The 243,793-nt window shown below is 36.5% G+C and overlaps 1 protein-coding gene and 2 non-coding genes across 3 annotated transcripts; all 3 read right to left on the bottom strand.

The window, feature by feature from the left end:
• Positions 1–1,220: 1,220 nt before the first annotated feature.
• On the bottom strand, positions 1,221–197,312 carry ST6GALNAC5 (ST6 N-acetylgalactosaminide alpha-2,6-sialyltransferase 5). Its single transcript, XM_049771782.1, has 5 exons — positions 197,113–197,312; positions 195,887–196,198; positions 20,863–21,272; positions 13,879–13,986; positions 1,221–2,086 (listed from the first exon to the last, which is right to left on the bottom strand). Exons 1-5 carry the CDS (start codon positions 197,125–197,127, stop codon positions 1,855–1,857), a joined length of 1,077 nt encoding a protein of 358 aa, XP_049627739.1. The 5' UTR covers positions 197,128–197,312; the 3' UTR covers positions 1,221–1,854.
• On the bottom strand, positions 166,088–166,194 carry LOC126008472 (U6 spliceosomal RNA). The gene has a single exon (XR_007495801.1). It is a non-coding gene; the product is annotated as a U6 spliceosomal RNA (small nuclear RNA).
• A 38,572-nt stretch (positions 197,313–235,884) lies between the features above and the next one.
• LOC126008499 (U6 spliceosomal RNA) lies at positions 235,885–235,988 on the bottom strand. The gene has a single exon (XR_007495826.1). It is a non-coding gene; the product is annotated as a U6 spliceosomal RNA (small nuclear RNA).
• Between the last annotated feature and the right edge of the window lie 7,805 nt (positions 235,989–243,793).

The following is a 243,793-nucleotide window of genomic DNA, read 5'->3' as shown; positions in this document are numbered from 1 at the left end:
ATTAGTACTGTTTAAAGAAGAGGAAATGGTTATGTGAGAAATCTTTGATCACAAGCCAAGAGATGTAATATAAAACAAGGTCAATTTCCATATATAGTATTTGCTGGTGCCTTAAAATTTTGCATTAAAGAAACAAATGCTTTTTAACCAGGTGTAAAAAAAATACTGGTGTTTTTTTTTTTTTTTTTTTTTTTGGGCCACACCCGGTAATGCTCAGGGGTTACTCCTGGCTATGCGCTCAGAAGTTGCTCCTGGCTTGGGGGACCATATGGGACACCGGGGGATCGAACCTCGGTCCGTCCAAGGCTAGCGCAGGCAAGGCAGGCACCTTACCTTTAGCGCCACCGCCCGGCCCCAACTGGTGTGTTTTTTAAAAGAAAATTTTGAACAATATTACTTGCTTAAATGAAAATCTTTCAGACTAAATGATATTGACTCTAAATAGACTAAGTATTTTCTATTCCTCCAGACGAGGGAATGGCAGTGTATATAATGTAAGACTTACAGTGAGTGAATTTGAATAAGATAAATGATTTAATTATAGGAAATCATGTATTCACTTCTCACAGGCTCACAGAATAGTTTCTTTGCTTTTGTAACTAGAAAACAAAATAGAATCCCCACTCCCCTCCCCTCCCCGTTGTGTGTGTGTATGTGTGTGTGTGTGTGTGTGTGTGTGTGTGTGTGTGTGTGTATACACCTGTCTGTCTCTGTTACACAGGACACACCAGAAAGACATGGGTGTTTGGGGTAGATTTAGCAAAAGGAACTAGTATGTGTTTTGTTTCAAAAGGAAGAAGGTAGTAGGTGAACATAAAGGCCCTCTAAGATAAAACTACTCCTAGGTAAGAGCCCTATCATTCTAATTACAAATTTTTCAAAGGGTCAAAGAGAGGCTCTCAGACTTTTAGATTAGAATTTAGATCATCTGAAATAGAGCTTTTCTACAGAAGGGGAACCCACAGCTGAAGTAAAAAGGTTTACATCAATCATGACTAAAGAAGATTACCTTTCAATTTCTATTGTTAGTCTTTCTTTGTTTTAATAACACCGTTTTTGGTTTTCCATTTTTTTTCACTGAGAAAATTTCTGCATGTTGGAACATGTCATAACTGTTCTTGAAGTCCGAGGGTTTAAAATGGCAGCACAGTATTTCCAAGCCAAATACTAATTGCATGCTAACAACGAACATTGTGTACGCAGTAACTCATCAACCTGATTCTAGGTCTTTTCCAACCACACTTCAGGATTAAAGAGTTAGAAAGATAAATTTCCACATAAACATAATCTATAAAAATACTGGCCTAGAGTACACTAAAAAAGTTTCACTACATAAATAGTGGGCATTTGTTTTATGAAAGTCAGCGGTGATGTGCTCTTCAGAAATCAGGTCCATAGTTTTAGGCAGCTTTATACAAATCACACACACAGAATCCAACAAACGACAATGGTTATAGCTTAGGTTAGGATACAGCTTGATAAAAAAATTGTCTTTTGATACAGTAATTCTATAAAGGAATGCAACCAATATTGAGTTGCTCACGTTTCAATTTTGAAGGCAATGCTTAAATAGATCCAAAAAGTTCATTGTGATGGCAGCATCACTGAAAAGAGTGTGAGTCTCTTCAAATAATCTCCTTGGAAAGAGACAACACTCATTAGGAAGTATTAATTTGAAAAGTTTTTCTTAAATGTCATCTTCATTGTTTTGCAGTCATGCTTCATAGGCATCTGTTCCTGGCATTTCTTGATAAATTCCTGCTCCCAGTTCTGTTCTTTTGTTTATGGTGGCTCAGAAAGATTAGTGCCCTGGTGTCTGAAATAGTGAGTACTTGAGATTTTGGACTGGTACACTCAGAATATAGGTTTATTCTCAGGATGACTTATAGCAACTGATTCTGGTTTCCAGTCAGGTTGAAAAAAGTGGATATTAAATGTCCGTGCCCAGTTTTTAAAGACACGTTTCTCTGTGATAAAACGGTGATGACTGCCCTTCCTTCCTCGCTCATGGGAGAGGTACATTGTACATTCATCGGTTCCATAAGGTTCATAGTAGTGGTAAGGGACTGAAGGATGATTGGGATCCCTGTAGGAGAAAAATGAGAGAACTAATTAAAGCAAAAACAAAACAAAATGCCTCTGAGGAAAGATGTTTTCTTAATCAGCTGAAAGATAGAAATCATATTTTCAAATGAAATGAATCTCAACAAATTATTTTTGTTTCTTATGCATATCCACCCAGTGATTTTCCAGGGATATTTCTCACTTCAAGCTTGAGGAACCCTGTGGTGCTGGGATCAGACCCAGAGCTTTAGCCTACAAACTAGTTCCATATGTGGTACAGTCCTTGAATTATTTTCAGCCTCTCAACTAAGGATTTTTCTGATGTCAAAGCAAAGGACAAGTGTTTTAACATCATAAAAAGAGAGGTTCTGAGGTTGTGAAATCATACAGTTGGTGCCATCATCACACAAAGATTTAGAGTGTGCCTTAGAATACTTAGATATATTTTTTAAAAAGAATACTTAGATATTGAGATTTAGAAACTATTTATTACAAAGATCCATATAAGTTCTATTTCCATCCCTGACTTCATATAGTTAATTTATACAAGCAACTATACAAACCATAAATGGAAACAATGTCCATCCCAAAGCCCAAAGCCCTTAGACTTCCAGTTAAACTGTGAGTAAAGCTCATTTGTGATGTAATCATTTTGTTGTAGTTGATGAAATACTCAAATTCTCAAATCTAGATCCTTAATTTCAAAAATTCCAAATCCTAATCTCTGATATGTAGCCTAATGGTCCTTTTTTTTTTTTTTTTTTTTTTTTTTTTTTTTTTTTTTTTGGTTTTTGGGCCACACCCGGTAACGCTCAGGGGTTACTCCTGGCTATGCGCTCAGAAGTCGCTCCTGGCTTGGGGGACCATATGGGACGCCGGGGGATCGAACCGCGGTCCGTCTCCTAGGTTAGCGCAGGTAAGGCAGGCACCTTACCTCCAGCGCCACCGCCCGGCCCCTAATGGTCCTTTTTTATTATTATTTGGTTTTTGGATTTTGGATCACATCTGGTGGCACTCAAGGATTACATCTGGCAGGGTTGGGGGTCCATATGGGATGTCAGGATTCAAACCACAGTCCATCCTGGGTTGGCTGCATGCAAGGCAAACACCCTACCACTGTGGCCCCTAGTCCTCATTGTTATGTCTTTATACTTCGGTTGGCTTAACAAGAGACATTTAAATAATTTTCTAAAGTCATATACAATGCATTGGGTTGAGTGCATGCTCCTGTTATAGGGCCTATTTAGATATTTGGTATTGACAAAATGAAATTGAGGTAGGACCAGCAGATAAATTTTCCTACCTGGAACTCATTATATGACATACCTGTTGCAGAGACTAAGGTCTTCTTAGTTTCTTTCATTTTTTTTCTATTTGAACACTTCCCAATTCCCTGCAAACCATCTTCCCATGCCAGATTATTTAGGATCCCCACTTTGGTCATTCTGACTTTAATCTAACTATTGGAACTTGGTTTCCCAAATATGCTCATCTTGCTAGACACCTACACATTTTCTTCGAGAAAATCAATACACAAATGGCTTTTAGAGTAGCAACTTTCTTGGGGTCGGGGATCGAAGTCTTTTTATCAAGAAGTGTGTCAAGTTTGTGGCTCTGACAACAATAAACCTTTGATCTGCCTCTCCTTTTAGGTTAAAGTTTATCCAGGAAGAGAGATTTATTTTTTGTCATTTAGCATTTAAACATTTCTCATCCTGAGTTGTATGCTGAATTTACATTTTGCATCTATTATGCCTGGCTTTCTCAAAATATCTTTTGTTCTATAATGAAACAGTGGATTCTTTTTTGTCTCCTTAATATAGATTTCAGTTATTTATTTACCCTCAAAATTCTTTAGAATGTCGATAAAGATTTTTAAAACTGAAATGTATGCAAGTTAGAAAAAGTTCAAGTTGCAACTGGCCACAATTAAGCAAAAGACATTAACAAAAATAAATAGAAACTTGAAATTCAAAATGCATTCTTTAGGGAACCATGCCAAATTCTTGCTGTCATGGCATACTTGGGGTTAAGCTTTTATTTCACACAAATCAATGCTTAAATTTGATTCATCTAAGTTTTGGAAATGTTATTGGCAACCATCTAACTAAAGAAACAATTAAGCTTCTAAAAATATCATGAAATTGATTTGACACCAAGGGACAGAGGGTAATTGGAAACCAGCAAAAGGATGCTATAGGATCAATTGCCTTATTTGGGAAGACTATCTTTTCTAATGAAAACTTATCTGGCTCCTTATTGATCACTTAAAGGGAGAATTAAATTTACATATCTGGTCATTATGATTTCAAAGGCATTCAAAGGCCAGAGAAATAGCTCAAGGAGTTCGTGCACCTGCCTGGCAAGCTGAGTTTGTCCTGCAGAGCTTTGGAGGTCCCACTTAAAATACCAAACCAAACCCAAACCAACAATAACAACCACCCAGAGATCCTACCCAAATAGCCAAAAAATTTACTTTGTGGGTCATGAGAAGGCAGAAAGGATGCAAATTTAGGAATAGCCTGGAGAAGCCAAATCTGCTCTCAGCTCTTCATTTAGGTAAAAAGTGTGGCTCATGGGGACATGATAATCTCAGGGCCATTTCCTTGAGTGGCTTCAGTCAGTCATCAGAATTTTGTAGAATTATGCAGATGTTACTTTTTTTTTTTTATAGAGGAAATAGGTGGGGAAGATTAAAGAGCAAACGTTTAGTGCACAAGGGAAGCTTTAAAGAAATAGCACACTCTGTATAGATTTTTGGCTTACCTGGTGGGGAGAGGAAAGGGTCCCTTGCATGGATTATGTGAGTATGAAAATAAGTAATGGCAAAACAGAATTATAAAACCCGTCCAATAAAATAAATACCCATGAGTCCACGAGGATTTCAATAAATCGCTGAATAGATAAACACACGAGGGAGAAGAAAAAAGCACTCCCTTACAGAAGAATTCTAATTAGTAAATTTAGAAGGAATGAGGGAGTAGAAAGTCATCATTAGAACTGCACAGGAATTGCAGCAGGCGAGACATACCATTAAATTGAACATTCACAGGGGAAAGAATAAGGAGAAATAGGTTATTTGTGCAAAATATCTTTCCCAAGATACTTATTAATGACAGAGAGAAAAATAGTAACTTTACAATGAATTCACTGGCTAGACACCCTTTTAACCAAGTGATTATGGTTAACAGTGCCAGTAAAAGTCTGATGTCTGGCATCTCTTGCTAGGAACCACTGAAATATTGCTTGTGTGGCATCCCTTCCAAGAATGTATACTACAGGTTTAATCATGAGAAAATTTCAGACAATCTAAAGTAAGGGATACCTGAAAATAATTAATGAGAACCAGAGGTTCTCAAAAATTTCCAAGTCAAAAAACTTTGCTATAGTTATGGATTCTCCAGTCTACTAGTTAGGCCTGACCCTTTTACCCCCAAAGAATATAGACTAAACATATAATATACAGACTAAACATATTTAATTCTTACAAGTCCCTATGAATGTGCCTCTATACTTACCCCTCTTAAGTGAGTAAACTCATACATAGGAAAAAATAAGTTTCAGGACCTAGATTTGCTTCAGATTTATACTTTTCTGGGTGAGGTTCTTTGAACAAGAAATACTCTGTCTGATCACATAGACATCCATCTATTCTAATGGTATCAAGGTTTTTGAGGTAGCACATGGTATAGAGCAGCTTTGATATTGCTTCATTCTCCCAATCACTTGTTTCTAGAGAACCAGGCCTTTAGGGACAGATGATCGGGGGATAAGTAGATGACTCTATTCATTTGCAATTGTACCCTCTACTATTAATGGCAGCATAAGTTTGCAATATCTCATTATTTAATTTTATGAAATGGAGTTCTGCAATTAATAAGAAATCTCATCATATTAATAAGCGATGGTTTCTGGGACCATCGAAGTTAAACTGTGCACTGGATTTGGGTCCATACCAGCTATAAAATTGTAAATATACCAAGGAAACAATGGTGACTCTGCTTTTCAATAGAGCTCAGAGAAACCCTCTATTATATACACTGCTCTTTGTGATATGGTACCTGACATATGGTAGGTACTAAGGATAATTTTGAAAAATAGAGTTTAATTATTAGTGTTCTAATGGTTAAGCTGTTCTAAAAGTTGACTTACATTTGTGGTGCCTTGGTTTCTGGCCCTTAGAACCTCTTTAGAAAGAAAAAAAAACCACTGTGTATCTTGTAATATGGGAGAATAAATTGGGCAAAATAGCAGAATACCAAGACTGCAGCTGTTCATCCTTGTGAAATAAAGGGCCAAGTGAATCACTTGAATTCCATTCAACCTCCTACAACTCAGGTACCTCAGGTATTACCATATATAACTCTCACAGGGCAAGATGTTGCCCACATGTAATGAAAATATCCATAGACTGTTGAGTTGACCTGATTATAAAAGATAAAAGAAATTATAAGAATCTAGGAAGAATACAATAAAGTATTTTAAGAGCATTATTTATAAGTTTTTTTTAACCTTATAAGATGTGAACCACATGGACACATTATCATTCTATACCCATCCTTCATAAGCATCTAATTCTATGTGGTAGACTATTGCCAATTAGAAACTTTCTCTGTTAAGCTGGCAGCTTTATTAATGTTCACTTGCTAATAATTTCAGCAGAATCAACTCTCTGATATTCAATGATACCTTTGAGATGTCCTTCATATTATAGATGAGATATTAATTTAGTTTCATGACAGTGATCACTCTGAGCCATTACTCTGCTAATTAATACTCAAGAAATTATGGGTAATAGAGAGTTGTAAACTTGGTAATGTCTTAAGTATGACCAGAAATAAGATTATTAGGTAACATTTAAATGCTTGGCTCATTATTAGTACAAATAATTTACAATAGGAAATGAGATTAAAAATACTCACCATAACTGAGTTTGGAAAGCAAAGATAACAGATCTTTTCACTAAAATTTATAGTCCATCTAGAGGGAATGAATTTGGCTGCCTATATGGATATGATATGATTTAAAGGCTTACTATCCACATGATAATAAATTTTGACACTGTATGGGTGCACAACATGACATTTATTTTCTCCAGCTTTCTGAACACTGATGAACCTGCAGCCCAGGGATGAAGGCAAATGGAGACTGATCCTGGAATTTTACTTTGGGGGACCAATGCTGACTCTGACTGAAAATGAAATAGCAACTAGCTCTGATTTCTGAGGACACTTGCTAATTTTACTTTTCATTCACTTGGCATTTTTGGCCTTGAGATAAGTGTAGAATCAGGAGATTAGATAGATATTATAAAAGGTGAAAGCAAATGTCTGGCATTCGAAGGGTCCGTTTTTGATTCCTGGTACTATGTGACATCCAGAGCACTGTCAGGTGTAAGTCTGAAGATCAGCAACACTGCTCATTTAGGACCTTCCTCCATATGGCTTGCACATATTAGAATAAGTACAAACACCACTAAAGAAGGAAGATCCTTGACTGTATTCATTGAGTCAATAAATGCTGAATACATCCTGAGTACCATATACAAAGAGCAGGGCTAATGATACCAATGGAGATAGAACAGAATTTCTTCTTTTAAGGAGACTGTACGCAAATGAAGTATGGATGAGTCAATCAGTGAGTTTGTTAATGTACTTAATCATTCCTGAAAGTCATTTATTGTGAGGAAATTTCTAGTTGACCTTAAATTAATAGTGGCAAGAGCATAGCAGAAGCCTGTGGGTGGAGTGTTTAGCTTAGATTAGAGGTCAGGGAAAATTTCAAGGAAGTGGCCTGTTGTGTCTTATACCATTCAGGTGGTGGTGGGAAGATCTTTGAGTCCTACAGACCTAAATTAAAACCTTAGGTTCATCATTTGTCTGCTTTTCAGTCTTGAACATGTCATATCTTTATGATTCCTCCATAGAATTATGAGAACATTTACCTCATGGGAATCATATCAAGCTTATAATCATATAAATCATAAAAACCATATAAATCATATTGGCATGTGTATTCATGCCAATACGTTGATCATGAACCACTACATTGCATGTATAGAAAAAACTTTGGTCATGAACATTTTTAGTAAATGAGGAGTCACAGAAAAATTAAGAAAAAAGATGAAAGAGTCAGGCTTGTTGTTTATCTCTTAGCATGGTAGTTCATGAGTGAAAGGAGAAAGGGCAGAGTTGGAAAGGGAAGTGAGGATGCTACTGCAGTACCAGAATAAGGGTGATGGTGTGTGCTGAACAAGATACTTAGTATTAGATTCATCAGGCCTTAAATATGGTATGTTCCTCATCAGACAGCAAGGCTGTTATATAGCCATCAGTTCAAATTCTGGTTTTAAATACAAAATGTGGGTTTATGATTCTTCTTACAGAATTTCTGTGCTTCATAATTTAAGTTTACTAGAAATTCCCTCACAATGAATAATTTCTGGGAATAATTAAGTTCCTTTAGATGAAATGAGAAAGCCAGAATTACTGGAGAGCTGGTTGTTATATGATAGCTCCAGGCTGGTCTGGGTTAAAACCTATTCCTACTTATCTTGGAAATCAGGTACTCATGGAATTTTTAGCTGTTTTCCCCTCTAGGGTATAATTTAGTCCTCAGCTTCTCTTCTTATTCATATCTTTTCTCACACGGTGAATAGAGCAATGCCATTACCTTTGGGTCTCTGGTATTCGAGCTGATAGAAATGATTATAGAAGAAAGTTCAGTGCTTATAAAACTCCCTGGATCAGATGTTACTGACTGAAGCTCTTAGATAACACCTATGCAGACTCTGTCCCTTATGAGTGAGTTGTATTTAAAAAATATTTAAGTAGCTGATGAGGCAGACTCATCATTGAAAGATGAATGCCCAAAACAAATTATTTGAATGAATAAAATTTGTGATTAACATAAAAATAACTTATTTTTGAGTTATTAGTTGTATCTTAATTTCCAAAACAGTTTTTTTTTTATTGAAATTCAACATTTATTTTCTTGCTGAAAACACAATTTCATTCTGGTGGGGGGCATTCATTTGAGGAATTAATAGCAATGGGCAGGTCCATATGATCAGACCCTTGGGTTGTTCCCCTAAAATGGAAGAGCCTGTAAAATCCAGTTCTCACTAGTGAATTACAGTGGGAACCAATTCATAAAAGTGACTTTAAGCATCCTGTGTTCAACCATTCACTACTGTTCTCTGGGCATCTTTTTAAAATACTCATGGTAAGCATGCAGATGAGATAATCTCTTTTCTGGTAACTTTCTAGAGGTTTACTTTAAGGTCATGCCCAACTTCTCTCATTTGTTTTCTTATGAAATTACCATATACACTTTCCAAATAAATGCTATTGTTTTCTTTATCTTCTAGTTGTGCTATCTCAGACTTCAATGATAATTAGCCCAAAGTCACAAAGACTCAATGAAGTCAGCCAGTCCTAGCCATTTGTCTGATTGGAACTTTGTAGTAAGGACCAATAATTTTAAAGATCAACTTCCCTTAGACTGAAGCCCTAGACATCCTACAATATCCTACAAGTCCTACAAAATGTTCTACAAGTTTTTCTAGGGGTCTTCTTTTCTCAGGAGATGTTGAGCCCCAGCATGCTGGATTAAACTCCTTTGATTTTGCATTACCATATTGTCTCCTGGTTGTCTTTTGGTTGGCAAATCCAGAGTCCAGATCTAACACTATCTATGGACAGAAACTGTTTATAAGAACCATGTGACTGGGGCCAGGCAGTGGCGCTAAAGGTAAGGTGCCTGCCTTGCCTGCGCTAGCCTTGGATGGACTGCGGTTCGATCCCCCGGTGTCCCATATGGTCCCCCAAGCCAGGAGCAACTTCTGAGCACATAGCCAGGAGTAACCCCTGAGCGTTACTGGGTGTGGCCCAAAAACCAAAAAAAAAAAAAAAAAAAAGAACCATGTGACTACAAAATTGTCTTTTCTGTGATTTGTGGGACCTACTGTGAATCATACTGATTCAAAGTCTCTAATTGCCCCACTGAGACTGATGAGGTAGCCTGACAGTAACAGGAAGAAGCGAGATTATTTTGCTGGCAGGCACAATAGACTTCAGTAAGCAGCAACCTTCTTTTTAGAGTCTCTTTTCAATCAATCATAAACAGACAAATAATTTTAAGAACTAATCCCTAAATTTTTATTAAATGTGAAGGAAATTCAAGATGCTTACATTTTTTAATCCTTTAAATCCTACTCTTTGTTCTGACCCTGGTGACATGTATCTATGGTCCATTTCTTTTTTTTTATTCTTTAAATTTTATTTTTAAAATGAAATATGACAATTGTGTAAAGAAATACATAACAATAATATGATAAACATTTGTGAACAACCAAGTTTGAAAAGATAAAGCACAGATTTTTCAGAGGATTCCTATCTGACATTCTCATCACATCCCCATTCCTCCTCCTCCTCAGAGCTAATCACTATCCTGAATTTGAGAATTGTCATCTCATTTGTCTTCTAACTTTAGCATATATTATACTATAAACATACATGCATAGGTATATATAAAAGTATTTAAATTTTCTCAAATTCTATTTAATTGAAGAATGGAGAGATAGTATTACTGAGGAAAGCACATGACATACCAGGGTCCTATCTCTGGCACCATACATGGTGCCCTGAGCCCAAATTAAGGATTAAGCTATATGGTCCATTTCTTGACTTGGACACAGATCATGATCCCATTCCCAGGTAGTTGCTTTCCTCATCATAGGACAGCCTTATTAATTATTGGTCAATTATTCACTGTTTGCATATGTACGTGTGGGCACGTGCATGCATGTGTGTGTAGGTATTGAAATATATCTGTTAAGGCTTATTATAAGCCTCTAAGAGGTGGGAGCTATATCTTTCTTTCACATACCTACAAAATTCATGACAGCTCTTGGGGTAATTTTTTAGTACTTAGGGAATATTCACAACAATCATTTTATATATCGTTTTATATATATTTTAATTAAACATTGTGATTACAAAGTTGTTCAAAATTGAGTTTCAGTCTTACAATGAGTGTCCCTCTTCACCCATGAATGTTTCTTACCACCAAAGTCCATAGTTTTCCTCCCACCCTCCCTGCTGCCTATCTCTGGGGCATTCACACTGCTTCTCTCTCTCTCTCTTTCTCTCTCCCCCACCCTTTTTATTTTCCCTTTTAGATACCGTGGTTTGCACTGTTGTTAAAGAAGGGATGCCGTGCATACCACATTATCTTCATCCAGTACCCAGTTATTGTCTTGAGTGATCAGTTCTAATTATCATTGTCATAGTAGTCCATTCTTAACTGCATTTTGGTTCTACTATTTGCAGAAAGCTTTCTACCATGAACTGGTACTCCTCTCTACTGTATCTGGATATTATTACCAAATTATCTTTTATTTTTTTTTATTTTTTTTTTTTTGGTTTTTGGGCCACACCCTGTGACGCTCAGGGGTTACTCCTGGCTATGCACTCAGAAGTTGCTCCTGGCTTCTTGGGGGACCATATGGGACGCCGGGGGATCGAACCGCGGTCCGTCCTAGGCTAGCGCAGGCAAGGCAGGCACCTTACCTCCAGCGCCACCGCCCGGCCCCCCTTATTTTTCTTATATCTCATAAATGAACAAGATTTTTCTATATCTATCCCTTCCTCTCTGACTCATTTTACTTGGCATAATACTCGCCATGCTATTTTATGTATCTTACAGTACAACATTAATGTATTAAAAGGTTGATGACAATGATAAAACATTATGTACTGGTACATTATCAGATATTCTATGATCTCATTTAATCTTCTCTATGACCTACTTACTAGTCTATACCTGGTATTTCCCATCTTACAAGTCCTAACAGATCTTAACAATTGAGAACAGGATACTCTTTCTAGTTCTGACCTACTATACCATACAACACAGTATATTTCTCTTCTTTTTCTGACAAAATGTATGGCGCTGGGATCCTTGGGAAGAATTCTTGTTGATAAAATCTGGTAAAAAAAACTATGATATATTTAAGTTGGTGGCTGAGCAACAGAAATCCAGGGCCACTGTCAACATATGGCTCATTGACAGTATCTTGACTTCCTTATTAGTGTCACTTCATAAATTCTTTCTGTCTTACCTACATGAAGTCATAATGAAGTAACTCTGAGTAGGAGAAATGACAGGTTAACTTGCCTTTCATTTGTTTTCCATAATAAATGAATCTTTCTTTGAACACTCAAAGTCATTAATATTTCAATTTATTCATATTCTTTTTTCTCTGGCATCCTAATGACAATATTACATAATTGTACCTGCCATATAACCATCAAATTTGATGACTCTTTGCATACCCGTAAGTGCTTCCTTCATTGCTTTTGTGAGTCTGTTACTTAGAGGAGGCAGCTTGCTTTTCTATGTCATCCTATCTACTTTTTGCACATAGCTTGTTAAACAGGGAAACAGAGCTACTGAAGTGAGGAGTAACTGGGTGAGGATTCAAGTTAACTCTTGCTGTGAACTAGGCACTGTTCCAAGCACTTTACATGTATTAACTTACTTAATACACCTACAACTCTATAAGACAGAGTCAATTATTTTCATCCAATGCACTTCTAATTATGAAAAAGCTGAGACAGAGGGTCTGAGCAATTTATCTAAGGTCCCACTAGGTTAGTGAGCAATCTGGCTGAACTTTGAAACTATACAGTCTGATTTTAGACTCCATGCTTTTTATTACTATGTTATGTTGTCCCCAGGGAAAGTGAGTCCTGGAAGATATCAAAGACTTCCTCTGTCTCCAACACTCCTCTTTTGTGACTGAATTCTATATACAACTTATTACTATTCTTGTGTTAGTAAAAATGTCTATTTTGGGGTAAAACCATGAGAGAGAAAAGTATCAAAATGGTAACTTCATGATCAAAGACTTTCTAATCTTCGGTTCAAGCTGTTGATTTTGCCCATAGGTCATGGCTTTAGAGAAGATCTTAGATTTAAAGTACATGAAGGAACAAGCATGCATATATTTTAATGTGAAAGTTTAAAATGCTTTCTCCTCAAATTTTACTAATTGAGATCAGTTTAAGGCCATAGGCAGACTATCAGTCAGCTCTCAAAACTAGGGCATTTTTAAAATTTATTTGGCAACAGTGATTTAAATTACATGTTAGTTTTAAAATCAAACTTACATATATCAGCCCTAAGTATTTTTTTCACAGTGCATTTGTCAGCATATTCCTAGGCACTGTCAGGTATGTGTGATTTTAGGTAGGCCAGGGTGTGATTTTAGGTATCAACTAAAATATGTGTATATTCCCTTTAAACTGATATGTCAAAATAATTATGCCTGTTCTTTTTTTTTTTTTTTTTGGCTTTAGAAGCACAAACCAAGTTTACTGATGTGGCAAGGGAAGGAAGCACAGAGGAATATTTTAATTTAGAAAACAGACTTAACTGTGAAAAAATTGCCTTCTTTAATTCATTAAAAAACACCACATTCCTTTCTATGAGAATAAAACCAATCTTCTTAATGCCAGTTCATCATTAATATTATGCCAATTATTACATTATGTTTAGTTGATAAATATTCAGAGAAGAAATGAAGCCCACAAGATGGATTAATTCTCTAGCAGTATAAACAAAAACTTTCAATATTTTATATCATATAATTAAATGCTGTTTGTTGCTTCTAGACCCAGAGCTTGAAACATGTTAATTAATTGCTTCAAGAAGACAGTTAGACATGTTTTGTATTTGATATTTGGAATCAGATATTTATAAGCCCTGCACAATGCTGTGGATGAATTACACTTGCAGAATAAATCCTACCTGCAGAAGTCCGGAGGCACCATGCCATAAACATTGATTCTGTCACAGAGCTCCAGTGCAATTGTCATTGTGAACCAACCAGTACTGAGCCAAGTGTTAGAGATCTTCCTGTAAGAAACAATAATTAAATCTGCAACTGGTAAAGTAATATTACATTCAGTACCATCTTTTTTTTTTTGGAGCAAAGTTGGCAATGATACCCTCTCTTTCACCACTTGTTAAAATAAATAACTGACTGTATAGAAATCACTTAGCAATCATTTTCCAAATTGTGACCCTAAATGACTCTCAAAATGACTTTCACATCATTGGAGGTGATAATTAATGTTTCAGTATTTAATAAGCATATTAGCACAACTTAGTTGCTGTAAGATGTCAAACCCATGTATCAACTCTTCTTAGATCACTTGACTTAGCGATAGTTCCCAAACATAACAGGAACTTTTTAAACATGGATAAATACAAGGTTGCATTTATTAACCAAACAATATAACAAATAATCATCTTTGAGTAAAATCCTGCTGTCTATTAGATTAATTAATATTAATATTATTATTGAATGCTTTCCTTAGAAACATCCCCTAAAAACAATCATATTTATCTGGAAAAGTATTAGAGGAAAGGGGCCCCAAGAATGAAACATTTACTTTATTTGATCTCATAATGCTTAGAGATCCCTGAAAACAAATTTTTTTTTTGTTTTTTGGCCACAACCAGTGACACTCAGGGAAATCCTGGTTTGGGGGATCATATGGGACACCAGGGATTGAACTGTGGTCCCTCCTAGGCTAATGCCAGCAAGGCAGACACCTTACCCCTTGTGCCACTGCTCCAGCCCCTCCCTGAAAATTTTTATTAAAGGTCAAAATTTGACAAAATTTATTTTACTTTTGGTTTTTAATGGGCCTGGGAAGTTCAAAATTTCTTTGAAAATGGATCTGAGCACTCCAATATTTATTTGGCCACTCAAACATCTGTATTGAAGCCTAACTACATGTACATCTAAGTATAGCTATAGAACTATAACAAACCCAGTGAGGATGACCTAGTCTACCACATGAAACTGCTGTGAATATTAATTTGAGTCCCTTAGGGGTTACTGTCTTTGGTTTTCCCCCCTCTGTGCTTATAGCATGCCTCATTAGCCAGTTTCAAACACCTTAGCTCCAAGGTCAGACTGTCAGACTCTGCTGGACCATACCATCATATGTGATATGAATAACTGATTTACAGAAAAGCTTTTCCACCTTCACTTTGTATAATCCCTTTATAAGAAGAAAAACTTTTTTTGTGAAGCAGTTTGCATAATTTCCATTTCTATTATGACCAAATTACAACAGAAGAGGCCTTTTAAGTAGTTCTTAGTTTTGTTATATTCTCAACAGCAATAAATGATTTAGTCATTCTTGGTTGGATTCATAGATTTAACTTTGTAGTACCTTTACTGTTTTTGTCTTCAATTTTATTGTATCCTGACCAAATAATAAATTAAGAAGTACATTTAAAATGTTCGAAAGAAAGAAATAATATGGGTAGAATGTTATTAGTCTCCGTCACTTATAAGTTGATATGAGGTAGATTATTCTTGATCCCTGATTATTCATTTTCAACCTTCAAAGCAGGTATAGGATATCCCATCTCATTGTGCTAGTTTGAAAGGTAACAAAACATCCAGCAAAAAGCATCGTCTGCTGTGGTAATGTATTGAGATCCCTTCTTCCCTCTTTTAGTTTCTAGGCTGAAGTAACTGTTAGAACATAATTCTTCACTTGCAATGAAATACTCGTATGCTTCCCCCAAAAGTAATGTTTCCCCTCAACTCAGCTACTGGGTTCTTATAGAAACCGTCAGCAGAAGTTCGTCATTACAAATTTCTACAACTTCCACACTACCCAATATTAACAATCCACCTTATTTTTTGCCAGAGCTATATAATCATAATATCATTAAGAAAGAAGATAAGACAAAGCAGAACTTACTGGAAAGAAAAAAAGGAAAATGTATGTGGCCTCAAATTAGTCTAATCTTGCCCATATGGCAGAGACTATGTGAAGGCATTTTGTTCTAGATTTAAACTGGGTGAGTGATTAGCTAAGAGACTGGTGAGCAGGAAGAAAAAGACAGCTCATGTATATCCCCAGATTCCTGACCTGGGACTCACATCTGTACCCCTACATTTTACAGTTACTTGAAATGTCAAGAGGACTTCTCCCAGTGGCAGAAACTCCCCCTTTCTTTTGGTTTTCTTTTATTTGATGTAGATCACAAGCCAAGGCCTAAAATACAAGAGGATGTGGCTCTACAGAAAAGGCTTTTAAGGGTAAAATGGGGTAGAATACAAAGTGGAGAAATAAAGAAGCTAGAGTGAAGAGTTCTTTAAAGTGCCACTTAAAATTCCACAGACTTCCTAAATAATAGCCTTTTGGGATCACGTGCTACAGTAGTGCTACTGCTTCGTGCTGTCTTTGGAAAGATTCAAATTCCTTTTCCAACAAAGGAATATCTACTGTTTTTACACTTACTCAGCTGTAATGAAGGAATATGAAGAGCTGTCATATGCTTATTAGGGAAAATTATCAGATATTCTTTTATATGAAGAAGTAACACACTGAGCTGATAATTCTATAGTGCACACTAAATTACAATTAAAGGCCTTTCTGCTCCACAAGAATCTCATTTATAATCTCTATGGAAATATTCTTTCTGCAGTTATTTCATTTATGCTTCCTTTATCTAATTACTATAATATTGGTTCTGAATCATATTTTCCTAATGTATCCTTATTCAATTATAAAGTTATTTTCAAGTAGAGTTACTTTCTTATATCAAAGAATACTACTTGGCCATCTATGTCATTTGTCATGCCATTTAATTGCAGATTACTTCTGAGCCATCTTTTCTCCAATTTTAAGTAGGATAAAACTTCTATAAAACAAAGTCTAATAAATTCTTCCATTTCTTTAAAATATCAGCCTTAAATGAATGCCCTGATCATGACGTGTACAAAAGTAGATCTTCTGTATGTTGTTCTATTTGTTTATTTATTTTGGGCCATATCCAGCAATTTTCAAGGTTTAATCCTGGTTCTATGCTCCAAGATCACTTCTGTTAGGGAGTGGGGTATCATAAAGGCTTTTAGAGATAAAATCAGGGCTAGTTGCACGAAAGGCAGTGTCCTACTCACTGTAATATTGCTTCAGACCTATGTTGTTCATTTGAGATATATGCTACTTTTGTATGGCTTTAAGAACATCTTACATAGAAATGTACCACTGAACCCTAAATATTTTGTGTTTTAATAAACAGAAATAATATTGATCTGAGGGACTTCTTTTGACTTGATTCTTTTTATTTTTAATTAATTTACTTTACATTTTATTTCTTTTTAGGCCATACCCAGAAATGCACACCTCTGGTTCTGTATTCAGAAATCACTCATGGGAGGATATGGAGTACCATATGGGATTTTGTGGATTGAATCCACGTTGGCTGATTGCAAGTCAAGCACTTTACTCACTGTGCTATGGCTCCAGACCCTTAGAAAATTAATTAACTACTTTTAACTACTTCTAGAAATTTAGGCCACTTCTAGTGTTGCTTCAGTTTGTATGAAACTTATTGAACCCTGTGGGACTAGGAATCAACAGAGTCACATTGTGTTGGGATTGAACTCTAGGCTGTACATAATCCAGGCATGTGCTTTATCTCTTGAACTATATTCCTGGCTCCTGATTTGTTAAGTATGGAGTAGCCTCTAGGCTTAAACATATCCTCACAGAACACCAGTGTCAGAACAATATCAGTGCCTGTAATTTTCCTAAAGGAGAGGCACAATGATACCAGGGCACAACAGTATTTGGCACTTGATGTAATTTGGCACTCTACAAATCTTCAGGTGTGATTTCCTTTGAAAAAGTCTGGCCCATCACACAGAGATTTCTTTTTCTTTTTCTTTTTTGGTTTCTGGGTCACACCTGGCAGTGCTCAGGGGTTATTCCTGGCTCCAGGCTCAGAAATTGCTCCTGGCAGGCACAGGGGACCATATGGGGCGCCGGGATTCGAACCGATGACCTCCTGCATGAAAGGCAAACGCCTTACCTCCATGCTATCTCTCCGGCCCCACACAGAGATTTCTGTCCAGCAGAGGCCCACCAAGAAACGGTGCCCATTTGAACAGCTTATCTCTATTATGTTAAAGGTTTTTACAGAATAGAATATAACAAATTTAGTGTGGGCTATGTATTGATGTAAGATTTTTCTAGAGATGTAAATGACCAAAGTAAAATAAATTAATCTTCAAGTTTTCCAGTGAAAATAATTTCTTCCCTTTGCAGATCTAAAGTAATGAGTAATTATTTTAGGATGCTAACAGTGCAGCAGTATTTCAGGAACACTTTACTTTCTCAAACAACCATTAAAAAGAGCAGGAGAGAAATGTTTTCTTTTGGAGAAAGTCTTTCTATTTATTTTGAAATTTCTAGTCAGAAGAAGAAAGCTGTAAAAAATTCTAGTCTTCCTTCTCTCTTTATAAAATATTTTTCTCAGATAATAACTCACTTTAAGCTAGTGACTGTCTCTCTAATTTATAGTTTATAAATGACTGGCTGCCTCCTGGAATGATAACCAGGTTATCATCTGTGAACTGGCTGGGCTAATTGTGGGCTGTTTGGTTTCAGGTAATGAAACCATGGAGCATCAGCCTGTCTCCCTCTCTTCTCTTCCTCAGACCTCATGCCCACTCCACTACATCAACTCTAGAATGGAGGAATGGACATAAGATCTACAGGATATAAAAAGAAAATGCTTTCATATAAAGAGTGTGGGGATGTCGTGACTATGGTCTTGCATTGCAATTCTGCTCTCCAACAAGCTACCTACTCTAGTCACACAATTGGGACTTAGAAATTAATATTCTTTATTTATTGGGTTTATCAGATCTCTTGTTTTAAATTAGCAATCAACTGAGTAGCAGTTTTTGTAAAGGGAAGGGATAATTACATCTATAAATGTCAATGATTATAAAAGCACATTTTAGAATTGAGAAAGTTCAATGATTAGGCTAGTTCTTATAAAATTTATAGACAATCTCAATTCATATGTAAAATGTGAGACAATTTATCCAAGGTCACAGAGCTAGTGAGGAATACTATATTCTAATCTGGAAATCTGCATTTGGATTATACTCCGCTACTCCTTTCCATAAGTAACTGTTCATTTTTTTTCTACCTACATTTGATCAGATCATGACCTTTCAGTTTTGCTTTATCTCAGGGCAGTTCTCACGAGCACTCCTTAAGGCAACCATAGATAACTTTTCTCTAGTCCCTTCAATGATCTTTTACCCATAAAGTTTCTCTTCTTTCCTGTTTGTTTGTTTTAATCTAGATTAAACACTTATTGACCTAGGTTTCAGACTAAAAGCACCATTTAAGAGAAAACCTTTGCTCTAAAAATTTTTAGATCAGAGTTTTATAAAATCTTTCTACCTGTAGCATGAAGTATATTCTAGTTCATGATTGAACAGGTAAATGTATATGTGAATGTGTTTGTCCAGGAACACTGCAGGTTTCATTTTATTAACATAATCATAATGAAGTCATTGTTATCATAAAGTGAATCAAATGAAGTTTTGCTTTCCCAGTGTTTATAAAAGTTGTTTGTATTACACGGTAGTCTATTAGTTGTACAGCAGCATTACATCTAAAAAATATAAGTGTTCCATAGTTAAATGTGTTGAAAAGGCATTAAATAATCATATGCTATCGAAAAATGGCACTGATAGACTTGACATAGGATTGTCACAACCCTTCAATTTGTAAAAGAAAAATTCAATAAAAAAACAAATAAAACACACACTCAAAATTTGTGAAGTATGCCAAAGTGAAGTACATAAGCTATGCCCTTATCTCTCTATATATAGAGGTACACACAAAAAGAAATGTTCACCACTTTCGTTTCATCGTGTGTAAATGTGACATTCAGTGGCCATTTATATATAAGTGATTCAATTCCAGAATGCTTCCATTACCTCAAAAAGAAACTCATACCTACCTGTGTACATTTATTTAAGAAACAATAATTTTACTCTGAAGGATGATTGTTAATACCATCTGTTATGTTTCATTCTATTCATTCATTACATTAAAATAAAAATTTCACAGTGACTTGCTGATTTGATTTTATATATATATATATATATTTTTTTTTTGGATGCCACACTCTGCAGTGTATAGGGTTTACACTGGCTTTGTGCTTAAGCATCATTCCTGAAGGGTGTGGGTGACCATATGGGATGCGGAGGATCAACCATCAACTGAGGCCCACTGAGTGTAAGACAAGTGCCCTACTCACTGTCCTATCACTCTGACCCAAGATTTCATGCTTTATCACAGCTTGGAAATTATTGCCACAAATGATGGCAGGTGTTCTTGTCCTGCATAAGACAGTAATGTTTTTCTCTCTCTTGTCTGCCCCAGTGAGTGTCTCTAATTGTGGGAGGACAGAATCTAGATCTGTTTTGTACTTGTCCGCCCTTGCCAGGCATAATGACATTGTAGGTACTCAACACATAAAAATCAACACTTGTCTTTGAAAGGGAAAGGGAGAGGCATATTTCCCTTTGGTTATTTCATTTTACACAAGTAAAAGAAAATATGGCAAAGCTATTAGCTTGTACTGATGACCAGGATAAACCAACAGTTGTATAGCATCTTTCTCCAGAATACAACTATGCTCCAAATCAGCCCTATAATGTTCCTGATGTTTTTATTTAGCATTTTATCATTTATTTTACATTTATCTTTTCATGTTATCAATTCAGTTTGAAAAGACCCTGTAGGCCAACTCTGTCAATGGCACAGGGAATAGCACCTCAGCCCTCAAAGGAGAGCTTTGCTTTGGGTGACTCAGCCAACAATGACACTTCTTCGGGCTGCTCTGCATTTCGGTAACCCCTCTTATTCCAAGCTTCTTGCACGTCCTCACCTGTCTTTACCCGTCTCACGCTTGAAGAGCTCATCAAACTGCAGCATTTTGTGGCGCGTGATCATGAAGGCCTTGAGCCGGGGCAACACTTGGCTCAGGAGCTGCAAGTTATTGTAGACCTGGCCCTTGCCATCGCGCCGCATGTAGCTGCTGGGACCCCAGAAGATGAACACCGTGCCCTGGCTCACGTTGAGCAGGTCCTGGCGGTTGCGGAGGATCCTCTGGATGCTGGAATGTGCAATCACCCGCAGGCTGGTGCGATTGCCCACGTCCCGGCCAAAACCGCGAGTGGGGGCGTCATTCATGCGGATCACACACTCGGTCTGGTCAATATGGGGGCCTTGGCGGCTGCGCAGCAAATGTCCCGAGCTGGTCACCAGGGCACAGTCCCTGCAGTGCATCTTCAAGGGCTGGAAGAAGGTACAACAGGACATGATCAAGGGTGAATCTTACTAGGTACCCACAAATTACACGTATGTACCTCACAAAGCAGTGAACACGACGGTCTCTCTTCTTGCCAGGAAATACCTCCTTTTTCCTCCCCTTGAACTCCCATCTAATAATTCATCAGATAGTACATTCTCTTCCAAATTGGTAGAGAGAGCACTAGACTGGGGGAAAGAGTTCCTCTTTGCTGATATTAAATGATCAAATTACTACATAAACCCAACTGGAAGCCATTACCATACTTAGCAGAAGAAGACACCCAGGCTTAAAGATGAGAATACTTTTTGTTCAAGGTGTGTAATCAACTAGTAGTAATCAAGCCACAGCTCTCTCTAAATCTGAAGTAACATCCAAGCCAAAGAAAAGACTTACTGCAGTGATTGAAGAGGTAGTACAGGGGTAAGGCACTTGCCTTGCATTTGACTGACCCTGCTTCACTTCCCAGTACCACCCATAATCCTCAGAGTTCTTCCAGAACTGATTCTTGTGCATAGTGAGAATTAAACCCTGAGCACACCTGGATATGATACCCAAACCCAAAACTAATTTTTCCCCCAAAAATGTTACACCACAAATTTCTGTAACATGAGAACCTATGCTTTTAATTCACCTGACTGAAAGTTAAATGTTTATAAATATGCTTGGGTATTATATAATTATATATTCCCTATATAAAATGAGAAATAATATGTAAATTGTAACCTTCACGAACTTCAATTTTAGAACAAAGATGATTAGGATTGGCTTTTTCCTGTTTTTTTTCTTTTATGTTTTTATATATCAAAATACATGTCAAAAACAATTTCCTTCCACTGTTCATTAAATGCTAATCCTTAAAATATTCTTAGAAAATATTCTGCATTCTGTTTTAATGGGAAAAATTGAGATTACTCTCCTAAAAATTATAAAGAAATTCAAGAGTTGGAAAGATAGTATAAGGCTTAGCATGCCTATCATGCATAGCCAGTTTGATTCTGGTGCCATCAGGTATGATCCTGGAAACCCACAATTACTGCAGTTATGGTTCATATAATAAAACCACTAACCTAATTGACAGAGAATTGCTTGAATCCTTGTATCACCACTGGGAACTTTTTCTCCAAAAAGTACAATGGAATCTTCAATTTACAGTTATAGATTATATCTAGTGAAAATGTGGTAACTTGGTTGTGAGGTGCCCATAAGAGACAATGACAGTGATCATATCAACATTCTGAATCAGTATTTTTCTTTACCAATGTCTATATTTCAACAAATTAAACGTTCTCTAAACAGTGGCTGAAAAGAAAGTAGAGTTAGTAGGGCACTTGCCTTTTATGCAGCCAATCCAGGTTTGATCCCTGGCATCCTCTATGGTCTCCTGATCTCACCAGTATAGAGCCAGGATTCACCCTTTAGAACCACCAGCAATGGCCAAAAGACATACATACCTACATACACAACCTCCCCATACCCCACAAAATTCCCCAAACCCAACATTCTCTAAACATAAAAATAAAAAATTGGCACTTTCATTATACTTGTTTTTTTTCATTGTTGTAGGCACCACGCCCAGTGATGCTCAGAGGGTTATGCAGTGCTAGGGACTAAATTCAGGGCCTCACATATGCAGGACATGCTCTATAACCTGAGCCACATCCCTGGCTCCTCCGGCTCATGTTCAATGACAACCACAATCTCTTTCTGTTTGAAGATAATGGCCTCAGGTCTGAGCCAAGACATGCAAGTGCACCAGTAAAAATCAATCAAGAACATTCAGATGAACAGTTCTGTTGTTAAAATTTTTCTAGAGTCTTTTCCCTTTTCAGTTCACTTTGAATATGACACACTAGCTTCTGATAGTCTTAGGAAATCTGAGCCAATTTAGTTCAACATATATTTAGTCTGTTTATATTTTGGGAGTATCCCAAAACATTGCTGTGTGTCTATAGAACCTGATGTTGAGCATCTAAAGGCAGCCACCTTCTTTCACTGTGAATAGCCAAGGATACCAGCTCTAGAGTCTGACAATTTGCATCCAGTTTTGTCCCATCACTTATCAACTATGGGAACTAGGCAAATTTCCAACCTTTCCAACTCATAGATTTCTCACTTTCAACTGAAGATAATTTTTGCCCTATTATATTTGCCTTTAATAGTCAATATAACTATTGCCTATTTCCATGGTAAAATGAAAAAATTAAAATATATAAACACATTGGATTGAATCATTTGAAATTGTCAATATTTGACATGTGAACTGGCAATTGGAAAGGGTGGACATCTGAGGATAGTATCTTATATAGATATTATAGAAATAATTATATAAATTATAGAAATAATAATTGCACAAGATTCTTGTCAGTATAGAGTATAGAATATTTACTAAATTAGCACTGATCACTGTGTTGATAAGTATAGGCTTTGAAATGGAAATTATGTCGTTGTAAATTCTCATAATTAATTTGGCCTACTCTTAGATGACTGACACAGTGTTAGTAAGAATGTAAATGGAATTAAAGACGAAAATTCCTCTAAGTTCTTACTTTAGGAAAATTGAGCAGTAAGATTGCAGTGATATGTATGACAAAGAAAAAGGGGCTAATTGGCTGAAGTACTAAGAGTAGGGCAATTTCTTATGGGCTTGGCACTGTTCTAAGTTTTTCTTTTTCAAAGAAGAGTTGGGTTTCGAACCACATCTGGCATTACTCAGGTCTTACTCCTGGAACTATGCTCAGAGATCACTTCTGGCAAGCTTCTCGGACTAAAGGGTGCTAGATATCAAACCTGGGTTGACTGTGTGCAAGGCAAGTACCCTACTACTGTCCTATCATTCTAGCCCTTGGTCTGAGTTTTTAAAGCAATGCACTTGTTACTCAAATAATCCTTTTGTTGTTGTTGCTGTTGTTGTTGTTTGGGCCATACCCTGTGGTGCTCAGGGGTTAGTCCTGACACTGCACTCAAAAATCGCTCCTGGAAGGCTTGGGGTATCATATGGGATGCTGGGGATTGAACCCAGGCCTGTCCTGGTTCGGCCACATGCAAGGCAAATGCCCTATTGCTATAACATCACTCCAATCCCTCAAATAATCAAATGTTAAAGGATGCTATATTATTATCCCAATTTTTACTGAAGAGAATATTGACTGATAGGTTAGTAAAGAAACTTTCTCAAACCCATACTGTTTAAAAGGAGTGAAACTGGGATTACAACCCAAGAAATCTGAATGCTGAACCCAAATTAATCTTTATGAATTTTGATGCAACTGAGAAGAGCCCTAGAATTATTGTTTCTCATCATGTTTCTCTGTTTTGCATTTTCTGAAACTCAGTGTTATTCTTTAATAATAAGTATTATTTTTCTTGTTCTTAGTACTTCAAATTATGGTGGGTGTTGTCAAGTGGCAGCACTTTCATTCCTTGAGGCCAATAAAAGTGACTCACCAAACTTGAGTCTTAATCATAAAGGTGAAACATATTTAATGCCAAATCTTCCTTTGGAGGAAGAAACATGTTACATTTACTCATATAATGATCCCACTACATCAGGAAAGTGCTGGAACCTGGAGTAGAGAATACTTTTTAACATCCCAAACTTATGAACTAGATGGGTAATTTCAGGGGCCCAAGATGAAAAAAATATTTAATTTTCCTTTTTCTTATTTTACTTGCATAACCCCTACATAAAGGAGGAAGAAGGAAATTTCAGCAATATAATTATTATTATTTGTCAGGCACTGAAGTTGGTATTGGAGTAAAAAGACAAAGAAGATTCTGTCTTTCTCAAGAATTTTACAGGGAGAGGATGCTTCTAGACAAGCTATGTAGGTTTGTAATTTAAGAACTGTGATTAAATTAGATAAAATACAAAAACTAGGATCATTTGAACTTGTCATCAAGAGTTGGAAAGAAAGTAGTCAGTCAGGTAGGAGTTATGTAATGAAACCAACAGATGGAACTATTTCTGAAAAAAGACCGTGATCAATTATGCCCTTAGATATGAAAGGACAAATAAAACCAGTCTCAGAATATGTTTTGGTTTTGGTGACTGTGGCTATATAGCTTCAGTTGAAGAGTTGGGACAAGGCCTGCTTCTAGTTGGCTTTGAGGAAACAGGACTAATAAATTGATGGTGGAATATGGAAGATCTGTGGGATGGACTCTGACCCTCAACTTCACCAACTGACTGACCTACATTTTTAAAGGCTGACTTCTGGGTTTTTCGGATTGAAAGTATTGCATTCTGGAAAACCACGGTGATGGATCACTTTACTGCTATTTGTGGAAAAGTCCACATTAAAAACGTCTTACAAATATACAGGGAACATTTTTAAATACTCCATAACTCAATGACAATTAGGGTCAGTAGATCTTAGGTCTAAGATTGAATTTTTTTCACAAATCAGATACTTAACTTTCTTACCCGCAAGGAAGATGGTATTCATTTCTTCATTTTCTGAAAAGGCATTTATTTACCAAGGACTTAATAGAGCCCTAAGGCCCCATATAACTTAGTCCATTTGCTTAATAAGGTCACTTTGCAAGATTCCATTTCCCTGAACCCCAAAGGCTATAGGAACCTGGCTTTTCTCATCAAACTCACCTAAAATAATCATGCTGAATTTTCCAGTTTGACTTATAAATTGAAGACACTATGCTCATTTTTTACTGGGAAAGCATTCTGAAGGAACATCCTGATATCTTATGTTATAATTAATTATTTTGCTACTATTGATCCTCAGAGCATAGACTGATTTGATAGGGGAAACCTGTAGAGTCCATGAAGGTTCTAGGCCTTCTCTTTCTTCTGAGTCCACATGAGAACTGCTGAAGACCATTTCAAATTTTCCTTTGTCTATGCCATACTGTGTGTATCACATTAATCCTCTGTAACGGCTTTAACATTCTTGGGTCCAATCAGACCCATAAAATCCCAAGATCCTATCCACCTGGCTTAACTCCAAGGTATAGATTAACCCAGAAAATTTTGCAGATTCCCCAAACAATGTCAATAAAAATGCTAAAAGCTCTTTTAAACACACAGTTACACTTTCCTCAGCTTTATTCAGAAGAGTATCAAAGGCCAAATCAATTCCAGAAGAGAAATGAAGTTGGTGTTGAGTATTTGGAACAACTGATGCAGTCCTGAGCAGCATTGTATGGCCCCAATTTCTCAGGATGTGTTATAGATTTTTGAAAGAGACAGTCTCCTCCACATCTCATTACCCAGTATTAGTGTTTTAATGACATGAGTAGAAATATTCATGAATTGGTAGGATAAGTTTCTGCATTCATACTTTCCATACTTTCCATAAGTACAAAGAAACTGGTTAATGGAATCTCTCAACAGAGTGCAGGAAGGTAAAATTGTGGCTAAAGGTCAGCATGGGACATACATTTTTCTACAGAACATGATAGGAGGCAGATCCTAATAAACTTATTCTGCTCCCTGGCAAGGCCTTTTCTCTCACTTCCTCACAGTATTCAGCTTTCTGATTCAGAGCCTTTGTGTGAGTCATTCACTGTAGGTTCAAAACATAGATGTTAATCCCATATTAGGTTGCTCTGCTCTTAGTACTTTCTCTAGTAACCTGATCCATGAAAGTTTTCAATCCTGCCCAGGTAGGTAAAGTGAGTGAATGAATGAAACCTAAACTCCTGCCTTCTCTGTCTCTGAGAAAAACCTTCCTAAGAAATAAAACCTAGGTAATGTGATACTGTAGGGAACAATTTGCCTGCAGACTCCAGTCTCATATACCAAGTCTCAAATACCAGTCTCGCATACATGTCATGAGGAAAAGGAGAGAAGGTGTAGTGAAAGCCTCAGCCTGCAGAGGAGACCATGACTATTTGCCTAAGGACAGCCACTCACTAGCTTAGGGAGACATAATGGCCAGAGCCCAGGGCACTTCGAAATTAATGGCTGGCTGGGAAAATGTCCCAGGACACAGCAAGGGCCATTAAACCCAGCCAGTTATTAATCCCCAGTAAGAGTTTGATGCCAAGGTCATTAGAGCTGTTGTGAGGTGAAAAATGCCCAGAAAAAAATCTATAGCACATAGAGGAGTTACCTGTTATTTGGGCTACTGCTGTTCAGAGCTGCAGCTTAGGCCCCAAGAGCATCATGTTAGAGACTTGTGGGATTCCTCTTTGGGTGGGGATTGTGCACACACAGAGGAACAAATGATATATTCCATTTCTATTTCTGCTACACTTCAGTATTGATAATGTGAAGTATTTGTCATTATTCCTGTATCTGGGACAGTGCCTGCAATTTAGTAGGGAATCGTGAATGTTTTAGAATATTTTAGACGGTGTGAATGAATTTTTTTTCCTTTCACACATTCTCCTTTGATTCTCTGCCTCAAACATGCACATGCATCAGGGAGTAGGAGAGCATGAAAATTTTCTTCACACCTTACTCCTGTGGCCTGTAGCAACAAGAGCAACCCTATGCATGAGAAAGCATTCTCAGGAAATAAAGGTCTGCTTTCTGTCACAGTCCAAAGAACAAGAGCAAAAGGAATTCTACCTGTGACCCTGATGATGCCTCTTGAGTCTTTCTTTAGAGAACAGGCCAGTCCAAGTCAAATTTAACTTGACACCTAAAACACTCTGTGATGTCCTTGCAAATATTTGCAGCATGGCAGTCTCAGTTTTCACTTTTTGAAATTCTGATTTATTTGGCAGAGGGAAAGGTATCACAGAGCGCAATGTCTATTAGCTCAGTAATGAGACTAGTTTTGCACTGGGAGCTGCCTGTTGATCTGGAGCAAGCATAAGATATATTAAATAGCTTGAGGTGTTTCAAGAATCTCTGCCTTCAAATCTGATGTTTTCCTGTAATTACTAGGCTTTTATTAGCTGTCAATCTCATTTCAACTTGACACTGGGTATACACCATTCTACCTAAAGTGATTCACAAGAAAAATGTTTTAATACCAAACCTCTCCTTTCTTACTTAAGGATAACTTTTTCACCAGTCTTTTTGCAGAAATTCCTTTTCTACCCACTCACTATAACTTCTATGATTTCTACCTGTAATTTGGATAAGTATGAAAGAACTTCATTGGCAGGAGATGACACTGAACAGTGTTTAAAATACAATCTTTAGTCTTTGAATCTGCCTTTTATACTCCTTAGATAATTCTGGGGAAAAGCAGATTAATTTTGCTAGCTCCTAGTATTTTCATCTTTACTGAGAATATATTCATCAATCTTGAATAAAAGTCTTTCCATCTCAATTCATAGACCCCTTCCATCAGATGCTCAAGATGAAATTTCAGAGTGATTCTGCAGATGTTTCTTTAATTGATAATTATAGAATATACAATTCTATTGCATCTACTTACCTATATATAAGCATATATATATCAGAAATATTATTGCCATTCACCATCCTTGCTATCCTCATCTTTATCCAAACCACCACCATTTCTCTTTTGCTCTTGCTGGCCACTCTTAATTCCCCTCATTCTTTCCCTCCTCTATATTCCTGCCTCGAAGAAGCTTGAATATGTGACCTTTAATATGTAAATAGGATTACATAATTTACCTTCTTAAATGCTCCAATGACTTCATGTTGAACCAGATATTAGAAACAAGACTCTACAATGGGGAGATAGCTCAAAGAGCTAGAGTGAGATTCTGGGTTCCATTTCTGGCAATAAAAAAATATCTTGAGCATAGCAAAACATAGATATGATGATCCCCTAATGCCTCTGGAGAGGAACCCTACTCCCAAATAAAAATAATAAAATTAAATAAGACTCAAATTCTTTATACTGGGTTTCAAAAATTCCAGCATTATCCTTGCCTATTCTTTTGAATAATCCTTTATAGAACTCTTCATTAACTGTACCACCATTTCTCATTGCCTGCTGTCCGAAGTGACTTAAACTGGATTTGGCTTTACATGAATTTTTCTTCTTTTGATCTTTGCTTGATGGTTCCTTTTTTTTTTTTCCCTTCACTAAGGTGTTACTTCCAGCAGCCTCCCCAGGGAGGGCTTCTCTGACACCTTAAACTACATAAACCTCTTTTCTAACCTTCTTCTACTCTATGTTATCTGGAGTTTTAAATGCATTGCTAATGAAGATGATCTTAGTTAGTGTTTATATTTTACCTATTTATTTTCCTTCTTCCTTGCTAGATTCTCCCATCATAGAAAAGGCCTGGTATTTTTCTCATTATATCTTCAGCACCAAGGACAGAGACCAGCAACAAAATGGAGTTCTAACACTTTCTGAATTAATTACTAAGACATACATGCTTCCACTGTGTGTGACACATCAAGACTATGAAGTGGATGACTTTATAAGCATTACAGCTTTTCCAGTAAACTGATCTAGTCCCTTTTATTGAGCTGCATTCTCTTTTTTAAAATGTCTTTTTGTTTGTTTGCTTGCTTGCTTTTTGGTCACACCCAGCAGTGCTCAGGAATTACTCCTGGCTCTACACTCAAAAATCGCTCCTGACAGGCTCAACGGACCATATGGGATGCCGGGATTCAAATGACCGTCCTTCTGCATGCAAGGCAAACGCCCTACTTCCATGCTATCTGCCCGGCCCCTCTTTTTAAAATGTCTTTTAACAAATTTCTTGATATTAACTATATTCCATAAAACACTCCCTTTTAAGTTCAATGATATTTGAGTTAGGTGACTATCATAATAATCTAATTTTAGAACATATAGATTTTAAAGCATATTTAGCAGTTCCAGTTCAGATTATATATCCAAAAATAAAATTAACATTTTGAAGATACTCGCAACCCCATTGTAGAACCCCATGAATGCATCATACCAGCTAAGATATTGAAATAATCTAAATATCCACTAACAGACGATAAAACAGAGGAGAAAGAAAATATGCAGAATCTGGGAAGGTAAGTCAAAGGGTTGAAATGCATGCATCTGAATATGTAAGACTCTGAGCTTTATTCCTAGTGTCTTATGCCCAACTGCTGAATATACCACTGGCAACTCTTAAGTACTATTTTGGCATTTCCTAACTCTCACACTGCTGAATCCTAGAAGCATTGCATCATCAAGATCAAGGATTAAACTATCAAATTTACACAGCTGAGTAACACTGGAGATGCCTCCAGGTTCTCTAAGCACTATTTGGTAACCTGTTTGCATAAAAAAATGTGTGATATCTTACAGTAAAATTACATTTAATCATTAAAAAATGAAATTTTTTTCCACTGATGACAACCAGCACGAACTTAGAGAACATTATGTTAAGCCAATAATCCAGATCTAGAAAAAGAATTTCTTTCTCTGTGATCTCAATTGTATTTGGAATAATAAAAAAAAAGTCTGAATTATCAAGAGAGAACAGTGGTTGCCAGAGATTGGAAGGTGTAAGAAATGGATATATATTGGTCAAAGGCATAACTTTTCACTTGTACATAAATAAGATTTGGAAGCTTGACATAGAGCTTAATAGTTACAGTTGATATGATATTAAATAGTTGACATTTGCTGAAGGAGCAGCTCTCATGCATTCTTACCACATATATACACATAATGTCTTACACACAGTGGAACTAAGGTGATGGTAGATTTACCAAAAACATAATTATAGTAATTGTCACTATGTATATTGAACATCAAATGATCACATTGTACACTTTAAATATAATTTTATGTGTCAAATATATTTCAGTGAATTTAAGGGGTAAAAAAAAGTAGATATCACTAGTTAAAATGAAAAAATTTACCCTATCTAGTCATAGTATTTGTAAAAAAATTTGTGGAACTGTAAAATAGCATTACTGACAATACTTTCAAACATTTTTAAGGTAGAGGATATCTAAGGTTATCTTCTCAGCATTTGATTCCCAGGCCAGAAGTAACAATAAAGTCTAGGACATTTGTAGAAATGCAACTTCTCCTAGGTGGGGCTGAAACACTTGGTTTGAACAAGTCCAGTAGGTGGTTCTAATGGATTTCCAAGGTTGAGATCTTTGAACCTCATTTACAGATACCAGTATACTCATTTCACAGGAAACCCACGAGATTGTGAGAATTTTTGCAAGGTTGTAATCAAGTGCAACTCCTAGGATAAATCTGAGAGCTCCTCACTATGAAATTGAAAAAATTCCCTCTACAGACTGGCAAAATCAAACTAAAAATAACTAAAAATAACTCATGAATGAATAGTACATTTAAGATGAAATCTACAAATGGAAATGGTCTTGCCTATTTGTAATAGGAAGACAGGAATAGCTACAGAGCATCCAAATTCTATTATAAGGAAGACACCAAATGCCTCAAAGTATCCATGGAACTCCTCTTGTTCCAGAATTCAGGCCACTTTTTAAATCTAGGTAGAGATTTATTTCCAACTAGGAAAGGCCCTTAGAGGTTAGAGCCCTAAGTCTAGTACAAATTGATTTGTGTACTAATGTTGAGTCTAAGGCCTATACTCAGTGCTTGTGAATGCTAACTCATTTGAATAGCCTTTTTGCAGATGGAAAGGAAATAGCAGTCAAGAGGAGTTATAACATTAGCTTGTCCTAAATGCAATTGCTCATGTCCTTGTAAGAAGAAAGCTTAGATGAAAACTAAAAATGGGTGATTATATCAGAGATTGAAATGACACCTTAGTAGTGGTCTGGAACATGAAATGAGTAACAAGATACCTCTGGAAACTGAGAGAATTAAAGAAGGTGCTTCCAATAGATCTTTCAGTGAGCAAGGTCTTGTTCAAACTTTGGTGTCAGATTCTAGTCCCAGATACTGAGTGAAAACTCAGTTGATCTAAGTTGATCTAAGTCTTCCTGTTGGTGACCATTTGCTCCAGTAAATCTGAAACACTAATCCACAACTTCATCTGGAATCTTTATCTCTACTTCTACCTCCCAATAGCATTTCACGTCTACTTCCTGTTCTCTATCTTTTCCCTCTCAGGTCATTCTGCCCAGCTAGAGGCATGAGATTGTAAGGCATAAAACTTGCACTATGCTACTCTGCTTTAAGATCAAAATCCAACTTCTTTGCCTAATTAGATTCTATCTTATTTCTTCTTGAATCTTAACTTATTTCACAATTATTCTTCAGTTGCATCGACAGTCAATTTCCTTTCTGTCTTCAGGAGACATTAGGCATTCCTATTCTAGACTGAATTCTTTGATTCATTAGTTAGCCACATGCTTGAACTCCTTATAAGTTTAAATGTACTTTTCTGGGCTAGGACAGAATAGTTGGCAGAGCCACTGCCTTTCATGTATGAAGCCCTGAGTTTGATCCTAGGCACTTAAAAAAAATCCCCTCCTCTAGAAATCCCTCTAGTCATGCTTCTTAATTGGAAAAGACTTCCCCATTTACTAATAACTAAGGTATTAACAACTAATAGCATTGACAAAATGGTGGACTTATTGCTATACACTATGTAGAGTATGTACATTTAATTTAGCCCTGAAACAAACCTTGAAAGACAGATCCTACCATTTTGTTTTGTCATAGCGAATTTCGAGACACAAATTAATCACTGATTATTCCACTTATTTAATGCCGCAATTTCTAAGGATTTGTAGGTTTCATTTCTTCATTGCCAACAAAAATGTGAGTACCATGAGGATTGGGATTATACACTGTGACTGTGTGAATGTCATAGAGCCTTTATACAATAGTAATGGCACCTATTAATGTCTCACTACCATAACTTTCTCAGCAAGAAACAGATGCTTTTTTTTTCTCTACCCAAAAGGAGTGTAATGAATTGTCAAAGGGACTAGCTTGCTTCCAGAGTCTGTTTCTTCTCAGAAATGCTAGTAAAATGGTTGAAAGCTCTGGCTTACTCAGAGCCTTTCAAACAACTCCCTGATGGTATTTCTTTTAAAGGTTACTCACATGCAATTACTTGGTGATAGAGGAGGAGATTGGAGATAGAGGCCTCCTGTGTTCATTAAAACAAACAAAAAGCTGCATTTTCATTAGAGTGAGGTGGTATTTAATGCTGCCAGACAAGCCTGATTCCACAAAACTGGCTCCTTTGACCTTCACCACATTTGAAAGATAAGCACGGCAGGGCCCAAATAGAGGATGATTACCGATAATTGATAGTCAAAGGCACAAGAATTATGAGAGCATAGCTTTCCCATATAGAACTGAACTGTGTTCTATTTCAGAAAAAGAAAAGCTAAGATTTTAATAGACTAAATGAAAAAAAAGTTGAATGAAAAATTAAATTTATAGTACAAAACTGAAAAAAAAACCCACAGGCTTATGAGTTAGACTTGAGGTCAAATTCCACTCCAGATATATTTTTGCAGATACTTCCCTACTCTGTCTTAATTTATAATCATAAAAGGCCAGGGGAATTATTTAGAAAAGAATAAGTACTATTATGATCAGAGGCTAATTTTTGATACTGTGAACCCCTTCTAAATATCATGCAATTCTCTCTCCTGTCTATGTATGAGTGAACCTACTCAACCAGACTCTGACTTGATCATTTCATGTGTACCATAAAACATGGGAAATATATTTTGATAACTGTGTCAAATTTTACTATTTTGGGAACTCTTAAGCCACCAAGCTTCATCATTGATTTCACTGGAATTGATTCCAACCTTATTCTCTTCCCTAATGTCCAGATTGTCATTATGTTAAGACTATGCTTACTTTTCATTTCAGGTCACTAGAAGTTTCTTTATACCTGATATAGGACTCCCATTTATCTATCTTTTGTATGACTTATTTCAAGTAGTTCACTAGGCACGGCCACTTACAGACAACATTAGTCATATATTTTGCTGAATTATGGATCATGATTTAAAAAGAAAAACACAAGAGGCTAAATCAAGCACACAAGAAACTATGCTATCTTGGAAAGGATTTCATGAAAATACAGCAGAGAAAATTTTGGATTACTGTAGCATATGGGAAAAACTCTTATTCAGTGCATGACTATTCCTGGCTAATGTAAACTCCTGTTTATACCCACCATTCTCTCTAGCTACATCTCTGACATGCTTTATAGCCACAGCAATACCTATTCTATCTAATCAAGTTACCCCAAGTAACTTTTTCTAAAATTCTATCTATTTGGGGGCTACAACCAGTTGTTACTAACAAAAGGAACTCTTCCTGGTAGTGCTCCTAGGTGGATCAGGGATTGAACTCTGGTCTACATGCAAAGCTTGTGCTTTAATCCAATGAGCTACCTTTTTTTAATCCTTAAAATCTTTTATTTATGCCCTGCTATTGTTTAGTGTCCTTAAAGGGCCTCCCTTTATTTCAAAGCTAAGATTCCTCCAATGGCTCAACAGGTTCTGATACCTTGTCATGTCCTAGTCTTTTACATCATAAAACTTATGACTCTGGACATCTTAGTCACATGGACTTTGACTTTGTATACTCTTTTGCTCTATGTAACAGAAGGCTGTACCTCATAGCCTTTGTACAAGCTTTTCATGGAATTTGAATTCTCTCAGTTGAAAACCCTAATATTAAGATATGTCTTGTAGAGTTATTTTATGATTTCATAGAAATAATAATAATCAGTTTTTTATCCCTGCTTCCTTATTTGACTTTTGTAAACATTTTATTTCTCACTGAAAGCACTGCTTCCCCCAGAGAAGCTTCCCTAAATCTCCAGACTTGTTTAGCACCATTTTTCTTTTTATAATTGGTATAGTTGCCATAATAGATCAGCTTTACATAATAGGTCCTCTTTACAAAATGGTAAGATTTTAAAATTTTCCCCTCCAATTTTTATTTAGGCACAATAATTTACAATAAGTTTCAAACACTCAATGTTCTTCTACTACACCCACCTCCAGGTATCAATGTCCCTTTACCAATGTCTCAATATTTTTTTTGCAGCTTTCTGTAACTCTCCTCTTGACACTTAGTTTTAGTGTCCAGTTCTTAGTGGCTGTCATTATCATCTAATTGTTGTTCCTTTACTATGTCACTTTATAGCCCAGGGCTGAGAGAAACCATTCTGTATTTATTCCCCTCCTTTTGGCTAACTTCCCTCAAGCATGATACCTTCCAGTTTCAACTACAATACAGAAAATTGCAGGATTTTGTCTTTTCTTATAGCTGAGGAGTATTCCTTTGCACACACCTACCTCTGTTTTTTTTTATCTTGTCATTTGTTCTTGGGTACTTAGGCTATTTTCGAATCTTCACTATCGTGAATAGTACTGCAATATGTAAACGACTTTTTAAAAGAAGTGTTTTGGGGCCCATGGTATAGATGTCAGCAATGGAAGTTCTATTATTAATATTTTGAGAAATCTCTATATCTTTTGCCATAGAGACTGAATTGGATGGCATTCCCACCAACAGTGTAAGCAGGCTCTGTAACCCTGTCCCCTGCCACAACCCTGCAAAATAACAAGATACTGAAAAACTGGGGTCACATCTGTATTGGGTTAAGGTCATTAGAAGATCCCTGAGAAATACATATGATAAGTAATGGGTGCTCACAAAAATATTTATTGCACAGATAACTACATTAATTTCTATAGTTGGAGAGACAGCTTCAGAACCATAAACTCTCCTGTGTGCCCTGCTTTTCTCTGTTTCTTTTTCTATTTGATGCATCTAATTGCTGATGAAGAGACATTGAAAGTGGAATATTAAATTTGGTTCTTAGAGGGGCCGGCAAGGTGACACTAGAGGTAAGGTGTCAGCCTTGCAAGCGCTAGCCACGGAAGGAGTGTGGTTCGATCCCCCAGCGTCCCATATGGTCCCCCCAAGCCAGGGGCGATTTATGAGAGCTTAGAAATCTGTAGTAACCCCTGAGCATTAAACGGGTGTGGCCTGAAAAACAAAACAAAATTTTGGTTCTTAGATTATTTTTTTTATCAAAGATTGAGTAGCCCAAACCAAACTAATTACTCTGTAACATAATTTCTATTCACCTTATTATCTAAGCATAAGGGAGCTTCCAGAAGGAGTTGTTAGTTGAGGTTTTGCATTCTGTCTACTGCCAAGTAGCAAATAACCAGATTGTGTCAGTGTTGACATTTTGGTTCTCAAGCTGATGGTTTGTTTATCAAATTGCCTACTTTAGGGGCTTTGAGAATAAAAGAATGGTCATCAACAACCTGGATAACAAACTCAGTACCCCAGCTGGAAACATATGAGTAAACAAAGTCATAATTTTTCACTTTGCCAAGCTCAGTAAACATTATCAGGATGAGCCACCAGTCAGACAACCATTAGTTAAATAAATAAAGCATTGTACTAGGAACAGGATTATCCATGCAAACCCTGCCTAACCTTCTGATGGACATTAGCTATGATGCATGCACTAAAGAGATATTTTACCAGCTGCTTTCATTTGCTAAACATGATGTATTTTCTGGGTTACAGAATGACTTACTTTGTATTAGTGAAAAAAAAATCACTTTTTCGTCTTTTCCCTTTTCATTTGCTTAACATACAGTTATTAAGCACTACTGTCTGGGTAATGGAAGCTCATGGGCGGGTTGCCCAATCCATAACTGCCTTTCTCCTCTGGTTATATCCAGAGTCAGAGAGGGGTTGTGAGATACAAAGATGACTCCAGGCAAAGATGTCCCAGTTTCTCAAGAAGATTGGGAGTGACGAATGCCAACAGAACTGGGAACTTCAGAGTTTTAAGGGTCAATTCTTTTTATTAAAAAAAATTTAGTGGGGGGCCCGGAGAGATAGCACAGCGGCGTTTGCCTTGCAAGCAGCTGATCCAGGACCAAAGGTGGTTGGTTCGAATCCCGGTGTCCCATATGGTCCCCCGTGCCTTCCAGGAGCTACTTCTGAGCAGACGGCCAGGAGTAATCCCTGAGCACCGCCGGGCGTGGCCCAAAAACAACAACAACAAAAAACAAAAACAAAAACAAAATTTAGTGGAGGACACTTATTTAAAAAATAGAGAAGAATATTTCCTCATCTTTCTCATTTCATGATGATTCTCTTTTAATTTCATTCATTTCTCTTAGATGTTTCTACATGTCAGTGAAGTAATTCTTTTTTTTTACACCCCCCCAGCAAGTAATTCTAACTAATATTATCATCTCCCACTATTTAGCTTTTTCTCCTTTCACATCTGGATTACAACTTTTCTCAACCCTGAAAGTTATTTCTTCTTTTTTTTGCTCATCCCAATAATAGTGAGGCCCCACAAATGCCAATATAATAGCAATCATCACTAATTCCTGACTTTTTTTTTACTACTCCTGATGTTGTTCAGGATTTACTACTGGCTCTGCACTCAAGAATTATTCCTGGGATGCTCAGGTTACCTCTTTTTTTAAACAAACAAACAAAAAACAAAGACTCTTTAAAATTTAATATTATCTCAGTTAATCCAAAAGTCAATTAGCAAGGTATATATTGCTACCTTGGTTTATATTAAAAGGAGCAGATTAAAAGTTCAACTGCTCAAGGTTGTTTCTATAGCATAGATGTAGAACCTAGGTTATGCCCATTCCCAAGTATCCATGCTCAAACTACCATATTATGCAAAACAGAATCTTCCAAACAGGATTTAAAAGAAAGAATATTGGAGTTACAAAAGAGGAAAATAGAACATTTATTTGAATTTTATTATTTCTATTCATATATTTTAGCCACACCTTACTTGAAAGATGAAACTAATGAATTACAGAGGGAGGAACTAACAGAAAGCATGAATGCCAGGGAACATAGAAAGTATTGGGACACAGAAATTTTAGGCATTGAGAGGACACACTGACTGAAATACTCTAAGGTGGTCAGAAAGGCTAACCAGGAAATTTAGCAGAACAGACACAAATACTACAGGCATTTAATGCAGGAACAAACATTTCCACACCACTCAAAAGTCATCAGTATACAACACACTGCATTATAATAAATGACATTCATAATGGGGTCCTAAGTCATCAAGGAAAAGCTTAAATTAAGTTAAGCTTTGTTCACTTAGGTAGCAAAGTATAAAATCAATTTGGAACCTTCAAAAATAATTTAGACAAATACAATTTGGTGCTAAAAGGGACTATGCTTATGTTATTTTAAGCCTCATTTGCTCATAAAACTCATTCCTGAACCAAGCTTCAAGGTGATGGACTACTTTGAAAAGTTATTGCTGAAGGGTAAATAAGATTTTTCTTTCTTTCTCTGGTGTGATAGAATTTTGCCCCAAATTTAGGCTACGCCAGAGAAGGAAGTTGCTGTTCATGGAGAGACTAAATTTCTTTATTTTTATTCAAAATTTAAACACTTAAGTATTGTTTTATTTGTATATTTCTTTTTCCTTTGTTGTATATTTCTAATTGACATAACATTGCATTTTTTATAGTTTCAGATGTGCATCATTATAAAACATCACTATCTACATACTGTTTACACTAAATTTTTATTTTATGTTCCCTGTCTTTAGGGGGAGCCTTGTGCCTTCCAAAGGAATTGAAACAGAGGTTCTGGAGTACTTAGGAAATAGGAGTCTTGGCTTCTATTTCTTTATCACCAAGTTCTCAAGGCATCGCTTGGTGAGCTTGGAAGCCAGAGATGGGAGAACCAAACAATGGCAGGAGACCAAGTCCATGAATTGTTTTCCTGAGAGAAGTTAGAAGTCACTATTTGTTTTTATTGGTACTACAGTTTTTCAAATAACTACCCAAATGTCATTTTTGGAGCCAATTTATATATTCTATGGATCTGTTTATGAACTAAGCAATTTAAGTACAATTATTTTATAAGGCATTCACAAATTCTACCGCCCTCCATGCCCCTTATCTGACTGTCTTGAGGGCAAGAACTAGCATTTCTAAGGTACATTAAATTTTTCACTTGTTTGATTTGGGGGCCATACTTCATTGTGCTCAGTGGTTAGTCCTGCATGCAGGAAGCACTCCTGATGGTGTGGGAACGTGGGGATAGAACCTGGATTGCCCATATATAAGACAAATACCTTGCCCGCTGTACTGTCTCTCCAGGCCTCTCAGGTACATTTTTGTTTGTTTGTTTTTGGGTCACACCTGGCGGTGCTCAGGGGTTACTCCTGGTTCTGCACTCAGAAGTCGCTCCTGGCAGGTATGGGGGACCATATGGGATTCTGGGATTCGAACTACTGTCTGTTCGAATCAGCTGCATGCAAGGCAAATGCCTTACTGCTATGCTATCTCTCTGGTCTATCAGGTACATTTTTGATCACACCACTTTAGTTCAAAAAACTTCTATATCTTCCTATTACTAAAGGAAAACTACATTTATAAAAACAAACTTTTATATATGATCCTTTCAAGAATTCTAACTCCCAGATTAAATGTCTACACATTTATCCAAATATTTGTCTTTGTTTATGCCCACAGAGTATATAATTTGGGAATGTGATCCTGGACTTCCAAGATTCTTTTCCTAAAAAACAACCCACCATAGAAAGTCCCATGTAGGGGCCACTTGTTAACAAAATTGCCCTTGATTATAACTGTTTGGGCTAACAGCCCATTTCCCCCCAATGATTATTGACCTTGGGTAAGTTTCTCAAGTTCCCTATACCTGTGTTTCTGGCTTCTGCACCTACAAATAATAGCAATGGCAGAACTTATCTCACAGGGAGATAGGATTTAATGAGTCAGCAGTAAAGGCTTCTCCACCTGCTCCTCACCCTGCCCTTTCTTATTCCGGCTGGTGATCTTCACCAATCTTGATCTTGCATGTGTTGTCTGTATGGGAGGCTAAGTCACTTTTATCTTTATGTAGCACACTGTCCCACAAAGTGATTATAATGTAGAAAATGCCTAATACCTTTTGGTTGAATGAATGAATGCATGAATGTCTACAGCTGCAGGAATTGGTTGCCGCTCCATTTACTCATTATGTGCTCAGAGAACTCTAATGTTTTCTCCACCTTGAATTCTAATCAGAAAAGAATGAGGCATTTTTTAAAATACCCTCAAGTTGGGGATGGTGGTTATAGTACTTGGTTGGACTGTGCTGACTTTCATATAACCCCTGGCACTCAATCTTACCAGGTGTGGCCCTGAAGGCTCTCTGATCACTATTGGAGTGAACAGGGTGATTCCCAGCATCACAAAGTCATACAAAAGCTCTGAATCCTTTGGTCCTTACACTGAACTGCTTGCAAGGTTTGCCAAAAAATTTTCTGGCAATGTCCTGAAGGGCCTCTGAATACCACTTGGGAGACCCATATCCCATTAAAAAAGAAGAAACATTCTGAAGTTTTAAAAATACTAATCACTTTTTTTCCTGCTTAACACCTTTACACTTTTGTTATCCACACTTTTACACTTTTGTATGGAGAACTTGTCTTACTAAACTTCATTTGGACTTTTAAGGAATAGGACAGGGCATCTCTCTGGCTTTGTGAAGCCATAGCAAATCTCTTAGTTTTAATAACTTTAGTCTATTGTACTTATCCCTGTACACATCTGAAGTATCCAAGAAATCACAGAATTATCAAATCAGCCAGAAGAGAGTCACATAATTTGAAATTGGGAGGACTGAATGTCCTTTAGAGATGATTGTGTAGGAGGTGAGGGCAGGAGTCACAGATAAATGTACAGTGAAATCAGACTCTTCCCTAAGAATTCCCCACTGGTCTGCCCCAACTAACTTATACTTTCACTCAGAGTTGACCTGGAGGTTATTTCCAAAACTAGACCTTCTTAGGAAGGATGCCAGGACTGTAAACTAGCCTTCAAATACAGGAGGACATATCTGTCTAGAATAATAATTGGTCTTTAAAAATATTAAACAATGAAATTCTACTGCTCTATTTTTGTGGGGGCAAAAGGTTTATTGGGCCTTATCAATATCAGTATTCAGGAACAAATTCTCTCATTCTATTTTCTTGTATTTAATTATTGCACTTCTATTTAATTTTTTCTTCGGTTCTACAAAGAAACCTCATCCTCAACACATGTAGATTTGAACTAATCTTTAGTTTGCCCCAAATTGTCTCTCTTCCTTTGGTGCTGGAAGTCTTGGTGCACTTCAGCTGCCTAAAACTAAAAACCTGGGAAGTAAGCCTTGCATTTTCTTTACTTAGATCTTGGCATCCTCCCTTTTTTTTTTTTTTTTTTGTCTCAACCCTGTTCACTTTTCTCTAATGCCAATACCTTGTTCAGCCCTCTACCATCTCTTATTTAAACTGCTGCAACTTTATATGTCAGAGCATTTTGTTAGTGCACTGGGATGTTTTCTTATACCTCCAGAGTTTAGATGGGTGACTGAGATCTAATAGATGCTGAATAGTCACAGGAATATTTTTCAGCCATGGAGATGGAAAACTGAAGTAGACCTTAGTTTTGCCACTCAGCCGGGGCCCCCTGAGACTGGGCCCTAATGCCCACATCCAAGCATAAATGAGTCTGCACATTCAATATCTCTGCAGGATAAAACCACACTTACTTTGCTTGAAAGTGATAGGAAGGTAGTAAATATATCTTTTGTGTTAGTTGCATTGAAGATTAATAGAAGGATGTCTAAGCATGTTTCTACAAAAGAAGGCACCATTTGTCTTCCTATTCTCAAGGTAATTGTCTCAGAGATGAAGGAACTCTATTAGCATTACTTTACCTAAACTTCCATCACCTTTGAGATGATGGAGCAATCACTGGAATAAAAGGTTATTGGGCAGTCATGAACCAAACCACTATGCCTATTGCCTGGAGGTCCACTACCTTGTTCTTGACCAGTTTTGGGGTGGTCTGTAGGACAAGAGAAGTCTCTGAATCTATTTTTGCATAGTACTTTACTGAATACATTCCCATGTATCTACTCATCCATCTTCCAACCCTCCCATTCCCCAATCTACCCATTCCTCCAGTAAATTCATTTAAAACTTAGTTCTTAGTAAGTGTAATTCTATATGCTATGGTGAGTGAGCTAAACAGCCAGAATCTCTGCCATCATGAAAGCAATTATGGATATTAGAAATAAACTGAATGAATGAATGAATAAATAAATAAGCAAAACCGGTATAGACCCCTGATGTTTGGTCACTACTTACTTTGAAAGTCCCAGATAATAACACTTCTCCTTGGCACCTGGAGTAACAGTTACATTTCTCTCATTACGGAGGCTGATTAAGTAGCCTCTGGGCCCCTCTGAACCCCTCTCAATGACACCTCTGCAAGACTGAGATTAGATGTCTGAGATGAATCAGTCCCAGCTTTATATAAAGGCTGCCCAGTCAAAATGCATGTGTGTGCCTTTTAGAAAGCGATTTTAAATGAAATTTCCATGCTGTGCCCTTAAATCAAGACAGCAGGATTACTGAAAAGGAGGAGAAAATTAACATCAGAGGAGTGAGGGTTGATCCAAAGTGCTGACCACATCCTTGAGGGGAAGGTCTGCTCCCCTCAGTAAAAAGGCTGGGAGCCTATCCTTAACGGGTTTCCTAGGGTCATTATCCCTATAAAAATGACAGCAAAGGAACCAGAAGTGGCATGACATTTAAAAGACAAAAAGAGCAGCCTAGGAGGGAAAGGAACTTGCCTAAAGTTACACAGTGAGTCAGAACCAAAGTTGGGAGGAGAATCCAAGTTAAGACTTTCAGCCTTGTTACTTTTCTATTATGCTAATTCTTAATGGCATATCTTGGGAAATAATATTTATTAAATTAAAAAACATCAAAGTAAATTTGGCCTAAAACCTATGTTTCAGGGTACATACAGTATTCAATTTCAGCACCTTTTATATACTCCACAATGATCACCTTAGAGTCCAGTTTCTGACCATCATCATGCAAGTGGTTAGAGTAAAACTTACCCTTTGTCCATGGTAGAAGAGAAAAAGAATTGAGTGGTGGAAAAAAGGGTAAAGGGAACCAATTACAGAATGAAAATATTTTCTCCAAATAATGTTTTGGACAAATGTCTGGTTTCCAAGATAAAAGTCTGAGGTGATCTACTTGCATTGATATAAAAAATTTGCTGCCAGTGGAGAGAAGTTTGATCTCTGGGCCAGCTTGTCTTGTATGGAGGAGAATGCCTGTGAAAGAAGGGGGTCTGGCAAGGAACTGTTGATCTCAAGACAGTGGCAGAGCAGTGAACTCAACAAACTTGATCTTTCTTTGGTATCTTCCAGGTCTCTTATTCACCTTTGTTCTCTCCTCCACCCTGTCCCTCATTCTGTATACTGCATAATCTCCATTCTCATACTGCCTGCCTCCCAGATACTCTGGAATCTCAAATGTCTACTGCAGAGTCAACCAAGGTTGCAGATCTGTCTTAAATCTTCACCTGATTCATATAATCTATGATCCACTTATGACAAGTTGATTCCAGTAAAATTCCTAGTTGATTCTCAATTAAAATTTGTCCAACAGTGTGAATGATCTAATTGTAATCATTTTAACTCCTTATGGCAAAAGGAAGGGCTGGTGGGCGAAAAACATAGTTTAGAGTTTTTAAAAATGGAATTTGTATTTTGTGGGCGCGAGTGTGGATAACAGTGAGCAAGGGAGAAGGAGAGCAATGTGGAACAGGGAGGAGAATAGATAAAGATACGGGTCTGGATATAGCATGGCAATAACATGGCAGATAATATGCTTGCAAGCAGCATACCCAGGTTCTATCCCTGGCATCTCTTATGATCCTCTGAGCCTGCCAGGAGTAAGTTATGAGTATAGAGCCAAGAATAATTTCTGAGTGTCGGGTGTGGCCCCTAAACAAAAATACAAAAAACAAACAAATATATTTCTGTGCTTGGAAAAACAGAGGAGAGAGAGACAGACAGACAGACAATGACAGGCAGAGACAGAGAGATATAGAGAAACAGCATGAATGAAAGCAGAGGTCCTGGGATAGAATATAGGAGTCATAGAAGTACTGGAAGACTTCTAGATTTGGAATGGTTGGTAATAGGAGTTGGATGACTAAAAACATTTCTGAATTTCAGCAACGGGAAGGCTGAGGATCTCATGCTTACTGCCTGCTTTGTTTTTTTCTGGCTCTATCACTGCAAGATTAGAGGCTGGTGAACAGCTGTCCATGTAGTAGTTAAGTGAACCATGGACTTTATAGAGGAAATTTATCTCCCATCTCCACAGGTAGGTTCCTTACTTTGTCTTTTTCTGAATAGATTTTCTGGGCCACAGAGATCATTCTGATCTGAAATCCCTGGAATTACAGATGTGTACTCCCTAGTTCACATAAAAGAACCTGTCATCTAAGGCCTGGAGTTTGAGTGAGGGTCTGAAGCTTCTAAGCCTCTCACCCACCCCCCTACATTACACTGTATTCATTCCAAAAGTGAAGCTTGGAGTGGGGGTTTATGTTATGTCCCCTATTAATTTATTTAACATTTTTAGTGTCAACCCTTTTTTTCTTTGTTTGTGGGTCACATCTGGGAGTACTCGGGGTTTCTGCATGGCTATACACTCAGGGATCACTCCTGGCAGGTCTGGGAGAAATTAAACACAGGTTAGTCTCTTGCAAGTCAAATATCTTATCTTTTGTACTATCTCTCTAGGCCCTTGCAGGCCCTCTCTTGCAAGGCCCCATGTGAAGTACCAGGAATTCAACAGAAAATAAAATAGGTACAGCTATTGCCTTCAGAAGCCTTCAACTTCATGGGGAAGAAAGATATTTGCCAAATAATTGGCCCAACATATCATTCCAAACTGTAATACATCCTAGAAAAGAAAACACGGGTGATTATAAGTGTACTTTCTGGAGGGATGAAAAGCTTCACTGATGGAGAGCATCATGATAGGGTCTGGCTTCTGAGAGACCGCAAAACTGTTCAGCTCCATCAGTGGAGTAGTCTATTTGTCCTTTGCCTTGGTCTGTAGCTGGTTGGCTGGACTCTGCAGAGAACTCTGAACCCACACAGGCTGTCCTTAACATTAATACAGTCAGGATTGATGGATGTGACCTCCAGATGACTTCCCCTTTTAAAACCACACAACACATTGATGATGTTTGTGTGGTCTGTGCCAGGGCTCTGTCCCATCACTGCCTCTTGCTCAGCTGCTGACTTTTGCACCTGAGCTGTGTAAACACAGCATAATAAAGTGCAACGAGGACAGAAAGAGGGAAATCTGCCATAAATTCCAATGGGAAAGCTTTCTGCCTCCTTCTCTGCTGTGATTTCTGAGCCTGCCTAAATTTCATATTGGTTGCTATAAAGTTTCCTCCTAGACACCAGGCCATTGCACAATTCAGGACACCTCTGAACTTTGTCATTTGATGTTATGTCATCAGAAACCAAAGGTCACTTTTCAGGCACTTTTCAGCTTGGTGAGAATTCTCACCTGGCAGTTGGCAGCACATAGACTCTGCCTGACTTACATCCCTCAATAAAAATGACTCAAACTTTAACCAAGTTGATCTGAGCCTTCTCTGCCACTAGACATGGCATCTTGATCTATATTGCTGACCTATAAAGATGCAAACAAACACTAAAAGCTATTGCTAACAGCTTCAGGCCATATGCCTGGGTATGCTCCTCACCCTGCTTGAGAAAACTAGAGGTTTCCAAATACAAGCATTGTTTGTTTCAGATACCCACTGAAGATGTGCTCATGGGGATGCAGGGTGGGTAGGGCATTAGAGCCTTACTTCCGCAAGCTCCAATTTACAGGCTCAGATGGACCAATTTTCCTAATTTTTTTCACATCCTTACATTTTTTGGTCTCTAGTGTTTTCTACTTATGGATCAGAATCCATCTTCACCACCTTAGTGTCCATCCTTGTTTATCTTTGACACCTGAAGTGATACCTGGTCACAATGCCTGTAGATGTGGGCAAACCTCTTTTAGATACCCAGAAAAGTTATTTTATGTTATCCGCAGAGTAAACTCACCATATCTTTGTCAATACAATATCTGATGGATTGGGCAGCATAAATAATTGAAATCAATTTTCTTCAGTGTTAGAGGTAGGAGTTCACAATTAACATAAGTTATGTTTGGGTTCTCTTCTAGACTTGTAGATGACACCTTCTCATGGTGCATCACATGGTGAGCTTTATTCTCTGTGGTGGGTTCTTATTTCCTCTCTTTAAAAGGCCTGTTGTCACTGTGAGGACCTTCCTAATGAGGACCTTATTTTAGGGACCAGAACAATAAATAGCATAGCAGATAGAGTGCATGCCTTGCACAAGGCTCACCCAGATTTGATCTCTAGCATCCCATATGCTCTTCTGTATATCACCAGGAGTAATTCCTGAGTACAGAGTCAAGAATAACCTCTATGCATCACCAGTGTTACTTTAGGTAATTATAAAAAACAAACTTATTTTAATTTAAGTTAAAATTTTAATTTAAACATTCCTTTAAAGATTTCACCCTCTAACAGATTCTACTACAAAATATTGGAAGATGGTATTAAAAGATAAATTGGGGGGGGGGAGAAGAAACACAAATTGACCTATACCACTGATTTCTTTCCAAAAGCTTAATTAAAAAAAAAGTTAATATATTAGAGGAAGAAAAAAATGTTCTGAGACTTTCTTTCTACTTTAAAGGGCTAATCCAGAGGCAAGTGCCACTAACCTTTGATAAGAGAACAAGATTAAAAAATAAAATCCAACTCAAGAGTTGACTTTAATGCTTCTGAATGCTTATTTTCCTCCCAATAGTTATAACTGGGGTTATATTTATATATTTGGGGTGGGGAGTCATATCCAGCTATGCTCAAATATTATCCTCAGGGATTGATTACTCTTGGGAATACTCAGGGCAACTATGTGTGATAATGGGTTTGAACTGAGGTCAGATGTATGCAAGAATTTGATGCAAATCCATACCATCTCACACCACAGAGACTCACACCACACACACATTACAAAGGACAAGACTAATCAGTGATGGTGGGGATGTGGGGAGAAAGGAACTCTCATTCACTACCGGTGGGAATGCCATCTAGTCCAGCCTTTACGGAAAACAATATGGAAATTCCTCAAAAAACTGGAAATCGAGCTCCCATGATCCTGGTATACCACTCCTAGGGATATAGCCTTGGAACTCAAAAATACAACATAAAAATGCCTATTCACACCTATATTCATTGCAACACTATTTACAATAGTCAGACTCTGGAAACAACCAAGATGCCTTTTAACAGATAAATGGCTAAAGAAACTGTGGTACCAGAGATAGGAATCCTCCTTAAGAGACAAACCTAAACCACAAACAATCCATACCTATACCCTATATAACCCCTCCCATGTACTATCCCCTCTCCCCCCTCAGAAACCTGACTATCCCTTCACCCCTTAATCCAATCCCCGATATCCCCAACATGTTATAACTCTTCACCTGCAGTTCTTAACCCATTAGGCATCAAGACCAACCTCCTACACCAACGAACCAGTACCCAGTTTTCAAGTGAAGAGACACCCACTCAAACTCACATTTCATTCGCGGCAAGAAAATACAACCAACACCCTGAGTGGCTCATGTAGTGTGGCCTTCTAATCACCTCTGCCTATTGTGGACTGTGGCTTAATACCGGATTAGCTCCAAAAGGACTCCCATTGCAAGAACTCTACCCAAGACCTCCCTGCGTGGAGCCCACACCTTACGAGGAAATCTCAAAAGACAATGGGGAAGCCTATACTATCATCATAAGTATAGACCTATATAACACTACCTCTTATACTGTTTCGCCTCAAATATAAAGTAATCTCCTGTATCACTTTCTCTCTTTTACATTTTTTTCTTTTTTCCCCCCTTGTTCGTATTTGTTTTATTTTGTTTGTTTGTTCTACTTTTTGTTTTTTTATTTGATTTGTTTTGTGCTTCTTTTGGGTCACAGCTGGTGGCACTCGGAGGGTGCTCCTGGCTCTGTGCTCGGAGGTTGCCCCTGGTGGGCATGGGGGACCATGTGGGATGCCGGGCTGTGAGCCACCGTCCTTCTGCAGGAAGGACAGATGCCTTGCCTCCATGCTATCCCTCCTGGTCCCAGTTTATTCCTTTAATTATGTCTTTTATTTAATCCTTTTTTTTCTTTTAAGGAACTTTTTTCTTTAGATATGTCTGAGCATATATATTTTTAGTTTTTGTCATGGGTCTATTTTCTTCTCTCTTCACCCCCAAATCCACCAGCAATATAATGTAGCACCACTTCTTCCTGCAAAGGCTTATTAAAAATAGAGGAAATTTTACATGTAAAAACAAGCTCTTATCTACTAGGGATAAGAACTTATACTTTTTTGCAACACAGGGACATCTCCCACCCTGAATGTATGTCATGGGGAACCAACCTAGACTTCAGGGAAATAGGCACTGACCATCCAGCCTTGACTCCTGGTTCCCAGACATAGAAATGACAGAGTTCTCCACAACAGCTCCAGGAACCAAGTCCCCTCCAGGGTATTCATAATGCTGCTCTGATGCCAACATATGCCAGTTCTAAATTGATAACCTGACAATGAGGAAATGGGAACAACTAGATCTAAGAGCAAGTTATCCTTCCTCACCAGCCAACGATAAGACAAAATCAGAAGACATGTCACCCTTTGATCTGTGCAAAAACCGAGATTGCTATATACAGATGACTGGTTGTTACAACCAGGACTAGACAGTACCAATCCCGGGATCACCACCACCACCAACAAAAAGCTCTAACCTAGCTTTTGGTCTACAATCTGTTCAACAAACAAGATCTCCAATTCCAGAGGTCTGACTGAGACAACCGCAAGTGAACGGGTCTTCCAGAAACATAATGAAAGACTCTGTCCCAGGCTCCATCCTAGGAGCAACATAATGACCAAGAACACCAACTACAGAAAATGAATTAAAACGACACTGAAGAAGCAGAACTGCTAGAACCACAAAAAAGCCTTCATCATAAGCTTCATTTCTTGACCTGCACAGTCACCAAGATCTCTAGATACAGAGGACTGATTTTATTATCCATGACGAAGCATAAGTCTTCCATACAACACAAAAGCACCGACGGGAGAGTAAATGATCATGCAAGGAGTCTATAGTTAATCCCATGACAGTATACTTCAGGGATGGAGAAACCCTGTATCTCCTAGACCAAGGGAATTCCCTCTACAATATCCCCAATAATTACTGTGCCTATGTAGGGGGAAAAAAGGAAAAAAAAGGAAAAAGAAAAAAAAAGAGCACAAAATAATCATTTTTCCACGTATATATTTATTTATTGATTGATTTTTTGATGTCTTTATTTTGGTATAGATATTGAAGTTGATGTCTCCTTTTTTATTTTATATTATTTTATCTTATCTTTCTCTTTCTTTTTGCATTCCAGCATGATTTGAATTCAGAACCGAGACTATTGTGTGGTGCTTCTCTTTATCGCTGTAGGGCTCACTGGATATTTAATTTGACATTTATTTTTGTATTGTTATGGTGTTTCAATTACCTTTTTCATGTTCTCTCTCAAACTGAGGCTGAGAGTCACTAGAAGGACTCCACCCATTTTCAGCATATTTTTATTAATTAATTAATTAATTTTTAAAATTTTTTTGCTTACTCTTTACCCCATTCTATTGCCTTTTTTTCCCTCAAACAAAACCACATAACTCGATTTATCTAGGTTAGCCTCTCAAATAGAGGCAGAAACAAGGGAGGGCACCAGGACCAAACAGATGTATGATCACTGATAGTAAGCTAGACAAAGAGGGGACCTCCTACTCTAGCAGCCTGGGGAGGTGATGGTGGGGGATATGGGTTGCAGAAAGGGAATGGGAGAGGGAGGAGGACAAATTTGGTGGTGGGTATTCCCCTGATTCAATGTCAATATGTACCTAAAATACTAATGTGAAAGATATGTAAGCCACTATGATCAAAATTAAAATAAAAAAAAAAAAGAAACTGTGGTACATATACACAATGGAATATTATGCAGCTGTCAGGAGAAATGAAGTCATGAAATTTTCCTATACATGGATGTACATGGAATCTATTATGGTGAATGAAATAAGTCAGAGGGATAGAGATAGACACAGAATAGTATCATTCATCTATGGGCTTTAAGAAAAATAAAAGACATTATTGTAATAATGCCCAGAGACAATAGAGATGAGGGCCTGAAGAACCGGCTCATAATATGAAGCTCACCACAAAGAGTGGTGAGTGCAGTTAGAGAAATAACTACACTGACAACTATAGTGACAATTTTAATGAGTGAGAGATGTAGAAAGTCTATCTCAAATACAAGCAGGGGTGGTGGTGGGAGGTGGGAGATTGGGGTCATTGGTGATGGAAATGTTGCACTGGTGAAGGGAGGTGTTCTTTTTATGACTGAAACCCAACTACAGTCATGTTTGTAAATAGGGTGCTTAAATAAAGATAATAAAAATAAATAAATAATAAATACTTAAAAAATTACACACAAAAAGATGTATGCAAGGTAAATCCCTTGATCTTTATATGGCCTTACCAATCCTTATACTATCTCTTTGGCTTATCAGCTTGTTTTAAAATTTTAATTAAAATTTTGTAGAAGTGCTGAGGATCCTACCCATATTTTCCAGATGTCAAGCCCAGGCTCTACCACGAAGTAAAACCCCTAGGCTACTGAAACACAGTTTTCATGTTAAAATATAGAATTGGTGAGTTTTGACAACTTCCACTTTTTGGTTCACAGTATGGTCATACTGAAATAAAATAGCTTCCTGTAAACAATCAAGTCACTAATCAAGAAGCATTGCTTAAAAGCTTTGAGTCTAACAGGTACTTACCTAAGACTGCATTTACATTGGCTTTCTTGATCTATATAGTTTAGGGACACAACCTTCACAAGAGAAGTCAACAAACAATTTTCACAAAGTATTTTCTGGGATCGATCTGGAAAACTAACATTTCCACCTGAGCATGTGGAATGGAGATGATATTGTGTCTATAAAAGCTTTCAGAGCTCACTTTCCCTAGGAACAACAGATTATACTCGGAGAAGGTCGACTGCTTCAGGGAGGTGATTGCAAGCACCTTGATTTTATTTTTTCATGGAATTGATGGCAAGTGAAAGCTTTCATTAGAGTAATTAAAATACCACTCTCTTCAGAAGAGAGAAATGAGGCATGCTGGGCTTTTAGGAACTAGCCACATCCCAAACAGCACTTATCTCAATGTGCATTTTGCTTGCTGGAAAAAAAAAATCAAAGAGATGAACAGGGCAGCATGGAGGTGTTGAATGGCACCACAGCATCTGTATAGGGGAGGCATTCCTGTTCTTATTAGGAGGTCTGATTACATGGGTCTCAAATTTCCCCTTAAGCCTCCAGAGACAAGTGTGAGGTACAACCTTGTAAATTGTCAGCACACATAAAGCTAAGATTTAGAGAGTGGTTTCCACTGTGCATCCTATAAAATGTGTCCCATGAGGAAGATTAGTATCAATCACAAGCTTATTGGAGGGGTTGATGGGATCCAATGATAACCTGGCACTATCAACTAGAGTAATGGCCTAAGAAGAAAAAGCAATCAGAGAGGAGAAAGGAATATCTGGAAAGAAAGACAGAAGTAGAAAATCAGAGTGCGATGTATCATATTGATGAACAAGAGCTGTTTCCAGGACAAAGGCTCATGTGAACAATGCAGTCTCTCAAACAATGGATATTGCCTACTATTTAGTTTAAGAAGAATGCCAGGAGACTCACACATCACATCAAGCTGCTCAGCACAGGGCAGGGCAGCATTAAAATGTAATGAAGCCACTGTTCCTCAGATATTTTACCTGTACCTACTTAAGAACCATTTGCTAATGATGCAGGGACTTCAAAAAGAGGCACTGCCATTCTGGACTCACAAAGAACTTCATCTGAAAAGCAGGCGCACTAAGAGTCCAAACCCACTTAACTTCTGGTCAACTTTACCTTAAGTGTTATTTATCAGGATATGTGTATGTATAAGCCAGAGATTGGGGGATGACCTGATTACTTTTTAAACAAACTATAGTGAAGTTTTTATGTCTTGGACTTTGGGAGCACTCATTTTATTAAGGAATGAGTCAAATTCTTTTTTTTTTTTTTTTTCTTCTTTGCTTTAGCAATGATTCTGACCTGAGTGCCTCACCTTCAGTGATTGGAAAGCACTGGAAAGTGTCACTTTGGAGGTTAAATAAGGGGATCTGACTTCTGCCTGGCTCCTTATTTTGGGATGCTCCCAACTAAAACCCAGTGGGCATGCTGTGAAGAAGTGCAGGTAATTTAAAGTGGTCATTGTGTGGGTATTTAGGTCAACTGCTTCTACAGAGGTTCTGGTCAAGAGATTTTAATGATTGCAGCCCTATTTCTAAGGGACAGACTGAGTTGTCCAAGCAATCTCAATGGAATTCAGTTCTTGGAAATAAGAGATAGCAATATGAAATGTTTCTGAAATGTTTCTTGTGGCTTTATACAAAGTTTTGAGACAGTTTGTAACTGATGTTCAGTAAGAGGTTAGGCTAAGATACCACCTTACTTTCTCTCCCATATTAGGCAGAAAGCCTAACAATTTCTTTAGAACAGTATAATGTCACAGTCCAATACTTAGAAACACAGTCTAGGCATTAACAAAATCATTTAAACATGAGAATGTTCCCCACATTTCCCCCAAGTCTCATAATTTCATGCTCTTAAAGACTCCACAGTTTGAAAGGCACCCTGATTTTCACATCAGAAGTTATTACTTGAAGCCTTTCTTTAGTAGTACTAGTACAATGAACGTTTAAAAAAATACTTAGTGTAATGAGGATTTGTCCAATTCTTTGATTTTGACAGTATACATGTCATCTTCAGGGTTTTCATGCAGAACATAATCTGGGATTATTTTTTTCTCCAATATTCTGTTGGTAACATGACCTGAGATCAGAATCAGCCTTAGGTCTGATTTCTGGATATCATTTTTATTTTCAGGCCACTTTAAATTATAAAAGAAAAGTTTAGAGGAGGGAACTAAAAGAAGAGGCAGCTCTATGTTCCCGCAACTAGGAAAAAAAATACATTTAAGAGGTGAGAAGCCCATTTTTACACAAGTGTCAGGGTTGCAGGCACATTAAATTTTTTAGCAAAATGAACTGGCTAAGCATAGTGATTGCAAGCGGGTGAGGACTTTCCAGAACCTTTCTGCCACTCATGTCTTTGTGAACAAAAGACTCAGGGTGACTTTTGAAGGCTAATTATACATTTTCTGCAAAGTTCCTGCAGGCCAGGATTTAGAATTAACATAAAGTATAGAGTAGATGGGGCTCTAGTTAGTGAGGGGAACTTTCCAGCATCCTTGCTTGCATGAACTGCTTTCAGGTTACTACATCTATTTAGCAATGCTGCTGGAGGCTGCTCTGGTGAAAACTTAGAAGGATTTGAACCTCCCACACCTCCAGCTGAAGAAAACACAGCTGCAAAAGCAAACGTGCCCACTCTGCTCATTGAAACATTTGCAGACTGCCCTCCTCCTCCTATCTAGCAAAAAGATGTGTTTTTCAGTGTTCCATGATACCAAGCTGTGGGAAACATTTAAAATGTCTGCTGTAATACATTGCATGTGGGACAATCCATAGTATTTTTCCCTTGCCATGTTGTCTAGTGAATCATTTTTTTTTCTTCTGATGAAACTATTTAAGCAGAAAAGGCTATTTGTTTTCTTCTCAAGACAATCAAGGGTGTTAATGCTTCCAGGAGACTTTGAATGAGTCAATCTATCCAGTTGACAGAACTGAGGGGCTATGTAGAAATCTCCAAGTCCTTCTGCTATACTTGTCACTGGCTATCTGCTGAATAGTCGTGTTGGTCTTTTATGTGTTTCCTGCTCCACAGTGGCTCAAAGAATGAATAAGAAAAACATTCATACCATATGGGAATGCTTTCAAATACCTATCTGGCATACCTTATCCAGTTCATTCTTCATTCCTTACAGGACTTCAAGCCTTCTAAACATGAGTGGGTGTGGCCATGGAAGCTTCCTGTAGCATAGCTAGGATGACTCAGGAACCAGTCCTCAGTTTTGAAGGGCTTGAGAATCACTGCATCTTTGATCCATAGCATAGAATTTCTGGCCCAGTTAATCAAACATTGCATATCTAGCTCTGTTTGGGAAGCTTCCCTTACATTTGCAACAGATACTACGCAACGCTTCCCATTTACAGATAAGAAACTGTGGCATAAAAGAGTTAAGTTCGCTGAGTTTGCTTTATGCATGGTAGATGCAAGACTGGAAATAAGGTTTGATTCTCAAATCCCCAAAAGTGCTGGCCATAGCTTGACTTATTTACACATGATTAAAGGCAGCTGCTATAGAGCTAGTGCCTGAGCTGACTTAGCTCATCATTACTGTATGATTCCCCAGGCTTCTTTTCTCTCACCTACAAAATGTATACATTCACCACGCGCTGAACACACTAATGGTTCTCTAGGAACCTTCTGCATGACTGGCAATAGAGCACCATCCCTGAAAAGGGGCTTTGTGCCTGCAGAGTACATCACATGTGGTTTAAGACTCTGAACTCCTAACTGTTGATGGAATTATTCACTGTTGGTTAGACTGAGAGATCTAGTTTCTATCTTCAAAATGATTAGACCTGGCAGAAGACAACAGGTAAAGCTTTAATTAGCAGGTAGCATGATAATGCAACGGGTATAGTGCATGGCTAACAAGTGAGACTCTGCATTCATTTGATTGCCAAACTGCGTGACCCCTTTCTTAAAGAACCCCTGAACATTACATATGCACTGGGAGTGACCCATGCCACTGTGAAGACAAGAGGATGAGGGTACACCAAACTGATCTTCAAGGGCTGACTGTTTCTCAAATATTCTTTTACTTCTTTCTATATTCTCTGCATTTCTGTCAGAATCTTCTTATTCTATTACCTCATGTTGGAAGAGAACCTCAAAGTCAAAGTGAAATAAAAGCTATTCAGGAGCCAGGGATTAGCTCAATGGTAGGGCACTTACTTTACATATTTAAGGCTCTAGTTTGTACTTGGCTTTCCAAAAAAAAAAAAAAAAACCAAAAAACCAAAAAACCAAAAAAACAACCCCGAAATGAAATAAAAACTGCATTGCAGATAGGGGATCTATTTCTGATTTTACTGGGGATAGGGGTCACTGTCTCCAAAGTTAACCTTAAAAAAATAAAAGCTCAGGCAGAATATGAATCAAATCAAACTTTTTTTTTTGGTGTTTGGGCCACATCCAGTGACACTCAGGGGTTATTCCTGTATATGTGCTCAGGAGTCGCTCCTGGCTTGGGGGACCATATGGGACGCCGGGGGATCGAACCACGGTCCATCCTAGGCTAGCGCTGGCAAGGCAGACACCTTACCTCTAGGGCCACTGAGCTGGCCCTGAATCAAATCAAAATCTGAGTCAGGACTACTGAAATCCTTATACAAGGAAACGCTGGGACTCAAAAATCATTCTTTTATGTTCAATTCTCTTTTCACACCACCATATTTTTTTCTTCTTCACACATTCTCTCTGTCATATGTTTTCCATGCTTTTAAGCCTAGTTTTCAGTATTTTCTTATTTGCATGCTAACTTAAAGCTCATTTCCACAAGAGATCTACAGCAGCCTATGAAGAAATTTTCAGCAATATTTGGCAAATGAGCACCTTTCTCCCCATTGACTAAGAAGACAGACCAGGGCTGTCACATGTCAAACTTGAGTCAATTAGAATTGAAAAACAAAAACAGAGCACACACAGCAAACCAATATTCTGGTCTTCCCTCCTGATCCCAGTCATGTGACGTTGAAGAGCAGTCATGACAGGTGGGAGGGCATTTGTGGTGGTGCTTTTGAAATCTCCTAGATCAGGCTCACAGCTTTATAGCTCCTAGAGACATCTATAAAGGCATCACTAAAACATGCCATTGGAGAGCTACTAGTAAACAGTATCTTCTTAATATCTGGTGGAGACATCCACTGTTTTCTTCCACTGACATTCTGATGCAGAGGGAAGTAGAAATTGATGTCATGTACTGAAAGATCAACTCATATACAAGCAGCCTCATGTTGAGTGTGTAGGAGGGAGATGGGGGAAGTCCTAGCTTCTGTTTTCAGAAGCTGTTTTCTGCTTTCAGACTCTCCATCATCTTCATTTTTTCACCCCCCGCTGGGACCTACAAGTATTTCCAGTTCCTTCCATTTTGAATGATTGTACCCAGACTTGAAGCACATAATGTCCTCTTCACAGCATTGTTAATTTCCTTCTTTTTGAATCGCTCATGTCACTCGGAAATAAGAGGTCTTAATAATGAGGTTTACCACTTTGTTTTTCAAACAATTATGAATAGAGTACTTTCACTCAATTAAAAAAGAAACACTTAGGAAGTTTTTGAAAAGGCTAATTTCAGTGCAGTAGTCCGTCTCCGCCATTGTGGATGTGAGATGGTTTAAAGGCTGGAGAATAGTCATTTTTCTCTATTATGAAATAATTTGGAATAGAAAATAATACGATTTTAAAGAGGGCATCTCAGTCATATTTTTTATTGAAAAGACTGACATATAAAGAGGCCAAAGGCAGTATTTAAATACCATGCTATAAAGAGTTGGGGCAGGAGTTTGGCCTCAAATTTCAGCTTCTTCTGACTTGCAGTAAATGACCTTAATTACATCATCTTGCCTTCAGAGTTTTTTTTTTTTTTTCTTAAATGTTGAAGTGAGATATCAGCATCCTGTACTTTTTTGGTTTATTTTAGCTTTTTGTTTCTTTGCTTGATTTTGATCCACAACCGGTGACACTGATTATACTGGTTATTCCTGGTTATGCTCTCAAAAATTACTTCTGGTAATGCTCAGGAAATCATATGGGATGCTGGGGGTCAGAATCAGGTTTGTACCATACAAGGCAAGTAGTTACTCACTCTACTATTCTTCAGCATCCATTGTGGTTTGTTTGGTTTGTTTTTGTTTTGAGACCACTTTCAGTGATGCTCAGAGGTCACTCCTGGCTCTGAGCTCAGAAATTGCTCCTGGCAGGTTCCAGGAACTATATGGGATGCCTGGGATCAAACCTGAGTCAGTCCTGGGTTGGCCAAGTCAAGTGCAAAACAAATGCCCTACCAGCTGTGCTATATAACTCAGACCTCATGTTCTTTTTTATTGTGTTTGTTTTTTAGGCTACACCCAGTGGTGCTCAGGGGTTACTTCTGGTTCTGAGCTCAGAAATTGCTCCTTAGGGACTGAATGGGATGCTAGGGATGGAACTTGGGTCTGTCCTGGATCAGCAGTGAGCAAGGCAAACACCCTACTGCTGTGCAATCATTCTGGCCTCAGGCCCCATGTTCTTTGTGGAAACATCTGCTGTAGTCACTCCAAGTAAGGTTTTTCCTTACTTGGAAAAATGGAGCAGCAGAAGGGGGCCAAGTCCTGACCATGGAGACAGCAGCTTTCAGGCTTCCCAATTTTTCAGTGAGTAAGCTCCCAGACTTACCTACCCGCCTCTCTGTCTTTCCACTGATTATTCTAACTTCATCCACCTGCTTTCTAAGTATTTTTTTTTTTCCTTTAGATCTTTGTATGTGCTGTTATATGTCTGAAACTTTTTCCAATGTGGTTTACTTTGGCATCTCCTTGAATCTTCAATCTGTTTCCCTAAGAAACTGAGGCAGAGCTTCCTAAAAATTTGTGGATATAGGAGACTCAGAATTTTGAGACTTAACACACAAACTGATCACGATATTTTCTATCAGTTGTCAAACTAACTTGTAGATCAAGTCATAAGTGAAGGATAATTGCTAATTAATTCTTGGAACTCTAAATTCCTATTCTTCACCATTTGGCGGCCAAGGCTTAAGAGAAGGGCAAGTACTTTTGTCCCATGGAGGGAACCAATATAATATGTTTACCATTATATTGTGAGGTATAAAGGGAAGTTACATTATCTATCATTTCATAATTGATGTTCTAATCTTGTAGGAGGAGCTTTAGACCACTCCAACACTGAAGTGGAAGTTTCTTTTGCTCTGTACCCCAAGGCACTCCTGATACCACCACTCTAACATTGTCTACATGATATACTTTTCTTCAGCTTGTTGCCCTGTCTTTCTCTAGGTTATGACCATTATGCATAATAAGCACACAGCACACAATAAGTTCTTAGTAAATTTTTGTTGAATGAATAAGAAAATAAAACATCTGTATCTGTCTGATAATATAGCTGTTTTATTCTACTGATTAAAAGCATGGTTTATAAAAGTTATGTCTTACTTAGCTGTGGTATCATAACCAAGTTTTGGTATGCAGCTGTGTGACCTTAGAATATTCCTTCAGTTTTTCATGCAATATAATAGACATTTTAGAACTCCTTGGTGATGAAGGAGAGTTGAGTAGATATAAGCCCAAAGCACAAACTCAACAATATTTAAAATATGTTCTAAACTGCAATCACCAAACTTTGTCAAATATCTGTCAAGGTGGAAGGCAAAGAAAGGGGTGCAAGGGTAAGGGATGATGGAGTATAGGAACAATAGGATGGGTTTTGGTACTTGTGATGGGATTGGTGTTGAAATATCATATGCCTAAAATACAACTATCAATAACTTTGTAAATCATGATTCTTTAATCAAATACATATTTTTACAATTATTTTTACATTTTTGTTTATCTATTTTTGCTTTGGGGCCACACCTGGCAGTGCTTAGGGATTACTTCTAGTTCTGCACTCAGAGATCACTTCCGGCAGGCTCTGGGAACCTTATGAGATGCCAGAGATTGATGCTGGGATTGAACTTGGATTGGTTTTGGGTCAGTCCCAAGATGGCTGCATGCAGGCAAACGCCCTACCTGCTCTACTATTACTCTGGTTCCCAAATATATATGGAAGTCAAATGGTAGAACAAACAACATGTGTGAGGTTCTGAAACCTGATCTCTGGAACCAAACATCCAATCTCCAAGCACCATTGTTTCATCCATCAATGGTGGACTTGAGTACACCATTAAGGTGAGCACCAAACAATCAGGCTGCTGAGTGTCACCAGAATTCCCTTGTACCCAGTCCTCAGAACTGTTGGGTGTAGCTTTCATGATAAACAAAAAACTAGACCTCCCTTTCTTTTCATACATAATTTAACTGAAAAGATGGTAATTTGTTTACATAATCATGTTTCTTAGAAACATCTATTCTAGTTACTTTCCGGTGGTGGTTGTTCAGGTCTCAGAGTCGCTACTGTCCATGATCCATTAGGTTCTATAATTCAAGGAGGGAGCCAGTTGGTTTTGAGTCTAGAGGGCTGAAGAAGTCTATAAGTAAATTTTAGTTCACATTTCTACTTTTTGCATCACTCATTGGCCCAATCAGCAAGGCTCTGCTCAATCAAGGCTGGGGTGGAATTTTGAAGCCACTTAGTTAAGAACATGTACCATTTTACTTCTTCAGAGAGGATAGTGGTGAAAGTGAAAAATGCATTGTTTGGTTATTTTCCAAGTTGTGTGTGTGCATGTTTGTGTGTGCGCATACACGTAGGGGAGGGGATCTGCTTCCCTACATTCCTTATTTATAACTTTCAGGAAAGCTACACTAAATCTGCCACTGCATCCTGCTAATTGCCTGTAAATCACCCATGTGTAAAGTTCCACAGAAAGTTGAAGGGCCCCACACATTCAGCAGCCCTGATGGGGACTCCTGTCATTTGGCCAATGAAACAGTAATAGATGTGGAAGTAAGTGATGCATAATGGATCATGGGATTTAAAATCCAGTTTCTACATCCTAGCTGCCTGACAAGGTTAGGGAATTATATGGCTGCAGCCGCATCAATTATGAAATAGAAAACATTCTCTCCTCCCTTGCACCACAGAAGGTGGTAAACATTTTATACTGGCTCACTTTGTAAGAAGAAAATACTTTCTTTATTTTTTTTTTAACACATCAACCCAGAGGAAAGAAATAAGGAAACATCAGTCCAAGAATGATGGGCAATGATCTTTCATTTATGACTTTATCTAAAGTTTGGCATGACAACTAATGGAAAATGAAGTGTGATCAATTTTAGTCAATTGTATTTTGTTTCCCATTGACTGAACTGCCAAAGCGTTGATTGAATAATTAGTTAAAGTTCAGTCTAGCGGCCATTTTGCTCAGCCTTGTCTAAGACAAGTCTTAATGGTATTCCAGAAAGGTCAGCTTGTGGCCACTAGCTAGAGAGTTAATTGTTTATATGTTCACTTAAGGTGTGAGCCACCATGTCAATGTAAATAATTACACCAGTCCCTTAAGAATAAATGGCATCTTGGAACAGGCCTGTGAAGCAAAGAACTAAGGGATAAAACTAAAGGTGCTTTAGTATTAAGAGATGCCTTCTCATGGAGGAAGGTAGTATATTCAAATAATAGTAGAATCTTAGGGGAAAACAAATCACAATCCTGTTTCTTTCTTAGTTAACAGAGAATGGCTCTTAGTGATAGATTAAGGCAAGCAATTATAGGTTGGTGAGAAAGTTCTGTAAAGAATTATGTAGAAAACAGACAAATAAGCCAGAGAACCAAAATAATTAAGTTTCCTGTCTGGAATACAGAAAGTGTTCAAGAAATATTACCCTCCCTTTTCCTTGGCAATGCTATTTTCAAAGAAGGCTCTGAATGACTTGTAATAGCATTTACTGTTTAGGAGGTAATTACTACAAAGTTACCATAGAACCAAGAAAAAAGGTTCTACTAGCAGGAATCATGACTTTATAAATTGCAATTTGGGCTTAGTGGGATTCTATAAATGGGTTTGAACATTCCATCAAAGATGCATATTATAACAAGTGGCTAAAGGAAATAGAATTGGAGGGTTGGTCTATAGAACTGAGCTTCTCTGGAGGGTTGGTCTATAGAAATGAGCTTCTCTGAAAGGGGAAGAGAGTGAATAAAAGAGGTCTTTGAAATATTGGGGAACGTAGTGAGTACTCTGGTGTGGGTCTGCTGTTTAAACAATGTACACAAGAAACTATCATTAACAGTATTGTAAATCATGTTAGAAACAAAGTGAGAGAGTTAAGAAATAAACATATCTATGCCTGAAAATAATATTGAATAACCTTGTAACTCTATAAGTCATAGTAATTCAATAAAGTTATTACTATTATTTTTAAAATATATTTTGGCAAATAATCATCTGTACCACATAATTGTTGCATCATATATGTCTATATAGAATTAAGGCAATCAAAAACAAAGCTTAACTAAAAGTATGAGATTGAGAGAGAGAAATAGAAGAAAATTGTCTTCCCTAGAGGCAGGCTGGCAAGGACAGGGGTGGGAGGAAAACTGGGGACATTGGTGGTGGGAAATATGTACTGCTGAAGAAAAGAGGTTGGGAACATTGTATGGCTGGAACTCAACAATAAACAACTTTGTAACTGTGTATATCATGGCGATTACATTTTTAAAATATCACCTAATGCTTGCAAATTTGGCAGAAAACATGGACATAAAATGTGCCGTGATTATAACAATAAAATGAGGTATCAGTTGAACATATCTTGAAAGGCTGAAAGAAAATTTATCTTAAAAAACTTTTCTAATGATTTTTAATTTTTTAAAAATTTTTTATCATTTTTTTTACTAACTTCCCTAATGATATTTTAAAAGAAGCATGTGGTCAGGTGACCACTAGTCAGTGGGTTCTAGCTGAGGGAAATGCTGAAGGGTCACGAGATCCTTCTTTTCTCCTATACAGTTTCCTTTGCCTGAAATGTCTTCTGTACCATCCCAGACAGTTGCAAATCCTTTAAGGCATACTGCTAGTCCATCTTTGAGGAGCTTCATTGACTTGATTTTACCACCTTTGAGAAGTTCTGCTTGATAGATTTCATTGTAACTTTCAAATGTCTACAGAAATACAATGTGAATTATATAGAGCTTTTATAATATTTCTCTTTTGTATATGTTCTCTCTGCCTTCTTTCCACCTTCCCCTTTTAGGTAAGGGGCGCTGTTTAGATATGAATAAACAGGAGGAGAGTGGAGAGGAAGGGACCTTTTGCTGCAGGCGAGCTAGATCTGGATTTGGAGCAGCTGGTTAATTGGTAAAGGGTTTTGTGTCCGACCTTCTTGCCTCCTTTTACTCTCTTGTCTGTGTGGATCTGATAAGACTGAAACTTCTTTCCCTGTCCTTGCTGGATAGGGGAATGAGGATTACCTTTCCCTTCTAGGATCTCTGAGGCAATCAAATCTCAACCCCACTCCCAGAGAACATCATATTACAATACCACATGAAGTTGGTATGGAATTTCTTGACTGTTTCAACAAGCTAATCATGAGATTCTTAGATAAAAGCACACTATTGTCTTCCTTTTTATATTCCCTTCTTCCACATTCTCTTCTGCACCCCCTATAGCACAGCCTGGTTTATCAAACAGACCCAATAAGTCATTGTGCATAAATAAATAACTTTTTACCTCTTTTGAGTTACCTATAGTATTCTGGAACTTTAGTTAAAAGCTGATTAAATTGATTAAAGTGAATTGATTAAATTCTTGTCAATTGCTCACAATAGTCTCAGATTCCCCAATCCAAAGGAAGTTCATTTGATTGATTTACTTAAGACTTTTCTTCCTCTCTTCACAGGAATATCTCCATTAAAAGTCAACCCAACAAGGGCAGGAGCAGTGGCGCAAGCGGTAAGGTGTCTGCCTTGCCGGCACTAGCCTAGGATGGACCACATTTTGATCCCTCGGCGTCCTATATGGTCTCCCAAGCCAGGAGCGATTTCTGAGCGCATAACCAGGAGTAAACCCCTGGTTTATGGGTGTGGCCCCCCCAAAAAATCCCCAAAAAAACAAAAACAAAAAAAATCAACTCAACAATCTTTAAATTATGGATGAATTAATTTTATCATAGTTATATCCCTTCCTCAACTGTCCCTAATTGAAATGAAATTTAGACCAGATCTCAGCCCCTGAGTAAAGCCCAAGATATGCTTTATGTTGATTATTGCTTCTTTCTTATTTCTAAGAGTTAAAAATCTCAAACAATATTTCAGTATAAAATTGCCTTCTCCTTCCTATTGTTTTTGAGACTTCTCATGTGCCCAGCAATGAATTTTTCTCCAATAAATTTTTCAAAAGTTTCTTGTGTTTTTGATCAGTATTGTGTTGTAGTTAAAGTCACAGACATCAGAATCAACAGAGTCTTTAGTAAATCCCAATTCCTCAACCAGCTAGTGTTGAGACTATGGACCTGTCCCTTAGCTTCTTCATGCTCTTTTCTCACAGGTAAAATAGGAATAACAGGAGCCGGAGAGGTGGCACTAGAGGTAAGGTATCTACCTTGCAAGCGCTAGCCAAGGAAGGACCACGGTTCGAGTCCCCTATGATCCCCCCAAGCCAAGGGCAATTTCTGAGCGCTTAGCCAGGAATAACCCCTGAGCATCAAATGGATGTGGCCCAAAAAACAAAAAACAAAAAAAATGGAATAACACATTTCTTTAAAACAACATATGAATAAGAGTAATGATGATAAGACATACAAAGCTCTCCAAACTTTTAAATAGTACTCATCATATACAATTATTACATATATCATCAATCATTATAAAGTAAAATGTTGCCTATATGTTATTACATTGTATTAATATTATATGTATATGTAAACTGAAAGAATGTTTTAAATACAAAATGAAATATTGTGAGATAAATATAAAGCATAATTAGGGCCAGAGAGATAGCATTGCAGGTAGGGTGCTTGCTTACCTTACATATGACCAACCTGAGTTTGATCCCACACATTTCGTATGATCCCCTGAGCACCACCAGGAGTGATTCCTGAGCACAGAGCCAGAAGTATCTCCTGATCATGCTAAATGTGGAACCCCCACAACAAAAACAACCAAAAAAAAAAACCCAAAAAAGAAACATGTAACTAGACCAAGGTAGATACAATAATGAGAACTAAAATTGAGAAAATGTTATCGTGGATAGTTATTTTCTTTTTTTTTTTTTTTTGGTTTTTGGGCCACACCCGGTAACGCTCAGGGGTTACTCCTGGCTATGCGCTCAGAAGTCGCTCCTGGCTTGGGGGACCATATGGGACGCCGGGGGATCGAACCGCGGTCCGTCTCCTAGGCTAGCGCAGGTAAGGCAGGCACCTTACCTCCAGCGCCACCGCCCGGCCCGTGGATAGTTATTTTCACATCCTATCATGCTTTAGATTAATTTAGGATTGGGGTTTGCTTATAAAACAAAACTGACTGGGTTATATCTTGGAGAATATCTTTAATGACTTTTCTGTCCCCTAATAAAAATATATGTTCTATTACTGCCGGAATAGCATGGTGTTACCTCTACCAAGACTACTGCATTTCTATGTTGCCATTCCTATTAAGTGTTCTACACAGACCAGAGTCCAAGATACATTCATTACTCTACATGTCTTACTTCTTTTTGGGAAGTAGCAATACTTTCTACTAAAAGCTCTCAAAACTCCAAGAATTATTGTTCTGCATGTCAATCATAGATTATTGTTCCCACCTCAGTAAATTTGAAAAAAGCGGTAACTTTTATTAGCAAAGAAGTCACCAAACATCTAGACAATGCAGGGTGTCTGACCCTTTGGCTAAAGAGACACATTGTTATGGGCTCAGATTTCAAGGGAAATGATCACGATCTCAAATCGACATTGACACTTTGGGGATTGAGCACATTTCTGCCTCTGGAGGTTATTCAATATTTGCATGACATAAAGATGTGGGGAGCAGGGAGCTATAGGCAGTTTTGTTTTTTATTTTCCTTTCAAACATCATTTTGAAGAGAAGTGGTGAATTGAATCAATTTATCCCCAGGCTGTCACTTTTTAGAAATAGTCCACGAATTTCTTTTCCCAAACTAATTACAGCATGATCTTTGTTGTATTTCAGGCAGGTGTTGGGGCCAGAATGCCTGGGAGTCCTGCAACACAGTCTCAGGCGCTGCCACACATTACTGAGCTCCAGGCTATCAGAAGCAACAGATTGGTTTACCCTTGCGGATGGATCTCTGACCGAGAAAGGTACTCCATGAAAAGAAAAAAAAATTACTTGAGTAATTTCTAAGGGCCAGTTAATTGTAGAGGGGCTAATTCCAATGATTCATTGTATCTGGAAAGAAGAACACTAGATATCATAAAGTATCTGTCCAACTACTGAATAAATATTTAAAGAACTCTAACTGATGCACCTATTGCTGTGTTATGCCTGAATGAGACAAACTCAAAGAAGCTCTAGGTGTTTAGAGTTATCATTTTATGGATAGTTACTGACAAAACATCAAGATTTTAGGAAACTTGGAAGGCAACATGTGGTGGCTGCATTTCTTCAATACAATTTTTTTTCTTGTTCCATTCTTGTTATTTCACCAGTTAGAGGGAAAGCAATTTGGAAGGATTCCAGGCTATTGTATTAAAAATAGTATTTTAGTGTTTTCCATAAAAAAGGAAATTGGCAATTTATCCTTAAGAAAAATACTCTAGAACTAGTAAGAAACTTGAAAAGACACCTCAATTTTCACAGTGACAGAATTATGATTTCTTTGGGGAGAAAAAGATCACCCATGGCAAGATAGGCAGTGAAACAAAAAGTGAAAAAAGAAATACAGTCCCAAAGGGAAATAAATCTGGGCCAGCAGACAGCTTCCAGTCATGTGATGGGTCTGGGAATAGGGTGGGTAGCATGACAATATTTTCCACATTGACTCACTATAATGTTGTTCAGCAGAAATGTTGGCATTTTCACTCTAATTTATTTCATGTCTCCTACTGTTAACTTCCTACCTCTCTCCAGCAATGCTTTGCAATGCCTTCCATCAGTTTCTAAGAACAAGAACCTCCCTCTCCTTAGTATTCCTTAGTTGTGGAGAAATTGGTTGTATGGCGCCTGTACCCATGATCTTAAATTCTCATAAAACTCCTGCTCCCATAAATTCTAGTTGATTGCCTACAAAACTCCTACTGGGTTCAGTGGCTACTCTAAAGTAATAAAAAAAGAAAATACAAGATTGAATCAATTCATACTTGGGTTGTCGAGTTCCAGGAGGAAGACACCCTATAGGATAATGTGAGAGATCTCTTTAGTACTCCTACAACATATTAGGTAATTGCTGTTTTTAACTACTGTTGAGAAAAGAAAACAGTTTTGGGTCTCTTTTAATGGTAGTACCAAGTCTTAGACATATCAATAGGCCAAAAGGAATCTTTTACTGGTCACAGATAAACAGGAATACTTTCACAAATATCTGTCTAGCATGGTTCAGTAATAATTGGTTTACCTTACATATAACTTATATGCAGATACTGAAAGTGAAGCCAAAGGCACCTCTTTGGGATAATGAAACTGTAGATCATAATAGTGTTTGTTAATATAATCACATTTACTGAGATTATAGCCTTTATCTCTAGTATTTATTAAGATATCAGCATTTATTAAGAGAATAAACTTAACTAACATTTTTATCAAGTAATTACTACAGGCAATGTGCTAGGAACTCTAAATGCATTCTATTCATAGTTCCACATTGCAAGAGGTAGAGAGAATTATTATTATTCCCTTTTAGAGATAAAGAAACTAAGACTCAGAGAGGTGAAATCACTTGCCAGAGGTCAATACTAATAATGGGGTTATCAGAGTGATTGATTATGTACTTTGAAGCATTTCATATGCAATTGCTTCAGTCCCTACACCATAATGCTTAATTCTTGAGGTTTAGTTGCTACCCAAAGGAGGGTCTTTTGCATCAAGAATTAGTTTAGAAAGTCACTGGGTATTAAGTGTCCCAGTACTTTTAAGCCATTAACTGAACAATAAATAGATATTATCTCCAGAGGCTAACAGACACTTTCAGTGTATATAAACCAATCCTTCTAGCAAAACTGAGGGAATTTAAAAGCATAGAACTCCATTCTACCCTCATTGTTCTGTCCTAAACATAATATTTTAAAAAGTGTCCAAAAAATTATCTTTCCTAGACATCTGTCACAGTTTAACTCTGTTTTCTTTTGGAGCCGTTGAGCTATAAAATCAGCTGCTTTCCCCCAGTAGCCATGGACCAACCAACAGTTTCTACTGCAAATCCTCACAAAAAGCATAAAAAGATGAAGTACAAATTCATTTTCATTATATAAAATACAAGTAAAATGTCAATTCTTATGACTTCAAAGAGTTTTATACTTGTCCTTACATTCAGATATCTAAAATTATGAATTAACAAACCCATTTTCTAAATCCAAATATTTACAAGGTCATAAAAGGGGTGACAAATGGAAAATAAAACATTATTCATTTAATTTTTTTTCTGGCTATGCATGAGTGGTATCCACATATATTTATTCTCAACCTACAAATTTTTCTACCTATTATAGAATGGAAATCCTGAGTGAATAACAAGTTGTGTCATTTTGATGATGATTCTATCCACATAGACTGGACAAATTTCAGTAGTAAATGCACAATAAATACTTAATAGATGTATTAAAAAACATAAATACCACTTTAGAGCATTTAAAACATGTAGTTTTAATAGCTGTATGAAACTTTAAAAATTATGATGTTATTATATTTCACTCCCTAATTTACTGTGGCAGAATAAAGTTCTCAGGTAAACTGGACTTTATCAGAAAACTAAATTAAGCAGGTAAGTTGTGGTGATGGCATTAGAGAAATGGTCCCAGTTCTTTTGCTACCTTTCAAATTCTATGTTCTTTGATGAGGACCTTCACATTGACCTTCACACTGGGCTGGGTTATGTAGTTTGCCTTAATGAATGAGACAAGCAACATAATAAAGAGACCTAAAATGTGCTTTTTGCACTTAAGCTTTTGCTCTTGTTGCTCTTTGAATTCTGTCACCATGTGAGCAAACTTGATCTAACTTGCTGGGCAGTAAAAGATTTCTAGGATCAACTAGTTCATTGCCATAACCAACAACGAAATGGTCACCAGATTGTTCAAAGCTAAAAATATTTGGAAACAGTGATTTTCAGCTGTTAGTCAAGTGGTCACAAAAACATGAGCTATATGAATAGAAACTAAAGAAGTCACCTAATCCTAAAAGAGCTAACCAGTAGAATTTTGAGCTCAATATAAAGAGAATAACTTCAACTTTTCACTCTTGAGGGCCAGAGACATAGGACAATAGGCAAGGTGCTTGCCTTACACACCACTGACCTAGATTTGATCATTGGCAGCATATATTTTGCCCTCATATTGCCAGAAGATTATCCTTGAGCACAAAGCTGAGAGTAAAACCTGAGTCTAGCTGGGTATGCTCAAGCCAACCAATCAGTCAATCAATCAATCAATCAATCAATCAATCGTGGGATGATTTATATTACAGTCATATGTAAATATTACCAGATTACCTTATTATAGAACCACTTGAGTGATGCTTAAAAACTACATATTCTTATATTGAAAGTCCCTCAAAAACAAAAACAATTCCACATCTAGATACCTACCAAGAAGAATGGAAGTAATAGAATTGAGAAGATATTTGCATTTTAGTCAACAGCAACATATTGTCAATAGTGAAAACAACCAAAATGTACACTGATGGAATAAATTAATAAAGAGAGTAATGTAATAAATGCATACCATTGAATATATGCAGGCTTTAAAAAGGAATAGAGTTTGGTGCCTGAGAAGATAGTACAGTGATTAAAGCATTTGCTTTAATTTCAGCCACATCCACAGTATTGCTTACGGTATTTGAACTTTGTCTGAGTGATCCCTAAGGATGGAGCCAAAAGTAATCCTTGAGCACAGGTGGGTATTGTGGCCTCTCATATCCTTCAAAATAAAATATATGAAGGAACCATGAAAATATATTAAGTATAACATTACAGTGGCAAATAAAAAAGAACCATATGATTGAATGATTTCACTTATATAAACTATCTAGATTAGTCAAATTAATAAAAACAATGTGAAATATTGTCAGTAGGACCTGGAATAGGGAGATTGAGAAGTTGATGACCAAAATTTTTGTGGGATGACATAGTATTTTTTTAAGAGTTTAATAATATTTTTATATAAGCACCATGATTACAAACATGATTGTATTTGGGTTTCCCTCATAAAAAGAATGACATAATTATGGATATGGATAGTCATGATGATGGTATACCACTCTGAATTTAATGAATGCAGCTGAATTGTACACTGTAAATGCTTAAAATGGTAAACTTAAGGTTACAAAAATTTTTGTTTTTTTTGGGTCACACCCAGCAATGCTCAGTGGTTATTCCTGGTTCTATATTCAGGAATTATTCCCGTTGATGCTTAAGGGATCATATAGAATGCTGGGGATTGAACCCAGACTGGCTGCATGCAAGGCAAGTAAGTGCCCTATCTGCTGTTCTAGCACCCTAGCCCCAGGTACATAAATTTGACCACACATTTCAAAAATCATACACACATCAGACCCATAAAGTCATTTGAAGACAGGTGAATGTTCATATAGAGTCTCTATATTCCAAATATTTTATATATGATTCACAAAAACATATGCAACATCTCAAAATTAAATTGTTTTTTTTTCTTTGTAAACTAGAGTAGAGACAGACATAGTTAAAGCATTTTCTTGGCATGTAGCCAATGTCAGTTCTATCCCCAGCACTGCATGATTCTCTGAGCACCACTAGATGTGCCCCACCCCACAACTTGGAGATAGCCCTTTACCCTAACACTGTCAGGGGTAACCTCCAACTCCTTCAACTCCAAACAAAAACAGGGAAATTTCTAGAAAAATCACTGAGTTAATTCTGTTTGAAGATCCTCTAAAGCCCACAACACTGAAATAGCACCACATTTTAGATGAAACACTACAAGGGCAATCCCTTATGATCCTGGAGTCCAAAGCTGGTGAAGTTGGCTAACTTCTATTTGTTTAAACTTCAAAGGGAAATACCACATCAAATCCCAAAGTTAATTCTAACCTTTCTATTTTCTTATGGTATTGGAACAAGACAAAATTGAATCACTCTTTCTGAAAAGAGTCAATTGTGTAAGTTTACTTCCCTTTCATAATCATTAGATCTAAGTAATAATAAAAAATGTTGCATAAAAGTTATTTTATTATAATTTCCATTTCAGGTATGAGAACACTGATAATATCCTATAAGACTATTACTTATGTAAGATAGCCTTTCAAATAATATCTTTGGGTAGGTAATTCACATGACAGAAACCATTCCATAGTCTGCAGTGTATAATTATTTTAAAAAAGTTTCATCTTTAAACATTTCACACACTTTAGTTACATATATTTAAAGCTTCTGGATTTTTGATAGATTAATCAACAATGACTCAGAATCTCTCAGAAATTTTAAAGCACTGAACTTTAAAATTTTTACATTCTAATAATAAAAATAACCAATATGCAAGGGATCAGTAAGCAAAACTAGATTTTCTTCTCCTGTGAATAATGTCTTATATTCTGCCAATAATTCATTTCCTTACATATGGTCCTGGCAAATCATTACTGGATCTGAAATCAGAGCACAATGTGTAACACATTGAATACAAAATGCACTTGTCCTAAACATATTGTCCTCTTTCAACTGTCATTTACAGAGTATTTCTATGCTAGACACAACTTGAAATTGTTTTGTCAAATGTAGCCTGCATTACAGATCATTCTAATTATTAGTACAAAAGACTCAATTTTGACATATATTCACTATATTGCAGAGGTTCCTAAACAAATTTGACCTAGTCCCCCTTTACAAAGTAAACCACCCAGTATCTCCTGAAAAATCTCTCCCTTTTAAGCAAACATTGCCTCACTGCAGTCATTATAACCCACTTTGCAAAACATGACACTACAGTATTCTGTAAATGATGATTTGGTGGCCTGGGACCTGCTTTAAGAAGGGTTAGCTAATAAAAGTTCTAGAAAAGTTTTAACTCATACCAGGGTCTTCTATATTATACAGTATCATTTGGTTGAGAAATTTCCATGGAAGATTTTCAGGTTATTTTAAGCTAAAGCTGTCCAATCTATTTTGGCCATGTTCCATATTTTTATGCAAAATGACTCCCTCTAGACCCTTATAATGTCCCTTCATACCTCTGTACCATTGTTCATAATTATCTCCTCTCTGAATATTCTCTCCTTTCTGGAAGATAGAAGCTATTGCTTCAACTAAAGCATCCAAACTCTGGCTCCAATGTGTGAGAACTAATTCTTTTATCTCTTTTGCTCCTTAGGATCAACTTAGACTCACTGGATTATTTCACTTTTGTTCCAAAGTTATTTCGTCCAACCAACTGTAAAATGGATTTGTTTTATAATTGGCACTGCTCAGATCTTTCCTCCCTTCCACCAGCTTTACCAAGCTCTTTAAATCTCTTAGTTTTCTCAGTCTCCTAGTGTGACAACTGATGTAGCATCTATTCTCCAGGAGAATCAAATGATATCCCTGACACTAGCCCTTCTGGGAACTCATCTTGTTAAAATATAACACTTCCTGGTACAAATCCTGGAAGATTACTCTTGTGCATTAAAGTGTCATTTTCTTCTGATGATCTCACTTACTTGGATGTTGTAATATCTTTTCCATCTCACACTATGAAGGTTCTCTTCTCACTTGAAATTCTATGGAGAAAATGGCATTGGAACAAGGGGAAAGGACAAAATTTTCTTGCTGACAATGTTTTCCCAAAAAATCTCCATGACTTACATAAATGTTAATTTTATGACTCAGTTCTATGAAGAGTCAATATCCCAGTAAGAACCCTGTAACTGGGGAAGTACATTTAAAACTTGTCTCAAACTTCAAGTACTCACTAACTCTCTAGAGCTAGCTCACTAGCTAATAGATATGTGAGGTACCAAGTCTTACTTTTCCTCTCATATAACCTTCATGTTATTGTAATTGTGGGTAGGGTAGGATTTCACCTACCCTTGCCCCTCCTCTATGCACATATCAACAGTATGTGTTGAATCTAATATGTTAAAAACATTTTGCTGGCATTAGATTTTCAGTGTTCTTGAAGACAGGAACTGCGTCTCACTCATGTCTGTCATCAAAAAACTTTGTATGTAATCTAAGACATAATAATCAATTAAAAAACCTCATATAAATGAGGACTTCTACATGATCAGTGCCTCATATGGTCACATCATCTATGCACTTTGGCATAGAGGAGTTCCAGCACATCCAGAAGAAATTCTGTGATATGCAGTACCAATTGGTTTGGCTTAGACTCAGAACACAGGGATTCAAAGCCTAGTTCTTATAATCGATTGACTTTGAAAAAGATGATTGTCATGGGATTTAGTGTCATCTTTTTGCAAGAGTTTGGCATGTTTGTTTTTCTGCCTTGCCTTAAAGTAGATTTCAGTTATTTTTAGGTTGGTTTTTAGTCTGTAAAGTTCCTCAGCTGTTGTCTATCTGTGTGTAAAGCTGTATATTTTTCCTTCATACCTGAATGTTAGTCTGGCTAGGTGAAGTATTCTTGGTGAAGTATTCCTTTCGTTGGATTTTATCACTATATCCCACACTGCCTTTGGGCCTTGAGAATTACTTTTGACAAATCTGCTGTAAACCTTAAGGATGCTCTTTTGTACATAATTTCTCTTTTTGATCTTGCTGCTTTCCTATTTATGGTGTTCATCATTGTGACTAAGATGTGCCTTGGGGTGTTTTTCGTTAGATATTTTTTCTCCAGTACTCTTTGGAAATCTAGTATTTAATTGCATGTACTCTTTATTTAGCTTTTTGAGTTTTTCTGCAATGACGTCCTTAACTGTTGATTTTTCATGGAGATTTCCTTTCAGGGACTCCAATGATTCTTATATTGTTTCTATTGCGTTTATCATAGATGTTTATTTTTATCTGTTCACATTCTTTGAAAATTTTTTTATATTGTCTGATCATTTGTTCCAAGGCTCTTTTCCAGCCTCTTTTGTTGTATGGAGTTTTATTCAACTCATCTTCCAGCTCACTGATTCTGTCTTTAGCAGCTGTTACTCTGTTAGTGAGGATTTCCAGTGAGGTTTTCATTTTAGTTATCAAGTTGTTTTTTTAGCCCTGATATTTTAGTTTGGCATTTTCTAACTTCTACTCTAATGTTCTCTTGATTCTTATTTGCGGTTTATTTGGTTTGGTCCATAGATTCTTTGAGTTCCTTGAATATTCTCCAAATTTTCTCTTTAAAGTCTTTCTCACAAAATTTATGTAGGTGGCTGGAACTTGTTGGGTCTTCATATCTATCATTTTCTTTTTCTGAGTATGGTGGTCTTCTGAGATGCTTCCCCATAGTTCCTTTACAGTGTAGTTTTTAAATATGTGTTGTGCTGGTGTTCATTGATTAGGGATTAAGTGCAGCTGCAGAGCAAAGCTCCATGGCTGCGTTCTTCTGCTTTTCTGTTTTTGGGTAGGAGAAGCCTGCGTTACTTCAGCAGAGGAGGGGCTTTACCTCTCAACTTAAAGCTTCTGCACCTCAAAGAAAACAGTGACTAGGATACAAAGACCACCACAGAATGGAAGAAACTATTCACCCAAAACCCATCTCATAAGGGACTAATATCCTGGATATACCAGATACTGGCAGAATTTAAGAAGACAAAAAAAATCTAATCCCATAAAAATGGGGAGAAGAAATGAACAGATATATCTTCACAGAAGGAATGCATATGGCCAAAAGAAATATAAATAAAAGGCTCCACACCACTAATCATCAGAGAGATGCAAGTCAAAACAACAATGAGGTATCATCTCATGCCACAGAGTCCAGCACATATAACAAAGAACTAGAACAACCAACACTGGCAGGGATATGGGGAGAAAGGGACTCTCATTCTCTGTTGATAGGAATACTGTCTAGTTCATCCTTTCTGGAAAATAACATGGATATTTCTCAAAAAGCTGGAAATTGGTCTCCTATGTGATAAAGTAATATCACTCCTAGGGATATATCATATGAACACAAAAATACAATATTAAAATGCCCTCTGCATTTATATTTATTGCAGCACTATTTACAATAGCCAGAATATGGAAATAACCCAGGTGCCCAACAACAGATGAGTGGCTACAGAAACTGTGGTACAGTTTCACAATGGAATACTATGCAGCTATTAGGAAAAATAAAATCATAAAATTTGCATATACATGGATGGACATGGAGACTATCATGATGAGTGAAATGAGCAAATGGAGAGGAATAGATATAGAATAGTCTCACTCATTTGTGAGACATAAGAAAAATAAAAGACAGTATGGCAATAATATCCAGAAACAATAGAGCTGTATGTTGGGAGGGCCAGCTCATGACATGAAGCTTGCCACACAAAGCATTGATTGTAGCTAGAGCAGTAGCTACAATGACAATGATAGTGAGGAAGAGAGGCAGAATGTCTGAGAGATAGGCAGGGATTTGGGGTGGGGAGGATAATGAGGGGACATTGGTGGTGAGAAAATCACACTGGTGAAGAGTGGTGTATATTCTATAACCGAAACCTCAGTATGAAAATTTTTGTAAACACGATGATTAAATGAAACTTAAAAAAAAATAAAGCCTAGTTCTGTCTTGTAATAGCTGCAGAAGGATACCTCTTCCCCAAGTGTTTACCTTTTCTATGTCTTTATCCCTTCTTACATGGGATGGGGGGTTATCTGTATTGTCACCTCTATAGTAAGATTAAGTTTCTGAAAGTTTTTTCCTAGATGATTAGGTGCCTATACCACTGCAACATGATTAAGCCACATATTTTTGTTTTTGTCGTTTTGGTTTTGTTTTGTTGCTTTTGAGGGATGGGCACATTTGGTGTAGCTCAGGGTTATCCCTGTTAGGACTAAAACCCAACTACAAACATGTTTGTAATCATGGTGATTAAATAAAGATATTATTATTAAAAATAAGTAAAGCAGACTAAAACAATAACAAATGAAAAATGGTCACAGTAAAAATTATTTAAAAAAGAAAAAATCTGGGGTCAGAGAAATAGCACAGCGGTGTTTGCCTTGAAAGCAGCCGATACAGGACCCAAGGTGGTTGGTTCGAATTCCAGCGTCCCATAAGTTCCCCCGTGCCTGCCAGGAGCTATTTCTGAGCAGATAGCCAGTAGTAGCCCCTGAACACTGCTGGGTATGGCCCAAAAAACAAACAAACAAATAAAAAAATCTGAAAAAATAAAACAACTACCCTGGATCAGGTTCAGGAGAACAAAGAGATGCCCACTACGAACCTACATCAGCCATGTGCAAGCCTACCACTGTGCTATCATTCTAGCCCAGAGCCACATTTCTTAAAGGAGAACATTTAAAGACAGTGATAGCTTGTGGACTCCCTTCTTTATTTATCTTTTTATTTAATACATTTCTTATTTCACTATACCAGCTGTGTCATCTGCTGAGAATGAAAAGATAAACCTAAAAAGACATAGTTCATGGAGCTGACAACCTCAACGATACACACAGATACATTTAATAAACACACAAATGTCAGCTAGCAGGGTATCAAGCTGTATATTGGGTCTCAATTTAATGATAAAAAAAGCAAAGACCAGAAGGGGAAGAGATAGGAAAGATGGATAGAAATTTGAAAAGTTACTTCCTTATGAATAGAAACAAGTTCCATACAAGTTTGAGAAAAGGTTAATGAAACTGTCCTTTCCTCATTCTGTTCTACTTCCTCCGTCTCTCAATACCATATTGAAGTTCATTCCTAGCATTTAAAAAGACTTTTTTGTAGAGGACTAGAGTGATAGTATATAGATAAGGCAATTGCTTTGCAAACAGATGACTAAAATTCAATCCCTGATACCTCTCAGTGGTCCTCAAACTATGACCTGCGGGCCACATATTGTATTTGTATTTGTTTTGTTTCTTCATTGCAAAATAAGATATATGCAGTGTGCATAAGAATTCGTTCATAAGTTTTGTTTTTACTATAGTCAGACCCTCCAATGGTCTTCGGGACAGTGAACTGGCCTCCTGTTTAAAAAGTTTGAGGACCCCTGCCAGATGGTCTCCTGAACCCGCTAGGAATGATCCCTGAGTGCAGAGCCAGGAGTAAATCTTGAATAATACCAGTATGGACACTTTCAAAACAAAACAAACAAACAAACAAAAACCCCCAACACTTTTTTTTTTTTTTTTTGGTTTTTGGGTCACACCCAGCAGCGCTCAGGTGTTACTCCTGGCTTTAGGCTCAGAAATCGCTCCTGGCAGGCTCAGGGGACAATATGGGATGCCGAGACTCGAACCACCATCCTTTTGTACGCAAGGCCTATCTCCATGCTATCTCCCGGCCCCAACCCAACACATCGTATATCATGATATAAATGCAAGCTAACATTGGTAGGTAATGGGTATAAATGGGTATAAATTCTCAACACATATGATTGCCTTTTCAAAACTGATATTAGAATCAATATCAAGGTTTTTTTGTTTTTTGTTTTTGAAGGTGGAGTACCTAAAAAAAGTCCTCAAGGAAATTCCTGGTAGTCCTGGGCATATCCAGATGTCAGGTATGCATTCAAGCTCCTCCCAACCCCAATCTCAATTCTCGGGTACACAAAACGTTGATCGTTGAAATTGAATATACAAGAAATGAGGTTTAGTAAGCTTCTTTTTTGTTGTTTTTGTTTTTAGGCCACACCTAGCGGGGCTCAAGGGTTACTCTTGGCTCTGTGCTCAGAAATTACTCCTAGTAGACTCAGAAAATCCAGGTAGGTCGGCCCAGCACAGGTTGGTGGTGTGCATGGCAAAAGGTCTACCTACTGTGCTATTGCTCCAAAATGAGTTTTCCTAAACGTCCATTCTGTGCTTAAGTTCTCATATCATTGACCAAAAATGAGACCATTTTTCTAATGATTTTTTTCCAGGTTGGGGCTAAAGACTAGCAAAAATATATATTTAGATAATTAGTGATTTGTGTGTTGTTTTCTCTTATATTATAGAAAATGACCACTGAGGTCTGAGGCAGTGGAGAGCTTTATTGAATTATTTCCTATTCAGAGAAAAAAATGCCATAAATAAGATCACGATATCTCTAATTTTAATTAACATATATTTTTTGTTTGTGTGCTCATTGTTTTTAAATACATGTTCTTTAAAGTTTGTTAATTTTATTAATATTAAGTTTAAGAAGTTTATGCAGCTTATTCAGAGATCACTTAATCCAAGTAGCTCCTGAAAAACTGGAAAATACATAATCTGTTCCTAATCATTAAGAATCATTAAGACTCTGGTTGTAAATATTTTAGTCACAGAAAAATTTTTACCTTATTGAGTGAAACAAAGCCATTTTAGAAAGAGAGCCAATGACCAAATTAATTCTTTTATGGAGCTGTCTGATTTGATTAAGCTGTTGTACTGCATTTTAAAACTCATTAACAAGAGCATCAAGCCATTTTGTAAGTGATTTTTTTCCCCTAACGTTTTTTTTTTTCTTTTGCATTTGCTGTCCTAGAAGTCTTTTGGTGTCAATCAAAATAGATGCTAAATCACTGGCTTCATAACATAATTCAGCAGTGGGTGAATTCTGCTGTCTCTTTGAAATATAACCTTGCAAAAGTGGCTGATTTGCCTGTTGCCTTCTCTGATAAGGAAAATATATTTATAATGACATTGTGGTTGTATGTGTATTTCACAACATATCTTACTTTGTAACAAATTTGTTCAATCTTACTAAATTTTCCTTAATATTAGGTACAAAGGGGGCACCTTGAAAAACAGAATCTCTTTTCATTTTCAACCAGTGTCCTCAAATTGATTCTATATTAGGAAACTCCAATGAAAAGAAATTCACAATGGAAAAACAGAAGGAATATGGCTTTACTGGGGGAGTTTAATGAAAGGAAGAGGAGCCTGTTGGATAAATCTGCACAAAAGAGGCAGATAACAAGCTTTTTTCCAGAGCTGAAAGCTAAACATGACACAGTAGAGAATTAACTGCATACACACAAGGATCAGAGCCTGAGTGAGACAGGCTTTGCAAAACTTCTCCACAATAATGATTTCCTTAAGCAGAAATCTCAGAGATTTGCCATCATACTTACAGTCATTATTTCTAGTAGTACAATAAATGGATAAATAGAAATTAAATTCCCAAGTGAACAGCGACTAGTGTGCTATATTCCATATTTCTCATGAAATTCATTACAGAAAGATTCAGTGAAACATTACACTGAGACATAAGAAAGATGATACTATTTAATGTGTACTGAGAGAGCCAATAAATGTAGACTAATAAAACATTCATTAATTTAGTAAACATTGATTGAGCCTTTGCTAGTCTCCAAATTTTGCATCAAGGAGCAGGATGACAAAAAAGGAACAATAGTAGTCCAGGCTTTTGACATAAGCTGAAATGGCTGAGTAGACAGAAATGTTAAAACATAATTACTATGCAGCATAAAGACAGAATGCTAGGGAATCAAAGAGGAGAGAACAACCAAAGAGTTTACAAGGACCTCATGTTGGTGATAATATTTGAGGCATTTCCTCCCAATCATGAGGAAAAAGATCAGATACACACAGCAAATATTTCTAGAGACTCTAAAAATCGAGGTATCTAAAATTTGTGGATGAGTAAGGATCAGATATGAGGCTAGAAAGGCAAACTGATTGTAATGATAAGGAATTGGATCTTTACACAATAGATAAGAGAAAGAAAATGGTAAAGTATCTCCAATGCCAGGAGACAACTAGAAGAGGACATGTTTGCAGTAAGCACAAGCAGATTCAAATGTATGGTGCATAACTGGAAAAATGATCAGGAACTGTGTGCAGTTTCAACAAAGTAGGAAGATTTAGTGCAGTCTTCATTTATAATTTAAAAAAAGATGATGGGACCAGAATTGCACATTATGTTATTTGTCACAATGGAAAGAAAGACATACAGAGTAGGGGAGAACATGTGAAAACAGAAAAAACCATTAAAAGATAAGATGCACTGGTATTCTAGGAAAAAGATGTCTTTATATGAAGGTCATAAGCAGACTTAAATAGTAGAATTGAAATAATTGGAGCCACTTATTTACTTAGGAAATATTAATTTCAGTGTCAAGTATGGACAATATAGTACTAATCAGAAAAGGCATGAAATATTGATCTTCACTACAGACTGGCTTTTCACAAACAACAGTAGAAACTTAAAGAAAAATGATTAAGAATTACCTTTGGGTTATGCTTTGAGGAATATGATTCCTGCATAAACTATAAAAATACCAGATATTCTTTTCATTATTGGAAGCACCAGTCAAATATTTTTTGAAATATTTACATCTATTTCCTACATTTATTTAAACTAAGGAGGTCATAAACAATAAAATGTTTGAAAATTCAGGAATGTATTGTAGGAAGTGATGTTGGGAAATATTTAATATAATAAATTAGGTTTTCAGCATATAATTTACCTACAAAGCACTCAGGTGAAACTGTCTAATAGGTAGCTAGATCTATGATTAAAAGTTTAAGAGATAGCATAGCTGTACAAATGTTTAGAATATTATTAGGGAAGTTGTAGAAACTGGTGTGAAAGAACTAAAAAGATCCTATAGAAGAACTAGTACAGAAGAGGGTTGAGGAAGGAAATGCAGGGCATAAATTAAAGTTGGAGAGAAAAACTATTTCTGGAAACTAAAGGGGGAAGTGGTAATCAAAAGGCTTAGGATAAAATGGTAATATAAACTTGATAATTTTCTGATAATGCTCAGTGAAAGTGTGTTTAACCAATTCTTCTGTCTTTGCTTTGACGTTTAAGTACTTATTCATTTTAATATACTGATGAATTAAATGTGCTGAAGCCTACAATTCATCTATATGACAGGTGGTCTTAGTTTCACCTTTGTTTGTAATTATCTATTTGGTTTCTTCAAGGCATTATGTTTGCACTATGTACTATGCACTACAATCTTTATATAGGTTTATTACAGAAACAAATTCATTTAGAATTATATGTAATCAATTTTCAGATCCAGAGAATGCTATTTATATACTTGTTGCCCCCTGATTGAATCTCCACTCTCCTCCACTTTGCCCTAGAAGACTAATCTTTTGGGAATGATCAGTGCATCAATCCATTTGACATCTTGCTTTTGATAGATTTTGGTTAATGATGGGCTCTGTAGGAGCTTGAAGAGTAAGCAGATGATTTGCTGGCCCCAATTCACTCCTTATCCTCTCTCTACCACTCTACTTAAGGATATAGTTCCTGCATGAAGACCTCTCCTTACCCTCTATGGGATCTCCTACCACTTCACTCTTGGTTCCTTTTGGGCTATGAATATTAAAGGCTTACTGTTAAACCCAAGGTACAGAACTGGCTTGACTGCTTTCCTTATTTATGTATGTATGCATGTATATGTGTGTGTATATTTTGTGTGTGTATATATATATATATATATATTTAAAGGCTTGACTGCTTTCCTTATTTATGTATGTATGCATGTATATGTGTGTGTATATTTTGTGTGTGTGTATATATATATATATATATATTTAAAGGCTTACTGTTAAACCCAAGGTACAGAACTGGCTTGACTGCTTTCCTTATTTATGTATGTATGCATGTATATGTGTGTGTATATTTTGGGGTCACAGCCAGCAACCCCTAATGCTCAGAGTTTACTCCTGGCTCTGCATTCAGGAATTACTCCTGGCAGTGCTCAGGGGCCATATGGAATGCTGTGCATATAACCTAGGTTGATTTGTGCAAGGCAAGTGCCTTACCAATTGTACTATCAGTCTGGCCCCCTTTAAACCCTAACATAATCCTTAAACCCTAACATAACCCAATAAGTAATAATAATTTCTTTATCAAATGCTCAAATAACTCTGTTTCAGTTGTATAATGTCTTTTTGATAGGAAAAATGAAACACTCAGCAGATGTTAGTAACCCATTATTTCCCTTTATTGGTTTTGGTTTCTTTCATAAATGGGATAGTATCAGAGGAGTTTAGATTGGGAAGGTAGCAAGAATGAGTGCGGAAGGCATAGGTGATCTTTTTGCTTTATGCTGAGTTTGGCTGTCTGTGCAATGTAGGACTAGCAGTAAGATTGGGCATTTTTCCTCAATCACTTAGCAGTGAGCCCCTGAGATAGTAGAAGACCGAAAAGGTCTACAATTCACCTTGACATATTGGGGGATGAAACCTCATGTGTCTAGCTTTTCAGGTAACTGCTGTTTGAGTTCATGTTCAGAGCCATCAATTCTGTGTTGAAGAAGTTCCATAAATCAGGCTGCTATACAATGAGCAATGCCTGCTATTTCAAAAGATGTTTTTATCATATTTTTGGCCAGTGTACAAGAAAACTAAGGTGACAGGAGAAAGTACCTTCAAAAGTTTTAATGGATATTCTTTTTGATGGCAGATGTAGATGTGATGGAAACTTCCAGAAAATACATAGATAAAAATGCAATGCAAATCATGACTCTTTTTTCTCTGAAAACCACCGTAAGGCAATGGAAGAATGGAAAAGTAAAAATAAACAATTTCCTTTAAAGAACAATTTGAGATCAATTTATATATTTTATGAAAGCAACTCGGATAGAAATGGAAAGAGACTGAGTAGAGATCATAGAATCTCAGTGACTGGAGTTTAAGCCATCCCAAATTTATTTTCTGAAAGTGAGAGATGTGCCCTGCATAATAGAAGTTTCCTCCTTTACTGACAAAATATATATGGAAAGAGGAAATTAAGACTCCACCTCAATGGAATAGTGTTTCAAAAAATAGAAAAGATTCTGACCAAAGATACATATATTTGGTTTTTTTTTTTTTTGGGTGGGGGGTGTTCCAGGCTTTAAATACAGGAACTCATAAATGCAAGACAAGTGCTCTTGAGTATTTTAGGAAGATGTAAGAATCTTTGTGTTGTAAGCTTTGCTAGACAGAAATGCTAACCCGGTCTTGTCTCAAGACTTAAAAAATACTGATATAGGAAAGCAAAACTCATTCACTAATGAATGGAGAAAAAGAAAATAGTCGTATCTATTTCTTCTCCCTACTTTTTGATGGATTAGATGTTTTATTTTTCTTGGTAAGTTGTTTTATCAGTGCCTTGTATATCTTGGATATTAACTCCTTATCAGATGGGTGAATAATTTGTCCCATTCTATGGGTAGATTTTATATCTTAGTCACTGTTTTATTTAAAGCCCAGAAGCTTCTCAGTTTAATGCAATTCCATTTGTTTATCTTTTGGGGGGGCCACACATGTTTGATGCTCAGGGGTTACTCCTGGCTAAGCGCTCAGAAATTGCCCCTGGCTTGGGGGGACCATATGGGACGCCAGGGGGATTGAACCATGGTCCTTCCTTGGCTAGCACTTGCAAGACAGACACCTTACCTCTAACACCACCTCTCCGGCCCCCCATTTATCTTTGCTTTTATTTGGTTGGCAGTGGTGTTTTATTCTTGAAGATATCTATAGCTTCAATGTTATTAAGTGTTCTGCCTATGTTTTCTTCAATGTATGTTATGGTTTCAGGTTTGAAATCAAGGTCTTAAATCTATTTTTATTTGACTCTGTATATAGTGGGAGAGATCTGAGATCACATTTTTTTTGCATGTAGTTGACCAGTTTTACCAATACCACTTGTTGAAGAATTTTTCCTGGCTCCACTTATATTTATTGCCTCTTATCAAAGATTAATTGATTGTATACCAGGATATCAGTTTCTAAATATTCAAGTTTACTTCATTACATCCTCGATATCATTACTTCATTACATCCTCGATATCAGCCCCAAAACCATAAGATATATAGAACAGCACATAGGCAAAACACTCCAGGACATTACAGGCATCTTCAAGGAGGAAACTGCACTCTCCAAGCAAGTGAAAGCAGAGATTAACAGATGGGAATATATTAAGCTGAGAAGCTTCTGCACCTCAAAGGAAATAGTGCCCAGGATACAAGAGCCACCCACTGAGTGGGAGAAACTATTCACCCAATACCCATCAGATAAGGGGCTAATCTCCAAAATATACAAGGCACTGACAGAACTTTACAAGAAAAAAACATCTAACCCCATCAAAAAATGGGGAGAAGAAATGAACAGACACTTTGACAAAGAAGAAATACACATGGCCAAAAGACACATGAAAAAATGTTCCACATCACTAATCATCAGGGAGATGCAAATCAAAACAACGATGAGATACCACCTCACACCCCAGAGAATGGCACACATCACAAAGAATGAGAATAAACAGTGTTGGCGGGGATGTCGAGAGAAAGGAACTCTTATCCACTGCTGGTGGGAATGCCATCTAGTTCAACCTTTATGGAAAGCGATATGGAGATTCCTCCAAAAACTGGAAATCGAGCTCCCATACGATCCAGCTATACCACTCCTAGGAATATACCCTAGGAACACAAAAATAGAATACAAAAACCCCTTCCTTACACCTATATTCATTGCAGCACTATTTACCATAGCAAGACTCTGGAAACAACCAAGATGCCCTTCAACAGACCAATGGCTAAAGAAACTGTGGTACATATACACAATGGAATATTATGCAGCTGTCAGGAGAGATGAAGTCATGAAATTTTCCTATACATGGATGTACACGGAACCTATTATGCTGAGTGAAATAAGTCAGAGAGAGAGAGAAAAACGCAGAATGGTCTCACTCATCTATGGGTTTTAAGAAAAATGAAAGACACCCTTGTAATAATAATTTTCAGACACAAAAGAGAAAAGAGCTGGAAGTTCCAGCTCACCTCAGGAAGCTCACCACAAAGAGTGATGAGTTTAGTTAGGGAAATAACTACATTTTGAACTGTCCTAATAATGAGAATGTATGAGGAAAATGGAGAGCCTGTCTAGAGTACAGGCGGGGGTCGGGTGGGGCGAAGGGAGACTTGGGACATTGGTGATGGGAATGTTGCACTGGTGGTGGGTGGTGTTCTTTACATGACTGAAACCCAAACACAATCATGTATGTAATTAAGGTTTTTAAATAAATTAAAAAAAGATTAATTGATTGTATACCAGGATATCAGTTTCTAAATATTTAAGTTTACTTCATTGATCTGATGGTCTGTTTTTATTCCAATACCAAGCTGTTTTAATGACTACTGCTTTATAGTACTATTTAAAGTTAGGGAAAGTGATGCCTCCCAAGTTCTTTTTCCTAAGAATGGCTTTAGATATTTTTGAACTTTTATTGTTCCAGTGAGTTCCAAGATTATTTGATCTACTTCTTTGGTATTCATATAGAGATTGCATTGAATCTGTACAATGTTTCGGGAAGTATTGCCCTTTTAATGATATTAATCCTCCCAATACATGAGCAGATATTTTCTCAAAGAAGAAATATAGATGGCCCAAGGGCACATAAAAAGTGCTCCACATCAACTATCATCAGGGAGATGTAAATAAAACAACAAAGGAATATCATCTCGCACCATAAAGACTGGTACTTATCACACAGAATAAGAATAACTAGGGTTGGTGTAGATACAGGGAAAAAGGGACTCTCCATTCACTGCAGGTCAGAATGTAGTTGATCAGCCTTTTTGGAAAATAGGATATTCTTCAAAAAAACTAAAAATATCCAGCAATACCACTCGTAGGGAATATATTTTGGGAACCCCAAAACACCATGCAAAAAAGTCCGTTGCATTCCTTTCTTCATTGCAGTACTATTAACAATAGCCAGAATCTGGAAACAACCTAAGTGCTAGGGAACAAATAAGCTGATAAAAACAAAAAATAAAAAAACTGTGGTACATCTAAAAGAATAGAATAGTATGAAGCTATTAGGGAAATGTTATGAAATATGCTTACATATAGATGGATATGGATAATATTATGCTGAGTGAAATGAGTAAGAGCAGAGGGATAGATATAGAATACTCATTTGTGGGATACAAGAAAAATAAAGGACAGCATGGTAATAATATCCAGAGACAATAGAGATGAGGTTCAGGAGGACCAGTCTGTGGTAAAAAGCTTGTCACAAAGAACTGCGAATGCAGTTAAGAGTAGAAAAGGACCTACAATGATATTTGGAACTGACCACTTTGGACAAGAACTGATGCTGAAAGGGAATAAAGTGGAATGCATGGCATCTTTCCATAAACAATAGTGAAAACTCCAGTGTCCAAAATAAAAGAGATGGAGAGAAGTAAAATACCTGCCTCAAAGGCAGGCAGGGTTGGAGAGTATGGGAGGGAAACTAGGGGTACTAGTGGCAAAAAATGTGTACTGGCAAAGAGTGGTATACATTCTATGACTGGAACTCAACTATGAACTATTTTGTAACTATGGCCCTTAAATAATCATAACAATATGAACAATTATAAAAATGAAAAATATCTGCCACAGAAGAAGTTAGGGTAGAGGACAGAAGGGAAAGTGAAAAAAATCTGCTCAAAGATACTGTAAGACAAAAGACAAAAAAGAAGCAAAATCTATGAACAAAGTACAATTTTCTGTAAAATATTCCCAGAGGACAGATGAAAATTGTGATAAATGTTTTGCTATGAATTTTGGAGAGGGAAAATACCCAAGGAATCTGGAACCACTCTGGTCAACTGAGCATTGCTAGATAGTCCTGGAAGTCTCTAGACCAGGGGTCTCAAACTCAATTTATCTGGGAGCCGCAGGAGGCAAAGTCGGGGTGAGGCAGGGCCACATAAGGGATTTCCCTTACCGAATATTCGCAATAAAAAATCGCATTAGTAAGAAAAAAATTGCATGAAATATTTGCATACCCCGAACGGAACTGCTCAGGGTATGCGTATGTTTAATGCGATTTTTCTTACTAATGCGATTTTTATTGCGATTATTCAGTAAGTGAATAATCGTGAATAATGCCATATTTGAAGGCTGGCTGAGGGACACAAAATGTTGTACGGAGGGCTGCAAATGGCCCACGGGCCGCGAGTTTGAGACCCCTGCTCTACAACATTGCTGGTGTGACCTGGGTAATCCGTGGTGCTATAGGGTCAGAGCAGCAACACATCTTTGGACTTTTGTACTGAACCACTGAGCACTATTTGGGAGGCTCCATTGCTTAATTTTATAATAATAATTTCTTTATATATTTATCACCTACGTATGCATTCCTAAACATTATCACTCAGTTTTATCCAATTTTAAACTTTATAGAGACAAAACATGCAGTATCCACATTCTTTTGTCTTTTTTCAGAGGTGGTACTTGAAGTGATATTTTTGAGATTTATCTATCTGTAATCTATTCATTTCCAAACATGATAAATATTTTATTATTAAAATATTCTAGTGATAAAACTAGATTTTTCTTGTTTTGAAATCTTTTAAAATTAAGATAAAATTAAAAACATAAAAGCTGAAAGATTGATAAGATTTTATATCTAAAAATTTATACTAGTAATGTAGAGATGAGTGATATATTAATTTATAAAGCTAAGATACAGAAAAAATCTAAGATACAGAAATCAATGCCTTCATATGATATCCAACTTATAAAACTATCTAAATACTTATAATTATCAAGAAAATTTGCTATCATCTGTTAAAGAGAAAAAAGTTTTTAGAGCAAGCATAAATTATAATAAAAATTAAACAAAAGTCATCTCACTTGTTTTAATATACAGATTCAAAACCAAAAAGATGTCATCTTCTCTGATATATAATTGGTCAAATTGAATAAACATTATTTTCTATAAACATATAAGCTTGTTTCAGTTTTGTAAGCTAAAGTAATAAAAAAAAAAAAGCCTGGAAGACAACCTTGCTTTATCGGAAATGAGAATATTCTATAAAACTTCAGCAAAACAGGGTAGCCTATTTTGGGTATATAATAAGGCAGAAAAAAATCAATAGAATCCATGTATAAAACAGTAAAGTCATGTCTAGTAAGTTTTTCACCTTTACCCCCTTCCTACTTTGGTTTTTTCCCTCATTGCCACATCCCACCTTAGTCATGAACCAAATGATTATGCATATCAACACATGCAGCTGTCATAATCAAATGAGATTTATTTCAGGTATGCAAGATTAATTTAATATTTTAAAGATTAAAAATTTATTTCATTCCAAATATTAGCTAGAAATTTCGTGATGTCTAAACACAGAACCAAGAACACAGAGTCCTTGAGCACAGCAAGGTGTGGCCCAATTCCGGGACCCAAAGATTCATAAAATGAAAATAAACGAACTTCAACTGTACACATGTGATTCTTAGGGATAATGTTAAGTAAAACCATACTCAAAGCATTTTTAAAATGCTCAAGAAATTGACGGACTAAATATCTTATTTTAACTATATTTACATAATTGATTCATTTATAAAAAATTATCTGAAAGCAATTTGTAAAGGTGAGAAAATTTAGTTGTAAAGAGAAGAATGTGGGGATTTGGGAGGGAATGTAGTGTGATTGTAAGTTAAGAAAGAACCATCTTGGGTTTCAGAAATCAGAGAGAGAGTACTGTGGGTAAGGCACTTGCACTGCATGTGCTAAGCCAGGTTTGATGCCTAGCATCATATATGGTTCCCTAAGCACTACTCCAGAAGTGACCTCTGTTGAAGCTTCCGGCTCCCCAAGAGGCGTTTGCTTCCTAGCTAGAACAGCCTTCTCTCTCCTTCCTCTAGTCCACAGGGTTACCCCTGGCCGCCTGCTCAGGGTCCCAGCAAGTGGGTTCCAGCGAGGAGCAGTTGAAAGGAGACCTCAGGCCTCCCCGTTCATGCAGGGGGCGGGGTGGAGACTGGTGAACTTTCTGCTTCCAGCAATTAAGGAAGCAAACGCCTCTAAGAGAGCCAGAAGCTTCAACAGGTAACATGGAGTTGACATGGCTCCATGCGGTAAACTTTTTGGCCAAGCTTAGGGGAAGATGCAGCCTAAGCTTCCCCCCCCACACACAGCCTTCTCTCAATTCCCATTTTCAAACTTTTTCCCCCTCGCGAAATATTTATATAAATTTGTAGGATATCATGTCATTTAATCCACTTTCATTATACAGTACAGATAGTTAAATAGGATATCATAGGGGTTCATCTATGTTTAAAATATACAGAATGTCTATGTTGTATTATTTCCTCCCCCCATTGGCTCACCACCCTACAGACTCAATTCTAGTCCTTTACTCTCACCCCCACTGTCTATTACCCCACATGGAATCATCTTTACCCTCAGCTCTTCGCTCTTTATGAAGCAGATTATTATCTTCTCCCAAGATAACTGCCACCCAAAATGAAAAAATAGACTCTCTGCCTGAGAAGAAACCAAAACTCTGTTCCTATCAATCTATTATCAATGATCTATCTTCCAACTCCCTTCACTGGGTACCTGTACTTGCTACCATAACCAGTTTCCAAGACGCCCCCAGTCAAAGACATTTCCTGGTATGAGGTGCTGAGAGTTGTTTACAGACTCTAGCTGGCCAAATTACAGACCAACGTGGTGTCCAGAAACAACAGCTCCCCCCTTGACTATTTCTAAAATATAAAAGGGACACATGTATCTCCTATGTATATTTCAGATGTATTCCCTTAACATCTATAACTCTTTTCTGAATATCCTCTTATATAGTGACAAAAAAAAAAAAAAAGAAGTGACCTTTGATCAGAGAGACAGAGGTAAGTCCCAAAATGAGAGAGAGAGACACACACACACAGAGAGAAACAGACTGACAGAGAGAGAAAGAGTGAGTGAGTGAGAGAGAGAGAGAGAGAGAGAGAGAGAGAGAGAGAGAGAGAGAGAGAGAGAGAGAGAGAGAGATATGCAGTGATTTTGGAGCTGTAACTCGGGATTGAGTTGTTTTCGCTGTAACAACGATCACAAATGGAGGAAATGTCAATATTCTGTATGCTTGAAATCTACTATAGATGTTAAAGGACAAAAAAAGTGGAATTAGCGTGGCCCCCAGAGACTAAGAGAACTCATCTTCCTCCTTTTCAGTTTCTAGACATCCCCTGATGATGGTCTACTGCTCATCTACTGCTGCTCTAAGGGTCTATTGCTCAAAGGGTTGGACTGCCTGCTCTGTATAGGAAAGGCTGAGTCCCAACATCTCATGATTTCCTGAACACCTTCTGAAAAATCCAAAGCATTGAGCTGGGAGTAACTCCTGAACCCGATTGAGTGTGACTCTCAAAGAAACAAACAAAAGAGAGCAGCAACTTTTTACTTTGTCACCATTCTTCTGTAGTTGGAACTCCCTTGGTCTCTGACTTTGGTTGGGAAAATAATCAACCCTTTCAGGAATATATTGGGTTCAATGTGATTAAACTCAGACTCTTCATTTTAAGGTGCCCAAACTAATTCCATCTTCAAAATTCTAGAAAAATTAGAAATTATAAGAACATTTTCACAAGCCCTGGGGATTAAGAAATGATTATTTTGAGGGGATTTTATTCTATGTATCACAGTGAGACAGTGCTGAGAAAAAATACACCCTCAAATTCATTGGTGAGTCCTACTCTACTTAGCTACTCATTAGAGATCCAGTCCACTCTGTATGGTAATTTAATCCATACCATCTAGTAATGAAGTCAACCCAAGACTTAATTCAGACATATCTTGAAATCTGTATTTTTTTTCTTAGAAAACCATCTTATTTCTTTACTGCAGAACTCCCCGTCAGCACTAAGGGAACCCCTGCAGCTTCTCTTGGTGATATTTGGCGAATGGAAGGAGGCTGGTGTGTAGTTGAATGCTCAAGTCAGAAGATGTGATGCTTTTCAGGTCTTGTTTTTTTTTTTTTAAACAGAAAAAACTTTTAAACTTTATTTAAAGCTTTTCCATCTTGTTCAGTTTTATTTACTATTTCTTCTCAAAGTCAAAGACATTTATAGCAACTCAAGACACTAGTCATGCACAAGTCCTTGGTAGTTTTAGAGGTAGAATGTATTTGAGCTAACAGAAATTGTTGTAAATGCATAGCAGTCTTATTAATGAGAGCAATTACTTTCTGATTTTAGTGTATTTTTGAAAAAACATTTAAATTTGACTTATTTTCTAGATGGAATATTGCTGTAATTGATTAGACAAATGTCAGCTAATGTTCAATATTTTTCTGTTGTTATTATTTTCACTTAGTCCCTCAGCAAGATTTCCAGGCATGATACTAAATTCGTTCTTCTGTTCTCAATAGTTCTTCCATGAATGTCTCTCATAATACTATGTATACATCTTATAAAGAATGAATGGGATATAATTAAAGAACCATATTTTGAAAAATCTGTAATGCCTATGTCCAGATAGAGCATAATATAAACAATTCTATTTTTTAAAAGTAAATATTTAGTTATTCTCTTCTAAATCCTTGATAAACAGTAAAGAATTATAAATTTCTTTACTTTCGGAATAATAGAATAATGAATGGAAAACAATATATTTTTAGTTCAAGCTAAAAAATGATTAAAATACAGGCTAAATATGTAGTACTTTAGTTTTGCTTGTTTTGGGAGCCAACTGACTATACTCAGAGTTTATTCCTGATTCTGTGCTCAAGGATCAGTCCTGGCAATACTTGGGGATAAAATCCTAGCAACATATCAAGGAAACAATATCCATTGTACTATCTCTTTCTAGCCCTGAAATATTTGGATTTAAGAGTAAATTAACCCTGTCTTTTTGTTAAACTCAATCTTTTAAACTCTTCAAATAAATATGTCTTTGGGAAATGGAAAAGGAGAATTTATTCACAAATTGCTTTATTCTTGGATCTAGATTTCAATATTGTATCCCACTCTATGTTGTCCTTTCAATCTTATTAAAAATAAAAATACTTCATAATTTTGCTTTAATTTTTTGTCTTCCACTCTAGAATCTGCATTTCATAAATAGTTAAAATGAATCTAGGTGACATTATCACATATAGCCATTGAGTTTTGGATCTATAATTACATCTCCTTCAAGTCCTCTTGACTTTCCACTACAAGTTTCTAAACTTCCTGTGAGCTACTTGACATTTGATCTGGGAGCATCCAGTGTGCCCTTCCCAGGCTCCTCTTTTCACAGTGTCTTTAAACTCCTTGAAGCAGTGATGTGACAAGAAATAAATACTGTGTTTTCAGACACAACCAGCAAGTAGCTCTGAATTTTTATCATGTTTTTTTTAACTTCTTCCTCAAATTTCTCTCTTAGTTATTCTATTGTTCATGCTATGAATGGGCTCAGTTGTTTTAGCATCTTTTTCAGAGATTATTAAATAATTATTCTTTAAATCAGTTAACTATATTATAATTAAATTATTTTTTCATATGTTTTATTTTGGCCTGCTAGTTCATACCAACTACATTGAATTAATAAATTTATTTTATGCCTCCTGCAAAAATTGTATTCAACATATCATTTTGATCAATCTTTGTGCAGACACATATATTCAGTAATTGGCAAAAATAAAATCATGCCTTAAATTCATGGAGATTATATCTGGTATAGAAAAAAAGTACTGGTAGTGAAAAGTAGTACTGTTAGAGTACTGGTAGCTTGGAAAAAGTTAAATTAGAGCTATAAGGAATACCTAAAAAATGGAAGTTCCCAGGAAAACATGTGATGGTATTCAAGAAAAATTTTCAGAAAAAATTAGCCAATAAACCCAGATTTTAAGGATATGTATATATTGATCAAGGAAAAAGCTAGAATCAGTGTCTTAAACCCAGATTTTAAGGATATGTATATATTGATCAAGGAAAAAGCTAGAATCAGTGTCTTCAGGGAAGTAAAAATAGCCAGCACATGAACCAGTAGATGTGCTCTGGTGACTAGAAGCATGAAATGACTCAGAAACTTAAATAAAGCTAGTGTTTTTGTTGAACAGGGAGCAAGGCAATTATTCTGGTAGATGATGTTTAAGAAACAGGTATGGATCATACCATATATCACATGTATGATGTCATATAAATATTAATAAAATAGTCTAACTTTCATAACTTCAAATATACCTCTAAATCAGTCCTTTTAAATTTATATTACAAAAATTCTTGAATTCATCGGTGTCTTTAAAAAATGTTCTCCAAACAATATGGAAATTCCTCAAAGAACTGGAAATTGAACCCTCAGATGATCCAGCTATTCCACTCCTAGGAATATACCCTAGGAACACAAAAGTACAATTCAAATATCCCTTCCTCACACCTAGGAATAAACCCTAGGAACACAAAAGTACAATTCAAAAATCCCTTCCTCACACCTATATTCATTGCAGCGATATTCACAACAGCCAGACTCTGGAAACAACCAAGATGCCCTTCAATAGATGAATGGCTAAAGAAATTGTGGTACATATACACAATGCAGTCATCAGAAGAGATGAAGTCATGAAATTTTCCTATACATGGATGTACAAGGATTCTATTATGTTAAGTGAAATAAGCCAGATGGAGAGAGATTGACACAGAATAGTCTCACTCATCTATGGGTTTTAAGAAAAATGAAAGACATTGATGTAATAAAGCCCAGAGACAATAGAGTTAATGGCTTCCTGGAAGGACTGGCTCACTATTTGAAGCTCACCACAAAGTGTGGTGAACTCAGTTATGGAAATAACTACACTAACAACTAACATGACAATGTTAAAGAATGAGAGAAGTAGAATGAATGTCGCAAATACAGGCAGGGGTGGAGTGGGGGGTATTGATGGTGGAAATGTTGCACTGGTGATGGGGTGTTCTGCTTATAACTGAAATCCAACTACAAACATGCTTGTAATCATGGTGCTTAAATAAAGATTTATTTAAAAAATGTTTTCCAGGAAATGCTTAGGAGTCTACTTGGCTGTGGTCAGATTTATGAAGGCTACTAAAATGGGAGAGAAGAGGTAATTGCCTTTAGAAGAAAGTCTATCATTCTTCTCTGAATACCTCAGTTATCCAGGACTGATGAAGCACTCCAAGCACCTATGCCAGCAATCACTAGATTGCACCTGAGTCCCACTTGATATATACAGTGTGGAAATTAATCCATCCCATTCCATTTCTCAGAATATAGTGGACCAAAGGCTGGGGTGAAGAATTGCTCTTTTTGAGGAAAAGGAAGTCAGTACCAAGTCCTTCCCAGGTTTATCACTTTTTATCACAGAAAAGAATTTCAGAAGGTAGTGACTATTGTAGTAAAATGATTTCATTTAGACCTCATTAGAAAGAAAAGAGAGTAATGCATTCAATAGAGAACACAAGCTTATTCAGAGGATAGAGAGCCCTGAATGGCTTTTGGTATGGGGTTATATGTGAATGTTGGGTTACTGATCCTACCCTAATCAATAATTGTGCCCCACCCTAGGGTGTGACCTGGTGATAGTATATTGGATTATTCCTTACTTGGTATTCTGCTCCCACCCTAGGTGATACCTGATTTTTGTGTATAAAAACAAGGGTCTGAGGAAGGCTGGGGGTCATTCTGGGATGGATTCTTCAGCCTTATTCACTGAATAAAGGTTATCTCTCTTGAAGTCTGACTGCCTGTGAGTTTTCTACCAGCCGCTATCCTGAACCCTCAGACCCGCTAGTTGAACAGGGTGGCAGATGAGTGGTCCGAGTTGGAGAAGGACCTCATCCTCCATCCCATCACTTTCCAGCCCCATCAAGGGCTAACTTGAAACATGTGAATATTCTCCAAATTGTTTCTTTGGAGTTTTTTTGAAGAGATATAGTCAATCAGGTTACTACTAAAGCTTTGACTTTTAGTGAGTTTATTCCATGTCCTTATCAAAGCCTCTTGTTTTGGATAATGTTTTTCTTTTTTCTTTGGTGGTCCAGTCTTCTCCACTCTGGCACTGATACCAGTTAGTCGTATCAGTCTCATTTCTGGTGTCTACAAAATGGGTAATTATTTATGATTTTGGTTATTTTAGGGATATTGACAAAGCAACACTTCTTTTTACTCTTTATTTTTCTAGTTTGGGTCACACCTAGCAGTGCACAGGGGTCACTTCTGGCTCTGCACTCGGCATTATTCCTAATGTACAATATGAAATGCTGGAGATCCAATCTGGGTTTGCCATGACCAAAGCAAGTGCTTTATCTCTATATATTTATGTCCTGTATTATATCTCCTATTCTTGACAGAGAAACTTCTTGGGAAATACTTCTTGGTTTTATTACTTCCTGAAAATTTATGGTCAGTGCTCCCCACCTAACCTTCTACATCTATTTACTTCAGATAAACCCATCCATTATATATTTAAAGGAGAGGTTATTGGTAGTCTTGTGCTTTTTGTTTTAATCATTTTTTGGTAAAAAGAAGACTAAGGATGTTACAAAGTTGACCAGAGAGGTTATATATAGCTCACAGAGCATTCCTTTAGGGATATTTCTTTTTTTAATTAGTCTCCAAAGAAAATAAAGCTGTTTTTAAGGTATGTGCCTTAAAAAATCTTCAGGTAGAAAAACTTAAATGTGATTAAAATACGCCTGGAGGTCCTTTTTCTTTTTTTTTTTTTTTTACAAGGGTCCAGCTGAGTGCTGAGTGTCCTGGAAAGAAGAAAGTAGAGCTGCTGTTGGGAAGATGAAACCTTAATAGAGAAATTTGGACCTAAGCAAGTAACTAAGACTGTGACAATCCATAAATTTGTTCTGAGCAATCTGATGAGCAGCCAGCTTTGAAGGACAGTTGATTCTCAAAAACCTCAGCAGAAATGAGAGCCTCAAGTGCCAAGAGACTGCCATTCAACTTTTGTAAGAAATTTACAGTCAAGACATCCCTTACTCCTGTCCATTTTGTGCTTCAAAAAGCATCAGCCACATTTGGACAAGCCCCTAGCTTGCCCTTTGTTTCTCTAAGCATCTGTCCATTTTTAAGCAGATTCAGCCAAGATTCCTTATGTTCTGCTGTGCCCACAGGCCAGAAACAGAAGGCCAGAATGAATGACTCAAAAGCAAAGGCTACTTCTTGAAGAACTGAAAAAAATTGGGTGTAAAAGCTTACACCCAATTTTTTTTTTTGAAAAACAAAGCACCACAGGGCTGGAGAGATAGCACAGCGGTGTTTGCCTTGCAAACAACCGACCCAGGACCCAAAGTGGTTGGTTTGAATCCCAGTGTCCCATATGGTTCCCCATGCCTGCCAGGAGCTATTTCTGAGTAGATAGCCAGGAGTAGCCCCTGAGCACCGCAGGGTGTGGCCAAAAAACCAAAACCAAAACCAAAACCAAAAACCAAAAACCAAAAAAAAAAAAAAAAAAGAAAAGAAAAGAAAAGCACCAAAAAAGAGAAAGTATCTAGAAGTAATTACATGCCATAATAGAGTTTTAAAATAATGATATTGTATTGTCATCAAACACTAAAAGTAAGAATAAACACATGCTTTGAGTTTCCATACAAAATAATATTTAAATATGGGTCTCTTTACATGTCCTTTCTTAACTTAAGGAGATAAATAAGAAGAGAAAACAAAACTCATCAAAATACTAGTCTACAGTACAACCAGGATACATAGAATGCTACAAATATTAGTTTTCAAAAGAGGGGAACGTGTAAAGCCAGCACTGAAGCCCTTAGTAGAACTACCGTAAATATATGTGAGAAATAATAGAAGCTAGCAGGGCCTAGCATTGATGAAAAACAGATAAAAATCATGCGAGTCACAAAACTGTTATGTCCTGATATAATTAGTATTAACAAAATGCATGTTGTCAGTGTATCAGATAGCACCTTTAGGGAACCAAAAGGAGAGGCTTGACAGAAAACAGGTCAGAGGGGGCTGGCCTGGGAAAACAACACTTTATTCAGGGAGAGGTGAAGTATTGTGTCTGTGGAGCCTAGGTGATGGTATGGAGAGAGGGAACTGTGTATGATTCGAGGTCCATAATAAAAGGAGAAAATGCACTTTTCCTTATTTTCCTCCTGCAAAAAAAAAAAAAGGTCCATTCATGTTAAAGAATGCATGCTTTCTTCTACGCATCAACAAAAGAAAGTGCTTTTAAGCTGAGGTATGGGCTCAACCGATGTGACCAATTATGTATGATTGGCTAAAGTAACTGTAGCACACACACACACACACACACACACACACACACACACACACACACATATATATATATAAATATATATATATACATATAGACACAATTATAAGAACAGGAAATAATAAAAAATAAAGGCTTGCCTTCTGAGATGATATGAAAGAGTTGGTGCAGATGATGCATGTTATATGAAGTTAAATGTCAACAATAAAGGAAATACTGTCTGATCTCATTCATATGTGGAATATTACAAAAATAACAGACAAAAAATGCAAAAATAATCCTCATACTTATATCAAAAAACTAACTTTATCACCGGAAAAGCATAAAGAGTTTAAACAATGGAGGGGGCAAAATAGACAACTTACTCCTGAGAAAATTTTAAATGGCAGCATGAATCAAGAATTGAATAAATTGGAAATTGATAAAAATATCTTTACGAAACAATAGGGGGAAATTGGTGTTCAGCACGTTAGCCATCTTGCTGTACTCAAAATCACCAAAAATGAAGCAAATAGACATTCTGACCCTCAGGTATTAGGCAATCAGTTTATACAATGCTACCTCTTCAGCACTATTTCAAATAGCATCTAAATATGAACATAATTACAAATAACCAGACAAATCTAGAATATGAAATTTTTAAGGGCAACTGATTTGGGATATTTCTTTTTTTTTATTTCCTCTTTTGGGATATTTCTTAAATATCATCAGTGCTTTGACAAAAGGGGTGATGTTTTTTTCAGCCAAAAGTCATCTTGAAAGATTTACTAATTGAATGAAATATCTGATTTTTGATTCAATCCCTATTGAAAAAATCATTATGTTTGGAACAAAGTTACAAAGCATGTTTGGAACAAATGAGGAAAATTAAATGTGTTCTGCCATCAAGAAGTGTGGTGTGTTGGGCTTATACTGCTGTAGCAATTGCATTGTGATTTCATAGAAAGAAGTCTGTTGTTCTTAGCAACTAACAGCTGGCTGAAGTATTTAGAGGTAAAGTGTCAGGTCTAGTATAAACTTTCAAAAGGAACAACAAAACCTGCACGCAGATGGCTAGATGAGTGCATATAATGATGGATAAAATTAAAGACAAAACATATGTATCAAATAATAACATTCCCCCAAATTCATATCTACCTAGACCCTTACTGTAACATTATTTAGAAATTGAGTTTTTAAAGATATAACTAGCCTAATTAAGGTTTGGTCATATTAGATCAATGTGGACTCTACAGGCAAAATGACAACTAATTTAAGAAGAGTAGAAGGGCCAGAGCAATAGTACAACAAGAAGGGCACTTGCATTGCATGAGGCTGACCTGGGCAGATCCCCAGCATCCCATATGGTTTCTCCAAACCAGCCAGAAATAACCCTGAGTGCAGAGCCAGGAGTAAGCCCAGAGCATCACTGGGTATAGTGTCTTACTAAAAAGCAAAGAAGAATGGAAATAGAGAGACATACATGAAGATCATGGCATTCAGATTCCAATTCCATTCCAATTCCAATTCTAATTCAGTCAGATTGGAATGATCTATGCAAGAAATTTCAACTCCCTGATAGAAATGTTTATCCTATAATTTTCTGCTAGAGAATGAATTCGATGATACTTTGATATCACACTTTTAGACTGACTCCAGAACTGCAATATAGTGGATTTATAATTTGATGAGGTTTTTGTAAAGGGATCAAACCCAAGGCACTTCACCACTGAGACATATCTCTATCTGCTGAGAACATACTATTGTTGTCAGCCAATTAGAGGTCACTTGTTATGGCATTTTTTTGAGACAAAAATATTATAAAAGTTGGAAAGTGTGGGGCTGGAGCAGTGGCACAGTAGTAGGGCGTTTGCCTTGCACAGAGCTGATCTAGGACAATACTGCAGTTCGATCCCCCGACATCCTATAAGGTCCTCCAAACCAGTAGTGAGTGATTTCTGAGCAAATAGCCAAGAGTAAGCCCTGAGCTTCACCAGGTGTGCCCCCCCAAAAAAAAGTGGAAAGTGTTAATTTTGTTTGCATGTATATGTTTGAAATATTTCAAAATTACACAATAAGAAAAAGTCCAAATAAACCCTATAAAATTGTAAGCACAGAGAAAAATCTATCCTAGTTATCTTTCCAATAGATATTATTAGATTCCTAATAACCTCAGAAAACATTTTTGCTTCCAAGTTTAGAAGTGTATTTAATCATTTTTCTCCTTTTTTTTCCAACCTGAGCTTAAAACTGCATGAGTGTTTGTTTATTATGTAAAATTGCCAGATGTTCAAAACTGTGAAAGTGGTTGGTATTTATTATGAAAATGCACTTGGCCTTCAGCAGAGGTTCTACAAGGATAATGCAGACACAAAACTGACCTTCCATTCATAAAAGTAATAGTATCAAGGAGCAAGCCAAAATGGGTCTAGTTTAAGACAAAGAAGCAAAGGAGGTATTGGCTCCCACAGAAAGGATGAGCTCAGGAAGGGGAAATACATCAGCTTTTTGTTCTAGAGTGACTTAACTCATAGTCTTGCCTCTGAACTACTTTGGGGCTTTAGGAAAGTGGGGTTAATAGTATTCATGTGGGCCCAGAGAGATAGCACAGCGGCGTTTGCCTTGCAAGCAGCCGATCCAGGACCAAAGATGGTTGGTTCGAATCCCGGTGTCCCATATGGTCCCCCATGCCTGCCAGGAGCTATTTCTGAGAAGACAGCCAGGAGTAACCCCTGAGCACCGCCGGGTGTGGCCCAAAAACCAAAAAAAAAAAAAAAAAAAAAAAGTATTATGTAGGATTATTGCATGAAATTATTTGAAAAGGTACTTAAAATAGTTTCTGCAACATAGAATTTGGCACATGGTAACAGTATTTTTCTTTCTTGGATCTTGTTTTTTGCTGTTTTAAATTTGACCTAAGTTAGGTATCTGGTATTTACCTGTTAATCTCAACCTGTATGGGGCTGGAGTGGAAATGAGAGTGGATAAGCAGTGACTTTAACAGAAAATCAGCCTGAAATTTAGAAATTATTATGCCGTTTGGTGAGGAATAATTCTGCCAACATTTATCTTTTACTCCACCAGCTATTTTATTTTTCAAATTCTCTACAGTAAATAAATGATAGCATCATAAAATGTTATAAAAAAAAGAGGGAGAGACAAAATATTTGCCCCTTTTTACCTCACAATAAAATGAAAGTTGTGAAAATTGGTTGGTAAAAAAAATATTTTTTAAAATAAGAATATTGGATGGGTACAGCATTTGCCTGACTTGCATTTGATTCCCCACTCCACATGGTCCCCTCAAGCTTCGCAGGTGTGGCCTTGGAGGCTTTTTTTTTCTTTTGGTTTTTGAGTCACACCTGACAGTGCTCAGGGTTTACTCCTGGCTCTACACTCAGAAATTGCTCCTGGCAGGCTCAGGGGACAATATGGGATGCCAGGATTTGAACTACCATCCTTCTTCATGCAAGGCAAATGCCCTACCTCCATAATATCTCTCTGCCCCCCCTTTTTTTGGCCTTGGAGGCTTTGAGCATCTCTGGGGAGGTCCACAAATATTCTGAATTGCAGGTCCCAAGCAGCAATACATCCTAGAACCCTTGCACCTGACCTGCTGGCACCAGTTGGCGGGAATCACTAGTGGGACCCCCAGATATGCTGAACATTGATTGTGTGACCAAATTTTAAAAAGTAAAATAGGTAAGTTAATAAAATAAATATGACATTGGCCCAGAAACAGAAGTGCTCAGATGCTTCCTCAGCGGCTGTCTTCCAGGGTCATGCTCAGGCCCCAACGTTGGCTCCAAACGCTCAAAATCTGGAGAGACTTGCTGTGAAACATAAAAAAAAGTAAAAATAAAAACTGAAAAAGACCAAGATTGATGTTAAAGAAATATTTCAATGAAATTTCACAAACTTAAGCAGGAAAGAAAAAGGATCCCAATAAGTTTAGCTGTTTATTTAATGTGGATTTATGGACTTCATTACAAAAAACATTGATTAACAATAACTCTACTGCTGAACAATAGCTGATGTGTATAATGGTTGAAAATAAAATTGGCAAATACTCCGGCAGTTATCTCATTGTCTTAGGCATCAGAATTTTAGATTACTCAGTATTACTTCATAGTTTAGTTCATATTTAAGGTCAATATTATGTTTGTTTCTAGGGCCACATTCAATTATGCTTAGGGCATTGTCCTGTTTTGGAGTATTCAAGGGACTATATGGTATACTGGGGACTTAATTCAGGTCCATTTTGTATTAGGCAAACACCTTACCTGCTGTACTATCCTCTGTCCAGCTCATAGTTTAGTTTATATTTAAAATGGCACATTTTTAAGGAAAAAGTGTGATAGAGAATCTAGAGAGATCCTGGAGTGGTTAAATAGTTAAGTGAAGTGGTACAGTGGTTAAGAAGCTAACTTTGCATACAGCCGACCTGGATTAGATCCAGGACATTCCATGTGGTTCCCTGAGTTCACCAAGTGTAATTCCCGAGTGCAGAGACAAGAAGCAAACCCTAAGCACCATTGGTGGAGGCTCTTAAACTGAAAAAGAAAAGTAAAGAATGTGCCAGAAAAAATTATACTTACATATATACATACGTATATAGCATCTGACCTAATGGCTACCATATACGGCTAAATTTATGCATCATCTAAACAAATTAAGACATATATAAAGATCACTGAGTCTTAAAGGAAGGCAATGGCCTTTAAGGCACACCTAACTCAGTTTTATTTGCATATAAGCCTTTCAACATTGTAATATTGACAGGTAGCATATACTCAGATGAGTTGCTGTGTGTACTATGCTGATTTATCCAAATTTGAAGTATAAAAGCTAGCTACCACTACAGCAAATTTTGTGCTAGGAAACATGCTGTTTCTTTCTCTCTTTTTTTTTTTTTTTGGCTTAGCTATTTTAATCAGAATGCCAATCATTTTGTTTCTTTGATGTCATTTATTACAATTTTTAATATCACTTTCCTAGTATGCACATTTGTTCACAATCTTCCCACAGGAATTTCAGGGTAAACATCTTAACAACTTGCTCACTGTAGTGTCCCCACCTCTTCTACATAGCAGGAATTCATAGAGAATTAAGTTAGTGGGCCAACTTAATCGTTTGTTAGTTAAAAAAATAATTTGTTAGACTTCTTCACATTTTCACACTACAAGAAACTCAATGATGAAGGAGCCGAAGAGATAGCATGGAGATAGGGCATGTGCCTTGCATGCAGAACGACAGTGGTTAGAATCCTAGCATTCCATATGGTCCCCCGAGCCTTCCAGGAGCGATTTCTGAGCATAGAGCCAGGAGTAACACCTGAATACTGCTAGATGTTATCCCCCCCCACCAAAAAAAAAAAAAAAAAAAAAGAAACTTGATGTGTTTCCTGAAAGCCAATAGTCATATCCAGTTCCTTTGGCAATAGAAGTCATGACTGATTGTCCTACTACCAAGTTTCTTGGTGATCCAATCAATTTGAAGAAAGCAATCCATTCGGCAATTTCAAATTAATAGCATGAGTAACATTCAATTCATGGTCTCTCTCTTCAAAGCTAATAAAATGCGAGCTTCAAATCTGAGTTTCAATTTTCTACAAGATGATATTAAATGCCACTCTGGGACTTGATGTCTTTACACCAGTTTACGTTACCCGTTTCAGTGTTTCATATATTTACCACCCTTAAGACCAATGTTTTTGACTCCTAATAAAAATCTATACTACACAATTTAAACCAATATTGTGTTGGAAACTTGTACTGAATCCCCAGAACTGATTTTTAAAATTTCAGGTGCTTTGTGGGCAGACTATTAAGCACAGTCATTAATTAGAACTAAATTTATTATTAAACCAATTAATAAAAAATCCAGAAAACTTCAGTGAAGATATGATTTTCAAGAAATTGTATTGAATAGTGGGGGAGTGCAGTTAGGATAGAGAAGAAACCACCATGACAGTGATAGTTTGAAATTATAACACTGGACAAGAACGGGTGCTGAATGGAGATAAAGATAGCACAGTGGGTAGGGGGATTTGCCTTGCATGCAGCCAACCTGGTCATCCTATATGGTCCCCTGAGCCTGCCAGGCATAATTTCTAAGCAAATCCACAGGAGTAACCCCTGTGGAGCACTGGGTATGCCACCTAAAAGGAGATAAAGTGATATACATGATACCCCTTGTGTAATAATACTGCAACCATGGTGTCTAAAAGGTGTGTGTATATATGAGAGAGAGAAAGAAAGATGGAAACTCTTTACAAAGGGAGTCAGGAGGAGGAAAGGGTATAAGGAAAATTGGGAACACTGGTACTGGTGGCAGGAAACGTGCAATGATAAAAGATGTTGGACATTGTATAACTAAAACTCAATCATAAGCACTTTGTAACTATCTCATGGTTATTCAATTAAAGAATTAATTTTTAAAAGGAATTTCATGGGAATAATTGGACATCTGTGGGTTAAGTATAAAAAACAAGTCTTGACTTTTATAACATTGACTTAAGAATTTAAAGAGTCAACCTTTAAAACTTTGATTTATTTATTATTTTATTTTATTTTGTCCACAACTGGTGGAGCTCAAGAACTACTCTAGCTATTTGATAGTAGTTGCCTGTTAGTGCTCTTGGGATTATTTCTTGTGAGCTCAAAGAACCACTGTGATATAAGGAATCACTTCCTGGGTCTTAGCATGCAAAGTAGGCACTCCAGTTCTTTGAGCTATTTCCAGTTCCTTTAAAACTTTCCATAGAAAACAGGAGAAAATTAACTATTTATAACTATGTTAGGGTTTTCTTTGAACATAAAAGACATGATCCATAAAGGAAAAACATCAATAAGTTGGACTTTGTCAAATTAAAAAACTTTTGTGCTTGAAAAGTTCTTGTTAAAGGATAAATAGACAAGTTGCAGGCTGAGAGAAAAAGCTTACACACTACACAGCTGACAAATCTCTTGTATCTGAAATGTATAGGGAAAAAAAGACCCCGCAAAAATAAAGAAACAATCCAGTTAGAAAATTGGCAAGATATATTGCAAGCTATTCACCCAAGTGGTGATTAAAAAGCACATGAAAAGATAGCCAACATCACTAGCCATTAACTAATGCAAATTCCTATCATAGCAAGATACAAGCACACATCTATTAAGATAGCTAGATGAAAAATTTATAATACAAATGCTGGCATGGGTGCAGAGAAGATTGATCATGGTAGTAAAAACATAAAATGGTACAGCTACTTCAGAAAAAACAATTTGGGAATCTCTGGCATCACTTATCATAAGATCACACTTTTAGGCACTTAGCCCAGAAACATGAAAAATTACATTCATACAGAAACCTGTGCACGAATAAGTATGGAATTTATATCCATAACAAGAGAAAATGGAATCTAAGAAAGCACTAAGGGAGTATATAGTGATAGGACAATTGTGTATCCTGACATTTTTGATAGTCAGGTGAATCTATATATAGCATAAAACTGCACCTACACACCACAAATGATTGAAAAATGTTCATAACTTGTTAAGAGTTTTAATTCTGTTACACCAGTCTCAATTCCAGTTCGTGATATTGTACTGAAAGATATTAAATTGGGGGAGGTTGAGAGAAGAGGATGTGGGATAACTTCAGCAATTTCCTATGCATCTGCTTTTCTTTTATGGGTATATGTGGTTGCAGTTTGGATCATATCCATCAGTGCTAAAGGGCTACTCTTGGCCCTGTGCTCAGAGATCACTAATGGCAGTGTCCAGGGGCCAGTATGTAGTGCCTGTGTAATATGGGTAAGTTGCATGCAAATGCCATGCTGCATTATGTCTCTGGCCCCAGTTTTACTTTTAATCAAGCAATGAGATAAATTCATTATTTATAAGTAGATAGTTCAAAAAACTTGAGCTACCATAAAAAAACCACCACTGGATAAAGAAGTTAAATATTTATTTCTCACAGTTCAATGTCCAGTTTCTGGGCTGATTGGGCTCCTCTCTCTTCTTGCAGAGGATGATTGTGTCCCCAGAACACAGAAAGAAGAAACAGACTCTAAATTCAGTGTGGAGGTTTCATCCTCATAATTTCATCTAAATCTAAGTATTTCCTCAAGATCCTACCTTTAAATACCTTCTTTACACTGGGGTTAGGGGCTTCAATATATTTAACTTGATGGGGGGGGCAAAAAAAACCCAACAATCCTTAACAGTGGAAGTGGTTATTCCATGCTATTCTATGTCTTTTGTCTATCTCAGTCATAGTTGCAAAGTAATGATATGGGACTGTTTAAGGAGAAATATGTAACATTGCAAGATAGAACTTGGTATTACTAACTGTTAAAGTAACAAAGAAAAATTTTCTTATTGTATATTAAACTTATAAGTGTGCTGTATCTATAGTCATTATATGGTGAATATCGGGAAAATGAAATGAAGGATATTACTTAAAAATTTTTGTTGAGGATCAATAGCACAGCAGGTAGGGTGTTTACCTTGCACACGGCCAGGCTAAGTTCAATCCCCAGCATCCCATCTGCTTCCCTGAGTTTACCAGGAGTGATTTTTGAGTGCAGAGCCAGGAATAACCCCTGAGTATTGCCTGATGTGGCCAAAACAAACAAACAAACAAACAAACAAACAAAAAACAAAAGAAAAAAGAATTTAAGAATATAAGGCATTTTGTGAGAGCTAAGAGATTTACAACATGGGTTTGCAACAAATCATTGTTTATCATTATTTTTATGTGTTGCCTCTATATTAGTAAAACTCTTAATAAACTTACACATGTGGTCTAGAGAAAGTACAGTGATTAGGGTCCTTTCCTTGCACGCAGCCACCATAGGTTCAATGTGCAGAATCCTGTATGGTAGCCTGAGCCTACCTGGAATAATTCTTCTGCTGTTGTTGATTTTGGGTCACACCCGGCAGTGGTCACACTCTATGGTGCTCAGGAGTTACTCCTGGCTCTACGCTCAGAAATCGCTCCTAGCAGGCTCAGGGATGCTGGGATTCAAAGCACAGTCCTTCCACATGCAAGGCAAATGCCCTACCTCTAGGCTATCTCTCTGGCACCTGGAGTATTTCTTCAGTGCAGATCCAGGAGTAACTCCTGAGCACCATAGAGTGTAGCCCCAAGGACATAGAATTGAACAAAAAATACCCCACAAACAAAATAATCCCTAAATTTATATATAGTAATAATGGTATTGTACACTTATAGTACAGTATAGCACAGATATTACCCAATATTCTCTCTTTGTGTTTTATTATGTATAATTTATCACTCCTCTTTATTTTTGGTTTGGGGCCTATACTTGGCTGTACCCAGGGTTTATTCCTTGCTTTATACTACTTTATCACTACTGGCAAGGTTTGAGGGACCAAATGTGATATCAAGGCTGGAACATGGATCAATCACATACGAGTCAAGCAATTACCTTTTCAACAATAGTGCTGTTGCTTCAGCCGACCTTTCCTCTTTAGAGTGGTGATAGTTTGTGGGTCATCAGATTTTTTGCCTTTTCGTAGATGTCCTGTTTCTAGGATATGATTTGACTCATTATATTTTAAGAATCAATAACCTATTAAAACAATCCTGTTGACTTACTAGAAAATTTTCTAGATACTCATATGGAGAGGTGATCATAGTAAACAGAATTGTTCCACTCTGATTTTTCCCTCTCATTTTAGACACTAAGTTTACATATTTCTAAGTATTTCCAGATTTTTTTAATGTAACTTAAAAAAAAGAAGTTTATCTTGTAAAAGGTGTTTTTATTGTTTTTGTTTTTTGTTTTTTGTTTTTTTTGGTTTTGATTTTGGGCAACACCCGGTGATGCTCAGGGATTACTCCTGGCTATTTGCTCAGAAATTGCTCCTGGCTTGAGGGACCATATGGGATGCGGGGGGTATCGAACCAAGGTCCATCCTAGGCTAGCATGGGCAAGACACTTTACCGCTTGCACCATTGTTCTGGGCCTTGATTACAAGGTGTTTTGATGGTATTAGTCATACTAGGTCTTGGATTTCACTTCCTTCATCTTTTATATTATATAGGATCATCTATGTGAAGATGATAGAGCCTCTCTGTAGTTTTAAAGGTCTGTAATTCCACAGTACTATGTGATAAGTGCCTTTGGATGGAGCAGAGCTCTAGAGAATGTAGTTCTCTGCTCTCTATAACAGCTTCTCTGAACTCACATGGGATCCTCACATGTCACAATGATATCACAATGTTATCACAATGATAAAATTGGCACTACAAATATGTTCAGCCATTCAACTTTGGTGGTTTTACTGAAAGAAAAAGAATGATTATTTTTCTCCAGTGTGGAGCTATATAGAAGTTGTGGGAGAAAAAGTATCAACACCAAAGAGTTGAAGTGATATATTTATGGTTTCATTTGTAACAAGTCACTGCAGGATAGAAGTTCTTGAGGTGATAGACCTGGTATCACTATTCCAATGAAGTCTCCCTACAGACCCTGCAAGACCCACAGCCAGTGACTCCATCAACAGCGGTAGAAATACACATATTCAGAACAAAATGGTGTCTCAGCTGGGAGACTGCTAGGTAGTCTAAGCATTTGATTATACATAGGAGAAAACTAGTTCTGAGGTGCCAAAGGACTCTTCCAATGTCATGATGCTCATGGGAAACATGCTGACAGCTCAGAGCTAATGGAATGACCTACCCTATACATGTACAAGCAGGCAATTTTCAGAAAACTATCCTTCCTGCCCTCCTACCCGTACCCTCATATGAAGTCTGATGGAAAGACTGCTTTTGGTTGTGGGAAACGATTCCAATGTGTCAGTAGCTTCCATCAAAATAGCTAAAATTTTGTTTTTAGTGTTTGTAGCATCCCTTTCTGAGTATGAGAATTTTGCATCAAAAGGAAACTGATTCCTCAAGGACCCTTTTCTTCTTAGTGCTTAACACAGACCCAGAAACACAGTTCTGAATTTGGGTTACAAGCACAGTGGCTATGTTCCAAACAGTGTATTTGTCTGAACTCAGATAGCCAAGGCCAGACTGTGAGTTTCTGGCATGGAGTGTTGTCTTTGGATTAAACTGGCACAAGGCCTGGCACTGGAAGACATTCAAAACATTAACTGGATGAACCCAGCAAGTGTCACTCACACTGATGATCACAGTATCACAGAATATTCAGCAGAATATGGAGACTCAGTAAAAGCTACCTTTTAAGAAATGAGGGGAAAGATTGATAGTGAATGTCTCAAAAAGGAAGCTTAAGGTCCCTGTTAGATATTTGGAATAAGGAAATCAAATTCATTTTAGTATGTTTGTTACAGTAGGAGTATTTTATGGGATAAAAGTGGAGTGATTATATATTTACATACTTATTACAATAGAATAAACATATATTCTTATTTTTATTTATCTTCCTGTATTCTCCCTAACTTTCCCCCCTACCCGTCTATTTAAGAAAATAGCTTACTGGATAATTTAGAGTTACTAACCTAACAAATGGTACCATTTGGAATTCTATATTCTATACTTTGGGTTTTCATGAATATTAAAGCTCTCAAAATCTCTCTTTCACTGAAATATTTTATTTACCTGAAATGATATTGTTTCAATGTTTCCATTCTGAGAGAAGCCAGGAAGGTTGCTAAGGTGATCAGCACTGAAGGGAACTAGAAACCTTCCATAGTAGATATAGTAGAAGCCCTATATCCTGTTATGACCCTATAATGGCCAATCTGCTTTCATTAAGTTAGGACATCAGGAGTGAATGAAGCTCAATAACACATGGGAAGAAGTAGCATTATTTTATACTTCTAAATCGAGCTCTTTGAGACATTTGGAACAAACTTTTAGCTCCTTATTTCTTGGCACGGTCATCTATACAAGCTAATAAAGTTTTCCCTGGACTTTTAGCAAGTACAACATAAACAGTGTGCTAAGCAATTATTTTGGGAATTATTTTTATTTTTATTGAGACCATTGTGAATTGCAAGTCTTTCACAGTTGTATTTGAAGCATATAGTGACAGTGAATTAAGGTCATTCCCACCACTAATGTTGGTTGACCTCTCTCCACCAGAGTTCCCAGCATGGATCCCATACCTTTAGCCCCCTGGTCTACTAGTGTAACAGATCCATTTTGTTTTTTTAGCTTGTTATAGTTGGGGTCTCTTGCTTCTTTTTCTTTTCCTTTCTTTTTTTAGAATTTTGTGCTGTAAGTGAAAAGGATAAAAAAATAGATGAGAAAAGAACAAGACAAAGGGGGAAAGAATAAATAACTGTATTAAAGGGAAAATGTTGCTAACTCCTCAACCTATCTATACTCATGCTATTTATTTATTTGTTGGTTGGTTGGGGGCCACATCTGGCGCCACTCAGGGTTACTCCTGGCTCTGCGCTCTAAAATCGCTCCTGGTCCTGACTCGGGGACCACATGGGATCCTGAGGATCGAACCCAGATCTGTCATATGGCAACATGCAAGGCAAATGTACTACTGCTATGCTATCACTCCAGCCCCTGGATCTCTTGATTCTATTGTCTTTGACTTTGGTCTGGATATTTAGTTCTTACTTTTATTTTTTTTACTCAATGTATCTGAGACTACTTGGCCCCTGGATCCCATCCACTTTTGTTTCTCTTTTGTCAATTTGTAGGAAGACATAGAAATATGAGGCAAAACATTATAATGCTATATAAATAAAGGCAGGAACCCCTCTTTAAAAGATACAAATAAAATTTTAAAAATGGAGGCAAATGTGTTTGGGATTTTTTTTAGTAAAATATAAAGCTGACTCTATCTTACTTTTCTTATGAGAGAGAAAAGCTCACCTTGTCTAAGTATGGCAAGAATATAAGACTTCACCAGGAATAGAAATTATGCATTTGTCTAGAGATTCTCTCCTGCTAACCTTTTTAAGAATATAAATGTATCTTTATATTCCTGGAACATAAAGATGAATTTGATGGAAATTTACGTATATGCACAAATGTTCTTTTTACTTTACTACTTATCAAAGTTTTAGTTTTCTTGGATTGATTTCCTGTTGGTTTTAATATATACACTTTAAAATAACAAATGTTAAATAATTCAGATGGTTTTGAAACATACTTTTTTTTTTGTTTTTTTTTTTTTTGTTTTTTTTTTTTGGGTCACACCTGGTGGTGCTCAGGGGTTACTCCTGGCTGTCTGCTCAGAAATAGCTCCTGGCAGGCACGGGGAACCATATGGGACACCGGGATTTGAACCAACCACCTTTGGTCCTGGATCAGCTGCTTGCAAGGCAAACGCCGCTGTGCTATCTCTCCGGGCCCAGTTTTGAAACATACTTTTATAACTTCTTTTAAATAATTATAAATTATTCTTCACATAGTTAGGTTTCTCCTCATTTCATGCTATAATACAGAAATTTAAAAGTATTAGGGGTTGTCACATGACAGGCAAGCATCCTATCCACTGTACAATCTCTCCAGCCTCTGCACCTGCCAGGAGTAATTCCTGAGTTCAGAGCCCATAGTTACCACTAAGCATTGCTATTGTTGAGTGTGGCTAAAAAAAAAAAAAAAAAAGACAACAAAATAAATTTAAATTATCAAGAAGATGCAGATTTTAAGCCATCATTATTTATATTATAATTTATCTAGATGCAGAAAATATTTTTATCTTTTTTGTTTGTTTGTTTTTTTGTTTGTTTTTTTTTTTTGGGTCACACCCGGCAGTGCTCAGGGGTTACTCCTGGCTGTCTGCTCAGAAAAAGCTCCTGGCAGGCACGGGGGACCATATGGGACACCGGGATTTGAACCAACCACCTTTGGTCCTGGATCGGCTGCTTGCAAGGCAAACGCCGCTGTGCTATCTCTCTGGGCCCCATATTTTTATCTTAAATTTTGGTTACTATCTAATAAAAATTTTTAATCCTGAATTTGACTAAATCTAACTTAACAAAAGCAGACTAAATTGGTTATTATTTCCACATACTAAAATAATATGGTTTATACTTAAATTAATACTGTAATATAAAGATACCAGCATGTCCAATTAAAGAAAGTCCCTATTATCTGAAAATAGATAAACAATATAATAGTTTAAATAGGTAAAATACACAAATAGGTAAACTATACATAAAAATGTATGAATGGACTAAGTAATGGCTCAAAGGGTTGGCGCATATTATTGGCATTGAGGAGGCCTGGGATCAATTCTGGTGGCACATGGTCTCCTCTAGTACCACTGGCTGTCCCCCGGAACAACAAAAAATATATTTAAAAAGTTTATGCCTGCTTATCCTTATGTTCATAGGATGTATAATTAAATTTAAGTACAAAGGCACAAATTCAAATTACTTTAACCCCTAGGTAAAGTCATTTTAAGTGGTAAAACTAAACAACTGCAACTTAAACTTTTTATCATCCACAAACTATTCTGGTCCACTCTTGCAAAAAGCTCACAAAGCAATTTGGGTTGCAGGCATTTAGGCATTTTTCTTCTCCGTGTCTTCCAAATACAGTTTTTGTATTAGCATGTTCAATAAAGCAAGTAACACTTCCACTTGATTGCTTGAAACCATTCTTGACCCTCATTTCATTCTAGTTGGAGGTAATTACTTGCTGCTAATGCAAAGTGCTAAAGACGGCCTTAAATTCTGTTAAAATATTATGTAGATTGGGAATCAGACTTCCCCAATTCTCTTAAAACATCACCATAACTCTAATCTCTACTTTGTCAAATTCAAAAGTCAACCTATTTTTTTCTGAATAAAATTTTTTATATACATGAACACATTAGTCTTTGTCTTAGTGGAGGAAATATGATTGGCATCAGATATCAACAAGATAATAATGGTGGAGAAAAAGTGTATATCTCAGGATGTAATATGCATTAGGTTTGGGAACTGTAGTTTTACTCTCTTTTATCATCTGGGGCATTGTCTTTCACAAGCATGCATTTAGAACATCTACGTAGCAACTATAACATTTTGTTACAGTCCCTGGATAATATTTTTTTGTTTTATCTAATTCTTAATGGAAGCTGAATATTTATTCTTTTAAATTTGAATCAATCATTTCTGTACACTAACTCATTTCTGGATTTTTACTAGTATTTACTGTAAAATAGAACAAATTTTCTCATTTTTTCATTCCAGGAATCAATTAAAGAAACTAGAATAAAAGGTGATTTTTTTCTATAAATACCTAAATAATTTCACAACCATTATTCCACTCAGGAAAAAATGTTCTTAGAATCACAGTGAGTGAGAGAGAATGCTAGGCTTATATCAAGGTTAGGAAGAAAAGTTCAATGTCAGAATGAAAGTTAGCAACCTTGGCTGGAAAGCTGGAGGAAACTTTACTAATTAGTTATTTTTTAAATTCTTTTTTTTTATTAAAACCATTGTGAATTACAATCCTTGATAGTTGTATTTCAGGCATACAGTGACAGTGAATTAGGAAATGCCGTTCCTACCACCATTGTTGACTTCTCTCCACCAAAATTCCCAATTTGCATCTTATATGCCCTTAACCCACTGGCTTGCCAGTGTAACAGGTCCATTTTAAGTTTATATTGTTATTGTTTGGGTCTCTTGATTCTAATCTTGTTGACTTTGGCTTGGGTATTTAGTTCTGACCTTTTTTGTATCTCTACCAAAGCACCTGATGGCCATGCACCAATGATCTTAGGTCCCCATCCTCTTTTATTTTTCTCTCAATTTATAGAAAAATGTAGAAATACTAGGTAAAGCAAAGCAATTCATATTCCTAGGTTCAACAAAAAAGGCAGGAGACCCTATTTAGAAGATACAAATAAGAATTTTAAAAAGGGGGTGGCAGTTTTTTGGTTTTTGTTTGTTTGTTTTCAAATCCAGGAGCTTAGCTAGAGGAATAGCACAGCAGATAGGATGTCTGTGTTGCATTGTGGTCAACCTGGGCTTGATTTTCCAGGATTCCTTTTGGTCCCTTGAGCTCACTAGAAGTGATCCCTGAATGTATAGCCAGGAATAATCTCTGAGCACTGCCATGTATGTCTCCATAACAAAACTAAACAAACCAAGGAGCATATTGCTTTATTTTCTCCTCCTTGAGAAAGCAAAGCACACCATCACCATCTATTCTTGAAAGGGTAAATTAAATCATCTTCTAAAATTAAAAGAAAAACAAATATAATAAAATAAGCATAAGCACAGGGTTGTGCATTAATTATTCTTAAATAATGTAGAATATTAAAGTCTACACAATGTAGAAAACTTCACACTTGAAAAATTGGGAATTAGCAGGGATGATTTATAACCTGAGTTTACCCCCAGGAGGGCAAGCCCCAGGCACATTTCTACTACCTTCTATTTTCTAAATTTATGTTTCTATTCTAATCAAAACATTATTTTGACACAGTCATTTTAATCTTGGGGTTTTTTTCTCCAACAAAATCACCTCATACATCACAAATCCATTTTATTAGGCACCATAATCTTGTACTTAAAGAACAGCTCAATATTAACCTAAGGCCCTTTGGCACCTTTTATTGGGTCAGAGATGAGCTGATTCCTAGAGTCACAGAATTTGAAACTGGCCTTTGGCTTGTAAAGACAGTTTTATACAGACCCTTATGGCAAAACATTTGCCATGTGTAAGTGGGCCTGGGTGCTGGGTTTGATCCCCAGGAGAGGGATGTAGAGAGGGAATGAAGGAGGGGGAAAGACAGGTAGGGAAGAAGAATGAGAGGGAGAAGGAGGGAAAGAAAAGATAAAAAATAGGGGCTATTGAGATAGTTCAGTGCTATGCTCAGAGGTACATGCCTTACATATGTGGGACCCAAGGTTCAGCATTGCATGCTATCCCCCAACCTCAGCACTTCTGAGTATGGCCTGCACAGCATATTCCTGAGAGTGGTCCCTTAGAATAACAGAGGATTTTAATGATTCTCACCAAGTAAGGCCAACTCCTAAGTCATTTTATAACAGTGCCTCTGGCATTGCCCTTACATTTCTGCTGAACTGAATTTGATCCACCAAATGAGCCATTCCAAGCCAAGCCTTCTCTGTCTGGCCAGCAGCAACCAAATAATTCCTGAGTTTCCAGGGCTTTAATTTCAAAAGATTGTCTGATATTGACTTAAGCTAGTTTATTCAAGTCACTAAGCTTCAAAATGTTAGGGAAAAGGTTGAGGAGATAGGAGAGAGAGAAAAGAGAGGAGAGAGAGAAAGAGAGAGAGAGGAGAGACGGGGGGGGGGGAGAGAAAGGAGAGAGGGGGGGAGAGAGGGGGGGGGGAGAGAGAGAGAGAGCTATAAAAACTGACCCTTGCTAGGGGAAAAATAAACTGGTGGAGGAAAGGAAGCCTAGAGTTGGGAGAACAAACTCGCGGCCCGCGGGCCATTTGCGGCCCTCCGTACAACATTTTGTGGCCCTGCCCTAGAGGAATCTTTTTTTGTTTTGTTTTCTTTTAGTTGTTTGGGTCACACCCCCCAATGTTCAAGGCTTACTACTGACTTTGTACTCAAGGATCACCCTGACTTTGCCTCCTGCGGCCCCCAGGTAAATTGAATTTGAGACCCCCTGGGTGCTTAAATCATAAACCATCACAAATTAATCACTGAAGTTGCTTTATAGGCAAGGCACTAGCTTATTTTAACAAATGAGTTTTTTGGAAGGATAGTTCTTCGGATTCCAACATACTCATTGCTTGGCTTGTCAATGAATATACATTGATTATCAACTATTTAGTTGAAGACTACCATTAAAATGGTGCAGGCATTAGAGGTACCATTATAAGAAAGTGAACTATATTTGATATTTTGTGGCTTGCATTCTTGGGGACAGATAGGGATATGCAATATAAATCATTAGGAAAATAAAAATGAGATACTGAGGGCATAGATTAGGTAAATAATCTTGGTACCTTAAATACCTTTTAATTTCCAATCCTCTGAAGGCCTGGGATTAGAAAATTCTGTACCAAACAAAACTTTCTTTTGTCATGTGAAGCATAATAAAAATTGAATTTCTTAGCTCCACATAACCTATAAATTATTAGCTGAGGAAGTGATACAATAGCCAATTATCTCTCTTTTAAGAAATAAGAGTAATTCTAAAGGAATTGCTGCAAGTGTTCTCAAACAGAACCAGGACACGCTTGCCTCTAGATTTCTGATACCAGCTATCAGGGGAAACACTCTACATCCTACCATGATGAAAACTATTGCCTGGGGGCAGCCTTTGGGTGAGAGAAACTGTGCTAGGGACAACCAGGTTTCATCTCTTTTGATCTGTCTCACTTGTGTTTTTCTGCTCAACAGCACATGATCACTGAAAAATCACCTTCTGATGGCCACAACTCTCTTGCAACCTGTGCAATCCCACATCCCACTTTTGTTCCAGAATGCAATATTGCTGAGCTCCCAGGAAATGCAGAGCTATTCTAAATGTATTTGAACCAAATCTTGGTTACTAGCATGCCTAAATCTGAGTAGTTTTCATGATATAGATGTCAAAATATTAAGCTAAAAGTATTAATTATATATGGAAATAACAAGAATACACAATTTTGATTAAAGTTTTTAATTTGATTAAATTTTGATTAAGTTTTTGATTAAACTATCTGATTGTTTATGGACTTCAGTGGGTTTTGCCTTAAACCATTATTAAGAGCTGTTGTATTGAAGAAAATAATCTCTTCAGCTCTCAAAAATGCCCCAGGATGGCAGGTGGTATGTTGTAGGTTAATGTTTGCTCACTGGGTATCATTGCCTCAACATAAAAAAATGGTACAGAAAAGTTGTCTCCTGTTAAAATAATGTGAGACATCTAATGGATCAACTAGAAACTTAGCTTTGAATTTCCTTTAAAAACTAAAGAGGACAGTACAGCACATAGGTGCTACAGTTCTTCTTCCACTTCTCTGCCCTGATCTCTTTGTCCAGATCACTAGAGTTCCTCAGAACAATCTCTGACAGACTCTGCTCCCTCCCCAACCCTAACATCCACTACTTGCGGGGGTGGGCATGGACTTTTAGTTGGCAAGCAGATTACTTTCCTGGAGCTGCTATAATAAACTATCATGAATTTGATGGCTTAAATCAAGAGGGATTTCTTCTTTCATAATTCTACAGTCTGATGTTTGAAATGAAGTTGTTAACAGAGAGACACTCCCTTCTAGAGACATCAGGGAAGAATTTTTTTTTTTTTTTTGGCTTTTTTCCACATCTGGGGTTTCCAAGAGTGTCTTGGCTTGTTACCCTATTGCTCCAATTCCTTCCCTGGTCTTTGACTGGTTTTCTCCTCATCTCTGTCCTTTAGCTGGACTTTTGTGTCTTTTTTTTTTTTTTTTTTTTTTTTTTTTTTGGTTTTTGGGTCACACCCGGCGTTGCTCAGGGGTTACTCCTGGCTGTCTGCACAGAAATAGCTCCTGGCAGGCACGGGGGACCTTATGGGACATCGGGATTTGAACCAACCACCTTTGGTCCTGGATCGGCTGATTGCAAGGCAAACGCCGCTGTGCTATCTCTCTGGGCCCGACTTTTGTGTCTTTTAAGGAGACAGATCCTTGGTTTTCATGCTCACCCTTGTAATCTTAGATAATCTCATCATAAAACAATTAATTGTATCATTGATAACCCTTTTTCAATGTGAGGTCATGTTTACAGGTACCTGAGTTAGGCAGTAGATGCATCTCTTTGGAAGACAATTTAACTCTTGGGAAGAGGTAAGAACCCACCCTTCTATTCAGTTAATAAAGTCTAAGCATTACTTTATAAGGGTTATTACTTTATAAGGATAGTGACACAGTGTCTATATTCTTAGTGATAATTTGAACTCCTCAAAATGAGAAAGCAAATGATATACAGATAAATATGGCTGCATTTTGGAGAGAACTGTTTATGTTAACTTTCCCATTACATAGTATAATATAAATGACTAGACCTTGCACTGAATATTTAAAAACACACAAACTTAAAGGGCCTGTGTGAGGAGAAACTCCCAAGTACCTGAAACATTAGCTAAGTTAGCAGTTATTGTTTCCTGACATCTCTTTGGTCCTCTGTACCTTGTTTCTACTTTCTATTTAAGCATAGATGTGTCCAGTAATTAAATTATATTGAATACTCAAACAAATATATCAGTTTTGCAAAGCCCCAAACCAAAAAAATTCAGAAAAACTACACAAGCCTTAGTTTTAGCCATTCAGTAAGCCAGTCAGTAAAACCAACTATGACTGCTCTGACTGTTCTGTTTTATTTTTATTCTGCAACATAGGTGGCACAAATATAAAGAGTGAGTCAGGGAAAGCAAAATAGGTGGAACCCAAAGCTACATCTGGCACAAAGGGAAAAGCCATTGTAGGTGAGTGTTACCTGATATTTCACATGAAATAAAACAGTTATAAGAGAGATAATAGTGGTTTTGGTTAGATATATAATTTTTTTCAGCTGAGGCAAAAGACAGGATTTTCTGCTCTCAGTTTTCATGCACTGTGATGCCTGCAATTTATTTTATTTCTCTACTTCCCAAGTTTTATTATCTGAGGTAAACAGATCACATTACTTCCCAAAGTCTCTTTAATACTTATTTGAAATAGTCTGTCATAAAAATTCACACTAACATGTGTATCAACTAACACTGGTCACTGTATTCACTTTGTTTTATTTAGTTATATTTAATTTTGGTGTGTACAAACATAATTCATTTCTCATTACACTAGTATTACTTTTAAAGCATTCAGGCTCTAATAATAATATTAACACTAATGACTACCAACATTTATTAAGCATTTATTTCATGCCAAATTAAATGTGTCTGACCCTTATCCTAAACCAATAAATGGCCCTCTTTAGTATCTAGAGGCCATAGCCACAACTCCTGTATCTTACATTCAACTAGTCTTAATCATTTTTATTTAATTTATTTTTATTTGGGGGGGTCACACCTCGCAGTATTAATTTTTTATCCTATCTATCTCTCTATCGATCTTGGAGGTTTGTATGTTTTTATATTATTGTTTATTCTTTAAATAATATCTTTATTTAAGCACCATAATTACAAATATGTTTGTATTGAGTTTCAGTCATAAAAAGAATACCACCCTTCATAGTGCAACATGCTTAAGTGTTAATTTGTACCAGATAATGCTCAAGGGTTAATTTTTATTCCTGACTTTGTACTCAGAAATTACTCTTGGTGGTGTACCTATATGGGATGTCAGGGATTGAACCTGAGTTGGCCATGTGCAAGGCAAACTCACTCCTAACTGTACTATTGCTTTGGTGCTTCCAACTACTACTTCAAACTAGAGCTGTGCACAACAGTGGTCATTTTTAATCATAATTTTAAAAGAATTAGGGGGAGTTTGGGTCACACCAGGCTATGCTTAGTGCTTACTCCGGGATCTGCACTCAAGAATCACTCTTGGTAGACTTGGGGGCTATATGGAGTACTGGGGATTGAACTCAGGCCAATCTCATGCGAGTCAAGTGACCAACCTAATGTATTATTTCTCTGGCTCAATTTTTGAAATTTTACATGATTTTATTTATAAACAAATATTCATCATAACTACCCTAAATATGTTATGCTTAGTATTTCCAGCATATTGTTCAGAAAACAAAAACCCAGAGATATTAGGTAGCTTACTTAAAAGTCATCTACTATGGGTCCCAGAAATCTCCCTAAAGTGCCTTGCTTTAAAGTATAAGGTTAGTTCCTCATTGTCACATTCATATGCTGAATATGGCCATGACTCCCAACACCATAGCAAAATATACAATCTATACAGCTCATCAGAACTAGGTGTGTGTGAACACAACTAAAGTGTGCTTTATCAGCAAGCAGCAGATAACAGAAGTGGAAGTACTGAGGCCAGGCAAGTAAAATCCCATGACCATGTGAATGAGTGCATAGTGACCTTCTGTGCAAGAACTGCAATTGCAATGTTTGTAAGTGCCATAATTGAAGGGGAATAGTACTCCCTCAGATATGTGCAAGCACCAAAATTAAAAAGTGTTTAACTCCTGATGAGCATCAATACCAAATATACAGATACTACACCCAGATATGCAACTTCCATTGAGCATCACAACTAAATGTGCATGATTCCCCCAGCCAGGAGGGTGAATTGAAGGATAAAAATAGTCATCAGCTACTAAGTAGGGGTCAATAGTGATGCAAGCCACAGTTGGAGTCTTTCACTCAATGTAATAGAAAAAAAAAGAAAATACATTTGTTCTATTTGCTTCTCTCTCTTAGAGACCTAATCCAGTGCCTGGCACACAGCAGGTGGTTAGCAAATACTGTAGAAAGAATGACTTTTTGATTCATATCTTCACTCTTAAGACCTATACTAAATTGATCTTATATGTAACACTCCCAATAAGCATATAACTAATGAACATAGAGTGAAGAAATGGCTACAGAAGGAAATGATTTTCTTAGGAAACCAACTGAAACTAATTCACATGTTGTTGACCAAGGCTCCCTTTTCCCATCCTAATGATGCTAGAATGAGGAGATATTTATCAGAGAAGCCAGGACTAGGAAAGATGCATTCCCTTGGCTGTTGTTCTGGGACTGCCCTATGCATTGATAGGTTTTGCTTGGAAACCTTTCCAGTTGATCAGTTGTGTGAATGGTCATCTCCTGTGGGGCTTATGATTAGTTTTCACTGTGCCTCTGTCTCTACACCACAAATAATGTTGTTGCACATTCCTATCACCAGAACTAGTTCTTTGTTAATATGTTTCTTGTCCTATGAGAAGAGAAATGAGAAGGGAGAAGGCATGAGTGCCACAACAGCACTTTAGCTTGCCAATACTAATGCTGAACAGAGCAATCCATCCCTTTAGGGTTGACAAAGCATCCCTGAGACAAAACGGTTGCTGTGGCTGGAACCAAGGGTACCCAGATGCAGCCACCTCTGTTGGCAGGGAGGATTCCTGAAAGAAACGTTTGCTGTGAATTTAAAACATTTCACTCTAAAGAATCCAGAGGGTTGATTGTTTAGTAAATATTTCATGGAGAACATTAACTGTGGAATTTGGATGCTTAAGTAATGCAGATAATTAAATGTAAATAATTAAAAATTAATAATGTTTGAAATGTTAGGCATAATGAGACAGGCAATCATTCAGTAATACAAGGTACCTGCTCATCTGGAATATCAGCTAGCCACCTGGTAGGTTGTTTCAGCAGAAAAGGCCTGGAACAATTCCTGGTTGTTCCAGAGATTCAATGCTTCACTCTGATGTGGCAGAAAACACTGCTAGCAGATGTTTTTTTTTTTGGTAGATATCATGGTAGCATGGGTATCTTTATAAAGAACCAACACAGAGAGGTATTGGGCTATGTGTTTGAGGAGGGCAAGGAAGCATTTTAAAATATATTGCCAGAAACTACATTGTCTGTGAGAAGGACTAGAAATGAAAGCAAGATGAATTCATATTTGTGTAGTGAATTATGCAATGATGCTAGATTTCTGGAGAATAATTTCATCTATCATTTTCTCTTGCTTTCTTATCTTCAATCACACACCTATTCCTCCTGAGCTGCTACTTCTCTCTCTTCTAAAAATACTATGTTCAAGTGTTCCTTGGACAAAAAGAACTCTCTCAAAATGTCTTCTGATAAGAGCAGTCCTCGTCTCTTTTTTTCTTTTTACATCAAACTTCTTGTAAAGTGGTACACAACTCCTCAAGCTTTCTATACTTTCTTTCCCTGCTGCTACCATATTATGCAAAATATGCTCTGATGAACATTACTATCACAGTCCTATGGCATCAATCTAATGATCTCTGAGGACCCCACATCTATATCTTTTTTTTTTTTTTTTTTTTGGTTTTTGGATCACACCTGGCAGTGTTCAGGGCTTACTCCTGGCTCCAGGCTTAGAAATTGCCCCTGGCAGGCACAGGGGACCATATAGGATGCCGAGATTAGAACCACCATCCTTCTGCATGAAAGGCTAACGCCTTACCTCCATGCTATTGCTCTGGCCCCCACAACTATATCTTATACTAACATTTCTCATCTAAAATTCTCTTCTGTGGGGTCAGAACTAACATTTTCTTCTTTTGAGTCTATTATCTGCCCAACAGCCAATTTTCAGTTTCTGATCAGTCCTAAGAGGTGAGCTTTTATTTTAAGTCCTGTTCTTCTCAACATGAGTTTTCAAACTAGCAAATAATGTGATAAGACAGGAAACATACATTTCTTAGTGAATACAAAAAATGAGAATATAAGTCAAAATAAAGTGGTGGATCTTGTGGCAAACCAGTATTGTGATTTTAAGGAATTTTAATTGGAATTTAGTAGTTTTCATCTCTGTAGGTTCCAGACCAAGAGCAATAGATAAATATAAGTATATGTTTATGAGGAACAAGAAGAAATATATATTTTATGTATCTTCTGGGAACTGTGAAACTGACAGCAATAATATACAGATTTGCACACCATCTTAATGCCTTATACCAAGTACTAGAAGCTTAATACATTCATGTTCTTCAGTAGAATGTATTCATTCTCTGTTCTTCACAAATCGGTTCACTTAAGTCTGTCTTGGAAGTACCCTTCAGGTGCTTGTCTTAATTAGTGCATTTTATTCTTCTAATACCAGCTGACTGGAACCATTTCTTTTTTTTGGGGGGGGCACACCCGTTTGATGCTCAGGGGTTACTCCTAGCTAAGCGCTCAGAAATTGCCCCTGCCTTGGGGGAACCATATGGGACGCCGTGGGATCGAACCACAGTCCTTCCTTGGCTAGAGCTTGCAAGGCAGACACCTTATCTCTAGCGCCACCTCACCGGCCCTATCCATTTCTTAATACAACTTTCCATTAAACTATCAATCTTCTTTTCTAAAAATATTTACTGGGAATATAGCATGCTTTAACACTATGCTGATACCAAGACTGTTACTAATAGTTAAATACCAACAGTTAATTATTGCTAAATAGACTTTTTGTTTTTGTTAGTGTTTTAGTTATATACATAAAGATTTTGAATGATCTACTCTATGCCTATTTCCCCATATCATTTTGAGTGTGTGATTTAACACAATGTAGGTCTGTCAGAAAAAGTCTATAGAGTTGAACTTCAAAAAGAATGAACAAATAAATTCTAAAAATCCCTTCTCAGTCAGGAAATCCTATTCTATATCTTTTTCCAGAAGTGATACTGTCCTTCTTTGTGATTTATATTACCTAATTTCATTTTTCTGATCTCTAGACCTTTATTCTTTAGGTCAAGCCATCAATTCTCTATAGAGTGAACTTCAATATACAAAATATCTTTTGGTATATCTTATGGTATATCTGAGCTATGTATGCAATATTAGGTTCCTATCCTTCAAAACATTCACACACACAAACACACACACCTTTTCTTGTGTTCTGTTTCTTAATCTGAATTGTGGTGGTAGCTAATTTGACACACTATATTAATAAGTCTTTATGTGATATATCTATTAAGTAAAATTGCATGATAAATTGAATAAATTTCAAGTGTGCATCATGAAAAATCAACACATGGGTTGGAAGAAGGCTCAGGGGTTCAAGTTCTTGCCTTCTAGCCAAGTTTGCCAAAGTAACCACTGAGCTAAGGCCAGTCCGAAGTTCTTGCCTTCCAAATTTGATCCCCTGTGTCACTCTATACACTGATGTGTTCTTGGCAGTTCAGCAGTTTTTGATCCCAGGCACTGCAAATAATTTTTAGTTGTATAGCAGCTCAATACATATAAGCTCTGCAGTTTAGTACATTTCCTCACAAGTACCACAATGAAAAGGTATACAAGCACTATGGCAATGATGAGGACCCTGATGACCACATGTAACTCTGGTCACCACAACAACATTTACATAGGAAAGAAAAGTTAAAAACAATCCAGTTGTGTATACACTATATTAAGTTCACCACTAAAACCCAGTTCTATTTTCACCACATAATTAACTTCTTTCATTGGATCTACTCACCTCCCTTTTCCCTGACCTTTGGTAATCACTAATTGATCTAAATGATTATATTTTAAAGAAAATTTCCCAAAGTCAACATTTAGTAATTTTTAGATACCTAAGTGATTATGAATAACTTACTCACCTGGCTCCTCCTAACTGTCTACCTATATTTTTCAACTCACTTACATAAACTGGTTAGACCCTGCTCAGTCCTAGGTTGCCTTCTTAATTACATTCTATTTACCTCTTTTCTTTGATCTAATTGAGGTTTTTCCTTCTATGTGTAATTAACTTCAACCCCGTGAAAACCAAAAAAAAAAAAAAAAAAAAAGAAAGAGGGCAACGTAAAGTTACAGTGGAAGGACAATCACCCATAACATAATTCTCAGAAAGAGTCCCCTTGCTAATATCTTAACTTTAAACTTTCAGCCAAAGAACATTAAGATAAATAAAACAGAATCCATGTACAATTACTTTGTCCCTCAAGTCCCCAGATTGTAACACATTATAATATTTCTTAACAGCACACAAGGCAATCTAAAGCCATAAAACTTACGTAACCACTTAAACATTAGAGGCATAGTATTTTTTACATCTATGTACATGCATATTAGCTTAAGTTAACCTCAAATTTTAAGTGTTTTTTTTAAGGATTAGAGTCAAAGGAGCACAGTAAAAATGGTGTTAGAGTGGCAATTGTTGTTTGCATAGGCCCACCAAAATATGAGGGGCATGGAAAGGAATAACCTTGGCCTAAATACAAAGAGACCCTACCCCTGAAGTTTCCTGGCATAAGATCAACTCTAGGCTCCAGGCAAGCTAGATCGTCCAATCCAATCCAAAAGTGCCAACACACTTTTATTTTTCACACAGTCTCTGGTATCATGTTTCTGTATTAAAGGTCCTGGAATCTGCATATCCTACATTGAAGTCAGGATGTGCAGCATCCTCTCATTTCACCTCACCATTAAAGGGCAATGCAGGGAGCCTGTCCTGTAAGCAGGTCGATGTTGTTAAGTCTTCTCAGTGTTAAGGGAAGTCTCTTTTGAGCAGGTCGATGTCTGAGCAGTGGTAGGGTCTTCCATGGTAGAGGATTGCTTCCAGGTGATGTTATAGACAAACCTGGATGTTTCGTGGATGACTTCCCGGGTTCAGAGGTGAATGGAAAATGCCCTTTCTTCTGAGGCCTGTGCCAGGTCATTATGTCAATGTTCAGGGTGTAAGGTCCCTTTGCAGTACAAGATTTGTGTGCTCCAATCTCTATTAGATATGATATTATTTGTATGTATAGTATTTTCCCATTTTAATGTGGCTATATAAAAAAGGAGCATTGCCACGTGGCGTTATTGGCACATATGAGGGCCATAAGAACAAGTCCAACAATCCCCATGACATTGTTCAATCATAAGCATTAAACTGGGGGACTCTTTCACTAAAATTCCTTGTTGAACAGCTCATAAAGAGAAGATAAAAGTGGTTAGAATTGTCACTGTATAAGAGAATATTTAGTAAGACTTATAGCTGTCAGAGAAAAAACACAAAATATTCGAAAAAAAAATACATGTCCATTTTATGTCTTTTGAAACAATTTGGGGTTGTTACACACAATGCACGGCTTTGGTTTGTGATTAGGATTGTGCAGTACTGAAGTTAAAAAGAGTAATGTGGGGGCCGGGAAGGTGGCGCTAGAGTTAAGGTGTCTGCCTTGCAAGCTCTAGCATAGAACGGACCGCGGTTAGATCCCCTGGTGTCCCATATGGTCCCCCCAAGCCAGGGACAATTTCTGAACACATAGCCAGGAGTAACCCCTGAGTGTCAAACGGATGTGGCCCAAAAACCAAAACCAAAACCAAACCAAAACAACAAAAAAAGAGTAATGTGTGTTAGTGATGTTTGGGGGGAGGGGTGAGAGAGTTAAGGAGTAAAAATGAGCTTTGTAGGGGTGTGGGAAAGGGCAGAATACAAAATGGACATTCTGGATACGCAAAACATAACATAAAGATAAGGAATACTCTTAATAAATGTAGCGCCCCCGTGTGGTGTTCCATAAATAGACTGGTCAGAAATTGCCAGTGACAAACAGCGCAACCGAGCAAATCTCAGCACACCCCAAGTTAGGACCCACCATTTCTGGCCTCCTGGGCTGGAACCCCAGAAGGCCTGGAGGCCGGGGGCAGAAGAGGGGAAGGCTGGGGGCCTATCAAGGCTCCCAGCACACCCAAGTTAGGGAGAAGGCCTTCCGCATGGGGTCTCCCCCAACCCCATGCGGCTAGAGCCAGCCTCCAGCTCAAGAGAGGATCGAGAGAGAGAGCCGGAAGCCAGGATCTGCCCGACCTACACCCTGTGCCCTTCCCTCCCTAGAGCTGAGGGAAGGGCAGGGAAAGCTTGGGACCCCATCCTGGAGGGACCCCCCGACACCCACCTTGTCTGGCAGCCAGGGCTGCCACCCCAGAAGGCCTGGAGGCCGGGGGCAGAAAAGGGGAAGGCTGGGGGCCTATCAAGGCTCCCAGTGCACCCAAGTTAGGGAGAAGGCCTTCCACACGGGATCTCCCCGAACCCCATGCTGGCTACAACTAGCCTCCAGCTCAAGAGAGGAAGTTTTAACTTCTTATTTGCATGTCAAACACATATAACTAAGAAACTTAAGATTTAGTCTATGCAAGTTAATTATTATTTTTTGCTTTGTTTTGTTTTGTTTTGGGGCTACTCCTGATGACTTTCAGGGGTCACTCCTGGCTATGAGCTCAGAAATCGCTCCTGGCTTGGGGGACCATATGGGACCCTGGGAGATCGAACTGTGTTCCATGCTAGGTTAGTGCATGCAAAGCAAGTGCCTGGTCATTTGTGCCACTGCTCCAGCCCCTAATTATTATTTTTGGGTATGAGTTTGAGCCATAACCTGAGTTGCTCAGGTTACTCCTAACTCTCTGCCCAGGGAAAACTCCAGACTGTGATTGTGGGACCATATACAGTTCTGGGGGTTGCACCAGTGTCAGCCATATGCAAGGCTTACCTCCTACACTCTCTCTTGGCCTGCAATTAAATCTCTCTCTCTCTCTCTCTCTCTCTCTCTCTCTCTCTCTCTCTCTCTCTCTCTCTCTCTCTCTCTCTCTCTCTCTCTCTCTCTCTCCTCTCTCTCTCTCTCTCTCTCTCTCTCTCTCTCTCTCTCCTCTCTCTCTCTCTCTCTCTCTCTCTCTCTCTCTCTCTCTCTCTCTCTCTCTCTCTCTATCTCTTTCCTTTTTGGATGAAGGGACACCGGCTGTGCTAGGGGTTACTTCTAGTTCTATGCTCAGGAATTACTCCTGGATGTTTCAAGGGACCATACTGAATGCCAAGATCAAAGTCAGCCACATGCAAGTTAAATGACCTACCTACTGTACTATCACTCCGGCCCTAAAATTGAATTCTTGAACTTTTTGATAGTTAGGAAGAAAAGAAACAGGAATCAAGGAAGACAAGAGAAAGAAAATTATTCTTGAAAAATAAAAAGAAAAAGATTTTTTTAAATGGTCTAGTGTTCCAAATTTCTAAAAGGGCTATCAATTCATCCAGTCCATTTCCTTAATGCAGATACAAATCATATATCTCTGGTGTAACAAGTCCAATGATTTTTACATGTCATTACAGTATTTCTGCTATGAAAAGTAGAAAAAACTTTAGTATCTAAATCAGCAGCTAAATGCAATTTTAAAAGGTATATTGCATACATATTTAAAACCTAAAAACATATATTCTAATTTGTTCTATTTGGAAAGTTTAGAAGTATTTTAATGTAGTTATAAATTATAAATTTATAAAATGTATTCCTAAAATGTGCACACTTTAACTATATTCCCTTTATATTACTTTTTAGTAATATTTTCTAAGTAAAGGATTAATAACACAAAGGGATCACCAGAAAGAAGTCTTCTCTCTTTAATGCCAATAACATATGTACAAAGTGTCTCACAGAAACTCACCTGTGAACTCTGTTGGGGAGGGTTTTGACACCTGGTGATGCTCAGGGGTTACTCCTGGCTATGTGCTCAGAAATTGCTCCTGTCTAGGTCGACCAAATGGGATGCTGGGGATTGAATCCGGTCTGTCCTGGATCTGCAGTGTGCAAGGCAAAAGCCCTACCACTGTGCTATTGCTCTGGCCCCACCTGTGCACATTTTTACAAAGAAAACAATCCAAATCATTCATAAAGGAAATAAGTCTTTAATTTTAGGGCACAATTATTCCTTCCTATATTTTAAGTGTGAGCCATTGAATAAACTGTAAATTTGGTTCTTACTTTAGTTCTAAGATAGATCTGGAACTTCAAATAAAAGCTGATCAATCAGACATCTGCTTTTAAGAGTTGTGTACTACTAAAAAAATAGTGATAAATGAGACACTATTCTTATTATACAATGAGTTTCTAATGATGTGAAAATTTCAAGACCCTAGAAAATAGTCAAAGAACAAATATCTGAAAAGGGAAGTCAACCCCGCCTCCACCAACCTTGGCAGATGTCCCGCCCTTAAGGAAGTCATCACTACCTCGGCCCCACCAATAACTCGTTTTACTTTGGCGGATGTCCCGCCCTTAAGGAAGTCTCGCCTTTACCCCTACCTCACCAATGATTAGTGTTACCATAGCGGAAGTCCAGCCCTCAAGGAAGTGGCGTCACTCCTTCCCCTCCCACTTCCCATCTTATATAAGGAGGGATCAACGGGACCACGAGGTCTTTGTCCCTGCCCTATTATGGGCACACATTGACCCTGGCCATTCCGGTCAGTAATAAAGCACTTTTTGGAGCATTTGCTGGGACCTCAGCCTCTTCATTTCTCTGCGTAGGGCAGCTAGATTAGGACGCATGGACCTTTCATATCAAAAGCAAATTATACAATGGGCAAACTATTCAAATAAGTGCAAAAATTCAACCTAACTATACTTGCTGTTGTTTGTAATTTTTCACTTGAAAGATTAATAGTGCTTCTACCAAAGCAGAACATAATTTTTTACTCTGAAATTCAATATATTTGTGGAGTCATGTGGGAGTCAATTCCTGCTTCTCTCTCTTATCCACAAATGCTCACTCAGAAATAGGGACATTACTCTAAAGATGTAATAAGACACAGGCCTGGCATAGAATTCATGCCTCATCATTTTGAATTCATGACAGTGGAGCTTCATTTATTTGTGGCTCTTTTACCAGACCTAGCAAGTATCTGAATATGGAAGAAATTTAATAATAATAATTCTTGAATTAAATTGCATCAAAATGACTTCAATTACCACTTTGTTATGTTACATACAAATTTCGTATTTTAATAGAGATGATAGGGATGAAGGCTTTTCGTTTTTCGTTCTTGTTCAATTCAGTTCTTGGCATTGGGGCAATTTCATCTTACAAAAAGAATCATAATAGTCAGATAATCAACACCAATTTAATTCCCAACTTATTAGCATTACTTCTATTTACTCAGCACTACATAGCAGAATTTACTTGCTAACTTATACCTTTGCACAACATATTTACTCAATTTTACAAAAGTATGCAATGCCATGCTTACTGAATATATTGCCACAAGTGATAGTGTGTGCCTGAATAACACAGTGGTCTGAATAACATGTGTTCTAAACAGAATTCACTGTTTTATGTTTTTTGGTGAAATTTTAAAAAGTGAATTTGATATAAAAGATGGCAGAAAGACAGAAAAACCTATAATCAATCCCCTACTATTTTGGAAACTGTACTCCTTCCCTTCTGTTAATCCAAGCAATAAAATCACTTTAACATACTAATATTAATTATTTTTACTTTAATCGTATTTCAAAAGAGAATTTAATTAGTCTTGTTGGGACCTGAATTTTGAACAAGGTGGGACGCCATTTTATAATAGCAGGCATCTTCTCAGGTTCTGAGCAGGGACAGACGCCATTTTGTTAAAACCACATGGTGTAAACCACATGTTAGGTCTTCACAAGCCTATTTCCATTGACCCCCCCCCCCCCCAAGCTACCTGGCCATACCATGAAACCTATCAGTGAAGGACATGAAACAATAGGAACGTACCCCTAGACAATAGCCAATCATTTTAGGATCATCAGAAAGCTGGAAGCTCTCTATATCCTTTCACTATATAATCTTTCTCATGACCTAGGGTGGGGCTTATCTCCTTCAGGGGATGGCCATTGTCTGGCCAGTATGGGGGCCTTGTTGGCAGACGGATTAAAGTATTAAACTTTATTCCACTTGTGTGTCCTTCTACTCCAGATCCTAACAGTCTATTTTAATATGTTATAAGTGCACTTAGTATTCTGTTCCCTGGAAAAAGTGACACACACACATATTTTTGTGTATATATATTCAGCTAGTATAGAATAACATACTAAATAACTACATTTTGCCCCTGTGGCAAATCAATTTAAACAGTAGTAACATGTCCACATACTATTGTACTGAAAATTTTTGTATTAAATCAGCAATTAAGCAAAGTAAAATTCAAGTTATAAAACAACTAATAGCAAGAAGAACTAAAAGTAATTAAAGTCTAATTTGTGAATCTCTATAATATTACCAACAGACTCATAATGTGATATATCAACTCAAAAGTTAAAAATTATAACAGTACCTCATGGAGGCTTTGTAAAGGGGGTTATCATTCTTATTTTCCCCTTAGAAAAAAATGACTAGCAAAAGCTTTCCATTTAGTCTGTTAATAACTACCCAAAATATTCACACTATTCCCTGGGCTTTCTCCACTTCTCACATCATCAGGTTTTAGCATGCAGGTCTTATTCTCAACCCAATTACCTGAATATGAAGCAGGAACTTCACAGCTGTCACAAAACACCTATACCACTTTAGAAAGGTATTGCTATCAATAACCAAACAAAAAAAAATCCTGGGGATTTTTATCACAGACAATATGTGAAATTGCACCTCACTGACAAAACCATCCTCAGAGCTGGGGTGATAATATTATTATAGTAATTACCATATGTCTTACATCAAATGCAACTTTAGTTTTATTATCATTCAGGTTTTCTAGGAGATTGGAGGGAGCTGTCACAGTTAGACAGATAGTTTGTCCTCTATTCATCTGCCAGCTCCCCTCAGAACACAGGCTTTCTATTCTACTCAAGAAATACAATTATAGCTCCATTTGCATTGAGAACAAGAGAAGCCCTGGGTTAATTACAGGTAAGGTTCTGTTTACATTCCCTGGGGCTAGCTACAGCCAGACTTCATATCTGAGGTAAAAAAAAAAAAATGACTGGAGTTGGAACAAAATCCACATTTTTCATTCTACTCTTGAAATTCTATGTGGCCAAAGGGAACTTGTCACTCAAAGATCTTTCAAAGGTAACCTCAGAAACCTCTATTTTCCAGAGTCTGTATGTAGTTAAAGCAAATTCAGAACTCAAAGCCGAAGAAAGAAAAGACTTGGAATATTTCAGGCCATTTATATAATGGTTGGGAAAAGTGAATGTAGTAAAATGCTATTAGTATTATGTAATCAAATGACCAGAAATGTGAGACAAAGGTATAAGTTAAAATAAGTCCCGAGTGACAATACTCTAACAGAGCTATTTCTTGAGAAAGACTGAGATTCCAGGGAACCCTTTTTATGTTTTGGTATGTTCTCTGAACTCTTTGAGATTACAGGACATAAAATTTTTGGCTGAGGAAGAATGTGTTGGTTGTATTAATAGTTGGTTTCAGGGATGTCTCAGGGCTCCTGAATTTGCAGAATAAAATTGTTTCTACTTATTTAGGCTCAGTTTTAAAACAAGCAACAAATTAAAAGCAAACTTTGTCATTTATAATTTTGCCAAGTTAGTCTCGTATTGTCTGGCTGTTCGGTCACAATCTGATCATCCTTGAAATTATATATATTCTAGGTCTCTGAAGCCACTATCTTCCAAATCGTTGTCTATATAGCCTTTACTTTACTTGTTTCCATCAATTATTAATTATTTCATCAATGTATTTATTGTATATAATTGTTTTACAAAGACACATTTGTTTATTTTCAGTTTTACTTTCTTTACCATTTTTACCCAATCACACACAGGTAAGGATGCTAACCACTAAAAGCAGAGACCTATATCTAGGACAACAGGAATTCATGTTATGTATTATGTTAATCAAAAGAACCAACTGAGATCTTAATATTGCTTCTGGCAATGGTCATATAATCTAGACATGAAGGTTTTTCTTCAAGAACATTTCTCTAGAAGCCAAGTATTAAAGTTTTATTTAAGAAATGGAATGAAAAACAATTCCAGTTTATGATCTTAAATTGTTTTGAACAACCAACAAGTTATCCAGAAATCAGTTATAGAGGGGCCGGAGAGATAGCATGGAGGTAGGCTGTTTGCCTTGCATACAGCAGGATGGTGGTTCTAATCCCTGCATCCCATGTGGTCCCCTGAGCCTGCCAGGAGCGATTTCTGAGCATAGAACCAGGAGTAACACCTGAGCGCTGCTGAGTGTGACCGAAAACAAACAAACAAAAAAAAAAGAAAGAAAGAAATCAATTATAGAGAAAAATAAGGAATGACTTGATTTAGATTACTTAACTCAGGAGAACATATGGGAATTAACAAAAATTCTACTAGAAAAGGTTTATAGAAAAAAATTCTTCTAGTGAGGTGAGCAGACCATCCTTTTACAAAGCTATGTACAACTGAAATTCTCTACTTCCATTCTGAACACCTTTATTTCTTTCCTCTTATGATTAAATTAAAAAAAAGCCTAGCTTGTCAGTCAAGTAGCATCAGAACAAGTTTATATGATTATCAGCAGTAAAGGTGGAAGTAGGCTACAAGATACTTACTAAATTCAATTTTAACTCTATTAGAGACAACCCAAAATTTTCACATTTCAAATCTTTCACATTCTTCTTCAAAGCAGATTTCATAATGCCACTCTCTACTTTCAGCTTTGATGAATTTTTCAATTCTTAGAAGTTCATCTCTACTCAATAAGGCTCACTGTATTTAGCAAATTCACTCTCTAATTTTATCAGCAGTAGCAGCCCCTTTGCCCACTTAATTCCCCACTCAACTTGATCTAATTTCCTCTAGGACTTCTCATTCACACACCTTAAATGCACCTATTTTTGCATTTAAGCTAATGTCTTTCCATTTTAAAGAAAGAAGTATTCTCTGATGTCTATCTTCATATATCTCATGCTTGCCCTTTCATTAAATCTTGGACTTTACTTTGCAAAGGATCTTTTTCCTTTCCTATATTGAAAACTATCTCTTGTAAGTTTATTTTTAATAATATTGTTTATTTAAACATCTTGGTTACAAACATAATTGTGATTGGGTTTCAGTCATATAAGAGGGCACCCCCCATCACCAGTGCAACATTCCCACATATTTCTCCTCCTCACCCCGCCCCCACCTGTATTCTAGACAGGCTTTCTTTCCCTCATACATTCTCATTGTTAGGATAGTTAGCAATGTAGTTATTCCTCTAAACTCATTACTCTTTGTGGTGAGGTTCATGAAGTGGGCTGTAACTTTCAGCCCTCCTCTCTTTTGTCTCTAAAAATTATTGCAAGAATGTCTTTCATTTTTCTTAAAACCCATAAATGAGTGAGACCATTCTGCATCTCTCTCTCTCTCTCTCTCTCTCTCTCTCTGACTTATTTCACTCAGCATAATAGATTCCATGTACATCCATGTATAGGAAAATTTCATGACTTCATCTCTTCTGACAGCTGCATAATATTCCATTGTGGATATGTACCAGTTTCTTTGGCCATTCATCTGTTGAAGGGTATCTTGGCTGTTTCCAGAGTCTTGCTATGGTAAATAGTGCTGCAATGAATGTAGGTGTAAGGAAGGGATTTTTGTATTGTATTTTTGTGTTTCTAGGGTATATTCCTAGGAGTGGTATAGCTGGATCATATGCGAGATCGATTTCCAGTTTTTGGAGGAATCTCTATATAGCTTTCCATAAAGATTGAACTAGACAGCATTCCCTCCAGCAGTGGATAAGAGTTCCTTTCTCTCTGTATTCCCGCCAACACTGCTTGTTCTCATTCTCTCTTGTAAGTTTTTAGTCAACAATTTCTCTTATATCATTTAAGCTTCCATATTATATAATAACACTACACTCTTGTAATTAATTAGGAGTAGTTTATCATCTTGATTACAATGAATCGATTAGAAGAAATTCACATGCCTTTATACCCTTAAAAAGATAGAATTAAACAGGTCTCAATAAGCTCCATCTACCTACCTACCTACCTACCTACCTACCTACCTACCTACCTCTCTCTCTCTCTCTCTCTCTCTCTCTCTCTCTCTCTCTCTCTCTCTCTCTCTCTCTATCTCTATCTGTCTGTCAGTCTGTCTGTCTCTGTCTATCTGTCTGTCTACCCATCCATGTGTACTTTATATATAGTTGTCACAAGTATATTTTTTAAACTGGATTCCAAGTATTTCCTCTCTAGCTAACAAATAAAAATTGGTGTGATAGTCAACATCTTATTAATCAACCTGTTTTGTAAAGAACTATTATCTAACTCAGAAACATGGATTTTAATATTTTAGTTTTACTTAAAGGAAACAAAAGTAATAGAAAATACCAAATGTGGAGAAAAACTTGGTAAAATTGTTATTCCTTTTAGCATAGTTTTTCCAAGTAGCCAGATGGAATGAAGAGTGGTAAATTGACCTGAGTTTTTGTCCTTTCCTCCCATTTGTTGAAAGGGGGGGGCGAGTGGGAAAGATAGATATTGAATAAACCATCAAAGATGTTCACCATGTCTTTCTACAGCTGCTTCTAGAAAATTACATCTGATACACACAAAAAAATGCCATCCAAAACCAATTTATGCCTTGGTTATCTATTGCTGGGGTGAAAGTTTTGGTAAATAATCTATTATTACTTATTGAACACATGTATTATATTTGTATTTATTGTACATGTAAAATTCATACTCTATATGCTAGATGAGATTATAAATGATTTATGCATAAAAACTATTCTCACAATAATAGATAGTTATTACTAACTTGATTTTACATGATAAAGCAAAAGAATTAAAGACGTATTAAATAATTGCCCAAAGCCACAAAGCTAGTAGTAAGAAAGGTTAAGATTTAAAGGGAAGAATTATGCATCTAATCTATGCTGTACTACTTTCTATTCTAAGTACACAGTTCAGTAACAATGTAACACAAGCTAGAAATGCAAGTTCATATTATTGAATATTCATAGAAAAATGAAAATAACTAGGAAGTTCCTTTAATATATTACATTAACCAGTGAAAATATTATTTAAATACAAATGCAATACATAACTATTAGTGAGATTTTTTTTGTTCTTTTTTGGGGGGGCCACACCCGTTTGATGTTCAGGGGTTACTCCTGGCTAAGTGCGCAGAAATTGCCCTGGCTTAGGGGGGACCATATGGGACACCGGGGGATCAAACCGCGGTCCTTCCTTGGCTAGCGCTTGCAAGGCAGACATCTTACCTCAAGCGTCACCTCACCAGTCCCATATTTTGTACTCTTTTTTCATACCAAAATATTTTGGCAGGGGCATATCAGTGATATCATTCCTGGGCCAGATTGATGGACAATACGGGGTGCCAGGGATCAAGTCTGGGCTGGCGGTGTGCAAAGCAAATGCCTTACCTGCTGTCATACTAAATCTTCTATTTTATATTTTATAGTTATAGTAAATCTTCATTCAGACTAGCACAGTGCAAGTATAAAGAACCCAGGTGGCAAGTGGCCACTGTAATGGATCGTGTTTAGCTCTTTACTATGCTTCTCAATTATCAAAACTGCCAGCAGTAAAGCCCCAAATGAACTTTTAAAATTTACCTTTATAATATGAGTAGATACTTGATTTATGTATCCAAGTTGAGACCTGAAAGCATGTGAAATGGCCAAGCAAGATCATTAAATTAATTCATTAGATTTTTAACTCCCTGAAGGCAGGGGTAATGTCTATTATCTTCACCATGATATTTGACTAAATCAGTGCTGACAATAGAAACAAGCCATTTCTGAAAGGAGGATAGGAAGGCTTTAAATAAGTAAAACTGTTTCTTAATTAGTTAAGTTTTATTTTAGGGCCACATCCAGGCGTACTCAGAGCTTAATCCTGGCTCTGCACTCAAGGATTACTCTTGGTCGCTTCTGGGAACAATAAGAAGTGTAAGGATCAGGCTGGAGCAGTGGCGCAGGTGGTAGGACATTTGCCTTGCATGCAAATGACCTAAAACGGACTTGGTTCCATCCCTGAGGTCCCATATGGTCCCCTAAGCCAGGAGCCGATTTCTGAGCTCATAGCCAGGAGTAATCCCTGAGCGTTACCGGGTATGGCCCAAAAAGAAAAAAAAAAAAAGAAGTGTCAGGATCAAACCTGAATCAACCCCCTGAAAGTCAAGAAGCTTACTATGCCACCCTCTCTAGCCCCTATGCTTTAAAAATCAGGTGTTTATACTGGTAGATAAATATTTTAAGACAGCAAGATTGGGTTTATTCAATTAAAGTAAAATATGACCTTGTGCTAAAACCCAAGCCAAGCAGCAAATTCTGGGGTTATTCAGTTGACAGTCCTAAATCCTGCTGATAGAATGCACACAAGGGAAGACAAATATTTTAGTAATGCAGTGTGAATATGGAGAAGGAACAGAAACTCACCAGCCTTGGGAATCATTGACATACACTGGGAAGGGGGGGAAATAAAAAAGGGCAGAAGAGCAGAGATATTGTACAAGAGGATATATATCGTATTATCTGGTGTATAAGACCCCCTAATTTTATATTTAAAACATAGGTTTAGGCCTATATTCACTGTATAAGACAGAACGTTCCTGTGCTGCAACTGTATGTACCACAGTGAGCCAATCACAACAAGCAAAGGGTCAGAGGTTATACTGTAATAGACGTCCTCTCTGACTCTGGCCAATCTGAGCAGGCTTTTTACAGTGTAGATTCGGGTACAGAACACTGTATAATTTGCATGCATCAAAAGCCTGCTTGGATTGGCTGAGTTAGAGAGGCAGTTCGAGCAGCCTGGCAGTGATTGGTGCAGGATCGAGTTGGAAAATTCATTTTGTGGCAATATTCAGACAATTTTTGTTTAGCGGCACATTGAAACATTTTTTTCGGGATAAACTCGGCGTCTAAGACGACCCACGATTTTCAGTTGACATTTTTTTTTTGTTTCAAAAGTCGTCTTATACGCAGGAAAATACGGTACATATTTGCAAATTTTGATGCTTTAAACATAGTTATACAAATATGCAATGGATTCATAGTATCAACCCTATGATTTAGGTGAAATACCATGAAAACTACAAGCAACACCCTTAATATTTCAAAACAATTCTAAATCCTATGTAACGCAATGAAACCAATGTGCTGCCTTTATTGCCCTAAGATTGAAAATCACTCCTCTACTGAATTACAGTGTATTATAGACCTAATATGACAGTTGATATGAAACAAATAGTCACAAGCATTTTCTTTTACTAAAAGTCACCCTTCCAAAAGCCAAATTTTAGTGTAGCATACTATAACGAAGTAATAATAATACACCACATCATGTTAAAATCAATGAAGAATGAAAATAGAAGCATTGTATTCAATACAACTCAGATTAGGAAAAAACTATGTACCGTTTTATTTATTTTTGTTATTGTGGGCAATGAACCTAGAGTGTCATACATACATATCACTGAGCACACTCTGGACCCAAATCAGTAGACTTTTATGTTCTTGTCTCTAGGTAGAGTCAATGAGGAAAAGAGAAAGAAGAGTTGAAAATAAGATGTGAGACTATATTTTTTTCTTGATGTGTGCTATTAGTCCCATAATATAAATTGTGAATAATGGCCAAGTAATACTAGGCCTATCTGGGGCTCCTTCCTGCTGTGAGCTCCCAGATTGTTCCCCATCAAGCTTCATTGTCTGCTAATAAATCACACATTGACAAGATCACCACCTTCCACTTTGAACCCAAAATAAGACCCTGCAGCATATGGTTAATCTTCTGGAAAACACAATTATACTGGAATCACAAATAAATGATTTTAACAGATTTATGAATAACCTTTATGAATAAACCCATCAATCAAGTTTAAGTGCTTGAATAATGCAATAATGTCATTTATTAACATGCATTAAAATGGATGCATTTTAGTATAGACAAGAATAACAAATGTGACAAAAATGAGGGAATCTCAAGGAAAAATGTAACGATATCTCATTAAAACAAATGGAAGGGTCAAAGGTACAGAAGGTAAGGCCTTGCCTTGCACATGGCTGACCCAAGCTTAATCCCTGGCACCCCATATGATCTGATCCCTTGAGCATCCTATGAGTGATCCCTGAACACAAAATCAGGAGTGAGCACTTCTGGGTTTCCCCTTTACTCAAAGCAAAGAAACAAATAGAATAAAATAATTCCACAGAAAAAAAATCATAAAGATTTAATTAAGATAATTCTACCAAAACATTATGATGTAGCATAGTATTATTGTATTTTATTTAACCCCAGGGAACATTTTTCCTTAACATGTCTGCATCTTGTCCTATCAGAATTGCCCTTTGATAAGCTCTAAATAAAATATAGCTTCACTTCACTGTCTATTACTATAATTTCAAAGATGACAACTGAAGTTTTTTTTCTGTCTGTTCTCTCCTCAGAACTTCCAATACAGTATTACCTATAGTGATGATAAATTAAACTATAATTTAAATGTATATACTTAAAACATTTTATTTATTCATTACAGTTCTTTACTAGAATTTTTTTTTTTATTTTGGGCTACACTATAGTACTCAGAGGCTGCTTCTGCCTCGGTGCTGAGGTAGGGGATAACTTTCAATGTCTCTGGGAGACCTTGTGGTTCCAGGCATTAAATATGCGCATCCCACATGTAAAAGCATGTACTCAGCCTGTTGAGTTATGTTTCTGCCCTCATCATATTAAAATAAATTAATTTAATAATTTATTTATTTGAAACACATGAAATACAACTAAGAAGTTGTTCGTGATTAAGTTTCAGTTATATAATGTCCAACTAACACCCATCCCTTCACCAGTCCACATTTCATGCTACCAAAGTCCCTAGTTTGCTTTCCATCCTTCCCCCTGCTTGCCTCTACAGTAGACATTTTTCTTCTTTTTCTCTCTCCTTCACTCTTTTCCGTTTTTAAAAACCGTGGTTTGAAATATTGCTACTGAAAAGGTATTATGCATATATCACTTTACCTCCTCTTGGCACCCAATTCTTGTCCAGAGTGATCCTTTCCAACTATTATTGTCATTCTAGGCCCTAACTGCACTTTCCCCACTCTTTGTGGCAGGCTTCCTGTGATGGGCCAGTCCTTCTGGCCCTCATTGATTTGGCATATTATTACCATACTATTTTTTATATATACCACAAATGAGTGCAATCATTGTTATCGGATTCCTCTGACTTATTTTACTCAGAGCAATACTCTCCATATACGAATATCCATGGATGAACAAATTTCATACTTCATTTTTCCTAACCACATCATAGTATTCCATTGAGGACCCAACAAAATTTTTAATAAGAGATAGTGAAGGCAATAGCAATGTTATAAAAACAAAATTTAGATATAAAATTTTGCACTCCATCTTCTTTGAAGATATTAATATTTATATTTAACTTGAAAACATCACAAAATGAAGACAACAAATTAGAAGGATATTTGCAATGCATACTATGTATAAATTAAATTCAAGTATAAAAATATAGAAATAAAGAAAGCAAGAATTCCAATTTGGAAAATAAATTTGCATTTTACAAAAGAATATCAATAAATATGTAGGAAAGAAGGCACTTATAATAAAAAGTTAATAATAAACATGACTTATCTTTTTATTTAATATTCAGCATAAATATATCATTTTTTAAATTTAGGAATATAATAGTAACACTGAGAAATTCACCCTAATTTGATATGTTACTAGAGAGATCATTATTTTTTACAGCCTTTCTTTTGTCAGTACTAAGATAGATACCAAAATTAATCCAAGTAATTCATCTTTGAAAAATTGACCTCTGGAGCTATTAAGTTATATATAAGAATACATGTACAAGGGCCTCCAGTGAAGCATTATTTCCAAGAATAGAAAACTAGAAACAATGCACGTACTCATAAATAAGGTATTGACTTCATGGTTTCTATCCATTTAAAAGAATTATGTGCATCCATTTAGAAGAACACTTTCTGTATTTCCAAATATAGAAAGATATCCCTGAATAAATAATGGGAAACAGAGGTCAAGGCTTCAGTTATATTGGTGATGTGGGAGAATGAGATAGCTATACATCAAATGCACAGATTCAACAGCATTGAAAACATGAGATCTAAATTGCAACCACCAAACTTTGTAATGTACCTGCCAAGGTGGAAGGCAATGGGTAGGAGAGGGGAGGATTTGGGGATGATGGACTTTGAGGACATTGATGATGGGAGCTGACACAAGGGAAGAAGTTGGTGTTGATAAATTATATGCCTAAAACTCAGGTATCAATAACTTTATAAACAATGGTTCTTTATTTGAATAAAATTTTAACAAAAATAATAACCCTAAATATCCCCAATATTAAATAAATTAATGAACATCTATGTTGTATGTGATGTTAATTCAATAAAATGTTAACTCAAATTGAAATAGTGTAATATATGATAAAAAGATTTAATGCATAAATTACAGAAATAATGGTTACATAGTTATCAACAAAGAAATCACTGGGCAGTCACAGATTTATTAACGTGGTTTTTTATTTGTTTTGGTTTTGGTTTTGGGGCCATAGCCGTTGACTCTCAGGGGTTACTTACAGCTATGCACTCAGAAATCACCCCTGACTTGGGGGACCATATGGGATGCCGGGGGATCGAACTGTGGTTCCTTCTAGGTCAGCCGTGTGCAAGGCAAATGCCCTACTGCTGCACAACCACTCCAGTCCCAAACGTGTTTTTCTTTTTAACAGTAGGATAGCATTTTTTTCTATAATTCCTGCATCTTCAAACTTCACTTTATAAGAATACTTATATGCAAAGATAAATTATAGCTAAGTTATGTGACTATTTCTTCACATAGGGTTTTCTATGTTTTTTTTTTTTTTATTTCTACTTTGCTTTAACAAGAAGAAAAAAGTAAGTTGAAAGAATGATAGAGTTGCCAGTCCCTCATACTCTTGGCTCTAGTGAGACTTATTTGTTCAGTTTTCCTACAAGTTGTCAGTGTTCTGCTGACCAGGCCAGATCCTAGCAACCAGAGAGACCTTAAAAGCTTCAAGTGCTTTTGGGAATTGCCCTAATTCACTGTCACTATATACCATAAATATAACTGTGAAAGACTTGTAATTCACATTGGTCTCAATAAAAATTATATTTAAAAAGGTCAGCTTTGTCTTCACCAATGGACCTGAGACTTCCTGGTCCCTGGCCCCATCCTTTCATATTTTTCACCTCCTCCATTCAATTTCTTTCCTTTTTCTCACTATAGTAGGGGGCTATGGGTGTTCGTGACAACTCCCATTTAGACCACTGAATTTCTTCATGGAGTTATTCTAAATACCAAATATAAATGATATCATTCTGTATTTTTCTTCTTCTGGATTCCTTTATTTAGCATAATATCTTCCAATTCCATCCATGTTGTGACAAATTGCATAATTTCATCATTCCTTACAGCTATGTAGTATCATTCTATTGTATATATGTATTACATTTTCATGATCCACTCGTCCGTTGTTGGACATCTAGGTTGAGTCCAAGACCTAGATATTGTACTGTGTGCTGCAATAAATAGCGGTGTGCATACATCCTTTTGAATGAATGTTTTCCTGCCCTAAAGATAGATATCCAAAAGAGGAGTTGCAAGGCCATATGATAGCCTGTTATACTGGCAAACTGGTGAGGGACAAAGGGTTGGGGTATGGGATACACTCTGAAATATTGGTGGAAAGAGATCGACACTTGTGGTGGGATTGGGCCTGATTCCTTGTATGTCTAAAACCGAACTGTGAAGGATTTTGTAAATCAAAATAATTTCAATAAACAACAACAACAAAGCTTCATGTGCTTGCAAGCCCTGATTTGTGTTACTGGCTTCAGAACTAAAATTGTCAATCTAATTTTTATCCTTCTGTTTAAGAGATTTTTGCATTTTTTTCATAGTTTTTGTAAAAGTACTATCTTTAAAGTTGACAAAACAAAATAAGCAGATTTTAAAATAGTAACTTGTACCTCCAATAGGTTTAAAGGAATGGAATGCATGGAAGAGTAGAACTAAAAAAGTAGAATGTAGATTTTATTTCAGCATATAACTAATCATGAAATATGTCACATGGTATACACAGACATCTTTATGACTTTTCTTCTTTAGGTATCATATATCCTGCCTGGGCACCTGTCCCTAATGATGGAAGTTTAAAAATTTCTTATTGAATTTCCATGAGAGTTTCGTGTCACTTAATTTCAAATCAGAGGACAGAGTGCTCTTATTCTGAATTAATTTAAGTAGTGTTGACTGAAGGCAAAAAAATAGACTGCTCTGATTTGTATAGCCCTACGATTTTCAAGTATAAGTAACTCCAGTGGCAAAGATAAATGTCTTTGGCTGTGAATTAGCAAGTTTAAATAGATTACTTTTCTTTAAGAAAAACAAGCCACCCAGAATTACCTATGCATTTCATTAAAAAAAAAAACAACAACAACTAATTACTTTTATGGACTTATTCTGGTCTGGAGTGTTTGGAACCAAAAGTCATAAATTTCATAATACTTTACAGTCATTCCTGATACCCCATGGCTCCTTTAGTTGAAATGCCCTTGGTCTGAAACCTAGGATTTTTTTTTTGGTCTCACCTCGTGGCACTCAGCGATTACTCCTAGCTCTGTGCTCATAAACTGCTCCTGACAGGCTCCGGGGACTATATGGGATGCCGAGAATTGAACCTGGGGTTGTTCAAGTGCAAGGCAAATGTCCTACTGTTGTGCTATAGCTCTGGCCTCTGAAACCTTGGGTTTTTAAACAAATAGAACTGTTAATGTTCCAGAGAAACTGGTTAAAAGGATTGCATGGAACAGACAGGAACTTTGGTGTGTACGTGATACTGTGGCAAAGCTAAAGGAACAAGTTTGAACTAGTCTATCCTTTAAGCTGACATACCAGAGACAATGACACAAAAATTCCAATTTTATAAATACTTAAGGGGGAATGACAGTATATTTAGTGTTTTGGTATCTTCTATAAAGTCCAATCAACTGGTAGAAACAACATTTTATCTCAATAATATGCAGGGGCTGGGGAGATGGTGGGGTTACAGTGTATACGAGTATACTATAGGCCCGAAGTTAAATTTCTGGCATACATGGGCCCTCTCTGAGCGCTGAGAAATATCATTGGTGGTTCCCAGAACTGCAGAGGAGATCTTTGAATATAATATAACATATATGTGGATTTATTCTTTCACTTAAAATATTTGCATAACCCTACCTAAAAACAATTGTAATTGTAATATCAAGGTGCCTGAGCTTAACTACCATTTAGAAATGTGATTTGAATGGGCTTTTTAAATGAAAAAAATTATCTCAAAATACTTAGGTAATGTCACATTCCTTAAGTGTTCTGTGTATCACATCTCACAGCAGAACCTAGAGTATAAGCAATGCCATTGAACCTATCTTTATATTTGTTTTTAACATATATATATATATATTTAATGCCAAAATAGCTATATTTATAAGTAACATTTATTTTGGGGGGGTATAACTGGGTTACTACAGAGGATATTCTAAATAGCATTCATTCAGGCTCTGTAGGTCAGGTGGTTTAGTGCTTCAACATGGTGGTGTGACACTACAATGATTTACAACTGCTGTGATTCAAGCTCTTGGGTCTCTCACATGGATGAATTCACTTCAGACCTCTGAGCTATATCCCCAGCCTACAATGTTTCTTTACTTTGTTAGAGAAATTCTTTATTCCAGGATTATACTCATCCACACTTACATACATACATACATACATACATACATACATACATACATACATACATACATACATACATACACACAGCACTCCAAGCACTCCATTTCATGACATGCACAGAAATAAATCTCCTCCACCGAGTATTCAGCCTATTGAATGTTATAGCAATGTTAAATTTCCTCTCCCCACTCTATCAGGATGTTATTTATTTGGCCAGGCTTTCAATAAAATTCTCACTTAGTGCATTTGCAAAAGCTCAGGAATGCAATATGCATATGGGTATTAGTGTAATGTTGGCTTTGCAGAAATGAGGATTTCTGTTTCTTCTTTATTTTCAAAGAACTAGAGGAGTCAAGGTCGCAACTCTTCTTTGAAGTTTTGATAAACCTCATCAGTAAATCCATCTGGACCAGTGCTTTTGTTCTCGAGGAGATATGTTTCTATTTCTTTGCTTATGACTGGTCTGTTTTATTTTTGTTTAAATTCTTTGGAATTTTCTATGCAGAGAAGCCTATCATCTGCAAATGGAGCTTTGTATTTTCCTTTGCAGTATAGACCTTTTAAGATATTTTTTCTTTCAATATCTCAGTGAGGAAAATTTATAGGACTGTGCTTAAGAAGATAGGTGACAATCTTGTTTCCCAATTTAAAAGGTAATTTTCCAGTCTTTTAGGATTAAGCACTATATTAGCTATAATAGATTTTTGTAAATATTCTTTATCAAGCTAAGTTCCACTCCATCTGTCACTTGAATTTGACCAGGTGTAGGTGCAATATTTTGAAAATTGCTTTTGTGTATCAAATATATCATCAGATGTTTGTCCTATAGTCTATTGATATGGCAAGTTCTATTGATTTATTTTTAAAGTATATCTTGAGATTTTTTTTTCTTCTGATTTCATCATTTATTACAGGACTATTTGGGTCAATACTTAGAAGTTTATTATTTTCAGAGAGCTCTACTTCTTCCAAGATGCCCAAATTATCCCATTATTATCCTTAAATGGATGAATTATTGTAGTGATATTCATATTTTATTTTTAGTATTAGTGATCTATGTCGTTTTTTCTTCATATTTTTCCTAGGTGCTTAAGGGTGTATCAATTTTATTGATTTTTTTTAAAAAAAGAACTAGCTTTATGTTTTATTGATTTTTCTTTGTTGTTTTCTTGCTTTCAATGTCATCCTTCTTTACACTAAAAATCAAGTTTTCAAGTCAGAAAAGTAAAACCCTTTATCTCTTTCATTTTCTTTGTTCCCCATCTTTCCTTCAGTTCTTCAATATCACTCATAGGAAGGTTTCCTTTTCCTTTCACAGGCTAGCTACCCTACTGCCAGTTTTGTTTTATTCTGCTGGGGTCAAGGTACATCATGAAATTTTCAGTAATGTTCTTTTTTTTTTTTTTTTCATCTTCAAATTTCTTCTTAGCCTACAAGTTTCTCCTCATTTCATTCCACTCAAATTAAAGTCTCTTGGACATAATTACAACTCAAGTACTACCTCTATTGGCTGTTAAACATATGTTTTTTTGGGGGGGACCCTACCTAGCAGTGCTCAGGGCTTGTTCCTGGCTATTCAGGGATTATTGCTGATGGGATTCAGAGTCCAGATGGGTGCCAATAATTGAACTCAGGTTAGCTGCAGGCAACATCAAACCCCATCAACAAACTTCCTTTTTAAAAAATTATAATTACTTTACTTAAGCACTGTGGTTACAAAATTGTTCATACTTGAGTCTCAGTCATTGATTGCACACCACCCTTCACCAGTGCTCTTTTATTTGGTCACCAATGTCTCTGGTTTCCCACCCATTGCCTGTTTCTGGGGGCAGCCATTATACTTCTCTCTTTTTCTCTGTCTCTCTTTTTTTCTTTTTGACACTGTGATTTACACTATTGTTAATAAAGGGGTACCATACATGTCACTTTATACCCTTTCCACACCTAGTGATCGGTTCCAACTATTATTGTCACAGTGGACCCTTCTGTATTTTGACTGCATTCACTGCTTTCTGCGGCAAGCTTCCTACCAGGAATTGCTTCTCCTGGCTCTCATCTCTATTGTTCCTGTATATTAGCACCATATTTTTTCTCATATTGCATAAATAAGATTATTCTATGTCTATCCCTCTCCTTCTGGCTCATTTCATTCAGCATAATAATCTCCATATCTATCCATGTGTAAGCAAATTTCATTATTTCATTTTTCTTAATGGCTGCATAATATTTCATTGTGTATCACAATTTCTTTAGAAAATCATCTATTTTCAGATAATTGGGTTGTTCCCAGATTCTGGCTATTGTAAATGAATGAATATAGGAATGCAGAGGGATTTTCTGCATGGTGATTTTGAGTTCCTAGAGTCACCAAACTTCTTAAGCAATTAGAGACCCAGGCAGTAGTACAGCTGTAGGGTACTTGTTTTGCAAGTAGCAGGCATGTGTTCAATCCCAGATACCACATATGATCCCTTGAGGCCCAACTGGAGTAATCTCTAAACCAAAGCACTGAATACTGCTGGGTGTGGCCCAAGAAATCAATTGTGAACAACTTTGCAATTGTGTAAAACAATAACAATGACAACTGTGGGGATTACATATAGAAGATGGGGGGAAATAAGGAAAAAAAGTCAATTATTTATAGACCACCTTTTAACCAGTTTAAATAAAGATTTAATTTAAAAAATAGAAAAATTTCCTAAAATTTTCTAATAAAATGGTGTTTTCAGCCAATAGCATTATATCTTTTACTCTTTTACCTATATTAAACTTGTCATTAGCCTGTGTCCATATATTTTTCATTTGTATACTTCCTAATAATGCTAACCTTTCACTAAACGATAGTTTCTACTGTTCTATCCAGTTCTAAATTTCAATTCCTCTATCTTAGGTGTTTTAGTTCCTCTGTGTTTCTATCTGTTATGTATATAACTTGTGTCTAATGAGCTTTAAAATAATTCTAACTCTAGATTTGTGTTTCTGTATTCAAACTCTTCAAGAATTAGGAATGGTTGTTAAGTTATTTTCCAATACAAATTGCTTGGTTTACTACACCCATTTTAGAAGATTAGTCTTATTTACTGACTTTGGGCTGGCCAACTTTATGTGGTCCAATAAGTTGGAACTATAGATACATAAAGTATGGAATAAAACACGATAACTATAACCAAAAATCAGTCATAAAGGAGATAGAAAAGAGTTTATGAAGCACTTAGATTAAATACAGTTTAAAATTACTTAATTGATTATACCTACTAAATTAGGTCTAGGTCTAGTCATTTTTATTAAAGAAAATACATTAACTTTTCATTATATCTCAATTGGCAGAGTTTTAAAGTAAAGACCTATTAGTAGTACGTTTTATTTTATTATTGAAGAGAAAGGGGCTCCTAAGCAGTTTCAAGTTGTTCAGAAAGTTGTCTCAGCAATACTACTGAGCTGGACAGCTCAGTGTTCAGTGATGCTGTGAGACAGGACAAATACTCCCAGCAATTCTTGGAGGGCCATGTAGAGTACTTGGGTCTGAACTCAGGTTACTTCATATACAGGGACTTTGACCATATTGCCAAGATATTTCCATAGCCTCCATTTTAGTATTATTTTAAATCAGTACTTTTAGTTAAAATTTTTCACAATGTTCACAGCACAAATTGGAAACTCAACAAAGATTATCAATGAAGTTTTTCTTGAAGATATCAAAGAGTAAGACTGATTCACTGAAAGTCATTGGCTATATGGTAACAGCGCTCATTAAATGTTTATGTTTTGCTATTTCTTTGTAGAGGTGAGATTTAAAAATTCACCAGAACTTTGAAAGTCCAGGTCTACAGAGCTGACTAGAGAAACTATTTTTAGAAGCATCTGTACTTGTGTACATATGAAATACATACACCTGCCTCTCTTTAACTTTTTTCCAATTTACAACTGTGATATAGCCATCACCAGAAAGATGAATACAGCATGTCAAAACATGATATAGGACATTATCTCTCATTGCCTTATATATCTACAAATATTTCCAAATTCAAACTTCAGCACAACTTTCCATTTTATTTAATGCCATATTTACGATGTTTGCTCTGATTTTTATTAGCAGCCTTCAGAGAAACTGAATGTAGCTCGCTTCAATTGTTTCTTGGACAGTGCTAAAAGCTCTTAAATATCACAACTTTCATTTTCAATCCAGCTTCAAATCTTAAATCACAAAGATATTTTTGGGGTAACGATATTATGGGGTTGCCAAGATTAAAATGGGCGAAGGTCAGTTTATTATTTTCTTAAGTAACTGAAAGCTATTCATTTTATCATTTAAAAATTATCATAGCTCAGATCACATTTATTCTGTGATTATCCCCATGAGGATAGAGAATATAAAAACGAGGATGTCAAAATGAATTAATACAGGTTCTAAAATCAAAGGTTACACAACTTAGTAGATGAGAACATTGGATTTATAGTTCATTTATGTCCAGTTTGACCTGTGTTTCTTTTGGACACACAAAAAAAAGAATCATAGTGACCATGCCTTGAAAAATGAATAGAGTCATTAAGAAAAGAAGGAAGTTCCAGGGACCACCCAGAGTATGAGAAGTGTGAATAATTGGTGTATGTACAAACAACAAGTTGATTAGCACTTCTGGAAAATCACAGTTATATGGGAAAAGAGAAATTAAGAGGTAAGGTAGGCAAGATGAGGGGCTTATACACAAGTTTAGGGTCTTTAACTCAATCCCAGGTACTAAGGACTCTGTTAAAGATGAGAAAGCAAAAACTATTCTTGATCCTTGAAAGGATCACCCAGTAATTGCTGGGAAGATATATTTGAAATGGTTAATCTATAGGCAGCCAACCCAGTTGAGAAAGTTCAGTGCTAAGGTTGAAAGGAAAGATAATGAAGGCCTGGAAAACAAGGTATTGATCAATAGGATGGGCGGTAGGTGCCTTAAACTGAATAGGATTTTACTGTTATTTCACAATATATTTATAATGCTCTGTAAACCTAGAATAAATACAGTGAAACTGAAACAAAACAAGTAAGCTGAATAGAATGATTTTTTAGTTATAGAGGTCACTTTATATCAATAAAAATTTAAATGTATATAGATGCAGTTTACATAACTGATTTTTGTCTATCTAAAGAGAGCCTCCAATAGTGTCCAAGGTTCTAAAATTTGAAAACACTAAACTTTTAAGAAGAACAAGAAATTTCCAGGGCTTGGTATAAGGCCTTTTTGTAAATTTTCTTTATAATACTGATGCGATAGTGAAAATCACTTCCACATTTAAAAATTGAGAGCTCTTTTCCTCATTTTCAAGTAGTATCAGAAATCAGAAATATCTTTTACACAGTTGATAAAATTTTGTAGAATATAAAAATTTAAATTTGTTACCTGAATAATAGATGACTAAAAATAAGTAAGATTTTAAAATTATTTACAGCTCCATTAACTAGAGGCAAGTACAGTGTGCATGTGTGTGTGTGTGTGTGTGTGTGTGTGTGTGTGTGTGTGTGTAGACTGGTAGCTTAACTTCCCCAAATAATTGAATTGGGCTGTGTATTTGTTAGTGCGACCAGCTTCATAATATATCATAAACTAAAGCAAGATATTTGATGCTCATGTCAATATTTTGTATACTTTTTCGCAAACAGCAAGTCACTTCCTGAAAATTTTTATTCAATATGTTTTTAGAAATTTAACTTTAAATTTTTGTTTATTTTAAGGAGGGCACACCTGGTAACACTCAGGGGCCACTCCTGGCTATGCACTCAGAAATTGCTCCTGGCTTGGGGGACCATATGGGACGCCGGTGGCTCAAACTGTGGTCCGTCCTAGACTGACACATGCAAGGCAGATGCCTTATGGCTTGTGCACCACTCAGGCCCCCTACTTTTTTTTTTTTTTAGGTTTTGAATAACACCAAGCATTGCTCAAGGATCACTAATAGCAGACTCTTGGAACCATATGGAATACAAGGGATTAAACCTGGGTCAGCTGCATTCTAAGAAAAGTGCACTTTTCCACTTCCTTATCCACTTACTATTGTTCTGACCACCTAGCCTAAAGTTTTGATAATATGAAATATATTTAATGTATATAAAAAGAGCAATTTAAAAGTCTATATGTATGATTTAAATTCTAGGCAGGTTCAAATAGTAAATTCAAAAGTTCCTTTTTAAACCAAAACTAATATTTCAAAGAAGTAGGGCTTCATCACCTAATTTCTCAGATATTCTTCTTATCCCGAAGAAGATACAGGGGTGTTTACAATTATGGGAGATGCTAGCTTTAGATTTGTATAATATTTTATTTTGCTTGTTATTTATAATAATTTATTAGTTTATTTGTCAATATATATACACTCAGTTTTAAAATAATGCTCAATATAAAAGAGCTCAATTTATAGATAAACTATGTTTACACTTTCATGTAATCTAAAATAAAAAATATCATGACATTACAGCCAAGGACTCTTGAAATTATTAGTTATTAGTTACAAGAAAGTCTTAAAAAGATGAAAAAATAAGACTAATAAATAGCAGACTTTTAACACTTGTTACACTTTAAATGGGGCTTTAAAAGAAAAATTATATGGCTTCTTGATCTCTTCAGGAGTCTGCTGAAGAAGACCCCCATGAACTTAGTCAATTTACTCCCATCAAGTTTCACCCACCAGGTTCACTGGCCAGGTAGGCAGATCCAGCTCACAAGGTGGTACCATCTCCTGCCTGGTGCCTTTATAAAGTCTCTGCATCCCTTCATTTTTGGCTTCCTGATTCCTGTGGGAGACTTCTGAGGAAGATCCTTATGAACTTAATCAACTTAATCCCATCAAGGTTCCTGATTTTTCAATTTCACACACACACACACACAAAATCTAAAAACTAAAGCCCAGGCCCAGATGTATTCACTAAAAATTCTTTCAAAACTTTCTAAAGGAACTACTCCCAATCCTTTTTAGATTCTTTTGTGAAATTGAAAAATAAGAAACACTCCCAAGTAATTTTTATGAAGCTAAAATCACCCTCATACATAAACCAGACAGAGATTTTGCAAGAAAACTACAGACCTATATCCCTGATGAACACAGATGCAAAGATTCTCAACAACATTCTGACAAATAGGATCCAATGCCTCATCAAGGAAGTCATATACCACGACCAAGTAGAATTCATTCCATAAATGCAAGGATGCTTTAGCATACATAAATCAACCAACATAATACACAATATCAAAAAAAAGAAAAATGAAAACTATATTGTTATATCAATCAATGCAGAGAAAGCATTTGATAAGATCCAACACCCATTCTTGATAAAAACTCTCATCAAGATGGGATGGAAAGAAATTTTCTCAATATAGTCAAGGCCATCTATCACAAGCCAATGGCAAATATTATTCTCAATATATAAAATAAATGATCAAATAAAGCATTTTCTCTAAAATCTGGCATAAGACAAGGCTGCCCTCTCTCACCACTTCTATTAAACATAGTTCTGGAAATTCTTGCAAAGAAAAAAATATATCAAGGTCATCTAGATAATAATCTAGATAAGCTCTCACTGTTTGCAGCTATATGATAATATATTTAGAAAACCCTAAAGATTCTAACAAAAAGCTTCTAGAAACAATAAATAAAGTGAAGTGACAGGCTACAAAATTAACACGCAAAAATCAATGGCCTTATTATACACCAATAATGATAGGGAAGAAATGGACATTAAGAAAATTTACATTTACATTAGTGTCACACAAACTCAAATATCTTGAAGTCAACTTAACTAAAGATATAAAGGACCTATACAAAGAAAACTACAGAACTCAGCATCAAGAAATAAAAAAAGAGGGGGCCAGCGTGGTGGCACTAGAGGTAAGGTGTCTGCCTTGCCAGCAATAGCCTAGGATGGACCGGACCATGGTTTAATACCCCCACATCCCATACGGTCCCCCAAGCCAGGAGCGACTTCTGAGCACATAGCCAGGAGTAACCCCTGAGCGTTACGGGGTGTGGCCCCAAAACAAAAAACAAACAAACAAACAAAAAGAAATAAAAGAGAACACAAGAAAATGGAGACACATACCCTGCTCATGGATTGGCAGGATTAACATAATTAAAATGGCAACACTCCCCAGCCTTGTACAGATTTAATGCAATCCTTACATTCTTCAAAGAAGTGGATCAAACACTCCTAAAATTCATTTGAAACAATAAACACCTGCGAATAGCTAGAGCAACCCTTGGGAAAAGGAGTATGAGAAGCATCACTTTCCCTAACTTTAAATTGTATTACATGACTTCATGTCATGAAATTTTCATATACATGGATGTACACGGAATCTATTATGCTGAGTGAAATAAGTCAGAGAGAGAGAGAGAGAGAGAGAGAGAGAGAGAGAGAGAGAGAAAGAAAGAGAAATGCAGAATGGTCTCACTCATCTATGGGTTTTAAGAAAAATGAAAGACATTCTTGCAATAATAATTTTCAGACACAAAAGAGAAAAGAGCTGGAAGTTCCAGCTCACCTCAGGAAGCTCACCACAAAGAGTGATGAGTTTAGTTAGAGAAATAACTACATTTTGAACTGTCCTAATAACGAGAATGTATGAGGGAAATGGAGAGCCTGTTTAGAGTACAGGCGGGGGGTCAGGTGGGGAGGAGGGAGATTTGGGACATTGGTGATGAGAATGTTGCACTGGTGATGGGTGGTGTTCTTTACATGACTGAAACCAAAACACAATCATGTATGTAATCAAGGTGTTTAAATAAAATATAAAATAAATTGTATTACAAAGCTATAGTCATTAACAGCTTGGTACTGGAATAAAGACAGACTTGAGTATTCAGAGAATGTGTCCCAGATATACAATCAATTAATTTTCTTTTTTTTTTTTTTTTTTTTTTTTGGTTTTTTTTTTTTTTTTGGTTTTTGGGCCACACCCGGTAACGCGCAGGGGTTACTCCTGGCTATGCGCTCAGAAGTCGCTCCTGGCTTGGGGGACCATATGGGACGCCGGGGGATCGAACCGTGGTCCGTCTCCTAGGCTAGCGCAGGTAAGGCAGGCACCTTACCTCCAGCGCCACCGCCCGGCCCCTCAATCAATTAATTTTCAATTAAGGGGCAAGAAATGCAAAATGGAGCAAAGAAAGCCTCTTCAACAAATGGTGTTGGAGCAACTGGTCAGCTGCTTGCAAAAAAGCAAACTCAGACATCCATCTAACACCAAGCACAAAGATCACATTGAAATGAATTAAAGGCCTTGATATCAGACCTGAAACCATAAGATACATTGAACAACACATAGGTAAAATACTCCATGATATTGAGACTAAAGGCATCTTCAAGGTGGAAACAGCACTCAACATACTGACAACTCAACAATAAAAAAAAAGCTAACCCCCCATCAAAAAATGGGGAGAAAAAATGAACAATTTCTCAAAGAAGAAATACAAATGTCCAAAAGGTACATAAAAATGTTCCATATTACTAATTATTAGGGAGATGCAAATTAAAACAACAATAAGGTACCATCTCACACCACAGAGACTGGCACACATCACAAATATCAAGAACAATAAGTCTAGAGGGAATGTGGGGAGAAAGGAACTCTGATTCACAGCTGGTGGAAATGCCATCTAGTCCAGCCTATATGGAACACAATATGGAGATTCATCAAAAAACTGAAAATTGAACTCCCATATGACCCAGCTATACCACTCTTGTGGATATACCCTAAGAACACAAAAAATGCAATACAAATATCCTTTCCTCACACCTATATTCATTGCAGCACTATTTACAATAGCTAGACTCTGGACACAACCAAGATGCCCTTTAACAGATGAATGGCTAAAGGAACTGTGATACATATACACAATGGAATATTATGCAGTTGTCAGAAGAGATGAAGTTATGAAATTTTCCTATACATGGATGGACATCAAAACTATTATGCTGAGTGAAATAAGTCAGAGAGAGAGACACACACACACAGAGAATAGTCTCTCTTATCTATGGGTTTTAAGAAAAATAACAGACATTATTTTAATAATGTCCAGAGATGAGGGATAAAAGATCTGGCTCACGATATGAAGCTCACCACAAAGAGTGGTGAGCACAGTTAGAGAAATAACTACACTAACAACTACCATGACAATGTTAATGAGTGAAAGAAGTAGAATGCCTGTCTTGAATAAGGTGGGGGGGATGGGTGGGGGGAGATGGGGTGAATTACTGTTGGGAATGTTGCACTGGTGAAGGGGGTGTTCTTTTGTTGATTGAAACCCAACTACAGTCATGTGTGTAATCATGGTATTTAAATAAAATAAAATTTAAAATAATTATGGAAGAGCTATGTTTTGTTTTTGTAGTTTGTTGTCCTGGTTTTGTTTGGTTGGTTATTTTTTGCTTCTTGGGCTTTACTTTTACTGAGCACTAAAGATTGCTTCCAAATTATGTTATGTAACAAGTTTCTTTTCCTGGGACATAAAAAAAGTCTGGAAGTTTAAAATTTTGTCTATTCACAAAAGTATAACATTTAGACTAATATCACAAAAAGAAGAGAAAATTTATGGGTCAGAAAGTGTTCAGTTCCACTTCTTAAGAACAATGTATGACATTGTGTAGAACATTAAATGATTTTTTGTTTGTTAGCTTTTGTATTTTTTTCTTCTAGAAAGGACTTAGCAGAAAACTAGAAGACTGCAAGTTTCTCTGAACCACCACTGTTCTTTTATTGTTTTGGTTGGTTTTGAGTTATGCACTGCAGTATAGATGCTGTGAGGGATTGAACTATCATCTCCCACATGCAAAGCAAAGTGATGTTCTTGTCTTTAGAATTGTCTCCCAGCTCAGGTCTTTTCATCAGGTACTGCATAGAGATGGGTTGTTAGAGACTGTGCCAAATGGCTGTGGGAGGTGGTTAAGTCACCTCTCTTTCTGATGAATCATTTGGCACATTCTTCCACATAAAAACTCTGCATATCACAAATACTGAGTACAAGAAAGTTTGGGGAAGATTTTTAATCAAACCTTAGATTCCCTTCTTGGTTTAAAAGCAAAAGAGACTTCCCTACCAAAGAGTGTGAATACATACAATCAATGGGGGATGAATTTTCCAAGAGAATGTTTTTTAAAGTTAATTAATTCTGCTCTTTTTGGGGGTAGTAAATATGTTTTTTCTTCATCTTCAGTATTCACGAACACAAGATGACGATTATTAACACCAAGGAACTTATAAATAGGCTAATACATTAACAAAAGACTCTTCCAGCCTCAAGTCCTTCTGAAAGAGCATATCACTTACTTGTTTATATCTCAACTTCTACTAGCAAGTGATAGCAAGTGTAGTTCTTTAATTAAAGATGCATGTAGTTCAATAGAATCTTCTCTTGGTGCATAGGAAATCCTAGTACTAATGGGTTAGTTTGATTAAAGCCTGGTTTAAATCATCCAGGATTTCACTAGATGAGCAGAGTTAGAGTCAGTTATATTTTGCCTATTTTTAAAATATAATTTTACCTAATATGAAATATGAGAATTGTATAGCTAAAGGAATTATGACATGCATATAAATCACATACTATATTTTAGTTAAATCATTTAAACATTTAAATATCTAATTTTACAGATGTATAATATTGATAATATACACGAGGTTCAAGTTATTAATAAGGTTCTACAAACTAACAGTGATTACAACCCATGGAAAAGGCAACATTATAGATTATGGAATGTAAGCTCCTTAGTGGTTTTGTTTAATAATTAATATGTTCACAAGTTATAAAACTGATTACCCAAAATGAAGGTGTCAAATATCTTGATTATAAGTACAGGCACATCTAAAACTTTGGTGGAGGGAGAAGAGTTTGAGCCACACCCAGTGGTGATCAAGGCTTACTCCTGTGCTCAGGGGACCACATGCTGCACCAGTCATAGGAATCTTAACACCTGAACTATACATCTGTCCCCAAAGTTAAAGCCTTTATCCATATTAAGTACAAATCTGTGCATGACTTCTTTGGGTAATCAATTTAGATAGCTAAAATGCTCTCCCTTAAAGTTATTATATTTACCAGATTTATTCTCCTAAAGATTAAAAAAATTATACATCTCTAACTGCTGTAGTTGTGACATTGCATATCACCACCCAAATGTTCTAATTTCATGATTGCACATCTTTATATAAATTATATGATAAGATGCAATTACAATAATTAGAGGAATAGCAACAATTGAAAAAACCCTTCAAAGTCCCATTAAAATAACATCAAAAATGATATGAAAATCACCTGACAAAGTGATACAAGAAAATAGTTTTTAAGATGAATAAAACATATAGTCACAAACAATCTGACAAAACACCTCAGTCTCAGCAAAAGGGAGATCTTAATCCTTAAGGTTTAATGCTGGGCATTAAATTGAGGCTTCACACACCCAAACTATGTGCACAGTCTTGTAGGTTGCCTCTTTTCTTTTGAAAAAAAAAATATATCTGAGACATGTTATGAGTCTATCAGGTTAAATAATAATAAAATTCTGATATATACTATATTTTTACACTGAGGCTTAAATTTATCTATGCCTCTTTATTTCAGGCACTTATTTATATTTAATGTTACATATATTTCAGAACATCCCTGAAGTATGATTTTTTAAATGACAACAGAATCTCTACTTTACTAAGACACTGAGGCATAGAGAGCTAAGTACAGTTATAGTTTTCTATTTTATTTTAAATAAAGTAGTTAAGACACGATCTGACTTCTGGTCTGTGTTAACCAATTATGCATTTACAGCTTGTGTGAGGTGTGTGAAGTTGTAACAATAACTACAATATGGTCATAGACCTCAAGGCAAAAAGTATCTTGTAGGTTGGAGAGATACACGCAACAATAATTTCAATAACAATGCAAAGTGCTCAAAGAAAGGCTTTAGGAGTTTTTACTATGAAGTAGGTTTCTTAAGATAGAATTAAGTATTTGATGTGTTTTATCATACAGATGTGGCTTTAATAAACATGTCAGGATGCCTTAATGTTAGGATGTATCAAAATCTTTAAGAAATAAAAGTAGAAAAAATAAATTAATATTTAAGAAATGAAATATGGTGCACATGTGTTGCCTGCACACATGATGCCAGAATACATGTCATCCACAATTTCCCTCTTGAAATGGGAATTGTCCTACTTTAACTTTGGAAGTTATACTTAGGCTCTCTCTGCCTTTGGAGAAGCTCTCCCTCTTTTTTAAAGCATGTTTCTCTCTTTCTTATCCTCTCCCCCTTCTACCTCAGTACCACCTAATAAAATCTGTTTTATTCAAAAAAATGAAATATGTAATTTCAGAAAATAAAATTCAATTTCTTAGAGGAACAGGGACTTGCATAATGATGGTGAGTCATAGATTCTCTAATTAAATGATTAATAAAGCTATCTATTTATTCATTAAGAAATGAATAGAACAAGTGCTCTAATCAATAGATTTTGAAGGATGCAAGAATGTAAACAAGACAGGCAAGAGCTCTCCTGCTTTTGAGCTCACAGAATTTTCAGAAATGTCAATGGAATGTGTTAGATGTTACATCAAGGAAATGGGAATGTGCTTTGGAAGCCCACAAGAAAATCTCTAATACAGATGTACTGAAGAAAGTGAGATCTAAACTGAGATTATGAAATAGTGAGGTAAAGAAGAAAGGTAGAATCCTGGTAGTGTGAGGAAGATTGTGGTGTAAAAAACTGGAGCATTTTATTTTATTTTTTTTCTTTTATTCAAACAGAACCAAACAACTTGAACCATCTTGTTCTGCCTCTCAAATTAAGGGGGAAATAATGGAGGGTACCAAGACCAAACAGTTGTATGATCACTAAGTAGTAATAAAAATGATTGGACTTAAACACCAAATCCAAATCCAACGACAACAGAATCGATACCCAATTTACAAAAAGCTAGACAGAGTGGACCACTTATACTAGTAGCCTGTGGAGTATGGGAGGGGGATATGGGATGCATGGTGGGAACGGGGGTGGAAGGAGGACAACTTTGGTGGTGGGAATTCCCCTGATTCAATGTCAAGATGTACCTAAAATATTACTCTGAAAGATATGAAATCCACTTTGGTCAAAATAAAAATTACTATTAAAAAAACAACCTGGAGAAGTATATACAGGGGCAGGAGCCCATGTACAATACACACACATATGCACACACACAACACATACACACACACATATGCACACACACAACACATACACACACTCATAAGAAATTTAGTCTGTTTGGAGAGTCATCATCAGAAAGGGAATATGGTAAAGGTGACTAATAATGGTATCATTAAGAAGGAAATATATTGTACTCAAAGAGGGTTTTAGGTTAATCATGTGCATAGAAAAATATCTTTTCACAGGCTCTTTGGTGTCTTACATGCTTAAATTATGTCCTTTTTCTATAATAGAAATCAAAAATAATTTTAGAGTTTCTAGTTAATAAGAAGCATGAACACATGAAATAATGACAAAATATAAGGAGGGAGACCAGGAAAATCTAGGGAATAAAACTTAAGGGATCTAAGTGCATCTTGTTAGGTGGAACCTACTAAATGAAACAAAGTCAAAGGTTATATATATATATAATCACCCATGTCAAATGTCTCACTTATGAGTTGTCTCTACCCAGAAAAATTTCTTATAAATAAAGCATATTTACTGAAGCAAAATTTCTTATAAATGAAGCACATTACCAAGAACTGGCTAATGTGGAGTGGTCCCTCAGAATCTGAAAGATAGCATATGGAAGTGAGATTTTGTAAGAGAGCATTTAGATATAGGTGACTGCAACTTGTGAAAATAAGTTAATTTATCACCCCCTGAAATGTTTGTCATGAAAATTCTGGCTTTGTAAGTTGGTGTGGGCTATTAGCAAATTTAATAGCTTGTTGCTTCAATTGCTCTTTCTACTACTTGCTGTCACTAAATAAAAGTTGTGAATACTCAGAAGAAGGCACAAAATGCTAGAGTATTAATATTATAAGTAAATTATTCCAAGGAGATTTTTATAAGCCAGGCTAAGGAACCGATTAATGGGGAGAGATGATGAGAGTTGAGTTTTAAAATGATCCTTCTGATGATAATGGAATAAGTGAAGGAAAATACAGAAGGCTAGTTAGGAAGAAGTAAAAAGAGTAAAGTGAGGGCCAGAGCAAATGCACAGTGGTAGGGCATTTGCCTCGCATGCGGCTGACCTGGGACAAACCCGGGTTTGATTTCCGGCATCTCATATGGTCCCCTGAGACTGCCAGGTGATATTACTGAGTGCAGAGCCAGGAGTAACCCCTGACCACCACTGGGTGTGGCTGCAAAACAAACAAACAAAAAATACAAAAACCAAAAGAAAGGTCAAGTGAAAGAATGATGGTGTTCTCCTTGAATTAAGCAAGAGAAGGAATCCAGAAAGAGTGGCTTCATGCAATGCATGGAAGGTGAGTAGTATGTATAGCTAGTGAAGGTAAAATGCAAAATGACACCTAGATATATAATTTTGGATTTGCTTAATAATAACTAAAAACAGAAAATGGAAATTCTAGAAGAGATCCAATTTAGGTGGACAAGCAAAGGCTGGAAGAATAATTTTTATTTTAATACTAAAGAAGCTACCTTTGTGGCATTCAAGGGACTGTATTCAAAAAGCAGATATAAAGCAGATATACAGCTCAGGAGGGAAATGTGGGGTGGAGATAGACACAAATGTCTTGGATCAACCTGCAACTTCTAAGGAGAAAGGTAAGTTCAAATCTAAACATCCCTTCCAATTTAAGAAAAGTTTCTGTTTATACTCCATCCTATCAATAAGAAATGCCTTCACAAAATTCTCATCATGTCTGTACAATCAAAAAATTATGGGACAAGCACTATATTTTAATGATGGTATTCCTGAAGTGACATTAATTTTCCCTTCCCATCTTGTATGGCTTTTTAATAATAATTATCATACCAGGAAGTTCAAAGGTTCAAATATTATTTTAATTGCCTTTCTCAATTTATCTTCTCAACTTCATCTTTGCAACAAGACATTAGTGACTGCAACTTCCCCATGGAGAAAATGATTCCTGAAAAGTGTTGCCAACAAAACTCAGTGTGAGAAATCTTAATTAGTGATTATAAGCAAGCTCTTGGAAAGCCCACTTTCATTCGAGGTGTGTCACTTTTCCGTCATATTTTCCATTTCAAAAGAATTTTTAACTTGGCTATATTGCTTTTCAGTTGAAGGGAACTATTGCAGGCAATTTTTCTTTTTAACATTAGCACAGGACATTTTTGTTCCTAGACAATAGCTTAAATATTTGCTACTGTTTGGTTGAGAAAAAGAGAAAGAACTCATTATGGCCATTTCTTTTTCTAAAATGATGAATAAATTTAATCGAGCATTTTTCTTCTTTGGCAACACTAGGTCACACCAACTTCCTGCATGCTTAGAAGAGTGAGCAGTCAACTTCTCAGAATCACATAAAAGGCTCTTTTCTCCAAGTTAAAGCTAGCTAAAGTGATTGCCATAAGGCAAGCCTGTAGCCAAAGAAGGTGATGACTCTATCTCGCCATAGCTCTCCGTGTACAATAAAATATGCCATACTATTTTTTGTATTATGTTTTTCTTTCTTTTTCCCTTTCTTCTCTTGAATTGATATTTATAGCCTCTAGAAGGACTCCTCCCATTTTTGGCTTGTTTGATTTTTGCCCCATTTTATGTTTTTCTTCTTTCCTTCAAACAAAACCACATAAATTGAACTATCTTGTTCTGCCTCACAAATTGAGGGGGAAATAATGGAGGGTACCAAGACCAAACAGTCATATGAACATTAAGTAGAAATAAAAAATGATCAGACTTAAACATCAAATCCAAAGCCAACAACAGAATCGATACCCAATCTACAACAAGTTAGACACAGAGGGGACCACTTATAGTAGCAGCCAGAGGGGTAAAGGTGGGGGATTTGGGATGCATGCTGGGAACAGGGGTGGAGAGAAGACAGCGTTGGTGGTGGGAATGACCCTGATTCAATGTCACTATGTACCTAAAATATTACTGTGAAAGATTTGTAATCCACTTTGATTAAAATAAAATTTATTAAAAATATGCCATGCTACATTTAAAGGATACATTTATTAATTATCTAATTATAGACCCAAATTTGCATAAGAGTAACTTAAACAAAAGTTTTGTTCTGTGAAAACAAAGAATACTTTTACCTTATTTGTTAATAAGACAAAGAAACATTGTCCCCTATAACACAGTTTAAAAAATGACATTCTGTTTATGAATATGACATTTTTTAAAGAATGAACAGTGGTTTCTGATTTGGATATTGGCACACTTTAAAGAAATATGGTGTATTTTCCACTCCATTTGTACTTCTGGCCTAGCCTTCCACCTCTTTGCAAAGCATCTGGTAGTGAAATTGTGGGAGACTTTGAAATGTCAGGAAAGTGTCATTACCATTATTACCTGTCATTATGATGAACACTCACACAGTTTGATTCTGAAGACAAGAAAAATACTATAACCATTCTTAAAGGGGTCTACAATTTCTTTTTGGGTTTTGGCCACATCTAGCAGTGCTCAGGGATTACTCTTGGCAGGCTCGGGAGAACTTATGGGATGCCAGGGACCAAACCCAGGTTGGTCATATAAATAAGATAAATGCCCTATCCTCTGCACTATCACTTTAGCCCCACGTCTACTTTTTGTCTATTCAGGAAATGCCCCATATCTGATTCCTTTAGAATATAGATTCTATATATTAATTATTCCTATATAGAAATAATCATTCTGCCATTGTCTCCTTTGTGGAAAATTATTTTCATATGAGATAAAAGAGAGTTAGTGTTAACACTCCGGATATAAACAAAGTTCTTTATAAGTTTTCATTTTTAACAAAGTGAAATCTAAAATAGAAAAAGATGCCTAAGTATTGTTATAGCTCAATGCATTTCACAAAGTGAACACACTCATGTAAACAGCACCAAGACCAAGAAATGAAAGACTAGAAGAGTCCCAGAAGGATTCCTCTCATTTTTAATTTCTATCCACAACTCTCCACAAGTATAAATGCAAATCTTTCTTTTGTTTACTTAAGAGTTATTAGTCTATATTTGAAGGTTATTTAAGTGGTATCTTAGATTTCACATTTTTTAATAAATGGTTCTTTTCATTCAACATGAAGATTTATGAGATTCATTCTTACTGTTTATATTTGAGGTTCCTTTCTTTTGCTGTTTTTACAGCATTTAACTTTAATAAATAGCAAGATATCGATTCATATATGGAGAAATATTTGGGATTACTCTGTTCTTTTTTTTTTTTTTTTTTGAGGAAAGGGGGCATTTTTCAGAAGTGGTTTGTTTGCCTGAAAACCACACCTGATGTACTCAGGTTATAAGAATTTAGGTTTAGGGGCCAGAGAGATAGCACAGTGGTGTTTGCCTTGCAAACAGCCAATCCAGGACCTAAGGTGGTTGGTTCGAATCCCGGGGTCCCATATGGTCCCCTGTGCCTGCCAGGAGCTATTTCTGAGCAAATAGCTAGAGTAACCCCTGAGCACCGCCAGATGTGGCCCAACCCCCTTCCCCTTCAAAAAAAAAAAAAATTTAGGTATAGTGTGTGGCACAGCTCAGGCTGAGGTGAAACTGGAGGCCTGGTGATCCTAACAGTGCTGAACAGAAACATGTGGTGCTGGGGATCAGTTTATTCTGGAACTTTCTACATGTAAACATGTGCTCCAGCCTTTTGTTTTAATCTATCTCTAGCTCTTCTTCTAATTAATATACATAGAGATGATTGACATCATCTAGTAATGATGTCTTGAATCCCATTCTTCTTGGTCAGATTTTAATACATTAAAATTTCTTCATGACTTCACAGAGACAGGAATAATGGAATTTTTCTTTTTTTCATTATAGGAAAACTCATCATCTGCCTATTTTTAATCTATGTGGCCCTTTGGGATTCCTTGCAAAAAGAATCTGTCCTGGTACAAGCCCACCAATATATAACAATCCAGCTGTGACTTATGTTTACAACAGCTTAATTGAGATATAATTAATGTATCACACAATTTACTTATTTAAGTGCTGCCATTCAAAGGTTTTTTAATATATTCAGGGCTATGTGAAATCATCACCAAAGTTAGACTTTTATAACTTTAGAAAGAAGTCCCATGCCCTCTATTATCTCCTATCAATCCACCCTCCCAAAGGGAGTAGAAACTGAAAACAAGTTTTCATTAAAAGTTTATATATGTGTATGTAATTGTGTTTGTGATGAAAAGGGAGTGAATCAGAATGGGAAAGACACTAGTACAGTACAATGGTGGAAGGAAATAGACACTGGTGGCCAGGGTGCTTATGCATAAAAGAAAACCCTATTATTGACAGTATGGTAAATTATGGTGCCTAAAATCAATGAAAGAAATCCTCAACAAGATATCACTAAAGTTATACTGAAAGTTTCCAGAGCTGGTTGGTACTGGTAGAGTGTCGTGGTACTGTTTTTACACATCAAGCTTGGGTGCATCTTTACAACTTCCCCGTTGAGTTTGCTGTGTTCCTTTTGTTGCTGAGCATGATCTTTGTAGTTCACTTTACCCATTTGTGGATCTATCTCTTGGTATTGCTGTTTTCTTTCCCTGTTTGTCCTCACACAGTGATAGAAGTTATAAGAGCTTGGGTGCATCTTTACAACTTCCCCGTTGAGTTTGCTGTGTTCCTTTTGTTGCTGAGCATGATCTTTGTAGTTCACTTTACCCATTTGTGGATCTATCTCTTGGTATTGCTGTTTTCTTTCCCTGTTGGTCCTCACACAGTGATAGAAGTTATAAGTGGTTCCTGTGTGAGGTGCGATGAGTAGAGCTGTCATGTGGCTGCAAATGCAACTACACAGTTCAAGATACAAGCAACCACTTGACAGAGTAAGCAGAGGTTCTAAGTTAGGGAGTTGAGTCTGATACGATAGTGGAGGTCAACTTAAAGACTGCAGGACTCAATGGGATGAGCCATATGGCTTTAATTTTAAACTTTTAATCCTACTCAAGTAACTTATGAGTCTAGATTAATCACTTTAATTAATGGCTGTTACTTCAGTAACAATCTTCATTACTCTAAAATTATGGTAAGTTTTGAAATTGGGAAGTTTTAACATTTCAAATGTCAAACTCTTGGTACTTAATACAGAACTGAGAATGACAAAAATAGAGGAAGCTGGTGAGAAGGGTAATGAATTATACTGGAGGCAATATTGGCTGAACTACTTGAAGATTTGGTGTTGTAGAGGTGAGGTATCTGTATACATGAAAATCTTGAGTGAACACTAAAGCAAGTCAGCCAGATTATAATAATCAAAACTTTTTAAAAAGGAGTTTTTAAGGAGGCAGGGTGAAGGCAATGAGATATTGATTGAGGGATGATGACACTGCTGATGAAAAAATTATATGCTTAAGTCTCTATTATAACAGTCTTGAAATCATAGTGCTGAAATAAAAGTTGAAAACAAAATAAAATATAACACTGCAATAAGGAAAATGATTAAAACAGAAATAAAGGTCTAATTCCTCCAACCTTATTCTTGTTCAAGATTGTTTTGACTGTTCTGGATCCTTGAAAATTGCATGTGATATTAATCAATTTATACAAATCACAGTTAGGAATCTAACAGTCACTGAGATGTATCTCAACTTCAATTTGGAAGGTATTATCATCTTAAAAGTATTAAGTCTTCTGATCCATGAGAACAATGTGATTTTCCATTCATTACATATTTTTTCTTTCAATAATGTTTCAGTTTTCAGAGTATAGGTTTAGAGTTTCCTTTATTAAATTTATTAATAAATATTTTATTTTGGATGCTGCCGTAAATGAAATTGATTTTTCCATTTTTGTTCTTTTCAAGCATGTATATTGATCTTGTATTCTGTAGCTTTGCTAGTCTTGTCTGTTGTAACATTTTTTAGTTTATAGAATTTTTTATATAAGGTTGTATGTATTCCAAGAGACATTAATACAATAAAGAGAAAGACATATAGTTAATCTCAATATATCATATTCTAACAATTTTCTGAAGATGGGCGATAACAGCTATTTCAACCTGAGGCAAGCTTCAGTGGAATTAAGAGAGAACTGATGCATTCTAATATATCCATCAGTCCAGTTGGACTGATAAAACACTAACATTTTGTAATTAGAAGCAGGCTATCCTATGACATGTTACTACATTTTATGAATATACAAAGAATAATTTAAAAATCAGCCATATAGTTTTTTTTTTGTGGTGCTTATCATTATTGCTGGAGTGTTCACTGGATATTTGTCACTTCTTTTTGTACTGTTGGGGTGTTTCACCTTCTTTTTCTCCTTCATCTCTCAAACCGATGATGAGAGCCTCTAGAAGGATTCCACCCATTTTCGGCGTATTAGATTTTTACCCCAGTTTATTACTTTTCTCTTCTTCAAACAAAACCACATAACTTGAACTGTCTAGTCCTGCCTCCCAGTTAGAGGGGGAAATAAGGAAGGCACCAAGACCAAGACTACTAAGTAGTAACCTAGGTACAGAGGGGACCACATATTCTAGCAGCCCTGGGGGTGAGGGAGGAGGGTATGGGAGGTAGGATGAAAATGGAGGTGTAGGGAGGACAAATCAGTGATGGGAATCTCCCTGATTTTATGTAAATATGTACCTAAAATATTATTGTCAACAATATGTAAGCCACTATGATCAAAATAAAAATCATCTTTAAAAAATCAGCTATATAATAAAATGAGAATGCAAAATTCAAATTGATAAAAATAATCTGAAAACACTCTAAAGAAAACAAATAGTATGTTTATTTGCTTTACTAGGCAAAGAAATAAGCAAATTATAGCTTTATCAGAGGGCCAACTCACTAGAGGTCTCCATAAGCATCATATGCATTCATAATCAACACCAAAGATTCATTATTCCAAAATTCTTATATTCCCAAAGTGTCTTGTTCTCCTGTCTCTTATTTCTCAGCAGTTTCTAAATGTACCATAATTTATCTTCATGTTTTCAGATAGTGTTTGATGATTTGTAGTAAAATGAGAACATATATCTACAGCCTGGCCAAAATTCACACACAACCACACACACACACACACACACACACACACACACACACACACACACTCTTGCTGTAAACAAAGAACACTCCCTTACAAAAAGGTGGACTGGGAACCCTGATCTAGACCTAGATGGGCTCTGTGCTGCTCTCTCCCACCTGTGCTGGTAGATATTATTTACAAAATAAACAAGGCTCCTTCACTCTTGAAGAGGAAACTCTAAAACTAACCTGTTTGCTCTTAAAATCACTAAAACCTCTTGTTTTGCCACAAAGAAAACTGAACATTAAGGAAGCAAGGCATTTTACATGAATATTCCGTTCTTTATTTCTAGAAGGTCTTTGTGAGCCAGTTATTGATGTGTGTAAATATACCAATTATTTATATTCATCAGAAGATGTTAGGACTAATGTACCACGAACACTTATTGCAGCTATTCCATTTCCCAAATCTCTATGTTGTAAAGCAAAAGCACTTTCTCATTCAAGACTACTGAGGAACTTTATAAAATATTTAAGTGAAAATAGCACTGATATCTAATGAAGCTAATAATGTGCTAACTAAAAACATCATGTTATTTTCTAAATGCCAATGCTCTGAGCAAATATTAAATCCATATTTGGTTCACAATTAATTATCTAAATTAATTATATGTTCATATAATTTACAACAAAACTGTTGCATTAAACTCTAAAAATATTCATTAGCAATAACTATATCTTAATATGATTTCAGTCACTAAGGAAATAGAAGATACATAAGAAAAGTAATGGCTACTTACAGAGGAGAATAAAATATTGGAAATTATTATTTGCATTTTGTGCCACTCTTAGAAGTGTTAAGGGTTTATTCCTGCTTCTGATCAGGAATTATTCCAGGTGAGCTCAGGGTACCATATGGATTGATTTAGATGAAACCTGGGTCAGCTGCATGCAAGGCAAGCACCTTACTCACTGTACTATTTTCAGCAACTTGAAACTGTTTTTATCAATTTGTTCAGTTTTTAAATTAGTCTAACCACATTTTTTCATTTTGTTTGATAATTTCATTTTACTGTTTTAATTGGGTATTATTAGAGCACTTATTAGAATCCTAGAAAAAATCCACAAAAATTGATTCTTCTTTCAGACAAAACCATTTTCTAATTCTAGGCTTACATCAAATTGGAAACAAATATTTCTACTTCAATTTTATATAAAACTAAAGATAATTATAGTTAGGGATATAAACACTGAGTCTTATATGTTTCTAATGATTTAGAAACATTACAAGATAACATCTATCTAAGTTTTCTATATTTAGCATATCCCTATTCACATTTTATCATAAACCTATAACCTTTAAAGTATATGACAGCAATTTATTTTATTATCTTAAATTTTTAGATGACTAAAATTTTGGCAATGCAATTGTACAACAATTACAAATGTTTCACAATATATCATACATTTATATACTGTAATTTGATTACCACATTAGTCAACACTATAATGTCTCACAGAATTTATCTTCTATAGAATTTATCTTCTATAGTAGGAAAATTTGAGATCTAGTTTATAAGCAATTTTTTGTATTTGTTTATATGTATTTTTGTTATATACAAATATATAAGCATGTATATTTGTATATATGTAGACTATTATTATAATGCTGTGCATTAGTTCTTATCCTCTACCTGGCAAGCTTGAGCTCTTTAAACATCATTTTCCCAACTTCCCCTTTCCCAGCCTCTGATATTCTACTCAGTTCCTCTGAGTTCCACATGTTTAGATTTCATAAAAACCTTATATCATCCAGTCTTTGTCTTTCACAGTTGGACTTATCTCACATAACACAAAACTCCTCAAGGCCCATCTATTGCTGCAAATGGAAATGCTGCCTTTCATCTCATGGCTGAATTATATATCATTGTGTATATATGTCACTATTGCCCATTCATCTACTGATGAATATGGCATTAGATGTATACTTAAGGGATGATGAATAATGCTGTAATATATGTGGGGGAGGCAAATACTTCCTCTGATAATGATAAGATTATCATTTTATTTGGATATAAACCCGTAAGTGGAGTTTCTGTATTATATGGTAATTATATTTTTATTTTTTTTCCAAAAAATATATAAAACGCTTCACGAATTTGCCTGTCATCCTTGCACAGGGGCCATGCTAATCGTCTCTGTATCATTCCAATTTTAGTATATGTGCTGCCAAAGCGAGCACTATATTTTTAATTTTTAAGACATTTTTATAGTGGCTGAACCAATTAATATTCTTATAACCTGTGTATAAGGGTTCCTCTTGCTTCCTATCTTCACTAATATTATTTCTTGTATTTTGATGACAGCATCCCAACAAATGAGACATATTTCATTATTTTGACTGTTCACTAATAATATAATAATTAATAATAATATAATGTAATAATATTGAACATCATATCATCTATCTGTTGACTATTTGTATGCCATCTTTGAAAGTGTCTAATAATTAATCTTTCCATTTTTAAAAGCAGATTGTGTTTCTTTGTCATTGCTTTTGAGTTTTATGAGTTTTTTATTTTTTATTTTTATTTTTGATTATTTTTATTTTTTGGTTTTTGGGTCACACCTGGCAGCACTCAGGGGTTAGTCCTGGCTCTATGATCAGAGATCACTCCTGGCAGGCTCAAGGAACCATATGGGATGCCTGGATTCTAACCACCGACTTTCTACATGCAAGGCAAACACCCTACCTCCATGCTATCTCTTTGGCCCCTTTTTTTTTTAAATTTTTTTTGAGTTTTATGAGTTTTTAATATATATTTTGTATATTGATTTCTTGTTAAATCGATAATTTTTAAACTATTTTCTCTCATGCCATTTCATTTTGTTCATTGTTTCTTTTGATGTGAAAAATATCCGTTAGTTTGGTTGAGTCTTACTTTTTCAACTTTGATAGCCTGTTTTTGGTATGAGATCCAGAAATTCATTGCTAAAAATATCCATTGTCAAAGGATTTTTTAAAAGATGTTTTCCCTCTAGGTGTTAGGGGTTTTTCTCTAAAAAAATTATAGCTTCTAAGTCTTTAATCCATTTGAGTTAGTTTTGTGAAAGCTTTAAGCTAGGAAACCAATTTCATTTTTCTGCATGCACTTATCAGTTTTCCCATCATTGTTTAATTAAGAGACTTTCTCCATTGGGCTTTCTTGTCTCTCTTATTAGAAGACCGTATATTTGACAGTATATTAACTGAAAATATATGTGTGTGATCAATTTTAGGATCTCTATTCTTTCTATTGTTTTATGTGCCTGTTTTTATGCTAATACAGTGCTGTTTTAATTTATATAATATTAGTTTAAAATAAGGAAGTATGATGTATCTTGTTTCATTTCACAACAACTTTAGTTATTCATGTACTTTATTCATGTTCTTTTCTAGTTTCATACACATTTTAAGACTCTTTCTAATATCTGTGGCAAATGTCACTGGAAGCTTAAAACACCATTGATGTCCCTATGGAAGACTTAGGGATACTTTCAGGTTACAAAAGGCAATGCTTAGGGATCTTCCTGACTGCACTCAGAAATTACTAGTGGCTGGCTCAAAGACTATTTGCGTTTAGGAGGCTAGGGATCAAATCAAAGTAGGACTCATGCAAGGCTAGCACCCTACTCACTGTACAATTGCAATAGTCCCAGACTTTGGGGTATTTTAACATATAATGCACAATATCATTCCACTTCTTGATGCTTCTATTTTTTTATCAAAGTTTTGAAGTTTTCATCCTACTGTCTTTGTCTTTTATTTTATTAATTTTTTTTTTTTTTTTTTACTAGAGCTGACTGTTTTCAGGGCTTACTCCTGGCTTTGCACTCAAGGATCACTCCAGGTGGAGCTTGGGGAATCATATAGAGAACTGGGCATGAATCAGAGGTTGGCTACATGCAAGGCAAATGCCCTACCCTCAGGACTATCTCTGTGGCCCCAATTTCTTTGTTTAATTTATCCCTAAGCATGCTGATAATTTTAGTGCTACTTTTCAGGGAATAATTATTGTCAAATATCTTATTGTTAATGTATAGAAATGCAGATGATTTCAATAGATTTTAAATCCTGCAACTTTATAGAATTTGTTGATTAGTTTCAACTTTTAAATAGTTTGTAGTAGTTCTTTAGAGTATCTCCACTCGAACTCATACTGTTGAGAGATAACACAGTGGCTTTTTAGTTTGAGTTTGGCCTCAATATCCAAGTGACAAGTGACATTGGGTTGCCTATAACATTCATAGAGAAGGCCCATTGAGCACAGATGGATACGAAGTTTCCTTCTGCAAAGGCACCCCCTACCTCTTGTGTACTATAAACTCGAATGTCACCTGGCATCATTACCTACACTTGGCTGATTTTTATCATCAGTCCCCACATTAAACTCTTAGGATCCAAGAACATTGATGCCTTGAAGTAGTGACCAGATAAAGTGTAATACTTTGAGCTCTGAAAGCAGCCTAATAAAGTTGACAGAAAGTCACTCAACAAGAGATTCCATTCATGTAGCTCTGAAGTAGAATGAAAGAAAATCTTACAAAGTTTTATGATTTGGTTTTTGTTTCCGTTTCCAACCGGTCAAAAGGGAAACTCTGGAGATTTGACAAATTTAAGATATGCAAATAAGTTTTATAAACAGATGCTTTCCTTGGTAGTATTGTCTTGAAGTGACTTCAAGGTAAAGAAAAACCAAAAATTCTTCCTCCCCCTACTCACAGCTGATGTTAAAAAGTTTATAGTTGAGCCCAACCACATTTCAGGCAAAAAAAAAAAAAAAAAAGAAAACGGAATGAATATTGAATAACATTTTTATTAATAACTAATATTCTCTATGTGCTGGGCATTAAGTAAACTAGTAAAAGAACATTACCATCCTATTGTATTATAGTATCTTGCTACATTCTCCCAAAATTCTTGTAGGTAGACACGATTGTTTAATATAGAGGAAATTGGGCTGAAGTAGTAGCACAGTGGTAGACTTTTGCCTTGCACGTAGCTGAACCAGGACAGACGTGGGTTTGATTCCTGGCATCCCACATGGTCCCCTGAGCCAGGAGCAACTTCTGAGTGCAGAGCCAGGAATAAATCCCCGAGTACCACCAGGTGTGGCCAAAACAAAAAAATAGAGGAAATTGAGATTAACAATAATTGAGTGAATTATTCCAAATCACTATAAATGAATGGGACACCGTGAACTGAAATACAATTATTGTGTCTTAAAACTGCACCTTTAACAATCATATAATAGGGCTAAGTATATCATTCAAAAGGCTTTTCATGCTTTGCATATGGGATCTCTTGGCACTACATGGTCTCCTGGGCACTAAACTTGGAGTAGCCACAGAGCTCCACCTCCACCAGGTAAATTTCACACTAAACAAAACAAAAATGAACTGTACAAGAATTCCTTTCTCCTTTTTTCTGCTTTTGTTTAGCTCTTAGTCTTCATATCATTTCTCTCTTAACTGTGTATTTACTTTCTTTGGCAGGAGAGATGGAACCCAAGACTGTCCATTGACACCCACCAACTTATTCAAACTAAACTACTTATTCCTTTATATATTAACAAAGTTTTGCAAAACAAAAAACTAAGGCATTTTTTTCTAGACCTCCAAAGTCCACATATCCCTAAAGGCAAAATACACTCTCCTTCTTTGTGAGATTCACCACAACTTGTCAAAGCTACAAGTGGAACCTAAAAAAGTAAATAGACAAAATGTTTTATTTAAAAAAAATTCTTCTCTCTAGGGGTATCATATGCTCAAGGCTACAGTAAATCTGGGCATTCTAGAAAATGATAAATGCTAGTTAGAATAAAGAATTACAATAGACAAGGGACACATGTTGATTTTCTTGGAGGCACAATCTATGAAGTTGATATACTGGAGGCATTCACTACACACTTGCAAGTTTGATCCTTCACCTACATTTCTTTCTGGACCCTCCATAACCAGTAAGAACTAGGTGCAAAAACTTAAAAAGATTGTTATGTGTTGTGGGTTACTATGTGAACTTTGTTGTTCAAAGAACTCTAGATATAAGAAAGTTAAATTTTTTTACTTCTTTCCTAAATTTCTCCTATATTGGCTACAGAGTGACTACACTACTTCAAAATTATGGATGTCTTTGTATAGTGCTACTTTAGAATATTCAATTTTTCCACTTTAAACATTCAAGTTTTATTATGAAGTGAATTTAATTTGTATGGAATATAAAATATTTTCAGATGTTTTTAGAATTTCAGGGAATGGTTCAGATATTGCTTTTGACTTGTTTATAAAGATGGGTGTCAGAAACCACATTTACCTTTACAGCTTGCAAGTAATGATGAAATCCCTCTGGGGTAAATGGAAAGGCACTATGACTAAAGAAAACAAAAATTCCAAACAAAAATTCTGAATATAAGTCCAAAATGATTTTTCACTATTGCAAATGCAAACTTTTAAAAACAATAGTAAGAATCAAAGAAACCCTAAATCACAATAGCAGCTATAAAAGAGGCACAGTTGTTTTCTCTGACCATAGTAACACTCTTGTGGGAGCAATTTTATTTGTGACTGTCATGTATGAGTTGTGAAATCAAGTTTCCTGCAAGTGTGAGCTTTAAAAGATCTGAGATATTTTACCACCTTTTAACTACTTACTCAACAGTGTACAAAGAGAAACTATTCTTAGTCTATATAAACCAGACAAAGTCTCAGCTGTATAGACTTCTCCACAGGAGCTTTGGAAATAACAGATCACAATTCTTTTTCATGCCATTTATAATCAATCACTACCCACACCAGTCTTAAGAATAAAAGAGCCTGGGATGCCTAATAAGTCCAATGGCTAAATATAAGTACATATATATCTTATATAATATTTTTGTATTTTATATTTTATTAGTAATAAGATTACATAGGAATAACTCCACATAATCTTGATGTAAAAATATTCCATAAAATATAATATCCAAAATACAAATGAAGGGAATTATTGGTAAGTTAGTATCATTGAAGAATAAAATGAAGTCAGAAACCTAAGCAATGAAAATAAAAAATATATATTATTTTTCTAACCCTCAGAATAACAAAAATAAAAAAGTGACAAATGAAAACAAGTTTAGTTTTGTGAGTATGTGAATAAATATGAGCACTCACACAATGGAATTGTAAAATGGCCCAGTTTCTTTAGAAAATTATTTGGCAATTTCTCTCAGCATATTATTCTACAATTTCACTCCTTGGCAAGTAACAAAGAAAAATTAAAATGTGTTAACACAGAAATGCATACTTTAATATTTAAGTTCCCACTATTATTAGTAGTCAATAGATGAATAAAGGTCAATAAACTCAAGAATAAAAAATAAAAAGTTGGTATATCCAAAAAGAAAAAAAATCATTCAACAGGAAAATGTTCTTTAGTAATAAAGTACTGAAAGTACGTTACACAAAAGAAATAAATCACAATATCTCAAAAAATATTTAATGGCTTCATCTACACAAAAAATCCATAAAATGAAACTCATAAATTCATAGAGAAAGAATGTTAGAGATGGGTGGAGTAAAAGCGAAGAGAAATAATGATGAAGATATGTTAATGAGTGTGGGCTTAGTTGTATGGGTGAAGCAAATATTTAAAATTAGACTGTGGTTATAATTGCACAATTCCATAACTATGCTAAAAATTGAATTCTACTCCAATAAGGTAATTTATATTTAGGACCATTATTTATAATTTACTAGTCAGTTAATGGGCTAAAGAGATACTGTCTAGTACTGTCTAGTACTAGCTTTGTATACATCCTACCCAGGTTCGATCCCTGCACACATATGGTCCTCTGAACATTGCCAGAATTGATCTCTGGGCAGTCCAGTGAGTCCTGATCAAAGCAGAATGCAGCCTTAAATATTTTTTAAATTACATCGAGACATTTTACTCAAAATTTGTTCTACTGTTTCTTTTTCTAAACATATTGACTATAAGTTGAGTTCTATTGCATCTCTCAATGAAGCAAAGAGTTCCGAAGAGTTCAGAAATAAAGGAAATTATTACCCAAGATTTGGGATAGTCAAATCAAAAGCATTTAAAAATTTGAGATAACTCTCACTCATTTGTGGAATATAAGAAAAATAAAAGATAGTATGGTAATAATAGCCAAAGATAAAGATGAGGACCAAGAGGAGCAATCCATGGTAGGAAGCCTGGCACAAAGAACAGTGAGAGCAATCAAGTCTATGATAATGATAGAGAGAAAGAAAGAGAGGGGGAAATTGGGGACATTGGTGGTGGAAATGTGCACTGGTGAAGGGTGATGGAGATTCTGTGACTGAAACTCAATCATGAACAATGTTTAAATATATAAAGTCTTGACTAAATTAATTATATATAAAATTTAATATAACTCAATAAATCAATAAGGCCATCCACCTTGCTCTTCTTATTGTATATTCTTGAGATAAAGAAAAATAAGCAAAAGAAGGATAACTGAGGGAAAAGTGACAGGGGAGTTTTCCCTTTTACTATTTAAATCCTAAAGTTAGAAATCTGGTTATACATCTTGCTTCTTGTAGCTTCTTTAATTTGAGGATAAGGTTGCCCTTGAAAGTTTTTATTAAGGGCTAACTTAAAATTCTTATTCCATTCAAAGGACTAGGTTCTTTATTTATGTATATATTTTTTACCTCTAAGCTTTATTTAAAAAATAAGTAACTTGCTTTATAATAGTAATAAATTTAAGCTTTAGGTTTGCAATTTTATTGTAGCAACCTCTCCACTGAATTGTCTTCTCTCTTTGTTCCATGGTTCCCTCTTTTCTATTCCTCTCTACCTCCCCACCACCTCTGCTCCTTGCTAAATTTAGTCAAGAGTTCGTATTCACTGGCCACTGTGCATCCCCTTGCTTGGTTTATGTCTCTCCCACTTCTGAATGAGCTCATTTAGTTTTTGTCTTCCTCCTTTTGACTTCTCTTAACATAACTCCCTTCAGTATCAACTCAGTTGCAGAAAAGGTAATATTTCACATTTTCTTATGGCTCAATAGTGTCCATTGTGTATATACACCACAACTTTTTTTTATCCACTCAGCTGTGATAGAGCACTTGGGTTGTTTCCAGATCCTAACTATTCTAAATATTCCTGCAATGAATGTGGCATGCATATATTTTTTAAAATTAGTAATTTTGTACTCTTGGGATAGATGCCAAGGAGTATAATTACAGGATCAAAAGGGAGTTTCTAATTTCAATTTTTTTTTGCTTTTTTGGGGGGAGCACACCCTGTGACACTAAGGGGCTACTCATGGCTATGCACTCAGAAATTGCTCCTGGCTTGGGAGACCATATGGGACTCCAGGGATCGAACCAAGGTCCGTCTTAGATCGGCTGCATGCAAGGCAAACACCCTACAACTATGCTATTGCTCTGGTCCCTCTACTTTCAATTTTTAAAAGAAGTCTTCATTTTGTTTCCATAGAGTCAGAACCAGGTTATATTCCTGTAACAGTGACTGAGAGATTCTTTCTCACCATACACCTGCCAACACTGGATGCTTCTACCCTTTTTAACATAAGCAATTTTTACTGGTGTAAGCTTTAGATAAATCTTTTACTATACTTAATGACAATTAAGTATGGTAGCCTTTTTTTCAAACTTTGCTAAAAATGGTTGTTTTTATTTATACAGTTCATACACTGTTAAAAACTACTAAAAAGAACTCTTCATCTTTTACAAATGGAAGTTGGAATTATGAATAATTTTCTAGTTAAAATATGCTTCATGAATTACTACATTTACAATTTCTATTTTAGAATGCATAAGACTTACGGTTTTTATTTGAAAAGTCTTATTATTATTTGCTGCCAAATTTTATACAGTCCTCTACCTTTACACTTGAGAATATCTTTAAATGGTGCTTAAATGGATACATAAGGGTAACTTTATAGATTTAGAAATAATTCATACAGATAATAAATATTAAGTACATTTTTTAAAAAAAACACACACCAAAAAACCACCATACCACACACAAAAAATTTATAGCAGTTAGAGAGAGCTCAAAAGTCTGGAGCATATACAATTTATGTGGAAGATCCAAGGACTATTTTTGGCCATGTCTGGTTCTCCAAATGCCACAGAAATGGAGCCTGAACACTACGGTATGGGCATCAAAAATTTTCTAAACTTTTTACAATGCTTAAACTATATCTACTTCTTAAAATTTCTGATATTTTTATGTTATGATCCTACCACTTTCTACTTTTAGAAAATATAATTAACCACAATGATATTATCAATGTAAAAATTAATATTTAAGATATTTGTATAATATCTCAATTTGTATAATAACTCAAAATTATGGTAAAACTATGGAAAATGTTTTAAAATTTTTTATAGTTGTGCAAGTGAATAAAAAAAGCCCAGAGGTCAAATCTGCAGTAAGAGTATAAAACTCCACCATGAGTGAAGATAGCAGATACTCTCAGGTTAACATAATGGTTCTTTCACTGAAGTTCTTGAATTTTGACAGTCACATGAAGGACAGGTAGCAAATCCTGTGTATATATATTCATGTATATACTTATGAATATACATACAGAATACAAAAATGTATATATGACTATACATAGAATACATGCATGTGTATATATACATGAATATATATACAGAATATATATGTGTAAATATATGTTTGAATACACACACATATAATGTTCAATGAGAATTTTAAAACTCCAGGGGTTAAAGAGATAATACAGAGTTAAGTCACTTATCTTGTCTTAGTGGCCAATTCTGGCTAGATCACAGACACTGCATGCATATAGTCTCCCAGTACCGTTAAGAGTGATCCAGGGAAACAGAGCCAGGAGAAAACCTTGAGCATAGCCATTGGAGGAATACAAAACAAAACAGTAAACACTCAATTTAAAAAATACAACAAGTGTGGCTGAACTAAACTTAATTCCTAAATGATAGTAAACTAATTTTATGTATCCATCTTTAAAGATTCTTTTTGTTTAGGCACCATAATTTGCAAGATTATAATTAAGTCTCAGTTAAACAACCCGCCAACTTCCAGTGAGTTTAAAATAAGCATAAATTTCACCTCTGTGCTCTTTCTATAGGATATATATCATTTTACTTTACTAATACTATTATTGTTGTTCTGTTTTTAGTACAGCAAGTTAGTATTAATGAAATTTTGTTTTTTTATTTTTTATGACTTATTATTTACTAACCTTTTTATTTAAACAACTTTATTACATACATGATTGTGTTTGGGTTTCAGTCATGTAAGAACACCACCCATCACCAGTGCAACATTCCCATCACCAATGTCCCAAATCTCCCTCCTCCCCACCCAACCCCCGCCTGTACTCTACACAGGATTTCTATTTTTCCTCATACATTCTCATTATTCGGATAGTTCAAAACTTAGTTATTTCTCTAACTAAACTCATCCATGTTTGTGGTGAGCTTCCTGAGGTGAGCTGGAACTTCCAGCTCTTTTCTCTTTTGTGTCTGAAAGTTATTATTGCAAGAATGACTTTCATTTTTCTTAAAACTCATAGATGAGTGAGACCATTCTACATCTTTCTCTCTCTCTCTCTATGACTTATTTCACTCAGCATAATAGATTCCATGTACATCCATGTATAGGAAAATTTCATGACTTCATCTCTCTTGACAGCTGCATAATATTCCATTGTGTATATGTACCATGGTTTCATTAGCCATTTATCTGTTAAAGGGTATCTTGGCTGTTTCCAGAGTCTTGCTATGGTAAATAGTGCTGCAATGAATATAGATGTAAGGAAGAGATTTTTGTATGGTATTTTTATGTTCCTAGGGTATATTCCTAGGAGTGGTATAGCTGGGTCGTATGGGAGCTCAATTTCCAGTTTTTGGAGGAATCCCCATATTGCTTTCCATAGAGGTTCAACTAGACGGCATTCCCACCAGCAGTGGATAAGAGTTCCTTTCTCTCCACATCCCCGCTAAAACTGCTTGTTCTCATTCTTTGTGATGTGTGCCAATCTCCGGGGTGTGAGGTGGTACTTCATAATTGTTTTTATTTTCATGTTTCTGATGATTAGTGATGTGAGCATTTTTTCATGTATCTTTTGGCCATTTGTATTTCTTCTTTGTCAAAGTGTCTGTCTATTTCTTCTCCCCATTTTTTGATGGGATTAGATGTTTTTTTCTTGTAAAGTTCTGTCAGTGCCTTGTATATTTTGGAGATTAGCTCCTTGTCTGATGGGTATTGGGTGAATAGTTTCTCCCACTCAGTGGGGGCTCTTGTATCCTGGGCAATATTTCTTTTGAGGTGCAGAAGCTTCTCAGTTTAATATATTCCCATCTGTTAGTCTCTGATTTCACTTGCTTATAGAGTGCTGTCTCCTCTTTGAAGATGCCTTTAGTCTCAATGTCCTGGAGTGTTTTACCTACATATTGTTCTATATATCTTATAGTTTCGGGTCTGATATCGAGGTCTTTTATCCATTTGCATTTAACCTTCGTACATGATGTTAGCTGGGGGTCTAAGTTCAATTTTTTGCAAGTGGCTAGCCAGTTGTCCCAACACCACTTGTTGAAGAGGCTTTCTTGCTCCATTTAGTATTTCTTGCTCCTTTATCAAAAATTAGGTGATTGTATGTCTGGTGAACATTCTCTGAGTATTCAAGCCTATTCCACTGATCTGAGGGCCTGTCTTTATTCCAATACCATGCTGTTTTGTTAACTATTGCTTTGTAGTACAGTTTAAAGTTGGGAAAAGTAATTCCTCCCATATTCTTTTTCCCAATGATTGCTTTAGCTATTCTAGGGTCTTTATTGTTCCAAATGAATTTCAAAAGTGCCTGATCCACTTCTTTAAAGAATGTCATGGGTATCTTTAGGGGGATCTCATTAAATCTGTACAATGCTTTGGGGAGTATTGCCATTTTAATGATGTTAATCCTGCCAATCCATGAGCAGGGTATGTGCTTCTATTTCCACGTGTCCTCTCTCATTTCTTGCAGCAGAGTTTTATAGTTTTCTTTGTATATGTCCTTCACATTTTTAGTCAAGTTGATTCCAAGATATTTGAGTTTGTGTGGCAATATTGTGAATGGGGTTGTTTACTTAATGTCTATTTCTTCCTTATTACTATTGTTGTATAGAAAGACCATTGATTTTTGTGTGTTAACTTTGTAGCCTGCCACCATGCTATATCAGTCTATTATTTCTAGAAGCTTTTTCATAGAGTCTTTAGGGTTTTCTAGGTAGAGTATCATGTCATCTGCAAACAGCAAGAGCTTGACTTCTTCCTATCTTATGTGGATTCCCTTGATATCCTTTTCTTGCCTAATCTCTATAGCAAGTACTTCCAGTGCTATGTTGAATAGAAGTGGTGAGAGAGGACAGCCTTGTCTTGTGCCAGAATTTAGAGGAAAGGCTTTCAGTTTTTCTCCATTGAGGGCAATATTTGTCTCTGGCTTGTGATAGATGGCCTTAACTATATTGAGAAAGGTTTCCTCCATTCCCATCTTGCTAAGTGTTTTGATCAAGAATGGGTTTTGGACCTTATCAAATGCTTTCTCTGCGTCTATTGATATGATCATGTGATTTCTATTTTTCTCATTGTTGATGTTGTGTATTATGTTGATAGATTTACAGATGTTAAACCAGCCTTGGAATGAAACCTACTTGATCGTAGTGGATGATCTTCTTAATGAGGCATTGAATCCTATTTGCCAGGATTTTGTTGAGGATCTTTGTATCTGTATTCATCAACGATATTGGTCTGTAATTTTCTTTTTTGGTAGCATCTCTGTCTGGTTTAGGTATTAAGGTGATGTTGGCTTCATAAAAGCTATTTTGAAGTGTTCCTGTTTTTTTGATTGCATGAAAGAGTCTTGCCAGGATTGGTAGTAGTTCCTCTTGAAAGGTTTGAAAGAATTCATTAGTAAGTCCATCTGGGCCTGGACTTTTGTTTTTGGGCAGACATTTGATTACTGTCTTAATTTTCTCAATAGTGAAGGGGGTGTTTACATATGCTACATCCTCTTCATTCAACCATGGAAGATTATAGGAGTCCAAGAATTTATCCATTTCTTCCAGGTTTTCATTTTTAGTGGCATAGAGTTTCTCAATGTAGTTTCTGATTACCCTTTGGATCTCTACCATATCAGTAGTGATCTCTTCGTTTTCATTCCTAATATGAGTTATCAAGTTTCTCTCTCTCTTTCTTTGTTAGTTTTGCCAGTGGTCTATCAATCTTGTTTAATTTTTCAAAGAACCAACTTCTGCTTTCGTTGATCTTTCGAATTGTTTTTTGGGTTTCCACTTCATTGATTTCTGCTCTCAGCTTTTGTTATTTCCTTCTGTCTCCCTATTTTTTGTTGAGTACTTTCTAATTGTATGAGCTGCGTCATTAAGCTATTCAGGTATGCCCCTTCTTCTTTCCTGATGTATGCTTGCAAAGCTATAAATTTTCCTCTCAGTACTGATTTTGCTGTTTCCCATAGGTTCGGATAGTTTGTGTCTCCATTGTCATTTGTTTCTAGGAAGGTTTTGATTTCCTCTTTGATTTCACCTCGGACTCACTGGTTATTCAGTATTAGGCTGTTTAGCTTCCAGGTATTAAAGTTTTTCTTCTGTGTCCCTTTGTAGTTCACATATAATTTTAGGGCTTTGTGGTCAGCTAAGGTAGCCTGCAAAATTTCTATCCTCTTGATACTATGGAGGTATGTTTTATGTGCTAGCATGTAGTCTATCCTGGAGAATGTCCCATGCACATTAGAGAAGAATATGTATCAGGGCTTCTGGGGATGGAGTGTCCTGTATATATATATACTAGGCCTCTTTCTTCCATTTATCTTTTCAGGTCTAGTATATTCTTGTTGGGTTTCAGTCTGGTTGACCTGTCAAGTGTTGGCAATGCAGTGTTGAGTTCTCCCACAATTATTGTGTTGTTATTGATATTATTTTTCAGATTTGTCAACAATTTTATTAAATATTTTGCTGGCCCCTCATTCAGTGCATATATCTTTAGGATAGTGATTTCTTCCTGTTCTACGTATCCCTTGATTAATACAAAATGTCCATCTTTGTCCCTTACAACTTTCCTAAGTATAAAGTTTGCATCATCTGATATTAGTATAGCCACTCCAGCTTTTTTATGGGTGTTGTTTGCTTGAATGATTTTCCTCCAGCCTTTTATTTTGAGTCTATGTTTGTTCTGACTATTCAGGTGCGTTTCTTGTAGGCAGCAGAAGGCTGGATTGAGTTTTTTTTTTTATCCATTTAGCCACTCTGTGTCTCTTAACTGGTGCATTTAGTCCATTGACATTGAGAGAAAGAATTGTCCTGGGAGTTAGTGTCATCTTTATATTGTAGGTTGGTGTGTCTGTTGGTCAATCTTGTCTTAAAGTAGGCCGTTCGGTTTTTCTTTTATGAATGGTTTTGACTCTGTAAAGTTTCTGAGCTGTTGTTTGTCTGTGAAACCATGTATTGTTCCTTCAAACTTGAAAGTGAGTTTTACTGGGTGCAGTATTCTAGGCGAAGCATTTATTTCATTGAGTTTTGTCACTATGTCGCACCACTGCCTTCTGGCCTTGAGTGTTTCCGGTGACAGCTCTGCAGTAAATCTCAAGGATGTTCCCTTGAATGTAATTTCTCTTTTCGATCTTGTTGTTTTCAGAATTCTGTCTATCTGTGGGATTCGTCGTTATGACTAGGATGTGTTGTAGGGTGTTTTATCTGGGGTCTGTTTTAGTTGGTACTCTTCGGGCATGCAGGATTTGATCACATGCATTCATTAGCTCTGGTAGTTTCTCTTTAATTGCTTCCTGGAGATTTTCTTCCTGGGTTTCTCTGGGAATCCAATGATTCTTAAATTGTTTTTGTTGAGCTTATCATAGACTTCTATTTTCATTTGTTCCCATTCTTTGAGTAATTTTTCCATTGTTTGATCATTTGCTTTGAGGCTTTTTTCCAATTTCTTCTGCTGTATGGAATTGTTATTTATCTCATCTTCCAATGTACTAATTCTATCCTCAGCTGCTGTTAACCCATGGGAAAGCTCAACCATGTTTTTCTTCAATTCATCTACTGAGTTTTTCAGACCTGTTATTTGACCTGAAATTTCAGTTTGGAGTTTTCTGATTTCTATCTTCATATTCTTTTAATTCTTATTAGTGTTCTCTTATATACTTTCTTTGAGTTCTTTGAACATCTTCCATATTGTGACTCTAAACTCCTTATCTGAGAGACTGACTATTTGGTTGGTCATGTTCAAGTCATCAGAGTTGCCATCATCATTCTCTATGTCTGGGGCTGGCCTGAGTTGTTTCCCCATTGTCACACTTTTATTGTGGGCTTTTCTACGTCTTGTGGTTGTATTCATTGGCTAAATGATGTGCATGGCCACGAAGCGAAGTGGAGCAGCCATACTCCTCTGGCTGCACCCTTTCTGGACTTGTAAACTCACCTACAGGGAAGGCGATGGCTCTGCAGATGAGCCACACAAAGGATGAAATCAGGCCGAATATGGAGCACAGCACAGAAGACAGGCAGATGGGGGTGCTGGCATCTGAGTTCCAGCAGAGTTCAGCGGCTTCACCTTTCTGGGTTTGTAAAGTCAGCCATTTCTTACTCACTCACTCGCTCGCTGGGTAACTTCAGAATGCAGTTTTTTTGGGGTTCACTTCCCAGGGCTCTAAGGAGAGCTTGAAGGATTCAGAAAAGACAGAGAAGCACAGGACAGGGCTCCCTTCAGGTCCTCAGTTTCCTCAGAAGAAGCACAGCAGGGTGGAGACTCCACAGGTAAAGCAACCAGCACTTCACCTGGCAATCCCCACAGTCAGCCATTTCTTACCCACTCACTCGCTCGCTGGGTAGCTTCAGAATGCAGTTTTTTTTGGGTTCACTTCCCAGGGCTCTGAGGAGAGCTTCAAGGATTCAGAAAAGTTAGAGAAGCACAGTACAGGGCTCCCTTCAGGTCCTCAGTTTCTTCAGAAGAAGCATAGCAGGGTGGAGACTCTGCAGGTGAAGCAATCAGCACTCCACCTGGCAGTCCCCACGGTCAGCCATTTCTTACTCACTCACTCGCTCACTGGGTAGCTTCAGAATGCAGTTTTTGGGGGGTTCGCTTCCCAGGGCTCTGAGGAGAGCCTTAAGAATTCAGAAAAGACCAATGAAATTTTCTTAAAAAGACATGAAGGGAAAGAAGTATGTGTTTAATAAAGAATACAGGCTTCTTCAGAGTAGAATAAAACAAGTAAATATACATTTAGACAAGCAAATAAGATGTGTATTTAAAAGAGAACTGGTCTTGAAGAGCAAGCCCATTATTATGCTGTTGATGATTTTATTACTATCAGTATCACTATTATTATTATTATTATTTACAATGCTAGGCAACACAGGACTCATTCATGCAAGGCATATACTTCATCACTGACCACATCCCTGCTTTGCATAATTTTACTTCAAATATATAATGAATGGAACCCCCAATCTTGGTCTTATGCATCAGAGTTTTGCTCTCATAATTTGGTTCCTGGATCAAAATGAGCAACACCACAGATGTGTACATTAGAAATACAGACTTTTGTGTCCTACCTAAGAACTAAGATTCAGAATGTGCATTTTAAGACCTTTCTAGTGAGTCATACATAGATGTTTGGCAAACTCTGCAAAGGGTATGGCATATTATATCATAAACAAATCATAAATGATATTTAAGATGAGAAGAGTGCCTGTATCATTCTGTTACAAGCATCAATATTTATTCTATGTCTCATACCATATAGGCTCCATGTGCTTTTCTGCACGTCTTCTCTTCCCCTGAAACAAAAAGCCATGATGGTGTTCCAATCCCCTGGATATTTGTGAGTGATAAAGCTATTAAAATAAAACTGAGTCTTGCTTCAGAATGTATGAGACAAGGAATGTCTCATGTATGAGACAAAGAAATGATAGGATTTAGGATTGTGATAGAACATATAAAAGGACCCTAAGGAATAAGAATACAATAGAAAAATATTGAATGAAATAGACAGACTTCTGACAAGCATATTTATATAAAAGTCACAAGCAAGATATTTTATATTATGTATTTAAGGAAGACTTAATTATTGATGAAAAATAAAAATGTCAAGAGATTTAGTTTGATCAAATTCAAAACTAGATCAAATGCAATGATGAAAACTTGAAAATATTTCCTAAGTGATATAATTAGTTGTGGGGCTCCACATGCCACACAGTAATCCAATCCCAGGAAAATACCGCAAAAAATATATCCGGCCAAACTTCCAAGAAAAAAGAGAGGTCCAGGGCTCGAGAGACAGCATGGAGGTAAGGCATTTGCCTTTCATGCAGAAGGATAGTGGTTCAAATCCCGGCATTCCATATGGTCCCTTGAGCCTGCCAGGAGTGATTTCTGAGCGTGGAGCCAGGAGTGACCCCTGAGAACTGCTGGGTGTGACCCAAAAACCAAATTAAAAAAAAAGAGAGGTCCAGAAGCATTCAAACTCTGCCTATTCTGCTTGCCAAGTCCAATAACCTTTATTAAGTATTTTAATCCAAACTGGGAATGGGGGTAGGGTAGAGAGTGCAAATAAAAGATTTATCATGAGCTATTTCCCTTTAGCTCTAGCATTATTTTACATGCGGAAAGGGGATAGATAAGTGAGAGGCAAAAAGTCAGGGGAAGTCTTTGTTTTGGATAAAACAAGTTGTAATCCAACAATTACTCGCCAAAGTAATTACAGTTTATCTAACATTCATTTGTTCTCTTGCTTCAAACCAACAAATATTAAGGGCAGACCTTAATACATATATAAAATTTAAGTACATAAAAATAATTAAAAAATTATAGAACAGAAAGATGCACACAAGTCAAAGAGTAACCAAATAAAATCTTAACATCCATTTTAACCATAGTAATAATAATATAATAAAAGCTGACTTAAAATTATATTCCTATATTTCTTAAATACATACAATTAACTAATTAGGTCTGAAAAATAATAATATTAGTAATATAATGAAAACTATGGCAGAATTAAATTACAATTATACAAATGTACTAATAGAAGATTACATGAATACTTCCTCCTACTTTTCAAAATGTTTGTATTAATTTTTGACAGAGAAATACAATTACTGCAATTATCCTTCTATCCTGCCCTTTTACTTATTTGTTTTGCATGGAGTTAGATATAAGAAGGATTACGGTTATGGTATGTATGGTATGGAATAATGGAAGATAGAGACCCGAGTGCTGGCATGAGAATTGGAAGGATGTATAATGCTAATATTCAACGTACTCTTACGACAGACTAAAATTCAGGACCAGACCAAGAAGTGATGAATGGGTAAACAAGATGTAGTATGTCCACAAAATGAAATATTTTCCAGCTATCCAAAAAGCAAAGTTCTGATACATACTATTAACTTTCTACACCAGTGAAATATCTGACACAAAGTAACAACTGAATAATCCCACTTTTATGATATATCATAACCTCATATGATAAAGACCAGATAAAGTCATAGAAAGTAGAATGTAGATAACCAGCATTGGGAGACAAGTTAGGTAAGAATAAAAATAATGGGGCCGGGCGGTGGCGCTGGAGGTAAGGTGCCTGCCTTACCTGCGCTAGCCTAGGAGACGGACCGCGGTTCGATCCCCCGGCGTCCCATATGGTCCCCCAAGCCAGGAGCGACTTCTGAGCGCATAGCCAGGAGTAACCCCTGCGCGTTACCGGGTGTGGCCCAAAAACCAAAAAAAAAAAAAAAAGAATAAAAATAGTTATTAATGGTCTTTAAGTCATTTGGTTGTGGAAAATTTGGGGATATGGTCAAAACTATTGACAATTATGTGAATGTACTTAATATTTCTGAATTGAACATTTAAAATGTATCAATGGTTAATTTTGATGCTATTTATGTGTCTCTGCATTAAAAACATTCTAAAGTTAATAGAAATGATTCAATGATACTTCAATATAGAAGATAAAAGGGCTCAGATGGCACAATAAAGGATTGATTTGATAAAGAGCTTGTTGGTAAAAAAAGATGTACATACTCAGACTCATCTCTTCCCATTGGAGCCAGCAATCAAATTGAAAAAAAAAAATTATCTCAAGCCAGTTGCCTAACATGAAAAGGCAATCCTTGGTGTCTGTAATGATGGAATTATTCTACCTACACACTGAAAGAGTAACAACAATTTTGGAAATTATACCTTCAATCAAGAAATAACAATATATTTGAAAATATAAGGTAAAAAGAAGAGTTCAGAGATATCACTGAGTATGCAAACAAACCAACAAAAGGAGTTGCACAGAATAATCATAGAACTCAATACACTGGATTAAAATATGATAAAGAAACTAACATTCTATAAAATGAGAAGAAGAAATATGGAAAAAAAACTGCTGATAGAGATGGAAGTACTAGTAATTTATATTATGAAATAACTTTCTAGGAAAGTTACAGCAAGGAAAACCATACTGCATTTAGATAAAGAGCAAGAAGGGAATGATATCACTGAGCAGAGACCAAAAAAATGAAAGCAAGTGTGTGGAAAGGGCCCAAAACTGATAACAAATACTGTATGACAAACCATCATATCTAACCTTGTCCTGAAAGCCCATGTTGGCTGTTATAGACCATGCCCCCAAAAGCTACTATTTAAAGAATATTCAGATACTCATGAGCTACTATTAAGAGAATTTAGAAAATGGTAACAAGTATAACAAAGGGATTAAGGTACAAACATAGGACATGCTCCACTTGGGTCTAATCCATGAATCACTCCCTAGTGGCCAGTGGCACTTCAGGACCAAGCAGCACTGAATTCTCAGGCTCTGGCACTGAACTGTCCAGTCCTATTTGTAGAGATTTGCTGAGAGTGGGCCCTTTGTCCCTTGAGCATCATGTGGAAAGTTCCCCACAAAAGGAATGATTAAGGTAATGATTTATCGAAACTTAAATGCTATGGAGAATATTCTGAAGTTGAGTAACTAGATTGGCAAAGAATGAAAGGTAGGAATGGAAACAACATCATATTTAGGAAATTCTGGTGTAGAGGTCAGGGAGATGTCTCAAAAGGCTGAACAATGCATTCTTTGAATGGGAAAGTTCTGGGTTTGATACCTAGCAGCATATGGTCCCCTTAGCACAAAATGCAGCACCCACAAATATGTTGGAGGAGTATAAAGAAGATATTCCAGAGATGTATATACTTTAAATATTAATGTGTGGAGTATTAAATACAGATCTCAAGGTATTCTAACTCTAAGTGGAATATAATTCGGTTTAAAGTTATTAAACAAATTAAATCTTAAAAAAAGAATCAGTGAACAGTTTGATTCATACCCATAATCATGCCTTACTGGTAAAACAATAAATACCACAAATATTAATTAAAAGGCAAAAAGCCTGCCACATATACAAATACTTGATAGGTATGAAAATATGTAAGAAGTAACATTAAATTTTTAACATTAACTGTCTCTTGGTGCTATTTTCTTGCCTTTTGCCATTTGGAGGAGACAATGTCTATATAAACATTTACAACTGGATAGCAGAAAGATGAATTCCTTAAATCTAGTCCTCTGGCTATATTCTCCCTTATTTTGTTTTCAACATGCTCTAGTGAAGAAGATGGAACAGAAAGAAGTTTTTCTGACATAGAATGCATTCCACACTCTTCAGTATGGTCTTCAGGCAGGGTTTGAATGAATTACTACAGTTTGGTGTTCACAGGTGAGCAAGATACATAAAAAATACAGTCTGATCTCTTTCAATACTTTAGATGTGCTAAAGGGTGAAACAGCATGAGGATGGCCCATGGGCCTGTTTAGAGTGGTTGACCCCTTGCTTGGCAGACCAATCAATGCTAAGATTCATAACTCTTAAGGGATTCTGAACCTGTTGCTACTATAAAGGCATTATAAAATGCATTTTATTTTTTATATGTACTACAAAAATATTTTTTATTTTTTAAATTATCTTTATTTAAACACCGTGATTACAAATATGATTGTAGTTGTATGATTTCAATCATGTAAAGAGCACCCCTCTTCACCAGTGCAACATTCCCACCACCAAGTCCCAAATCTCCCTCCTCCCCACCCCACCTACACCTGTACTCGAGACAGACTTTCTACTTCCCTCATTCATTCACATTATTATGATAGTTCTCAGTGTAGTTATTTCTCTAACTGTACGCATCACTCTTTGTGGTGAGCTTCATGTCATGAGCTGCACCTTCCAGCCCTCATCTCTTTTGTCTCTGAGAATTATTGCAAAAATGTCTTTCATTTTTTAAAACCCATGGATGAGTGAGGCATTTCTGCATCATTTTAAAAAACAACCAACTTGTTAGTTTTCTCTAATATATATATATAATATATATATTCCAATGTAGTAATATGTCAACTAATAGTTATCTCTTCACAGATATGGCAGAGCCCACATCAAGTCACTTTCACTTGGACTACTAGTGAGCATTTCAAATTATGACCTGAGGTCATAAAGAGAACCTCTTCAATAGCAGAAGAAAAATAATCAGCTTTATTTTCACTTTGATCTGTATTCTTTATTCCCACTCAATTTTGTTCATTTAGTTCATTCCTGATTGATAAAACATTTCTTTCTGACTCTTCTTTCAAAGCATTTGGATTAAGACTCCGATGTATTTCAGAATAAGCCCAAACCCACAGCACTGTTAATAAGAATAGTGGGTACAGGGCCCGGAGAGATAGCACAGCGGTGTTTGCCTTGCAAGCAGCCGATACAGGACCAAAGGTGGTTGGTTCGAATCCCGGTGTCCCATATGGTCCCCCGTGCCTGCCAGGAGCTATTTCTGAGCAGACAGCCAGGAGTAACCCCTGAGCACTGCCGGGTGTGGCCCAAAAACCAAAAAAAAAAAAAAAAAAAAAAAAAAAAGAATAGTGGGTACAATTAAAGGAATTAGTGACATCTAGCTTCATTCATTCTTGCTGGGTCATTGATGGTGGGACACTACACAAATTCTTTGACTCTTATTTCCTATAGTCTGACATATAAGAAGAATGCATCACTCTCAATACTCAGATAATTCACAATTTGAAACAAGTGAAATGAAAAATAAAAACAGATTTATGATTTCTCATACAAAGCAGAAGCAGATATCACTTCAAGAAATGCAAGACAAGTTGGAAATCCCTGAAAACCATCTGGCAGGTGTGACATTTCCAAGTATCTCCAAATATGAGTCCCATAAAACCAGAATTCATTCATCCATACATACCTATATACAAAGATACAGATATTGTTCCCCACCAAATGTTCCTTAGTGAAGTAGGAATCATACTCCCTCTTGGTAAAATGTACATGACTTTATAGCCAATTTCCTTCCAATGCAAGTGAAACAGGTACTTTACTTTTCTTAGTTGTTAGCAAACAAGTGATTTAGAAGAATGATTATTGCTCTCTCTGTAACTATGAATGGAAATGAAAGCATTTCCTCCATCATACTTCCAAAAGATCTATATCTGGTAAGATGTATTATGCACCAAAGTCTCTTTGGATAAGTTTATTTTAGAATAAAGTCCTTCCCAGTAGAACTGAGCATCTTCCAGCACAGTTTTCTAGGCTTAAATTGCACTATTGCAGGTGGATTTAATTTCTCTCATAACCAGTAGGCATTATGGAGTCTCCACAAACAGCTTGATTCAGCCTTTACCAAAAAAGCCATTGTTTTGCTTGTCAGTATGTGGTATTAGGATGAGCTGTGAGGTTCAAAATTAGACAAAGTTGAAACACCATCTGGGATCATACTGAAACTCTCGTCATTAACTACTGTGAGGCAATCCTAAACCCCAAACACTTCTGTTACTCACGAAGATGCATTCAGACAGTCTGCTTCCACACAGTGGGGTGGCCATCGCGGATGGACTGAGACACTGAGACAGATACCTCAGGGCTCTTCTCTCTGGCCACCAGCATCGCTCATTTAGATCACAAAAACAGCTGCTCACTGGTCCCTCTTCTATAACCTAGCATTGCTCTGACCTATACAATTCCAAGGTCATAGTGATTCACTAAAATACAACCTCAGTGGGTTATCCACTATCCTAAATATTCTTTAAGGATTATCTCTATAGTTAGTGATATAGAGTATTTGAATACAAGTTTTGTATATGGAAGTCCTGGGCTTAATTAATATAGTCCTTCGATCACCACTGGAAATGGCCATAAAATTCTCCAAAGTTTTCAGAATAAACTCCAATCTCCATGAATTACATAGTATACAACATTTTGATTCAAATTTGCACTGTAATTTTTTTGGGAGAGTGTCACACCCAGCAGCGCTCAGGGGTTATTGCTGGCTTCATGCTCAGAAACCGCTCCTGATAGGCTCGGGGGACCATATGGGATGTTGGGATTTGAACCACTGTCCTTCTGCATGCAAGGCAAATGCCCTACCTCCATCCTATCTCTCCAGCCCCTGCACTGTAATTTTATGTCTGTTCATCTGTCTCCCTGTAAATCTGTTTCATGAAATCACTAGTCAAAACTAATTCAGAGCTGTTTTCTAGTTTCTACAAACAATAGTAAGTGTGTCTTAGGTATACAGTACTATTTGATAAATGAGGGAATAAATAATTTCAGTTTAACTTATGTTTTTATTTGTTTGTTTGTTTTGGTTGTTGGGCAACACCCAGTGATGCTCAGGGGTTATCCCTGGCTATGCACTCAGAAATCGCTCTTGCCTTGGTGGACCATATGAGACTCTGGGGGATAGAACCGCGGTCTGTCCTAGGTTAACATGTGCAAGGCAAATGCCCTACCACTTGATCCGGCCCCAAACTTATGCATCTTTTTATTGATGTTTCACAGCCATATACGGTGGTGTTCAGACTCAATCTGGCTTTATGCTCAGAAAACACTTCTAGCACTGTTCAGGCAACTATATGGGAAGCTGAAAATCTAATTTCGGTTGGCCATGAGCAAGCCAAACCCACCTTACCTACTGTGCTATCTTTCCAACCTCCTAATTGTTGCTTCTACAAATAAAGTCAAGTCTAAACATTACATGATGTGTCATAGAACTCATAAGAAAAAGACTTAGCCTGTCCCCTAAATCCCATGAAAACATACTGTTCTGTAGTACAGGGATTCCTGTATATCAATATCTATCAGTAAACATCAGAAAAGGTCAGTGGATGCTTCTCTGTGTTTAAAGGACAGAATTAAAAACTATGTGCCATATACTTGAACTCATTTTCCCCTTTTATTGTTTCAATACTTCCTGTAATTACTAAAATGGATCCAAATCTTTTCTATTACATATAATTAAAGCAGGGCTCTATCCACACAATACTTAACAGAGATGTGTTGAATACCAGCATATCTGAGATACCATTTTTGGCTTCTGGAGATATTAAAATAGAAAGATTTGTGATTGCCTAACCGAAGTAGATTGCCAAATCAAAAGTATGTACAAGATATAATGCTTTGCTTGTTAAAAAAAAACAGAAATTATTTTTCTTCTCCACTATGAATTTTTCAAGGTAGGGACAATGTTCTTCCTCTCCTTGACAATCCTGTGTCTGACACATAGATATTGTAGATTCAGTGATCTACTGACTGCTGGAGTCAGAAGATAATGTCAGATCACCTCTGCACTGAGCATGTGTCTGGGAAAACTTTAGGAAGGAGAGAAATGAGCTGGGACTCAGTTCTCTTTAGCTGGGAAATAAAAGGAGAAAAGGTATTTCTTAATGGAAGAACAGGATGTGTGAAAGAGTAGTGAAGTTTCTAGGGTATATGACACCTGGGCTGAGAGGGGCAGGTGAGAAGTGAGATTAGAAAAGTCAGACAGACTTTATCTGGCTATTTCTGCAAGTCATTCTAAGGAATCTGCCTCAATACTTCAGGCAATGGGAAGTCATGTAAGGCATGAGCAGACTATGCATAAGCAGACTAAAGGCCACTATGCAAAGTCTCCAATGTGAAATTAATTTTCAACTATGCTTTCCATCAAAAAAATGCTTTGTCTCTGCGTATTAATATACCATGATATCCTTAGACTTTTGAGGTTCTCAGAAACATAGACCTTAGCCACTGAAAAAATATAACACGTGAGTTTCCTCACTATGTTGACTAGAGTTTCATTTCTCCATCTTAGGGAAAGCAGTTTTTATTAAAGTGATTCTAATTCTGGATGAGTGTTACATACCAGAATTTAAAAGAAATCAGTGGCTGCCTGCAGAATGCAGTACTTCAAACTCTTGGCTAACTGGCTCTGCAGATGATGTGCAACCAACTCCCCCCACAACGAGGAAGGTAACTCCCTTAATGAGGGTTTTGGTCACGACATTTTTCTGCAAATAATTAAACATGACACTCCTTTCAGCTTAGTTTACTTTTGAAAGGTAAGATCCCCTCTGATTTGCAAATTGTTCCAATTACATTGGTACCATGCATTTTATATAGCCTTTAGAGTGCCCACCGCTAAGTCCATTGGTGGAAGTGCTTATTTTAACTGTCCAGAGGCATATTCTCAAATTCATTTATGAATAATAAGATGTTTAAATATTTATTTCTTCCCAATAACTGAGTAGGCCTAGGATCTTCGTTGTAATAAATTCTGTTCAAATAATGTTGAGTCACTGCTGAGAAGATATTGGCACTGAATTTCTCTTATGATAATGAGATTCACATCAGAGACCCACATTACAACCCCAGATTTGCCACTAGCAGGAGACTGGGCAAATCTGCCACCCTTCATGAATTCCTTTTGATAATTTTGAAGCTTTCCTTCTAGCTCTAAAATTCTGAGTATATTTTAGATATCTGATTAGAACAAGACTGTAGAATTAAAATAGTTACAGAAGTACAAGTGGTGGTAGGATAAATTGATATTTATGAGGTATAGCTATTTCCCTTTAGAATCTTCAAATAGATACTCTTAAGACAAGTTTGCATGAGAATAAATTAAAAATATTTATATAGTCAGTTATCCAACAAATATTTATTGAAGACCAGTCCTATCTTCGCTATTATGTTAAAGGTTGGAAATATAACATCTCAGTTATCCAAGAGATGATTACCAAACAGTGTAGAGAGAAAACTTTAAACAATACCAGCAAATTGGAATAAATATCATCAGAGATTGAATTATACAGACAAAGCTTAAAACTCTGATTTAATTTGTTACAAATTTAACACAATTCAGGTGATGATTCTTAAACCATAATGTGCACAAGAATCAAGGAAGCTTGCTAAAAATGTTAATTCCTAAATAATTTATTTATTTAATTATTTATATTTTGGTAGTACTAGTGCTAGAATCTAGGGTCTTTTATACTTACATACATACATACATATATACATATATATATACATACATACATACACACACAAGCTTATCGATATGCTACATCCCTGGTCCAAGATTCTTTTTTTATTTTTTGGTTTTGGGGCCACATCTGGCAGAGTTCAGAAGTTACTCCGGGCTCTATGCTCAGGAATCATTACTGCCGGGTTCAGGGGGCCATATGGGAAAATAAAATTTGAACCTGGGTCTGTTGTGTGCAAGGCAAATGCCCTTCCTACTGTGTTACCACTCGAGCCCCTATTCTTATGTTTTTAAATGATTTCTTCTTCTTTCAATTGCATAATTATTATTATTATTATTATTATTTTCAATAAAGAAATATGAGACATAGCAAGGTTTGATCTTTCTTGTAGAAAAGCACTTCACATAGAAGAGGTAGCACTGACCTTGTCCTTCTTGCCCTTTTCACCTCCAATTATTTTAATTTCTTTCGTAAATATTTGTGTGATCATTAAGGATCATGTACTGATATAAAAACTAGGGTTAAACTGGTCACCACATACTTTGCTCTCAACCTAAGTGTCTCAGGATGCTTAGATGATAAGCATCTGATGTTTTGGGAGAGAGGACAGACAATAGCCAAAGTAAACTTTTAGATTAATTCAGAAAACATTAAGTATTCTAAAGAAAATAAAACAGACTCAGATAATAAAGGGTTACAAGAATACAGCAATTTAGAATATAGCAAGCAGCATAAAAACTGAATGAACCAGGAAGTTTTGAGCAAGACTTTCCCCATGAAGAGAGGAAATAGGAAATGCAAAGATCCTGAGGCATAAAAAGTACCAGAATTGAGCATGGCTAGAAATATTTTGGGACTAACCCTATGAAAAAGTCAAGAAATACTTCTTGTTCTTTAAGAACAAACTTCTTTTTTTAAAAGGCAACCACAATGCTGTAATTCCTTACCTATAAAAAAAACTGTTCTTTTCACAACTCTTTTGGTAGGTGCTTTGTGTTAATAGGGTTTCACTATAGTTGACAGATTTTCTTTTGTAATACTTGAACACCGATTTAGCTCACTTTGAAATTTTTGGGGTCCGAATTAGTTATTATATACTACATGGCTCAAATATCCTAAAGTAGAGCTTAATTTAAAAATAAACTTGTTTGTTTGTTTGTTTTGGAGTCACACCTGGCAGTGCTCAGGGGTTACTCCTGGCTCTATGCTCAGAAATTGCTCCTGGCACACTCGGGGGACCATATGGAATGCCTGGATTTGAACTACTGTCTTCCATGCAAGGCAAATGCACTACCTCCATGCTATCTTTCTGGCCCAAAAATGAACTTTTATTTCAGAGAGACAGAGAGAGAGGTATCTTTTAGTTTGATTATATGGTATTTTGTAACTTTAAAAACAGAAAATTCTCAAAGCTATTTTTGTCAGTGTTTGGCTGACCTGGTTCGAAATCCATGATATTTCTACTCGAAGGAATTGGGAGTAATGCCAGGATCCAGCTATAGTAGCTGCAGTGACAGACATGTAACTGGATGTAAATGAATTGGTGAACCTTTGTGGGGGAAAGGTCTGAGCAAACACTGTGGGATAAAGAAAAACAGTCTAAGAAAATAAAGTGCCTTCTTTATCACAAGAAATGCTAAGCAGGCTTCACTTGGTCATTGTGAATTACAATTTCAGTTCCCATCATTTGTAAAAGAGGGAGAAGGAAATGCGACCATGGAAAAGTGCTATTTTAGGCTTCAACACATATTGCTCATCACTGACTTGACTTGCAGCATGTCTATCAACAAAAGTACATAGTGATTTAATCTCCCAGTAATTCAGACTGCAGCCCTAGGAGACAAGACTATCATTGTAGACAGACTGTAATTTGTGAGATTCAGGTGCTGGGGATTAGGACCACCTGTTGAATTTAATCTTGGAGCTAGAAAGTTAATGCCATCGTGTAACTGAAATAAACACTACATATTTATCACACTTTGGGACCTCCAGCCATGGAGATGTGACCATTTTCCTAAATGGTATCTGTAATGCTCTCCAGACTCTGTAAATCAACAGCAAATAAAAAGTCTGTTGGAATTCTGATTTAATATGCAGCAGCATATGGCTTGGTGGTCATCACATTCAGCACATCCTATAATTTTTCTAAGGCCTGATGAGAGTGCAAAAAAAAAAAACTATAAGCAATCAAAGTATCATCTGGCAGCATAAAAGAATAGAAAAGCTTTCATTTCTTACCCGTCCTTATGTTAATTGGTAAAAATTTTCCTCGAAAATTTCCCCAAAGCCAACAAACGATTTCTAACTCTGCTCAAGCCAGACAATAGGAAAATCATAAATCAATCTATCTAAACAGCAACTTTTGGATGAATAAAAGAAACATTTTATCCACGTCCCTTCATGGAGTCAAAAGTCAGTCTGTGCCTCATTTTCAGCCATCTAAATAGTAGTTGTAAAGAGGATCAATGATTGCATTTAGGGAAAAAAGTTCTGTGGGACAGTTGGGGTATGGTCTATTGAGAAAACAGAGATTTGTAAGATTTTTTTCAGTGGTTCCTTTTCTCCAGGTGGGGCTCAATTCCATCAAATTTGAGAGACATTGGTCTGCTGTGACAGTATTTCATTAGCATCAATTATCTTCAAAGACCTTTCTAACCACATTTATGGATTCCAAGAACTTCACACATAGTTCTCACTCACAAAACACTTCACAGTTTATAATATAATTTTGACTCCAGATCATCTTCATTTCTCAGAGCTTCAACATTCCTTCTCCTTCCAAAGGGCTGTATTTATTTTTAATTAAAAGGGCTCTGATGTTAATAGCCTCTAGGCTATTAACAGTCTTGCTTTCTGTACATCAGGACCCACAGGAAGGAAAATATTGGGAATACATTCCCAAAGGAAGGTCAAAGCTTTCAGTGAATTTACCTTTTGACCTTCCCTATTAATTAAAACTATACAGATGCTAGATAGTTATTTCAACAAAACAACAGCCACGTGAATGTTTATATATAACATGCTAGTTATAGATAAATATCACATATTTCCATTCTGAAGCCAAAGTATAGACTTCTCGAGAACTCTAGATCTCTAAACTATACACTACAAATACAAAGCAAATTCACAGCTTACAGAGAAAAACTGAAGATGCAGTTCTAAGACTGAAGACCCTCTGCCCTTTGGGTTTTGAAAGTACTCCACCAGTGTCTCTCCCACACTAAAATATTCCTAATGCAAGATCCCTCTTTCCTCTCTACCTGAATTCTTTCCAGCGCGAGTTCAACATGTACAAAGAAACTTTCCTTCATGCTTCCTGAATAGCAATCTTCTGCACCTCTCAACTACAGCAGTAGAGTTTTTGGCACTTTGATGCAGATGCCATCATTCTTTCTACATTTTATCTTTCTCTCTTGGTAGCCAACGTTCTGTCCACATTTTGAAGTACACCTCCCACTCCCAGGCAAAGATCCCTAAAAGGTTAGATCCTGGACCCTCCCAAATCCTTAGTACTACTTTGAGTTGCACAAGTTGGTCATATTTTGACTGGCACTTAAAAAAAGAAACAAGTAAAAAGTTTGACTTTTTTTAAGTCTACAATCTTGTCACAGAAAGGAGAAGCTGCCAAATATTACTTTAGTCCGGAACCATGAAAGTTGCAGAAATCTAATAATATTTTAAAAAGTCGACTTTAAAAAGTTAGGTAGTTGCAAGAAATTCTTTACCTCTATAAAGCCGATGCAGAATGGAACTGAATTTTAATAAAAACTATATTAGAGTTTCAAATAATGGGGAATACCTTTAAACTGTGTTAGAATATCTTTCCAGAATCAGAAAACTGGATTAGGATACTCCCAAAGGCTTCACACAGCGAAGGCATGCATTTATTGTTTCAGGGAAAGAAGTCTCTATTTTTTAAAAAATTCATTTTATTCATTAATAGCCAAGCCATGCAGCAGCTTCCCAGAAGGCAGAGGGAACCAGACCCTGGGTGATGCGTTTCAAGCCAATGGAAGCTCAGCCCTTCTATGCCAGCCTGGGCACTGCTCCCCTGGGCAACCCAGAGAAATAGAACCATCCCAAGCAGAATGACAGGAGAATTTGGAGCCTCAGCATTGGCTGCAACTCATTTAGGGTTTTCTGCTACTCACACCACCTAGATCCCATCGCGGGGTGTCTTCCTACCAGGGTGCAACTAGACACCTAACTGGAGGCATCAGTAGTGCAGCTACTCACTGGTAGCTGAAATATTGGGGACTCAGGGATTCTAGTTTCAGGGTCGTTTTCAGTTAGGAAAATTAGACTTTGGAATCTTGTCATCCCATCCTTTTCCCTGGGGGGTTGAGGGAGCGGACAAAAATAAAATAAAATAAAATAAAATAAAAACTTTGCATCCTGCCTAGTTCAGACAGATAGGAATTTAACCCCAAATCAGATCTATCCATCCCCAAGCACACACCAGCCGGTCCACTCCCCCTTCCATCCAGCCTCTGAAGGGCACCTACTCACGGCGCCTTCCCGCTCAAGTGTGCGGGGATCCCCAGGTGGCAGGTGAGCTGTCACCTTGTGGTCCGCTACGCCCAGGTATCCTTCCAGCGGCCGCGGTGCAGGGGGTGACCCGGGGCGCGACTGCGGGCTGCTCTCCATCGAGGGCTGTGCATTGCCTGTCGCCGCGGTCTGCTGCCTTTGCTGCTGCTGCTGCTGCCTTTGCTGTTGCTGCTGTTGCTGCTGCTGTTGCTGCTGCTGCTGCTGTTGCTGTTGCTGCTGCCGCTGCTGCTGCTGCGGCCGCTCCTTTTGGCCGCCGAGGCTGCTGTATACAAGCAACAAGCTGGTGCACATGGTGGTGAGCGCTAAACACACTGCCAGACCATGGCGCTGCGGGAGAGAGAAAGAGAGAGAGAGCCTGAGAGTCAGTCCATCAGGCCAGAAAGTGCAAATAAAAGAACCGCGCTGGGGTCGGGAGGACCAAAGCTGACCCGAGTTCCAAGCGATGGTGCCACCGGGGACACTCCTGGGGACACTCCCGGCTGGTCGCTGTTCCGGGCCACCGCCGCCTCCCAGGTCCCTCGGCAGGGGGCGGGTTGGTGCGCGGCGGACTGAGCCCTGGGCAGGGGAGAGCTGTCACTTTGCGGGGTGCCCGGGGACCCACTGTCCACGCTCAGCAGTTGGAATCGCAGATCTTGCACCGTCTGTCTCTTACTCTCTTCTTTCTTTTGCTCATCTCTCTCTCTCTCTCTCTCTCTCTCTCTCTCTCTCTCTCTCTCTCTCTCTCTCTCTCTCTCTCTCTCTCTCTCTCTCTCTCTCTCTCTCTCTCTCTCTCTCTCATCTCTCTCTCTGTCTCCCTCTTTTTCTTTTTCCCACCAGTGGAGGTTCTATCTTGCAAGTTTGAAATAGGACCAGAAAGTCCCTCTCCGCACCCCCACTTAGTGGATGGAAGCCAAACGGGGTGGCGTTGCACACCCCCACTTCCCGCCCCCCCACCCCGTGCAAAGTAAGCCCCATTCTCTCCGCTGCGCCCTCGCGGACCTCCAGCCCCAGATGCAGGAGCGCTGGCTGGGCAAACCCCAATTTGCATCCTGATCCCCCAATTCCCGAACATGCAAAGCCGGGGCTCAGGGAAGGGAACCCAGAGCTGGTGGAAGGAAAGTTGTCCCTTCCGAACAAGCGACCTGGAGACGCGGGGTTAAGCGCCCCGGGAGCTCCCCCGTGCGTCCTTGGGACACGGTGCCACGGTTAAGGATGGGGGTCCCCGCCGGTGGTACCCGGAGGAGTTGCCACAAACGACTCACCATCAGGGTCTTCATTTTGGGCACCTCTTTTGTGCACAATCCCTCAGGCACGCGCGTCCGGGCTCACTTTTTCTGGCAGGGGGTCCATGCTGGGCGAAGCGGTGGAGATCAGTCGGGGTGCGCGGAGCCGGGGAGCCGCGGGACCCAGAAAGCGCCGCCGAGGCTGAGATTTAGACACTGAATTAAAAACTGAGCCGGACCCTCCGAGTCTCTCTGCGATCCGCACAACTGCCGCCCGCCGCCGCCCGCCGGGTCCTAGAGAGCTCGGCATCGCCTCTCCAGCCTCCGAGTAATCATCTTTTTTTTTTTTTTTTTTTTTTTTTTTGCCTAGGAGTGGAATTTCTGGGGTGAGAGAGTTAACGCCCGCTCGTCTCCCCCACCTCTTCTTGGTCTGCGGAGCTTGTCTTTTATGAAGTCATCAAGTCTGAAGAAAGGAAAGCCCAGTTGGGACTCTTGAACATGACAGCCATCTGGTGAATTCCAAACTCAAATTTTGATTTTGTCATTTGGGGTAAAAAAAAAAAAAAAACAGGTCAGTGGTCCCCCCATCCCCAAATATCATAGGACTAGTTCTAATAGCTTGCACCTTATTTGTGGGGCTCGTATAGGGAAATATTGGTCACTAAATGGGCTTTCTAAAAATTACTCCTTTCAATTTTCCAACTCTAAGCTTTCTAATATCTTTCCCCTTCATTTTACCTGTAAGTTTAATTGTATGCAACTATTACATTTCATCTCATTTATTTTGTTCAGCTTTTTTTTAAAAAGATATTACAATCTACATTTTTATTAGCTATACATATATTACAATCTATATTTTTAAGGAGGTCCCTAGTTTTAAAGTTTTAAAAACTGTCAGCACGCCACATGATCAACTGGACCTGTAGATTGTTTATTTTAATGAGAGATTTCTGGCTGCGAGAGATAAAACTATTTACTGCTTAATTCCCAAGAATCTAAGACATTTGATGTTCTCTTTAGCAATGCTCTACTGCTCTACCATCCATAATTTCACATTCAGAACTTCAATTAAAATTTAAAATGTATTGTTTTATATATGGAGAATTATACTACAATAGTCTGTTTTATGGATACTCAATCCTCTGCACTGAATTGCAAGTAGTATTTGTTAAATGTCTAATTTAGTGAAAACCATATTTCTTGTGAAATTACTCAGGGAGAATAGTTGTCTTAATGTATTACTTAACACCTCACCTGTAGCTGTGTAATGTTAAAGATTACATTAAGATGAAAATGATCAGCAGGCCAAGTGAACCGTAGGCACAATAAGAGCTTTCTCAAGGCCAAAAAAGACATTTCAATCTTTTTTTTTTTTTTTTTAATCTTAGCTAATCCATTGCTGGACTGATGATATAACAGGAACTATTTTTAACTTGTGAAGCATTTTCTCATTCTGAATATTAAGACAGGTAAAATTATTTTAACTTGATGCAATGACTAACAATACCAAACTTAGGGAAAGGGAAGAAGCGCTGGGGATTTAGCCTTTCAAGGAAAAAAAAAAAAATTTGAAACACCATCCCACATTGCCAGCCCTTGAAGCTATTTATTCAATTTGTGCTTTAGGCATGAATAGTACCAGTTGTTAGGGCAGGAAAGCAGCAGCCTGAGGAGAATCTTATCTGGTCTTGGCAATTCTTTATTGTATGGTTGCACTTGACACTCAAATTAGTGAACAAAGGACCAACTTGATGAATCATTGCAAGCAGATTATCTGTGTTTCTCCAGGATTCCTTTTCAGATGCAACTACACACAGCTCCTGCATTTTTCATGGTCCTTCCCCTTCCATCTAGCAAGTTGCACAGTGACCAATAAAACACTTCTAATACATTTTGACATGCCAAACAGAGCCATCATAGTTATGATTTAGACTCATGGCAGCACGTTGGACATCTGTTACACGATATGTCTGACCAAATTCATTAAGCTTATGCTTTTTTTCCCCATCCCTCTGGGGATAGCAGTTAGCTGGTTGTTAAAGCTACTTATGAAATGACCAGCGTAAATTTAAAACTGTAATTCTGAACTTGATTTGAATGATTTCAAAGTCTCTAATGAGATTGATGAGATTGTTTTTAGTCCCTCTGGCCCAGGAAAAAAATATACAAGGAGGAATAAAGGACAGAGAAAACAAGAAATAAAGGAGTACAGCCTGATACTAATGAATTCTGTGATCTTTAAGTTCATCATTATTTGCTATCTGGAGGTGCTATTTTAGGTGATGCAGATACAACTAAACTCTTAAAGTTCATGAGATCTGTAGTGTATGTGTAAACAAGCATGTGAAGTATGTAAGGTCAGTTCATAGAGAGACAAAAAGAGAAGAAAATAATAAAGGTTTTATGGAAACACTCAGCAAGAGTGGGAGTTATTCCTGGCTTGGTACTCAGAGATTTCTGACAATGCTCAGGGGTACCAAGGATCAATCTGGGATTGGCCATATGCAAGGCTAATGCCTATACTCCTTTACTACTCAGCCCTCAAAGTTTGTTATTGTTGCTTTTGTTTATCTTTTTTTCTAGCCACACTGTGAGGCTCTCAGGGATTATTTACTTGGATTACTTACTTGGATATTACCTAGATTTTTATTATTTTATTTTTACTTACCTGAATATTATACCTGGATCTGTGCTAAGGGACTCTGTAGCACCTGGGGCTGAAGTGGGTTCAGTCACTTGCAGAGTAAGAACCTTCTGCATTATTTCTCCAATTTAACATGTATTTATTGTGTCTACTATAGAAGACACCTAGTCTATACTAGGCACTAATATTTATTGGAGGTATCTAGAGAAACAGAGAAAATCACAGTTCAGATCACTGTGCAGAATATTCTGAAGGAAGCTCTGAGTTAGAGTTTCTTTCATTTTTGTTTATGTGTATGTTTATTATTTTTTGTTTATGGGGCTAGACCCTGCAGTGCTCAGGGCTTATTTCTGACTCTACTCAGGGATCACTCCTGGTGGTACTTAGAAAACTATATGCTATGCAAATGATTGAACCTAGATTAGCCACATGCAAGGCAAATGACCCCTTTCCAAATTGTTTATTTTCTAAATCTGTGAAATGAGTCTTTATGCTACAAAGAGCTAGAAACTACACACTATTTGTCTTTCAACTTGGGAGTACATGCTTATTTAAGATCTGATAAGCCTTGATATTTCGAGGCCACCTACCTATGTTTAAGTAATTTTTGCACACTTTTAGTTAATAATTAGAATAGCTAGAAAGAGCACAAGGGCAGCATACACAAATACTTGATTGACTTCAAGACAAGGAGAGAAGTCAATAAACCTTTTTCAGTCCATCTAACTTGTCCAGTTCAATACAAAGTGAGTTGGGAATCACAATCTGCTTCTCAAAAACCTGGTAGCTGATCGATTTCTCACCATTTAAAATTTTGCCACATTTCTGCCTCTGGTGCCATCACATTCAAGCAAACAGACTCCTACTTCTGAAATTAAAAAAAAAAAAAAAGAAAGAACAAGAAATCGAATGGAAGAAAAATAAATTGAGTGTTTCACAATGTAGGTTATGTGATAAACTGAAGGCAAGAATTTATGAAACAAGACATGTCAGGATGGGCAGGGAGGATGTGGAATTTTGGGCTCAGAGAGAGAATGGCAATCTGAGTATTGGGCCACAAAGGTACCGAAGAGACAGAAAACATTCTTTTACACCTCTATGTGCATACAGTTAGGATTCTTCTTATTTCAGAAACAAAAATATTAAACTTTTTAGAGGTGGATTCAGAGCAGAAAACAAGGCAATGTGCACTGCATTTGAAATACAAATAATTACCACCTTAAGATATGAAAAGGAAAACTTCCTTTAATGCTACAAAAGCAGAAAGCTTGATTTGATATTTTCCATGTGTTTTTAACTTGAGTTCATGTGTAGTGCAGTTTCTAAATGGTCTCTACTAACCAAACTGCACCTAGTCAGTTTGCTATAAGTCTCTATAGAGTCAGCCAGAAAGAAACCCAGATTCTGCGTTCTTCCTCTTACCAGTTCTCTTACTTTGTGTAGGTTACTTAGCTATGATTTTGTTTCCTGAACTGTAAAGTAGCAATGGTAAGAACACCAATCCAAAGTATTAAAGTGGTGGTTATATAAAATACTATAAATATTAACAGATTATTAGTTACTATTAATTGGTATTTTATATTGTGGCTAATAAATTGAGTCGGTTTTTTTGTTTTGGTTTTGGTTTTGGGCACACTTGGTGATGCCCAGGGGCCACTCCTGGCTATATGCTCAGAAATCGCTCCTGGCCAGGGGAACCATATGGAACTACCAGGATCGAACCCAAATTTGTCCTGGGTCAGCTGTGTGCAAGGTAAACACCATACTGCTTTGCTATTGCTCCAGCCCCTAATAAATTGAGTTTGAAGGCAAAGCCCAGAACTTGCTCTACAGCTACATAACTTTGAGCAAAGGACTCGAAAAATTTAAAGGGGCTCTTTTATTTGTGGTGATGATGGGGCTCTAGTACTGGGTAGGCCAGGCTTGACTATACTCAGTGATCACATCTGATGGGGTTTGGGGACCATCAAAGGTACCACAAATTGAAGCCAGGTCAGCTGTATGCAGGCAAGCACCATAACCATTGTACATCTCTCCAACCCAAATCTTTAAAGTTCTTATTAAGATATTGGGGGCTGGAGCGATAGCACAGCAGGTAGGGTGTTTGTCTAGCACACAACCAACCCAGGTTCTCCCCCCTAAACCTGCAGATATAATTTGAGTGCAGAATCCAGAGTAATCCCTGAGTACCTCCCCAAACAAAATATTGGTGTGCCCCCCAAACAAAATATAATACTTATAATAAAAAATAAAGATATTGTTTGTGAGACTGCTTTGTACATGATAAAATTCTCTATCAGCAAAGATAAAAAGAATAATTCATTCATTAACACTATCATTGGACATCTATGCTGTACCAGATACCATTCTAGGCCCTGTGGATATGATTAAGTCATGCATAATCTCTATTCTATAAGGTTTATAGTTAATCTGGAGCAATAAACTTATATAATAAAAATTTCAAGCAGTAGAGGAAAAATCAGGGTAAAGCACCTAGTCACTGAGGCATTCAATGGCATGGATAAAGTGAAGAAGTGATGAGACTGTTTGTAGCAGGTATTCTAGGTGATGGACCACTATAGGCAAAGGTAATAAAGTCAGAATTGATCAGTATCTTGAAAAGAAAGAAGGATGTTGGTTAGATTAAAGTTGAATGTTGGGGAGCAGAGAAATAGGGCCAGATCATCTAGGGCATATAAGTCATGAAAAAGACAATGTCTAGGAAATCCATTAGAGAGCTTAAGGGAGGAGGCAAAGAATCCTTTGAGTTTTGGAAACTCTAATTTTCTAATTGCTGTGTAAATAGCTTTTCAGGGAGCAAGAGTGAAGCAGGGGCCTTTTCAGGAAGCTATTGTAGGAACAGGTCATAAGAACTTTCAGAAGAAATTATTGGTTTTTAGACTCTGTGGATTACTGGGTCTAAAATATGTGAGGGGAAAATAAAGGAGACAGGCAAACTGCAAAGATTTTGACAGAATTTATGGAAAAATAAAGGTTATTATTTTACGATGAAGAACAATGGGAAAACAGATTTGGAGAGCTGAGTATAGAAAATCTGGATTTAGATATCTCAATGTGGGAAGTCAGAGACATCTGAATTTCAAGTATGATGTTGGGCTAAAAACATGAATACTACATTGTTCATGAATGCATGAAATCACACAAAAATGAACCAGAATATAACAGAGAAGGTTAAGGCCTTAGATTTGGAAACTCTAAATTTTCCATGGCAAAATAGGAGGCATCGTTTAAGCATTGATGTCTAATGTCTAATCTAATAAAATACTAATGAAAAACAATAAATGACTAACCAAACTAACCTTTATTTGAGTGTATGATTGCTTTTATTTTGAATGCATTTTCTGATTAAAGCACTTTTCCAATTGTTTTGTACTAAGTATATTAATTTGTGTCTTTATTGTTTGCCCTTCCTTCTAGATCACTTATTTTTCTAGACCTGGCACTATATCCCATTACCGTTTATATCTTTCTAGTCCATCTTATAACTGAAAATAGTAATATAAATTACTTGCATTTATCTAGCCTTTCTATTTCAAATTTGCAAATATTGGGTTCTCATGATGGCTAATTTATATGTGTGAATTCCATGAATATTAATGGAATAGTCCAATACTAATTACCCCATTTCACAGATAAGTTGAGGTAATGAGGTCTCAGAGTCTCTTACCTAGTGATTGACAACACATGCTAAATTAACAAATGAATGTTTTATAAAGTTTCCCATAACCACATTGTCTATTTAAAATCAAATTTTTAGTTTACTTGATATGAATATATTTTATACCCAAAGTTTATATAATATAACCAAAGGTAGTTTGTTTTGTGGTATAAGTTTTACTACTTACATATTATTTTAAAGATATGTGTATCATATAAATTCAATGAAAAACTTAAATGCATAGTTTGGTGGGTTTTGACAAAATTCTATACCCATTAAGTACCAATACTATCAAGATATGTATTGTTTCTTTTATTCCAAATGCAATAAAGAGAGAAATACAATGCCTATCTCAAATCAGGCAGGGGCTTGGGAAGAAGGAAAATGGGGAACATCGGTGGCAGGAAAGTTACCCTAGTGCAGGGTTATGTGCATTTTATGACTAAAACCTAATTACGAAAATGTTTGTAACCGTGATGTTTAAAAAGAAATGATTTAAAAAAAATAAAGATACATCAGTCAAAAGCTGTCTGTCATCTATAGTAGGGTTCAAAAAGCAAAAAGAAACCAAAATGTCCACATGGTTCCTTTACTCATCTTTACTACTATCGAATAAGTGCAAGCAAATATTGCCCTGATTTTTATCAGTATAAATTAGTTTGGCCTGTTTGGAAATTAAATCTGGATGAATATTTGAAATTTAATCTAGATGAAAATATACAGTAGACTTTTTTAATACTCATCCTACTATTTTTGAGGTTTATCCATGTGGTTGAGAGTATTATTAGCATGTTTCTTAGATGAATACTAGTGTATTATGTGAAAATACAATCATTTTATACCTTTTTATGTTAATGAACATGTGTTTAAATAAAGATATTATTAAAAAAGAAAGAAAAGCACAAATATTTTTGTAGAAGTCCTGTGCCACTTTTTATTAGGTTTTGTAATTGTTGTATGATTAATTGCAAATACTTGTCAAACTCATTTCCAAAGGGGTTATATTATTTCTTTATTCCCACCAGCATGAAAGTTATTTGCCATCTTTTTGTCAGTACATGGTTAGTGCTGATACTGGTCAGTCACTTTAATGGAGCTCAGTCGAGGGTTATTAGGATGAAGTTACAAATCTTTTAGAAATTGTCAAAACAAACAATCAAATGAAAATAGAATGACAAAATCACAAGCAGCTAGCTAATCAAAAGCAGCTAACTGCAATTTTATGTCTGTAGTTAGTCATGTTTAACAGAAAATCCTTGCTTAACACTAAGAATTCTTTCTGATTCTGCCATCCTCTGTTTCAATCTCATATCTTGGCTCTCTAGACAGGAACCCTTTGAACTACCCATTAAAAACTGTTCATCAAATTTACAATATTTATGGGCAATCATCTGAGACTTTAAACAAGTCCTTTGCTTCTTCACATCTCAGGCTAGGCCTGGGGGCTATTGTTGGCAATATTTGCCCTGCCATGCAGTTGAACAGAGCAGTACTATGCACAGTTTTATAGTGTCATGTAATGTTTAGCCTTGAAGAGCTGTGCTGATCTGGCCCAGCATGCTGAGGCCACCAGGGCCACATCCAGATCTAGAATGGCCAGAGCAAGGGAGCTATCCAATATAGAGGATCAAACTTGGGATCAAACATGGAATATTGTATCAGCTACTTAGTTGCATATATGAAAGACATATCTTACAGTTCTGTGAATTATCTCCTGACTAGACCTCTTTTATATGCTTATTAAAGTTGTAAACTTTTAGAGTCACACAAACCAGGTTTAGCCTAGCCTCTGACATTCAATTCTAGAATGAAGAAGCCACTAATTGCTCTTCCCAGTTACCTTATTTATAACAGGCAGAGAGTAATGTTTTCCTAGCAAACTGTATGCAAGGTATTTCTACACCAATCTGATTGTACAGATGGACAAAATGAAAGACATATTTTTCAGAGAGAGCACACTGCCTTTTCATTATAAAAGGTATATTCATCCTCAAATGCTTATTGAGTGGATAATAAAAAATAATAGCTTATATGCAGGTGTCCTAATTATAGACAATGGCCTATTTTATTAGTAATGATGAAATCTTCATTTTACCAATGAGATTTAGAGAAGTTCAGCCACTTGCCCATTGTCAAATGAGTAGAGGCAACCTACATTTGACCTGGTGAACCTAAAAACATTCCATAGGCTTTTTCCTTGTGAAGGCTCTGATTTCAGGCCAAGCCCTCCACTAATAGAAGCAAACACATCCCACATTGCAGAACATCAATCCATGAACAGGTAACTATAACCCAATGTGCTAAGTGTAAAGTTGAGTTAGAAACAAAAATTTAGAGAGGTCATAGAAGAAAGACTAATGGCTATGTAACTATGTCGTTTCCTGACAACATGGAAATGCTTAGTTGGCTTGATCAGGAGAAAAAGACTAGAAAAAGGTCAGTGTCCCTAAGCAAAGAGGAAAGTAGGAACAAAAACATGGAGGCCTAGAATCCCACATAGTAGGTGCTAGGACTAGTTAAGAGTTTGAAGTTGAGGGGCCGGGTAGGTGGCGCTGGAGGTAAGGTGTCTGCCTTGCAAGCGCTAGCCAAGGAAGGACCGCGGTTTGATCCCCCGGCGTCCCATATGGTCCCCCCAAGCCAGGGGCGATTTCTGAGCACATAGCCAGGAGTAACCCCTGAGCGTCAAACGGGTGTGGCCCAAAAACCAAAAAAAAAAAAAAAAAAAAGAGTTTGAAGTTGAAACAAGAAGGTATTAAACAGGGTGGTATTATACAATTGTGTAATTTGTGGAAAACACACATGTCAGTGTTACACATGTCAGTGGAAATCACTCATCACACACAATGCCAATTTGTATATTAAAAAGTTTTCTTGATGGTGGGAATGCCGTCTAGTACAACCATTATGGAAAGCGATATGGAGATTCCTTCACAAAATGAAAATTGAGCTTCCATACGATCCAGCTATACCACTCCTAGAAATATACCCAAGGAACACAAAAATACAATACAAAAATCCCTTCCTTACTCCTATATTCATTGCAGTGCTATTTACAATAGCCAGACTCTGGAAACAACCAAGATGCCCTTCAACAGATGAGTGGCTGAAGAAACTGTGGTACATATACACAATGGAATACTATGCAGCCATCAGGAGAGATGAAGTCATGAAATTTTCCTATACATGGATGTACATGGAATCTATTATGCTGAGTAAAGTAAGTCAGAGGGAGAGAGAAAGACGCAGAATGGTTTCACTCATCTATGGGCTTTAAGAAAAATGAAAGACATTTTTAACAGTATCTCAGAGACAAGAGAGATGAGGGCTGGTAGGTGCAGCTCAGGACATGAAGCTCATCACATAGAGTGATGAGTGCAGTTGCAGAGATGACTACACTGAAAACTATCATAACAATGTGAATGAATGAGGGAAGTAGAAAGCCTGTCTCGAGTACAGATGTAGGGGGGTGGGGAGGAGGGAGATCTGGGAAATTGGTGGTGGGAATGTTGCACCGGTGAAGGGGGGTGTTCTTTACATGATTGTAATCATACAACTATAATCATGTTTGTAATCACGGTGTTTAAATAAAGATAAAAAAAGTTTTCTTGAAAATGAATTTTTTGTTATAGAGGTATCCAAATATCGCAATAATTTTTCATCCAATGGAAGTATTGTAAGTAACAGTTTCCTTTAAATATGTTCTTAACATCACTCATTAGGCTAGTAGTCATCTGGTCAGGATTGCTCTCCAGAAAAATCACTTCTCACTAGATATCATAGAAACTTGAATTTGGTGGGTAAAGAGGAGTTAGGAGTTTCAGAAATCCTAATAAACAACCATCTCATTAGCTAGAGAAGCGTTGGCCAGGATGATTTCAAAAAATTCTTCAGTAAGGCATTTTATCGTAATGGTTAAAGTGGGATCAAATTTTTGCTATGCAGAAGAGGATTTAGAAATTTAAATCAGTGGCTTCTTTCTATAAAAAATATCATATGTAATTCTGGTCACAGTTTACAATTATAATTAAGAATAAAAAATGGTTTGCATTTGTTTTAGTTGGGTTCTCTGAGAAGCAAGCATACCTAGGGAAAAGGATTCACTCGAAAGTACTTTATTGGCAGGTGAAGAGCATCCCACTGGGTGGAGTAGGGATGTGCCACAGGGAAGCAGCCAACAAATGTGCTATCCAGCAAGTGACTACTAGAGACAATAGAAGCTATATCCTTTGGGGACAACACTGGCAGCAAGTCTCAGTTATTCCAACCCAGAGCTGAGGGAACAGAAGCATTTATTTGACTGAGAGCTGCACTTAGTGTGAGCGGGTGGGCACTGATTCCTTGGCATGTGTTGTCTGCAGCACAGGTGGCTAAGCAGACAGCTCCTAAGGTTGGAAAAATCCCTTGGGTAGACACTTGTACAGGTTCTGAAGGTTATAGGAGCCTAGTTTGTAGTGAAGTGGCTGTTAATGGGTATATGGGTGGGACATCCACAGCATCTGTCAACCATGGAAATTGTTCTTAGAATTTTCAAATTCCTAACATGCATGAGCCTTAGAAAAGTATGTGGCTCCCAGCTAAGATAAGTAGATCTGATTTAAATTCAGAATCTCCAGGGTCCATAGCTGCCATTCCAACAAACACCTCCGATTAATACTTCCACCTTTCTTGTCGACTGATTTGCTCGGATTTCTCCTATTGTTGAATGTCAAGTGTTGAATTTAAAAGGTTGATATTCACCTTTCTTTTCCCAGGTTTTGAAGGTAAATGCTTAGAAAATGTGACTGAATGAATGACTAGAAGATTGATTCATTGATTATTTTGATTTCCATTTATCTTAAATTTTTTAAAATCATGACTGTGAAAGCAAAGACAGAGTCACTTACCCAGAGTCACATAACCAGTTAATAGAGACAGAATCTAAACATTACTTTTCTGCTTTCTACTAGAGAAACAGTAGCTCTCACACAGTTGACTGAGGGTAAAAGACAAGTAGAATAATTATTGTAGGCTTGTGAATGTAGAATGTTGGAATGTAGGCCAATAATCATGTAAGAAGACCAAGATACTACAGAAGGAGGAGCTTTTCCTTTACAATTTGATATTTGTTTTACTATTTTTAATCTTTCAAAGTAAAGTGAGAAAGATAAATAGGGGCAAGTCCTATGACTCCACAAAAGGAAACACATTTCCTCCAAATTTGAAGGATAAGAGATCCATCCCTACAAGATCCAATGTAACCATCTGAAAGCTGAGTAGACACATACTCTATCTATGGCCCAGGTAGTCTGTGTTGCTGCTGGGTCCTGTGGAGGCTCTTTATGCTTTTAATGCTGTTTATGACATTATGGGTAGCAGCTGCAAGAGGGGAATCCAGTTAAAGAGTTTTCAAAATGAATTTAAAACTGCATTGTTGAGTGCCCTGGAAGTTATTTCTGCTAATGCAAAAGACACGATTGATCTATACACATATCTTTGTTTCTTTTCCCATACTGATTTAATATATTTCTGTCTCTTCTCTCTTTTGTTTGGAAATATTGCCTATGCTATTAAAAATAATGAAATTTATTTAAGAAGTTTGAAGTTTTCAACCTTTTAAAAGTCTGCATTTTTAAAAAAGTCAATTTGAGTCTTGCTTCTCCCTTAAATGATCTAAACTTCTTGAATTTGTATATCTTTTTTTTTCTCCATGAAACTTATATTCTATATCTCTATAAAGGGAAGTAACAGAATCAACTGTGGACTAGTTCAGGGTTTGAGTACAAAAATCTAATATTTTTTCAAAATCTAATTTTTTATAAACCATGACTCTAAACAAGGAACTTGATCTCTGATTGTTTATTCATGCTAGAGTGATAGTAATACTGCCCCAAACCCAAAGCTGTTTCAAAGATTATAATTCTTCCAGTCATGAATATGGAATGTTTTTCCTTTCCTTCTCTCTCTCTGTCATATCTCTCTCTCTCTCTGTCATCTCTCTCTCTGTATCGTTTTTATTTGGGTCATAACTGCATGCTCAGGGGTTGCCCCAGGCTCTGCACTCAGGAGTGACTACTCAAGGAACCATGTGAAATGCTGGGAATTGAAGTTGGGTCAATTGCATGCAAGGTAAATGCCCTACCAACTGTAGTTTCTCTGGCTCCTAACCTGGTGTTTATTTCTATTTCTTTCAGTAGTGACATAGTTTGCAATGTATACATTTATTTTGTATTTTTTAGTGAATTCCTTTATTTTTGAGGTTTTCAAATACTATTTTAAAAAGTGTACCTACAGAAATAAATTTGCTAAAGAAATAGGGGAGAAAAAAGTAAAATAATTGGAGAGAACCTTGGGATAATAATGGAAGGACACTGACATGATATTAGTAATGGAAAATTGTATGCCTAAAACTCTGTTAGTAACAGTATTGTAAGACATTATGGCCATGTGAAAACTGAAAACAAAGAGCATTTAATAAGATGATAATTCTTAGTATGTATATTAGTATTTTTGTGCCACAGTAGACATAACATAACATGATTTCACTTAGCTTTCTTTAATTGTATCACTGATGAGAAATAAAAAAATATACTGGCTGACAGTGAGTTAAATGGCATTTTACCAAGGAGCTGTCATATATCAATGATATATAAAGTTTTTAAGAACACAATATTATGTAAGGATAATTTCACATACTCTTATAAAGGATATATTTGACCTAATCTTATAAAAGTTCTCTTACATATGTACTATTATTATATCCCAAAGAATCAGAGGTATAGATAAGCAAAGTTTTCCCCCCCAAATATATAACTATTGCTATTGTAAATATTTGAATCCTAACACAAAATAAACTCAAAAGATCTCTGCAACTTGTATTGGTGTTAAAGTAAAATCTTATCTGGAGGTTAATTATATGACTTAAAATAGAAGATATTCTGCTTGTCATTAAAATAAGGAGACCAAATGTCTTCCTCCTTCCAGAAACAATTTTGGAAGTAACTATCCAAAGACAAGCACAGTGGAGAACTCACTGGCCTCTTAATGCCGGTAGAGAAAAATAAACATAAATAAGATATAAAAATAAGTCAATGTATTCTTATACATCTTCTGTTTGTCATCTATCTCCTATAGAATATTTAAAAATAAACACTTCTTCAACCATTCCTCAAAAAATAAATGGCATACTCTTTACTGACAAACAAGGCAAGAGCAATGCTATCAGGATTTTGGAGTCTATTTTTATAAATTCAAACATGGATAAGTCAGTGGCACACCAATAGATTTTTTATAAAATTTTCATTTAATAAACTTAAACTGCTTAAAAATGTTTATAATTTATTCCCTCAGCAAATATTGATGTGATTCAAAATATGTGTCAGCATTATTCTGGTATTTAAGTCTTGCTAGTTGGACTCAAGATACTGAAACAAAGATCTAACTATTTCACCTTTTACCCTTAAGTCTTCTCCCCTGCTTTTGCTGGTGCTCCTTCCATCCATTCTCCTCTGTGTGTTATGTGGACAACCTTTTCTTTGCTGTATATCTGAAACAATGCACTATTGTCTTTTTTGTATATTCTGATATGCTCTGTAATGCTACTATCTTTTAATCTTCAGATTTAGTCTTCAGCATAGTTTCGTTATCTATTTTGAGAAGCTTCTTCCAACTAGGGATAACTTCTGAAGTGAATTCACTTCTTCCCATTTCACGTCAAATGAAAGGCTAGTATTCTTCTCCAACATAATATCTCTAAGGGTGTGGATAACTGCAATATTTAGCTTAAAATATTATCATAAAACTTGATCTCTAATCCTCATTTAACACCCGACACACATCCTAGTACACCATACACTCTTGCTTACATAATTTTCCTTTAAGTCTCTTTCATCAGGGGCCAAGAAGATGACTCAAGGACTGGAGAGCATGCTTTGCATGTAAGATCCCAAAGATTAATTCTTGACATTGCATGATCCCTAATATCTTTTTGGAATAAATAAAAGGCTTTAGCAATACCCTCTGTAGCCCCAAATAGTCTACTATTAAAACTAATCGTATTAGCCAGAAAGCTAGTAGTATGGTAGAACTTATAAATTTTGAAATAATTTACCACTTATGCATTATTATAAATCAAGGACTAGGATATATGAAACTCATTCTTCTATCAAATATAATTTACAAACCCTCAGATTCATGGGATTGGCAGAAAATTAAATAACAAATTCCTATTCCAGATTTTTGTCCTGAGCTCCTTTCACACACATTTTTGTACTCAAAAACTGTATTTCACAGTTGTAAAACTTTTTGAAAAATTTGACACTTGCTACTGTTGGCACTATTCCATGGTTACATTAATTAGTGATATGTACCAATGCGATGAGTTTTAATTTTCTGTATGTAAATTTTGTCCCTGGATTTATATGTGACACAAGTGGAAAGGCTAATTGATGTGATGAGATTTGAATCTAGGTGGCTTGACATGCAGTGCCTTCTAGAACTAATTAATTAATTGCTTTACCCATCAAATGTTTATTGAGAGCCGATATACTGTGACATGCAGTGTGCTAGATGATGATAACACAAAGATGAAATAATTTAATAAGAAGTTTATAGGCTATCAATTGAGACATTTCAAGAAAGGATTGCAGTTTAGTGTGTGAAAATTACAATCATAATTGCATATTTTATATAATGGTGACAAAAATGCAGGAACAATCAATTCACCAAATTTCAAACAGTGTTTTTCTATTATTTACATATTATATACAACAGATCAGTAGATTATTCTGATTGAAAGACGACCTGTAGTTCAGAGATACCAAGAGGAAGGGTACCATAACATGAGAGGCCACCTGGAGAAAAACAGTGTTAGTCAAGAGATAGCAGAAAGAGGATATGAAAGCACAAGCCTTGTGGTTGAGCTAGGCAAGATAAGCAAGCTTAGAATTTGCTAGTTGAATATTTCAGTGGGATCAATTTCAAAAGGAAAGACAGTCCTATGTTGTATAGAACTTGGTCTTGGAGTAAGTAGGACAGGTAGATTATAAAGAAAGTAGTTGGGAGGATAGACTCTATCTGACCCAGGACAGACCTCCATTAGATTCCCAGCATTCCATATAGTCCCCCAAGCCAGGAGAGATTTCTGAGCACATAGCCAGGAGTAACCTCTGAGAGTCACCATGTGTGGCCCCAAAACAAAAACAAAACAACAAACAAAAAAAGAATTACAATAACCTTGGACCAATATTTTTTGTCAGTCTAGCAAGGCCCGAGATATGAAAGTAATAAAATATACAAAATTTTCATGAGTGAGACTCTGAGTTTAGATATATACATAAAGAAATTTTTTACTATATAATTTTGTGCATACATATGAAATAAAAATATAAAGCTCAGCTAATATAGTAATGAGGAAGCAGGACTGCCAGGAGAACAGATCTACATCAAGATCTCTCTGGGCAAAGTTTATAAAAATGCACAAATGCATAGGGACATAAAAGGCTATGTTTGAATCTCCATCTGTTTGGAGTCTGTAATGAGGCTTCATCATGAACTATAGGACATCAGGGGGCAAGGTAGAGAGTAAAGGCGGAAACCAGTTTCTGAAGTTTGCCTGGTCATGGAATTTGCACTTTGCTTGAATAATATAGTAAGGAAGAGTAGAAGTATTTTACATAAGAAAGTGACAATGATACAGTTTACTTCTGTTTAGTAGGTGAAAATTTACCTACTAAATCTAAGCTACTTAAAAATGAATGAGGTTCCACTTTTCATCTTTGTAGGGTTATAAACAACATGATAAGTTCAGCAGTTTATACAGTTATGTACAGAATGTTTACTCTTTCTCTGCTAAGAAGTATAAATCCTTGGTTTTTCCCATATTCTTCTATTCTAGCAGGTAGTATAGCAGAGAGGATAGACTGATAATGTAATAATTATAGAACCAATATCCTGCTTATTACATTAACTGAGTGAAGAAGTGGGTACTGTTCTGTTTGAGCCACTTACTATATGACATCAGTGACAATTTAACATTTGTTTCATTTCCTCATGTAGTAAATATAGATAATAAGAATGATTGCATCATAGGAACATCCCTGCCAGCACCCACTCCGTGAAAACAAATGTATTTTGTTCTGTTACGAAGCTATGTGCAACTTTGATTAAAATAAGTATACCTCATAACAGATTAATGGTTAATAGGTTGATGCCTTTAGGAATCATGAATATTATATTTCTCAACCTTCAGCTACTATTCTTCAATGGATGGATGAAATATTGAAATTACTATTCTGGGTTGAAGCCAAAGTTGGTGTGCTATGCTATCGACTGCTATAAGTCAGAGATCAATATGTGTTAGTTTTGTTTTTCCTACTCTCAATTTTCCAGACATAATCTAGAACCAATAGGGAATGGGGAGTGGTGCTTTGCATAATTGCATCATAAGACTCCTAAAAAATTTCTTCCTAGATTTAGGATTTTAAATTATATTTCTGTTATGGTGGGTAGGAGGTATTTGAATAACCTAATATGTGGTGTCAGAAATCAAACTGGTGCTCGACACATGCTAGGCAAGTGTCTTAACCTCTGAACTACATTTCAGGCTCTGGTTTATATTTCTATTAGGAGAAAAAAATGTTATTTACATGAATTTAATTTGCTAAAGCTTCTTTAACTATTGAGGATTTTCATTTACACTCTAAGGAGATTTCTTGAAATTGAGCTGATTGACCTTGAGTAGTAAAGCTTATAGAGCTGTTGATATACAATGAGAAGAGGGAGAAATGAGGATGGAAACTGCATATACTGTATGGGATCGTAATGAAAGATGGTGGTAACCCCACATAGGCAACACTTTTGAGAATCCAAATCTAGAAATAAAAGTCTTTATCTGGGCAAGGAACTCTAGTAAATTAGTTGGTTGTTCAAAAGCAAAGGATCATAGTATATTTTCCTTGATTTTCTATCAGACTGTTATATAGAGTAATGGGACCATGAATGAATGAATGTATAGATGTACACCAGATTTATGAAAAAAATATAGCAGAGATATGTGCTATATAAAAAGTTAAACTATATCACATAATAAAGAATACACACCTAATAAAATTAAAGCTCATATTATTATAAGTTTATAAAAATAAAAACTATTAGGTGGTTTTCCAGTTACTATGTAAAAGAAAAGAAATGTTTTCAGTTAGCAGTTATGCAGAAAATATACCAGCCATAACAAAAAAAGATTATGTCCTGTAAACAGGAGCAGGAAAGTTCCAAATAATTATCATTTAACATTTTTCCTAGTCCCTCCCAAGAAGTTAAAAATTGTAATCCTGTACAATTTTAAAATGTAGAGAATTTGAATCTATCTACTGTACTGGCCTACTCTGCATTATGTGTGGGGTTGAGAGGTTTGAGATGGTTTAATTGTTTTGTCACAAATATATTATGTTTGAGTAGTATTTCTTAAACATGTCTTAAACATAATAGAAGAAAAGGTTAAAGGTGTGGCTTGGTGGTCCAACATTCTCTTTACATACAAGTGTCCTGGGTTTTATCCCTGGTATTGCAAAGAACAAAAGTTATGGAGAAAAATTTTCTTAAATTTTCTACTACTACACATGATCCATTCTCCTCAATTTCCTATGATAAGTGACCTCAACCTCTAAGCCTAACCATCTACAATTCTACATCATGTAGGTCACTTTCCACCAAGGCTTACAGTCCTTTAGCAAAAATACATTTATGATCAACAAGAATAATTGGGTTTTCCTATGACTGGAGACATTGAAAAGAATAATACAAAGATGAAAAGGTAATCCGGTTGAGTTAAAATCATCATCATAGTGGTAGCACTCATGATTAGCTTTTTCCATGAGAATTTATGTAGTTTATATATTTATATATTTATAGCTCAGTTCTTGCCCCATTCAGAGCTCAGTTCTTTGAATATCTTCTTTATTTTGTGAACCATTCCTTCTAGCATACTCATTTTGTTCAGTGTAATCAGAGATGTAAACTATAACAACACTAAGAATAGAAATGATTTTAAAGCAAGCAAGATGGTCACTTCTTACAGAGGAGGCTGTGAATGAAGGAATGATGATCTCAAACATTATGCAAAATCTGGTTAACTTCAAGTAGCTCAAAATAGAAAGGTAAGTATAAAAATTAGTCCCAAAGAGATTTTTATTTATCTTGGGGGTTCTTATATGTGGGTTGTAAATTCTTAGCATATAGAAGAATCTAAAACACAAGATTTATCTGAATCCTATGTAACAAACCTCATTTGTAGATTTAATGAAAATTCACAGGATTACTTTAATGTGCAGTTTTACAGAATTTTAAATGATGCTGGTAAGGTCAGATCCCAAGATGTAGAAATCACAGTCGAGGTTAGAAGTCACTGGTGAGGTCAGATCTCAGGCAAGTAGAGCTTTCACAAAGAGCTTTCACCAGCCACTTTGGGAGAGTAACTCTCAGTTTGAGAGTTTATTGTAGGTGGGAAATGAATATTTATATTAGAGGAGAGCGAGGTGTGGTGTGGACTCTGTGTCAGCCAATTAGGTAGGAAGTGAAAGGGGTTACTACAGGGTGTGTGCTTCTGTGTTTAGGGAAGACAGGATAGGGGGATTAGGGAAAGCAGAAATTGTGCTCTGGATATTAAAACAGGGTGTGTGATTAAGGTGATTAGCTATACAGAACCATTTAAAGTACAAAAGGCCCAGCTAAGAAAACAGTAGAGAACATTGGTTTAAACTAGCAGCTCTCAGCTTTTGAGTGATTAACATATTGTCCATCATGGTGCAATTCAATAATAACATTAAAATGTCAAAATTGATTATGCATTGCTTTATCAAAACAAATTACAGGGGCCGGAGAGATAGCATGGAGGTAGGGTGTTTGCCTTGCATGCAGAAGGTCGGTGATTTGAATCTTGGTATCCCATATGGTCCCCGGAGCCTGCTAGGAGCAATTACTGAGCATAGAGCCAGGAGCGCTGCCAGGTGTGACCCAAAAACAAAAACAAAAAAAAAATTAGAGAGATTGGAGTGAGATAGTACAGTGGGTAGGGCACTTGTCTTGCATGCAGGTTACCTGGGTTTGGGCCATGCACAGCAGAAATCAGTGGTTACTTTTGGCTCTATGCTCAAAATTCATTTCTAGCAGGCTCGTGGGATCATATGGGTTGCTGGGGATTGAACCTGGGTCAGCAGCGTATAAGACAAATGCCCTACCCTTTGTGCTCTTGCTCAAGCCCCAATGAATAAAATTTAAAAAAAGAAAGAAAAAAAGATAATCAAAAGCAATTATACATTTTTAAGTTTAACATATAGTCATTGAACTAAAAACAGCTCAAAAAGCATCTAAAATTCTCCTCTACTACTGACATACACACTTGGAAAAGTGGTTGGAAATATTAAATGTAAGAATATAACAAACCAAATTATCTAACTTCTCACTCAGCATGATGGTTATTTCACTACAAACATATTCTGGAATATTTTTAGCATCATTATTTGGAATAGCTTCTACCCACATGACTCTTGGTTCATCCACATGTGCTGTATCATTTGTTTTATATATCTATATGTGAATGAAAGAATTTTCTGTGTCTTTCTCCTGCAGGCTCATTTCACAGAGCATGATACCATTAGGATCATCCACTGTGTTACAAATGGTAGAGCTTAATTCATTGCTTTCAAATAGCGAAATAGTATTCCAATGGTTTAACTATAAAATATCTTCTTTTATTTATCTGTTGATGGATATTTCTTTCCAATTTTTGCGCTATGGTAAATAATTATGCAATTGTGGTTGTAGTTATTAGGAAATAGCAGTTAATGAGAACGATTATACCCTGATAGATTATATTCTTCTAATAGAGTAATGAAAATTTAAAAAAAATCACAAATAAATATATTAGAAAATTTCAGGAAGCATAAAACTAAATTAATAAAAAATTAATACAAAATGTTTAAGAAGGCATAACTCTGGGCAGGGGGCTCCCCTCAGTATGTGTCAATAGCAGAAACTGGAAGAAATGAGAACAACTATGTGAAGATTTAGAGAAAGCAAATATTCTGAGCTAGAAAAATACTTAAGGGTTCAATGGAAAAAGTAAAAACTTCCCTTAAAACCAAAGCTTTGCAGTGTTCGGCTTTATTCTTTGTACTTCTATTAAAGTTCCCTTAGGAATTATGTGTGACAGTATTTGCTTTGCTTCTCTGCATGGGTAGATGCTTGTATAGAGATAGCATCGGTCCTGTGCTGCAGCAGAAAAGCCATTCAGATGAGAGTCATGGTCCCTGGTTATGAAAAACCACTAAAAAGAGCTGAGAAGGAGAGAGGTCGAATGAGCTATGTTTAGGATTGTTTTGGCCAGAGTGTATAGGATCTGAAGGAGTGAGAAACAAAAGCAGAGTACAAGTGACATAAGGAGAATCATGGATGAGTATGAGCCATGTTAAAAATTGACAGCATAGAAGAAGTACAATGAACATCCTACAGCAGTTACCAGTGTACTGCGAACCTGTCTTATTTCAGATTCCAGTGGCACATGTAACACCTTTGGAAGAGTTGAGCTGTTAGAGGTGTCTTTCCTTCAGGCTAAGAGCTGCTAATGAGAGATTGTGCTGATGGCACTAGGCTTCCAACTTAGTTTTCATTTAGTTGAGTGTATTTTCACTTAACACTCATAAATACTGATGGAGGGCTTGTCGGGTTTGTTTGTTTTTTTAACTTGTATTTGAATCACTCTAGGGATCCATACCAATTTAGTAGTTCATTTCAAGTTTTTTCAAATAGCAAATGCTGGTTGGCACCATTTATGCTGTATGCTCTTCACCAAGCAAGAAAATATGTTGCTGAATTATTTATATAATTCACTAAGAAGCAGACCAGTCTTAACTGGACATCATTTCTTTGTTTTATTCTAGCATATTTTCCCCCGACTCTTTCCTATTTGCATCGTGTTTTCACCTCCAAAATATCACACAGAGTAAAAGGGAAGCTTTATACCACCAGCAGGACCGTTAGATCTACATGTATTCTTTGAGAGAGCAGTGTTTGTTAATCTTATCTGTGAGTAGGTACTGACTTCTCTCTTCTGAGTAAGTTAAGTCATCCAGGCATATAGGAGATTTCTTTTTTACCTATGGGGGTCAGTTTAGGCCTCCACCTTTGCATAACTCTGACACTTAATATGCTGTTAGAGATACTATCCCTATATATAAATCATATATTTATAATTAAATTATATGTAGGAATATATATACTTACAATATATGGTATATTTACCTACAATATAGGTAAATTAAAGAGTGCTTTATATAGAGATATACATTCTTTATATATACACATTCAATAGTTCTTTATATATATATATACATAGATATATGTACCTGTATATATATATATAAAGAACTCTAATTACCAGATAAACTTAAAATCTCCTATTAAAGGCTTAGACATATGCAGGAAATCATTGAAGAAGAACATTATTCTTGCATATTATGTCTATTAATTGGTTTTCTTTCAAAAGTATACAGGACAGTGTGCCATCATATTTTATACTGTGAAAACAATAGCTAAATACCTACCAGTCTTCTTTTTTCTCCTTTAAATTATTTTTGGTTTGGTTTTTGGGCCACACCAGAAATGGTAAGGATTCTTTGCCTAGGAGTCATTTCTTGCAATGCTTTGAAGACTATATGAAATGCTGGGGATCAAACCAGGGTGGCGTGCAAGGTAAATGCCCTATCCGCAGTGTTATTGCTCAGGCCCTTCTTTTGAAGCATCTTTTTTTTTTTCTTTTGGTTGCTGTTCTTGTTGTTTTGGGGCTACACCCGGCGACAGCACTCAGTGTTTATTCCTGGCTCTAAGCTCAGAAATTGCTACTGGCAGGCTTGGGGAACATATGGGATGCTGGGGATCGCACCTGGATCCATCCTGGGTTGGCCACAAGCAAGGCAAATATCCTACCCCTATGCTCTCTCCAATCCCTGAAGTTTCTTTCTGTAGTCATGTAGCTTTCTCTAGACCTTACCAATTCATAAGAATATGTAGCATCATAAAAAACAGCTAAGGCTAATATTTCCCAGCTTGTTTTGCAGTCAGCTGTGGCCATATGATCACATTTTCTCAAAAAGAAGATGAGGAAAAGGAAATTTACAATTTCCATGCTAGCTTTATTTTCAAGAAATGTGCTTGTCTTAATTGTGCTTTCTTTCTACTTCTGTGTTGCAAGTCAGTCCCTGTAGAGGTTGACTGATGGAGGGATGGAGGATGAGGTCTTTCCCCTCCAGCTTGGAGCACGCATCTGCCACCCTGTCCAGCCTACGGTTCTGAGGTGAAAGGGCAGGTAAACAGTTCGCAGACAGTCAGGCTTGTGGAAATATTAGCTTTATTCGGTGGACAAGACTGAAGTCCAAGGTCTCAGACTCAGTTCCAGCCAACCACACCTCGCCTTCCACAGACCCTTGTTTTTATCCCCCAGAATCAGGTACCACCCAATGGTGGAATCAGATACCACCCAATGGTGGAAGCAGAATCAGGTACCACCCTAGGGTGGGGGCAGAATGCCAGGTCATACCTTAGGGTAGAGCACAATCACTGAATCAGGGTAGGGTCAGTAACACTTCTGGAAATGAATATTGTTCTACTTACATCATATAGCCATCCTTGGAGATGGCAGAGACCCTATTATTAAAAAGGCAGGAAGTATGTCATTTTAGTTTTCCTCCAAAAATTGACTTCACTACAGATCCACACACATTGCTGTGAACAATTTAACAACACGAAGAGTTTCCAAACTCACATTGTAGAAATAGAATTTGTAATATATATGTATACATATATATATGTATATATAAAGTTAGTTATGTATGTATAAAGTATGTATAAAGTTAGGTAAAAACATGTTTAAAATATAGAAAATAAGGCCTAGCAATAACTTGTAATGCTCAATCCATTGTAATACTTGTAATGCTTAACTTGTAATGCTTAATTTATAATGTTGTATAAGCAACATTTGTGTTGACCTTGAAGAAGAATGCTGTTACTACACTGACTACACTGGAGTAGCCTAAGACAACTTGGCACAGGTCAGGGAAGGGTTACAGAGGCACGGGGTGCGAGAGGAGAGAGGAGCCAAAAGAATGTTCTTGGCAAAATATTCGTGACTAAAGACAATCAGACCAATTAATCAAACCTTTGGCCAAATGATCACCTCGCGGTAGCAATGTGGTAATGAATTTACACAAAATTCCCCTTGGAAACCTTCCCCCCCACCGAACCCTGAGCCATATTTGGAGAAGATTGAACATTGCCTCCCTCCCTACCCTATAGCCCAAACCCTAGCAACGCTAGAAACAAACTCAAAAATCCCCTTGGAAACCCTTCTGGAACCCTGAGCCGTATTTGGAAGAAGAAAACTAATTGAACTCTTGATGGGCATTGCCTTTCCCCTACCCTATGGCCCAAACCGTATAAAAACCCTCTTGCTTTGCTTTTCGGGGTTTGGGTCTTCTGTCTTTTGACATGATTCGCAGCCCTGACTAGTCAGCACAAATAAATCTGCCCTTGCTAATTGCATTCTTGGAGTTGTCGTGGTCTCTAATTGAGTGGCAGACTAGCATGGACCCTTTCAACATGAATCATTGCAAAGCTTTCTCAGCATTATGTATTTATTTTTGTGTATGCTTTTTATGTATTCTTCTAAAGGTGCAACTCATCTGACTTTTCTACTTCTTCATACCAGAGAGTGTACCAGAACCATTTCACTAAGTCCAAGGTTGTCCTAACACACAGTTGGATGCCATGGAGGTGATGTAAAAATTCATTGTTCAAAACTTTCTTTGTCTAGTACTAACACCTAAAATTCTTTATTGAAAATTCATATCCTGGGTTTAAGGCTATATTTTATGACCTGGGATTAAATATCTCTGAATTGGCATTAGCTGAAGGTTTTGCAGTCTTGTACTCACAAGTTAACAAGTTACTTTCCAACTGATTCAAAAATTCTAGCAGGAAAAAGGAAACTCCTGAGCCTGTAAAAAAAAGGACTTCACTATCCATGACATGGCTTAGTATGTTGTATGAGTTTTTTACATTTGAATGGGTTCTTCCTGTCCCCCAGTTCCACAAGACATCAGTGATGTTGTTCACATAATGGACTTGCATATTTTGGTGGATGAAATCTAAAGGAAAACATCATTTTTATCCTAGATCTAGAAATAAATGTCTTTTCTATGCTGTAGGGAGATTCTATCTCTGTTTTCCTTAGCTGTCTATTATACAAACACCTTTGAAAAGATAATCTAGGGGCAAAAAAATACCATGGAGGACTGTGAACCGATATGTGAGAGAAAGACTATTAAGCCCTTAGCAACTTTGCACACATGACGCATAGATACAGTGCCTTACAGCTCTGCATCTGAAATGGTTTTGCAAAAAAAGAAAAGCAGACACCTTCCTGGCTCCCAGAGTCTCTGTGACTAACTACTCGAAGACAGTGGATCTGGATACAATCCTGAACTACAATAAAGACACTCCATCACATTTTTGGTTTCTGTGGTTCTCTTTGCCCGGAACACAATTTTCTTCCTTTTTCAAAACACGTTTCTTTGTGCTTTTTTTCTGAAAGTATGGAGATTTTCCTTACTCTACAACCTCTGACTGAGATAGGCAGCAACTCTTGGGCCTCAGAACACCTCTTGCTTCATTTCTTACAATATACAACTCACTAGGCTGTTACAGCCCTGCACACATTGTTATGTTTTCTGTGATCAATTGTGACCTTCATAACAGGGATAAAAACTGTACATCTCTCACTCTCTTTGGCTTGTGACTAATGTTCAAAGGACTGAACTGAACCGATGAAATAATCTCAGCATGTATATTTGACCTTGCATCTTTATTTTTTCCTATGTCTGGTATCAAATCTTTGCCACTTTATAATTTTGTTCAGGACTTTGAATTGATATTAACCCAGGAGGAGGCCCTTATAATAGAGGAAGGAAACAAACTAGATGACATCTTTTCTTTTGGTAACTATAAACTAAAGATAGAAAAAGTGTAAAACATGGTTAGACAATTTTTTGGTATCTAAGTGATTTATTATACAACTCAGTCTTGGAGGCAGTTGCACACAAAATGTTATATATGTTTACAGTTATGCATATTTAGAGTTATATATCTATTGGTCAGAGTACAAACTAAGCGGCACTAACATAGTAGAACGAAATTTGGGCAGAGATGTAATTTTTCAGTTTTCTTTTTTTTCTTTTTTTTTTTTAACCAGCCATGAAAAACAAACAAAAAACCAAATCTTTCGACTAGGAAGACCCTGGAACAGAGCATTTATATTCTAGCCCCTGGCTGAGACCACTTGTAAGACAGGCTGAGGACAGCAACTGGTCAAAGTATCTTCCTAACAACACATTTTATGATGGATCCTTATCTCTTGATTACATTTTCTCACACCTAGAATGTTTTCTGCCTCAGGTAACAGAGATCCAGTTCAAATGCATTTTGTTTGTTTGTGTATTGACCTAGGATTTTGTAAGTTGCTATTAACCTATCAAAAGACAAATGCTGTCACCACTTAGGTGGTGGTGGGAGTACTATGACTTCCCCCAAAACTTAAACATTTATACTATTTTAAATCTTTGTTTCCTCAGTAAAAAATAAGCTTAAAAACAATAGGGGCCAGAGAGATAGCATGTGTGTTTGCCTTGCATGCAGGACAGTGGTTCAAATCCCAGCATTCCATATGGTCTCCCGAGCCTGCCAGGAGCGATTTCTGAGCATAGAGCCAGGAGTGACCCCTGCGCACTACCAGGTGTGACCCAAAAACCAAAGACCAATACCAAAACCAAACCAAAACAAACAAACAAAAAAACCTAAAAGCAATTGCAGGTTTTTTTTTCTATTGAGAATGATCCTCTTGCCAAAATAATATAACAACTGAAGTTTATATTAGGAGCACCAGCAAGAAATTAAGCAGAAACTTCTGTTAGCTTCTTCATATTTAGAAAAATTAAATTTTCTTTTCATTCAATGGTGACATTTAGTTTTATTTAAAACAGAATCCCCCAAACACACTAGTTTAAATAAGATAGAAGTTTATCTTTCTTGTTATCAGTCTATGATAAATTAGGGCGAGTAAGCAGTTCTACTCCAAAAACCAAAGTTCCTTATAAATTTGCGTCATAAGGTTGTTTTTATTTCTCATTGTTGCTGTCAATGTTTAGAAGCAGACAATTATTCTGGCTTATAAGATTCTACATTTCTAAAGTTTCTAGTCACTCCATTTCTACATGAAATGAACCCAAAATTTCCTTGACACATGAAGCATCTTGTAATATTGTTAAACACAACCAATAACATCCAACCATAAAATTCAATTTGTTTTCCTTCCTTTTCCTCTAAATATGGCCGTCTAGTAGAGACAGGATCTTTCTTCAATGCTGCCTAGGAGGGTAATGAAGACAGTTGTGTTGAAGACAGTGTAGCTATTCCCTGGAGTTTTGAAAGTTCATGTTATGCCTCTTTAATTCTACAAAAGACCTACATAAATTCCTGCTTTTGTTAATTGAAGGAGATCTGAAGAGGATTTTTTGCTTCTACAACAAAAGGCGAAAATAGCATGAAGTGGTTTTGTGCAGCTGTTGCTGAGGCAGCGGCACTCCACGCAGTGAGAGTGGCACCACCAAACCCGCCCTCAGAACTACAGCACAGGCTGTGTGTTTATCCAATTATTTCTGCTTTCACTTTAAGTTAGTGCTATTTTAGAGTTTATGTGTTATATGAGTGGATTGAGTAGGTTGTTTTGAGGTTTGGGAATGCTTAAACATTATTTTTTCATATTAATGAATGGTAATTGCTTCTTTGCTTGCTTCCTTTTCAGACTGGGAAAGCTGTCGGAAGGAGTACACAATAATTTTTTCACATTGCCCCCTGAATATTTCCTGTTTACCACTTTATTCTCAAGTACCTTTAGTTTTCTTTCAATGTTTCACTGATTGGTTTTTCTATTTTGTTTTGTCTGTCCATCATTTTATTTTTTCTGGTTATGGCTGTGTGATCACTCCTAGTGGAGTTCAGTGGAACCATATGGGGTTCCAGGGATCAAATTTTGGTCAACTATATGCAAGATCTTTCTTCATCCCCTGTTAATTTTTTATATGTTTATATACATAGGATGAATTTATCCAACAATTTTTTTCCTCTTGATATACTTTACATAATTTTTTGAGAGGGGTACTCTAATTTTGGATGTGGCAAGACCTGTGTCTGAAATGGATCTCCAATTCTCCAACTTAAGATATCACTTTCTCAGTAACTTACTTCTAGGCAATGCCACATTTCACATTGTTTATTTTTGGTCCATCTTTGCTTGCTGATTTTTGCCAAGAAGCTCGTCATTTCTGTTCCCCTTATATGTACCAATCAAGGTAAGGTAGTGTGGTGGGTTGTATTAGTGTTCCAAATTATTTGTTACCTTGCCTATGAAGAGAATATAGTTCTCTGACCCCATTTTAATAAGTCTTGACAATGTGACTTACTTTGAGTCATAAATAAGTGACAGAAGTACTGTGGGTCATTTTATTTATTTATTTTGGTTTTTGGGTCACACTCAATGCACTCAGTGGTTACTCCTGGCTCTGTGCTCAGAACTTGCTCCTGGCAGGCTTGGGGATCATAGGGGATGCTGGGACTCAAACTGGAGTCCTTCCTGTGTTGGCTGCATGCAACGCAAATGCCTTATCGCTGGGCTATCACTCCGCCCCCATTGTGGGTCATTTCTAAGTTGGACGGTGTCTGTGTGGAGGGTGCACCTAGTAGTACTTAGAGGCTTCCAGGACAAACCTATGTAGCTCTGCTTAGGATCATGTGGTCTATGAAAGGGAACCAGGAACTTGTACATGCCTTGTACTGTGCCTCATCTTCAGCCTTTAAACAGAAGTTTTAAAAGTCATCATGTGCTTCCACCATTTTTTTGACCTCTGCTGTCAAAGCAGTATACCAGAAAAGGATTGTTTTTTTTCTGAGTTCTTGAATGAAGAACACACAAGAATCAAGATAAAGCCAACACACAACAATGTATTATATAAGAATATATAGTAGTGCCTTTGGCATACATAATTTAGCAAAAGTTTTCTAACAGAACTATAGTATTTTTGTAGAAATAATTTAGTGGTATAACATATGAATTTTCCAATGTCATCTAGAGTAGCATGAGGCTAGCTCCATTTTCTTTAGTTCATAACCTTTTAGGCACTGCTAATTAAAATCCAGGGGGCAACTATGGCTTTTGACACATCTGATAAACTTCTATGTGTACCATTTATAACTGAATTTATTAGGATGGAACCTCATGAAATATTGTCCTCATTTTCTTGTACTTCAAATCCTCTTAGTTTATTTATATAGTTTGACTTTTGCCATGTTGTGATTTGTTTTGATCTCGGATGCACTGTTTTTAATCATTAAAGAAGGATTAATTTGGTTCTTTCAAAATGAATTCCATTCTATTCTTCAAATTCAATATTCTTTTGAACTTATTCCAGAAATTTCAAAGCAGTATTGCTCTCATGATTCGGTGAGCTATTTGTGGATAGCCTCTGTTATCTTGGTGTGAGGGGGGATGGTTATACTCAGTATTCTACTTCCTTGCTCTTAGTCTCAAACCTCACATAGAATTTTTAACTGCATCAAAATGACCTAGCTAGTTATCTGTTATCTAAAGAAGGTGATTAAAATTAACTCCGTGCTCAAACTCTAAAAGTCTTTGAACAAATTTCAGCAGCTCAGTCTATCTGAGTAGGATATGTTCATTTAAGTGTTCAAACACTTTGAAAAACTCTTCAGCAAATTTCCAAGCCTCTTGTCTACTGCAACTGACCGATTGCCTTTCTAATTCTCAAACCTAAAGGAGTCGAAAATCATTTCTCTAACATTCTCATCGACTAATTGGACTTTGATTGGTGTCAGTTGCTGCCAACTGTGATGAAACTGTTTTCGGTAAGCCTTCACATTCTAGAGGTGACATAAAGTCACTTCCTCACTCTTACAAACAGGAAAATTTTTGTCTGGGAGTAGGGTGATGATAACATAGTCTTTCATTCAACCCATCCTAATTAAGAACTGACTTTGTGACAGATACTGTTGAGTATGGTAAAAAACCAAGTACTGGTCTCCAAATTCCGATATAAAGAGAAAATTCATGTCATTGATCACGGGAAAGATGTAGGTCTATAATAAGGTTAGTTCTGCCTAGCTTTAAAATTGTTGAGTTGGAGAGGCCCACAGATGAATAAAGGAAAGTACATGAAGACCATCAATCCCTCACTCACCAGAGGAGTTAGAGTTAGACATGACATGACAAATGATTGTGTGTAAGTGTGTGCTTTTAAAATCTTCATCCAAACCCAGCATGAGATAAGCATTAGCATTGCCATTCACGGAGGAGGGAGACTGACTCTTTCATGGTGATTATTAAGGGGTTGCAATAGACTCAAACTTTCAATTTTATAGGCTTCTAATGAAGAGAGTTGTGCCAATCAGAGAAGAGAAGCAAGAGTCAGGGATAACTTTCTAGATACCACAACACAGTGAAGAAGATCTGAGAGCACAGTGTACTATGCCCTGAGACGTCCTTAAATAAAAACCATTCGATATTTTTCTGAACAAGATGGAGGAAGCTGGGCCCTGAGAGATAGCGCAGCGGTGTTTGCCTTGCAAGCAGCCGATCCAGGACCAAAGGTGGTTGGTTCGAATCCCGGTGTCCCATATGGTCCCCCGTGCCTGCCAGGAGCTATTTCTGAGTGGACAGCCAGGAGTAACCCCTGAGCACCGTCGGGTGTGACCCAAAAACCAAAAAAAAAAAAAAAAAAGATGGAGGAAGCTGCCAGACTTAAAATGCTACAAAACGGGCCAGCACGGTGGCGCTAGAGGTAAGGTGTCTGCCTTGCAAGCGCTAGCCAAGGAAGGAACGCGATTCGGTTCTCCGGTGCCCCATATGGTCCCCCGAAGCCAGGGGCAATTTCTGAGCACTTAGCCAGGAGTAATCCCTGAGCATCAAACGGGTGTGGCCCGAAAAAACAAAACAAAACAAAAAAACCAAAATAAATGCTACAAAACATAAGACTATAATAAATAAAGGGCTGAAGTATTAGGAGTTAAAGTGCTTGTCTTTTATGTGCTTTATCCTCATTAAATTCTCAGCATCACATATGGTCCCCTAACCACTATTAGGAATGATTACTGAGTTCTGAGAGAGATCCACTGGGTTGGCCCTCCTCCAAAACAAAAAAAACAAACAAACATTAAAACAATAGTAAATCTAATTTTTCTCATTTGTTATTTGTCTGAAGCCTAAAATATTTGGTCAGAGATCATTATTCTCTGTAGCAGAACCTCTCTATACTCTTGATGCCGGGCAAAATGTTTACCTCAGCAAAAGGTAGCAGAGAAAAGTTTTCAAGTTTATGAAAAGAATCTACAGCTCAAAAGACAGTGGACACTCGAATAAACTAGGAAAATATTGACATTTGAATCACATGAGAGAGAAAGGAAAGTGTCAGGTGATCTTTTTTTCCTTTTGGATTACATCCAATTGTGTAGGGGACTACAACCAGATTAGCTCTGAGGTTACACTGTGGTGTCAGGAATCAAACCCAGAGCTTTGCATGCAAAACTCACATTCTGTTTCATTGAATTACTATCTTCCTGGGCACCCTGATGATCTCCTAATTATATTTTCAATAGAGTGTATTGCATTTATTATGTAAAAGAAACACATCTTATTAAGTGAGAGTATAAAAGTCAAAAGAAAGAGCCATAAAGGTGGGGAGGGGAGATAGTCTAAAGGTCAGAGTTGTTTTTTATCTCTAAGAAACATGACTTGGAGAGGAAACACAACTGAATTCATGTAACAGAGGAATCAGGCTGTGATTTGATATTAGAAAACAGAAGCAATGAATCAAAAGTAGGCTTGAGGAATTGTCCTGAGACATGAGGGAAAATAATAGAGTCATAGAAAAAAATGAGAGGAAGAGAGTTGGGACAAAGTCCAGCTGAATTGATAAATAATCTAAACATCATTAAAATAATGATAAAATAAAAATGTTTTAAGTGATAGAAAATTTTGAATATCAGTTGAAATATTTAAAATAACTAGCTACATCAAGGCAAAGATTTTGAATTTAGTGATTATTTGACATGAAGTCCCGAGGGAACCATATTTAATTCAATTGAAAATTATCTTTTTAATGTCAGGATTCTTATTTTTACATGGACATTGTAAAAAAATCAATAGAATATTTTTCATATAATTGTCATGGAACAGAATATTGTATTCTATTGTTGGACATATTGGCATACATATGGGTGAAGAAGGAAAAAAGTCTACTGTCATGTATCTTTCTCCAAATATATTGAATAAATTGTTCAGGAACCTAAATATTCAACCTAATAAAGATTTAACAATCAGGATGACTTATAAAAGAAAATGTAGTGAAAGATGGAACCAGTATAGAGCATTAAATTTAGATTATTGTTAATATGGCTATGAAACCTATTGCAAAAGTCAAAAATAAAGTAAAAGAGATGTATAATGTCAGAAAATATTTTAATGATTATGATTCATAGTACTAGGAGTTATTTTAGTAAACTCTGGATTATAAAGAGTTTGGGGATTAGAATAAAGTTTTATATTAACACAAGAGAGGACAAGGTATTTGTCTACCAACATAATAAGCTACATATAACATTTTAGTTTTAGCAATTGAAATCTTCTACTGTATACACACATCCAGAATACCTGAAAACCAACAAGGTAGCATTGAACTATTGAATTGAACTATTGAAGTAAGGCAACAACTCATAACTTTTTCTAAACCTGAAATTTACCCTCAGCTAATGAATGCTCTAAGGCCCTGTAACAAATCCTGAAACTTAAAGAACAAATTTTGAAAATCACTGCAAAAGACAAATTATATGAATAAGACTTTAGTTTTATTAAAGGACAACTTGTGACAAGGTAATGAATGATTTATGGGTGAGACATGACATAATGATCTCTAGTGACTGGAATCCCAGAGCCTTTCACTTCCAGTTGCCACATGAAGTCAACTTGAAGCCAACATGAAGGTGGGATGGCCCGATTGTGTGTCCTTCAGTTCCACAGGTTGGCAGAGTATCTTGTGCTTTTTGCCCTCTGCTATGCCCTCTGCAAGGAAGGTATTCTTGTCATCTGGATTTGTCTTTCATCTGTCAACAAATACTGCATTGGCCCCAGGTAAAGGTGGTCCAGTATGGGGCTTCTGGTTAGTGACAGCATGCTATTTGCAACTACACTCCAAATTCTGTTTACTTGCTGCAGACTATCTTTTACCTGACAACTTAGTTACGAATTTCACAAAGATTTATTCAAGAATATCCGCTTATTCTTTTTTGTTTGTTTGTTTTGTTTTTTTTGGGGGGGTCCACACCTGTTTGATGCTCAGGAGTTACTCCTGGCTAAGCGCTCAGAAATTGCCGCTGGCTTGGGGGAACCATATGGGATGCCGGGGGATCAAACCGCAGTCCTTCCTTGACTAGCGCTTGCAAGGCAGACACCTTACCTCTAGCTCCACCTCACCGGCCCCAAGAATATCTGCTTATTTCTAATATTATATCATATCATTTTCATTAATTTAAAATATATGAAAATAGTCAATGTATTTCAAATTTCTACTATCACTGAAATTTCAATATTACATCATTACATGAATAGATAAAAGAGAAATGAAAAACTATTCAGTTCTTTTTTTTGTAATACCTGAAATTGAGCCCCAGGACTTCATAATATTAGACATGTGCTGTACCACCTAGATCAAGTGTTAATTTCTTTAAGCACAGTTTAAACATGTTCACTTAAATAATTATAAAATTGTTTTATAGTTATTGTTTTTATTATATTAGATACTGTATTTACAGCACAGTAAATGGTAGTGTTTAATGCATAAATTTTACAACACCACATCTGAGAAGGAGCAGTCATAGGTGGTAGTAAAAGTTTGCATTCAAAAAAGTGCCAGTTTCGATTGAATTGAGGTATGTTAAATTAGTACAGCAATCTATCAGTTGTGGGCAGAGTGTGGGAGAAAAAATCCCCAGTTTCAATCCAGTTTGGGTGTATGAGACCAGCATGAACATAGCCACTCCACTCCACTCTGCAGCTGCATGTTTCTTCCAGTCATGGAGCTTAACCACAGCACATAATAACAGTACCATGCAACAAAGTTCACAATAAACAACTGTGCAGAATCCCAAATACCTTGTGACTGAAGAAGATGCTATTTCTGGAGATCCAACCAATACCAGCCACTTAAATAAGATCTCTGATCAGGACTTTAGGGAAAAATGTTAAGGATACTCTAAGAACTTAAAGAAACCATGGAGCATATAGCCCCTAAGACTCAGAAGGATATGAAAGTAGAAATGAGAAAACTTCACACACAAAAAATCAGGGCTGAAAAACATGGTAGAAAACTTCACTGGAAAGTCTCACCAGCAGAGTACCAGCTGCTGAGGACAGAATCAGCCAGCTAGAAGATGAGCTGGATAACACCTCCATATGACAGAAAAGGCTGAAAAAAAAATCTTTGAAGAAAGCAAGCAGACAACAATAGAAATCTGAGAAATGCAATAGAAACAACGTAAGAATCATTCATTGGGTCCTACTGATCCAGAAAGAAAACCCATGAAGAATCAAGGACATTATTGGTGAAAAATTCACAGAACTGAAGAGTGCATACAACCATGTCCTAGACACTCAAGAGTACCAGCTGAAAGAAATACAAAGAAAAGCACCCCAAGGCACATCCTAATCACAATGATGAAAACCATAGATAGGGATAGAATAAAATATTAGATTCTCTACCTGAGTGTTCTTTTTTCCCTCCACCATTGCCCTTTCCTTTTTTCCCCACTCTTATCTCCTTCCATCCCCCAACTATGATGAGCCTTCTCCTACTGAAGATGAGTTTTCTGTTGCAGTTACCTTTGGACATTTGCTACTTCCTTACTATATTTTTTCATACCCCACATATGAAAGAGATCTGTCCTTATTTTGAATAACTTCATTGAGAATGCTTCTCTTTAAATCCATCCATGTAGCTGAAAATGGAATCATTTTTGCCTTTCCTTAAACTCAAGTAGTATTCCAATGTGGATATATACATTAATTTCTTTATCCAGTTATTTCTTCTTGAACACTTGGGTTGTTTTCATATTTTAGCTATTTAATATTTAATTAATATTAATATTTAATATTGTGAATAGTGATAAAAAGAACATGAGAAAAAAATGTTCATTTTGAATAAAGTTCTTGGGCTCTTGGATTTGATACCAAGAAGTAGAATTGTTAAAATCAATTCTAAAAGTTTTGAGGAGAGTCCATATTATTTTTCAGAAAGGCCTGGATCAATCGATATTCCCAATAGTTGTGGATGACGGTTCCTGCATATTCATATCAACATTATTTGTTTATTTTTTTGTGATGTTTACCTCTTATTGATGTGATATTTAACTGGTATTTTGATTTGCATTTATCTGATACTAATGATTTTTCATATGCCTTTGGCCATTCTTCTTTGAGGAATCTCTATTTATTTTTTTCTCTCCATATTTTGATAGAGTTGATGTTTTTTTTTGCTCTTGAAAGTCCTAGCAGAGTATTGTATATCTTGGACATCAATCATTTATCGGATTACTGGTGCAAAATTATTCTCCCAGTTTGCGACAAGATATATTTTTATTCTAGTCATCATTTTTTGTAGTACAGAAGTTTCTTCATTTGATGTAGTTTCAATTATTTATCATTGCTACCATTTGTTTGGCCAATAGCACCAAATGAGTGAAGATATCTCTAGATTTATTATCATGCAATGTTATGTTTTATTTCTTTAATGTGGATTCACATCAGTTATTGAGGTCTTTATTTCATTTTTATTTGACTTTTGTGTATAGTGTGAGAAATGGTTTCACATTTATTTTTTACATGTGACCAAATAGTTTTCTCAAATCATTTGTTCATTTCATACCTCATTTGACAAATATTACCATTGAGTCAGTGATGATATCTCTTTATTCTTTATTATGCAATGTTATGCCTATGTTCTTCAACTTGGATTTAGGTCAGATATTGAGGTCTTTATTCCATTTTTATTTGACTTTATATTTTTTATTTACATAGTAAGAAATGTATTTGAGTTTATTTATTTTTCATTTTTTTTAGTTTTTGGGTCATATCCAGCAGTGGTCAGGAGTTACTCCTGGTTCTACGCTCAGAAATCACTCCTGGAATGCTCAGGGGACCATATGGAATGCCGGGATTAGAACCACCGTCCTTCTGCATGCAAGGCAAATGCCTTACCTCCATGTTATCTCTCTGGCCCCAAGAGTTTATTTTTATATACATGAGACTGACCAGTTTTCCCAAACTATTTGTTAAAGAGGCTTTCTTTTTTAATACTATACCTCATTTATCAAATGTTGTTTATCGTAGGTTTTCAATTCTATTACATTGGTTTGAGAGTGTCCTTATTTCAGTACCACACTGTTTTGATTACTACAGCTTATAGTGAACTTTTTAAATTGGAGGAAAGAAATCTCCCATATTCTTTTTCCATAGGAGTTCTTTTATTAATAAATATAATATCAACATCATTTTATATATGTCTTTGAAAACTACCGACATGGGTATTTTTATAGGGACTGCATTGAATTTGTGAATTGCTTTGGGCAGAATTGCCATTTTGACAATAGGTTCTTCCAATCCATGAAGAGTGGATATTGTAGAGTTATATTTTCTCCTAGACTGGCTGGTGATGGATCCTCAAAAAGCTCCCAGAGCAGGAGATTCCCATTCCCTAAGTCCCTAGGACGGGGAAGCAATCCTGGCAATATTTATTAGCTGCAAATAATCTACTCAGAGAGGAGGGTAGAAAGGCGAAAAGGTAGGACGTAGAATCTTTTGTCAGCCTGCTAGCAGCTCCAAAAGCCCAGAGCCCGACAGCTAACTGCCCAAAAGACCCTGACCTTCTAATTCGACACAGATTTATTAGGATCTCAACAGCGCCCTCCACCTGGAATATCGTAGGTGGGAAGCAGGCAGAGACACTAATATTGAAGATGAATATTATAAAGACCTCCATATACCTAACAGTTGTAATTCTGTTTCCTTGTGCTATCTCTTATTTATTTAAGTAGTAATCTGGGGGTGGTTGGGTATAAGCATATCACCCATTTTCCTAAGGAAATTTCCAGTTGCTTAGTTTTCTAAATTAGGCACCATTGGTAATTGGAATGTTTCTTCTATTTCAATGTTTTCATATAGAACAACAATGGATTTCTGCGTGTTAATTTTGTAGACTGTCACTTTACTGTACATGCTTTTTTGTATGAATCTTTTGTATATTTTCAGTATTATGTCATCTACAAATAGTGAATTTTTTTACTTCTTCCTTTTCAGTATGGATGCTCTAACTTTTTAACCTAATAGCTGAAGCAAGAACGTACAATACCATATTGTAGAGAGAACAGGTCACTTTATATTGTACCTAATCTTTTAGGGAAGTCTTTCAGATTTTACCATTAATATAAAACATTCATTTAACTTTAAAAAATTAAAACAAGCTTTACTGATTTACCACTTGGTATATAATGCAATAAAATTTCACCCCATACAAGTGTATGTATACTGCACCTATCAGCAAAGTTCTAGTGTCATGACACTAAGCAATAGTGTCTATACATTCTAACCATACAAAAAATGTTTCTATTCAAAATGCATATAAAGAATTGAAAATATTATCAAATATCATCAAATAAATAAGAATCAGAAATAAATTTTATTTTATTAACACCCAAGAATATTTTATTTGGAAGCTTCATATAAATTCAACATGTAATGTGTATCTCAATCATACTTTTAAAATTCTTTAACTTTTGTAATATTAAGAAAATATATTTTCTCTAAGTCCTATATGATTCCTTAATTCTTCTTCAGTTTGATCAATGACAAAAATAAAATGAGGAATAAAAAATCTTACTTGACATTAACCAGCAAATGTGAAATGAGTGAAAAATTATGAAACAATATATATGTATTTTATTTTCACTTTTTCAAAATAAAATATTTTAAAAATGGGTAATGGGCATTGGTCGTATTTTATGATTTTTTTCCTGTATTAGTACCATACCTGTTCTACTCAAACATGCAGTTATAGTTGAAGCAGCCTGTTACAGAACACCAGTATGCCTTATTTAGGAAATTATGAAAGTGAGGATGGATTCTTTCTATTCCTCCTCTTCTTCTTCTTCTTCTCCTTCTCCTTCTTCTCCTTCTCCTTCTTCTTCTTCTTCTTCTTCTTCTTCTTCTTCTTCTTCTTCTTCTTCTTCTTCTTCTTCTTCTTCTTCTTCTTCTTCTTCTTCTTCTTTCTTCTTCTTCTTCTTCCTCCTCCTCCTTCTCCTTCTTCTTCTTCTCCTTCTTCTTCTTCTTTTTCTTCTTCTTCTTCTTCTTCTTCTTCTTCTTCTTCTTCTTCCTCCTCCTTCTCCTTCTCCTTCTTCTTCTTCTTCTTCTTCTTCTTCTTCTTCTTCTTCTTCTTCTTCTTCTTCTTCATCTTCTTCACCTCCTCCTCCTTCTTCCTTCTCCTTTTCTTTCTTCTCCTCCTCCTCCTTCTTCTTCCTCCTCCTCCTTCTCCTTCTTCTCCTTCTTCTTCTTCTTCTTCTTCTTCTTCTTCTTCTTCTTCTTCTTCTTCTTCTTCTTCTTCTTCTTCTTTATTCCTCTTCTTCTCCTCCTCCTCCTTCTTCTTCTTCTCCTCCTCCTCCTCTTTCTCTTCCTCCTCCTCCTCCTTCTTCTTCTCCTTCTCCTTCTTCTCCTTCTCCTCCTCCTCCTCCTTCTTCTTCTTCCTCCTCCTCTTTCTCCTCCTCCTCCTCCTCCTCCTCCTCCTTCTTCTTCTTCTTCTTCTTCTTCTTCTTCTTCTTCTTCTCCTTCTCCTTCTTCTTCTTCTTCTTCTTCTTCTTCTTCTTCTTCTTCTTCTTCTTCTTCTTCTTCTTCTTCTTCTTCTTCTTCTTCTTCTTCTCCTTCTCCTCCTCCTCCTCCTCCTCCTTCTCCTTCTCCTCCTTCTCCTTCTCCTTCTCCTCCTCCTCCTCCTCCTCCTCCTCCTCCTTCTCCTCCTCCTCCTCCTCCTCCTCCTCCTCCTCCTCCTCCTCCTCCTCCTCCTCCTTCTTCTTCTTCTTCTTCTTCTTCTTCTTCTTCTTCTTCTTCTTCTTCTTCTTCTTCTTCTTCTTCTTCTTCTTCTTCTTCTTCTTCTTCTTCTTCTTCTTCTTCTTCTTCGGCAGTTTACGGCCTTATTAACCCAATAACACATGCCCAACGTCTGTCTACTCGTTTTCTTCTCTGCGCAGCCTGGCATTGGGATTGGTGACTCTGATGGCCAGCTGGGCCACTCTTTCCACAACTAAAAATATGGAACGTTTCACGAATTTGCGTGTCATCCTTTTGCAGGGACCATGCTAATCTTCTCTGTATTCCAATTTTAGTATATGTGCTGCCGAAGCGAGCACGGATTCTTTCTCTTTTCAAAAAGCTTTGGGATTGTGACTAAGTGTCTAGTCTCAGCCAGGCTGCTCATATGAATAGAGGAAGAGTAATGCAAAAAATTTTGGTAAGTTCCTTTTTATTGCCAGGATGGCAATAATGGATGAGAAGACAGAGATGAAGAATGGAAATCAGAGTTTTTCCCCATTCTCTGAAGTGTTTTAATCCAAGGCTTGATTACATTCTTTTCAGGGGTTACTCCAGGCTCTCGGCTCAGAAATCACTCCTGGCAGGTATGAGGGACCAAATGGGATGCTGGGATTTGAACCACCTTTGGTCCTGGGTTGGCCACTTGCAAGGCAAATGCCCTCCCGCTGTGCTATCTCTCCAGCCGCCCCCCTTTTTTGATTACATTCTTTCTTGTGAGTTCAGAAGATATACTACTGATTTTATTGTAAATCTTTCCTTTGTGCTTTTTTCTGAAATAGGCTTCATTTGCCTGCATCCAATGAGTTATTTTATTAATTCACAGGGAAGTAAGAAAGACAGAAAAATCTACCTTAATATATTAACAGTCTAACTTTGGATAGTGGATTATGAAAGATATAAAAACATGTTTGAAACAAAACTTTCTAAGAAATACATATTGATCTGGTGATTAAAAAATTTACAGTGTCAGCATAGCATCACTGAGTGTGGTCCTAATGCCTCTCTAGTAGTGTTGAGGTATATACGGTGGTCTCTGGAACTGAATGCCCTGAGTAGCCCAGCATCCTTTGACTCTAACAGTGAAACATCTGATTGGGTTGGGTGAGTATTATGGGATAGGTCTACAGGCTCTTTCTCATTCCCCAAATAATTCAAATTAAAGAGTATATTAATTTATTATCTAAAAAGTTGGATCATTATTTTAAGTGCAAAAAGTTGCTCATTTTGACATAAATGGAAGAATTGACAAATAACTCAGAAAAATTATTTTAATGATAATACTAATATAAAAGTTTAGTATTAAGAGTTCTTAAATATGTATTAATAGATGTATTTTAATTTTTTTTCTTGGGAAAGAACATTAAATTGATGAATATGTCATACTCAATTTTGAGAAAAAAATTTTGAGGACTGAAATATACTCATTTCTTTTCATTAAAGTAGAGTGAGCAGAAGAAAAATGAAGATTCCTGATCCTGTCCTCCATAGTTTTCCACTCCTCTATAGTATCTGTTACAGTAACAATGAGTCCAATGACTTTCTTTATTTTTTAATAATATTTTTTATTTAAGCAATATGATTACAAATATGTTTGTAATTGGGTTTCAGTTATAAAAAAGAACATTCCCCCCTCACCAGTGCAGCATTCCCACCACCAATAGCCGTATATCCCTTCTCCCAACCCTCTGCCTGTATTCGATCAGGCCTTTTACTTCTCTCACTCACTACCATTGTCATGATAGTTATTAGTGTAGTGATTTCTCTAACTAAACTCACCACTCTTCCAATAACATTTGACTAAGGTTATTGTCCTAAAGAGATGGGTAGAAGATGGGGAGAGGTGATTGAGTTAGGAGATAGTCAGGACTCAATAGGTGACACATGCTTCCTTGATGCATAAGAAGGGAAACAGGTGTTAAAAGTCTTTAAGCCCAAACTCCTTATAAAATCTGAGTCAAAGAGACTGAAATGTACCATAGACTGAAATGTATAATTCTAAGGGAATGTCAATAAGAACTCCTTTTGAATAGTCTCTAAAGAAATAAAAACACCCAACACATTAATAATTTGGCAAACTTGGGCACCTGACTAAAGCTTAAATGCTGAAATAATTCATCCTGAGGGCTTTGTGCTTTATGCTTCACACAGATGGGTTCACCTGTGTGAATTTCAGTACTTATTTAATGTTGTCGTCTTTAAGATGAGAAATGGAAGGTTGACATTTCTTGATGCATTTTCACTGGCAAGTGGAGAGCAGAAATAATCACTAGCATGATTTTCTGATGACAATACGATGGGGTGAAATGAATTACGATGGCCCCTTGGCACTTGCACTTTGAGTAAGAAAGGAAAAGAATTTGCCCTAGTGGAGAAAAGAAATACTTGATTGAAATAAAAATCTTTTGCTTGACAGTGTTCAAATCTTCGTGTAAGTCTGTTTTCTTCACCAGTACTGAACCCTAGAAGTTGTTAGACTTTACTTTTGATCTTTCATAAATGATAAGATAGAGAATCTTTGAATATAAATTTCACTGTTTTTGAACCCAACAAAAATAATTTAGGATTAGACTTAATTAGTTTTTTAGGATGAATCATCTGCATTGGTCCAGGTTATGGATTCAGGTTACTTTATTTTATTTTTTTCTTCTTTTTAAATTGAGGTAGTGCTGGTTTACAAAGTTTTACATATTTGAGGTATACAATTTCACTCTTCTTCCAAATATATTTTCCCACACCATCCTCACCACCCAAAACTGTTTTGTTTTTTGTTTTTGGGTCACACCCAGTGACACTCAGGGGTTACTCCTTGCTCAGAAATCACTCCTGGATTGGAGGACTATCTGGAATGCTAGAGATTGAACTGAGGTCTGTCCTAAGTCAATCATGTGCAAGGCAAATGCCCTACCATTGTGCTATCACTCCTACTCCTTCAATACTGTATCTTTTTAGGCATTTATTTCAAAGCACAATAGCATATCAAACTTACCACTAGATCAGTAATAATTCTGTACACAATTCACTGTATTCCTCTTTACCCTTTGTTCTCATTCCATTTCTTTTCTCTTTCTGGTAACTTCAGCTCTATTGTTAGAATCCAGTAACTGTTTTATTTGCTTATTTTTTTTGTTTCTTTATGTTTCACTTATTGGTGAAAACATTACTTATTTCACTTTGCATAATATCCTTATATTCAATACATTTTTTGCAGATGGAAAGATTTTATTTATTTTCTTATAGTTGAGTAATACTGTATTATGTATATATGCCACATCTTTTGTATCCAGTCATCAACCACTAAACATTAAAGTTGTTTCTATATCTTTATTTTTATAAACAGTAATACAATGAACATTGGGATTTATTAACTTATTAAATTAGTGTTTTTATGTTCTTTGGAAAGATATTAATTGACCTGGTTTTAATTATGGTTCCTAGAGGTGAGGTTTGAAAACAAACTAAATATCAGTGAATGCCACTTATTCCAATGTAGTAGAGGAAAATAATACTAGAGAGCTTTCAAAATTAAGTGTAATAAAAGCACTTGTCATATTTCTCATGTAATGTATATTCATTCCTACAGACTATTTCTATTCTTTATCTATATCAAGAAACTCAATTTAGTTCTAACCTTGTCTGCCTCAAAATAATGTCCACAATCTCCTTAGCTTTTATGAATATACTTTATTATACCTATATCCAAAATTTTCCCATAATTTCTCAGAACAATTGATTTTGCTATTTTAAGATGTTCAAATAATTTCCCAGGGATGCCTTTTTTTGCCCAGAAACATATGTATTAGTGTTTAGGATTTGACAATGATCAATTCAATTGCTTGCAAATAAGATTAGTCTCTATGACTTAAAATATGAAACTGTCAAAGTTAATCATTTTTGGTGGGGATGTTTGTTGGGAAAGAAGGGGGTCTCATCTGAAATTCTTGGCTAACTGGGTCAATTGCCCAAGAATGCTATACTCCTTGAGTAATCAGGCCATCCAAGCTATATGAGGGGCCTCCTTGGGTGCACATAATGATGCTCCTGGGAGGTGCCAGAAATCAAATGCACCATGGCATGTTCCTTTAATTGGTCTCTCTACTTCTTCCCATCCCTGTCCTTGATTCTTACTTAAATGAGAAAAATTATAGAACTCTTAGATTGATACCTATCATGTTGCCTTTGTTGGCTATTGGCTAGTCCTTATGCCAACAAAATTATAAGCAGTAATTTTACTGTAATAATTTTCCAAAGAAAGAGGTTAGTTACAGAATAGAGATTGTAAATAGAATTTTAGTCCTCTGCTCATATGTTATCTAGAATGCTGTTTATGCAACAATACCTTACTTTACAGGAAGAATCTAAAGTTATATCATAATTCATATAAAGGGAGCTGAGCTGTTACTAATATGTAATGTAAGTAGTAAAAGCAGGAGAAAATGATGAAAACAGTTATTTAATATCCTTCCTGGATCATATTTTTTCTACCTTTATTTTTTTTACTGTACCCTACATAGGTATAACAAAAGATTCCTTATTTAATGTCTTATTTATTTCTACATCTCAGTGTAAAAATTATTCTTTGGAACATACACACAAGAAAACAAAATGATAAAAATTATACTAAAGTTCTCTACCTAAAGTTGTAGGCCAAAATCATTATTAATTTTCAGTTGTTAACTAATAAAAATTTCTATAAAAGATGAAAGCTATTCCTGTAAGATTAGGAGCAAAACAAGAACTTGAGGACCTATTTTCACTACTACAAACAATGTACATAGTAAATTCATATTTTATTATTAATAAAATTAATATGCAAATATGAAAATAAAAATATTCAATATATTTTGTGTTTTAATACACACATGACACACCAGCAGGAAAAAGTAAAGCCAGTAAAACAATACCAGTTATAATTCCATCAAAAAAAAATAAATGCCTTAAAATACAGATAAAAAAGTGAAAGTCTTAATGTACAGAAAACTATAAGATGTTATTGGAAAAATATTCTCTCCTCTTTATTTCATTCTTGAAATAGAAGTTTCAAAGAGACTAAAATATATTTTATGCTAAATAATTGAAAGAATATTACTAAAATGCGAATACTATTTTAAGCATGATACGGATTTACACAACCCACATCAAAATAGAAATAGTATTCATATAAATATGATGAACTATCATTGTTTTGGTATTTGATGTCCTTCTTTAAAATTAATTTTATTAAGACACCATGATTTACAATTATTTTCATAATACAGTTGCTTCAAGCATACAATGTACTAACACCAGCATGATTTTTTTCTTCATCATTGCCTCCAATTCTCTCTCACACCCAAACCTGCTCCCATTCACAAATGAGTTGCATGGAAAATCTGTAGAAAGCTGAGAGTTGGGACCAGGATAAACATAGTTATCAAAAATAACAAAGTAATAAAATGAGGTACAATTATATGATTTTTGTGACAAAATTATAAAAACATAAAATAAAGATAAAAATACGCTTAGGAAACCACATCCCATAAATGCAGCTGCTCTATGTTGCATTCTGCACACTTTATAGACTCTGTTCTCAAGAGAGATGTAAAATAAGCATGAAAATTATGGGTACACTGGTCCATGAAACTGAGAGCTGGCAATCTCAGAAGAGCAGGTCAGTCCCCACCCTTCCAAAGCCTCTCCAGCTGAACCAATCACCCACAATCACCACTTCACCCGTTGCTCTGCTTCACCACTCCTCTCTTCAGGTATTTGGTATTTTGGTATTTTGGCTGACATCACTGTGGCTGTTTTGGAGTGAGTGCAGCACCTTTTGCCCACCTTCTCAAATTTTCAGAAGTTTTGGCATCCTAAAACACATTCCACAAAGCCACAGTATTAGCAGTAGTGCTTATAATTCCTGGAAAACTCCATTTTTTAAAATGCTGCCATCCCCACAGGAACATGCCAATTTAGACCCTAACGTGCATTTGAAGCACTTAATATTCAGAAACAAAAGAAGTAACAAAATAGTCAACTAACAAGAGCTTAATAAACTTTCTGACAATGACATAATGACATCATTGTGAAATAAAATAATTTTCCAAAATTTTTCTTGTTGTTGTACTCTTTTTCCTCTTTCTTTTTAATTTTGTTTTCTTTTTTCTTTTGTTTTTTTTTTGGGGGGGGGGTCACATTTGGCAGTGCTCTGGGGTTACTCCTGGCTCTGTGCTCAGAAATCTTTCCTGGCAGGCATGGATGGGAGGGAAGGGGTGGACCGTATAGGATGCTGGGATTCAAACCACCATCTGTCCTGGTTTGGCTATATGCAAAGCAGCCCTGCAGCTGTGCTATCTCTCCAGTCCCTCTTTTTTTCTATTTTAATAATGTCACCGCTATTTACCTGGAAACAAATGTATTATGATCAACTATGCCAACTATCTAATATATGGTGTTTAAATAAAGTAATGTGTATATATAGCTAAAATGACTAGAAAAGAATAAAGATCTAAACAATAATAATTATTGAATAGTCTGGTATTATGTCTGGTAAATTTAGCTAATCACCAAGTAACCCTCTCTGAATTTATTTTTTATTTGTTTTCTAAGGTTAGACATTTTCTTGGTCTTCAAGTTTTTCTATTTAATTCTTATTTATATATACATTACTTTATTTAAACACCATATAGCAGTTGCCTATTTTAAAAGCAATTTTAGGGTGCCTGTGGCAACTCCTGGTAGTTTTTGCCTTGGGGTTACTCAGGTTTAGCCTGGGGGCCCTCCACATGACAGGCATGTGCTCCTTTTAAGCTATTTCGGGGTCTAATTCTAGTGCTGAACAAGAGAAAATGCGGACTTACCACTAAATTTTATGACATAGAAGATAAAGTAAAAATAACAAAGCTGATATAATAGGAATAAAAAAGTATGACACCTGCTGAAAATAGAACCTGATAAATCAAGACAACTCTAAACATATTCTATATGGATATACATGCATTACAAGTTTTCTAATATTTCTTAGTGGAGACAAGTGATCAGGCTTCATGAAATCCTTTATTAAATGCTTCTATAAATTTGGATCCACATTACTTTTAGTTTAGTGTAACAAGTATTAATAGTTTCCAGTACCCTTGAATGAATATTGGGCATAATTTGTGTCTTGCTAGTGTCATTGAGGTTAAATGGGACACTAATTGTAACACTAAAGACATTCTTTGGCAGATAACATAAGCAGGAACAATGTTATTATTAGTTCATGCAATTTTAGGAACTCTAGTAATCTGCCACTGTCCTAATTTTTCTATCTTTTATGTAAATACTAATATACCACTTGAATTTTCTTCTCTCCTTGTAAGGTTATGATTAATGTGTGTATTAACCATTTGCCTTGCGACAACAAACTTAAAATTAAAAAACACTTTTTTATGTCTCTCCCTTCCTTTCCTTCACACTTACCCTTCCCGTTCCCTTCCTCTTCACCCCTCCCTCCCAAACCTCCCTTTCCTTAACTTTGTTTCCTTCCCTCTCCCCTTTCTTCTCTTTATTTCTCTTCCCTTCCATCCTCCCATCTTTTATCTTCCTTTTCCTTTTCGTTTCCTTTCCCTTTCCCTCTCTTTTCTTTCCTTTCATTACCTTCATTTCCCCCTTTCTGACCCATTTCTTTCTTTTGTTTATTTTTTTGTTTTTGTTCTTGGGTTTTGTTTGCTTGTTTGTTTGTTTGTTTGTTTGTTCTGGACCACACCCGTTGACGCTCAGGGATTTCCTGGCTATGCGTTCAGAAATCGCTCCTGGCTTGGGGGACCATATGGGACACCAGGATATCAAACGGAAGAACGTCCTAGGCTAGCTGGGCAAGGCAGACGCCTTGCATCACTGCTCCGGCCCCGTGGCTCCTTTCTTCACTTTTCGTGCCTCCCCCACTCTTCCCTCTCCTTTCTTTCCTCTCCTTTTTATTGTTTTGTTGTTGTTGCTGAGATGGTTCCAAGCTGTACACACTTGATTAAGATGCATGCACTATTAGTTGCTATCTTGCTAGTGATCTCACCCTTCAGTTGTGCTGTTCATACATACTTGGCTGCCAACACCCTCTGCCACACACATTTTGTGTGCTAGGTATCTCAAACCATCACATTTTTTGTGTGTTAGG

Source organism: Suncus etruscus, chromosome 4 (assembly GCF_024139225.1).
Source record: "Suncus etruscus isolate mSunEtr1 chromosome 4, mSunEtr1.pri.cur, whole genome shotgun sequence".
NCBI lineage: Eukaryota > Metazoa > Chordata > Mammalia > Eulipotyphla > Soricidae > Suncus > Suncus etruscus.
The sequence above is the reverse complement of the archived record's forward strand: the minus strand, read 5'-3'. Positions and strand labels throughout refer to the sequence as shown.

What these genes read in the sequence shown, in the direction of transcription:
- ST6GALNAC5 (XM_049771782.1), bottom strand. An exon ending in CGTGAGACGGGTAAAGACAG is followed by an intron (nt 13,987 to 20,862) that starts GTGAGGACGTGC and finishes TGTTTCTTACAG; the next exon opens with GAAGATCTCTAACACTTGGC. An exon ending in GTGCCTCCGGACTTCTGCAG is followed by an intron (nt 2,087 to 13,878) that starts GTAGGATTTATT and finishes TTTCTCCTACAG; the next exon opens with GGATCCCAATCATCCTTCAG.